Source organism: Argiope bruennichi, chromosome 6 (genome assembly GCF_947563725.1).
Source record: "Argiope bruennichi chromosome 6, qqArgBrue1.1, whole genome shotgun sequence".
Taxonomy (NCBI): domain Eukaryota; kingdom Metazoa; phylum Arthropoda; class Arachnida; order Araneae; family Araneidae; genus Argiope; species Argiope bruennichi.
In genome coordinates this window covers 131,735,349-132,023,706 of record NC_079156.1, presented here as the reverse complement: position 1 = coordinate 132,023,706, position 288,358 = coordinate 131,735,349, and the positions used below count along the sequence as shown (strand labels likewise).

The 288,358-nt window shown below is 31.3% G+C and overlaps 4 protein-coding genes across 4 annotated transcripts; 3 read left to right on the top strand and 1 right to left on the bottom strand.

Annotated features, from left to right (window-relative positions):
- Nucleotides 1-7,146: 7,146 nt before the first annotated feature.
- Nucleotides 7,147-51,962, top strand: LOC129971570 (protein toll-like). The gene is made up of 12 exons (XM_056085459.1): nucleotides 7,147-7,915; nucleotides 13,527-13,691; nucleotides 15,349-15,504; nucleotides 19,211-19,538; nucleotides 23,792-24,126; nucleotides 27,513-27,705; nucleotides 33,859-34,142; nucleotides 37,388-37,705; nucleotides 42,334-42,478; nucleotides 44,072-44,260; nucleotides 46,046-46,178; nucleotides 49,549-51,962. The coding sequence occupies exons 1-12, from the start codon at nucleotides 7,373-7,375 to the stop codon at nucleotides 49,796-49,798; spliced, it is 3,039 nt and encodes a 1,012-aa protein (XP_055941434.1). The 5' UTR covers nucleotides 7,147-7,372; the 3' UTR covers nucleotides 49,799-51,962.
- A 16,791-nt stretch (nucleotides 51,963-68,753) lies between these two features.
- On the top strand, nucleotides 68,754-111,301 carry LOC129971568 (protein toll-like). The gene is made up of 12 exons (XM_056085458.1): nucleotides 68,754-70,364; nucleotides 79,896-80,060; nucleotides 80,702-80,857; nucleotides 83,362-83,689; nucleotides 84,988-85,322; nucleotides 87,567-87,759; nucleotides 92,632-92,915; nucleotides 97,023-97,340; nucleotides 102,874-103,018; nucleotides 104,892-105,080; nucleotides 106,268-106,397; nucleotides 107,572-111,301. The coding sequence occupies exons 1-12, from the start codon at nucleotides 69,822-69,824 to the stop codon at nucleotides 107,819-107,821; spliced, it is 3,036 nt and encodes a 1,011-aa protein (XP_055941433.1). The 5' UTR covers nucleotides 68,754-69,821; the 3' UTR covers nucleotides 107,822-111,301.
- A 7,599-nt stretch (nucleotides 111,302-118,900) lies between these two features.
- Nucleotides 118,901-203,161, bottom strand: LOC129971395 (protein toll-like). Its single transcript, XM_056085127.1, has 12 exons — nucleotides 201,528-203,161; nucleotides 171,820-171,984; nucleotides 164,092-164,247; nucleotides 154,739-155,066; nucleotides 150,844-151,178; nucleotides 146,867-147,059; nucleotides 132,860-133,119; nucleotides 131,523-131,840; nucleotides 127,613-127,757; nucleotides 125,994-126,182; nucleotides 125,481-125,610; nucleotides 118,901-122,937 (listed from the first exon to the last, which is right to left on the bottom strand). Exons 1-12 carry the CDS (start codon nucleotides 202,092-202,094, stop codon nucleotides 122,649-122,651), a joined length of 3,075 nt encoding a protein of 1,024 aa, XP_055941102.1. The 5' UTR covers nucleotides 202,095-203,161; the 3' UTR covers nucleotides 118,901-122,648.
- Nucleotides 203,162-218,731: 15,570 nt separating this feature from the next.
- On the top strand, nucleotides 218,732-287,105 carry LOC129972069 (uncharacterized). The gene is made up of 4 exons (XM_056086050.1): nucleotides 218,732-218,870; nucleotides 222,987-223,122; nucleotides 285,425-285,500; nucleotides 285,970-287,105. Exons 1-4 carry the CDS (start codon nucleotides 218,732-218,734, stop codon nucleotides 287,044-287,046), a joined length of 1,428 nt encoding a protein of 475 aa, XP_055942025.1. The 3' UTR covers nucleotides 287,047-287,105.
- The last annotated feature ends 1,253 nt before the right edge of the window (nucleotides 287,106-288,358 follow it).

The window sequence follows — 288,358 nt, the reverse complement described above, 5'->3', positions numbered from 1 at the left end:
GGAAATTCAAAACTATACACACCCATAGAAACTGTAACGGCTATTGACTATAGTAGTGCATACCCCGTTGAATTCCTCAACTCCTCAGAGTTAGCAGATGCATCTTCGAATAATCTGGAGCTTAAATGTGGCGTTCCATCTCTGCTGATGCGAAATCTTGATGCACTGTGTAACGGCACCAGGCTTCGTATCAGAGAGCTTGGCTGAAATATTATAAAAGCTACCATTATTACAGATGCAGCTAAAGGAGACAGCGTTTTAATTCCCCGCATATCTGTTATTTCAAACATAACATCTTGCCATTTTGTTTCAAGAGGTTGCAATTTTTCTTAAAATTGGCTTTTACGATGACGATCAACACATCCCAGGGCCAAACCACGGCTTATTGTTGTATACATTATGGTAATAGAATAAAAATAAATGTTGAAATTTTCCCGTAGGTCTTTCTCGATCATTTACAAGTTTTTTGATTATATCATATCACACTCTGCTTTCAACAGCACTATAATGATACGGTTTGATATCATTTTATATTTTGATCAGACTGCCAGTTCTCATACATACACGCCAAAATTTCCACGCGAATGAAGTCGCGGGTAATAGCTAGTAATCTATAAATTTATTTGATCAATAAATTGTTGTCCTTTTTTTAAAAACCTATTCTGGGTAGTTTTTACTCAAAATAGCATATTTTTTAAGGTTGAGTCAGATTTTAAGATATGAGACATAAGATAAACGAATCAGTATCTGCATATCATTTTAATTCATCTTCTTTTAATTGTCTATTAAAAAGTGAAGATTGAAAATAAGAAAAATGTTGCAGTGACAAAAGCGAAAATAATGAAAAAAAGATCTCAAAAACTTATTTCTCAAGTTCGAAGAGACTTAATCCTGGTGCCATCTTTAGATGCATTTTTGAACTATTCAGGAGATTAGCTGGTATTCCCCCCCTCTAGCCACATTTACAGAATATAGCTCATATGACATTTTAACATTAAAAAAATAATGTTTAATTTTTTTAACGCTTAAATTTTTTTTCCTATTTAATCGATCTTTTATGAATTGGCAAGTAAATGCTTTAATTCTTAGAATTAGAATGTTTAAAACCGAAGACGTGTTATTCCTTAAAATGTATGTGAAAAAACAACCTGTTAATTTTTTTTCCTCCTTTACATGAAAATATAAAAGAAAAGTTTTAGAATCCTTAAAAAGTTTTTTTGAATAGTAAAATGAATCACAAAGTCTCCCCCCCCCCCCCTGAAAAAATCATTTTTTTAAACTCTTTGATTTAGCTTCACTGTTTCATATTTCCTAAGATGGAAATTTTCATTTCTTTCTCAAGACGTTAAATTTCGTACGCATTCGCACTCTGAATGTTAATACACTATTTTCTATTTTCAGAACTGAATTTTCAGTTAATGGATATTTAGTTAACTTCATTTCAAGACTTATGGGCCATCTTGTAATAAATTTGAGAGGAAATTAATTTCAAGACATCATAATATATATTAGAATGAATTATATATTAAAGTCTAAAAAATAGAAAGTAATACATTGTAGAATTTCATATACTAATAAAAGCGTTTTTTTTTATCTATTAGGAATGCCCATGCTTTTCTTTCAGTGAAATTGAAAAATAAATGGGAACGCAATAAATTATAAATAAATTTTATATGTTGCGTTTACCCTAAGATTTGCATATATGTGCTGAATATTGAATGACATCTGTGAAATGAAAATGGGTGTGTCTGTCTGATAGGAGAAAACGAAATAAGTTATTGAAAGAAATAATATGGGATTTTACAACTGAATCGGTAATAATTTCTACATGTCCATTATGTTGGGTTGCGGTAGTTGAAAATAATAAACGAGTTGCATGAATTCGATCAAAATCCGCTTATACTGGAATATTCTGGATGCTGTTTAATATGTGAAGAAATCCAATGAATATAATGAAGCTTGATTTTAAAAATTATGTTTTATATTTACAATATATTTACAGATTCTTTTAGAAATGCAATATAATTAATTACACAGCCTAAATCATAGATACGTATCAAATTTAGAGTCAATTGCGCCAAGACCCTGTCCGTCTGTCAGTCTTACTTTCTCCCGTAAGTAAACGCAATGATTTAAATATATTAAATTTAATATATGATCTTGTAATTGCAACTATAATTATATCCCAATTTTGCTTACCATCGGTCGAAAAAAAAAAGACATCCAGTGAAATACCAAAAGGAACCAAAGGAGTCTTTCTAAAAGCTTATTTTGTAATTGAAAAGTTACTTTGTATTCGAATTATCACCCGTATAAAATATTCTGCATTTGTTTTTGGTGACAAATTTAAGATATGCTTTTTTTTTTAATATTTGTTCATTAATCAACCTTTCCTCTGATGTTTCCAAAAGGATGATTCAAAAACTGTAAAGGGTTACCATTTTTTAATGTATCAAAAACAATGTACTTTCCTCTTTTTATGCATTTCAGTATTTTTTTTATTTATAAATATTATATGCATTACAGATATTTTTTTTTTTGAAAAAATGACCATTTTTGCATTTCATTTCATTATATAGTGCATTTTCCATCGTAAAATATTATTTATTTAGATAGTTAAAAGTAATAATAAAAATAAGTCTGTTTAGATAAAAGTAATTTCAAGTTTCCTCATCTTTTGAATTTTTTTTTATTAAAATTATTTTTTGCATTAATGATTTAATAACAGCAGGTGTATTTAATTTTTGTTATATTTTATGGTTTCTTATGTTTTGAAACCAAAACTTTTTTGCTACAACCATAAAACACAAAAATGACAAAGTTATGGAAAAAAATCTTTTTAAACAATTGGAATATTTAAGAAATTTGCTCGAATTTTGCAAAGATTACATGAATTTTTTTTTCAGAGTTCATTATAATCCTTACTATTAAAAAAAAACTTATAATTTATTTAGCTTAAAGAATTTAAAAATAAAAACTTTTAATTAAAAAATATTTTCATTTAGAAATTTATTACAAGAATTATTCTTCCCAGAATTAAAATAAATTTTTAATTAAATAGATTTATTTCTAATGCTCTAGTTTTTATTGAGAAATACTAACTTTATTTTGCATTAGTGTTTATTTACTTCATCAAAAATAACAACATCAATTACAATTGATACCTTAGTGAAAAATTTGATATAAAAAGTTCTTCAACACTTGATTAAATTAATATTAATTAAATTGGTGCAATATATCATACAGTCGTCAAGTTTAATTATAAGTTAATAATTATTTTCACTTGTTTCGACTATTATTTTTTTTATAAAATTTAAATAATAATGTAAAATTTCTTTCCAATATCCGTACAGTACATTTAATTTGAGATAATGTTATTGATTCTTTATTTTTTTAATTTTCTTCGAAATGCGGACGTTTCTGACACCTAATAAATAGTTAATTATTGTAAATAATTAGTCATTATAATTATATTACTTAATTAAGCACAATTAAATTCGTTATTAAATAATTATTTTAATTTAAATATGTAATTAATTATAGTATGCTATTTTGAAAGTAAATTAGAAAAAAAATTGTTTAATCCTCAGTCAGAAATGTCTTGACCGTCCCTCCCACCCCCAGTAGGAAAAATTCAGCCACCACCTCTTCATTTAAGTTTTCATTTCTGTTTTTAATACTGCAAATTTGGTTTAAAAATTTTTTTAAGTTTACCGTTAGCAACGATGAAACTAAATAAGAATTTGAAATGTCTGCATTGCATTCTAGTATTCAATTACTAATAAATAAAAAAATGATTAAATAATATCCTCGAAGCATATCGTTTAAAATAATAAAAAAAAAATTGGGATAAGACTAACAAATATTGATAGAAATAAAATATAATAAAACCAATTAAAAATTTTTTTAAAAAATTGTATTTTAAAAAGTTTATTCGTACAATAAAGGACAGATGCTGACAGGTGATAGATGCTTGAAACATTCCTTTATTATTAAAACGTAATCAATATTATATATTTGCATGTTCAAGTTTCCACTAAAATTATTTCTTAAATTATTTTTAAGACTGTTTTATACTTACTGTTTTATACATCTTTTTTCACAAGAAAAAGTATTAATTTGGAATAATTATCTATCGAAACATTTTCAACTCCTGTTTTATTTATTTATTATTATTACTTTCTCGTATTTGAAGTATTGAGAAAATACTATCATCTTTAAAAATTCGAATCAGAGATTTTGACACATCTCCCTGTTTTAGACATCGCCGAGTTCAAAAAACATTTTTTTGGAAAATATCTATATGTCTGTCTGTGACAAAAATAACTCAAACACGCCTTGAATGAGATGATTGAAATGGGATTGATAGTCTTTACACCAAATTTATAAATTTCTATCACGTTCTGAACAAAATATGTTCAGTAATTATGTTTCTATGGCTATTGGAATATGAATTAATATGATAACTAAGAGAGGTAGATGGGTAAAACCCGGTACACAGATTTAACGTCGATATTAATTCTATTTATCAGATTTTGAGCCAAATTCTTCAAGGGATTGAGCGTTTGTCCATCTGTATTTTTAGAAGCATGTAAACTCAAAAGCGAAGCACATTGACTTAATTTATCAAATATGTGTCAAATTTTCGTTTCAATCGTTTGGGAAAAACGTGTCTAAAATATAAATTCTTCTTTACTGGAAGGAATGATAGAAAGTTTTAGTGAGATCAACCCGGTTGGTTTGCTTGAAACAGAATAAATGAACACATTTATTGTTTATATTTTATTATAAAATTAATGACAGGGATACAAACTGCTATATACAGTGATAACTTTTTTTAATTATAATTAACACTTCTTCAAATATTGAAGTCAAACATTTCTTACCTACTTTAGTGCTGCGAGCGAAAATGAACTTTATTTTACACTTATATAAGGATTTTTTTTTATTTTCTTTAATTCGTTTTCGTAATTAGCACAGCTAGTGTGGTGTGGAAGTTTGGAGAAGGGAGTGCCAGTTCAGGTGTCGTCCCCGTCATCTGACCGCAGTTCAAAATGACGAGGACTGTCCCGAAATAGCTCTAGTGTTGGTTTGAAACGGTACGTTAATATAATTAAACTCAACTAAACTTTCTTAATTAGCAACTCTTTTTATGAGGCTTGTGATATTCAAAAAATTCAGAAAATCTGATCATTTTAATATTATTCCAAGAAAGCTTGACTTATTGAAACAGTTTTTATCTGAATTCATTCATAAATCGAATGTCTTTCTGACGACTGGAATATCCTATTAACATAATATAAAAATATTCTAAATATTTCTAGAATAGAAATTTAAACTGAAGATTTTTACACTTTATCTTTGTACCTGAATTATTTTCGTTGATTGAATATCATTGTATTTTGTATATCTTCAATAAATATCAATAAACAATTTTTTAAGATCCTCGATTCGCTTGAAAACTTTAAAATTTTATACTATATACAATTCAACAAAAAATTTCTCACTTTCATATATAAAAACTAGATTCACGTTAGATGAGAATTTTTCTCCTTATTTTGAATTCCATTGCTCAATTGTGGAACATCTGTTTATTATAAGTACTTACGTTAATGAAATTCGTTTACCGATATTTAATTTTAGAAATTATTAAAATTTAAATGATTAAAATAATTATATTTTTGCTCATTAAAATTATCTGATGTCTGCTTATTAATTATATATTATTTATTAAAATAGTTAAATGTTAAAAAATTAATGTTAAATGAATGTTAAAAATTTTTTCTATAAAGGAAATATTAGAGGTTTTTTTTTCATGTTCTAAATTAACCCTTCTAAATTTGGACTTTGAGGATAAATTCGAATTTTTATTATGGTTCCGAAATTCGAATAACCCAAGTTTAACTAAGAAATAACCCCATAATTTAACTAAGAAGTATTCATAATGATTTTATGTGCAGAAATATCAAAAGACAAAATTTGGAAGTGTTCACGATAGCAAGACAAAAATAATGAACATTTTCTACTTTATACGATAATTTTATAATTCCATTAAATTAGAAAATCAATAAGCCTTTGCAAATGTTTATAACATACATTATGTTATTCTTAAAAAAAAAAAAGAAAAAGATTATTACATTTGTTCGGTCCTTTCTTATGCATATATGTTGATTCCCTTTTTCAACTTTCACATTCGTTAAAGTGCATGCTCGTGATGTCACATCTGAAGCGGAAATCCCCTCTTCAAAGCTGAAGTCCGTTCACGCGTTCGTTATCTCGGTCCTCTTTCCCGCCTATCGGCATTTATTGGGTATTCCAATGCTGTTGCGCACATCTAGATTCTTTTTCACTTAATCTGGCAGACGATATTTTACTTTCATTCACCGTAACAAAAATTGATGTAGTCGGTGGATGATCCGAGTTGTGATACTGTGAAATATTTATTAACTGAGATGCAGGGTAGGGATGCATTAACATCAAAGATTGGTTTGCAAACTATTTTGTGTTAGTGATTATGCTAATTTATCCGACAAGATTTTAAAAATTGTGAACGATTTTAAAAAGAAGAGTGTTTCTAATGACAAGATTTTTACAGTTAATTCGGAGGTAGTAATTAGTTTTCTCTTTTAACTCTGTAAATATAATAAAATTTATCCACCTGTTGAATTGAATTTGGATAAATCAAAGGATTTAAGTGTAAATATTTTTAAGTGAAAATATAGATGAACTCTGAAAAATTTTAGATTCATTTTCTCTTGTTGATAGTTCAAAATCAATTCTGATGCATGGAAGATAATTGTGGATAATTTAGATTTCAAGGAATTTGGAATATATCTTATACTTTAAAGACGTTTTTACACCTCTTGAATTTCCAAAAACATGAAGATTAGCTATTTAAACGTCGATGTTTTAAAATTGATATTTGTCTTTGTTCCTTGCAGTCATTCTTTAGTCGGGTGTTATATTTGTTGATGATGATCTCTCTTAATAAAAGTTTATCCCATATCTAATAATAATGCTTTTGCATTAACAAGTGTACAGTGAATGTTCAGTTCTTACAAATATAAAAATTAGGTTAGTGATGTGAAAAACCGTATCTGTTAAGATAGAATGATATCTGTTATGACAACAGTTTGGTAAGTACCAACAATTCTAAACTCTTAAGCGATGAATATTATTATAAGCGAATCTTAGTCAATTGCTACATCCGTTCTGGTGCTGTCAGCCATAAAAATTTCTATGTTATTATGATTCTATTGTAACCTGAGGGATTATTATTTGAAAGCCAATTCAATCTATACATCTTGACATTACGTAGCTGCAATTCATCATTAATACTCAGTTTTATTATATTTAATTATAAATTAAAAACATGGAAAGTGCCAAACGACGTAGCGAAAATCTGTTTATATCAACAGGTGGAAATCATTACTGGTACGATCTTTTTCACAGACGGCCTTCCATTAGAAGTAACAGACAGCACCTTAATTCCAGGATTCTGGATTCCCAATACTCTGGCATTTATGCGATATTGTTCTTTCTTTGTTTGTTTCCTTTTAATTCCGGAAACCTGTTGCTCAAGACGGACCCACCTGAGGATTCCTCCTCTAAATGCAAAACTTTGCTGCCTGAGTGTGAATGTGACGATAATGACTTAGTGGCCGGTCTCGTCTGTCAGAATGTGAGCAACTTCGATGCCTTCACCAAGATTCTGAAGGATGGATCGTTGTTTGAGAAGTGGACGACATACGAGATCAAGTTGTCAGGCACGAGAATCCTTCCGCAACAGTTCCTCAAAGGGTTGATTGTTTACCGTTTATTGATCGATGAAACTCTTACGGAAGGTCTGGACGATGGAGCTTTTGATGGTGTACTCAGGCTGAAGAAATTCCATGTGAGAAAGAGTTCAATAAAGGTAAATGCCATTTTTTGAGATAAGTTATACTGATTTTTTAAATAACTGTTTGATGTACTTTTTTAATCATTTCATATGATGGTGAATCTAATATCATTTCGTATAGAAAAATCTAGTGAAAACAAGAATTAAATAAAGAGAAAGTGGGAAATCTGATATTGGTCAAAATGGCCTTTGGGTATCTATGTCCAGTATAATGTTAAATTTGTCTATAGTCGAAGCTGTTAATACAAATGTATGGGTGCAAATAAAAAAGTGTTGCATCTAAAAGCTAGCGGTTTATTTATGATTATTTTAATTTGGAATTCAGTATCTAATATAATAAAAAAATGTTAAAGTAACAAGAAAATAAAATAAATTTGAATTAATATAAATATAAGCAATTTAACTTGAAGGTTGAAATTTTGGAAATTTTAGTTAATTAATTGCATTGAAATATGTTTCTATAACGTTAGATACAGAAACTGTTAAGTTTATAGTAGCTCTTATTTATTTTTTAAATTTTGATTGGTGCATGATTGTTCACAGAAATACTATATCTGATCAAAAATATTCGGGTAACTCCGAAATTTCACATTTTTGGTGATTTCTCTTGAAACGATGCACGGAAGGCATGATCTCACAAGGAAGATTCGATTATGAGAGTATTTGGGATACTGGCCAAAATTGATAAAGAAACGAATAATTTGGGCTGTTCCTATTTCACAGACAGCTGGCAATATATATATTTTTTATTTTACATCAATGATTAACTCATTCTTATTAAACATTTTCAGTTTTTTTTTCGTTTATTTTATTTTGTTTATAATATGCATAATTTTCAACTAAATTATATCCAATTTGTAGAATGTATGAAAATAAGCTTCCAATACTTTATATTAGAAGGAAATATAAATTGGAAAAATGCTCTAAATAATGTAATTAATTATATTTTTGAATTTTTGAAGTAATAAATACATTGTTGAAAAAATTACCCTGCGTAAATTTTAAATAATCTATCTATACTTATATAAAGTTCAGTGTGTGTGTGTTGGCACTCTACAGGCCAGATCGTTCGACCTACTGCTACCAAATTTGGCACATGCATACCTTGGAGGTCGGGAATGTGCACCTGTGGGTCCCTTTTTTGAATTTTTAATTAGAATTTTAATTATTAATTAAAAACTAACTTTTCCGCCAAAATTTTTTTTATTTTCCCCACCGCCAATGAGTAAGGCTTCAGTTTTTGTTCCCACACTAACTAGGAGAGGCTTAAAATATTTTCGGCCGATTATTTCAAACGATTCTTTTTATTTTCTTAATGTTTGATACATTTAAAATTAAACATTGTTGATTCTTTGACCTTTCAGATTCATTCTGAAATACTTTTGAATTAAAATAAAACAGAATAAAGGAAATTAAAAATTTCTAATCTGCATAACGTTACCCCAACTGGCGTAGAAAATTTCACGAATTTGCGTTACCAATTGGCGTTGAAAATTCATGCATGTGCATTGTGTTTTGTTGACAACTATTATCAACGGATGCGGACTTGATTTAAATTATTTTTAGTTGTATGCTTTTGTAATTAAATTGTATTTATGTTAGTAATATATATATTTTGTATATGCTTATAGCTTTAAGTACATCGTTTTTAAGTAGTTTTCTTAAACCTGTTTTCGGCCGATCATTTTAAACGATTCTGTTTATTTGCTTAGTGTTGATGCATTTAAAATTAAACTTTGTTAATTAATCAATCTGCTCATGATGAATCTGAGAAAATTTTGTTGACAAATTCTTGAGATATTACATAAATTAAGAAAGACATTCTTTAGTGCCCATAAAGTTTAAATGCTCAGCGAATCTGTTTTCAGTAATCATATTATTAAAAAAAAATGCTTTGTTTCAGTAAAAAAATGTTCTTATATTAATTGCAATTTAACCATTTCCACTTTAACTTAAAGCATAAATTCTACGGGAGCTAACAGAAAATTAGAGCGATACATATTACGTTATGACTGAAGGCCTTTATAATATTATGAGTGAATTATATGACTATCAAAATTTGAAGTTTTAAAATATTTTGATGAAGAAGCTATTAAAGTAGGAATTGCATAAAATATTTAATTATTAGAATTTTAACGAACATTAAGATTGGCGAAAAGGCTGGTCGCCAAAGGCGACTAATATTTAATAAAATAATCTTGACAGAATACATTGTACCAAAAAAAAAAAAAATCCGCTCTTCTGCAGTCCAAACTGATCAAGTTATGAAGCATTTCTTTTCATTATTTTAGACTAATCAAGGCATCCTTGAGGAAGGTAAAAAAAGTAAAATCCACTGCGCTGTGACTTGATGAGTTTCAATCACAGATATGCGAAACTTTTTTTTTTGTTTTGTTTAAAATGTAAATGCGTCAAATATTTTTTACTAAATATGAAATGAGATCGCAGGATTATTAGAGGATTTAGGCATCGTGATTTTTTTCAGCACTTTGTTTATTGACTGAAACAATATCCTCATCTTTAATGGTTTAGAAATTAGTAATAGAGCCACAATTAAAATAGACCCTTATACAGTAATCAATAATGACTAAAAAACTGAAAGCTGGAAATAAATGAAAAAATTTCACTTTTTAGTATACTAATACAAGTATGTTTTCAAACTGATTTCATCAAACAAATTTTAATTGAATACAGAGAATTAAGAAACGATGTTTTGGTTTCATTCTTTTCGTATTTCTAAGTTTCTGTAGAACAAATGACGAATGTGAGATATTTCTTCGGACAAGATGACGTCATTGGTTTTTATCCGTGTTTGTTATCTCATGTGTTTATATGCTAAGATAAAAAGATTGATAATTGCCAACAAAAATAATATCCATTTCTATAGATAACTTTATGTGTCATGTTATTGAATTAACCTGTTAACTGTTTCGACATCTGCTTAAAATGCGTATCTAAATTGTCATTAACGCATATATATTACATAAATATAATAAATAATTAATTATAAATAAACAATTATTATACAAATATAATAATTGTCGCTAAACAAACCTTGTCATAACGCAACCTGTTGTACTTTTTTCAAGTCTAGAATACTCGTCAAAAACAGTTTACTGGTTAAACTATCTGTTTCATTTTGTTTGTATGGTTATATAAGGGTTCTTTTATCTTCCAATAATTTCATGCCTGTGTTGTTGCTTGTAATAGTACTTTTCTAAAATATATTTGAAAATATTTTTAAAATTTTATTAAAATTATAATTTTATAAAGTAAAATAGCGAAATTTTCAATCAAAATCAATGTTTCGTGGCCCCTTTCGTAATTTGCTTTAACACATATTTCGAATTTTAAGTTAACCTAATTATTACGAATTCTAACTACTTTTCTAATCTCATCCGTTGATCGAAATAAATTGTTTTATTTCATTTGAATACCAACCCATTGAAAAAGTAGGATGAAAAGAAATAAGAGAGAGCTTTCAAGCAAATATCGACTTATGATTATCCAGTTCTTTAGGCATTGAAATAAATGAAAAGTTTCAGAAAAGTGCAATTACATTAGCTGCAAAACAGTTCAAGGTGCAACAGAATAACCATATCTAGATTTGGAAATATGTTTCCAAAAACAACTGCCAACATGAATCTTATGCTAATGTGGGTTCTTTGGAAAAAACAAACTTGTGGATGGAATTGCGAAGAGTATGAATAAAAATATGAAGAACTTAAACGCATTTTTTTTAGCAAAAAATCACCATAAGATTGACAGCTCACATCATTGGAGTTTCTAAATCTACATTATTCCGAATTTTCCAAAAAGAAAAATTTATAAAACGGATTTCAAGCGCCATTAAACCATTTCTTATAGAAAAGAATAAGAATGCAAAGTTTCGCATCCAAGGGATCCTGTGTACGAGTTTAAAATGCAATAACTAAATCATTGGAGTATCCAGAAACTATGTGGACACTCAAAATAAAAATTGCGAATAATATTTTTAATTTATTGTTTCATTTAATCTAGCTTTGATATTAACCAATTAACTGTTTCGACCTCTTTTGAAAATGCGTATCTAAATTGTGTCGTAAAAATTGAGCGATGAAGTGCATATGCGTCAAACACAGTATATGTATAACATGAAATTATGTTGTAATGAAATGACTTTTTTTTTATTTCAATAATTACACCTATTTATTTATTTAAATTAATATACATTTTTCGCATATGAACGAAAAGAAACATAAAAAATAAACTTATTATTTTAATTTGCTGTTAGAGAATGGTATTGAGCAAAGCATGGTACAGCGCATATATGTTGCTTTGATTTCGACTTGACCTCAAAGTATTTTAAACATTTTGAAATTTACGAATATGTTTGGGATTTTACTAAAATTGTAATTCAAACTGCACATTGCCAATACTATTACTCCTGACGAATAAACTCGTCATAACGCAAAATATTGTTCTTTCTCCATGACGAGTGTACTCGTCATAAACAATTAACTAATTAAATGCTACGTGCTTTATTTATTTTCTTTTGCTACTTTAAATTCACCAACTGTTGTTATTATGGAATATAGAGTGTTCATGGAAGAATTTTAATCCTGCACAACACCGGGGGCATGAACTAGTCAGAAAAATTGCACATAATCGGGCATACTGCAATGTGGAAAAGGAAGCAACCGATTTAATCTTAAAGGCGAGTAATCTTCCCAAATGCCGCTGAATAGGATCATACATTTTCCTCGAAAAGGCAAACAGTGTCATTTCCACTTTTCTGATTATTGTTGTATCGATCCAAATTGACTTTCACTTTTTTTGTTCGCTAGAGAATAGATTTCGAACTGAAGTGACGTGGGATTTTTTTTTTGTTTCACTTACGAACTAATACACAGAACTTCCAATTATTCACGGAATTAAGTAAGGGCAGCAACCGAGAATATTCCGCAAAATCTCTGCGAAATTCCAAAAAATGCTTACGAAAACTTTTGTTTTCTGCAGAAGTTTATTATTAAGCATACAGTTATTAATTAATAAGCAATGGATTTCAGTACTTACGCTGTTAATTTACTTTTGGCAATAAATATCGATTATTGGACTTTTTTTTTATTTTAATGTGAAAACATTTTTTTAGTTCTGATTGACGTTTTCATTTTATCCTACATAAGAGCAATAATCTGTAAAATGGATAATCAAAAATTTGTTATAACAATAAACTGGCTTCAGATTTGTAGGTTTGTTTATTCCTTTTTATATAGATCAAAATGGAGAGTGAATTGTGAAATTACAATAAATTCTCAATTATCCAGCCAAGTTAAAAAGAATCGACTTATTCAGATTATCCAGCTTATCCAGATTTTTTTGTTATCCGGCCTGCCCTTCCGCTATTTTATGCAGAGTTACTTCCGCTACTCTGGCCTGTACTACTACCGCCAGTACAGGCCAGATACTCTGGACTGTACTGTATATTTATAGAAGAGCGCCGGATCTCCAGCATCCTTTTGTCTGGTGTTGTATGTGTCTTCGTGTTAGTGGGATTTAACTGTAATGGCCTTATCATTTTAGTCTGAATGCCTTTGTCTGTTGCAGGGCAATTATTTCTATATGCCTACGCATCTCTATTTTGCAGGAAATTCCTGATTTCTGGCCCATCCGGAATTCTTTGCGGAGTCTGAGCATGAACAACAGTCTCCTCACCTCTATCCACGGTGCCCAGCTCAAGAACCTGACGCATCTTGAAACTCTGTTCTTCGCCAATAATTCCATAAGACATGTGGCGCCGGACGCATTTCAGGTAACTCGAATTCTTTTATATACACCTGCAACAAACTATGTGTGTTTAGTTAATCTAACAGCAAACTGAAAAGGATGCTATAAATAGTATAAAGTATAAAAGAGCAAATTGAAAAGAGCTTTGTATTATAATTTTTTTCAATTGATGAAAATCGCGAAAATCTAATTTTATCTAATTTTAGAAGGGTGAAAACATATTGATCGCTCGCTTCATTTATAAGTTTGCTAACAATACCTTATGTAGACAAATGATTACTTTCATTTTCCATTCACCAGATTTTACACCAAAGACCATTTAAATAAGAATTCAAAAAAAAAAAAAAAATCCGCAATTTCCAACAAATTTTTTTAAATTTTGTGATAGATATTTGTAAAATGACCAGAAACCAAAATTTATAAAATATTTATCAGGTTCAAAGTATACAAATTTAAATATTTTATTTCTTTAAAATATATGAACACCTTTTTTTAAAAAATGCTAGATTTTGTACAATTTTCAATATTTTTTCCAAATTTTTTAAAAAGATCTCACATTTTTATTTAACAGAATTAGGGATCCGATTTTTGATATCTATATTAGCTTCTGAGAAAAAAATAGTTCATCAAAATTTTGTGATTTTTTTTCGAAAATAAGAGATTTTTTTTGGAAAAATTCTAACCAAAATATTTACTAATCCATCCCTAATTCGATTAATCATGCATTTGAGAATGAGCAGAACAAATGTCATGCAATTACAATAAAATGTAATTGACTTAAAACATTTTGAGCGAGCAGAATTTTGGAAAAAAGCAAACCGATATAAACAACTTTAAAGTTTTCAAAAAAAAAAAAATGTTATAAAAACAGTTCATATCAAGCTGGGTTTTTTCTCAGAGCAATAATGTGGCATTTGTAAGTCCTAAGATATGAGTTTTATCAATATATATTATTATCATAGTTATAAAATGGCCATTAACATATATAGGAATGTCGTATATAGAAAAAAATTAGAAAATGCTCAATTTTTTTTAACCGATAAAACTTTTTTTCGTCAAGCTATTTACTAAATGCTGTGTAATTCTACTTATCACATAGCTATTAATACGCAGCAAAAATTCTAAATCATTTCATTGAAATTCAAATGAAATTACTAATTCTGAAGATGATTATAATAACCCGTGAGAAATTCAATCGGAAAGAAAAGTGAAAGCAGTAAAACTATAAACAAAAATTTAATCGTTACATTATCAAACAACTGGCCTGCTTTTCATTTCAAGGAAAAAATGAAGATATTTGGCTACTTGCACATGAAATATATTTGATATAAACACTGGAAGTGGGTGTGGAATCTGATATCGAGTTAGACAAAATAGCTCCATATCTCACTGAATTCTTGTCCGATTGTTTAGCAATTTTCAAATTATTAAGTCTGAGGTTTAAGGATCATTTTCCACTCAAAATTGGAAAATCGATATATTCGTCGATTTTACGATTTTCTCAGGGTACCCAGTCCCCTTAGTATGCGCTGAAGTCATTAATAAAAAGTAAAGTTGCGGTGACTTTTTAATTTAAAATCTAGTTAAGTTTAAAAAATTATTTCTTAGTGAGCTTCTACCACTCGAGCAATAACTTTGCACCAACTTCGGCTGTTTCAATTCATAACGTTTTCTGTTTTCAGGGTACTAATAATTTGATCATCTTCGACATTTCATACAACCTTCTACGATTCTTGCCGCCAAATTTGTTCCACCCTATGAAGAAGTTGAAAAAGGTGGTGCTTTCTTACAACTTCTTGTTGCACGTCGATCAGCTTTTTGCTGTCACTCATCCACAGGTAAGATTTTTTTTATTTTTTTTATTTCTGCGAATAAAGTTTTTTATCTTTTCTCGGTTGGTGATATATAGACTGTGCCAATAAATTATTTTCGATTGAGTATTTAATTACTATACCAATAAGATATTTTTTTTCACATGATGCTCATTTTGGGGTGCTTTAATCATTTTGAAGACAGAATTGTATCTATGTTTGTTCGTTTCACGAAATGAGAATAAATTTAATGCTTGAAAAGGAATAGATAACTCTAGATGCAATTTAAAGGAATACGGGTCTTATCTACCAGTGATTTATTAAACGGGTGAAAGCTTTCACTCATTTCACCCTTGAAATCCCTGTCTTAGTTGGAAATAGTTAATGGATTGCGTTCAGTCATATCATGGATTCCATTTAGCCGTTACCTAAGGGTTAAAAAGATTAATATCAGTCATCAACAAAATATATAATTACTTTGTTTAAAAAATCTCAAAATTTATTTTATAATAGCAGAAGAGTTCAAATAGAATCTATCTATTTATTTGATGTTTCGTTTAAAGTGAGACCTTTATCAAGTTTTACATTTTTATTATCATACAGGCAAGGATGTAAATGTGGATTTCAAGCTACTTTTTTTCTGTCATTTTGAGTGCTTTCTTTGTCACTTGCATCACTTCTTCGGAATTTGAGCATCATTGTACTTGAGGCAAATTCTTCGTTCAAGAAAAAAACTGATATAAAGAAAGATCAGAAGAATACGATGGATTTTGAAGTTCCTGAATTTGATGTTTTTACAACAGGTGGGAAATGCGATCTATCGCATTCTTATTAGAGAGCAGCCGCGACATAGCCTTCCAGATATCTGGTCTCTATCGGTGTCGGGATTAGTTCCCCTTCCTAACCCCAGATGGCAGTACATAACCGTTGTCTTGAAAGTTATGCAGAAAAGATTTCTTTTTTGCTTGAAAGTCAAGGAAAGGAGACGTTTATGTGGCGTGTGAGCAATCAGTAGCTATCGAGGAAAAGCAGAGCAAATTTATTTTAAGATCACGTGGAAACCCAGGGAGGTTCTTGTGAAATTTGTAATTTATGAAGAAAGCTAATTTTTACTGTCCTTAAGAAATAATCGCAACAGTGATATGGAATTGCTTATCGGAAAGTGTATAAAAATAAGGAGTGGCTCGATGTGAATAAATGGATGACTAGTCAAGAAAACTGTTTCCTGATTTTTTTACGTTGAATCTTTTATTTTTTACAAACCGGAGCACAGGGTATGTGCTCACGAACAGTGCAAAAATACTTCGTTAGGGAAATGTTTCCTATATCCGATAAGCGGGTCACCGAATTATGTGACGTTTAAAGATTTTAAAATAGATTCTTCGTTTGAGACTGTACGGATGTACAGTGGGAATTCCTTTTGTATGATTCTCGTGCAAACCCCTCAAATGTAAATGAAGAATAAGAACATCTTTTTGAACAGCAATCATGATATCATCAGTAAGCGAACTGATATCTCTGTCTGTTCATCTCTGATGAACAGAGATATTATTTCGTTCTCCAATTATTATTATCTTTTGAAATTCGATATACGTTTACTAGAATCCTTTAGTAGTCACTGGACATATTCGAAGTCTTTTCAAAGTCCGAAATTTCTATAGAACTGCTGATATGGAATCAGCGTTTTTATGAAAATAATTTAACACACAAATCGCAAAGCTCAAGGTCATTGTGAGTGGTGAATTATGCTGGATTTATATTCGGCCAGTTCTAAGACAACCAGTAAGCACATACGTAGAAACGCTGAAAAATGCCGTTAGGTCGATGGCAAGTAATTGTTCCGACTGGAAAACATGCCGCTGTATTGTATTTTTTCTTACTGCAAATGCGTTTGTAGAATTTGGCTGTTTTTTGTTTTTTTTGGCATGAAAAAATTTATTTCTTATCAGAAATGAATTCCGTCATTTTTTCTCTTTGTTCTTTCTAAAGCAGAGGTGTTTTTTTTTTTTTAATTTTTTGCGATTTTTTTTTCTATAGTTTTTCAAATTTAAGTATGTTGCCTTTTTTTATTTTACCATGCTTCTTTCTGTAAATATCCATCATTTTAATACGATATGCAGTGAAAAATTCAGGGATGCCAAAACGGCAATTTATAGCCAAGCATGGAATGCCTGAATCTATCTTATGAAAGTGTAGCAAACATAAATCAGTTTCTTTCTGAGCATGCGCTGCTTACTGGCTGTCATAACGAGGGTAAATGCGGTATTAATGAAAACACCTTCTTCGCGAAAGACTGCGTAAGGATTTAAATAACTCAGCATCATTTCGAAATAAAAAATTGCATTTTTGCTATGATTTTCAGGTTGAAATAGCATTAAGTTTCCACATTTGGAATTAATTATTTTATACGATATACTTTTCTTTCCATTATTTCAATATTAATGAAGTTTCGAACCTTTTAATTAATGGTTAGGACTATGGAAAGTGCAGAATGAATTAACTTCATCCAAGAACTCCCTGCATGTTAGGATTTTTAAAAACCATTATATGTATTATTATGGAACTGCCTCCACTAAGTCCGTAAAGTCAACAGGTTCGCTTGTAGTGGGTGTATGGTGTAACGCAATCAGCAGGTTTCAATAATAAACAACGACTTTTGAGGCACGGCACGAAGGCACGAATACACAGCCGAGACGCACAGAAGCAACACATAGAAGCATACTTAGTACAAACAAAAGCTTTTGCTGTATCCATCTGCTGACTCACTACTACACGACTGGCTACTCATCACACGACTCGATGCTGTTTCTATACTAATTACAGGATTCGGCACGCAGCTCAACTCCAGAGCGTTCTTGAGCTCCACTCCAGCCTGCGTTTCGCTGGGCTGATCCAACTATTCCGCCTTTGACTCGCAATGCCACTCTAGATCTCTTGACGACTGTCTTCGATTCCGATGACCAAATTCTTGGAGCACCCATCCTTAGAGCAAAGGACTGTCTCCTTCATGGCAGTGACTGTACGTTAACATGACGTTTGGTGGAATGACAAGGCTACGTAGAGTCTTCAGAAAGTGTGTGAGGATTTTAATAGAGTTTTTCACGAAACTAGGCTTATGGTTCGTCAGTACGACTGTCTTCGGCTTTGAATATCGGCCCTTTTATAGTTCCTGGAGCAGGGCAGAGAAGGTTCTGGAACAATCAAGCATGTCTCAGCTTCTATTGGTTCTATCGCCAACATTCTTAAAGATTCTAGTATTATCTATTTTGTTTCCAAATTTTTCTTCAAGTTGTCAAATGGTTCCCAAGTTTGTCCACAAGGTCAGGGGTTACCGATCCACCATCCGATCAGCATCCAATAGAGCTGATCGTAAAACGGTCTTCCCTACGATGGAACCAATTGTGCTGGGAAGCAACATCACAGATTTGTAACAGTACTGATGTTTATTAAATTGACGATACTCTAAACTTTGCGTTGCATTTCTTTTACAATCTTCCTTTTTTTAAAAAAAAATAATATTCTTATCTTTTAGCATTCATCAGTAAAATATGCATAGTATCAGACCACAGATCGACATGGTTTTGACAATTATTTCTTTATTCAAATATAGTTCAACTTTGGTGTAAACTATGTGCTCTCTTAACAAGGAATGGTGTATTGTTTCATAGACTTATACTGATCAAGTTTCGTGTATAGATAGATTAACATTGTAGAAAATTATCTTCTCTTTCAGTTCATTTACTTGGACCACAACAATCTGACTGATCTAGACTCGGTGCTTCACGGAAATATGAACCAAGTGGAGGCTATCCAGCTGTCCTACAACCCCTTCACCAAGGTGACGATGAACTCTTTCAATGGCAAACTGATCAACGTTCGCTTCTTGTACTTGGATCACTGCCTCATCCAGGAGTTCAACGTGGGGCACTACATTTCGCTTAACAATCTGTCTACTCTCGATCTGAGTTTCAACTTCATCGAAAAGGTGATCAATCAGACCATTTCCTTCGGGGAAAACATCGAACTGGATTTCACTGGAAACAAGATTACAGAATTTGAAGGTAAGATTTCCCTCTTAGATCTCCATTGTAATTATATTTAGCTGATGTCTAAGTACTTTTTAAGAATTTCTTATCAAAGACAGGGGTGACTATAGTCTGTGTCTAGCCAAATACCCTGTTATTAGTGATTGCAATACCGGTATTTTGAGCCATTTGTACAATTTTGCAATACCGGTATTCACAAGTTTAAATACCGGTTTTTCGGTATTTACTTAAAATTTTGAAAATTGTCTCCACTATATGTTCAGGGATCGCCAACATAGTAAAATAGTATATGTTTTTGTTTCTATGTTTCCCTAATGGGGGAAATTAATTAGCTAATTAATGGCTTAATTAATTGCTTAAATCTAAATTAGCGAAATATGGATTACCCCTGATAGAAGACATTGTAACTATAACGACTGATGGAGCAACAGTTATTAAAAAAGTTGGAAAGTTGATTGGTGCAAATCAGCAATTGTGCTATGCTCATGGAATTCAATTAGGAGTAATATATGTATTATACCAAAAAAATAAAGAACAGAAGAATCCAAATACTGTGGATATAGAAACATCGGATTCCAACTTTGAAGAGAGTAAGAGTGAGAGTGATATTGACAATGAAGATAATGACAAAGCAATTGTCGAAGAAGATATTGCTAATGAGGATGAAATATTAACCCATCAATAATAGCTTCCTATAATTTATAAAGTTCGAAAAATTGTTAAGATATTTAAATGTTCCCCAATAAAAAATGATATATAACTAAAATATATATCAACTGAAAATAAAACAGAATATATGTTAATATTAGATTCTAAAACACGTTGGACCAGTTTACTCCTACGAAGGAACGAGTTTTGAAACTGAGAAATCCAATCCAAAAAGCAATAATCGACTTAAACCTGTAAATTAATTTTTCAGATATTGAATTCGACTTTATATCCAGAACTATATCATCTCTACTTCCAATAAAACTGACTATTGAGGCATTATGTCGGAGAGATTCTAATTTATTAACAGCTCATGCAACTATAAATTTCATGTTGCAGTCACTGAAAGAACAGCACATATCACTATCTGAAGAATTATTTATTAAATTGAAAAATCGCACAGAAGAAAGGCATACCGAAATAGAAAATGTATTACGGTATTTACATAATTATAATGATTTTAAAAATGAAAATGAAAAAGAAGAAAAGAAAATAACCAATTCAAATATGATTAAGTTTATAGTAAATTTTCTTAAAATTTTTTACCCACAAACTTATCTACATTCAGAAATATTCGGTTCAGTTATCGAAGGTTTTGATGGCACTACTGTCGATAGTGAAAAGGAATTGTCTCTTAAACAAAAATTAGAAAGAGCGACAAATAAAAAAAATTTAACGAACCAAAATACAATACCGAAATCAGCTATATCCAAAACCATCCGACGAGAAATCGATTTATTTGAAGATGAGAGATTTACAGGGAAATACTTGAAAAAAGTATATCGTGCATTGCTAACAGTACCACCAACTAGCGTAGATACTGAAAGAGCGTTTTCGACAGCTGGTAGTTTTTGCACAGAATTATGTTCCAGGCTTAATGACAGTGCAATTGATGCATTATGTTTTTTAAGATCACATTTCAAAAATTTGTAATAGTACCACAGACTGAATAGTGATATTTACAATTTTTTGTGATTTAAATAAATAAGATGTTCCTTTACTTTTTTGTGTCTCTTTATATACTGTTATAATTTATAAATTACAAATTATTTTTTGTGATATTTACACTCTCTAATAAAACTGTCAAATAAAACAAAGAAACACCTGTGTTTTCTTTCCTTTTATAAAATTTGTAATACCGGAATTAAAACCGGTATCCCGGTATTAAGATCTAAAAAATACCGAATACCGGTATTGAACTTTTGGTCCGGTATTGCAACCCCTACCTGTTATATTACTTGATCAGGGCAATTAAGTGAAACTAAATTAATGTCCCGTTTTGAAGCTTTACATGAGTTTTTGTGGTTAACTTTATATACTATTATTTACTATAATGAAATGGTGAGAATGACACATTAGCTGGTACCTTCACTTGAAATGTTCCATCGTACCAGCGGACTTACTTTTAAGATTCAAATTTATGATATGCAGATTCAAGTGTGCTGAATTTTGTATTATAATTCATTTATTTTTCAGAGATTAACTATATGAATGATACCATTACTGTATATAGGACAGCATTGAGCACCGATAGCATAAATTATGTATTTGTATACATAAAATGTATTTACCATATGTATACTCCATATGTATTTGTATACATAAAATATATGTATACAAATACATATGGAGTTGTTGGGTGAAAAAATTATTTTTAATATCAAATACATGCTGTCAAACTGAACTTTCATTGTTAGGCAATGTATGCTGAGTATGTTTCAAAGGAAAAGAAGCCTTTATTATATTCACAATTGTAATGGTACATTCTTCCAATTACAAAGCTTTACTTAATAGGGTAGGTTATTATGTGAAAAAGTTTTGAAGTATGAGAATTTTTATGCATAGAGGAATGCAACATCTTTTATATTATAAAAATGATTTTTTTACTACCAATCGCCAGAAAATCTAAGGAGTTTTCTCACAATTACACTTTATTTAATGAAATTTTTGTAACTGGAAATATATGTCCAGGTGTAATATTAGTTCCACTTTTTTTTGTGACGCTTTGTGTTTATATATATATATATATATATATATATATATATATATATATATATATAATGATATCTCTAAACCTAATATAAATCCTAATTAATTTCCAAATTTTTATCTTAATTTCACTCATATTAACTTCTTTCTAAACGGTCTCTTTATTTCCTGATCCAATTCCACCTTTTTTAAAAAAAATTAATCCTACCCGAATTCTGCAAAACTGCTTTAATTATCAAGTTCCCAAGCTCCGAGTAAAGGGAAAAAATCTGTCACGCTAAGCAAATTCTTTTTAGATACCTATATAGCCCTTACCTAAATCGACATGTGTCAAGGAATCCCTATCCCCTGATTGTATAAAATCACCGATGAAAAATATTTCGATCTCTTTCGTTCAGTTGTATTCCTCTCGTGTCTTTGCAGCATATATATATATATATATATATATATATATATATATATATATATATATATATATAATTTCTAATTAATCTATGTTCCAAAAATGACACAACACATTAATTGCACATCAAGGGACGAAATCAATGCGGACAGTAAGCAAATTTCACATTCTATTTCTGCTTTTTAATACTGATACCACGAGAACCATAACTTGCAAATGAGGACGAAAGGCGATTTAGCTTTGTAAAAAGAAACAACAACTTAAAACTAGCAATCCTGTAAAATATATAGAAATTAATTTAATGATGAATTGAGTAGATACTGCTTCCTCCTAGATTTTTCAAGTTTTATTTCTTAGTCATGATTTTATATAATGCAAAGGATACACACACAATCTACTAATAAGTATTTGGACACCAATGAAAATGAGGATATTTGCAGTCCTGATGTATTTCTCGCCTTCTGTACTTAAATATCATTAAGGAAACATTAGTATTAGTCGCATTCAAGATGCTGCAAAATTTAGAACTGTTTGACTTAAAGAAAGGCGTAATTGTCGGATATCATAAAAATGGCCGATTCTTAAGGGGCATATCTAGTGAGTTAAACATTCCAAAATCGACAGTGACTTTTATGATTCAGAAGTGGAAGGTAAGGATCTGTCGGAATGTGCTTCAATCCAGCAAATCCACGAAATTAAAAGATAGAAATCGACGAATGCTGCCCAAAGAAATTCGGAAAAAACCGCCTCAAACCCATGGCTCACATACTCCAGGAATTCCAACAATCATCCGAGAGTGCTCTTTCGATAAATACCATTCGCAAGGAAACACATTGTTCTGTTTCTATGGTCTTGCTTCCGGCCATAAACCTTTCATTACAAAATCCATCGTGAATCTCGGTTGATGTGGTGGAAGTCACGTCGAAATTGGACCGTGGTTGAGTGGAAACAGGCTCTCTGGTATGATGAATCAAGGTTCAATCTCTACCAGTCAGATACATGAGTCTGGGTTTGGCGTATGCACGAATTAATTATTGGTAGATAGTGTATTTAAGCAGCAAGAATTTGCCAATCATTAATTGTCATTTATAATGCCATCTAGTTTTGTGATGATATAAGTAGATGCATTTTCCCAATTGCTTGTTTACTTTACCTTTATTTCTTTCAGTTGAGTTTCGAAACAATGTAAAGACAGTGTATCTGAACAAAAATTTGATGACCACAATGGGACGGACTATACTGATGAGCGGGATGTCGCAGGTGTCGATGGCCGACAACCGAATCCAGACACTCGAGTTCGAGGAATTCAGTGGAGTGAGCGGAATCACGGCCATAGATCTGCAAGGGAATTTGATCAGAAATATCGAACACTTGACTTTTTTGAGCATTAGGGAGGATCTGGTTTACCTGGATCTCAGCAGGAATATGATTCGCAAACTGAATGGTTGCGTTCAGTCCCTTTCCGTACTCACCTCGCTCAACCTCACAAACAATCGGATAGAGGTAAATTTTTTCGCTTCCTTTTTCCTTTTTCTCTCATTAGTCAAATTTTTCACCTCTAAAATAATTATACATAGTTTAGCTAAATGTCACCGGAAAATTCTTTTTTCCTTCATCTATCTATACTTATAATAAAGCTCAATGTGTGTGTGTGTGTGTGTGTGTGTTGGCGCTCTACAGGCCAGACCGTTTGACATACAGCTACCAAATTTGGTACATGTATACCTTGGAGGTTGGGAATGTGCACCTGGGGTTTCTTTTTTCGAATTTTTAATTAGAATTTTAATTATTAATTAAAAACTAACTTTCCCGCCAAAAAAATCTTCCATTTTCCCCACCGCCAACTTTTCCGCCAAAAAAATCTTCCATTATCCCCAGCGCCAAACGAGAAAGGCTTCAGTTTTTTTTTTCTCCCAACAGTAATGAGGCTAGGGTTAAAATTTTTCGGCGGATTATTTCAATCGGTTCTGTTTATTTTCTTAATGTTTGATGCATTTAAAATTAAACATTGTTAATGAATCGATCTTTCAGATTCATTCTGAAGTACTTTTGAATTAAAATAAAACAGAATAAAGGAAATTAAAAATTTCTAATCCGCATAGCGTTACCCCAACTGGCGTAGAAAAAATCACGTAACCGGCGAAGAAAATTCACGCATGCGCATTCTGTTCTGATTGTTGCCATGACAACGTTATCAATGGATGATTTAAATTATTTTTGGGTTAGTTGCATGCTTTTGTAAGTAAATTGTATTTATGTTAGTTATATATTTTTTGTATATGCTTATAGTTTTAAGTACATCGTTTTTTAAGTAGTTTTTTTAAAACCTGTTTTCAACCGTTTATTTTAAACGATTCGTTTTATTTTCTTAGTGTTTGATGCATTTAAATTTAAACATTGTTAATGAATCGATCTGCTCATAATGAATCTAAGAAAATTTTGTTGACCAACTCTTGAGATATTACATAAATTTAAAAAGATATTCTTTAGTGCCCATAAAGTTTAAACGCTGAGTGACTCTATTTTCAGTAATCAGATTATAAAAAAATGCTTTGTTTCAGTAAAAAATATTATTTTATTAATTGAAGATAAATTCTTTCCACTTTAATTTAAAGCATAAATTCTACGGGTGCTAACAGAAAATGAGAGAGATACATATTACGTTATGACTGAAGGCCTTTATAATATTATGAATGAATTATATGATAATCAAAATTTGAAGTTTTGAAATATTTTGATAAAGAAGCTATTAAAGTAGAAATTGCCTAAAATATTTAATTATTAAAATTTTAACGAACATTAAGATTGGCGAACCGGCTGGTCGCCAAAGGCGGCTAGTTACTATTATAATTGGCATTAAATGTTTGCATTTATGCCTTGCCCTAAAAGTTGGACCCGAATATATATATATTACCGTTAACACTCGAAAGCCATTAATGTGCAGATTATCTTGCTAATCTGCAGATTAACTGGTTCCCTCCGTTAAAGTGCGGTATCAAGAGTTTCCCGCATTTTAACTAGGCGATGTGCACATTAGTGGCTTCCGTATCGTTAAAGTTCAGAAGTTTGTTTCTCCCATTTCCTTTCCCTATTCCTTCCTCCTCTGCCTCCACTTTTAGTTTGGTTTCACCAGCGTCTGCTCATCGCCAGTTACTTTTATTTCTCATAAATTGAATCGCTGCTAGTGCGTAGCATAGCTAATCCCGTATTCAAATTCGTGTCTGCTGGTTAGGGAATGATTTTCCGTTGAGATTTATTAAAGCAGTAAATTTGGCTCCAAGTATGCAAGCAAGCACCGAATTGATAAGTAAAATAAAGAAAACCTTCTTAGCAAAGATTCAAAATAAAATATGTTTGAATGAAAAAAGAAAGTATGTTTCCAAAATTGCAAATGTAAAGAGAATAAAAGTTTCCTAGAAGAAAGGAACATCTCGACATTATCAAATAATTCAAAGGTTGTTGCTGTTCTAGAAAAAATCTTATTTTCACTTTAACGAGTGTCTATTAGGTAATGTGCAGATTAACGAGAGGCTAGTAGGTAATATGCAGATTTTCTAGGTAATTTCAAGGATTACCCTAGTTAATAAGCGGATTATCTAGCTAATCTGCAGATTAACTAATTTCTGCACATTAGCGATAACATATATACCCTTTTGTTTCCCCCCCCCCTCACTGACATAATTGGATAACTTCCAAAATTGCTATTTAAAATAGACACGACTGAATAAAAGTAGATTCGAATTTAACATGATAACGGGCTTTCACGATCCAGATCTTTTAAAGTCAGAACTGCTACCCCGAAATTTTATCTACTCGTCTATTCTGGAGGAGACACAAGCGGTTTTGAAACGAATGTGAAAAGCTAGGTTTCAGTGTCTCTTCCAGGTTAGAAAGACACATTGAAGCAATTGTAAAGCAAAATGGTGTATATTGAATAGGATCACGTTAAGTTGAATTTTATTTACTGTTTTATAAGAGTAATGTAATTCATTCTGATTTTTTTTATTTGCCTTCGTATTACTCTTTTACTTTAAGTGAATACATTTCGATTATAATTTTTATGGCTTGTACAATCCTTGAAAATTTTTATTTATAAAGTAAGGAATTTTTTTATCTTTCTCATTTTTTATATCATTTTTGTAAGAAAAACATTGTTTGTTCAATTAAGCTTATATGGAAAAAAAAGGTTTATTACGTGAAAGGACTTCGACAGACGATAGTAACTTTAATTTAAGGTAGCTCCGCCAATCCTAATTTAAAGGAGCTACGTAAGGGAATATATACTGCTCCTATATGAATACACAATCCACACTCCTTAATCGAATAGAATATCTTTAGGAAAAACTTGAAAAGAAGCATTCTCAAAAACAATGTAACATCAAAAATTATTTAATATACAAATTGAATGAAAAATAGAAAAATTACTCCATCCGACATTGAAAAGCTTGTTCATTAAATACATAAAACATTTTAGGCTATAATTAAACAACAACGGATACCCTACTCAGATACCATTGTTTTAAGAAAATGACAATATATATTATACAAGTTACGCAAACATTTCTGATTTAATTTATTTTCTTTTATTTATTTTAGACGTTTTGTGTAACACATTGTTACTGTAAATTTAAGGATATCAAGCATATGAATAAGAAGAAATCCATACAGATGTAAATAAAACCATAGAACTTAAAAAAAAGCAAGTTTGGTTAATTTTATGCTGCTTTTTTAAATATATGATAATTGGTGTATGCAGACTTTTTTTGAGAACGCTGTATATTTTTTTGAAATAATGTTAATTGTGAAGAAAAAGTGAATAAGAGTTTTTAATCGAATCTTATCGTAATGTTCGAATTTACCCAAATGTGGCGGTTCTTTATCTATTTCAGGGCTTTGAAGTAGGTGAATTTTATGGACTCGATGACCTAAAAGATCTCTATCTGCAAGGTAACCGCATTAGGACGCTCGGCTACGAGGTACACGGACTCAGCCGACTCAGAAACCTCGTTATCAGTCACAATTTGATTCGCAACATCAAAGGAGACCAGCTCCCACCAAATCTCCAGTATGTGTACGTCGAGGGTGAGTTCGATTTTTTTTCTTCGTATTAACAGACTCTATTGATGCGTTTGATTGATTATAAATGTTTTGGCCTCTCTCCTTGTCTTTATCGCACAAATGAGTATAACAATGGTCTCAGTCATCATCTTTCACTGCTTTCTCCTGTAAAATTATGATGGAGGTAGGATATCATAGTGACCACTATACGAGTTCTGTATATCTTCCACATCTGAGCCGGCAATGCGCGTATGTGGTAAATACTGTTATGATAGACAAGAAAATCGGAGGTAAGCAGTAAGGTCAAAGCCACACTCCACCCGATTTTGCCTAGATTGTTATATTCAACTCTCCCTCCATTCTCTGCAGTGCCTGCTTCTTGCCTTTCAGTGAGCTAAAGGCTATGGTCAGAAAATATTGTCAGTTTTAGAACGGGCAAAGGTGACATGTTGGATATGAAAGAAAAGTGCAACCTTCTGAAAAAGTATGATCATCTTCCCTAAGAAAATCAGAAGGTAAACTTGCGGGTATGTTGAAAATTTCCGAACTATTGCTTTAATCATTGCTGAAATGGAGGAGCGATACAGAATCTGAAAGTGGAAGCATGACAACTTGAAACGTAACCTAATGGTATCGTGGAACACGTGTCGAATGAGAAATTTATCAAAATGAGAGAAGAGATTGGATTTGTGGTTGGATCTTTGCCTCATCGAAAGACCGAAGATTTTAAGATCATCCCAATGGAGAGCTGAATTTTCGATGAATTTTATTTATATGTGCAGCTGATTCAATGATTGTTTGATAACTCAAAAATATGTTAGTCCCAATAAATGTTTTAAGAAAGCTTAAAATATGAAATACGTATAATTTTTTTTCAGTTCTATACACATTGTGTCGACTTTTCTAATTTGAAACTAATGAGTAATACGAAATGAAGTCTTGTGTTCTGTGTTTTCGAGAATCTTTGTATTTCTACACAATTGTATTATTTGTAAGTCGTTTTGGGCATACTGATCATTCGGTTGTAGTGATCGCTTTGGTCTGGGTCCAACGAATCTCTAAATAATTGGCTATTTTATTTTAAGAAGAAATTGTTAGTTAATTGATGAATTAAATTAAGTTTGAATCGTATAGAATACTACATGCTAATAAGGGATGTAAGACAAACATTTTGGAAGAAATTCCGTAATATTTAAATTAATGAATTATAAGCTTCAAAAGATTAAATTAAGAAAAAAGATTCCAGTTTTTGGTATTTTTGAAAAATGATTATTTTTTCCAATAACTTTAAAATTAACTACTGAAGAATTCCCCTTTCCTTTATTCACTAACTAGCCGCCTTTGGCGACCAGCCGTTCGCCAATCTTAATGTTCGTTTAAATTTTAATAATTTAAATAGGTTGAACCGGAGTTTAACCCCCTTCTTCACCAAGTTGCGATAATGCGCCAAAGCTGGTAATCTTTATTATGCACTATAATTGAACATCTGCTCCTTTGCTTTTGAACATTTCGCAAGGCCGTTGTTGGCAATTTTTAAAAATTGCTCCAAGCAGGGGGTTAAACTCCTGTCGTACCATTAAATATTTTACGCAATTCCAACTTTAATAGATTCTTCAGCAAAATATTTTAAAACTTAAAATATTGATAACCATAATTCACTCATAATATTATTAAGGCCTTCAGTCATAACGTGATATGTATCTCTAATTTTCTATCACCCCTCGTAGAATTTATGCTTTAAATTAAAGTGTAAATGATTAATCTGCAATTACTGATAATAGAGTCACTGAGCGTTTAAACTTTATGGGCACTAAAGAATATCTTTCTTAATTTATGTAATATCTCAAGAATTTGTCAACAAAATTTTCTCAGATTCATCATGAACAGATCGATTAATTAACAATGTTTAATTTTAAATGCATCAAACACTAAAAAAATAAAATGAATCGTTTAAAATAATCGGTCGAAAACAGGTTTAAAGAAACTACTTAAAAACGATGTACTTAAAACTATAAGCATATACAAAAAAATATATAACTAATATAAATACAATTTAATTACAAAAGCATGCAACTAACCTAAAAATAATTTAAATCATTGAAAACAGGTTTAAAAAAACTACAGTAGACTCCCGATTATCCGCGGTGCGGATTATCCGTGCCTGCCGCACAAAGTTTTTTTTTTTTTTTTGACTGATTTTTTCAAAAAGGTGCAGTTTTACAGTTATGCTTTTGTAATTACATAATGCATTACAGTATTAAAACAGTACATATGTATTAATTTTTCTGTGTATCCTTGATGCCTCTCGTAAATACAAAGCACTTTTCTGTTTTCATCAACAAAATGCATTTTAGATTAGTTTTGAGTGATATACTAAAATATGAAGCGTTAGTTAAGCATTTCCTGCTGTTTATTTTACGTTTTATTGTACAAAAAACTATTTTTCAAAGTTGGAATTATTGTTTTCTTTTTTGCTATACCGGTTTTTAGCTTTTTTCAGATTATCCGCGATTTTTGTTATCCGCGTCGGCCGCGCCACCCAATTCCGCGGATAATCGGGAGTGTACTGTACTTAAAAAACGATGTACTTAAAACTATAAGCATATACAAAAAATATATAACTAACATAAATACAATTTACTTACAAAAGCATGCAACTAACCTAAAAATAATTTAAATCATCCGTTGATAATGGTTGTCATGTCAACAGTCAGAACGCAATACGCATGCGTGAATTTTCTTCGCCAGTTACGGTAACGCAAATGAGTGAATTTTTCTACGCCAGTTGGGGTAACGTTATGCAGATTATACATTTTTAATTTCCTTTATTCTGTGTTTTTTTAATTCAAAAGGACTTCAGAATGAATCTGAAACACTGATTAATTAACAATGTTGAATTTTAAATGCATAAAACATTAAGAAAATAAACAGAATCGTTTGAAATAATCCGCCGAAAAATGTTAACCCTAGCCTCATTACTGTTGGGAGAAAAAAAAACTGAAGCCTTACTCATTTGGAGGTGGAGAAAATGGAAGATTTTTTTTGGCGGGAAAGTTAGTTTTTAATTAATAATTAAAATTTCAAAAAAAGGGACCACAGGTGCACATTCCCGACCTCTAAGGTATAAATGTACTAAATTTGGTAACTGTATGTCAAATGACCTGGCCTGTAGAGCGCCAACACACACATATAGATATCGAATCGAATCACCTTGCTTTAGAAATATGTATTCCAATTTGAAACTTACTTGCTATCATTAAGTTATTAACTTTGAACTTCCATGACTTAGTTAGCGTTAATATTAAAGCCAAAATGGCATTTTGGATTAACTAGAATAATCTCCGCGTGTGTCAGTTTACTGTTTCGGCTTGAAATCCCTTTCTCCTGGAATCCGAATACGTATTTATATAATACGCTTACGTGGACACAAAATCATGTCGAATTTGTTAATCGCCGTTTGTCAACACTTCAATCTCGCGAAGGAACATCAACACGTGGTTTGATAAGATTGCAAGCGAACGCTATTGAAACGCGGTCAGAAATTTTTTTTAATAAAAAATTAACGGTCAAAAAACGTACAAAATTTTTCACGATAGGTTTAAGTCGTGCCGTATCGATTTTAAAACGAAATCGCCAAAAAAGAGAATACAGGTCGAATGAAAATGCTCAAGAATCGTTCATAAGAAGATCAAGTCGTAATGAACGAGATAGGGTTAAAGGATTTTTTTTGTGTACGGAGTGAAGTTGGTGAAGGAAAGTGCGGAAATACTGTTATGCTTCCAGATGCTTGTTATCCTTCAGAACAAAATCCTGTCAAACAACTATACGGGGATTTAAATTTCAGCATAGTTATGCTCCAAGAACTAAAAGGGAGAGCTATTCTAACTGTTACTAATGATGCTTCCTTTGAAATAAATAATCAAGTATTGACATGTTTGCCTGGGGAAACATTTACTTAAGAAGCTGTTGATAAAACAGTTAGTGACACACTAATATTTCCTGTAGAATTTCTTAATTCTTTAACACCTACAAGAAAGCCACCATATAAATTGCGTTTAAAGCCAGGATGTATTATTATGTTATTGCTAAATGTAGCTTCAACCAAAGATTTGTTCAAAGGAACTTGCTTCATTGTAACCTAATTGCAACGTAATATTATAGCGGCAAAATGCATTAGTTCTGCAAATGATGAAACGCATTTTATACTACGGATACCTCTTATACGTTCTGACAGTAATATAACATTTAAATTTAAACGAAAGTAGTTTCCAATTCGTTTGGCTTGTAATATGATAATTAATAAAGCACAAGGACAAACCTGTGAAAAAATTTGTTCCATGCTAAATAATCCTGTTTTTAATCAAGACAATAATATGTGGGCTTCTCACGTATTAAATCCTTTGTCTCTGTGACTAGTGCAGCATCAAATAGGACAATTTTAAATTGAGTATACCAAGAAGTTTTAAATAAATGATTTCTGACTGGTGTAAAGATTTTAATTTCTAAATTCTATGGGCAGCATGTCATTCAAAACAGACTACATACAATATTTTGTTGGCAAAAAAGTTTTGAATATTTGCACAAGGTTATCCATTTTAAAAAGCGAGAAATATATCATGATTCCAGGTTGCAATTTCTAATTGCCAACATATTTCAGGACATATTCTCTTCACTAATATGTCTTTTTCTGTTTTCTGCCGTTGATTGTTCACGCTTCAAAACGCTATTTCCCTAATGTTTTTGTAAATAGTGATTTTTTTAATTCTATTTCTATGGTATAGTTCCCAAATTTGAAAAATTGTGAGAAAAGCGCAATTTTTTGAACTTATTTCTGTGGTGGATGTATATAGTTATTTAAATGAGAAGTTATTTGTGTTTACGAAGAACTTTTCTGAGTTTCAATTTTTGAACGTATTTTTTGCCTTATATTTTTTATTTCTTTTATTGTTTTATCTTATTTTATAATGGACTGAATTTGAATATAGCCGCTTTCCGATTTTTTTTTTTTTTTTTTTTTTTTGTAAATATCAAATTCTTATTCTGTTTCTGTAGTGTAACTTCCAAATTTTAACAATTGTGAGAAAAGCACATTTTTTTTTTTTTAATTTCCTTTTTTTTAGTATATATCAATTTTTTATTCTGTTACTATGGCCTAGTTCCAAATTTGAAAAAGTGTGATTAAAGCACAATTTTTTAAAAACGTGTTTCTTTGGTGGATGTACATAGTTATTTGAATGAAAGTTATTTGTGTTTACAAAGAACTTTGCTGTTTTTATTTCTTTCATTGTTTTATCATATTTTGGTATAAATTGAACCTGAATATATCTGTTGCTAGACTGAAGTGGAGTAGTAGATGGCATTTCCTAGGGGTTGGCGAGCATAAGCGAGCAGGGGGCGGAGCCCCCTAGTTCTATGTTAAAAATCTAGTATTAATGAGGATATAAATGGAGACGAAAAAGAAAATTGAATGAATGCATCAAAATGTTCCTTGGCATCGCTAAATATTTAAAGGTTCTGAAGGAATTGACTTGTTTTCATTTAACATCCCCTTCTGCTTCCAATGCAGACTTCGGATCAGATGAACCGAATTGATGAAATGCCGGATTATTAATAGCTTTCCGTATAGTCACCTTTTTATTTTCTGGTTAATAAATTGTATGTAAAGAATGGTGTAATTTTTTAAAAATTTAGACTGACATTTACATGATTATAGGTTCGAAAAGGCAATTTTAACATAGTTTTGAAACACTTTGTAATGTGTCTATCTTTCTGAAAGCGGAGAAATAACAAATGAAAAATGTAAAAATATAATGAATCGAAAAATAAAAGAAAGTTTATAGCTTATGAGAAAATGTCATATATTCAAATACGACACTTAGTTGAGTCATGGTTTTTATCCACTTAAAAAACGCCGTTCATTATTCGATTCAGATGGAAATTAATTTAGATAGTTTTGTAAATTGTCTGTTAATGGCCTAATATCATTTACTATAATTAAAATTTTGGCATATGTGTTTCTGACGAATTTTTGCAATTTTTATCGACTAAATATTGCTTATCATACTTTATTACATTACAACCGTTGGTCCTTTTGAAGTTCAATTAATTTCAACCGCCTGATTTAGTCGCCAGAATTTCTGAACAATGACAGAAATATATATATTTTTTACTTTGTAGGCAATCCGTTATGGTGCGACTGTCAGCTTTTGCCTTTCCTTCGGCATCTGAATTCCACAAAGAAACTAAAGACGGACGTACCACTCTGCATTCCTCCGAACGATACCTCTCCGGGGGCATCCATTGACAAACGTCCGGGCACCCCAGCTCGATGTCCTGACGGTTGTAGATGCTTTTGCAAGAACAATGGGGACAACTACTATATTTTTGTAGATTGCAGCAACAATGGTCTCACAGAATTGCAGCCGCTTTTTGCTGCTGCTAACTTTACCACGCAAGAACACGTAAGTTTTTCTAGTGTCGCTCATTGTATAATCATTCCGGAAATTTGAAGAAGGGAGAGGTCACATCATTTATATGTGAATCTTTATGCAGATCAACCTTTCTTGTTGAATTGCTTATTTTTTACTTTTGGAATGGCAATATTTTCAAGATGAAATTTTACCTGTGCATTACGAGATTTGTGATTAACAACTATGAAAAAATATCTATATGGCAAAATATTGAATCTGGAACTGCCGAATATGGAAATAATTACTCTGTGGCATACAAATGCTCATAAAATGTTTTTTAATTCTTTCTAAATTTTTAATTAAAGCTAATCACAATTTTAAAGTTCTTTGATAATTTAGGTGTACATTATTACACGCGTAACATTTTTACAACACTTTAAAATTTAAAAAGGGATTTTTGGGAACCGAGGTATGCAATTTAATGTAATTTAGGAATTTGGTGCAAATTTTAAAATGAATAATCGGCAATCGAATGAAGATCTAAAGATCCCGATTGTTCAGAGAAAATGGAAATGAAATTCTTTTGTACCGAATCTGTTCTTATTGGTACCTGGGATTACAGTTTAAACCAAGAAATGATTCCGGATATGTAATTATGCGTAGCTTGCATTTACATCTGTGTAGGAGTAACCTTTTATAAAGTCGTCCTTCGGTCAGATGCACAGCTGTTGGAGGAAGACAATTTTGGCAATATTAATCATAATGTTTAATGGCACAATACGACATCCAACTAACAGAATTTTGAAAAGTCAAAGTAATAAAAATAGTAAAATAAAATCCAGACTAACAAACTTAAGATAATAACAATAAAAGTAAAATAAACTAAAAGAGTAAAATATTAGTAAATGAAAAATAGAACATGACGCCCTTGGGCGTAGTGGAAGCTCTTCGTTCTCCAAAACGCGCAGGTCCGTGGTTCGATCCTTGAGCTTTGAAAGGTTGACTAAGCCTTTCATCCCTTCAATGAGTCGATGAATTGAGGACTAAGCATGCTTGGGAGCTAAACACTGGGGGTTCCTCTTTAGGCTGACCACCTAAACGGAGCATAAACTGACCACCTAAACGGAGCTAAACGGAGCCTTGCACCCCACAGCCCTCGGTCAAGAAAGCTGATATAGGAACTGTAGGCCTTGGCTCACATGGGTTGTCGTACCACTGAGTTTAATTTAGAATGAAGAACATACCATAAGAGTAAACAATAAAATAATAGTATAAATAAAAGGTAATTTAAACTACTACTTCTATTAAGAGAAAGTAGCATGCATACAATAGATATGTGACATTTAGCAAAACATAAATCTGCTCTAAATTACAATAAAGTAAGCATTATAATACAGAAGAGAATGATTACCTAAGTATTATTAAACAAGAACAAATTATTTGTAGTGTAACTGATCCAAATTTTTCTTGTCTTCTGCCAAATTTCCCATAGTTCTATAACTGTTTGAAAAGATTTTTTCTCGTATTAGACTGCACTTTGGGCATCCATAATTATAATTTCTAACATTTCCCTCATCAGTAAAGAATTTACAATTGGTAATTTTCCAAAGAAACGATTTGATATGTTGGGAAACAATACAACTTGAGTAAGAGGAATTTTACCCATTCTGACTATTGACTCACTACATTCAATACATAGTTCCGACAAATAAAAAATTACACAATGATTTGAAGCGTAAATTGTAGTACCCAATTGATACTGATTTTACAATAAAAAATGGTTTCATTTCATTGATGATTATTGATTTTTCAGGTTGTTTCGAATTATGTATCATCCTCTATGAAAGAGAGGGTAGGATTTTTCTCTAATGAAATACGAGATTGTGTAGGGTTACTTTATTGCAGCAGTATTACTTAATAGTAAGATTAAGAAACTATCAATCCGAAAGCAATCATTATGAAATTCACTTTAAAAACTCAGTTTCACTTATGATTATGAAATCCACTTTTTTGCTGAACCGAAAGAATAAAAGATACATTGTATTTAGTGGGCAATAATGCTGCTAACACTAAATTAGAAATGAACTTACCCAAATTAGATTAGAATATTAAATTTAATGCAAAAAGAACCCAAAAGAAAGATACGATTAATCCGGCTTGAAGATAGTGTCAAGAGTCGCCCTCAGGTAAGGATTCAAACCAGGGATTTCTTTCTGTGAAGGGTATGACTCACAGAAAAATTGATCCCTTCTGATACTAAAATCTCAGGAAAATGAGGTTTTGAAGATAAAATTACTATCACAAAATTAAAGAGAATAAATTGCACAATAATAAGCAAAATTATTTCCAAATTTTTAAATCTAAGTAATAGCACATATAGATTGCTCAAAACCAAACAACAAAAAAAGAGAATAAAACCTAAAACCAAAAAAAAAAATCATTATAATATGAAAGCAAAGCCTATAAAAATTGAAAATAAAACTCCAAAATACTGTGTGAAGAAAGTAAACCTATTAGTGTAAACGCACCTCATTAAACTAAATTTAATTTTCTCACTTTTAAACTTGCATACGCCTACCACGCTTGGTAATGATGCATCATCATCATAAGGAATAATTGAAGGTTCTCAGCGCCATTTATTGAGTTAATAAGATTGTAATAAGAAGACTATAATTAGTAATAATGTTTTATTAATTTTTGTAATTCTTGGAAAAATAACTGAATTTTTCCAAAAATCTATTCTAAACAGAAGGTCAATTAATGAACGATTCGGAATCCTTCAATGATTGTTCGAATCGTTCATTTGAACAATTCGTTAATTGATTGCCAATGCATTTCCAATTTTCTGGCATGGTTTAGCGTCAGTATCCAAGTCCATTAGTCTCAGACTCTAGTTAAGATTTCGCGATAAAGTTGAATTGCGAATCTTCTAGAATAAGTGACCTCTGAGTGTCTAGATATCTCTTGAAATGGAATTTTGTTCCTAGTTCCAGTAGATGGAAATAAGTGGTTTTGGAAGAATTTTCGAAGGGAAGGGATCGATGTCTGTGTTTTGTTTGGAGAAAAACCTCTTACAGATTGTCTGATCACAGCGAGAAAGTTGTTCCTAAAGCTTACATCATCGGTTTACCAGTTTTTGGATAATACTGGTTAAAATGACAATTTGAAAATTGAATCAAATATCTTTTGCCTTCCGCCATTTGATATCCTTCAGCCATACGATTCCTTAACTCCTTGTTTCACATCCATATATCCTGTCTATTGATGCTATTGACATGGCATTCTTTCATTTCCAGAAATCAACATCTCTCACGATCTTTCTGCCACGGAACACGGATGAGAATGCTTTCTTTTCTGAAAGTGTCCCCTTCGTCATCCAAGACGAAATCAAGGGTTTGGATTTTTCACACAATTACCTGATGTCGGTGGAAGACGCTCGTCTTCCCGAAGGTACGAAACACCTCCGCCTGGCCCACAACCTCTTTCGTCAGCCTCCCATCTCTTTGCTGAACTCCCTGCAGGAGCTGAGAAGAGTGACGCTGTCAAATAATCCTTGGACCTGCGATTGCGGTACCTCTGTCTTCAAAAGTTGGATTGAGATCCACTCCACCTTGGTGAGTACTCTGATGAACTGTTATTTAATACAGAACGTTTATAAATGAATATCCTTATTTCGCAGGTCTGTTAAGCAGAAAAAAACAAAAGAAACAAAGTAAGCTTTATTGTTCATCGAAAATCAAAATAATTTTTTAAAGTGTTATGTGAGTTATAAGAGTTCACTGTGAGCTGATCCATAAATACAAAGGTTATCGTAGAAGTATATGTTGATAACTTATCCCACAAGTATGCATGGCAATACTTGATTTTTGTTTCTGGAGTTACATTTAACAGCAGGTGTTTGTTCGGCACCCAACCAACAGATGTTGATAAGGCATATATATCTGCAGGCTTTCAAAGCAACCCATTAGAGATGCTGAAAGAGCATGGGATGAGTTATCATATCGCATTTTTATCATTTATATTTTTGGAAATTATTGTAATGAACAACTATAACTGTACCAAATTTAATTTTTCAATAGTTGTTTGTCATTTCTGATAAACAAGAAGGTTATACTTCGTTTTGTTTTCTTTTAATAGCTATGCAAAATTCAGATATTCATTTATAATCGCCCTGTATTTTGTTAATTTATATTCGATTTGTGCAAATTAAAATGGTATGCTTCGATTTTTTGTGATATGCAAGCTCTCTTAGACGATTGTTAAAAAACTATAAAAGTATGCAAGACATTTAGAAACAAGTCATTTTTCAAGAGAACATGAAGTCAGAAACGTAAATAGGGCTTTGTGTGTGAGTTAAATAAAAGAAGGGATATCCAAATTAATTATACAACATATATTTAATATAATGTAATTTCAAAATGACATAACAATCAAGTCACTCGAATGGCAGCATTACAAATTGTAACTACAGGTATACACAATAGCAAGTATAGCGCAACAGATCTTTAATCTACTTGATGCTTGGAAGACACAGTGCATCGCTACAAACTTACTATTCTCAGTTGTTTTTTCTTCCAACTGATTTCTTGTTATTGTGAATATGTATTTAATTAGCGATTGTTTTACACTTTCTCTAGATTATTTTTCGTTAATCAGTAAACGGGAAAATTTGGTTGAATGACCATATACCAAATTTCATCTGTTTAGTTAAAAGTGGTTTCTAATTATCTTTGTCACAAAAAATAGACGTATTCCAAAAATGTGTTTATTTGGATTCAGCGATATACATAAGGTAGAAATTCGCCAAAGCATTTTTCTTTTTCTTTAATGATTGCAAGATTTTATCTTCAAGTGCGAGGAAATAATAATAATAATAAAAGAGATCATATATTATGATAATATTCTACATATTAAACAGCCAGTTTATGGCAAGCCAACATATAGCTAGATATTTGATGACAAACATTGAGTAACGCAGTGTAAAGCCTGATGCTAGACGACAGACTTATAGCAAGTCAAAATTTAGTCAGATGTTATATGCCAAACATCGAAAACATCAACTTGCTGCCAGATGCTAGTTGAACAATATTGAGTAAGCCAGCTGTTAAATGACAAGCAAGGGTAAATCAACATGCAGATAGTTGCTAATGACAAACAGTGAGTAATTAATATGCAGCTAGATATTGGATGGCAAGCATAGGGTATGCATGCACAGCTAGAATTAAAATGACGGGGAAAGCCGTTTTTTCTTTAGTCTTAGATTCTACGTGAATCTATTCCGTAGAAATTAATGAGTATATGTTATCAATGTTGTCAAATAATTTATTTTCCGTTTTCTCAACAAACATGCATGTTTATGCTATTCATTGTATCTTGTTTTCTTATTGCGAATACTTAATTCTATTTAAATGTGTGATATTGTCATTTGTAATTGATTTTAAACGTGCTTCGAGAGAAATTCTATATTACTTATTTACAAGCGCGCAAGTACAAGGAATGTTCAGATGAAAAGATACGAAACGACGCTGTGGGTATAAATGAAGATTTTATTGAAAGTATACATCATAGGCCTGAGCAGAATGATCCCATTGATTAACGAGCCGAAGGATTCCTTGTTCAACAATTCTTGTGCCGTGAGGAGACCCAGTCCTTCATAGCGTCCTTGAGTTCGCCGTCCGAGTTGAAGTGCGTCCTTTCATATGTTCTTTCAGGGGACCAACCACATGAAAATCGCAAGGCGACATGTCCGGGCTGTAGAGCGGATGGTCGAGCTGTTCCCACATGAAGTTGGCCAGTTTTGCGTGTGTGTCCCTTGGGACGTGTGGACGCGCTTTATCATCGACCAAAACCATATCTTCTGTGAGTAGCCCTCGTTTTTTGTTCTTGATGGACCTGCGTAGTCTTCCTGGTGTCTCACAGTAGAAATCGGATTTAATGGTTATGAGAAAACATCTGAAAGGGAAGCGCTTCAACTCGTACGGCGAATTCAAGGATGCTGTGAAGTACTGTATCTCGTCACGGCCACAGGAATTTTGGGAACAAGGAATCCTTCGGCTCGTTAATCAATGGATCGTTGTGCTCAGGCCTATGTTGTATACTTTGAGATCTTCATTTATACTCACAGTGTCTTTTTGTACCTTTTCATTTGAGGACCTCTTGTAATTGAATATTTATTCTCAATTTGAAGAAGAATTAATTTATTCAAAGAAATCGATTGACACTTGTATCAGGTTTCTTAAATTATAAAACCAATGCAATCGATTGCGCTTAAAAAAATTGTTTCCTACGTATCTTTTTCAATTCCTACTATTAGTTCACAATCTCCTTATATATATATATATATATATATATATATATATATATATATATATATATATATATATATATATATATATATATATATATATATATATATATATATATATATATATATATATATATATATATATTGTTCAAATTTTCAATAGTTAATAAAATACTTTTTATTCATTCACTCAGTTTTTGTTCAAATATTAATTAATTAAATTTGTCCAGTAATTTCTACGCCAAGCTCTGAGATTACTGACGCGACATCCGATTATATATAATATAAGATATATAAAAATAATATAAGAAAATAAACAGGAATTCGATATAAAAAATATTATATATTACTTGACGTAATACTTCATTCATTATGTAATTTCAAATATTAATTCATTAATTAAATTTAATTAATTTTTAATACTTTAAATAGATTCGCCAAATGGTCGCCAAACTAAAAATTTTAATAAGTAATTTAAAAGTATATAAAAGTATATAAATATATAATATATAAAACTTGAAGTCGATAACACTTGATGTTAATACAGGTTTTTCAATTTTATTTCTATTTTGCCACTTAATATTGTAATTTTGTCATATATATATACATACATATTTATATTAATTGTAATTATTTAATAAAAAAAAAACTAAAATAATTTTTTTTGTTGGCCTAAGTAGGAATTGATTAAAATTTTTTTAAAAATATATTACTTGTTCAGTTATAATACAAGATATTACTGCTCCTAAAATTAAAAACTCTATCATCGAATTTTGTGGAATAAATATCAATAAACTGTGGCAAGGTGAGCCCTATATTTTAAGAAACGAGTAAATAAGTAAGAATTTTAAGACACAAGAGCTTCAAAGTAGAGAGTGATTGAATGAGTATGATTTCACCGGTGCACGAACTCTGCATTTTGAGAAGAAAGCATGGGAAGAGCAATTTAATGGAATGAGTATAAATCAGGGGAATGAGTATGAGTTAACTGATGCATGAACTCTACATTTTGAAAAGAAAGCCTAGCAAAAGCAGTTTCATGGAATGAGTTGAATGAGTATGAGTAAAAAGGTGCATAAAGTCTAGATTTTGGGAAGAAAGCCTAAGAAAAGCAATTTAATGGTTCAAAATTTTAAAATTCCTGAAATAAGTTAATAAGTGGGAAGGAAATAGAACTAAAGATGCCTATTTTGAGGGCTGAGCAAGAGTAAGAATTATATGGCACTAGAATAAAAGTTCTTGGAAGAATATGAGTGAGTATGAATGAGCATGATTGATTAATTGATTGTTGTTGTTGTTGTTTTTGGTGCAAAGCCAGGCCTGACCATTCTGCTCCAAACTCATGGTATTTTTAATATCTTTATCTCCAATTTAATATTAAAAGATTAAGAAATAATAAAACAACAACAAAGTGAAAGGACAAATTTAATCAAATAAGATTAGTCAACCAATATCAATAATAAAAGGAAATATTTTTTTTCTTGTATCTGTCAATTAGTCTACCGTCTTAAGTTGTGCATGATCAAAATGTTTTATTCTAAAATTATTCAGTCAGAATATATTTTATTGTTAAAAAGGTGTTGCATGAAGAATGCATAGGTGATAATTCTCCTTTCAGTACATGATTATGTGTAAAATAAGTATGACCAGTCCTGAGCTTTGCCAGTTTTACGAACAAGCAAACTGGCAACAGAAAATTGGTAAAATTTGAAGAGTAAAAGGTAAAATTAGGTACGCTGTTAAAGAAAACATTTAATAGCGTATGAGTGTCTTTAGAAATGAATGAGTAGAACATAAATGCCGATAGAGCCTGAAATTCTCTCAATAAATAAGTGTCTATAAGTTTTGGAAAGTTCACATCTGTAGAAATGGGTATGAACTTCACAATTTTTTTAATGTCTTTACTTGGTTCTTGATATAATAACTTTTTGTATGTAGATTCCAGACATCAATGAAACTCGATGTGGCCCTGATGAGCAAGATTCACCCAGACTGGCCAACCGAGCCATCTGGACTCTGTCAGACATAGAACTCTGTCCAACGGACGTCGAAATTTACGTCTCGGTTTCCCTCAGTGTTCTTGGTAAAAAAAATATTTCAATATTTACATTCAAATTGTTTCTACAAATTTTACTTAACGTGAAGGTGGATTTACAATCGGCCAGTAGACAACTCAAGCGTAGAAATGCAGAAAAATGCAGTTTGGTCCATGGCAAGTATTTGTCCTGAGAGGACAACAATATGCACAGTATTTATTTTTTTCTTACTGCGCATGCGTTTGTAGAATTTGGAGGGCTTTTTGGCTTAAAAAAATTGATCACTTATCATAGATTAATTCCGACATTTTTTGTTATCTGTTCTTTCTGATGCGAAGTTGTGCTTTTTTCCCATTTATTTGCCATTTTTTTTGTATAGTTTCCCAAATTTAGGTATGCAGACCATTTTTTTTATTTTACCATGTTTTTTTTTGTATAAATATCCTCCATTTTAATATGATACGCAATGAAAAAGAAAAATCCAGGGATGCCAAAAAGGCAATTTATAGTTAAGCATGGAATGCCTGAATTTATCTTATGAAATTTGACAAACCTAAATTAATCTCTTTCTGCACATGTGTTGTCTTACTGCCCATCTTATAACTGGCAGACGATAAACCCAGCTTGAAGTTCTGTAAATTGTAATGTATGCCATTCCAATTAAGCTAATTTAAACTAATGGAATATATAGGTTTTATATTCCGTTACCATACTTCGAAATCACAATTTGAATTTAAATATTTTTTTTAAGTTACACATAAAAATTTGATAGGAATTTTTCACAATCAATATTCTCAATGAACCAACTGCTTGCCTATGAGTTCTAACTCTGGATATTCCTGTCGTATAGTTTGAAAAACAATGACACTGGGGGAATTAATTAAAATATGTTAATAACGTAAGTGAGAAATTTCTCTACTTAGTTTAAAGTTATTGGGTTTAGTCTGTCGACACTGCAACTATTTATTTCTATATAAAATTCAAATTCAAATGATATTTGTTATTCCTGATATATCATGCATGTATATGAGTAGAAATCTGCCTTTCTGTCGACGTTATAAACTTTCTTATTCTGTTGCAGGAAGTTCGTAATGCTTCTATAAATTCGCAATAATTATAGCTTAATTAAGTTGAACAGGTTTATCACTTTATTCCGTAAATCATGAATAAACAAATGGACATTTTGAATGATTTGTTGTTAGCATCATCGTGCACAAGATGTCTTTTGTGCATTAACTCGACAATACTTTACCATATTGCAACTACCTCTTTCCCATTATCTTATACCAGTTTCGAGACGGAAATAATATCTCTGGTTTTAGCCAATAGGTGAAGCTGTAAGTGGTTCTATCGTATGGGGGTAGATATTCAGATACCATTTTCATGACTAAAGTTGCCATCGTTCTGAAATTAAGATGTCAAATTTAATAGGGAATTCATGTATTTCTTATAATATTTAGGCCATTTGTCTTCAAAATAGACTGCGCCTCTTTGTTTGGAAGTCATTTTAGAATTCACTTATAATCCAAGTAGTGTTTTAACGTAGCAGCACAATTCACAACTAAGCATCATAGTATTTTGATGATCGAATTACCAGTGACTAATAGCATTATTTATATTCATATAAAATAATGTTTTAGCTGTCGTTGTGGTGGCTTCTGCTATGTCGATTGTGTGGATTCGATACAAGACACCCATAAAGGCCTGGCTATACGCTCACGGAATGACCTGGGTCAAAGAGCAGGACATCGACCAGGACAAGGAGTTCGATGCTTTCTTCTCCTTCAGCTTTGAAGATTGGGCTGTGGTCTTTCCAGATATCTTTAACGGTATGATTGTCACAGAACAGTTTTTTCTCTTTGGAATATTTGGCTATGAAGCATTGTAATTTAGATTTTAAGTCCATTAAACGCTGTCTCCACGGGTTATTTTTATCTTAGAAGAAACCATGGGAACGGTTTTTCTACCTCATTCTCCGATACTTACAGAAAACTTCGTTTTTTATATTAACTCGTTTTGTAAGAAAAATATTTAATTACTCACGTTGTGTATCTTCCGGTTTAGTCTCTAAACTTTTATATTTTATACACAAGTGGTTATTTTGATGCCAAGACCGCATCAACATTTATCCTACTTTACTTTTAGCCTACTAAGACACTCATCTGCTCCTTTCTTCACAGAGGAGAGAACGTGTATAGAAAAAATATCATTAACATTTTTTGTCAAATTAAATTTTAAATACAAATCTGGAAATATAACCTTTCTCTCCCGAACACAACCCTTAAAAATTGAAATCTGTTATCGGAAATTTCAAGTTATCATGTGAAAACATTATTATTTTTTATGTCATTGTTTTGACGCTTTATAAGCCAGATAACAGCTACGAGACATGAGAAATTTTTTTTGTCTTGTGCTTATGTTACTCGGCTACGAACCCAAAGGTTGCGAGTTCGACTCTCGCTTATAAACAATCGCAACACTGGTGACCGATGACGAAAATACGCAAACTTCATACAACTTTTGTGGCGCTCTCTACCAGAAATACATAAAAATAATAAGAATAAAAAAATAAGTTGATAAAAAAAATCAGCCAATAAATTTTAAAAAAATGGATAAGGTGCAACAGCCAATATATTACCACTAATAACCGAAAAAAAAAAAAAAAAAAAAAAAACTGGACAAAATATTGTTCGTCTCACCTCCGACGCACTGGAGAGGGAGTAATGTGGTGACGCTTTATAAGCCAGGTAACAGCTAATAGACATGAGAATTTTCTTTTGTCTTCTGGTCATGTTACTCGGCTACGAACCATAAGGTTGCGAGTTCGATCCTCGCCTATTGCCAATAGCAACATCATTGTTTGGCTTAATTATTTTAAGTCATCATTAATAACTTTAAACAAATTTGAAACCATCACGCGACTATCAGATTATGCATGCGTCGATATTTAGAAAACAATTTTTTTTTTTTTGCAAAATTCTTCGAGCAAAAATTTATCTTAAGGCCAGATTTTTTTTTTTTGTGCGAAAATTTGGTTTAAACTGGCGATTATTGCCTTGCGCAATCGTCAACTTATAGAAAAGCGATGGTTTTTTTCCCCCACTTCAAAATCGTTTGAGCTCCAACACTTTTTTGCCAGCTACAAAAATTGAAAATGAAAGTTAAAAAAAATTATATTATTATCATTATACTATACACATCTTTCGATACCTCTCCTCGTTGTTTCGTATTGGTTCTCGTTTTCTTCTTTGTGTTTCTTCGGGCGATAACTTCTTAAGACTCTGCCTTTTGTTGGCTAGACAGGACAATTGGGTATGTGGCACGGATTCACACTAAGTTGTAACTTTTTGTGGCGATTAGTCGCCGAACATGACAACGTTCTTTATCATTTTCTAATAGCCCTAAAAGCGAAAATTGATGTCTCAAAAGCGATAAATCGCCAATTTTCTACCTGTGCATTTTGTGGCTTGAAAAACTCCAAACCAGAATAACATCAAGTTCTCACGTGATAATAATAGAAAAGACAAAGAAAAGGAAACACCTAATTGTACCTTAATGACCCATATTTTAATTAAATCCCCTCATAAATTAAGATTTGTTTATTCTTTTTTCAGTGATCGAGAAAAAAGTGCCGAACATCCGGCTGTGCTTTCCTTGTAGGGACTTCCGTCCCTGTAATGAAGACATTTACAGCGAAATTGTCAGATGTTTGGAAAGTTCCAGACAGACAGTTCTCGTTCTTTCCAGGTATTTCAGGAATAAGTTCTATTGTATCAAGTTACTAATAGTCATTCATAGAGTTTATTTAGAAATTGTAAAAATTTTTTTTTTAAAGCTGTCAATAATGTGTTTGTAAATATTATATTTTAGTAAAAAAATCTGGGGGTTAGAAGCATGAAACGCTGACAAAAATACTTCAAATGCGAGTAAATAGGGCTCACATTGAATTTGAAAGACTGCATAAGATAATTCAGTTAGACTTAATTTTAGCCTTATATTAAATTCAGTTTTTACACTTTTATGTTTTTAATGCTCCTTCCCATAATTTATATGAAGTGTTTCTTTCTGTTTTTTTTTAACTGATCGCTTTTGACGATTAGCTATTTTACCAAGAATATTGGTTGCAATGAATTTTGATTGAATTTCTTATATGTTACTTGTTGTCCATGATCCTCTCAGCAAATTAACATTTGCACTCGGATGGTGCCTCTCACTCACCATTCAAGATGGTGTATCATTTTGACGTTTTATTTATTTCTTTTTCAATTTTCATTATTGAAAACGCTTACAGAATGATAAAACAGATATAGATTAATTTTTGAAAGAAATTCGACTTAAAACAATTGTGCATATTTATTTTTCAGAGTAATAGACAAATTTTTGTGTTAATTGAATAATTATGCATCAAATTACTTTTCCGAGTGCAAAGCATTAAATATTTTTAAAAATCAACAAGATTCAGAAAAAACGTCGTTACAATAATTAAATAGAAGATATTAGAAAAGACATTTTTTAAATTTAAACTCAGTGTAAAAATTATATTTGTGCTTTAATATTTTCTTAGATTATAGCGGAAAAACGACAAAAATCGATCATTTTTAATGATTTAAAATTTCAAAATGTATCCCTACGAGATTCACTTTGCGAAGTTTAATTACGCCAAATTTGATTCAAGTTCAAACGTTCTGTTACGTAGAACGTCTTAATTTGCACACACTCTATTTTATTATTAGTGATAATAAAATACTTTAATAAAAACATCGAATTTTTTAAAATTATATTCTATTTTTTATTTCAAATTAATAATTCAATTTTATAAAAATTATTCAATTTTATTCATATTTTTATAAGACGCTGTTTGTATCGATTCCAAAATTTAAATTTAAAAAATCGTATTAAACTTAATATTGATTTGAGTTTTAATTTCTTAATGAAGGCAAGTAGTGCCCGATGTATAGCATATTTTATGACATGTCGTCAAATTTGTCTTTAAAAGAACGATAATAAACTCTATGAAGTTTTGTCTTCATAATGTACCCTAATTATCTATATAAGTGTTGCATCTTGGTTGCTACGCTATTGCTACCTTCTTGTATAATTCGGTTTTAAGACATCACAAATGAAATGATGTCGACAATGAATTCACATTTTTATGCAACTAGACATCATTCTCGAAAGCTTCCAATAAAATTCTTATGAAAATATATGAAATTACTTTTTGTAGTTCTATGATATATATAATTTTCACTATTTTTTAAAATATTTTTATTTTTAAATATGATAATTTGGGTACAAAGAAATAAATGTATTGAGTGTTTTCACTGAATTGAGCGATAGTACGAGAGAGCAATAACTAAAAATTTATATAACTTTTTTTCAGCACAAGATACAAATAGTACAATGTAAAGTAGAATAATGAGCCATATAATGTGTGCGTATTTGAAAAAATTTTGGTTTTGTAATCTAGTGGATTTCTTTTTCATGCACCTAAATTTCTGTATTAGATGTTCGAATCCATTGTTTCTCAATTATTACATACTTTTTTGGGTATTTAACTTTTGTTTGTTCTTTTTGAAATCTTAAGAGAACACTCTATTTTTTAATTAATGTAAAATTTTTCCGTCATATGCTTGGTGGTCGAAATTAATTCTGGCGTGGGAAAAAAAAAACTAAACATCTCAGAATCAATATCCTTTTCTAATTGATCGAGGCACCATCAATGAGGAACCCCAGAAACAGCTACTCAATTTCTTAAAATAAGAAAGAGGATTAAATATGAAAGGTGAAATGTCTTATAGCCTTGCTGTTAGTCCAAAATTAAATGCAGATCTACAGTTTTGGTATAACAATTTGTCAAATTTTATCAGTTGTCCCGATGTGCTGATATCAGCTATTTTAGGTTTACATAATAAATTTATAAAGACATAATATATATAATAAATACATACAAAATAAAATGCATACTTAAATAATTTACATAATATATTATAAATACCCTATTGTTACATAATAAATTTTATAAAGATATACGAATTTGGTACCATGATGACATAAAAATTTCATGTATCTAGTCTCGAGTTCTGGTGATAACATGAGCTCAGAAAAGCCATTTACTCTTTGATGAATTTATTTGAAAACGAAATATATATCTACAATTTTACTGTAAAAAATCACGTACTAAAATTTGCCTATCCAATTTGTTACACTTTTGAGTTATCGTATTCAAAAACAGATTGGCAGGGAAAATAAATCCGAAAACGGATTTATGAAAGTCTCGAGATCGAAAATTTTAATTGTTACTATTATTTCTTCAAAGACGAGAAAATAAAAAGTAATACAATGCACTCCCGAGTATCCGGTTCGCGACTATCCGGTTTCCGTATTCTCCGGCCTAATTTTTTTTTAATCATAATTAAACGAGGAAGGCAAGTGATTGCATTGGCGACATTGCTAAGGCATTAGAAGCGGACGAGTTATAACAGAAAGCAAACAATTCTGCTCCATGTTCATTGTTTCGTCAGTGGGTAACGGACCTCAACCGTTGCTGTTGTCCCTGATTATAACTGCACAATATATACAGTATTCGTAAATTGTTCTTGGGGTATGCTTAAAGTGTTTTTTTTTTTTTTTGACTGTACCGCAATGAAGATATAGAATTTAGGTTAAAATGTGAACAGTTTATATCCTTTTACATACTTTTTCTCTAATAAATTTTCGATACGTGCAGTGCCGTTTATAAACATATATAAATTACCAGTACAGTACCTTTTATTTTAACTCGACACGTTACGTGCTACTGCTTCCATGATTCACCAAGCCGAGTTCACATTCTACCTGGCTTGAGATAAATGGAGGGCTCAATATTCAATAAGAAGTGGAAGTATTACAATGAGTTTTTGTATAGAAACTTGTCTTCTAATATTGGGGGTCAAAAAATGAGTTCAAAGAACCCTGACCTATCCAGTTATTTGTGTTATCCGGCCTGCCCTTCCGCCACATTAGGCTGGATGCTCAGGGGTGTACTGTAATATCCAATTCAAAATTTTGAGCTTTTGAATATTTAACAACAATAAAAAGAAACTAATTGGCCTTATAGTGATTGTTTGTTCTGTTCTAGGAATTTTCTCAAGAGCGAATTGTGCATGTTTCAGTTCAAAACCGCGCATGTGCTTTCACTGAAAGACCACGGGCACAGGATCATCATCATCAAGATGGGAGATCTTCCCAAAGAGAAAGATTTGCCTAAAGAGATTCAGATATATCTGAAGAGCCATACGCGTCTCACATTGGGAGACAGGTACTTCTGGTATAACCTGCTCTACTGTCTGCCTAAGGGCATGAAGTCGAAGAAACCAGTACCTGTCTGATAAATCACTGTCATAAGACATCAAAAGACACAACCACCATTTCGAATAAGTTCTGTGATAATATTAATGTTAGTATTGTACCTTAAAAATGTCTTTGGTTGAAATGAATTTATCTGTATTTCAACCTTTTAGGACATTTATTCATCGTCTTGAAAGTTTCTAGCAGCCGATAATCACTAAAATAGTCTTCAATGATATTACACTGAAGAGCTAGAAAAACTGGTACCCCAATATAATATCTTATAAAGTCCCTACGAGAACTCAGAAGTGCCGCAACACGGCGTGGCATGGATTCAACAAATTTGTGAAGATATTGTAGAGACAGTTCGCACCATGATTCCTGCAGGGCAGTACACAAAGCTGTGGGAGTGCTAGGTGATGGAGACCTCCTAAAAAAGGGGAGGGAAGTACTGAGTAAGGGGAACATATCTGGGACATTGCGGTACATCCCAGATATGCTCGATAATGTTCATGTCAGTGGAATTGGGTGGCCAAAAGAGGGAACGAAATTCAGAGAGGAGAAGAGTGCTCCTCGGAATAGGACATGAATGAATGCAGTTGATCAGAACGTATGTTAACGTACGGATGACATGTCATGATCGTATTCAGATCTATCACCGGTTCCATTTCATGCCAACTGTACACCCCCTAATATTATCACAGAGCCTCCACCAGCTTGGGCAGTTCCCTGTAAGCATAAGGGATCCATAGATTAATGGGGCTTTCTCCACATCTGTGCACGGCCGTCCGCCCGATACAATTAGAAACGGGCCTCATCATACCAGACAGCGTTTTCCCATTTATTAAGAGTCAAATGACGGTGCTGGTAACACTCTCAAGCGAAGCGCAGAGTTTTGTGCCGCTGAGTCAACAATGGTACACGAGTTGGTCTGCAGCTGCGAAGGCCCATATAAATTGGGGTACGTGTTTCAGGATTGTTTTTGATAAAGCCAAAGAACTAAAGTATATGGATGGCATTTTAGAAAATGTAAATGCATCTCTTGGTTTTAATGAACTTAATATATTACTATTGGGCACTGAATATGCTTTCGAAGATTTGTCATTAAATCCTGTTTTACCGGATGCTGGTATTCCTTTATCTTCAATGGATGTCCCAGAAATTCTAAACTATTCCGCTTCTATGGGCATTCCCTAGAAAATCAAATCACCCCAGTTAAATCTCAACATTTATCTAGAAATCATGGGTTATACAGATAACCAAAATGTATTTCAGGATAATTCCGAAAATCTTGTTTGCCAGAAAGATCCGGATTATGATAGCAAATATTTACAAAGTGTCTTAGATAAAACATACAAAAAACCTGGTCCATGTGACAGTGATCATAACTATACTGCGAAACATTTCCTAAATGTCTTGTAAAAATGTAGACAATATTTATTGTCCCTGTACAGAAGAGATAGCTACGGAATGTGAAAACCGAATTGACCCAAAGCGTGTTCACATCCAGCCTTCAGAGAAACCCTATGTTTGTGTGACTTGTGGTGTCAGATTTCGGCTGGAAACTACTGTCCGTGGCCATCTACAAATTCATTCAAGAGAAAAATTCTATCAATGCAGGTACAATTCCCGATACAGAATTCTTGTCGAGCATTTAAATACTCATACAAAGGAAAGAACCTTCGTTTGTCTGCAATGCAGTAAAGCATTTGAATGCAAAATTTCGTTTACAAACCATGCCGTAGTACATTCGGGGAAGAAGTCACATATCTGTGGGAGATGTGGTAGAGGATTTTCTACGAGACAAACACTTGTGGTACATTTACGTACACATACTGGAGAAAGACCACATGTGGGCAAAACATGTGAAAAGGCTTTTATACAGAAAATTTCTCTAACTTCGCACAAAAAACAACAAGATGGAATAATTACTTATGCATGTAAAGTATGAGGCAAAAAATACAGGAGGAAACATCTTTTTGATAAACACTGTCGAATTATTTGAATTATTATCCAATTTTTAATACAACTGCAACTTAACTCTTTCAAGACCGATGAGACATTCTAAGTAAACGTTAATCTATATATTTTTTTAAAAAATGGTTTCGAAAGAGTTAAGGCATTTTTATTTTAAAAGTTTAAATTTAAATTAAACTTCTGGAGTATTTATAATTCCAGAATCTACGTGAATTATGCATTTTAATATAAAACATCTTCCAATATCTTGGCTCGAAATTTTTTTAATTTTTAAAAAACTTGCTAAAAATGTCCTATTTCGCATAATTTTGGATTATTTTGAGATGGATTTTTCAAATTATAATCTAGAATAGGAATATAAACGACAATTCTCGATTATATTCAATGTATTTTAGAAGTTTATACAATTTGAATGTATGGATTTAGTAATTGTATTAATATATTTTTTCATATTAATAGGTGCGAAATAATATGTGATAAATTCGCATAATATGTGCAACATATGTGCAAAAAATATGTGTAAATAAAGAATACAAGTGATATTTTAACTCTGAACTAATGTAAGATTTTTTATAACCATAAATTTTATGGGAAACTGGGTTTCTAGGAAAAGTCCTGTGTTTTTAAGTAAAGCTCTAGAATAAAATAGATGTTATTGAATTAATCTTTGTGAAAATTTTAAATTCTTTAAGTTTGAAGCGCTCACTATTTTTGAAGGAAAAATAATTTTTTTTTCTTTTCTGGTAAAGAACGTTTTTATTACGTTAATCTATGTGAATGTGAGAAGAGTGATTCTTTGTCATTCTGATTCATATTGTATTTGTGTATTGTAAATGCTCTAATAAAACCATAGTCTGGTGTAGTGTATATTCAGTTTCGTGTTTTCTTGTTAATAATTATTTTATCATATTCTATATTAACAGTTTTTCCTCCTGGAATATTAAACCATTCATAACGATTATGGTTACTTCTAATGCATAGATAAGTCAAAATTACTTCTAGTGCATAGATAAGTCAAGTATTCAATGGATCACCATTTGAATAAAAATAAGGAAATAGAAGGTGTCATCTTGTGAGATAGTAAAGAAAATAAAACAGTTAAGTGATTGATCCTTTGCAGTCGAATGTCTTCTCTCAGCCACCATTCAAGACGATGCATTACTTTGACATTTTATTTATTTATTTTTGTGGTGGCGGGAAAATTTTCTTGTGATGGTCGGGACGACATCACTTTCGTTTCCTCACAAATTCTTTTCCTTTGGGGCCCTACGTTGAGTGCCAATGTGGTGGAATATAAATTATTATGATCCATGCAGGAAGCAACAGGACGAATGTTTTTAGGAACATTTCTTTTAATAATCACATTCACACATTAAACAAGCACAAACACAAAGAAAAGACATTCACGCGCGCGGCTTCACAGTTCAGCATCACATCTCATTCTAATTACAATCGCAATGCACTATGGGATGGCCTAATCAGGCATCGCCATCTATTATCCAAAAGAGAAGATAAGAGTAATGCAACTGCTACATTTTTAATTTTAATTTTTAAAAATACCTACAGAATGTTAAAATGATGTACATTCATTTTTCAGGAAATTCAACTTAAAGCAGTTGCAAGTATTTATTTTTTGGTGTAATGAACATATCCATGTATGAAGTAAATAATTATGCATCGAATTACCTTTCCTCCTACAAAGAGTTAAGCATCAAATTGTATGAGACATTAAAGCCGCGTTATAGAGATAGTTTGATACATGTTCTGTATATAGCATGCATGAATTTATACAGTTCATAAACACTTGACGAAGCAATGAAAGTGCTTTGAATTTTATTGCAACAATCACGTCTATTGTTGGAAATTACGCAAAATTTTTTTTTTTTTCAAATTATCAAAATCTAGGGAAAAAACTTCGCAGCAATTGAATTAGTTTCATTAAAAACTTTTTTAATCTTAAAATAGTATAAAAATAAATTTTTATTTTGCAAATATATTTTAGGAAATTATCATGGGAAACACTACAACACCATTTAATTTCCAATTAAAATTTTAGAAAAAAAAATACTTTTTGAAGTGCATACTTTCACCCTTCAAAACACAGTCAGGAAAAATTTTATGATTGTAGATTAAATGGCCTGTATTGTAAAATCCCAAAACCTTACATACCCAGCCACATACCTTTTGTTATTAATACAGGTAACTGGGTATTCCGTCTTAGAGACGCCTTTTCTCCTTTACAGTTGTAGTTGCTATGGAAACTGGCGCATGCGCAGTTTTTATAGAACTGTGATATATTTTTTATTCTTATTTTTTCAGATTTGTAATGTTTAATTAGAGATGTAACGGTGAAAATCTTTGTGTTCTTATTGGTGTTCTTCAATAAATGTCATTCTGTGTTTGAAGTTATCTTTGATTCTTTAGAGTTAAAAAATAGATTTTAGATGTTAGATCCTAGATAATTAAAACCCATCAACGACATAATAGGTTTAGAATGGAGCGATTGTATTTGGAATTATTTGGTGAAAGCTATGTGGTCATAGGCATCAATACTAGGGAAAATTATGCACTGCATAAAAGTTTCAACTTAGTTAAATGTTAATGCATATGAAAAAAGAATTAAATTCCTGCCAGAGAATTTGTTTGCAAGAATCTTTCATATAAATAAAAACATTGAAATGAAAAATGTAAAGGGAAATTTTTCCGTAATTTGATGGCAGAGTGATGTTATTCAGATATTTAATCTTTATTTCTTTTGTATGTAGTTTTACACTTCAAAATTAATATTAATAGTATGCTGATTCATAATTCTTGCAATTTAATTAAAGTGGATGGCTGATTTTTATTACCGTTCTTTAAATGATAAACATGATGATTTTTAAATGCTGAGTAGCTTTAAAAATCAAGCAGTTCTTAAATCAATAAAACGAAAAACCTGATTTTTATTTTGTCATGAAATAATTTAATAACTGAATATTTTCTGATGCAAATTAAAATGTAGTTTTGAAATTGTTGAAAGTTATGTTTATTTTGACAACGACCGGTGAATTTAACATGTACCAGAATGCCAACAAGAAGATTCTTCGTTGGAATCGGGGTTCAAACGAGGAGCTTTCGGGTCCCTTATCCTCAGGCGAAAACAATCCCAATATTTCAGTATAAAAATACAGTACACCGAGTATCAAGTTCACGACTATCCGGCTTCCGTACTATCCGGCCTAGTTTTCTTTTAACGTAATTAATTGAGGTAAGCAAGGCGTCTATTAAGTCATCTATTAAAGACTTTTCTAAAACCTAAAAACTGTAAATTTTGACTCTTATCTTAAGATTACCTTTTCATATCAGTGGAAAATAAAATCAGTTTGCGCCAACTTTCTTAAGAATTAGGCCTACGATTTACGTTAATGTTTTGTTTATGTTTCCTGCATTTAAGTTGGACATTACAAAATTAATGTTAAAATGTGAGCATTTTATATACTCTAATTTACTTTTTAATAAATTCTTGTAATCGGCAGTGCAGTATATAAATTACCAGTACGGAGCATTCTATTTTAACCCTTATCGTGGCAAGATTGCTTTTGTGAAGAAAAGTAAAAAAAAATGTATAGGTATCTATATGTTTTGTATAGTATACCTCATTTTGTATAGCATCTCATTTTGCATAGTATACTATACATACAACTTTATAAAAATTATTTTATAGTGGTAGTATATTTTTATAAAGTTGTATGTATGGTATACTATACAAAATGAACATAAGGGTTAATTCTGCATATTTTCGGCAATTGCTTCTATGATTCACTGGCCCACGGTCGCGTTCACTTTCTACATGGCTTGAGATAAATGGAGGGCTTTAGTACTCAATAAGAAGTGAAAAAATAAGTATTAAAACAGTGAGTGTTTTGGTATAAAAGCTTTGTCTTCTGTTATTAAAGAAATGAATTCAGAGATTTCTGGCCTATCGGGTTTTTTTGGCCACTCCTTTTGCTATATTAGGTCGGATGCTCGGGAATATACTGTAATAAAAAATTGCCCCATATAGGATATGTCATCTAATTAGGAAGTTAAGTACATTCGTATGTGCAGATGTTGATAAAACACATTTTCATGGACTTGTGGGAAAGAACTTTAATTTTTAAACGATTATATGTAAAGATATGAATTCCTAACTTCTAGTTGTAAAACATAATAACAGTCAGAATAAAATAATATATTTAATATTTATCAGAATATCATATGAATTATTTGCCAAAAATAATTATCTTGTTATGTTAGACATGCTGAATAAGTTTTCCCCAAATATTTGATAAGGCATTGCTACGTATTGCAACATTAATGTAAGAAATTACAACATTCGTCTCTAATTCATTTTCTGTATTTTAAAAGCTTCATTTTGTGGTTTGATGTTATTGATGTCGGCTTGATCCTCTGGAGAAATATTAAAACCTGAAGGCCTGTTCTCTAACAGCCTATTCACGCATATAAACTTACTCTCAACAGGTGGAGGTATATCGAATGAAAATTTAACATTCTCGATGAAGTCTTGGAGATCTGTAATTATTTCTGTTTCTTCGTTTTCTTTAAATGGATTTGTGGACATTTTTCGAGGATTTACTTTATTGCTTTTTTCTTTCGAAATACTAGGTTTACCATTCTTTGGAACTACATCAGTTCCATTTCTTGAATATTTCTGTAATTTATCGCTTCGTTTAATTGGGCCTGCTTTTGCAGATTGCTGACAATCAAACGATTGCAAAACAGGATTTCTGGATGAAACTTTACGATGCTGTTTCAACAGACTGTCGCCAAATTTGCTATCAAGTCCATTTCTCGTTTCATTGCTGTTTCTTGGATCCGTCAAATCTTTAGCAGGTGTAACTAATACAGAATGTTCTTGATTGGATTTTCTGCTATTTAATTGAGTTGTTTGATGTAGGCGTTTATTGTTTGTTTTATCCTTGTTTGGTTGGCTATTAACATTGAAAACTAATCTCCTATTATTCTTTTGTTGACTCTATGGAGAAGGTGCATTCTTTTTTCTTCTATCATGTATTTTACCAGAGTAAAATGCAACTAGTCCCAAAATAATAACTGTTGTGATACTTACTGCAAGAATTGATACTATAGTAATGAAGTGAGGTTGAACGAATCTAAGCAATTGGTTCATGAAAGAATTATCTTCCACTAAATGACTGATTTTTTCACCTTGATGCAAATTTATATCTTCTATGATATTTCTATTCCTTTTATAATCTATAGATTGATTAATTGTTTCTGAAGATACAGGACGAAAGTTTTTCAGCAAATAATCTTTTTGCGATAATGCTAATTGCTGTACTGGTGTAATGTTCTCAATGTAACATTTTGGCAAAGTTGTAGAGTCTTCATCTACCGAATTTTTTTTTTCGCATTATATATTTGGTATCAGAAAATTTCACCGAATTCTCAGTAGGCGATCTAAAATAAGTTAAAAGTTTATCTTTGTAGCTAGAATTGAAGGTTTGCATTTCGATATTATTCTTTTGTTCTTTGCTAAAATTTCTTGATTTACTAACAGTGTCGTTACGTTTTTAAGAATTGTTCTGAGAAGTATAAGATCTCTTAAAATGTTTTCGAATACTATTAAAAACTGGGAATACTTCTTTATTTTCATTTAAATTCGGCTTTTCTGTCTGAGATTTGTTCGATTTCTTTTCTTTTTCATGCTTTATTGATTTACTAAATGGAATCCAAACTGTATTGTTTTCAGGATCATAAGGGTGTTCTGAAGTTTGCCGCCAAATCTTTTTATATCCATCCACATATTTGTTGAATCTTCGAAATCTATATCTTTTGTTGAATCTTTGTTTTTGAAAACCTTTTGTATATGAATCAGTTGAAAATGCTCCTTTCATGAAGTTGGAATTTAACTTCATATTCGTTGTTTTATATTTTAAATCCATAGAACGGGGCTTTTCCATGTCATTTCTTTGTAACGGAATGTTAATCATTGTATCATATTCCGGATTAAATGTTATGTTGTGAATTTGACTAGAAGAATCAATTCTTCTCTTTCTTGCATTAATTGAAGTAGAAAAATTTGAATATTAGATCTTAATTCCTGATGTAGTTTCAGTGAATGCATGCTCTTGTAAAATCTTGAAAACTTTGGCCATTTCTTTGTATAAATCATACTTGTAATCATAATTTTTCCTTTGAGATGGGATCTATAAAATAGCAAACATATGATCATTCATTAATTGAAATATAAAACTCATGATTTTATTGAATCATAAAGTATTAATTTCCACTAAATTTAATGATATTAAATTCAAACAGTGCAAGATATTATTAAATATTAAGAATATTTCCAAATGAGGCCGCTTTCCTGTTTCCTTTTTCAGAATTTTAAAACATATTATTAGTGTCTAAAAGAATTAAACATAAATATTTTTATTTCAAAAATTGAAATTGAAAATTATGATTTAGCACTTAATTTCATAAAAAAATATTTTGATAATATTTAATTTTCTGTACTCTTCATATTTCCAATATCATTTATCTTCTCTGAACTTTTGCTTTTGATAATAGGGATATACCATAATTCCTAGTTCAATACCAGTTTTTAATCATTCAATGTTTTGGTTTATATATATGATACAGAGCTTTAATCAATAAGTCCAATTCCAAGAGTAAAACTGAATATTAAAGATTATTATAACTGATTATTATAACTTCCAAAAATATTAATGATTTCTTTGATGAATGTTAGCGACAAAAAGAAATAAGGCTCCATATTGGCCTGGCGACGATTGGATTCCCTTACCGGAAATGTAGCCAACATCCATATGTTGAATAAGAAGCCTGAGTTATCACCCCCACTTCCCTCTCAACAATATAAAATTGTTTGGCCAATTACCAGAATGCCAATTAATAAATTAATCACCCGATATTTCTTACTAATTATCCTAATTGTGTGAAATGAACTGTCGGCATCTTTTTATATAATTGTCAAACTACTCGATCAAGAGATTTCGATGAATCCATAGATTGTAGGCTTTCCTAGGTCATTTTTGGAATTATATCTGCCTTACTGTCATCGTTATGAATCAAAAACTGAAGAGGATGAATTTCATTTGGCATATGGTATGATATACCAAGATAATATAAATGTTTCAAATTTTTGGCGAAGTACATCTAAGAGCAATCACTCTGTTTTTCAGTACGTCCGTGTTCACATGAACACGACTCGAACAAAAATAATAAGGTTTAAATAATGAAATTTGGCATGTAAGTTTTTTACTTGAATTGTACAAAAGCATTCATTTTAGAATAAATATATCAAAAGATTCAAGGCTCAAAATACTTTCTGTTAATCTCTCCATGTGAATAACGTTAATTGAAAACAGTGGAAGTAGTCTTCCTGAAACTTTCTAGCGCACTGTATATGAACTGTGTTGTTCGTATATAATATTAGTATATATAAAATAACCCTTCGAACAGGATAAAATTTGATGTTAAATTTTAGACAACTTAGGTCACCAGCTGATTCTCCGAGAATATCGGTTGCTTTACTTTCAGTTAAACTTTTTAAAAATAATATTCACGATTCCTCTAAGAAAATACTTTTAAGCCTCAAACTGTCCCAGACATCAAAGCCGTTTTATTTTAATTGCCTTACGCCTTTTCTGTTCATTTTATATATGATTTATCCTATCAAAGTCCCATGATACCATAGCGTTAATAAAAACGCAGTCATTCTGCCATCTAGCTTTTATTTTTTGCTGCATCGTAGCTTAACTTTTTTATTTCCCCCCAGCCGAAATTGAAGACTAATTAATTAGACGAGATAATTAGTTGTTAAAATTTTCAACTGCAGTACTCTCCCAAGTATTCGTCTTAATGTGGCGGAAGGACAGGCTGGATAACAAAATAGCCGAAGTTCTATGAACTCATTTATTTGCCTACCAATACCAGAAGACGAATTTATTATACCAAAACTCACTGTTATAATACGTATTTTCTCATTTCGCATTGAGCACTAAGCCCTCCATTTATCTCAAGTCACTTAAAATGTGAAAGCGGCAGCGGCCCGGTGAATCATAGAAGCAGTTGCACGTAACGTGTCGAATTAAAATAGAAGGCTCTGTACAGGTAGTTTATATGTGTTTATACTGCACTGCAAAAATTTATTAGAAAAAAATTTAATTTGAAGGATATAAATTGTTTGCATTTTAACATGAATCCTGTACACTTCACTGTGGTATCTTAAAAAACATTAAGCATATCCCAAGAACAATTTGCGAATCATGTACATACTCTGCAGGTATAATCAAGAACAGCGACAACAATTGAAGTCCACTACACACTGAAAAAAACCATGAACAATGAGCAAAACGCTTCTCTTTTCCTGTCGCAGCTTGTATTTTGCACATGACACGTAAGAGGATCGCAGTGGACGCCCTCTTCCAATACCTTGGCAATGTTACCAATGCAATGCCTTTCCTTGCTCAAAAAATTACGACAGAGAAAAGTAGGCCGAATAGTACACCCGGATAATCACGATCCAGATTCTCGGGAGTGAACAGAAAATATTTTGCGTAATTCGATATTAATAGTGTACTCATAAAACAATTTTTAACTTCCAATTTTGATGATCATATATAATCCGCACTAATTTAGAAGTCTTACATCGCTTTGCTCATTGCGCGCTATTCATTTCAATAACTTTCTATTCATATTTTATTACATAAAATTATATCTCAACAAAAAGCAACAATATCTCAAAATGGATGTATCTTAATGGGAATTTTCTGAATTTTAAAACGATGTAAAAATAATTTTTTAACGTATTATTTTTATGGTAAAAAAAACCTTCAAAATTTTATTTAATTTCCAATTATTTAAAGTTCTATCTGAATTCGGAAAAAAAAAATCGCTCCAACATATACATTTTCATTTTCCTCAACATATTTGCACTGAATTTTGTAGTTCTTGGTCAAATGGTCAGACTTGTAGAGTGCAACACGCAGACAGATATGTAGAAACGTATTATCTTTTATTATTATTAGAGATAGAGATTACTGTATTAAGAGATTTCCTATGCTGTATGTTTGTCCAAATGAATTTCATTCATCATTGCTAAGCCTCCCCCCCCCCGTGTCTAACGTTCTTTTTACTTTTTAAATGATTTTTTTTCTTGTCAAACAAGTAAACCGATTGACAATTGTTGGCTTATTGTTATGGATTTCGGTACGGAATCGGATGGATCTTGTTTCGAATCCCGATTCTATTAAAAATTCGTTACATTTGTGGCTTTGATGCATGTTAAATACAGTACAATCCCGAGTATCCGGATCGCAACTCTCTTGCCAAGTTTTCTTTTACCATAATTAAATGAGGAAGTCAAGACATTACATTAGCATCATTTTCAAACATTGTCAAGACATTAGACGCGAGCGTCTGCTGCGAATCTCCTACGTGCCGTGTGCAAAATACAAGTTGTGACAGGAAAAGAGAGGCGTTCTGCTCGTTGTTCATTGTTTCGTCAGTGTGAAACGAACCTCAATTGTTGCCGTTGTTTCTGATAATAACTCCACAGTAGTACATATAGCAATAGTAAATTGTTCTTGGGTTATGCTTAACATTTTCTTTAAGTGTACCATAATGAAGATACCATCAATCTTAACGAATTATCATTCATCATAGGCATACAGTAATCATAATTTATCTCAAAAACATCTCACAAAATTTTCCAAGTTTATTTTCAAATACAATTTATTGTTAGTAAAATTTAAACTTAATATTAACAATTTAATTATGGTTGCCGAGATGCATGAACATAAACCACATTAAAGTGTAGCTGAATCTCAAAATTCCAATGTTTGTAAACAGAACAGTTACAACATTTATAGTGGCAACAGTTTAATCCTCAAATTAAACAGAAAGTTGCAAAATTTCTAATGGCAACATTGGAACATCCATCATCTTGGAAAGTTAGATACGAAAGCAATTGTATTGCATTTAAAATTCAATTTTTTTTAAACACTTGATTCATTTAAAATTAGTTTTTTTTAAAATAACAATATATGAACTTACAAAATAATCAAAGGATAAATTCCCAATACTACTAATTCATTTCTTGTTAAGAGAACACATGCACATACCAATGGCAGAAACGAAAGTAATTGCATTGCGTACGAAGTACAAAATTTTAAAACATTTGATCCATTAAAAATTAGATTTTTCCTTAAAATAACAATTTATGAACTTATAAAATAATTCAAGCATAAATTCACAATTCTAGCAATTCATTTCCTGTTAAGAAAATACACGATCATACAGAAAACAAAATAATGAACTTATCGAAAAAAACTAATAAACGTATCTGAGAGATACGGGATGTATCTGGTATTGTACATTCCATGCGAGGAAGTATATTTTCCAATTGATTAGGTTGATCAAAATTTCAAGATTCAGGTTAAATCCTTTCCGTAAAGCTACAGACGACAGTCCTTTTACCTAAATCAAAACTGAGCCGTGCGTGCAATTCACAAGCTGCATGGTCCCGCTTACAGGGCGCCAATTTATAGGTATTAGTCAAGTAATAATTTAAAAGAAACTTTAATTAACCAATTCTATAAAAATTACATTCTTTAAGTAAACATGGGTTCCTCACATGCAAGCAAGGGAACCGCATACAGACTGAAGAAAAACTCCGGAAATACTCTTTTCCGGTGTCAGGGTTGCCAGAATGTTCGCTTAAGACAGAGATCTGTCATCCCATCCAGCGACGCATTACAGTTCTGGTGCTACAAAACGCAACCTAGTAGTGGATATCGATTTATTGTATCGCGATTCATTGTGAACCATTATTCATGATCATGATATCGATAGATCGATATATTTCGATAACTGGCATCAAAAAATCGATTTTTCAAAAATATCGATTTTTTTTTTTTTTTTTTTTTTTGATGAATCGAAAATTGGCACAGCCCTACTGAAAAGTTATTTCGTATTCCAATTATCACCCCTATAAGACATTCTGCATTTATTTTGACACAATGCAAGATTGTCTTCGTCTCTCTCTCTTTTTTTTATTTGTTTATCAAACAAGCTCTCTGATGTTTTCTAAAGGGAGGATTCAAAAGCTATAAACGGTTACCATTTTTTTAATATATCGAAAATAATGTATATTCCTCCTCGTTTTTATGTTCTAGTATTTTTTTTATTCATAATTAATATATACTTTTCAGATATTAGAATATTTTACATAGGATAATTTTTGCATTCTATTTTTTCATATAGGGCATTTTTTATCATAAAATGTTATTTATTTTGATAGTTAAGAGAAATAATAAAAATAAGTCTGTACGGATAAAAGTAATTTCAAGTTTCCTCACCTTTCTTGCTTTGAAATTTTTATTAAAACTATATCTTAGTATTTTATGATTTAATAACAGCAGGTGTATTTAATTTTTGTTATATTTTATGATTTACTTATGTTTTGAAACTAAACATTTTCTGTTGGAACCTTTCAATGCATGTCAATCTTAAGGGAAAAATCATTTTTTAAACAATTGGAATATTTAAGGGATTCGCAGGAAATTGAAGCCTAATTTATCATTTTATAATCAAGTTTAATAGTAAGTTAATAATAACTTGTATCGAATATTATTTTATTTTATTATAAAATTTAAATGATAATGCCAAATTTCTTTCCAAAGTCAATACATTTCATTTGAGATAATGCTATTGATTCTTCATTTTCTACTTTTTTACGTCGTTCGGCCGTCCTTGACGCCATACAAATAGTTACGTATTATAAATAATTATTTAATATAATTATATTACTTAATTAACCACAATTAAATCAGCAATTAAACATTCAATTACCTTAATTAAAATTTATCATTAATTACTGTATGCTATTTTGAAAGTAAATTATAAGAATTTTGTTTGATCTGCAGTCAGACACGTCTTACCCCGTTCCCCCATCAGGAAATTTCTGCCTCTGCCTCTGCATTTAAGTTTTCATTTCTGTCTTCAACACGGCAAATTTGCTTTAATAATTTTTTTTTACATTCACCATTGGCAACGACGAAACTAAATACGAAATTGAAATGCATGCATTGCATTTTCGTATTCAATTAATAATTTTAAAAAAAATTGTTAAATAATATTCTCGAAACATACCGTTTAAAATAATCGAAAATGATGTTATTAAATAATTAAATTATCAATTAATAAATATTAATACAAATAAAATATTAGCAAAATTAATTTAAATTGAAAAGTTTCTTTCTTTTTTTTTCTTTCTTTTTTTTTTGTATTTGTATTTAGAAAGTTAAGCTGTAAAAGAAAGGACGGATGCTTATTTCCTAAAATATTCCTTCATAGTTGAATCATAAATAATGTTATTGATTTGTATGTTCAAATTTTCATCAAAACTGTCCCTTTAATTATTTTTAAAAATATTTTATACTTGATTTTTTTTCACAAGAAAATGTATTAAATTCGAACTATTCATCTATCGAAACGCTTTAACTTCTGTTCTTTTTTTTTATTTTCTCATATTCGAAGTACAAAGAAAGTGTAATCGACAAAAAATTCGAATCAAAGATTTTGACGACATCCATTTTTTTCATTTTTCGGGGGGGGGGAGGAAAACGACATAATAATGCCTTAGAAAATAAAATTAAATAGTTTTTATAAAGCATGAATTCAAAATAGGATGGAAAATTGAAACAACAAACATCAGCAACAAAAATAAACACTAACCGGTAAGCAAAACGAAATCGGAAACAAATTAATTGTGAATATCGATTTTTTGTATCGCCATTTATCGTGAACTATTATTCATGATCATGATTTCGATAGATCGATATTTTAAAAAACTGGCATCGGAAAATCGATTTTTTTTTCGATACATCAAAAATTGGCACAGCGCTGGCAATGACTCAAAAATGTATGTGATTTTGTGACCACTCCTGCTGGTTAACTATATTCCTCATTCCGTTTTAGTCTCATTCATGTTATGACTTCTTTTTGATCTTCACTCATCCAATTGTTGATGTTATCTCTCTCTTTTTTTCACTTCATTTCCTAATAAAATATCTGACAAATACTCAGCCAAATTTCGCATGCTTGTTATTAATAATAATCTTTTGTTCAAATTTTTACTTGATCTAGAACAGGGGTGGGCATTAAGTCGATCGTGATCGACCGGTGGACCACCACGACGTTTTAGGGTGACCCCACCTTTACTAATGCCTAAGACGCCCATACTAAAATAAACATATATATGGAACATAGCATTCTCTTTATCTCTTGAAGAAACCGAAGTTTTTTCCCCCCTTCAAAATAGCATGATTTTAAAAGCACGTTGTTCAGAACCTGAAAATAACTTTTGGATTCTAATAGACTTATCCTAATTGAAAAAAGTTGCATATCATTTAACATCATTTTTTGGTTCTACCTACCTGTGTTAATCTGCATTTTCAATGATGAATATAATTGGCTATGTATATAGTTCCCGTCTCACAGACGATCACTTAGATTAGAAGTTAGTAATTATAGACCGAGATATTGTTGGACAGTATGTAGCCGTAGTTTTCTTCTAACTATAACTACAAGAACTAACTTTAGATGAAAATTATTTATTTTTAATGCATTTTGAATTATTTAATATTAAATGCATCATTTGATATTATTATATTTGTGGCTATTATTATGATTGTAGATGTGGAGGTAAGTACATAGTTGTACTTATAGTACTGGGTTGACAGCAAAACCTTGAAAAAAATCGGAAGAGCCCGTACCCTGTAAATGCCCGCCACCCCTGAATAAGAGCATTCATTTTGAGTGGACGTGCATGAGTGTAAGTACTCATTAATACATTTATACTTGTTTACAATATTTTATGAAAATTGTCGAAAATTATGTGAGGAAAAGCAGTTAGGTTCAGCTTGGTTCAAGCGTATTACAAATCTGCTTTATAAAAAATAAAATTTTAAGAAAAAGTTAATCGGGTTTTCGGCACTTCTTGGTAGATAGCGCCGCTATCGATTATCAGAATTTGATTATGCTGCTTTGGATCAGTGAATGGATCTTGCCCTTCAGAGTTGATGAACGATTGTAGCGCCACTTAAGAGACAACTCTCTGTCAACATTTAATAGCAACATTTGGAAAACATACAACTATGATGTAAAAATCGCTTTTTAAATTTAATTCTTCTAACTTCTTCCATTTTGAGTTATCATTTTCTCAGAAAATCATAATTTCAAAAGGTGATTTTCGAACTAGAATCATTAATGAGGTTTCATTAAAATATTACAATCAAATTTTCCTACGATTATAATTGTTTCATTTCGATTATCTATCGCATAATAGAAAACAAGAATACGGTACAATTTACCTACTTTTTCACTTATACCCCCTCTAAAAATATTGAGAAACTAAAAAGGTTCAAATTAATTTTCTATTCGGATTGAATTATGAGTCTTTACAACGAAAATAGTTACAAAGCAATGCTGGGAATGGTGTAAGGTTTTACTATTGAACAGACAATATTCATTGTGTTGGTAGTCACTTTTTTATTTTCTAGTAATCCCACGGGGGAAGGGGGGCTCGTTATTGAGGATGAGAAGCTTCCAACATAGTGGTTGGTTCTTGCCATCCCTGTGGGTACATGAAAAGATAGGTGTCTGGCTCCTCCTATCGATGACGGGACGTACTTCCTTAGGGAAGGGTTGTACCGTGACCGATGATGGCCCTTAGGACTCAACCACAGCTCCTGCCAATGCTGCTGTCGCGGCGGCCCGGTCATTCTAGTTTTTCCATGTGCTTTCATGCGGTTTGGAGTAGTCAGTTTGTGATTTTACTTTCTTGTATACAAAGTATTGAGTAAGTATTGTAATCATAAAAATTTCAATTCAATGCAAAAGTTCAATGTAATCATAAAATCGAGATTTTGACGAATCTCCACGTTTTAGACCTCCCTGAGTTCGAAAAACACGTTTTTGGCCTTATGTCTGTCTGTGACAAAAATAATTCAAAAACGCTTTGAAGTAGAAGAATGAAATATGGTATATGGTCTCTACGCCCTATTTGCAGATTTCTATCAAATACTGAACAAAATCCATTCAGAGGAGGTTTCTCTGTTTAGCTATTCGAATATGAGATAACTACAAAACGAAGTGAGCTAGATGGATGAAATCCGGTACACAGATTCAAAGTCGATATTATAGATATTTATCAAATTTTCTACCAAATTCATCAAGGGATTGAATGTCTGTCGGTCTGTACTTTTAGAAGCACATAAACTCAAAAGCGCAATGACTTAATTTATCAAATATGTTGTGAGTCAAATTTTCGTTTCAATCGTTTTTGAAAAACGTGTCTAAATCATAAATTCATTTTAATGAAAGAGAATGCGAGAAAGTTTTGGGAATATCAATCCCAGTGGTTTATGGGAAGCATAGTAAAGATCACTTTATTGTTTAAATTTTATTTTAAGATACATGACCTAGATATGAAGTGTTGCATACAATGTTCATTTTTTTTTCAGTCATAATTAACACTTCTTAAAATCTTGAAGCTGAATAGTTTTTATCTATTTTAGTGCAGTGACAAAATTGCACTTCATTTCACACTTATGTATATATTTTTTTATTTCCTTTAATTTTTTTTCTTATTTAGTCCGGCTAGTGTGGTGTGGAAGTTTGGAGGAGGGGTTCCAGCTCACGTGGCGTCCTCGTCATCTGACCGCGGATCAAAATGACGAGGTCTGTCCCAAAATACCCCTAGTGTTACTTTAAAACGGGACGTTAATATAATTAAACTAAAGTAAACTTCCTTAATGAACATCTTCCACAGCTATTTTTATAAGGTCTGCGATATTCAAAAAATTCAGAAACTCCGACCCCTTTAATATTAATCCGAGAAACCTTGACTTATTGAAACAGTTTTTATCTGAATTCATTCATAAATCGAATGTCTGTCTGATGCCTAGAATATCCTATTAACATAATATTAAAATATTGTGAATATTTCTAAAATCGAAATTTAAACTAAAGATTTTTACGTTTTATTTTTGTATCTGAATTATTTTCGTTGAATGAATATTATTGTATTTTGTATCTTCAATAAATATCAATGAATAATTTTTTTAAGATCCTAGATTCGCTTGGAAACTTTTAACACATTATACTATATACAATTCGATAAAAAATTTCTCATTTTTATCTATAAAAACTGGAATCACATTAGATGAGAATTTTTCTCTTTATTTTGAAATTCTGTTGTACAATTGTATTTACAGTGCTTCATATAATTTGTTTATTATAACTACTTACTCTTTTACCGAAAGTAAATTTCAAAAATTATTAAAATTTAAGTGATTATAATAATCATATTTTTGCTCATTAAAATGATCTGCTTTCTGTTTATTAATTATATATTAGTTATTAAAACAGTGAAATGCTAAAAATAAAACCTCAAATTTTTATTGCAAAGGAAATATTAGAGAATTTTTCATGTTCTGAATTAACCTTTCTAAATTTGGACTTTTGTGATAAATTCGAATTTTAATTATGGTCTGTCAACTTTAACTGACACAAGTTAAGCCGTAATATAATTAGTAAATATTTATGAAGATTTTCTATGTTGAAACATCAAGGAACAAATGTTTGATTAATTGCAACAGCACGGAAAAAGTAATAAGCATTTTTCCACTTAAAGCAATTTATTATACAACTCTACGAAATTAGAAAAGCAAACAGTCTTAGCAAATGCTCATAAAATACATTTTGTTGTTGGTAAAAGAAATGATTCCTTTTGTTCGGTGCTTTTTTCGCATTGATGGTGTACCCCTTTTCCAACTTTCACATTCGTTAAAGTGCATGCGCGTGACGTCACACCTGAAGCGGTAATCCCCTTTCCAGAGTTGAAGTCCGTTTGCGCGTTCGTTATCACGGTCCTCTTTCCCGCCTATCGGCATTTATTGGGTATTCCAATGCGGTTGCGCGAATCCCAGTGCTTTTCCGCTTAATCTCGCAGACGATATTTTACTTTCATTCACCGTGACAAAAAATGATGTAGTCGGTGGATGATCCGAGTTGTGATACTGTGGAATATTTATTATCTGAGATGCAGGGTAGAGATGTATTAACATCAAAGATTGGTTCACAAACGATTTTGTGTTAGTGATTGTTCTGTCATCAAGTGATTATGCTAATTTATTCGACAAGATTTTAAAAATTGTGGACGATTTTAAACAGAAGAGTGTTTCTAATGACAAGATTTTTACAGTTCATTCGGAGGTAGTAATTTCTTTTCTTTTTAATTCTGTAAATATAATAAAATTTATTTTCATTTATTGAAATGAAATTGGATAAATCAAAGGATTTAACTGTAAATATTTTTTAACCGAAAACATTGATGAACTCTGAAAAATTTTAGATGCACTTTTTATTGTTGATAATTCAGGAGCAATTCTAATGAATGAATATAAGGAAGAAAACTGGCTAAATTAGAGTTCAAGGTAATTGAAAATTCTGTTATATTTTAGAAGTTTTTACACCTCTTGCACTTCCAAAAACTAGAAAATAATCTGTTAAGACGTCGATGCTTTAAAATTGCCATTATTTGCCTTTGTTGTCTTTCTATTACTAAGTGTTGTACATGTTGATGATGATCGCTCTTCTTGAAACTTTATCCAATATCTAATAATAATGCTTTTGCATTAGCACCAATATAATGAATGTTCAGTTCTTACAAATGTGAAAATTAGGCAAGTTATGTGAAAAACTGTATCTGTTATGAAAACAGTTTAGCCAGTTTAACAGAAAGCCAGTTAACAGTTAACCAGAAACAGTTCTAAACTCCTAAGCGTTGAGTTTTTGTATTAGTGAATCTTAGTTGAACTACTACATCTAGTGCTGTCGTCTTGCACATTGTATAGTATTATATAAAAGATTCTATGTAATTCTGATTATCCTGTACTCTGAGTGATTATTTGTGAGCCAACTCAATCTATAAAACTTGACATTGTCTAGCTACATTTCATCTTTATTGTTCAATTTTTATTATATTTAAAAACTAAAAACATGGAAAATGTTAAATGGCGTAGAGGAACTCTGTATATATCAACAGGTGGAAATCATTACTGGTACGATCTTTTTCACAGACGATCTTCCATTAGAAGTAAAAGACAGCCCCTTCGCTCCAGGATTCTGGATTCCCAACCCTCTGGCCTTTATGTGATATTGTTCTTTTTTTGTTTGTTTCCTTTTAATTCCGGAATCCTGTTACTCGAGATGGACCCACCCGAGGATTCCTCCTCTAAATGCAAAACTTTGCTGCCTGAGTGTGAATGTGACGATAATTACTTAGTGGCAGGTCTCGTCTGTCAGAATGTAAGCAACTTCGATGCCTTCACCAAGATTCTGAAGGATGGGTCGTTGTTTGAGAAGTGGACGACATACGAGATCAAGTTGTCAGGCACGAGGATCCTGCCGCAACAGTTCCTCAAGGGGTTGATCGTTTACCGTTTATTGATCGATGATCCTCTTACGGAAGGTCTGGAAGATGAAGCTTTTGATGGTGTCCTCAGGCTGAAGAAATTCCATGTGAGAAAGAGTTCCATAAAGGTAATTGCCATTTTTTTGAGATAAGTTATTTCTTTTATGCAACTGTTTGATATACTTTTTTAATCACTTGATATGATGGTGATTCTAATATCATTTCGTGTACAAAATCTAGTTATAACAAGAGTTAAAGTTTAATAAAGGGAAAGTGGGAAATCTGATATTGGTCAAAATGGCCTTTGGGTATTTATGTCCAGTATGATGTAATAAATGTAATGTCCAGTAGGATGAATGAATATAAATATAAGCAATTTAACTTGAAGGTTGACATTTTGGAAGTTTTAGTTTATTAATTGCATTGAGATATGTTTCTATAACGTTAAATACAGAAACATTTTTTACATTTGATTGATGCATGATTGTTCGCAGAAATACTATATCCGATCAAAAATATCCGGGCAACTCCGAAATTTCACATTTTTTGGGCTTTCTCTTGAAACGATGGACTAGAAGGCATGATCCACAAGGAAGATTCGATTGCGAGAGCATTTGGGATACTGGCCAAAATGATAAAGAAACAAATAATTTGGGCTGACTCTATTTCACAAAAAGTTAGCAATATTTTTAAAAATTTTGCATCAATATTTTTATTTATTTTACATCAATTATTAACATATTCTTATTAAAAATTTTTAGGTTTTTTTTTCATTTAATTTTATTTTGCTTATAATATGCATAATTTTCAACTAAATTATACCCAATTTGAAGAATATATGAAAATAAGCTACAAATATATTAAAACTGGAGTAAATGCTTTAAACATTCGAAGAAATATCAGTTATTTGACTTAAATCATTTTTAACAGCGTTTGTGTAAAATATAATATATTTTTATTACTTCATAATTTCGAAGTCATATAAAAGACAATTTACATAAAAATTCCTAGTTGAATACAGTTAAAATTTAGAAAGATATTGAGGTTGCAAGGAACTTTTAGTTGTTTTTAAGAGAAAGATAACTGATGAGGAATATTTTACAAATGGATATTTTTATTAAATTTGGATTTTGTTCGAGTAGTTGAATTAAATTACATAAAGGCCAAAAAATTATGCTAAATACTTCGACATAATTATAAATTAATTTTTAATTTAAAATGATGCAAAGTAAGCATCGTAAATAACATTTCAATTGCAATTTCATTTATACAATAAAATCAAAAGCATCCGATCATCTTTATGTTTTGCTTATCTTGCAGTTGCGCGAGTTCCTAATATAAAGAGAATGCCATGCGATATTTATTTCACGAAAAAAGACGCACAATTCTTCAGAACATTCTAAAAGCTGGTGGATAGATTATCTCATGAAGTAGTGTAAGTTGTGGGAAAGGGCGGTCCCTATTTATATCAATAATTGATGCATCTGCAAAATGAGCAGCTCATAAATTCCATGGAAGGGCACTGCAGTGAATCAAATGAATAGAAAATGTTACTAGGACTAGATATCATAAATTTTTCGAGTTCATTAGGTTTTTAGTTCGGTTCATTGTCCCTCTTTTTCAACATTAGTATTCGATGGACAAATAATCTATTCTTTATTAATCAAACACTTTTATTTAATTTAGTTTCATATTTATTCATTCATTGGTTACTGTGTTTCAGGTTTGAAATTTTACAGCTTCAATATTCGTAATGACTACACAGTTCTTTCAAATATTTTACTATCAGTTAAATGATTAATGAAACGTAATTTGATTGGATGAAAGGCTTTTTTGGCTTCGAATTCGAAATAAGAAAAAAATGATTTTATGGCATAATGATGTACAGGATGTGTACCCATTCCGATCTAGACTCAGTTGCTAGTTTCTAAATCAATTATTTTTCCAATTGGGAAAAATAATTCAATTGGAAAAAATACATAATTAATTTGTAACAACTGGTATATATCTATACACACACACACACATATATATATATAGTGTCTATTCTCCACACCTGCCCTTAGATGGCCCTTTGAGACGGAGTATTTATTTATTTCCCATGATACCTTTCAGGAAGTTAGTAAGACATAACTACTCAGTGACTGTTCGATAGCCAACTTGAAACTATGTAATATTCTATTTTACCTGTTAATGTGATGTTATGTGTGTCGTGTGATGTGGATCTAGAAGAAATCTCAAAAAAAAAAAAAATGATTCTCGAAAGCCGCTGTTTTCATCTGCACAACACCATGACTCTCTCTTCACTACAAATTACAAATTATATTATTTATTATATTAATCGAAGGCAATAAAAGCATTGTTGAAAAATTACACTGTATAAATTTTAAATAATATTTAATAAAATAATCTTGACAAAAATACATTTTCACCAAAAGAAATTCCGCTATTTTGCAGCCTAAACTTAAGATGAAAAGCCTTGCTTTTCATTATTTTAGACCAATCAAGACATCCTTAAGGAAGCGTATATCTTTGAATGATAGGTCTTCTTTTATATGGTCTTTGAAACAATATAAAATTATTTTTTTTAAAAAAAAGTAAAATCCGCCGCGCTGTGACTTGATCATTTTCAATCACAGATATGCGAAACTTTTTTTTTGTTTAAAATTTAAACGCTAGTACTAGATATTTTTTACTAAATATGAAATAAAATAAGATCGCAGGATTATTAGGGGATTTAAGCATCGTGATTTTTTTCAGCACTGAGTTTATTGACTGAAACACTATCCTCATCTTTAATAGTTTAGTAATTAGTAATAGGGTCACAATTAGAGTAGACTCTTATACAGTAATCAATAACAACTAAAAGACTGAAAGCTGTAGACCAATTAAAAAATTTCACTTTTTTGTGTACTAATACAAGTATGTTTTCAAAACTGATTTCATCAAACAAATTTTAATTGAATACAGAGAATTCAGAAATGATGTTTTGGTTTTATTCCTTTCATATCTCTATGTTTCTGTAGAACAAATAACGAATGCGAGATATTTTGCTGGACAAGATGAGGTCATCGATTTTTATCTGTGTTGGCTGCTTCACGTGTTTATACGCTAAGATGAAAAGACTGATGAATACAAATTTTTTTTTTATCCATTTCTACATTTTCGATCACGGATGTGATGAAATATTTAAAGATAACAATTCATTGCATTCAGAAATTCAGTTGAACCTTTTCTCGTGATAAGGAATGGAAATTCCCATTTTGTACTTCATACTTGAAACGTTTGTCTTGAGAGTGAATATTCAAATATTTTCATGTCAGATTTTTTAAACATTATTTATAAAGACAATAAAATTGTTATTTCTAAGATCATCATGATTCAGTGATTTTTTTGTCAGAATTTTTTTCTTTTCTTTTCTTTCTTTCGTTTTCTTTCTTCATTCTCATATATGTAGTGTATACAGACAAAATATTGCGATCTTCAGAAAATGCCATTTCGAGAATTTAACGAATTTCCACATTTCAATTTTCCCTGAGTCTGAAAAATATACTTTTGAAATGATTTCTGTCTGTTTTTGAATATAGTTCAATAATGCTCGAAGCTAAATGGATGGAATGTATCATAGGACCTTAACGCTAAATTGTAAATTTGTTTGTCAGTCCAGTGGAAGTGAATGCGATAATTACAAATTATAAAGTGCTGGATGAATAAAATTTGATTCTAATTTTCGATAGTCTGGTTTAGTTTAGTTATATTAACGTCCCATTTTAAAGAAACACTTGGGCTATTTGGGGATGGACCTCTTAATTTTGAACCGTGGTCAGATGACGGTTTTTAGTTTTTGAAAGATAGATTATTTTTATAATTAATTTTTTTTAAAAAAGTCTTAGTATTTAAAAAAAAGAATGACACAGAAATAAAAATTGGCATCACAGAAGAGTTGAAATTTTGAAATAATATAAAAACATTTTTTGCGATAATATATTCGGTTGTTATTGACGAGAATCATTAAAAAGTTTGGAAATTTTTTAATGATTCTCGAATGAAATTCCGAAAAAAAAATTCCTCATTGAGTACCTGCTGCTTAAAAATGAACTATTCATCAAATTTGGTTGTTCTAGATCCAATTATTTTGCTCTGTGGAGAATTTTATACGAATTTAGCATCAAGCAATTTACGGAACTTATGTTAGCTTGTAAAATGATCGTGCTAGTAAGATACAATTCGAAAATAATAACCTAATGTATTTTTTGGTTGGAAAATGAATATGAGATCAGTTTTTACTTTAAGAAAATACTATAAGAATATTCTGGTCACCTTGAAGATAAATTTTACTGTTTCACTATTATTCCATTTGTATCGTTTCCAGCATTCCTAAAACAACTTATGAAAGTATATTTGGGAACACTTTATAGATAGTTTTCCCATTCACTTATTGCATCATGTTGTACAATTAAACTATAGATTTAAATTTCTTTGTGTTGGTTATCTAAAGATTCTTTTATCATCCACTCATTTCATACCTGTGCTTTTGCTTGTAATAGTACTTTTGCAAAATATATTTGAAAATATTTTTAAAATTTTACTAAAATTAGAATATTGTAGAGTAAAATTGAGAAACTTTTAATCAAAATCAATGTTTCGTAGCATCTTTCATTTGTTTTAAAAACATCTATCAAATTTTAAGTTAACCTAATAATTATGAATTCTAACTACTTTTCTAATTTCATCCGTTGATCGAAATAAATTGTTTTATTTCATTTGAATACCAACCCATTGAAAAATTTAGATGAAAAGAAATAAGAGAGAGTTTTCGGACAAAGATCGAGTAGCGATTATCCAGTTCTTTATGCACGTAAAAAAATCGAAAAGTTTCAGATTAAATTTTACAAAAATTCGTTTTCTGCACAACAATTCAAAGTGCAACAAAATAACTATATCTAGAATTTGGCGATACATTTCGAAACATAATCGTCAAAACCAATCTTATGTCAACTTTGGTTCTTTGGAAAAAACTAAACCGTGAATGGAAATGCAAAGATGATGAAGCAAAATTTGAAAAACATAGACATATTCTTTTCAGCAGGAAAGCACCGTAAGATTTACAGCTCACATCATTGAAGTTTCCAAATCTGTATTATTTCGAGTTTTCAAAAAAGAAAAATTCATGAAAAGGATTTCAATCACCATTAAACTATTTCTTACATAAAAGGATATATAGGGCAGCGGTGGCTTGGTGGTAAGGTCATAGCTTCGGAACAGGCGGGTTTCCGGTTCGAGAAGCGTTTTCCTCGAAGAACAGTCCATAAGCGCGTCTGACGCACTCTAAATCTTTCAAGGCCAACCGCCTTCCCGCGGGTGTGGTGCGGAAACTTAGGAATGGGTTACCAGCTCAAGCGCCGTACTCGTCATTTAACGAGGTTCAAACCCGAAAATAGCCTTAGTGCTGCTTCAAAACGGGGCTTTATCTGAACTAAGTTTTGGAAAAATTAAAGTATTGCACATGGCTGCCTTAAACTAAACTTTTCAATTAAATATCCCATATATCTGCCCAAAATTAGTATGTCAAGATTCTTAATAGCAACTTTAACAACAGTTTTTCGTCAATTTTCAAAAGAAATATATTTCTTTCCAAGAAGAAAATATTAAAGATCACTTATTTGACTATTTAAAATTAAGTGATGAGTTTTTTTCAGAGGATCCATTAAAAATATCTCTTGCTTATCTATATAAAATTATGTCGAATTTTTCATTAAATCCATTAATGCATTCAGTTAACACAACTGAGCTACAGAAAAGTATAAGGAAGCAAAGTTTGCCAGCCAAGGAATTCGCCAATCCACAGTTTCTGGATTTTTCAATAATTTCAGCGGCGAAATCACTGAAAATTCCAGTATGTGGACAATCAAAGTAAAAAATGGGAATAATATTTTTAATTTATTGTTTAATTTAATCTAGTGGTAACAAATGATGCTTTCTTTCTTAATTTTTTTCTAGAATTATTATGGGTCAAATTAAATTTATCAATCGTTGCTATTATGGAACTTGGAGTGTACATAGAGTGAGAAATTCAAAATACATCAATTAGAAAAAATTTCAAATAATCGGGCATTTTTCGATGCGGAAAACGAAACAACCAATATGATTTTAAAGGCGAGTTATTTTCCCAAATGCCACTGAATCGGATCATGCATTTTCCTTGGAAATGCAAACAAACTCTATAGTTTTCACTTTTCCGATTATTGTTCTATCGATCGAAATTGACTTTCACTTTTTTTGTTCGCTAGAAAATAGGTGAAGTGACGTGGGAAATTCTTTTTGTTTTACTTATGAACTAAATACAGAGAATTAATTTCCAATAATTCACGGAACTAAGTAACGGCAGCAACCGCGGATATTTCTCAAAATTCCTGAAAAGAAATTCCAAAAAATGCTTTTGAAAATTTTTGTTTTCTGTACAAGTTTGTTATTATACATACAATTATAAATTAAGAAATAGTAGATTTCTTTATTTACTAGTTGTTAATTTATTCTTTTGCCAAAAAGAATCAATCACTGGATTTTTTTAATCTTAAAAGCGCTTTTCTTTTAATTTAAGATTGACATTTTCATTTTATACTACATAAAAAATATTTTTTTAAAACGGATAATTGAAAACGTCAACTGTAAACTGGCTTAGAATTCTGGGGATTGTTATATAGTTCAAAATGGAGAATGAATTGTGAAAGTACAATAAATTCTCAACTATCGGGCCAAGTTAAATTATTCACCTTATTAAAATGAGAAATAATTTACTTTGTCAAGGTTTTGCTTCAGTCAATAACTCTGCTAATAAGTCACTTTTAACTTTCACATCATAAACTTATAACTTTCTGGTATACAAGGATTGGATCGTGGGATTTAAAAGAGCAAGAGCCATAGTTGACTATACTGCGTCAGACATACGGTTAGAATAGAAAAAAGCGTGTCTTTATATAAAAATTTGTAAAATGAGAAGCTGATTAAAAAATTACTTGGCAATGTCTCTTAAAATTAGAAATGAAATTAAAAAATGGCAACAAGATAAAGCATTAAATTAGATGATATAAACCAATTGCTTATAAAAATTTAAAAAGATTTTTGTGGAGACGTTCCCCCACAAGCATTTGCATGTCCACTGTTGAAACATTAAAAAATCGTAAACGTTGATGATTAAAATCAGGGCATTCCATTAAAAGGTGAAGAACCGTTAAAATCGCTTGGCATCCAGAGCAAAAAGGAGCTCGATAGCCTAATGAAAGATGTTTGTGGGTTAAACGAGTGTGCCCAATGCGGAGTCTAGTCAATTTGACTTCGAACTCACGCACTGGAAGAGCATTCCATATTGTAATTGTGGGTCCGATAAAATGTAATTTGTTACTGTTTTGTTGATCCCACGATTCCTTCCCCTGTTTTTCAGAGTTCTTAAGAGATATAGAACTTCCAGAGCGATGGGATGAATTTAATTATGAAAATGAGAGAGTGTTTTCAAAGAACTCATACTGTCGGTGTAAATACAAAATTTGCGCTCAGTAGAGAGAGAAATTGTTTGTAGTGCATAGAGAATTGCCATTAATTCAGTAGATAAAGTTGAAAAAGAGGTATGCAAACGATAACTAATTATTTCTGTATCAAAAATGACACCACATCCAACATGCCCGTCTGACTTGGAACCATCTGTGAAAATAGGCATATGGGTCGAATACTGACAGCAATGAGAAATAAAAAGGTTTTGAAAAATCACAGGAACCGTTGTCGGTTTCTCAAATCTAGGAAAAGGATTTTAAAAGGAAAACTGAGGTAAATCCCAAAGAGGAAATGCAAATAAATCAAATGTGTGAATACTTACATCATGTAGGAATAATCGAGAAGTAATTTAACTCTCTCACAAAAGGGAAGAATGTGAGAGGGTCGAGCCATATAAAATCGCCGAAGGGGAACAGGAAGCATTAAAGAGTGTAAAGGGTGTTTCGGGACTGATGAAGCACGGAGGTAATATTGTACCTACATGTTTTGGCGCCGTAAATTTAAAGGAAGATGGTGACAGACAACGTAAAGATTCTCCACTGGTGAAGTGCGAAATGCTCCCGAACAAATTCTTAGTGCAGAGTGATGTATGGTATCCAATCTGCGTAAAACGTAAAACCTAGCAGACCCGTACACCATACAACCGGAATCAATGTGTGAAAGAATAATTGCTTCGTAAATTCGAAGCAAAGATGTACGATCTGCTTCCCAACTGGATACCAACTGGATACGTGATAGTACCTTCAGAAAATTCAATTCTGGTGTAAAAAGAACGCAAGAAGAAAATAGTGTAATTCTCAAAAAATTCGTACTTGAGATTTTGTTAAATCTAAATTTTAAGATCTACCTGAGTCCAAAAAAATGTTTTTTTGAGGTATGTATGCCCGTCAACACGAAAATGATCAAAAATTCTTTAAGCTAGGGAGATGAAATTTGGTTTGTGGTCTTTACACTACATTTATGGATTTTTGTCAAATTTTTCTAGAAATCCAGTTGGAAGAAATCTGTTTGTCCGGTTGTCCGATTATAATTTAAAACGATCAATATAATATAAAGAGAACTAAATGGATAAAATTTGAAACAACTGATTAACATATCTTTTTTATAATTCTCTTAATCTAATAAGGAACTTCACTTGTTGCTAAACATAGTAGAAAAAAGGGGGGAAAAGGATTCAGTTTTCTTTACTATCTTTATGGAATGGCTTATTAATTTTTAAGTAGCAGTAGTGATGCCTTTTTATATAAAATGTTTAATTTTATTTTTTATTTTTTGTGATTGAAATTTTGAACTGTTTCTTTATAGTACATTTCAAAGTTACCTATATTAAGTAAAAGGATTTGGAATTCTGAATATGACTTAAAATTGTGAAAAAAGAAATTTAAAAAATAAAGATAAATTACACTTTTTTAAAATTTCAAATCGATCGAAATCTTCCGATTCGTGCTTAGAATCATTGAAATTATTTATTTCACATTTTGTGAACTTTCTTTTTTATTTTGTTTAAAAAATAAGTCTGATGATGTAGACTATTAAAAGTCGAGAAATCATTAAATGTTTTATTTCCTGAAGTTCAACATACAAAAAGCTGAGTTACGTTCTTTCCCAGTCGACAGTTAAATATTGGAAATTTGATTTAATAAAATTGTTAAATTAGGAATATGGGTGGGATTATTAGGAATAAGGGATTTTTATCCCTTCACTTGGAGCGTGGTTTATTTCATCAGGAGATGCATATGATGTACAAAGAAGAAGTGAAAAGATACAACAGCAGAAGAGCAAAAGAGACCGAAATTTTCCCTTTAGTGGTTTTTACAATGAGATTTTGAAAGAGATTTCTTTGACACGTGTCGATTTAGGATAAGGAAATATTGGTATCTTTAAAAGAATGTTGCAAATATTAAGGATTTTTATCCCTTCATTCGGAGCGTGAGAACCTGTTGAATGAGCAGCTTTACAGAACGCGTGCTGCAATAATTAAATAAAAAAGTGTGAATTGAATCAGGAAATAAAAGAACACATCAAAATGAAGTTAATATGGATTAAATTAAAAATTAGGAATTTAATGTGGGACAATTATTGCTATATGCCTACGCTTCTCTATTTTGCAGGAAACTCCTGATTTCCGGCCCATCCGGAATTCTTTGCGGAGTCTGAGCATAAACAACAGTCTCCTCACTTCTATCCAAGGTGACCAGCTCAAGAATCTGACGCATCTTGAAGCTCTCTTCTTCACCAATAATTCTATCGGACATGTGGCGCCGGACGCATTTCAGGTAACTCGAATTCTTTTATACCTGCAACACTGTGTGTTTAGTTACTGTGACAGAAAGCTATGAAAGATGCGATAAATAGTATAAAGTAAATATAAAATAACGAATCGAAGTAGACCTTGGTGTTACAAAAAGATTTTTAATTGATGAAGATCGCGAAAATACATAAGCAACATCTAATTTGAGAAGAGAATGAAAGTATATGTTATTTGATCACTCACTTCATTTATAAGTTCGTTCACAATATCTGATAAGGACAAATGACATGATTACTTTCTCTAACACCTTCTCCAGATTTTACACTATTAGACCATTTAATATGCACTGGTATCATTGATAAAAACCCTAAAATTGCGATTACTTTTTAATTTATAATCTAGTTTTTTTAAAAAAATATTTTCTTAGTGAGCATCTACCAGACAAGAAATAACTTCGCGCCACATTTTGCAGCTGTCGATTCAACAGCCTGTCAGTAGAGCGTTTAAAACGATTTTTGCATCATGTAGGTCGCATATCGTAAACCACAATTTATAGATACTTTCCAGCCTCTAAACAGCATCACGTCAGCAACATCTTCGACTGCATTGCGCTATTTAAATTTTCTCTGTTTTAATTCATACCTTTTTTTTTATTTTTGTTTTCAGGGTACTAATAATTTGATCATCTTCGACATATCATACAACCTTCTACGATTCTTGCCGCCAAATTTGTTCCACCCTATGAAGAAATTGAAAAAGGCGGTGCTTTCTAACAACTTCTTGTTGCACGTCGACCAGCTTTTTGCTGTCACTCATCCACAGGTAAAGAATTTTTATTACATCGAATGAAGCTTTTTATCTTTTTCTAATTGGCGATGTACTACTATGCCAACAAATTATTTTCGACTGTGGTAATCAATTATTGTGCCAGTAAGAATTCGTTTTTCAAGTGAAGATAATTTTGGAATGCTTTAATCAATTTGAATATAGTGCTGTATATTTGTTCTTTCGTTTGGGGATCTGAATTTCAAGCTCCTTTTCTACCCACAATTTCTTCACACATCTTCGGAATTTGAGAATCATTGTACTTTAAGCAAATTCTTCGCTCAAGAAAAAAAAAATCAAATAAATGCAATCAGAAGAATAAAATGGGTGTCGAAGTTCGTGAATTTGATATTTTTACAACAGCTTTAAAATGTGATCGATCGCATTCTCATTAGAAAGCATCCACGACTTAGCCTTCCAGATATCTGGTTTCTTTACCGGTGCCGGGATTAGTTCCCCTTCCTAACCCCAGATGGCAGAGCATTCTCGTTGTCTTTGAACGTTATGCAGACAACGGAATTTCTTATTTGTTTGGCAGTTAAGAAAAGGTGACGTTCACGTGGCGTGTGAGCGATGAGCAGCTCTCGAGGAAACGCAGAGCAAATTTATTTTAACGATTGTGCGGAAACCGTGAGTTAGTAGTTTATGAAGAAAGTAATTTTTATCGTCTTTTAGAAACATTCGTAACCGTGATATGGAATTGCTTGTTAGCGACTGTATGGATGTACAGAGGGAATTCCTTTCCTATAATCCCCGTGCAACCTCTCTGCTGTGAATGAAGAATAAGAACATCTTATCTTTGTTGAGCAGCAATCATCATATCGTCAATAAGCGAATTGATATCTCTGTCTGTTCATCTCTGATAAATAGATATATTATTTCTTTGTCTAATTGTTATTATCCTTTGGAATTAGATAAATGTTTGCTAAAATCCTTTAGTAGTGACTGGACTTTTTCAAAGTTCAAAATTTTCATAAAGTTGCTGATATGGAATCAGCATTTTGATAAAAAAATAATTTAACAAACAAAACGCAATCGCATAAGATCAATGTCTTTATGTGTGGTGAGTTAGTGAAAACAACTTCGCGAAAGACTGCGTAAGGATTTTAATTACTCGGCATCACTTCCAAATAAAAAAATCGAATTTTTATTATGATTTTCAGGTTGATATGGCCTAAAGTTGCCATGTTTGGAACCAATTATTTTATCAAATAAATACTATTCCCAATCCATTATTTCAATATTAATGAAATTTCGCACCTTTTAATTGAGGGTTAGGGTTATGGAAAGTGCCGGAGCAATTAACTTCATCTAAGAACTCCCTGTTTGTTAGGAGATTTAATAATCTGTGTATGTATTGTTAAGCTACTTACTCCACCAAGTCCGTGAAGTCAACGGGTTCCCTTGCAGTGGATGTATTGTCTAACACAATTAGGAGGCCTCAATAATAAACAAAGACTTTATTAACATGAAGGCACGAATACACAGATAACAAATACACAGCCGAGACGTACACAAGTAATACACAGTTGCACACTTAGTACAAACTGTAGTAGTTGGTTTCCTAACAACAATCATGGCACACAAAGCAGTCAGACAGAACTCAGCAGGAGGAGGGAATCTACATAGTTACTCATTCTACGCAGGTCTCTCCATATGCTTGCAATTCTCCACTGTCTCCTCGCTTCAGCTGTATACAACTGCCGACTCACTACTACGCGACTGGCTACTCCTCACACGGGTCGATGCTACTTCTATAATAAACTCCAGGATTAGACACAGTACAATTCACCATCTTTTCAGCTCAAGATGCGCTTCGCTGGGCTGATCCAATAAATCTGCCGCTGACTCGCTATATGGCTCTAAAACTCTCGACGACTCTATACACAACTGTTTTTGACTTGACTACCGGCCTTTTATAGTTCCTGGAACAGGGCAGAAAGGTCCTGGAACAATCAAGCATATCTCACCTTCTATTGGCTCTATCGCCAAAATTTTTGAAGATTCTAGTATTTATTTTTTTTATTTTGCCGTCAGAGTCGCTAAATTTGTCGTTAAGTTCCCAAATAGTCGCCAAGACCAGGGTTACTGATCCGGCATCCTATCAGCATCCAATAGAGCTGATCGTAAAACGGTCTTTCCTATGATGGAACCAACCGTGCTGTGAAGCTACATTATAGATTTGCAACAGTATTGATGTTTATGAAATTGACGATAATCTAAACTTTGCGTTGTATTTCTTTTACAAACTTCCATTATTTTTTTAAAATAATATTCTTACCTTTTAAGCATTTATCAGTAAGATATACATAATATCAGACTGTAGATCGATTTTCTATCGGAAACTGTTTTGACAATTATTTCTTCATCCAAACATAGTTCAACTTTGGTGTACATTGTTTGATCTCATAACAAGTAAGATGTATTATTCCACAGATTTCTAATAATAAGATTTCGTGTATAGAGGGATTAATACAGTAGAAATTATTGTCTTTTTTTAGTTCATCTATTTGGACCATAATAATCTGACAGATCTAGACTCTGTGCTTCATCGCAACATGTCCGAAGTGGAGACTGTCCAGCTGTCCTACAATCCTTTCACCAAGGTGACGATGAACTCTTTCAGTGGCAAACTGGTCAGCGCTCGCTTCTTGTATCTGGATCACTGCCTCATCCAGGAGTTCAACGTGGGGCACTACATTTCGCTTAACAATTTGTCGACTCTCAATCTGAGTTTCAACTTCATCGAAAAGGTGGTCAATCAGACCATTTCCTTCGGGAAAAACATCGAACTGGATTTCACTGGAAACAAGATTACAGAATTTGAAGGTAAGATTTGTCTCTTAGATCTCCATTGTAAGTATATTTAGCTGATGTCTAAATACCTATATATATATATCTATGTATGTATGTATATGTATAACAAATGCCCAAAAGATTGGCTATGAGACCATTAGATCTCTAGCTTTCCAATATTTTTGATCTTTACAGTTTAAAAACACAAGTGCAGACAGAGCACGAGTTAAGATGAGTAGCATCAAAAATTTGATGTTGTCTGCACGGTGAGCATAAGGGAGAGTCACAAAGCCCGAACCAATACAAATATGTAGGCAAACAGTCATTGCCTGAAGTAAGGTGGAAAAGTGCCTAAGCTGCACTTCTAGGAAAATGTTTGATCAACTGTGTATCCTCAGGCAGTGAAGGCCATAGCTTACGGCAGAGTTCAAAGTGCTCTCTGTTTCATCCTGGTGGCATATCTTCTTTTTATCAGGAGTTTGACTGAATGAAAGGAGAGACTTTTCAAAAGTCTCTGCAGGACTCTTGCACTACTTTTGGTCAAATGTGGACAGCCTCGTTTCCAGGAATCTCACATATATATGTATTTAAAGAGAGAGAGAGAGAGTAATTGTAGAAATAATAAATAAAATGAAAAACGAAAGTAACCGGAGTGAAGGAGAAATAGTGCTTAAAAAACCGTATGAAAAAAGCGAAATCATGTGGGAGGTGAATGGTTAAATACTGCAATTCAAGGAATGCTTGGAAATAAACGGTAAAGATGTATTAAAAAGCGGAAAGAGACTGTGAAATTTTTTATTAAAAGTACATTAATTGCTCGTCAGGGGAAGCAGAAAATGTTATAATTCCATTTGCAATCCATATTGATTTTATCCCCTGATGAGTGTTTTTAATGCTTTGTTTTGCAAATTTCACATTTTGCTTCTGCTTTTTAATACATATTTACTGTTATATAATATGTATATGTAGAATAATTTTGATAGGCACATGGCCGAGAAAACGACGCTTTTGAATAAACTTCAATTTTATTTTCCACAAGAGAGGCAGCAAAAGGAGGACGAAAGGCAGCTCAGTTCTGTAAAAAAAAAAAGCATTCTAAAACTAGCAACCCTGTAAGATACATAGAAGTTAGTTTAATGAGGAATTAAGTAGATACATCTTCCTTCTAGATTTTTTATTTCTTAGTCATGTTTTCATACATTTCAAAGAACATATATTAAGCAAGAATTTGTCGATCATCTATGGTCATTTGTAATGCCTGCTAGTTTTATGGTGATAGAAGTAGACGCATTTCTTCTATAACCTGATTACTTTAACTTTATTTCTTCTAGTTGAGTTTCGAAATAATGTAAAGACAGTGTATCTGAACAAAAATTTGATGACCACAATGGGACGGACTATACTACTGAGCCGGATGTCGCAGGTGTCGATGGCCGACAACCGAATCCAGACACTCGAGTTCGAGGAATTCCGTGGAGTGAGCGGAATCACGGCCATAGACCTGCAAGGAAATTTGATCAGAAATATCGAGCATTTGACTTTTTTGAGCATTAGGGAGGATCTGGTCTACCTGGATCTCAGCAAGAATATGATTCGCAAACTCAATGGTTGCGTCCAGTCCCTTTCCGTACTCACCTCGCTCAACCTCACAAACAATCGGATAGAGGTAAATTTTTTCGCTTCCTTTTTCCTTTTTCTCTCATTAGTCAAATTTTTCACCTCTAAAATAATTATACATAGTTTAGCTAAATGCCACCGGAAAATTCTTTTTTCCTTCATTACTATTATAATTGGCATTAAATGTTTGCATTTATGCCTCCCCCTAAAACTTGTGCCCGAATATATATGTTACCCTTAACACTTGAAAGCCATTAATGTGCAGATTATCTTGCTAATCTGCAGATTAACTGGTTCCCTCCGTTAAAGTGCGGTATCAAGAGTTTCCCGCATTTTAACTAGGCGATGTGCACATTAGCGGCTTCCGTATCGTTAAAGTTCAAAAGTTTGTTTCTCCCATTTCCTTTCCCTATTCCTTCCTCCTCTGCCTCCACTTTTAGTTTGGTTTCACCAGCATCTGCTCATCGCCAGTTACTTTTATTTCTCATAAATTGAATCGCTGCCAGTGCGTAGCATAGCTAATCCCGTATTCAAATTCGTGTCTGCTGGTTAGGGAATGATTTTCCATTGTGATTTTTTAAAGCAGTATTTTTGGCTCCAAGCAAGCTAAAGCTTAGTATGCAAGCAAGCACTGAATTGATAAGTAAAATAAAGAAAAGATTCTTCGCAAACTTCTTTAACAAAGATTCAAAATATAATAGCGTTCGAATGACAAAACAAAAATATGTTTACAAAATTGCAAATGCAAAGAGAATAAAGGTTTCCTTGAAGAAAGGAACATCTCGAGATTATCGAATAACTCAAAAGTTGCTGCTGTTCTAGCAAAGATCTTATTTTCACTTTAACGAACGCCTAGTAGGTAATGTGCAGACTAACAAGTGTCTGGTAGGTAGTGTGTAGATTATCTAGGTAATTCGCATATTATATAGGTAATTCGAGAAATGAAAAGATTTTCCGCACTTCAACGGATTATTGTAGTTAATGTGAGATTAGCTTGCTAACCTGCAGATTAACTAATTTCTGCACTTTAGCGATAACATATATACCCTTTTGACCACTCCCACACCCCACTGACATAATTTGATAAGTTCCAAAGTTGCTATTTAAAACAGATACGACTGAAAAAAGGTAGATTCGAATGGAACATGATAGCGGGCTTTCACGATCCATATATTCTGGGGTAGCAGTTCGGACTGCTACCCCAGAATTTTATCTAATCGCCTATTCTGAAGAAGACACAAGCGGATTTAAAACGAATGTGAAAAGCTAGGTTTCAGTGTCTCTTCCAGGGTAGGAAGACACGTTGAATCAATTGTATAGCATCCAAAATGGTGTATATTGAGAAGAATCATGTTGAGTTGAGTTTTGTTTAGTGTTTTTTAAGAGTAATGTAATTCATTCTGATTTTTTTTTATTTGCCTTCGTATTACGCGTTTGCTTTAAGTGAATACATTTCGATTGTAATTTTTGTTGATGTACAATCCTTGAAAAGTTTTATTTATAAAATAGGGTTTTTTTTAAAATCTTTCTCATTTTTATATCATTTTCTAAGAAAAACATTGTTTGTTCAATTAAGCTTATATGGAAACCAAGTAAATAAAAGTTTATTTCGTGAAAGGACTACGACAGACGATAGTAACTTTAATTTAATTGAGATCCGCCAATCCTAATTTAAAAGATCTACATAAGGGAATATATACCGTTCCTAGATGATTAAAAAATCTCCAGACCTTAATCGAATAGAATATCTCTAGGAAAAACTTGAAAAGGAATATTCGCAAAAACAATGAAACATCAAAAATTATTTAATATACAAATCGAATGAAGAATAGGAAAAATTACACTATCCGATACTAAAACGCTTGTTCATTCAATGCATAAAACGTTTCAGGCTATATTTAAACACAGCAGATAACCTACTCAGATATAATTGTTTTAAGATAATGGGAATATATACTCTACACGTTATGCAAACTTTTTTGATTTCATTTCTTTGCTTTTATTTATTTTAGATGTTTTGAACAAGTTGTAGTTGTTACTGTAAGTGTAAGGATATCAAGCATATGAATAGGGAGAAACCGGTAGAAATGTAAATAAAAGTTTAGAAATAAAAAAACATGATTGGTTACTTTTTCTAATATATAATCATTGCTGTATGCAGAATTTTTTGAGATACTATACATCTTTTTGAAATAATGTTAATTGTAAAGAAAAAGTGAATAAGAGTTTTTAATCGAACTCTTATCGTGATGTTCGAATTTACCCAAATGTGGCGGTTCTTTATCTATTTCAGGGCTTTGAAGTAGGTGAATTTTATGGACTCGACGACCTACAGGATCTCTCTTTGCAAGGTAACCGCATTAGGACGCTCGGCTACGAGGTCCGCGGACTCAGCCGACTCAGAAACCTCGTTATCAGTCACAATTTGATTCGCAACATCAAAGGAGACCAGCTCCCACCAAATCTCCAGTATGTGTACGTCGAGGGTGAGTTCGAATTTTTTTCTTCGTATTAACAGACTCCATTTATGACTTTGATTGATTATAAATGTTTTGGCCTCTCTCCTTGTATTTATCTCACAAATGTGTATAATAATGCTCTTATAAGTAACACTCAAGAAGATTAACTTTATGTGTGATATATCCCAACAATGCCGATTGACATCATTGAAAATCCCCCAAAAATATCTAAAATCCCACTGTTTGACGAAGAACTCTGAGTGCTTTTGATTTCTATGTGAAAGTTGAGTTGATACCATGTTTCAGATCCAAACTGATAGCAATAGTTCATCTGTTTACTTGTAAGAAACGTGCTTCAGTGAATAATATTGAAGTTGAATAGAACTGCTACAAATATTCAATATGAGACATTTTTATTACAAGGCATGCATTCAGTCAATAATGAAGTTCTTGTATTTCGTGTAACATATCACTGGTGACAGCAAAATGAGCAGTGAAATGAGTTTTTAGTTCATAGTCTCAGTCATCATCTTTCACAGCTTTTTATAGTAAAAATATAATGGAGTTAGGATATCATAGTGACCAGTATACGAGTTCTGTATGTCTGCCACATCTGAGCCGGCAATGCGCGTATGTGGTAAATACTGTTATGATCGTGCCTGCATGTCCACTGGTTCTAGTAATAAACAAACGAGTCGGACAAGAAAATCGGAAGTAAGCGGTAAGGTCAAAGCCACAATGCACCCGATTTTGCCTAGCTTGTTGTATTCAACTCTCCCTCCATTCTCTGCAGTGTCTGCTTCCTTCCTTTCAGTGAGCTGAAGGCTATGGCCAGAAAATATTGTCAGTTTTAGGACGGAGGAAGGTTACATGTTGGACTTGAAAGAAAAGTGCGAACTTCTGAAAAAGTATGATCATCTTCCCTAAGAAAATCAGCAGGTAAACTTGCGGGTATGTTGAAAATTTCCGAACTATTGCTTTAATCATTGCTGAAATGGAGGAGCGATACAGAATCTGAAAGTGGAAGCATGACAACTTGAAACGTAACCTAATGGTATCGTGGAACACGCGTTGAAGGAGTAATTTATCAAAATGAGAGAAGAGATTGGATTTGTGGTTGGATCTTTGCCTCATCGAAAGACCGAAGATTTTAAGATCATCCCAATGGAGAGCTGAACTTTCGATGAATTTTATTTATATGTGCAGCTGATTCAATGATTGTTTGATAACTCAAAAATATGTTAGTCCCGATAAATGTTTTGAGAAAGCTTAAAAGATTAAATATGTATAATTTTTTTTTCAGTTCTATACACATTATGTCGACTTTTCTAATTTGAAACTAATGAGTAATACGGAATGATGTCTTGTGCTCTGTGTTTTCGAGAATCTTTTTACTCCTACAGAATTGTATTATTTTTAAGTCGTTTTAGGCATATTGATCATTCGGTTGTAGTGATCGCTTTGGTCTGGGGTTTTTCGAACGAATTTCTAAATATGTGGCCATTTTATTTTAAGAAGAAAATTGTCAGTTAATTGATGAATTAAATTAAGTTTGAATCGTATATAATACTGCATGCTACTAGTGGATTAAAGACAATAATTTTGGAAGAATTTCCTTAATATTTAAATAAATGAATTAAAAGCTTCAAAAGGCTAAAATTAAGAAAAAGGATTCTAATTTTTGATATTTTTGTAAAAATGATTATTTTTTTTTTTTTTTTTGCAATAACTTTAAAATTAAATACTGAAAATTTCTCCTTTCCTTTATTCACTAATATCAAAACGAATCACCTTGCTTTAGAAATATGTATTCCAATTTGAAACTTACTTACTATCATTAGGTTATTAACTTTGAATTTCCATGACTTATTTAACGTTAATATTAAAGCCAAAATGGCATTTTGGATTAACTAGAATAATATTCGTATTTGTCAGCTTACTATTTCGGCTTGCAATCCCTTCCTCCTGGAATCTGAATATCTATACATATAAAACGCTTACGTGTTCGCAAAATCAGGGCGAATTTGTTAATCGCCGTTTGTCAACACTTCGATCTCGCGCAAGAACATCAACACGTGGTTTGATAAGATTTCAAGCGAACGCTATTAAAACGCGGTCAGAAAATTTTTTAAATAAAAAATTAACGGTCAAAAAAACGGACAAAATTTTTTACGATAAGTTTAAGTCGTGCCGTATCGATTTTAAAAAGAAATCGTCGAAATGCTCAAGATTCGTTCATCAGAAGATCCAGTCGTAACGAACGAGATAGGGTTAAACATTTTTTGAGTACGGAGCGAAGTTGGTGAAGGAAAGAGCGGAAATACTGTTATGCTTCCAGATGCTTGTTATCCTTCAGAACAAAATCCTGTCAAACAACTATACGGGGATTTAAATTTCAGCATAGTTATGCTCCAAGAACTAAAAGGGAGAGCTATTCTAACTGTTACTAATGATGCTTCCTTTGAAATAAATAATCAAGTATTGACATGTTTGCCTGGGGAAACATTTACTTATGAAGCTGTTGATAAAACAGTTAGTGACACACTAATATTTCCTGTAGAATTTCTTAATTCTTTAACACCTACAAGAAAGCCACCATATAAATTGCGTTTAAAGCCAGGATGTATTATTATGTTATTGCTAAATGTAGCTTCAACCAAAGATTTGTTCAAAGGAACTTGCTTCATTGTAACCTAATTGCAACGTAATATTATAGCGGCAAAATGCATTAGTTCTGCAAATGATGAAACGCATTTTATACTACGGATACCTCTTATACGTTCTGACAGTAACATAACATTTAAAATTAAACGAAAGTAGTTTCCAATTCATTTGGCTTGTAATATGATAATTAATAAAGCACAAGGACAAACCTGTGAAAAAATTTGTTCCATGCTAAATAATCCTGTTTTTAATCAAGACAATAATATGTGGGCTTCTCACGTATTAAATCCTTTGTCTCTGTGACTAGTGCAGCATCAAATAGGACAATTTTAAATTGAGTATACCAAGAAGTTTTAAATAAATGATTTCTGACTGGTGTAAAGATTTTAATTTCTAAATTCTATGGGCAGCATGTCATTCAAAACAGACTACATACAATATTTTGTTGGCAAAAAAGTTTTGAATATTTGCACAAGGTTATCCATTTTAAAAAGCGAGAAATGTATCATGATTCCAGGTTGCAATTTCTAATTGCCAACATATTTCAGGACATATTCTCTTCACTAATATGTCTTTTTCTGTTTTCTGCCGTTGATTGTTCACGCTTCAAAACACTATTTCCCTAAAGTTTTTGCAAATAGTGATTTTTTTTTAATTCTATTTCTATGGTATAGTTCCCAAATTTGAAAAATTGTGAGGAAAGCACAATGTTTTGAATTTGTTCCTGTGGTGGATTTATGTAGTTTCAAATGAGAAGTTATTTGTTTTAACGAATAATTTTTCTAAGTTTCAATTTTTGAGTGTATTTTTTGCCTTATATTTTTTATTTCTTTCATTGTTTTATCTTATTTTGGAATGGACTAAATTTGAATATAACTGCTTTCCAATTATTTTTTTTTTTTTTTTTTTGTAAATATCAAATTTTTATTCTGTTTCTGTAGTATACCTTCCAAATTTGAACAATTGTGAGAAAAGCACAGTTTTTTAATTTTTTTAAATTTTTTTTTCTTTTTGTATATATTAATTTTTTAATTCTATTTCTATGATATAGTTCTCAAATTTGAAAAAGTGTGAGAAAAGCTCAATTTTTTAAAAAATTGTTTCGTTGGTGGATGTACACAGTTATTTAAATGAAAGGTTGTTTGTGTTTGCAAAGAACTTTGATGCAGGTGATTTTTGCGAGAGTTATTTCTGCTTTACATTTTTTATTTCTTTCATTGTTTTGTCCTATTGTGGAATAAATTGAATCTGAATATATCTGTTGCTAGACTGAAGTGGTTTAGTAGATGGCGAGCGAGCGAAGCGAGCTTGGATCACAAAGCGATCAGAGAGGAGCTGCATTAGCATTTCCTGGGGGTTGGCGGGAATAAGCGAGAAGGGGGCGGATCCCCCTAGTTGTATGTTAAAAATCTGGAATTAATGAGGATGTAAATGGAGACGTAAAAGAAACGCATCAAATGAAACGCATTGAATGAACGCATCAAATGAAACGCATTGAATGAACGCATCAAATGAAACGCATTGAATGAACGCATCAAAATATTCCTTGGCATCGCTAGATATTTAAAGGTTCTGAAGAATTGACTTGTTTTCATTTAACATCCCCTTCTGCTTCCAATGAAGACTTCGGATCAGACGAACCGGATGGATAGAATGCCGGATTATTAATAGCTTTCCGTAAAGCCAGCTTTTTATTTTCTGGTTAATAAATTGTATGTAAAGAATGGTGTAATTGTTAAAACATTTAGACACACATTTACATGATTGTAGGTTTGAAAAGGCAATTTTAACATAGTTTTGAAACACTTTGTGATGTGTTTATCATTCTGAAAGCGGAGTATTAACAACTGAAAAATGAAAAAATATAATGAATCGAAAAATAAAAGAAACTTTATAGCTTATGAGAAAATGTCATATATTCAAATACGTCACTTAGTTGAGGTCATGGTTTTTATCCACTTAAAAAACGCCATTCATTATTCGATTCAGATGGAAATTAATTTAAATAGTTTTGTAAATTGTCTGTTAATGGCCTAATATCATTTACTATAATTAAAATTTTGGCATATGTGTTTCTTACATATTTTTGTAATTTTTATCGACTAAATATTGCTTGCCATACTTTATTACATTACAACCGTTGGTCCTTTTGAAGTTCAATTAATTTCAACCGCCTGATTTAGTAGCCAGAATTTCTGAACAATGACAGAAATATATATATTTTTTACTTTGTAGGCAATCCGTTATGGTGCGACTGTCAGCTTTTGCCTTTCCTTCGGCATCTGAATTCTACGAAGAAATTGAAGACGGACGTATCACTCTGCATTCCTCCAAACGATACCACTCCGAGGGCATCCATTGACAAACGTCCGGGCACCCCAGCTCGATGTCCTGACGGTTGTAGATGCTTTTGCAAGAACAATGAGGACAACCACTATATTTTTGTAGATTGCAGCAACATTGGTCTCACAGAATTGCCACCGCTTTTTGCTGCTGCTAACTTTACCACGCCAGAGCACGTAAGTGTTTCTAGTGTCGCTCACTGTTTAATCTCTCCGGAAATTTGAAAAAGGGGGAGCTCGCATCGTTTATATGCGAACTTTTATGCAGATCAACCTTTCTTGTTGACTTGCTTAGTTTTTACTTTTTGAATGGCAATATTTTCATGATGAAATTTTACCGGTACATTACGAGATTTGTGATTAAAAATATGAATGGCAATAAAAGTACAAGCTAAGCTAAAAGAGTAAAATATTAGTAAATGAAAAATAGAAAATGAAGCCCTTGGGCGTCATGGAAGCTCTTCGCTCTCTCAATTCGCAGGTTCGAAGTTCGATCCTCGGGCTGGGAAAGGTTGACTTAGCCTTTCATCCTTTCAGTGCCTCGATAAATTGAAAACCAAGCATGCTTGTGAACTAAACATTGGGGGTTCCTCTTTATGCTGACCACCTAAACGGGACATATGCCTTGCACCCCACGGCCCTCGGTCAAGAACGCTGATATGGGAACAGTAGGCCTTGGCCCACATGGGCTGTCGTGCCACTGAGTTTAGTTTAGAATAAAAAACATACCATATGAGTAAAGAATAAAGTAATAGTATAAATAAAAGGTAATTTAAAATACTACTACTATTTAGAAAAAGGAGCATGCATAAAATTGATATGCGACATTTAGACAAACATAAATCTGCTCAAAATTACAGTAAAGTAAGTATTATAATACAGAAGAGAACTATTACCTAAGTATTATTAAACAAGAACAAATTATTTGTAGTGTTACTGATCCAAATTTTTCTTGTCTTCTGCCAAATTTTCTATAGTTCTACAACTGTTTGAAACGAATTTTTCTCGTATTCATCCGTACTTTGTGCATCCATAAATATAATTTCTAACAATTCCCTTATCAGTAAAGCATTTACAATTGGTAATTTTCCAAAGAAACGATTTTCATATGTTGGGAAACAATACAACGTGAATAACAGGAATTTTACCCATTCTGACTGTTGACTCACTACATTCAATACATAGTTACGACAAATAAAATATTACCCAATGATTTGAGTCGTAAATTGTAGTACCAATTGATATTGAATTTACAATAAAAAATGGTTTTATTTCATTGATGATTATTGATTTTTCATGTTGTTTTCGAATTATGTATCATCCTCTATAAAAGGGAGGAGAAGAATTTTCTCTAATTAAATACCAAATTGTGTTGGGTTACTTTATTGCAGCAGTATTACTTAATAGTAAGATTAAGAAACTGTCAATCCGAAAGCAATCATTATGAAATTCACTTTAAAAACTCACTCAAACACTTATCATTAGGAAATTCACTTTTTTGCTGAACCGAAAGAATAAATGATACCGGGTGTTTCAAAAATGACCGGTATATTTCAAAAATCAATAAAAACTAAACGGACAGCGGTAGAAATACACCTTTTGTTGTAATATGCTTGGGACAACAGTAAATTTTCAGGCATACAAGCTTGCGAAATTAGTTACAATTTACAACAACAGATGGTGTTGCAGGCGATTTGAAAGATATAGAAGAAAACGCAGTCTGAGTTCGCCATTCTGTAAGTCGTCTTTCTGCTTTAAGCGTGTGCTGTTCACAGATTGCAAGTTTGTTTTGAAAAAATGGTTTATTCCTTAGAGCAGAAGATTTTTCTGGTGTTTGAATTCCACCGCGTAGAATACAGTGTTGTTGCAACAAGACGAAGTTTTCAACGAAAGTTTAATGTAACCAAAGAGCTGAAAAGCGATACAATCTGTTTGAAAAATTTCAACGGACTGGGAACGTGAAGGATGAACGTGCTGGAAAGATAGGGCAACCGCGGCAACCACAGAGGGCAATGCTCAGCTTGTGCAACAGGTGATCCAACAGCGGCCTCGGGTTTCCATTCGCCGTGTTGCAGCTGCGGTCCAAATAAAACCAACGTCCACGTATCGTCTATACAAAACTCAAAATCAGCAACCTTTCAGCGCTGCTTCCATCAATGCACGAGAGATATTCGCTAACGATATGGTGCAAAGGATTGATGACGGCGATATCCATTTGGGCAACATTTGATTTATTGACGAAGCTTATTTTTACCTGGACGGCTTCGTCAATAAACAGAACTGGCGCATATTTGGAACTGAAAAACACATGTTGCAGTCCCAAAGTTCCTGCATCAGAAAAAAGTAATGACTTGGACCGCCATTTCTACCAAAGGACTCATTGGCCCATTTCTCAGATCCGCAATGATTACAGCACCACGCTATATGGACATTCTTCGTGAACTTGTGGCTGTACAAAATGCCTTAGAGGACACTTCGAACACCTCGTGGTTTATGCAAGATGGTGCCCGGCCACATCGTACGGTCAACGTCTTTAATTTCCTGAACGAACATTTCGATGATCGTATGATTGCTTTGACTATTCCACACATACAGGAAGCGGCATGGATTGGCCTCTCTATTCGCCACACATGAACCCCTGCAACTTCTTTCTGTGGGGACACTTGAAAGATCAAGTGAACCGCCACAATCCAGAAACAATTGAACAACTGAAGCAATGCGTCTGTTCTGCATGTGAAGCCATCCCACCTGAGACGTTTACACGGGCTTCTGCTCATTTCATTCTGAGACTACGCCATGTTATTGCTGCGCATGGTGGATATTTGGAAAATATCGTAGTTTAGATTTTCTCCAGATTGCAACGCCATCTGTTGTTGAAAATTGTAACTAATTTCGCAAGTTTGTATGCCTGAAAATTTACTATTGTCCCAAGTATATTGCAACAAACGGTGTATTTTTATCGCTTCCAGTTTACTTTTATTGATTTTTGAAATATACCGGTCATTTTTGAAACACCCGGTACATTGTATTTAGTGGGCACTAATGCTGCTATCACTAAATTAGAAATGAACTTAACCAAATTAAATTAGAACATTAAATTTAATGCAAAAAGAACCTAAAAGAAAGATTCGATTAATCCGGCTTGAAGATCTTCTCAAGTGTCACACTCAGGTAAGGATTCAAACCAGTTTTTTTTTTCTGTGAGGTGTCTGACTTTCGTCCAAAAACATTGATCCCTCGTGATCCTAAAAACCCATGAAATTGTGGTTTTGGAGATAAAATTAGTATCACAAAATTAAAGAGAATAAATTGCATAATAACAAACACAATTATTTCAAAATTTTTAAATCTAAGTAAGAGCACAGCAAGATTGCTCAAAACCAAACAACAAAAAAAGACAATAAAACATAAAACCAAAAAAAAATCATTATAATATGAAAGCAAAGCTTATACAAATTGAAAATAAAACTCCAAAATATTGTGTGAAGAAAGTAAACCTGTCAGTGTAAACGCACCTCATTAAACTAAATTTAATTTTCTCGCGTTTAAACCTGCATACGCCTACCACGCTTGGTCACAATGCATCATCATCATAAGGAATAATTGAAGGTTCTCAGCGCCATTTATTGAGTTAATAAGATTGTAATAAGAAAATTATAATTAGTAATAATGTTTTATTAATTTTTGTAATTCTTAGAAAAATAACTGAATTTTTCCAAAAATCTATTCTAAACAGAAGGTCAATTAATGAACCATTCGGAATCCTTCAAGGATTGTTCGAATCGTTCATTCGAACAATTCGTTAATTGATTACTAATGAATTTCCAATCTGCGGACATGGTTTAGCGTCAATATCCAAGTCCATTAGTCTCAGATTCTAGTTAAGACTTCGCGATAAAGATGAATTGCGAATCTTCTAGGATAAGTACCCTCTGAGTAGCTAGATATCGCTTGAAGTGGAATTTTGTTTTCCTAGTTCCAGTAGATGGAAATAAGTGGTTTTGGAAGAATTTTCGAAGGAAAGGGATCGAAGTCTGTACTTTATTTGAAGAAAAACCTCTTACAACTTGTCAGATCTCAGCGATAAAGTTGTTGCTAAAATTTACATCATCAGTTTACCAGTTTTTGGATCATACTAGTTAAGACACAATTTGCTAGTTGAATTAAATATCTTTTGCCTTCCACCATTTGATATACCTCAGCCATACGATTCCTTAACTCCTTGTTTCACAACCATACATCTTGTCTATTCATGCTATTGACATGGCATTGTTTCATTTCCAGAACTCAACATCTCTCACGATCTTTCTGCCACGGAACACGGATGAGAATGCTTTCTTTTCTGAAAGTCTCCCCTTCGTCATCCAAGACGAAGTCAAGGGTTTGGATTTTACGCACAATTACCTGATGTCGGTGGAAGACGCTCGTCTTCCCGAAGGTACGAAACACCTCCGCCTGGCCCACAACCTCTTTCGTCAGCCTCCCATCTCTTTGCTGAACTCCCTGCAGGAGCTGAGAAGAGTGACGCTGTCAAATAATCCTTGGACCTGCGATTGCGGTACCTCTGTCTTCAAAATCTGGATTGAGACCCACTCCACCTTGGTGAGTACTCTGATGATCTGTTATTTAATACAGGACATTTATAAATGAATATCCCTACTTCGCAGGTCTGTTAAGAAGAAAAAAACAAAAGAGACAAAGTAAGCTTTATTGTTCATCGAAAATCAAAGATAATTGTTAAAAGTGTTATGTGAGTTATAAGAGTTCACTGTGAGCTGATCCATAAATACAAAGGATATCGTAGCAGTATATGTTGATAACTTATCCCACAAGTATGCATGGCAATACTTGATTTTTGTTTCTGGAGTTACATTTAACAGCAGGTGTTTGTTCGTTCCCCAACCAAATGATGTTGATAAGACATTTATATCTGCAGGCTTTCAAAGCATCACATCAGAGATGCTGAAAGACCATGCGATGAATTCTCACATCGCCTTTTTATCATTTATATATTTGGAAATTATTATAATGAACTACTGTAACTGTGCCAGATTTAAATTTTCAATAGTTGTTTGTAATTTCTGATAAACAACAACGTTATACTTTGTTTTGTTTTCTTTTAATAGCTATGCAAAATTGGGATATTCATTTATAATCGCCCTGTATTTTGTTAATTTATATTCGGTTTGTGCAAATTAAAATGGTATGCTTCGATTTTTTGTGATATGCAAGCTATATTAGACGATTGTTCAAAAACTTTAAAAGTATGTAAGGCATTTACAAACAAGTCATTTTTCAAGAGGACATGAAGTCAAAAACGTAAATAACGCTTTGTGTGGGAGTTAAATAAAAGAAGGGATATCCAAATAAATAATACAACATATACTTAATGGAATGCAATTTCGAAATGACATAACAATCAAGTCACTCGAATGGCAGCATTACAAATTGTAACCAGGTATACACAATAGCAAGTATAGCGCAACAGATCTTTATATCTACTTGATGCTTGTAAAACACAGTGAATCGCTACAAACTTGCTGTTCTCAGTTGTTTTTGTCTTCCAACTGATTTCTCGTTATTTTGAATATGTATTTGATTAACGATTGTTTTACACTTTATCTAGATTATTTTTCGTTAATCAGTAACCGGGCACATTTGGTTGAATGACCATATACCAAATTTCATCCGTTTTGTTAAAAGTGGTTTTCAGTTGTGTTTGTCACAGACAAACAGACATATTCCAAAAATGTATTTTTCGGATTCTGCTATATACATAAAATAGAAATTCTTTAAAACTTCGATTTTTTTTTATGAGTACAAGACTTTATCTTCAAGTGCGAGGAAATAGTAAAAAGAGGGTTCATATATATATGATAATATGCTACTTACTCAATGGCAAGTTTATGGTAAGCCAACAAATAGTTAAATATTTCATGACAAACATTGAGTAAGGCAGTATGAATCCTGATACTACATGACAAGCATATAGTAAGTAGGGATTGCAATACCGGACCAAAATTACAATGCCGGTATTCGGTATTTTTCAAATCTTAATACAGGGATACCGGTTTTAATACCGGTATTAGAAATTTTAGAAAAAGAAAGAAAACACAGGTGTTTCTTTGTTTCATTTGCCAGTTTTATTAGAAAGGGTAAATATCACAAAAAATAATTTGTAACTTATAAATTATAACAGTATATAAAGAATCACAAAAAAGTAAAGGAACAACTTATTTATTTAAGTCACAAAAATTGTAAATATCACTATTCAGTCTGTGGTACTAATACAAATTTTTGAAATGTGATCTTAAAAAACATAATGCATCGATTGTACTGTCATTAAACCTGAAAAGTAATTTTGTGCAAAAAATACTAGCTATCTTCCGGCACCTACGATAGTTAGTGGTACTGTTATCAAAGCGCAATATACTTTTTCCAAGTATTTACCTCTAAATCCCTCATCTTCAAATTAATCGATTTCTCGTCGGATGGTTTTGGATATAGCTGATTTCTGTATTGTATTTTGGTTCGTTGAAATTTTCTTATTTATCGCTAATTCTAATTTTTGTTCAAAAGACAATTCCTTTTCACTATCGACATTAGTGTCATCATAATCTTCGAAAACTGAACAGAATTCTTTTGAATGTGGATAGGTTTGTGAGTAAAAAATTTTTAGAAAATTTACTATAAACTTAATCAGATTTGAATTGGTTATTTTCTTTTCTTCTTTTTCCTTTTTAAAATCATTATAATTATGTAAATACCATAAGACATTTTCTATTTCGATATGCCTTTCTTCTGTGCGATTTTTGAATGTAATATATAATTTTCAGATAGTGATGTGTGCTGTTCGGAGTAGACGGTGCCAACGTGTTTTAAAATCTAATATTAACATATATTCTGTGTTATTTTCAGTTAATGTATTTTGTATGTTAATGTATTCTGTTTAATATTCAGTTAATGTTTCACTGTATTTTAATAATATGTCATCTTTTATAGAGGAACGTTTAAATATCTTAACAATTTTTCGAACTTTATAAATTATAGGAAGCAATTCTTGATGGGTTAATATTTCATGATCATTAGCAATGACTTCTTCAACAATTATATTGTTATTTATCTTCATTGTCAATATCACTCTCACTCTCTTCAAAGTTGGAATCCGAAGTTTCTATATCCACAGTATTTGGATTCTTCTGTTCTTTATTTTTAGGTATAATACATCTATTATTTCTAACTGAATTCCATGAGCATAGCACAATTGCTGATTTGCATCAATCAACTTTTTTTTCATAACTGTTGCTCCATCAGTCATTATGGATACAATTTCTTCTTTCAGGGATAATCCATGTTTCGTTAATTTAAATTTAAGCAATTAATTAATTAATTAATTTCGCCCGTTAGGGAGACATAAAAACAAAAACGTATACTATTTTGCTATGTTGTCGATCCCTGAATATATAGTGGAGACAATTTTAAAAATTTCTAGTAAATACCGAAAAACCAATATTTAAACTTGTGAATACCGGTATTACACATGATGCTCTCACATGAATTGCCCAGTTCCGCGTGTGTGACTCTGGAGATATGTGGACGCGCTTTATCATGGAGTAGAACCACATCCTCCGTGAGTAGCCCCGTCTTTTGTTCTTGATGGACCTCCGTAGTCTTCGGAGTGTCTCCCAGTACACATCGGAGTTAATGGTTCTGAAAAAACATCTGAAAGGGAAGCGCTTCAACTCGGACGGCGAACTTGTAATTGAATATTTATTCTTAATTTGAAGATGAATTAATTTTTTCAAAGAAATTGATTGACACTTGTTATAAAATGTATCAGGTTTCGTAAATTATAAAATAATTGCAATCGAATACGCATATAAAAATTGTTTACTACATATCTTTTTCAATTATAATACAAGATAGTACTGCTCCTAAAATTAACAAACGCTATAATCGAATTTTATGGATTAAATATCAATACACTGTGGCACGTTTAGCCCTATATTTTAGAAATGAGTGAATAAGTAAGAAATTTAAGACACAAGAGCTATATAGTAGAGAGTGATTGTATGAGTATGAGTTTACCGGTGCACGAACTCTACATTTTGAGAAAAATGCCTAGTAAAAGCAATTTAATGGAATGAGTATAAATGAGGTGAATGAGTATGAGTTAACTGGTGCATGAACTCTACTTTTTGGAAAGAAATCCTAGCAAAGACAATTCATTGGAATGAGTTGAATGAGTATGAGTTAATCGGTGCTTGAACTCCACATTTTGGAAAAGTTTTTTGAGTGTCACCCATTTTATTCTCCATATAAGAAAAATTCTTCATGTTTTACCATCATCTGTTTGTGGAATACTTTATGTGGATGATCTACAAGTCTCCTGCCAGGGGTCTAATATGGTTTTATTAGAGCGACAACTTCAGAGGGCTGTTAAGAAACTCATCTCATGATGTGATGAGAATGGACTCACGTTCTCCCCTGAAAAAAGCCGTTGTGTACACTTTTATCGGAAACGGAGTCCCCACCCTGATCCCTTGATACGAATTCGAGGTGTTGATATTCCAGTCGTTGAGGAGATAGGTTTCTTAGGAGTCATTTTTGACCGGAAACACTTTCCTTCCGAATGTTCTTCATCTGCGAAAGAGGTGTGAAAACATTCTCAACATCCTAAAAGTTCTCTCGACTACAAAATGGGGGGGGGCAGATCGAACATATTTACTTCGTATCTATCAGTCTGTTATTCTGTCGAGAATCGATTATGGATGCGAAATATATGGTACAGCTCGTTCTAGTGTTCTCCGAAATTTAGAAAGAGTACACAACAGTGCTTTGCGTATATGTTCTGGAGCCTTTCGTACATCACCAGTTCATAGCTTGAATGTGATCTGTCATCAACTTACACTTTATCTGAGAAGAAAAAAATTATCTGAACTATATTTTTTCCGTATTGAATCTTCTATCAATCACCCTGTTCATAGAGTGAATTTACCCATTGCCCTGGGACGATTATATAATGCACGTCCTTCTAATATCCTACCTTTTCATGAAAGGATAAAAAGGACTTTTGCTGATGCAAATATTTTAAATCTGCAGATTCATAATACTATTGCTCTTGCTTTACCAACCTGGGATATCCCAGAAATATCATATCTTAACCCTTTTCTCACCTATGACAAGTCTACCACTTTATCTATTGTCTTTCAACAACTTTTTCTATATCAATGAGTATGAGTTAACAGGTACAGTAACTCTACATTTTGGATAGAAAGCCTAGCAAAAGCAATTTCATGGAAGAGTTGAATGAGTATGAGTAAACCGGTGCATAAAGTCGAGATTTTGGGAACAAAGCCTAAGAAAAGCAATTTAATGGTTCAAAATTTTGAATTTCCTGAAATAAGGGAATAAGTGGGAAGGAAATAGAACTAAAGATGCCTATTTTGAGGGCTGAGCAAGAGTAAGAATTACATGGCATTAGAATAAAAGTTCTTGAAAGAATATGAGTGAGTATGAATGAGCATGATTGATTAATTATTTGTTGTTGTTGTTGTTTTTGGCGCAAAGCCAGACCTGACCAATCTGCTCCAAACTCATGGTATTTTTAATATCCTTATCTCTATTTTATTATTAAAAGATTAAAAAATAATAAAACAACAAAGTTAAAGGACAAATTTAATCAAATAAGATTAGTCAACCAATATCAATAATAAAAGAAAAATTTTTTTTTCCTCTTGTATCTGCCAATTAGTCTGCCGCCTTAAGTTGTGCATGATTAAAATGTTTTATTCTAAAATTATTCAGTCAGAATATATTTTATTGTTAAAAAGGTGTTGCATGAAGAATGCATAGGTGATAATTCCTCTTTCAATACATGATTATGTGTAAAATAAGTATGACCAGTTCTGAGCTTTGCCAGTTTTGCGAACAAGCAAACTGGCAACAGAAAATTGGTAAAATCTGAAGAGTAAAAAGTTAAATTAGGAACGCTGTTAAAGAAAACATTTAACAGAGTATGAGTCTCGTGTTTTTAGAAATGAATGAGCAGAACATCTGTGGAAATGGGTATGAACTTCACAATTTTTTTGAATGTCTTTACCTGGTTCTTGATATAATAACTTTTTGTATGTAGATTCCAGACATCAATGAAACTCGATGTGGCCCTGATGAGCAAGATTCACCCAGACTGGCCAACCGAGCCATCTGGACTCTGTCAGACATAGAACTCTGTCCAACGGACGTCGAAACTTACGTCTCAGCTGTCCTCGGCATACTTGGTAAGCGAAACATTCCAATATTTGCATTCAAATTGTTTTTACAAATTTTACTTAGCGTGAAGTTCTAAGAAGGCCTGTAGGCAGCGCATGCGTAGAAAAGCTGAAAAATGCTGTTCGGACTATAGCAAGTACTTGCCCTGATGGGACAACAATATGCCGCTGTATTGTATTTTTTCTTACTGCGCATGCGTTTGTAGAATTTGGCGTTATTTTTGTCGTGAAAAAATTGATCACTTATCATAGATTAATTCCGACATTTTTTACTGTTTCTTCTTTCTGATGTGAAGTTGTGTTTATTTTTCACTTTATTTGCCATCTTTTTCTACAGTTTTCCAAATTTAGGTAAGCTGACCTTATTTTTTTCCTTACTATGTTTTTATGTATAAATATCCATCATTTTAATACGATACGCAGTGCAAAAGAAAAATTCAGAGATGCCAAAAAGGCAATCTTCAGCCAAGCGTGGAATGCCTGAGTTTATCTTATGAAATTTGACAAACATAAATCAGTCCCTTTCTGCTTACTTACTGGTCTTTTTATAACTGGCCGATTGTAAACCCATCTTGAAATTCTGTAAATTGTAATGTATGGCAAGATCATGCCATTCGAATTTAGTAAAGTTAGAATTTTATAGTTAGAGTAATATTCCGTTAGCAAACTTCAAAATAAAAATTTGAATTTAAATATTGCTTTAAAGTTATGCATAAAATTCAATCGGAATTTTTCGCAATCAATACTCCCAATGAACCAACTGCTTGCCAATGACTTCTATCTCTGAATAATCCTGTCGTATAGTTTCAAACAGAATGACATTTTGGGAATTAATTAAAATATACTGAAACGGTGAGTGACCGGCATCCTGGAATAAAGGTAGAGCGTTTTTCCAATGATACAGGAGTCCCGGGTTCGAGTTTCGGTTAGAGCATGGCCGTTCTTCTTTAGTGTTCTGTGTGAAAGTGCACTTCTGTAAAAAGGGTTGCGCAAGCGAATGTGACGCATGAAGTAACTAAGTCGTACTCTGGGCCCTAGTTGGCACTACTAGAAAACCAAGAGACGCTCTCTCGGCTTCAATCACTGAAAGATAACTGTCTGAGGACTTGTAAAGTGCCATAAGTCAAAAAGGTAAATGGGAAATTTCTCTACTTAATTTCTATGATATAAAGTTGAGTTCAGTCTTTCGTTGCTGCAACTACTTGTTTTTACATAAAATTTAAATTCGACTTATATTCGTTATTATTAATATATCATGCGTGTATGAAGGAAAATCTGCCTTTCTGTCGACGTTATGAACTTTCTTATTCTGTTGCAGGAAGTATGTAATGCTTTTATAAATTCACAATAATTACAGCTTAACTATGGGAAAAGATTTACCATTTCATTTCGTCAATCACGAAAAACAAATGGACATTTTGAATGTTTTATTATTAGCTTTGTCGTGCTGAAAATGTCTTTTTGCATTAACTCGACAACGCTTTACCATAATGCAATTATCTCTTCCCCATTATCTTATACCAGTTTCGAAGGGAAATAATAATACCAGATTTTAGCACGAGGTGACGTTGTAAGTGGTTCTATCACATGTGGATAGATATTTCACTGCAATTAGATACCACTTTCGTGACTAAAGGTGCCACTGTTCTGAAATTAAGATGTCAAATTTAAGTGGGAATTCATGTATTTCTTATAATATTTAGGCCATATGTCTTCAAAATAGACTGCGCTTCTTTGATTGAAAATCATTTTAGAATTCGCTTATTAGCCAAGTAGTGCTCTAAATAGCAGTACAGTGCCCAACTAAGCATCACAGTATTTTGGTGATCGAATTACCAGTGACTAATAGCATTATTTATATTCATATAAAATAATGTTTTAGCTGTCGTTGTGGTGGCTTCTGCTATAACGATTGTGTGGATTCGATACAAGACTCCCATAAAGGTCTGGCTATACGCTCACGGAATGACGTGGGTCAAAGAGCAGGACATCGACCAGGACAAGCAGTTCGATGCCTTTATCTCCTTCAGCTTTAAGGATCAGGATCTGGTCATTCCAGATATCATTAAAGGTATGATTGTCACAGAACAGTTTTTTCTCTTTGGAATATTTCGCTATGTAACATTGTAATTTAAATTTTAATCCAGTAAAATCTGTCTTCACGGGTAATTTTTATCTTAGAAGAAACCATGGGAACGGTTTTTCTACCTCATTCTCCAATACTTACAAAAACTTCCGGTTTAGCTTCTAAACTTTTATATTTTATACGCAAGTGATTATTTTGATGCCAAGACCGCATCAACATTTATCCGACTTTACTTTTAACCTACTAAGACACTCATCTGCTCCTTTCTTCACAGAGGCGAGAAGATGTATAAAAAAATATCGTCAACACATTTTTTGTCAAATTATATTTTAATTACAAATCTGGAAATATAACTCCCAAACCCCCGAACTCAACCCTTAAAAATTGAAATCTGCTATCGCGAATTTAAAGTTATCATGTGAGAACATTATTATTTTTAAGTCATTATTTGCCTTAATTATTTTTAGTCATTTATCAGTTAAAATCGGTTAGACACAATCATATGACCATTAGATTACGCATGCGTCGATATTGAGAAAACGATGTTTTTTCTCCCTCCATCGCAAAATCGTTCAAGCTCGTAAACTTTATCACAAAACTTTTTTTTTTTTTTTTTTTGCGGAAATTTGGTTTAAGCTGGTAATTATTGCATTGCGCTGTCGCAACTTTCAGAAAAGCGGTGGCGTTTTTTCATCTCAAAATCGTTTGATCTTCAAAACTTCTTTTGCCAGCTAGAAAAATTGAAGAAGAAAGTTTTAAAAAAACTATATAATTATCATTATAATATAAACATCTTTCAATACCTCCCTTCATTGTTTAGTGTTGATTTCCGTTTCCTTCTTTCTGCTTCTTCAGGCGATAATTTCTTACGACCCTGTCCTTTATTGGCCAGACAGGACAATCGGATATGTGGTGCAGATTCGCGCCAAGTTGTAATTTTTGCTGGCGATTAGTAGCCAAATGTGAAAAAGCCAAAAGTGATGCCTCAAAAGTGATAAATCGCCAATTTTCCGCCCGTGCATTTTGTGGCTGGAAAAACTCCAAACCAGAATAACATCAAGTTCTCACGTGATAATAATAGAAAAGAGAAAGGAAAGGAAACACCTTGTTGCCGTAATGACCAAAATAATTAAGACTCATCAGAAATTATTTTTTTAATTTTTTTTTTTCAGTGATCGAGGAAAAAATGCCGAACATCCGGCTGTGCCTTCATTACAGGAACTTCCGTGCCGGAGATTTCATTGCAGATAACATTGTTAGATGTTTGGAAAGCTCCAGACGGACGGTTCTCGTCCTTTCCAGGTATTTCATGAATATGTTCTACTGTATCAGGCTAATAACGGCCATTAATAGTCTTTAATTAGAAATTGTAAAAGTTTCTTTTAAACACACTTTTTATAATGTCTTTATAAATATTATAGTTTAGTAAAATATTTGGGGTTTAGAAGCGTCAAACACTAATAAAAATACTTTAAAAATGCTGAATTTAGTTAAAAAAGTAAATATATATCTACAGCTTTGCTATAAAAATAAAGTATTAAAATTCCTCTATCCACTTTGTAATGTTTTTGAGTTACCGTGTTCAAAAACAGATTGGCCAGAAAAATAATTCCAAAAACGGATTTATGAAAGTCTCGAGATCGAACATTTTAATTGTTACAATTATTTCTTCAAACACGAGAAAGTAAAAAGTAATACAATACATTTCCGAGTATCCGATTCGCGACTATCCGGCTTCCGTACTATCAGGCCTAATTTTCTTTTATCGTAATTAAATGAGGAAGACAAGGGATTGCATTGGCGACAATTGCCAAAGCATTGGTAGCGGGCGTGTTTTGACAGGAAAAGAGCAGTATTCTGCTCCTTGTTCATGGTTTCGTCAGAGTGTAATGGACCGCAGTTGTTGCCGCTGTCCCTGATTATAACTGCACAATACATACAGTATTCGTAAATTTCTCTTATGGTATGCCTAATGTTTTTTCAACTGTACCAAAATGAAGATTACAGAATTTAGGTTAAAATATGAACCATTTATACCCTTTAACTTTTTCTCTAATAAATTTTCGAAACGCAGTTTATAAACATCTATTTTAATTTTAACTCGAAACGTTACTAGAAACATAGCTTCTACTTTAACTCGAAAGGTTATCAGCAACTGCTTCAAGTTCGCGTTCGCATTCTACATGGCTTGTGATAAATGGAGGACTCAGTACTCACTCGATAAGGAGTAAGAAAATACGTATTATAATAGTGAGTTTTGGTATAAAAAACTCTGTCTTCTGATATTGGTGGATAAAGAAATGAGTTCAAAGAACACCGGTCTATCAGGATGTTTTTTATTATCCGCACTGTCCTTTCCTGACATTAGGCCAGATACTAGTGAGTGTACCGTAATATCCAGCTCAATTTTTTGAAATTTTAATAATAATAAAAATAAACTAATCGGTTTTATAATGATTTGTTTGTTTTGTTCTAGGAATTTCCTCGAGAGCGAATGGTGCATGTTCGAATTCCAAACCGCGCATGTGCAGGCCTTAAAAGACCACGTGCATAGGATCATCATCATCAAACTGGGAGATCTCCCCAAAGAGAAAGATTTGCCTAAAGAGATTCAGATGTATCTGAAGAGTACTACATATCTAACATGGGGTGACAAGTACTTCTGGGACAACCTGTTCTACTGTCTGCCTAAGGGCATGAAGTCGAAGAAACCAGTACCTGTCTGATAAATCTCTGTCATAAGATATCAAAAGACACAATCACCATTTCGAATAAGTTCTGTGATATTGTTAATGTTAGTATTGTATCTTAAAAATGTCTCTGGTTGAAATGAATTTATCTGTACTTCAGCCTTTTAGGACATTTATTCATCGTATTGAAAGTTTCAAGCAGCCGATAATCACTAAAATAGGCTTCAATGATATTACACTGAAGAGCTAGAAAAACTGGTACCCCAATCTAATATCTTATAAAGTCCCTACGAGAACTCAAAAGTGCCGCAACACGGCGTGGCATGGATTCAACAAATTTATGAAGATATTGTAGAGACAGTTCGCACCATGATTCCTGCAGGGCAGTACACAAAGCTGTGGGAGTGCTAGGTGATGGAGATCTCCTACAAAAGGGGAGACAAGTACTATGTAAGAGGAGCATATCTGGGACATTGCGGAACATCTCAGATGTGCCAGATAATGTTCATGTCAGTGGAGTTGGGTGGCCAAGAGAGGGAACGAAATTCAGAAGAGTGCACCTCGGAATAGGACATTAATGAATGCAGTTGATCAGAAAGGATCTTACGTACGGTGGATTTGTCATGGTCATGTCTTGACCTATCTACGGTTCCATTTCATGCCAATGTATACACGCCCCACACCATCATAGGGCCTGCACCAGCTTGAACAATTCCCGTCAAGCATGAAGGATCCATGCATTAATGAGGTTTTCTCCACACCGATCCGCCCGATACAATTGGAAACGTGACTCGTCATACCAGACAGTGTTTTCCAATTTATTAAGAGTTAAATGACAGTGATGGTGACAGTCCCAGGTGAAGCGCAGAACTTTGTGCCGCTGAGTCAACAACGGGACACAAGTTGGTCTGCAGCTGCAAAAGTCCATATCAATTAGGGTACGTTGCACAGTGCGTACCATGATGATACCCTGTTGATGGTCTTGCATTCAAATCCGTGGCAATCTGAGGAAGTGTTGGAAGTCTGACTCGTGTAACGATTCTTTTCAGCCGCCGATGATCCCGTTCTGTCAAGGTATTTTTCCGGCAACACCGCTGTCGGAGATGTGAAGTTTTACCCGAAGCCTGATATTCGCGTTACCTCCTTCAAATGGTCGTGCACGAAAATCCAAATTCCATCACTACTTTGGAAAGGTTATGTCCATCTCTCGTACGCCAGCAATTAGTCCCTGTCGAAAATCACTTAAATCTTGATAGAATGCCATTTTTGCAGCAAGCATCGATGTAATAGCCTCAACAAACGCCTGTTGTTTTATATACACACTATCGACCACATCGTGTTACGTTGATTTGTTGCATACCTCCGTTATTTGCATGCGACTGTTTACCAGTTTTTTTTTTTTTATTCTTCAGTGTATATTGTCCTCTTCAAAAAGTGAACAATAATTTTACTCGATTTTCTTTAAAAATGGGTTAGAATGAAGGGAATGTATAATACTTTGTTCTGTTGGTACATCGTGTCAATATTATAAATAATTTTGGAGCACTACACTACTATTGCAAAAGGATCTCATAAATTATATTGTCTTCTTCAATAAGTGGAAAATAATATGAATATTTATATTGTTTTAAATATGTTCTCTACGACACATTTTCAAGAATAAAAACGTTGTCACAAAGTAGCTTAGTAGAGTATATTGTCTTCCAAAAATGAAACGCAATTCTTTGGGATCAAGGAAGCAGTAGAAACTGGAGGCTAATAAGTTTCCTGAATATCAATGAAATGTGACTCTTCTGCGATGGTGACAAATACGTGAACTATTAGTTGCATACTGAAATGGCATATTTGTTGTTTATTGCAAATAATAAGAAATGCTCTCAGTCAAACAAATAAACTAAAGTTCTTCAGATTGCTACAGATTCTGGTGCTTTAATAAACATCAGTAATACTTTTATGCAGTGCAATATTAATTCAGAAATATATGTTCTTAATGCGCAGGATTCTATAAATTTCGTTAAAGATCAAATGATCCTTTATTCCAGAACATCACAAAACAGAATAAAAGCAAATTAATTTGGTTTTTCTTCCAAACAATGAACTTTTTTTTTGTATGTGATAAAATATTTTTTACGTCAAGGAATTGTTTTTATCAAAATTCCAGGACTGAACACCCCTTGCTTAATCTTCCATGTAAATCCATTCAAATAGATTGAATTAATTATGTAAGCAATTACTGTAAGGCCATAGTGAATGTTTGTGAGACAGATGAACCTAAAGTATCTTTCCTACGATCCAAAACACATTTTTTTTACTTTTGCAAGAAAAAATTTAGAATTTTGTATACTTGAATACAAAAATAATTGGTGACAAAATCTGAAGTTAATTTTTAGAACTATTTATGTCTGAGGATATTCTAAGCATGTTCTGCAATCACGTAAAAAAGAATCACTGATTCTGAAGGAATAATGATTTGATTCATCTTTCCGAGCTCTGTATTGATGTGTGTAAAAATTGTATTTTCTATTTCATTTCACTTTTGATATTTTACTAGTTTACTATATTTAGCACAAAACCTGTTATTTAATATCCAGTTTTTATTTTAATGACATTGTTACAGCTTCACGCCGATAGATGGCGTATCTGTCGAGTACAAAGTTCTGTTAATTCCTTTTTGTATGAGAACGTAGAGCGTGTGTAAGAACGATTCTGTGAGGAGACGAGGCATCCAACTGTGAGAGGTGTCCTAATCTGTAACAGTCTACATGAAGTGGCACAAAAAATGTGTCCGAAAATAAAATGGTGTTCACCAGAAAGAAATGAGTAATTATTTGTAGAGAATTACAGACATGTTCTGATTTAGTTTGTCTGAATGCTTCAAAACATCAGTTCTAAGTTTATTTTGCAATTTTGTTAGGTTACAATTTGTCATTTTTGAAGATGGTGCTATATGTTATTTATTTATGGAAAATCACTTAAAATCTATTATATGCACATAAAATTCAATTATTTTAAAAATGTATTATTCACTACAGAAAGTTCTTATATTTATATTTTTGGAGTCTAGTGATAAGGCGCGGCTTCGAAGTCAAAGGGCTTTTGATTCTAAATATGCTTCCAACACCCGTCCTGTATACAAAATGCTCTATCTTAATTCTGACATCGTTGTTCAAACGACATTCCCATTTTTGTAATGTGGAAGTTTAAAAAAGAGTGTGCCAGCTCAGGTATTGTCCTCGTCATTTGACTACTATTGAAAATTAAGAGATTCGTTCCAAATAGCCATACTGTTACCTCCAAAGAAACCTTAATATATTTAAAGAGCTAACTTAATTCATTTATAGTTCTATATCTTGTAAACTGCAAATGAACTGTTAATTTTCATTATTTGTAAAATTATGGAACTTTTAAAATAATCATTTGTTTATTCTGTGCCCGCCAAATATTATTCAAATGTATTTAGCTACTTCATTGAGCGCATATACCAAATCAGAATTGTGGTCATGTTATCTTATATACAATTATAAATAGAAATGATGTAAATTCAATAAAGAAATATGAGAAAAATTATATTTTGTGGGAAAATATCATTCATATATTTTTAAGAAGCATTAAGACTTTGTAGTAATGATGGTTTCGATCTCTCTTGGGTTTGAATGTCTAGATGAGTCTATGAGTCAATAAATTCGAGCATACCAGCGAAAAGAAAGCATCAGAAGTAGAAGCATGAATCCTGTTTAGTATTAAATTCATTGGCAGATTTGGATAATATGATGCCACAAGTGCTAAATTAGTTTGAAACCTCTTGGAGGCGAGCTACTGACAACACAACAGTAGCGGGAACTAAATTTATTTGCACTTTTAGCGGTGCCTTTATACAAGTGGACATAAAATAACTTTCCTTGTTTGGAGGCATCTGCAACTAAAACGAAAGAACGATGTGAAACCACATTTCTTATACAAACTGTGGAAAGCATAAGAAGATAAATTGCGCAGAAAAGAAATTAGTACCAAGAGGTGCCGATAGGAGAAATACTGGCTCTGCTGTTACGTGAGAACGAGGAAATTTGCATATCGAGAAAGATTATGTTAAATTCCTAGTGAGTACGTGACAGCAGCGTCATGAATTCCTTGTGTAAAAGGGAAGAGCAAACGATCTATTAGCAATTCGTTCTTGACTGTTGATGTCTTGATTGTTATCCGTGATTGACTGTTAATGTGTGTTTAATATGAGCCCTACCTTACCGCAGTATGCTTTATTGGTAGTGTAATGCCGTGGCTGCTCTTTAGCAAACATAGGTGTCTTATGTGCTGATCATAAGATAGGCTGTTATGGACATCGAAACCGACAGTTTATACGTAGCAATGGAGAACGTCATACACTGTATACAATACAGGGTGTCCCAAAAAATGTATACACACTTTAAATAATTGTGAATTTGGGATTTATTATAATTCGAATAATTTTCAACATGTAAAAGATTCTACAAATATCATTCTATTGTCTTGTTATCGCATGTTCTCAAACTGATGTCCGTTCTGCTCCAGACACTGCTGACAACGCGAAGCGATGGAATAGCACACATGATGGAACTATTCCCTTGGAATATTCGTACATTCATGTTCAATGTTTTCCCTCAATTGAACAACTGTTGCAGGTTTATGGACGTCCTGAACAGTTCCATCAGCTTCAAACTTATCTCTAATTCGAATGATGGTAACTCGTGTATGTGGTTCTTTGTTAAACTCCCTCTTAAATTGTCTTAGCACTTCTACTGCATTTTCATACTTCCAGTAGCATTTTAGAATAAATTTCCTTTCTTCAAATTTAAATCTGTCTGCCACCACTCGGTTCAATGGGTTCAGTATGTAAAGAAAGAAGAAATAACTTAGTTAGCTGCTAAAATGTGTATACATTTTTTTTGGGACACCCTGTATGTCGTGCACAGGAAAGGTTAGAATATTGGAAATGCTGCATGGCGTCCAGGGGACCTTAATGTTGATGAATAAAGGATTATTTTCTATGAGTTTCCTGAATTAATCCATAACTGCCCTATCGGCAACTTCTGACACTCATTCTTTTTTTTCTGCAGAATTCATCTTCCCATGCCTTCCACGGTCTGTATATGAAATGTGGTTTCGTTTCGTTTATTCGTTTTAACTGCAAATGCCACCAAACAGAGAAAGTTATTTTACAGCCACTCTGTACTTAGTCCTATTATTTGATATTTAATTTGAAGGTAATAGTAATGTCGATATTTACCATATCTACAACGTTTATTTTCCCTCATTTGTACAGAAAATATATTTACTATCGGCAGTTTATATGCATACTAGATATAAAAAATATTATATCATTATTTTTATTAAAAAGATTTTGTAAACCAAAAAAATATTATACCTTTACTCACCTTCATTATTCTAAACAGTTTTTTGTACAAACAGTGTACAAGAATAAAAATGCCAGTGATTTTTTCAGCCTCTGATGTCTATCTAAATGAGATGGGCATAACAGTCTTCAAATACTCAAATTTTATATTAAGCTACCCGCCTTCTGTGACCAGTTGTTCACCCACCATCTATATATTTTTGCTGTTAATGAAGATGCATGTCTGTATCTGTATGTGTGTGTTGGCTCTCGCTGTGCTGGCCAGACCGTTTGACTTACAGCTACCAACATTTTTCACATATATACTTTGGATTTAAAAGAAATTATTTATACTTTTAATTCATCAAAAATTAAATGGAATTGTGGCGTTTTTTGGAAATGATTTTTTGAAAATATTATTGTTCAAAAATAAATTTTTCATTGTTTCAAAATTTAAAAAAAAATCATCTTTTATAATACCAATTTAATAGTCATGTGAATATTTTCTGATTTTTTTTGCAATTTTTCAAAATTATTATTTTTTTTCTCCTAATTTTCAACAAGAGATTACGTTGTTGCCCTGAAGTTCCTTATTTATTTCATTGTATCATTGAGCACTTAATCCTGAAATTTTCTAGCATTGTTGAAAACTAAAGAACAATGTTTCTATTCAATTTCTGTGTAGTTTACTAGAGAATAAAAAAATGAACTGGCAGTACTATAAAATTTAAAGAATAGATGAACCGAACGCTTAAGTTTTGTTAATACCGCGATGACGTTTAGAACTGACCAATAATTAAAAAGCCAATGAACAAAATAAACAGAACATAATTAAAATTAACATAACATGGCTTTAATGTATCATAATTTGGCGGTATCATAGACACGAAGTTATATGTATACAATTTAAACAAAATTAAATTTAATCCATTCAATTCAAACGTCTGTCGGTTGATACTTTCACACGGATATAGAGGCTATAACTCAAAAATGTAATTATTTAAATAAATGAAATTTGGTATGCCACCTTTAGTTAAAAATTATGTTCTATGTCAAATTTTGTATATAATTGATTGAAAAAAAGCCATCCAAAATGGAAATTCGATTTTCTGGTACTTGTATATTAATCGCATATCAGTTATTAATCCTCAAAAAAATCTTCAAAATCACACGACAAATTCAGTAAAAGGTCGGCATTCGAACTAAATATCTATATTTTAACTGTTTTTCGCCAATGCCATGCAAAATATTCGCGGCCTTACATAAGCCCCCCAATTTTTAGACAGATGGGGGAATAACATATTTATTAAAGATAAAATTTCAGGGAGACCCTTCCTCTGGTTTGAATTTGCTTAAAGATGATAAAAATACTGTTTAGATTTGACTTGATAAGCTGTACGGTACTGCTATGTCATAAAAAAGTAGGTAGACCAGAATGGTCGATGTAAAACATTACACAATACTTAGAAAGAAAAGCATTTTAGAAATGCATGATGAATACAGTATTTGTTAACAAATTCCATTTCAAAAATGCATTCAAGTATCGAGAATTCATCTCAAGTCCATTGTTATGCGGATTATTGCTAATATTATTCTTTTTGAGCCTACTTCATTTGGAAATTTATGGATGGACAGTAAATAAAATAATTGTCTACGCATGAAATGATGATATATATTGGACATTCATACAACAAAAGGCAATTTTTCTTATTTAAGGGAATATGTTATACCACTTCTGATAGAAATGTATGAAATGAATAAAAACATGTGTTAAATAATGACTGATGAATAACGAAGGAAGACTGTAATTCCCTTGAGAATAAAGGAACGAGAAGAAAAAATTATATGCTCGGGCAAATTTTATGAAAATTACATCAAGAAATATTATTTAAACCAACGGAAATGGTCTGCCCAAAATTTTCTCGCATACTTTCTAATAAACTTGTCATGCCAGAGAACGTCTTATGTAGCACTGGTGTACAATAGTCACGAAATATTAACTTTTGGTCTGAATTGAGCCTTTTTACTGAAACTATCGTGTCATCCTTGTTTTTTTTTTGTGGCGAATCATTCCTAGGATGAGGTTAATAGTATCCGAAAATCGAAGCTTTACTTTAGACACGTTTTTCTCAATCGATGAGTACAAAAAATTTGACACAAAACTGCACTCGTTGCCACAGAATTTTCTACCAAACTTAATATATATAAGTCATTGTGTCTTTGAGTTATTATATTTATATGTTTCTGAAAGTCAACCCATGTTTAGTTTCGGCTCAAAATTTGACATGTGTCAACACGATTGATATTAAATCTGTATACCACTGCACATGTACCGAATTTTATACATATAGCTCTCTAAGTGTTGTGGTTATCGAACTTATATTCGAACAGATGGACTTTCTCTGAACAGATTTTACTCAAAATTTGATAGAAATCTACAAAGTTAGTATAAAGACATTATGTCAAATTTAAACCTTCTAGGTCAAAGCGTTTGTGACTTATCTTTGTCACAGACAGACGGACATTTTCCAAAGAAATGCTTTTTGAACTCAGGTAGGAGATTCGTCAAAATTTAGTTTGAATTTTTTAACGATTACTACACTGTCTCGATACTACGTACACGAGAAAGTGAAAAAGTGAGAGACTCTGTAAGTATCATGATATTTATGTCGTTAAAAACAGAAGTATTCTCTGTCAGCGTTTCTGTTAACTTACAGGTAAAAACGCATTCTCAAAAAGGATTGTGCTAATACGTTTTAGAACGAAATTTTCTTAATCAAAACAGTTCTTAAAATATTCACAATTATATTTTTTTCAATCTCTCCTTTTTGATTTAAGAATATATCTAATTTAGAATTTTACCAACACAGGGTAAAATCTTATTCCGAAAACATACTGAAATAAACACGACGATCTTTAAAATATTTTATAATTTTTTGTAACATTTAACAATGAATTTACACTTGAACGTGGATTAGGCTCTGAAATTGAGATTTTACTGGTCATTTTCTCTTTTGTCGATAATGACAACGATGTGTTACTGAATACCCTTATGAAATAAAAATTCCCCTTTCACATCCCACATCAGACATTGGAACATGAATTCAATTTTTGATTTACTGATAAGAATTTTTAAAAATTGTTTATTTTCAAGCAATCGATTAGCTCTTTAAGGATGATAAAATTTTGGAAATACTAAAGTTAAGAAATTTGAAAAATTCTACTGAAATTACTTAGCAATTTTAATGTAGTGAGTGAGGCTTGTGGCCTCCTAGTTGGATTATCTAATTTTGAGCTATTTTTATACTGGAATTCTCGAATATAATGTGCATTTGGCCCATCGTATTTTTTAACAGTTAAATAATTGCAAGTTTGAAACATTTTACTTGATCAGTTTGGTATCAAATGGGCTTGCTCTCCTTTTTACGCATGGTAAATTCTAAAAGGCTTGATCCAGTATTGTCCTCAGTATTTCCTTCGAGCCAGGTATGCATTAAATAATTGTCCAGAGCCACCATGAGTTAAAAATATCCCCTCCCCCTTTATGTGCATCATTATCGAATGCGCAAATCCCAGCTTCCCTTCAAGTAAACCATTGAGGTGTTTTATGATTAAAGTGATCGATGTATCGGTGCGTGAATAAGACTTTTATATAAAAATTATTTTATTTATTTGTTTTATTTATTTAAAAAAAAATATTTGCCAAATAAAAATATTTGCCAGTTGTCTCGAAGAGGATGTCAGTTTGGAGAAGCGGTTAGTGTTATGGACGGACATTGCTAAAGATTGCAGTCGGTCATAACAAATCCTGTCGATACTGCTACATTCAGTGGTGCTGTGATGGTCAGCTATACTCAAGAAAGAAAAAAGGTAGATTAGGTCAAACTCATCCTGTTTTTAAAAATAAATCTAATTATCATGCGATATTGATAAAAGCAAGTGAATCTTACTAACCTAATAATACATCCCTAATTGGAATTTATAAGCAAATTTTAATATTTTACTTCATCCATATCGAAGCTGTTGAGCTGTGACTGGGCTGATGTTAACGATTGAAGGGGAGGTCCCCAAAGGCGTCCAGTGAAATTTTTATGTATATTTCAATATGTAGACGACTCCTTAAAATTTTCTTCTTCTTTGTGGGATTTTTTAAATTTTTATTTTCTTTTAAATTTCAGATTTTGTTGATTGTAACATCAGTCATTGTGTTTCAATTATGGTTTTAGTACTTTTTTCTCCTTCTTTCCATCCACTACTAAGAAACAAGCATTATTCATTTCTATCTATATTAATAATAATGATGAAAGTATGTGTGTTGGCATTCTACAGGCCAGACTTTGGCATACAGCTATCAGATTTGATATCTATGTACCTTAGGCAATAGAAACACCTAAAAGCGATGTTTTTTTAATTTTAATTCGAATTAATTATAAATTAAGGTGAATTTTGCCATTTTCCGCGATAAATTCCAAAAGTATTATTGTACAAAAATGAGTTTACACGGTTTCAAAATTCTAAAAAATTAATAATTAATGAAATATTAATTTAATAGTCACGCGAAGTTACGCTGAATGTTTTTAAAAATATCTTTTTGCTTCATTTCTAACATTAGATTACATTTTTGCCTCGAAATACCGTGATTTTCTTCCAATGATAAAAACTAAAGATGGAAGATTCTGTTTAATTCCCTTATAGTTTACAAGTCAAATAAAAAAAATGAAGTTATAATATCCCCAAATATGAAAAATCAGATATTTACATCTTTAATAACGCTGTGATATCATGGGATGGGCCTCCATTAGAAAGGTAATGTACACAATAAACATAATTTTAGTAAGATAATTAAAGTAACATGAATTTAATGTCGTACAATTTGGCGGATTTATGCAGAAGTTATATCTAATTGATTTACCTGAAATCAAATATAACTAATATAACCAGTGTATCAGCTAATCGACTGTAGAGACTATTGTACAAATAAGGTTGAGTAAACAATGCCTCAAAGTACAACAGACTTTTATCAGTTCTTTTGTGTTTATCACGTATAGAAGGAACTAAAGGCAGATAAAAACAATTCGGCTAAAGTTTTAGAACGATTGAACAATTTATATAGTTTATGATAAAATTGTTTTATAGAAATAAACTCATGAAGAATTATATTTTAATATACTGGTTGTCCCAAAAATGACTGATAGATTTTGAAAATCAATAATAAAAAAAAAGGCGGAATGCGATAGACGTTTATGTTTAAAAAATCAGGGAATTTTATTCCATCAAATTGTAAATTTAGTTAAAATTGCCACCGATAGGCGGCGCTACAAAATAGGGAAAATAAAAACCGGTATGAAAATGTTGCAAGAATAGTTTCAAAAAATTAAATAAGTATATTTTCAGTGTCGATCCTATTTGCAGCAACAACATGGCGCAGTTTGAGGAAAAATGAGTTACAGAATGCGATTTCAAGTACTTCGTTTTCACTATACCTGTAGCAGATCGCCTTGAGCGTCACCTGTCGGTGGCAATGCTAATTAAATTTGGAGTTTGGTAGGCTAATATTCTCTGATTTCCCAAGCATAAGGTTGCTGACAATAAATTTCGATCGCTTTCCGTCTTTTTTTTTTTTTTTTTTAATTATTGATTTTTCAAAATCCCTCAGGCATTTTTGGAACACCTGGTACATTTATGTGTTAAAATAACAGGCAAGTAAATAATAGAAACACATACACTTTTATAGAAGACTCATCACTTCATGCTAAGAGATTTTCAATAATTACATTTTATTTACAATATCTCGTGCAATTCATTTAAAGCGAACATATACAGGATTTTACACAAAACTTACAAAATCAAAGTAAAATAAAAACATTCGATATATACAAAAAAAAAATTGTTCAGCAAATAATTTTGTTCACAATAATCATACAGTGAATGAACTAACATTTATAGTCTTATATAATTCTAAAGTTCAAACTTAATTATATGATAAAATAAAGCTTTAAAACACCCCCAATGGTCTAATGGAATTGACATGTCAGAGGAATGTGTATGAGAAGAAGGATATAGGTTCTATTCTCAGCATGTGCTTTTAACCAGAAGTATTCAAAAATTAACTAATTATGTGCGCTTAAACAGTGAATTGTTCGTCGTGTTCGAGTTGACTTCTGGAAGTCCATCCTGCCTCCCTTCAAGCCAAACACAAAAGTAGGCCAGTTTCTTCCAATAAACCAGCAAGATGCCAATTTACTCCTATATCGGAACAAAGTTCTACATTCTGTCTAGATATTTTAAGTCTTTGATTTATAAAATTGATAGATTAGCTGGATAATGAGATATTAGAATCTTAAAATGCTGCTTAAATGAAATGAATGATATTTTTCCTCGAAATATTTTCCTCATATTTCTTTATTGAATTCTTATAATTGTATTTACAATTTCTATAAGATAAAAAAGCCACATTTTAATTTGGCATGAGCATTCAGTGAATTAGTTAAATATATTTGAACAATATTTGACAGACACAGGAAAAACAAATAATTGTGTTTACAGCATCGTTACATTAAAAATAGAGAAACTTACCATTCACTTGTAATTACTTCTCTTTTATAATAATAATATCTAAAATAACATTTTGTTTAGCTTTGTTTAGTTACATTAACATTCTTTTAGAGTCAATACTAGAGCTGCATAGGAATGAATTTCCTAATTTTGAGTCGCGGTCAGATAACGAGAGTGGTATATTTCTCTCCGAGCTTCTTTTCCATACCATTGTGAAAAACATTTGCCTCACGATATCAAATTTACAGTGTACCATATATGTATATATGGCGCACTGTGGAAGTAGATTTCGAGCCAAAAGTAAGACTTGACCGCTAAACCATCGGCCTTGCAAAAACAGACCCGCAAATATAACAACTTTATCTATTGAAGATTACATTCTTAACTAAACAATTCAACTGACTGAAAATTATGCGTATATAACAGAACTGTGATTTTTTCAAAAATAATGAAATATTGCGCCATCTTCACGCAGTAAATTCCAACATAGCAAAATCGCGAAATAATCTTAGTGTTTAAGACTTGAAGCGTTCATACAAACTAAATCTGAGCATATAATTGAAATAAATACAAAACAGAAAAGAAACAGAATTTATAATGAAGTGATTAAATCTCGAAAGCAACATGAAATAGCACACACAACTATTTAAGAAGTGAGCAACACAACGTTCTGACATGTTCAGTCCATCACTAATTCATTAGAATCTGTAATTCTTTTATGTATAATTACAGAAGTTGCATACAATATCAATACGTATAAATAGTTCCAGAAATTAATTTCAAATTTCTCGGCAAATATGTGAGCAGCTTTATTTTTGTATTCAAATAAACAATATACATTCCTGGCAAAAAAAGGAGAAAAAGAAAAAATACGTATCTCAGATCGTAAGAATGATGTATTAGATCATATATCTCACAATTCACTATGACATTACATTAACTATATAACCATTTAGTCTGTATGGCTTGATCTAAATAAAACTGTCTGTACTTATTTTCTTTGTTTGTGAACCTCATTATTTTTCTTACAAACAGAATTTGTTGTTCGAACATATAAAAAACAAAGACAATTGTTACATTTCATCACACAGATGCAAACTGAGAACTTCACCATTCTTTGAATGTGTTACCAGGAGTTTTAATAATGGTTTAATTTGTTTTTATCCTGTGTAGTGATAATAAAGCACAACACATTATTCATTCTTTAGCCATGTCTTTAAAATCCTTCACATAACGTTCATCACAGCACCAGGGTTATAAACTTCTAAGTGGGATAGGATATATTTAGATAACTCGGAACTACATAGCAATGCTGCGTCAGAAATACTTGACAGACAAGGCAGATGATGCTGTATACCCCAATGTTTCATGACAGAATCTTTATTTCAGCATTTTATATCAAGATTCAGTGATTAAAACCAATGACATTACAGCTGTCCACATTGAAGGCAACGTAATTATTAACAAGTAGCGTCAGAAAAGCAGAAATTTAGATCTAAAATACATATTAGTGTCAACGCTGTTAAAGACACTTTCACAATAGATTCAAAATACACCATATAATTGAGGTGGGACGACTATAAAATACGCGCACATTTTTCCCCAACCAAAAATGAATGACAACGAGAAATGGAATGTCAAACTATTTTCTTCTATTTAAATACTAATAAAATCTTGAGGACATCAATCATCATATAGTCATCAATCAATATATATAGCTGAGGGAAACTTTTTTTCTTCTATTTAGTTAAGTATATTGCATCTAAATTTTGAATCTGGTGACGTTAGCTGTGACGTCATTGCTACGTAATTGATTGTGATCATATTCTATTCTCGTGAGCAAATGTAAAATCGGTTAGATAATTAACTTTTGATACGGATTGCTGAAGCATTGAAGAGTCCTTAGGAAACGCTCCGGAAACTTGCATACTTGCAACGCCATCTATGATGTCTGATAAGCATTTCCAATCTCGCATTGTTATGTAATTCTAAATTATCTAGGTGAACATTAACTCCTCCAAAAAGTTTTCAATTTTGGTGCTTATGCACATTGTATCTTCAAATAACAATGAAGTGGTTGAAGATATTATTGAAGTTTTTAAGACACCCGAATCATCAATAATCCGACAAATCTTTGCTTTTGTATATTTGCTTGGCTGAGAGCATTTTACACAATTTACAATGAAAAGTAAATACACTGTTTCAACATATAACTAATAGTTAATTTATTTATCACAGTTTCCAATCATATAAAATCCCACAATTTCGATGGGATACAAAAAAAGTTCTGCAACAAATTGATTTCTACTGCTTTCTTTTGCATAAAGAACTTACATAGTTTCATTGTTTGGAAAAAATATACCATACTAAGCTATCTTGTGATAGTTGTTTTTCTTCTTGAAAATTAGTCATAGTATTAGGATGCAACAACAGAACAAAGCATTGATAAATTCGTATAGTTACAGAAAATTTTTAATACAATTTGAGTTGCTGTATTTTCCACTCATTGAAGAAGGCAATATAATTCCACACCATTTTACAGTAGTAGTAGAATGCTCCAAAATTCTACATAATATCGACACGATACTTCAACAGTGCAAAGATCTGATAAATTCAATTCATTTAAGCACATTTTTAATGAAATCCGACTCAAATTATTTTTTGCTCTTTGAAGAAGATGATAATACAATTCATTGAACCATTTCATAATGATAATTTGCTGCTAAAAATGTTCATTACATTGATAAATTGCATCAAAAGGATGAGGCACTGATGAAGCCATTTCAACACAAGACATTTTTAAGGTACAATATTAACCCCTAGTAGCACACAAATATTATACAATTTCGTATGGCACTGATCAATATTCGGAATATTGTATAATATTGTGAAATATTGATTTATATCATATAATATCACACAATATTCTGCAACAGGCATCTATCAGACTAGGACAGGATACTTTGTCTTCTGGCCGTTCATATCGACAGTGGTGGTTGGTCGGGGTGAACTGGAAGTAGGCAGACAGTACAACAGGTTGTCCCAGAAGTACTTGTCTCCCCATGTTAGGTACGTAGTGCTCTTCAGGTATATTTGAATGTCTTGAGGCATCTCACTTTCTTTGGGGAGATCTCCTAGTTTGATGATGATGATCCTGTTCACGCGGTCTTTTAGGGCCTGCACGTGCGCAGCTTTGAACTCGAACATGCACCATTCGCTCTCCAGAAAATTTCTAGAACAGAACAAACAATCATTAGCGTTTCGTTTAATTGTTAGTAAAAATTCAGAAGCTTAATTTTTAGAATTATTATTTCTTATTTTCTCATGTTTGAAGAACGGTAAGGAAATAGAAAGAATTATAACAAATAAAAAAATTCTACTTCGATGTTTTAATAAATCGCCTCGTTTTAGGCCACTCTGAAATAAGACAGTTGTTGGAATAATATTTCTGATTCGATAGGTTTTATAACATTATTCAAAATGTAACAAATTAAACAAACGAATTTCAGTATATGATCTTTAGAACACAGTTATAGATATGTATTTAATTTCAGACTAAATTTGTCAAAAGGTAAACAATCTTTCTGTGTGCCAGCAATGGTAAGGTATTTTAACACTAAAATCGTAGTTCGTATAATTACTCAATAGTAGAATCGTATAATTAATCAGTTTCACCAAATTGTTTTAACGAATCTAGTAACACATATTTATTATACAATATTGTATGATATTATACAATATTCTCAATACTGTATAAAATGATGCAATAGCGATATAAAAATATAGTTAAATAAACTCATATTGAACAATTATGTATAATATTGTGCAATAGGTTCTGTACCAGGGGATAATATGTAGGAAAGTATATTCGACTCTTTTCCTCTTACTATCAAGCTAAACGTAAAATGTGCCATTTTTGGTAAAATACAGGATGGTAGAGAGGAGAACAGTCTTACTAATTATTTTACACTAAACACATTATGAAATATTGGAATCGTTTTGGGTATTACTGCCTTCAAAGGAAAAAAAATGAATATGAGGTTTCTGATGTGAACACAAAATAATTAAAAGAAGCTTTGATGGAATTCAACAATTTTTTCTTACACCAAAATTTTGAATCTACATATTATTTTAACCAACAGCGAGATCATAAAGTTTTAAATCTAAGTTCATTTTTTAAAAATCTTCTTTTCTGCGTTAAGGAATTGGTATATTCTTTCCGTTGTGCACTATAGATGGCGACACAATCAATGATGAGAGCACCAACAGATGCTGAGACTTATGTGTATGTGAAAAAAATTGTCACTGAATAAGTAGATAAGTGGTCGCTACAAAAGATTTCTTAACTCTAAACATTATAAATTTAAAATATAATTCCTTATAAATTTAATCCTTATAAATTTAAAATATATATTTAGTTATAAATAAATATTTAGTCATACACATTTTTAGTTATTTTATTACTTTTACAATGGTACTCCATTTAGTGAAAATACTACTGAATTAATTGATTTGTATAGAGATTATCGTATTTAGAGATGAAAATAATATTTTTAAAATAATAGAAAAATATTTGTATCTCAGTAATATACCGGACAAATTATATGTTCCGAAATTATAGCTGGGAAAGATCAAATGTGCTTATTCGAAAAATACCAATGGCAAGCCAGCAGCGGAAAAAGTATAGTAATCACAGATTGGCTACTCCGACCCTCTCTGAGGGAATGATGAACTCTAAATGACCGGACCGCTGCGACAGCATTTGCGGAAACAAAAGTTAAGTCCTAAAAACCATCACCGGCCACGATACAATCCTTCCAGTGGGAAACACATCCTTTCATCGACAGGGGTTAATCCATTCCATTTTTGTACCCACGGTGTCGAGAACGAACCATCATGCCAGAAGCTTATCATTTTCATATTTCAGGTACCCATCGCTGGAAGAAAAGGCATTCTACGTACTGTGCACATTAACTGAGGCAAACACTAACCAATTTACATATGCAGTTTAAATAATATAAGCTCACTTGCATGCATAGCACAGTAATTTAATAGAAAATATATTCATCTCTAGCTCTAATGATATCCTGTACAAGTTTCGATAAGGATTCCGCTAATTTGGAAAGTAATTTTTTTTTTTAATTTCGTCATCATGAAAACAAACTTATATGGTATTCTCAATCTTTTTTCTCTTGATTAAGAAATTCATAATATTCAAATGCCTCTTCAATTATTCCAAAAATTTTCAATGGGATTTAATCTAGAGAATTATCTAATCAAGGAGAATTATCTTCCTTGAATTTTTTTTTTCTGGCTTAGAATAATGGTATGAAGGAAGATCTTGTTGAAATATACCAGCAAATGTTAACACGAAAGAAATAATTTTTTTTTCTAATAATGAAGCTTATTTTCTGGAGTTCATTAGATCCACAACTATAATTTATAATTAACAAATAATTTTTTTTTTCTAATAACGAAACGTATTTTCTGGAGTTCATTAGATCCTCAACTGGCATTAAGTTGCTAGCTCCTCTAAATGTAAAATAACCTCAAAACATGTGCCTTTGAGGAAATTAACTGTTTGAAGAAGATGCTCCCTGATGGATTCTCCGACATTTTGTCAGACAAATGTTGATCGGAAAAGTAATTTCAGCTGACTTTTTATTAAAAATATTTTTCGTTTATCAGTACATTAATAAAAGGGTGCTTCTAAAAACTTTTTTCTTATGGATTCTTTATCAACTTGCTATGAATTAGAAAATGTTCATCAAATACCTGGAAAGGACGAGTACCGTCCGCTTGGAACATTGCACTGCTCTGACAATGTTTTCTTCAATTAAATCTCCGATGCAGAAGTCTCTGTAATGGAGGCACAACCGGACATTTGGCATTTTTTTCTGGATCACTGAAATAAAAGAATGAAAGCTATTTAACATCCAGTAAGATTTTATTATTTTGGTAAATATTCAGCAACCAGGATTTTCTATTTCTTTTTTATTTTTATCAATTATCTTAATGAAATGATTGCCTTTAAATAATAAATATTTTCTTCTTTTTTGTGACTAGGCAAAAGCTTTATTTTTTCAGCAGCTTTTAAAAGTTGTTTATTTAAGTTCTTTGTTTTTCATAAGTATTCGAAAAAATGGAGGGAAAACCATTTCCACTAGTTCTTCCAAAATAATTCTTTATCATAGCTGTAAGATAACTTCTACTTGACTTAAAATATAAATAACAATTCTTCATATAGAAAGGTTCCAAGAAAGAAAATCTGCTCTGTGACAATCATACCGTTGATGATATCAGGAATGACCAGGTTCTGATCTTTGTAGCTGAAAGAGATGAAGGCATCGAACACCTTGTCTCGGTCGATGTCTCGCTCTTTGACCATAGTTACTCCATGGGCATACAGCCAGACCTTTATGTTTAACTCATATCGAGTCCACGCAATTGTCATAGCAGCAGCGACCAGGAAGAAACCTGAAAGATTAGTTATTATGTTTAGTTTAGTTTAGTTATATTAACGTCCCATTTAAAAGCAATACTAAAGCTATTTTGAAACGGACCTCGTCATTTTGAGCTGCGTTCAGATAACGAGGACGACTCCTGAACTGGCATCCCCCCTCCAAACTTCCAGGCCACACCAGCGGGAGGACGTCTGGCCCCGACGAATTTAATGTGCAACAGCCCGCTTACAGGCAGGTTTTTCGGTGGTATCGGGTCTCGAACCTGAAAGCCTCCGGTTATGCAGCCGAGACTTTTCCACAGCAGCCCGCGTTTTTATGGATATAAATTATAAGAGATATAGAATAGGTGTTAACTACATGTATTTTGACCATCAAAATACCATGATATTTAGTTGTAAGTTGTACTGTCATTTTTAGAGCATTACTGAGTTTACAAATGCATTCTAAAGTGTCCCAATAAAATGGGCAGAGCTTATTTTGAGAGCGAATGAAACAGCATGTGACTTGCATGGTGAGAGGAAGCAAGAAATATTATTAAAAAAATACAAGGTGCATCCCCCCCTTCAAATAGATGGTTGCTACTGTCATAAGTGATATCTGGGAAAAGTAAAATATTTATTGTTTGCCAACGGATTCTAAAACCCACCGCGCTTTTGCGCATGCGTTAGGATGAGTTTAACTCTACAAAATCAGGATAGGAAGAAAGATGAAAGGAGGAGATGTATAAATTTAACAATAAAGTAAATTCCGGAAATGAGCTCATCCTTCTGCGTTTCATCCCTTAGTGAGATAGAATCATCGAAAAGTAGTTGTCTTAATCAGAGATCACACGAGGCCAACTACTGCACTCAAAGGAAGGCCGCGCCTACCTCAGGAACATCGAGTGACTCCAATGGGACAATGGCAAATGGCTGTCTCATCGGGATAACTATTTGCCATTATCCCATTACGGTCACATGAAGTAGGCGTGACCTACTGCCCGAAATAATTGCCCTCATGTGCACCCTGCTTTGAGAAATGAACCACTCTCAATATCCAACCACTTATAACGTCATCTAGTGGCGAAATTCGGAATTATTCTTCACATCTCAAAAATGGTAAAAAATGGATAGATAGAAAAAAAATTATTTGAAAATGGCAAGGCGTTATCAGTTTGGTTTAAAAAGATAGCTTGTGCATGATAATGCTAATACTATCAGTTCTAAATATTATTTGTATATTCGCGATTTTGTACATTAAATAATAACCCTATTCCAATTAATTAACTCTATAATTATTGTGAATTTGTAGAAACTTGAGGTTTTCTCGCTAAAGAAAGATAAAACTCATAACAACATGTCGAAAAACAGGCGTTCAAACATGCATACATGAAATTTACGAAAATTGACGTTAAGTAAAATTATTAAAGATAATTTGTTATAAATATTAAAATTTTTCACTTACTAAGTACACCTATGGAAACCGAGATGTAGGTTTCGATGTCCGTTGGGCAGAGATCTATATCCGATAGAGACCAGATGGCTCGGTTGGCCAGTCCGGATGAATCTTGTCCATCGGGGCCACATCGAGTTTCGTTGACGTCTAAAATCTACAAAAAAATGTATTAATATGAGCAAGAAACAGATAAAGAAATGAAAATGAAATTTGTGAGGTTAACTTTCTACAAATGGAATATTTAAATGTGTTCATTTAAATGAGAGTAAAAATTTATACATATCTATTCACTATTCAAAATTTCGATCTCTGCTAACATTTAATATCGCTCATTCGCCGGCAAAAATTCCAGATTCATACGCCATTAAATGCCCTCTCGACACTTCACTTTCCAAAATGTGGCCTCCAGCGTTGTTTAGTTTACACTTAATTACATACTTCCCAATATGTGACGTTACAATATCATATAATTCCTATTCACTTTCTCTGTTCTAAAAATACACACCTGTAGTTCTATTTAACTACCCTTTATTCACTCACTTCCCAAAATGCATTCTCCATTAAGTATCTCCCTTACTTCCCAAATTGTAGCGTTTTTTCACCCATTAACTCGTACGTTCTCACTCAATTACTCCTTACTTGTATCATTAAACTCCTACTCATTCAATAAGATTCTAAATTAAGGAACTCTTCTTGCTGTTATATTTATTTTGCTTTTATATTTTATTGCTGCTCTTCTTAACTGTTATATTCACTCCATAAAATTTGACGAAAAATATTCATTCATATCAAAGGCACTGTGATACTGCTGTCTAACAGCTTAACCCTTTAAAGGGCTATTTTTTTCTAATTATATTACGTTAAAATATTTTTAGGCTTGAAATTAGAATAAGAAAAGGGATTCATTTAGCTTATTAGATAAATTTAATTTGATTAATTAATTAATTTGGTTAATTAATAATTAAGTAACAAATCAAGACACATCATTTTGTCTGAGATAAAGAACTGAAGCATCTAAGTTTCTGACTTACTAAAAAAATTTGTCAGAATTTATGCCAACCTACATAATTTCATACAAATATTGATAAATTTGATGGGAAGCATACTTCCCACGGCCCTAGAAAGGGTTAAAGATGTATGTGTCCTAAAATTCTTCAAATGGACAATTAGTTGCAATTATTTTAGAGTTTCAGAAAGATAATGCCTTTAAAAGCAAGATTTAGTTTATTTCAAAATATTAACTCATTTTTAAACTGAGAATACTTATAAGCATAAAATATCTCTAAAATGTTGTTTGATATTGTAAATACCATCCAGTATTATGAAGATATTGTAACAATGTTGTTCGGCATTTTGTGCTCATAGGGATATCTTAGACGTTTTAAAATAAGCAATACAGAATTTCTCTCAAAGCACATTCAAAACCAATTACAAATGACAATATCACACATTTAAATTGACCTCATAATTCGCAATAAGAAAGACAAGAGGCAGCAAATAGCATAAACTCTTTGTTGAGAAAACTGAAAATAAATTATTTGGCAGCATTAATAACATATTCTTATTAATATCTATGGAACCAATTTATGTGGTATCTTAGTCGCAAGAATTCTTAATTGTCATACCCTATACTTACAACATCTGACTGCGCGTTGGCCTATCCATTGATTGCCATAGAACAACTAGCTGCCTGTTGGCTTATTTGTCATCTAACATCTGAGTTGTATGTTGTCTTAATAACAGATGCTTGTCATCCTACTTCGAGCTACATGTTGGCTTAATCTATAATTATGATCTAATATTTTTCTGCGAGTTGGCTTATCCAATGTTTGTCATCCAACAACTAGCTGCCCATTTGCTTACATATTATCTAACATCTTTGTATATTGTCTTAATAATATATGTTTGTCATCTTACATCGGGCTACATGCTGGCTTAATCTATACTTACGATCTAATATCTGGCTGCGAGTTGACTTATTCAATGTTTGTTATCCAACAACTAGCTGCCCATTTGCTTACTTGTCATCTAACCTCTGAGTTGTATATTGTCTTAATAATATATGTTTGTCATCCTACATCAGGCTACATGTTGGCTTAATCTATACTTATGATCTAATATCTGGCTGCGAGTTGGCTTATCCAATGTTTGTCATCCAACAACTAGCTGCCCATTTGCTTACATATTATCTAACATCTTTGTATATTGTCTTAATAATATATGTTTGTCATCCTACATCAGGCTACATGTTGGCTTAATCTATACTTATGATCTAATATCTGGCTGCGAGTTGGCTTATCCAATGTTTGTCATCCAACAACTAGCTGCCCATTTGCTTACTCGTCATCTAACATCTGAGTTGTATGTTGTCTTAATAACAGATGCTTGTCATCCTACTTCAAGCTACATGTTGGCTTAATCTATAATTATGATCTAATATTTTTCTGCGAGTTGGCTTATCCAATGTTTGTCATCCAACAACTAGCTGCCCATTTGCTTACATATTATCTAACATCTTTGTATATTGTCTTAATAATATATGTTTGTCATCTTACATCGGGCTACATGCTGGCTTAATCTATACTTACGATCTAATATCTGGCTGCGAGTTGACTTATTCAATGTTTGTTATCCAACAACTAGCTGCCCATTTGCTTACTTGTCATCTAACCTCTGAGTTGTATATTGTCTTAATAATATATGTTTGTCATCCTACATCAGGCTACATGTTGGCTTAATCTATACTTATGATCTAATATCTGGCTGCGAGTTGGCTTATCCAATGTTTGTCATCCAACAACTAGCTGCCCATTTGCTTACTCGTCATCTAACATCTGAGTTGTATATTGTCTTAATAACAGATGTTTGTCATCCTACATCGGGCTACATGTTGGCTTAATCTATACTTACGATCTAATATCTGGCTGCGAGTTGACTTATCCAATGTACGCCATCCAACAACTAGCTGCCCATTTGCTTACTTGTCATCTAACATTTGAGTTGTATGCTGTCTTAATAATATATGTTTGTCATTAAACAACTGACTGCTTGTTGACTTAATCTATATTTATCATTTAACATCTGGCTGCGCGTTGGCTTATATAGAGTTTGCCATTCAACAATTAGTTGCATGTTGGGTTATCCTATGCTTTCATTTTGCTACATGCTGCCATATTCTGGCTAGACATCTATTAAGTAGCTTCATGTTGTCTTACTCTATGCTGGGACATCAAGTCTTTTTTATTCTGTTGAATGATGCATAATGGGTTTCAATAGAGTAACGCAGTTGACGTAAATCATATAACCCTGATCTCTCTGCTTTTACAAGAGACGACAATCATAGCAACTGATAAAAAATAACGCTTTCACGCCTAATCAAATTAATCTATACGTTATACATATACTTATAATAGCTGAATTATTTTTAACTACTTCAAGGTGAAATGTTTTTTGAGCTAAATATCATATCATATATAAAATGCATAACGAAATTCGTCCAATATATCCCATACTCACTTCTTGATTCAACAAATATTTTGCATCACATGCATTTTGTATGCGATTTCAAAATTATTCACAGATTCGAACCTCTGATCAAAATATTACAGCACGATAAAGTCCTTATTGTTATATTTTATGTTAATATTTTGACTTTAATGAATTTCCCGTGACATGCCCATCAGACCGTTTAACGACCGGAATGGTTATGGATATATATATATAGAGTTATGTGGTTATTCTGTATACCTGGCACATCCTTAAAGATTGTAAAACGACCTTCCGTAACAACCTACATAACATATGCACCCAAAGTATATCATTTTAATCCTGCGCAAAATGAATATGTTAACAAAACAACAATAAGTCAAGAACAATATGTTAACAAAATGTTAAAACAATCTTTCTTCACAATACTTACGGAGTCGGAATGAGACAGAATCCACCTCTTGAAGCCAGTTGTTCCGCAATCGCAGGCCCAAGGATTGTCTGACAGAGTAACTGTGTTCAACTCTTCCAGGGAGTACAGCAGGGAGGTGGGAGGTTGGCGAAGAAGGTTGTGAGCTAGGAGGAGGTATTTCGTACCTTCTGGAAGACGAGCGTCTTCCACTGACTGCAGGTTGTTGTCAGAGAAGTCCAGACCCCCCATCTCATCCTGGATGACGATAGTGGCACTTACGGAGAAAAAAGCATTCTCTTCCATATTTCGATTCAAAAAGATCACGAGGGATGTAGAGTTCTGGAACAGAGAATGGCATGTCAATAGCAATAATAGCCAAGACATATAGCTGAGGGAAAACAAAAGGTGACAAAAGACAATTTACAAGTTGCTCTCTTAAACGGCATTATGCCAAAACTGAAAGCCGACGATGTGCGCTTTAACAACAACTTTCTCGCAGTGGTCAGAAAAGTTGTAAAAGGTTTTTCTCTAATCAAAGCACAAGAATCGACCCCTCGAAAATTCTCCAGAAAGGTAATTTATTTACTTTATGGTATTAACCCTTATATTGTCCATTATTATATTAACTCTCGTATTACCTCATATGATAAGGGTAACTGATTAACAATGATAAGGGTTTTAATAAGGATATTAACTGTGGTAACAATACAGATAAGGATATTACCAATGATAAGGATTCTGACAAGGAAATTAACAATGATAAGGATTCTGCTAACGAAATTAACTGTGATAAGGATTTTGAAAAGGATATAAACAATGGTAAGGGATTGATAAGGACATTAACAATAATAAGGAATTTGATAAAGATATTAACAATGAAAAGTGTTCTGATAAGGACATTAACAATGATAAGAATTTTGATAAGGATATTAACAATGATAAGGGTATTAACGACAAGGATTCTGATAAGGATATTTACAATGATAAGGGTTCTGCTAACAAAATTAACTGTTATAAGGATTTTGATGAAAATATTAACAATGGTAAGGGATTGATAGGGGCATTAACAATGATAAGGATTTTGATAAAGATATTAACAATGATAAGAGTTCTGATAAGGACAATAACAATGATAAAGATTTGGATAAGGATATATCAACGATAAGGATTCAGATAAGGATATTAACAATAATAAAGATTTTAATAAGGATATTAAGAATGATAAGGGTAATAATGATAAGGATTCTGATAAGGATATTAACAATGATAAGGGTTTTAATAAGGATAATAATGATGGAGCTCTTTGTCCTTCATATTTCCTGAAAAATCATACAATGATCAATGTTAATGTAACTTACGTGTTCTGGTGCAGAAGAGTTTGCAGCTGAGAAAAGAGGCGGCAATTGCGTGAGCCCTATGGAGCTGCAATCCACAGAAATGTAGTGGTTGCCTCCACTGTTAGTACAGAAACATCGACAACCGTCAGGGCAGCGCGCTGGGGATTCTATAAGAGAGTCATTCGAAGGGCTGCAGAGTGGCACGTCCGTCTTCAGGGTCTTCGTGGAATTCAGATGCTGAAGGAAAGGTAAAAGTTGACAGTCGCACCACAGAGGATTCCCTGCAACATAAAATAATATCATTTATATTAATAGTTCAGAAATTCCGACGACTAACTCTGACGGCGGTAATTAAACATGAAAAGAGCCAAAACTGTAAAGTAATAAAAATTCGCAAACGACGTTTAGTCGATAAAACATCCCAAAATTATATAAGAAATACATATACCAATATTTTAAATATAAAAAGTAATATTAGACAGTTGATAAACAATTTCCAAAACTATTTAAATCAATTTCCATCTGAATAGAATAATTAACAGCGCTTTTTAAGTGGATAAAAACCATCTTCTCAAGTTAAGTGTCATAATTGAATATATGTCATGGCATATTAATATGTAAAACATATTTCTTTTAAAATTTTACTATGTTATTTCATAAAATCAAAACGCATGAATTTAGCTGAGTAAGTGAAAAGAAATTACACTGAAGTAGCAAAAGTCATGGGATACCTCCAAATAACGTGTCGGACCTTCTTTTGTCCGGCGAAATGCAGCAGCTCGAAATGGTATGGACTGAACAAGTCGTTGGAAGTCTCCAACGAAATATTGAGCCATGCGGCCATTATAGGCGTCCATAATTACGAAAGTATTACCTGTGAAGTGCACGAACTATCTTTTTGATTGTCTCCCATAAATAGTTGATGGCATTCTGTCGGGCAATCTAAATGGACCAAATCATTCGCTGTAAATGCCCAGAATGTTCTTCAAACCAGTAGCGAACGGTTTATGGCCCAATGATTTGGAACATTATCCTTCTTAAAAATTCCATTGTTGTGTGGGTGCATGAAGTCCATTAATTGCTATAAGTGGCCTTCAGGTAGCTGAGCATAACCATTTCCAGACAATGACAGATTCAGGTGGACCAGATCACCTTGTCCATTCTATATAAAAACAGCCCACTGCGAAGTATTTTGTTGACAGCTTATGTCCATGGCTTCATGGGGTCTGAACCACACTCAAATCCTACTATCAGCTCTTACTAATTCAAATCATGACTCATCTGACCAAACAAAGATTTTCTAGTCAACTAATGTCCAATCGATATTGTCAAGAGTCCAGAAGAGGCGCAGTAGTCGATGTCGTGCTGTACAGGCACTCGAGTCGGTCTAATGCCCACATAAAGTCAAAATCTTATTTCAGAATTAATCTTCAAAGAAGCCTTTTTCAGTCTTATTTCACGTTGTGTTGCTTGTCTGTTAACACTGACAATTCTATGTATATGCCGCTGATCTCGGTCATTAAGTCCAGGCTATTCACCATTGTGTTGTCCAGGTGGAAAATTATACCTGAAAGGTATAAAGAAAGGTATTCTCGGTACATTCTTGACCAGCGGATCTCGGAATGTTGAATTCCTTAACGATTTCGGTCCCATGCTTTTAGCTCTAACTTCCATTACGCGTTTAAATTCTGTTAATTCCCGTCATGCGGCCGTAATCACGTCAGAAGCATTTTCACATGAATTACTTGAATACAAATAAAAACTTTGACAATGCATTGACCAATTGTAAATTTTGTATGCGATATTAATGTTATCTATGTAAGTGTGTATTGCTATCCCATGACTTGTGTCACCTGAAAACATGGCCCATATAAATTATGAAATAAATATACAACGAAATAAAAGCGGAAGAGAAAGAAAGATATTTTTTAGTGGTAAGTTTAACACTGGCAAAAGCATGTGACAAAATATTTTGATGAAAGATTTTGAATATCATAACATTAAAAAAGTGTTACAAATTCTCTTTTACGTTAAAAAAATTATTAAAAGTAAAGAAAACATAGTACAGACATTAAATTGATGTTGCAAAAAAGTATATATAAATTTTTTTGAGTTTGAAGATGATACAAGGATAATTTTTGTGAGGAAATATTCTCGGAAGATATGGCCATCAACTTTCATAGGTAAGTCATAGAGATTACCCACAAAGAAATGGTTAACCTAATTTTCGCACCGATTAAATTTCGTTTGAGTCCCATTTCTTGATTTCTTCTATATCTTCTTTTTTCTGAGTGATTAGAAAATTTGGTAAGTTTTATCCAGAGCATTTCTCAGCTTCATTTATTAGCGAAGTGTTGAATTAAGTGCAGCTATAGCAAGTATCAATGAAGTAGTCTGAAAGGTTCGTATAAAGCAGGCAGTAAGTCGATTGCAATCGACTAGTGGACCACCAAGACATTTTGGAGTGACCGCCTTTACTAAGACCTAAGACGCGCATACTGAAAGAAACATTTTTGTAACATCGTTTTTCTCAAGAGATATAGAAAATACAAAGTTTTTCTTCTTCAAAATGACATAGTTTTAAAAGCACATTGTTCAGAACCTAAGAATAACTTTTGGAGTATAATGGACGTATCCTAATTTTAATATAATTCAACATCATTCTTTGGTTTTACCTACATGTGTGAATCTGCATTTTCAACGTTGAATATAATTAAGGCAGCATATTGTTCCTGTCTCACAGATGACTACTTAGAATCCAGTGGAAGATTAGCAGTTAGTAATTATAAACCGACGATACTGGCGAGCAATATGTAGCAGAAGTCTTCTGTTAACTATAACTATGAGAACTTAGATGAAAATGATTTATTTTTTAATGTATTTTGAATTTTTTAATATTAAATGCATCATTTGATATTATTATATAAGTGGCTATTATTATTATGTTTGTAATTATGTAGGTGAGTACATATTCCGTATTTATTATTGTTATAATAAATATTGTTGAACTACTCCACTCTGGACCGCAGCACCTTGAAAAAAATTAGTAGACCGTACCCTGAAAAAGTGTGCTCACCCTTGGTATAATGAATTGTTTACATTTGACTGCTGATATTTGACACTCTGTAACAAGCGCGATTTCTGTGCCACTTACGTTAATGTTTTATAGACATAGATTTTTTAAGGCTAAAAGTCATTTCCTTAGTTTCTGTCGCGCAGTTGCAGCAGTGAAGGCAACAATGGCTTATCGGTCGAATAAAGGCGGAAATAATATTTCTAACAAAGTTAATGTGAAAGAAGAGAAAGAAGAAACGCACGGTGTTTCCGTCTAGGTACGGCGAGGAAGTGTGTTGCAACGGAACGCCAGGTGCGTGTCTCATGTGGCGAGACCTTCGAATATTTTGCGACGTCACGGAAAATTTCGATGCGATCATTCACTTTATTTTTTCCATCCTTATTTAACGTGACCACATTTCAAGATTTTTGACTTCATAAGCTCAGATTCCAGAGGGGGATTTCAAGCAGAAACAGTGAATGGAAAAAATTTCATGATTATTCTAACTAATCTGACATTCCTATTTGGCGTTAATAATATCAGCAGTTTAGTCCTAAATAGATTGATTTTCAAACTGGAATCCATGATGCTGAAGTAAAGTGATTAGCTCGACGTTTGTAGGGGAAAAAAAGGAAAGGAGTATTCTTCTGTAGTTAATTTTAAACAAGTTGAGAAAAGGAAATCAATCGTATCATTTTTACTTAAGTACTAAAATATAGAATTTTTTTTTATTTAAATTAACTTTAACTTTTTAATTTTAATAATCATTAATATAAATGCTGTTCATTTCAGTATCCTGAGACGACTACTTTCCGACGATTTTATCTCACTAAAGGGTGAGGCGCGGGAGGATGTGCGCATTTCCGGAATTTACTTTATTGTTAAATGCACACATCTTTTCCTTTTATCTTTCCTCTCATCCCTATTTTATAGAATTAAATCCATCCTAACGCATGCTCAAAAGGGCGGAGGATTTTAGAAACCGTTATGGGATCTCTTCCCATAAATTTTTCTCAAATCCTCTATTAACTAGTGATATGATAGCAAATTCTAATTTAATAATTAACTGATATTTTTGCTAAGAAAATATTAAAGTAAAAAAAAAATAATAATAAAATGCATTGTTATCTGGAACGTACCAGTATACAAAAATCTATCTCATCCGCAAGAAAAGGAAATTGCAAAATTGCATTCGTGTAAACATAAAATGCATCAAAGTGCTAAAGAATGAAATAAAAATTACGTTTTTTTAAATTAAATATGAATTGCATGTATAAAAGTAAAAAACGGGAGATCACTTGGAGTATATCAATCAAAGCCGGGACAAACTTGGGAATGGGGGTCTATTTTCAAGTCGAGATTTTTTTTAAAAAATGAACTGTGCAATCAAGGCGGAATAGTGCATCGAAAATAAGGATAATTCTAGCGTATCCATGATCTTATCTCTGTATAATTATATAAAAATAATAAATAACCCCGTTATAAATACAATCTCTATAAAATTACTCAACAGAGGACCATACTATTTATAAATTATTTTATCTCTCTTTATTAAGTACACGTTGTTGGCGAACCAATAAAAAAATTCAGCCACGTGTCGACACGGTTATCTCGAAATCTAGAGGTGACAGATAAAGAATGTACCGGAGACTGAGTGATGGATGGCAAGGAGAAGATGGAGATAGATTAGTTTTTCTAACATAAGGGCTTGTTTATAAATTTTAACTAAAACAGTCTGCATTAAATTCTGAGGTCTAAAATTGAATTCGATATAGTGATGTTTTTGGTTATCAGCAGTTATTAAAATGAGACAAAAATGCGCAGTGATTATAGATTTCGAATTAGAACGAGAATTTACTATTGAAGGAAATAATAAAAAGGAAACCAGTAGCCCCAAAATTACAAAATCGTCTTCTGAATTATATTCGATATATATTCTAAATTATATTATAATAAATATATAAATATTCCTCCATTTAATCTGTTACATTTCCAATAATTCTTCTTATAAAATGACAATAAAAGAAATTTTTGTTAAAATAATAAATAATTAAATCCATTTCTATAAATGGATCGATATATATGAAAATAAAAATAATTAATTTTCAAATGTTTATTTCACATATCACCTTTCAATTAAAAAATAGTTAATATGAAATCCCCAATGAAAGGGTATTTATCCACTTCTATTCCATTTGCCCTCGCAAGTACTAGAAATTCGTTCGTTATTTGTCGCTACTTGACAAATCAGAAAACAAAACAATTTTTTTTTAATTACTTGAATTGAATGGTGCTGCGTCAAGAATTTATTAGAAGTTTAAGCAACTGCTTCCAAATAACTAAGACTAAATTTATTCTCCTAATGTTTTTTCTCTTCGCTTTTTTACGGGTATGGATTTGATTTCATACTCCCCATACAGAATTCATTTTCTTTATTAGAAATTCCTCAATGGAAAAAGATGTGCCGGTAACTCTAGGACCAATAATTAGGATTTCCACAATTAAAAGTTTTGGGCAACGCGGATTTAAAAAACAATTAATATTGCATTCCTTTGAGAAACAGTTTTGTAATGCATTGTTCATTTCTGCATCCATAAATGACAACTTATTGTACCATACGATTCAACGAATGAAATATTCGCCACTTTCTCCAATTTGTTCAAAATAAATAAATTTATTTATTTTAAAATTTTTATATTCTCAAAATTATTACACATAATATGAATAGTGATATAAAAAAATAAAGGAAAACAATCTTAATTTTTTTTTAACAAGGCTCAATAGATAGTAATTGTCTGTATATTTTAGAAATATGGATATTTTCTCAATTAAGGGAAAATAATATGAATTATAGTTTTTATCTTGGAATAAGATGAGGCCCCCTCCCATTGGAGTTAAGTTGTTAGTAGGCTTCCTAAATAAGAACTTGTACAACGGCGGATTGGACATGCAGATAACACCGATTTCTCCATCGTCATATAGCCACCAAAATCCCGGATCTTACTTAAAGTGATTTCTTTATTTTTTTGGGTGGAGTGGGGCGGGATGATACACCAAAGACTTTGTTTATTAGGCTCCATTGCCGGAAACAGTCAATGCACTTAAAGAACGCATCAATGCTGCATTAAACACCCCTGACTTCAGAGCAAAATTTCAAAACGCGTGGCACGAACTTAATGAGAGATTCGATGTTTATCATGCTACGAAATATCCACACATCGAAAATTTGTAACTGAAAAAAAAATAATAAACTGTAATGGTCTTTTTTATTTTCAAATATCACTGATAATATTATTCTTAATAGTTTTGAAAACGTAAACGTTTAATATTCTGTCCTTCCTTTATTCTAACCCTGTACTTTAGAATTCATCGAAAGCCTTAATCAAAGGAAGTTCCCTTTAAAAAAAATCGGAAGCTCACGAACGATAACTGTTTATCAAGCGAGTGAAAACACAAAACTCTAGCCAATTAACATTAATCTCATGACCGGGTGGAAACTCCCTTCACCCTTTGTTCCTTTTTAATTTGTTACTTCTTTTGCGGTTACCGAGATCAGTAGACATCCTTCCTCGGCGACAGTTTACTTCCTTCCACAAGGGAATAAATAACACTACAAACACTGCTTCGGGGAGTCCCCTTTCATGCAGAAAAGACAGTATCGGATGGATACCAATGGAAGCGTAAGCTTATTAGGGGTGGGGAGTCTTTTGAAGGTATAACAATTAGATATAGTAAAGCACCGTGTATTGTTTGAAAGGGACTCTAAAATCCTCCGCGCTTTTGCGCATGCGTTAGGATGGGTTTCATTCGTCAAAATAGGGATGAGAAGAAAGATGAAAGGAGGAGATGTTTACATTTAACAATAAAATAAACTCGGATGACTCGCAGATTGAATTAAAATAATGAGGTCAGAAAAGACACGATACTCACATACACATGGAAACAAAATGAACAAAAAGTATCTAATAGGGTGAAAACTCAAGGTCAAAGAATGACGAAGAATTCCGGAAATGGGCCCATCCTTCCGCATCTCTCCCCTTAATGAGATAGAATCGTCGAAAAGGGGTCGTCTCAGAATATTGTAATGAACAGTACTGTGTGCCCACCACGGGAACATTTCCAGACATATGTCTATATTTACTACGGGCGTTATAGAAACAGATTACAGGCAGGGAAGATCCATTTCGAATAAGAGGAATCGGACGCAAGCTTGGGGATTATATATATGTAATTATATTTTAAACTTTAATTTCAACTTAATTAATTTCCAAGATTTTATCCTAATTTAGCCCCTAGTAACTTCATTATATAATATTCTCTTATTTCGTGATCCAGTTCCACGTTCTCTACTTAATTAATTCAAGAGAAGCTTCATAAAATTGCTTAATCAGCTAAACGCCGATACTTTCACACGCTCGGCGTGAAGGGGTAAAAAAAATGTCCAGTAAGCACATTCTTTCTTAAAAGATCCCTGTGTTTCCCTTACATGTGATTGACATGCGTCAGAAATCCCCATGAGAATCTTATTAATACATTAGCACTATGGAGAAATATTTTCCCTATCAAAATCTAAGGTTATATAAGGCGAGAGATACTTTATTTCGGCCCTTCTTCCCCACTTCCGCTTTTCTGCTGTGCTGTGGTGGACGTGAATTGTCCGCGTCTTTGCTTGTAAATAATTATGCTTTCCCGATGCATTAAAAAGAATTTTAAAAGATAACAAGTCTCTTCCCTGTCTTCAAACTGCATTCTATTTCACAACAAATAATGTTACATATATATATTTGTTTGGCGTCAATCTGAAGTGACAAAAAAATGTTGATAATTCGTCTTAACGCTTTAGCCGCAGTTGCACGTGTCTTTATATTCACTTAGCTTTTTCACTGCTTATCCACTGCTTTTATATTTTATTAACTTTTCTTTGGTTAATATTAAATGCATTTCATTATTTAATAATTTTTTTTCGTGTCTCTTACATTCTGATATTCTTTAAAATGCATTTTCAATTTAAAAAAAAAAGAGATTTTAAAATCTCAAGAATTTGAATGAACACTTGAACACGTTTCCAATTCCGAATACATTTAGATATAAACTTTTTGAAATTAATTATGTTTCAGAGTGCCTGTGCGTATTGAAAATAAGTTACTGTTGTTTTCATATTAAATTAGGCAGATTACTTCGCGTTTGCTTCGGAGAATTTGATATTAATGACTTACATAAATTTAAAATAAATGAAATGAAGACGATTCATTTTTTTGCCATATATGATTCTATTCTAGATTTCTTAAATGATTTTTTTCTTCTTTTGCAATCGTTAGACATACGGATTATTCCGTCTCTCCATTTGATTTGTGTTGTTCTTTGTATACATAAGTCAGGAATAACATATATTTTAAAAATTCCGAGTATTCATATAATTTTGAGTTTTGTGATACACTTTTTTGAATTTGTTTTCAGAAATTAAACTTAACAATACCAAATATCGCCAATTTTACGCTAAACGTGCCAATGTAATTTCTATCTACGTGAAATGAACTCTTTCTCAATAACCTATTTCTTTTGCGACCGCCATAAACACAGACATTTGGCGGGAAGTGTTCTCCTGGTGGACACAGAGAACATGTCTTTTAAAGGGCTGACTATATATACATTTATACTAAATGAAAAGACGAATAATTGTAATTCTTTAAACAACTTCGATTTATATAAATTTAATATTACTAGTTTAAATTCATTTATGATTTTTAAATTTTTCCTTCAAGAGTAAAATAATTAAAAATTTCTTAAAATTATCAAATGGAATATCCATTTTTTTTTTTTTTTTTTTTTACAATCCTGCTTTTGCTTATTCTGTACTCTGGTCAAGAAATTCTTTTAAAATTTCAGCTCTAACTTCTAAGGAAAAATTATATTTACAAGATGTTTCGAGTTTTTAAAAAATAAAAATAAAAGCAATGCAGACAAAATGCGGATAGTCAGTGACATAAATTTTAAGTTAGCAATGCTTATGAGACAATCTGCTCTGTGAAATGACCTTCTCGTTGCAGGAACACACCTTCTAATTAGAAGAGATTTTATCTTTTCAGCATCTTTTATTTGGAAACAGCAGAAAGGAAAAAGATATGTCACAACCTTTCCCAATTAGTTTTCTAAAACATTTTTCGTCTTATTACTGATGCAAATATAACCCATGAGTTAAAAATTTTGGATCACAGAGTGAAGAACATTAGTGTTATAACGGACTGCGATTGAATCAGAGCTGTGGTGAATCGACACAACATTAGAAATTTGTAATGCTGTTTACCTGTATAGTTACTATCACAGAAAGAAAGAAAGATTTGCATTTATTCTTAATGGCTTTGTTGCCTGGCGACAAACTTGAGGACCATTTGGTGACAAAAATGAATGTTTTATAAATATATAAGAATTTTGGCGAAATCTCTATTAGGCGCCAAAATCCGAGAACCTTCCAGAAAATTTTATTTTCTATCATGGAGATTGTATAAACAGAGCTTCACACGCAGGTGCGAGTTCTGCATTAGGACTGCCGATCGCAGAGCGAGTTATCTAGTTGTTTTACGCCTAATGCTGTTGTGTTTTACTACAATCTAATTAACGATTTTTTTTCGTATATAAGTGCATTGTTGCCTTCTGCTTCGTACTGTCTTTGTGAACGCTTCTGCTGCATTTTGCTACTTGTATTCTTATGGAATAAGGCGCCATTATCCCTCATCGAGCCCTTTGGACTTTTTACACAGCAAAACAACAGTGCATTTTTCTTAAGAATTATCTTATGATTAATAAATGAGAAACGTATAAAACATAAACGATGCTTCATTGTACTCGTACATTTCAAACCGTCAACCATTATTTTAATATATATGTATTCGATTATTTTATTCGTTAGTGCATTCGTATATTCATTTTCATTGAATATAATTGGTTTTTATAATTATTATATAATTAATATAATCAATCGTTATTGATGGTTGCGTAAATTTAAATTCAGTATTTTTTTTTTTATCTGAATTACCATCAATGCATAAATTATATTTCAGAGAGAAAAAAATTACAAATGATAGTAGAGAATAGAATTTTTAAAACTGCAAATGACCGTAGAATAAAAACTAAAACGCTAATTCTTGAACGCTGAATAGAAATCAGACACAAATACAAAAAGATGACAAAGTTTATAAATTCGTGTTTTTCTTTTATAGTCAGGCGATCTTTATCGACGGATAAAGCAAATATTCTGCAAATAGCAGAAAGCGACTAAGCAAAACCAACAAATAACTGTCTGTTTATATGGGGTGCCACAGAAGTCATTTCCCAAATGTTAGAGGATATTTCATTTCTTTGATTCTAAAATGTTCTGCACAAAATATATGATTGCACACACAGCCTATTGCTGAAAATTGAATACTAACACTATCTAAAGGCAATGATAGAGATAAGAGATAGAAAACAATATATTTCTGTGATAGTATCAAATCGCAGGATTACGATCAATTTTTGATTCTAAGTAACGTTTATAATCCTATTTCCTTTGCACATACTGTTGCCTTCTATGCCTTCTACCATCCTTTAACATTTGAACCATATATTCTGGAAAATCTCACTTTAAAGGCTTAGTCAAAATCATCGATTATATTTTTATGAAAGGATATTTAAAACCCTATATTGTATGTAATTGTTATAATTTCTTCAGAATTTATCCAATGTTAAAATAACACTGTTGAAATTTTAAAAAAATATCGTGGTTTAAATTATAAACTAATTATAGTGTCTGTAGTGTTTTATTCAGTTAAAGGGATGAGTCTTCTTGAACTCGAAGTACTTAACCTCCGGATGTAAATGATATGGGTACCGACATGGCATTGAGAGAGTAGTAATATAAATAAACATTTCGAGTGAGAGAGAGAGAGAGAGAGAAAGACAGAATTTTACGTAAGGTGTTTTCGGCTAAACCGGTTGAGAGTTATGTCGGAATGGTAAGGAATAAATTAGACTTTATACATGGATAAGTTGACAAGATCTCTTGACGTTCTTCGGAAGCTTAGAGTCATGTGATTCAAATTCTTTAATAGTGATGCTGTTCTGTCCAATTTATTAAAGAATCTTGTGGATAAATATTTAATGAAATCTTTTAATCTGGCAAGGTCGAGGTTTTTGTGAATGTCATTATTTCTAACAAAGCACGACATGTTACTTATTTGCCGAAACGATTTGCACCGTAGCTATCAATTACATTCATTTCGATTTATAACATTTTTTTTTAATTTAGCAAATAGTTAAGAAAAATACGAAATGGGAATTCTCTGTCGGACCAGAACATCACTGGTTGCAAAGTAATTATAAAAAAGTGGATTGATAGCAAGATTATGTAAGATTATGCGCTACAATGAATAACAAAGTATTCATCAAGAAAAACTAAATTTTCAAACATAACAAACGTAACAAAGTAACGATCAAGAAAAACTAAATTTTCAATTTTACAGAGATTATGTATTAGCAGCAAAACAACATTTATAACCTCACGCTTATCAAAAACTATCCCTTCCCTTCTTAATTCGGAACCTCATACTCAAGACAATACATGTCTAAATTTTGGTTGTGATTAAGCCAAACGTTTTTGGAGGGAATTTGAAAAACTCCTGTTTAATTTGGATCACTCTGTTTTAACCACTTGCGATGCAAGAATTTCACGGACACAAGTACAAAAAACAGTCCACTGTAACTGGAGCAAGGTTCACATAAAGTATCCGATACCTTACAGAATTTCGGAAAAAGATATAAATGAGTTAATTTTCAACCCAAGACTGTACTTCTGTGTTCCGGCAAATAATCTCAGTCGATGGGTCACGAACATCCCTTTCACTTCTGCGACAATTGTCAGCTGACGTGCATAGCACGTCTTTGACAATTCTGTGACAATAGCATCTTGGCGTGCGTGGCACGTCTTTCCACCGCTAATGGATAGTAAAAGAGCAACAAACTCTTTCACAACTGTTGTTAATTAGTACGATCCATTAAAACAAGCAAAAAATGTTTCATTTATCTGGTTGTGTTTCGGCAACTAATATTACCCTACAGGAAGTCACATGAAGACAACTTCCGTCACCAATTTAATTGGGATTTTATTATAGCCTAAGAAAAAATAAGATGAAAAAATATATAATTGAAATCTGTTATCGCAAATTTCCAGTTATCATATGAGAACATTATTATTTTTTAAGTCATTGCTTATCTTAATTAATTTAAGTCATTAGTCAGTTTTAACCGGATTGAAACAATCAAGGGACTATCAGAATACAGTGTGTCGATATTTATAAAAACGATGGGTTTTTTTTTTATTGCGGTCGAGCTCCAAAATGTTTTCTCAAGTCCAAAAAATATTTCTTGCGAAAATCCGGTGTAAACTGGTTTGGAATGATCACGTGACTACTGTATTGCGCAATCGTTAGTTTTTAGAAAAGCGATGGCTTTTTTTCATCTCAGAATTGTTCGAGTTAACAAATGTTTCCTGACCCATACCCTTTATTGACCAGACAGAAGAATCGGGTATATGGCGGACATTTGCTTAAAGTTGTAATTTTTTGTCGGCAATAAGTTGCCAAATGTGACACTTTCTTTATCATTTTCTAATAACCTTAACAGCGAAAAATTGATAAGTAAATAAAATAAATGTGCAGAAGTCTAAGTAAAAATTGCATTGCTTAGTGCATGCCTTTTTATAAAAGGATCCCATATTGAATACGTATGATGCCTATTCAATATGGGATCCTTTTTAAAAAGATTCTCACCAAGCAATGCAATTTTTGATTAGCTCCCTGCACCATGTTTGTTGATATTGGCAATAAGATGTCTTTTCGCGTGGCCTCTAGCTGGGGGGGGGGGTATTGCTTGCATATGTATGATGCTTCAATGATGCTTCAATGCTTGAATACATTACATATTTAACTACCTAATTTCCAAATAAATAGATCGACTATCTGTTACACAGTTTCGTTTCAAAATCTGAATTTGTATTTTGACTGAACTGTATATGGAAATCAAACAACAATACGGAGAATCCAAAAATATACTCTCGCATACTCTTCAATACAGGTCTTATCTCTCTACCTCCATATGGCGATAGTTACAAAAAAATGGATCTTTGGTGCGCATCTGGCATTTTTTCTGAATCTATTGCGAGAATACGTGTTTTTGGCGCTTGTTATAGATTGATTGATGCCAAAATTTGATACGAAATCACAAACATGTAACAAAAAATAGCATACAGAACTTCATTGATTTAAGTCATTGCGTTTAGATGCATGCGAAAGTACAGATCGACAGACAGTCAACCTTTGACGGATTTGGTTCAAAATTTGATAGATATCTATATTTTAGATGCTAAATCACTGTACTAAATTTTATCTACATAGATCTCTGCGTTTGGTAGATATCGAGTATCACTTGTACGCGAACAGTAAGCCAGACCAACTTTCTGAGAATGGATTTCGTTCAAATTTTGAGAGAAATGTATGCATTTGATTGTAATTCCATATAAGGTATTTCAGCCCTCTAGCTTAAAGAGTTTTTGAATTATCGTGTTTAAAGACAAACAGACATAAAGCTAAAAATATGTTTATCGAACTCGGGAAGTCTAAAACAAGGAAATTCTGCAAAATTTAGAATTCGAATTTTTTTATTTTTTTATTATTATAATATTTCCTCTACATTTCGTATACGATAAAGTTAAAATGGGGTTTGAGGCGCTTTAGGCAGATCTTTAGGGATGTCAATCGAGAACATTTGCATCACACATAGACAATGATTTTGAGCATAAGCTATAAGAATGCTTTCATGTTGAACTGTACGATAAAGACGAGGAAAGAACTCACTTTATTTATTGAGTAGTGTTTTCGAGCATTCAAACTTACAAAATAAGTTTTTATTACAAAGAGAAAAAAAAAGTTATTCTAGCTCACCTTCAACATACACATACTGAAGACTTGGAGGGAGCTGGTCTCCTTTGATGGTGCGAATCCTGTTGTAACTGATAACCAGATTTTTGAGTCTGGTCAATCCTTGGACCTCATAACCGAGGGTCTTGATGCGGTTCCCTTGCAGGTAAAGGTCCGTTAACTCATTCAGTCCGTGGAATTCTCCAATTTCGAAGCCCTAAAATGAAAAAAAGACACCCCAGATAAGTAAATTCGAATATCAAGAAAAGAGTTCGCTTAAAACCGCTTATACACTTTTTTTTACAAAAAGAAAACCTTATTTAAATGCATATGTATTGAGCTTTCCTTCATCGCTCGTGAAGATACAACCTTGCTCTTTCCACATTGAGGACTCAATTACAAATAAGGAATGGTATTCTAAATAAGTAACATAATAAATAACTAAATAAAACTTTAAATTTTTAATATAAGATAAGATACACACATAATATTTATTCTTGTCTAAATAATAATATTCAACTTACTGTCAATGAACAATAATAAGAATATAAACGAGAAACAAATTAATTCAGTTTTAATTTCCTTATTTGATTTCAACAAATATTTGTGTAATATTACTGCTTCTGTTATTTCTAAATAAAGGAAGAAAATCAGGATATAAATGAAAGAATTATGTTCCCTACTTCCTACTGGAAAAAAAATTGTACATTTGCATAATAACAATGAATTACTTCTACTTTATTCGTAGTTGGAATATTCAAAATAATTAATTACACAACGCATGTATTTTCCAAGTTGAAATCTACTGTTATAATATTTAGTATTTATTTTTAATACAGCAAAAATATTTCTGTCTATTTTGGTTTTGTGTTTAGACTTTATCTTGGTCTACCCCACGACGACCCCACGTAAGACCTTGAAGATCGTCAGGGGGAGACCATATTTTATTTATAGAAAGGTTTAAAATAATCCCTAAAATATTAATGGTAATTAAGGGTATACACTATAGTTCATTTGACTAAAATAAAATACTTAAATTAACTAGTCAACAAACCAATTCTGGGTTCAAGAGGCTAAATTGAAAAGTACATAGAGAATGCAGTAACACTCATGAATATGCAAATAATATCACAATTTCCAAAGAATGGAATATATAGTATATCTGTACAGAAATATCAAACAACGCACCAATTCCTAAATGCCAAGTGAATCCATTGCATAAACTGAATAATAAGTGAATGAAATAAATACAAAATGAAAATACAAAGTAGATCTAGAATGTCAAAGACCACTAAAAAAGTATCACTAGAAATGTAAATGAAGAATATGAGCAGAAACGTACAAAAGTTTTTAATTACTATAAACTGTGCTTTTAAAAGTTTTTAATTACTATAAACTGTGCTTTTAAAAGTTTTTAATTACTATAATTCTTACTGTGCATATGACAACAACTAGAAGCTATGCAAGAACAATTACGTAAATAAGGAGGCAATTAAAACAAGACTGCAAACAACCCAGGCCATAGATCCATCACCCTAGGCTCTTCTGAATTGCTTCACATATATCTCTCGAAATTTCAGAAATCTTTCCCATCATCCTCAGCGATACCACATTCCTGTTTAGACTTGAGAATACAGGAAATAAATATTTTATATTTTTATAATAATTTCTGCTAACGGATATGAGTAAAATTTTCCTTTCCTTGTTCGTGCAGATGCAGTAATATTTACACACTTTCGCTCATTCCATTTTGAGGACCCAGGGTACAAATATGGAATGGAATAACATATATGCAAAATAATAAATAACCAAATAAAATGTTTAATTTTTAATATACGGAAGGAATACACATGACATTTATTCTTATCTAAATAGTAATACTAATTTATAATGTATTATTTAAAATAAAAAAGACAGAAATTTCATTTTTTTTCCCCTAGCTTTGGTTCCTGAAAATTGATTTTTTAATTGCTTTATTTGTGTTATTGTTTCTAAATAATGAAGAAAAATGGATATACCAATGAATGATTTTTTTTTACCTAATAAAATTTATTTTACTTCAACTTTAAAGTTATTCGTAGACAGAATATTACAAATAATGAATTATGCAATGCAAAATTTTCTACACTGAAATATTTTGTTATGGTAATTAGCCTTTAATTTTAATACAAACCATTACAATTTTGTCTATTTGGATTTTCTTTGTAATTTTGTAAATACAGAAAATAAATTTAACTTTTAATCTACTATCCTAGCTATTAGTCTAACAGTTCTGGTTTCAAAATGTCACAATAAGCTAGATCAGGATTTAGTAGGTTCACTATCTCGTGACATACATCTATCCAGCATTATGTTTGTTTTAACTAGAAATTTTTATCATATACAGTGGAGTAGAGACAGAAAGCAAGGGAGTATAGATATCGCGGGCACCAGTCATGAAAGCAAAAGCTGAATGTCTTTATGTTCCTTTTTAAAATCAATTCTGAAAGAGGAAGAAAAAAATAATGTATTCCCCAGCTGACGTTTACACTTGCTAAGCGAATGATGGTGATCAGTAGAGAAAAATTAATATGTTTTAGCTATTAGTTATGTCCCATGCGACACTTATTCTCATGACGCCACTGAACTGCCCATATGCGTCTCGTACCAACGCAGCTCTGCAAGATGGTGAATACACTATAATAAGCAATAGTTATTTCTTCTTTAATTCAACGAGTATCGACAATATCAATGATTGTCCTTGCCATAATCTTATTCATTGCCCTAAGCGGGGAACCGAAATTATTTAAAATCGAATAAACGCCCATCTTCAGATTATTTAAAGCACCGAAATATTGTTGATTGTGACAGAACATTATTACCAAATATTTTCAGAATTAATAATTATTCTACCATGGCCGATTTTAAAGACGGAGTAAAAATTCTTAAAAGTGAGTAATATTTATTGCAAATTCTTTTTACAAAGCTATTCAGTTTATAACTATCAAATGATGATTAATCGTTTTTTATTGGTTAAATGTTGCCAAATAAATGCTGCAGGTGTTTGAAAAAATTGCTTATAATTCCACTGTAATTGATCATTCCTTCAAAATGCATATTGCATTTGTATTTCAATCTTGTATTTAAAAATAGAATTATTTTCTGTCTTTTAATTTATTTGCTCCCATACGATTGCATAATTTGTTGTGATGACTGTATCACTATTCATTATGTCATTTGTCCGGCCAGAACTTCAATTTCCCTCAGATTGAAATATTTACTTCTACTTGTTCTCCTATTAATTATTCTTTTTGTGTAAAATAATGCCAGGTTTACATTCGGCCAGTTATTAGACGGCTAGTAGGAAGCGCATGCGCAAAAGGGGACTGATTTATGTTTGCCAGAATTTCATTAGATGGATTCAGGTATTCCGTGATTGGCTATAAATTACAGTTTTGGCGTCCCTGAATTTTTTTTCCACTGCGTATAGTATTAAAATGAGAATATTTACAGAAAAAAAATGATAAAATAAAAAAAAAAGATCAACATATCTCAATTTGAAAAATTATAGAAAAAAAATTGCAAATAAAATGAAACACACACACAAAACCTCGCATCAGAAAGAACAAAGAGCAAAAAATGTAGGAATGTATCTATGATAAGTTATCAATTTTTTCAAACAAAAAAAAAAACGCTAAATTCTAAAAAGGCATGCACAGTAAGTAAAAAATACAATAAAGCGGCATGTTATTGTCCCTTCGGGTCAATTACTTGCCATCGACCGAATAGCACTTTCCAGCCTTTCTACGCATGCGCTGCCTATTGGCCGTCTTATAACTGGCGGAGTGTAAACCCGGCATAAATTTACTCTTGCTTTATTAAAATCCGTTGTGTTTTCTGAATTTCTCAACATTTAAGTGGAAGAACCTTCCCAATCACTACAAATTCTCCAAGGAATCTTGCAGGTAGGGATAAAATACCCTACACCTGATAGAAAAAGGGAAAAGAAGGGGAAGACTTACCTCTATCTGATTGTTTGTGAGGTTGAGCGAGGTCAGCAAGGAGAGGGCCTGGACACAACCATTGAGTTTGCGAATCCTATTCCTGCTGAGATCCAGGTAGACCAGATCTTTCCTGATGCTTGTAAAGGTCTCGCGTTCGATACTGCTGATTAAATTCCCTTGCAGATCAAGCACCATGATTCCATGCACCCCGCGGAACTCCTCGTACTCTAGTGACGTGATTCGGTTGTCGGCCATCTGCACCTGCGCCATCTGACTAAACTGCAGAGTTCTTCCTAGGGTGGTCATCAGATTTTTGTCCAGATAGACTCTCTTAACATTGTATAGTAGCACGGCTGAAAGCGATAAGAGTAAGGAAATTAGATAATGGAAAAAGTTGCATCTACTTACATCATCAGAAAAGTAGCTGGATAATAAATGGCCAAGGATGGTCTACAAATTCTTAAGTAGGTACACGTTCTTTACGTTTTTTAAAAACCTGGCTAAAGAATAAGCCCAAAAAATTAGAGAATAAAAGAAGCTGAATCTTTTTACCTTATATCTTAAAACTAACTTCCTTTATATCTTAGAGACAGCAAGAATGCAATGTTAATTTTAGGATTTTTTTTTTCCTCTTGGAGTAGAAGTTAAGTTTCAGGAACTGTAGGTTTACATATATATATATATATATATATATATATATATATATATATATATATATATATATATATATATATATATATATATATATATATATATATATATATAGGAACAAAATGTGCCAAAAAAAATGGAAAAGGCGCTTATTCGCTTTAATATTGTCTCCAGTTATATATTTCTAATTACAAATTTTCCTTTAATAAGGTAGATATGTAGGTATGTTAATGGCTACTATGGCGATTGATGACAAATTTTTATACATCTTTCATGGTGAGAAGTATCTGGTCAATTAGTAAAATGTTGAAACGGCTACTATGGCCAAAAGAACGAAACAAACGCTATTTTGACTTAATATCGCACCTACTTCTAGTTACAAATTTTCCTTAAATAAGGAAAACATTCGCATGGAAACGGTTACTATTGCGGTTGATAATAAATATTTACATCCTTCATGGTGCAAATTATATGGTGAGTTAGTAAAATGTTTCACTTGCATTTATCTATGCACAAAAAATTTTTATTCAATTGACAATCTTAATTAATGACACTTTGTAATTGGATGTATATTACTCATTGCAATATTTAAAGAAACAAACACTTGTTCTACTTTTTGTAGTCACCTTGCATGCATTGCTTGGAATATGAAAATTCGATTTGACAGTGTATGTTTGATATAAACAATAGCCTTTCGCTTAATGTTTCAAATGTTAAATTGGAACTTCCGTACCATCTTAAGTTATTTTATTAGTTCATTTTCTAATTGTCAAGAAAAAAACGCATCAGATTTTCACAGTGTTTTAAAATCTCAGTCGTTTTTTTTTGTGTTTTTTTGCATAAATTCTTAACATTAAGACATTTTTACTCATTTACTTTATTTTTCTAGATGAAGAATGCCTTTTTTCAATATCACGACACGTATTTTAAATCTTCAACAATTTAAACCTCAAATAAATAACTGCATTTTCAAGCCACTTTCTCCATTAATTCTTTTTTTACGAGAAAATGTTAGTTTTATTATAAATTAAACTGTTCTTGTTCCCTTTCCTATTTAAAACAAGGAATTCTACTTAAATTCAAATTAATTTTGATATGGCGATCAATTTTCTCATCAAATCAGTGAAGTTCAGAAAATTCCCCTTCGTTTATTAACCTGATAAAGTTAAAAATATGGAGATAGGAACTGTAGGAACGAAAACTGAGAGTTATAAAGCTTTTTGTTATTATGTCCATCTATTCAATAAACTGCCCTACAAATTTACATTCAAGATCTCAGGAGGAATTTTGTGACCCAAAAACTGTACATTTATTTTTTAATTCAGAATAAATAAATTATCCCTGTTTACGCAGAATTTATACTATGAATGCTCAAGGCTGTTGTACATCCAGGAATAGAATCATTTATACAGTTAATCTCAGAATAATAAATTTATTGAAATACTGAATTGACACAAATGAATTTATATTTCAGAAATCTGGAAAGTCAAAATCTTAAAAGTAAGGCCACTGGCACGATGTTTAAATTCGGATACTAATTCATCATTTGTTCTCATCATTAGACTAAAGTCAAAATTTGCAATATTCGGTCCACAGAAACCTCCTGTAAGCTTCAAAACGATACGTCACTTAATTACTCAGAAAAAATATCTAAATTCCTAGTTATCTGATGAAACCCATGATCATCCTTGCATCTGCTAAAGTATTCATAGGCAGAAATACATTATCTACCAATAAGTATTTGGATATCCATGCAAATGAGGATATCTGCTGATCTACGACACACCTTCTGTACTTAAATATCGTGTAGGAAACAGCATTGGCGATGGTCACGTGCAAGATGCCAAGAAATTCCGAGGTGTCTGACTTCGAGAAAAGCGTAATTGTCTGATGTCAAAGAAACAGTCGATACTTAAAGAGACATATCTAGTGAGTTAAACATTCCGAAATTGACAGGGTTTTTTATGAATAAAAAGTGAAAGGTGAGTGGTGATTGTCGGAATGTTCTTTGGCCCGGCATAACCAAGAAACTAAGAGATAGAGATCGAAAAGTGCTGCCCAAAGAAATTCAGAAAAACCTGCACCAAACCGATGACCCACATACTCCAGGAGATCCACAAGCATCTGGGACTGTTGTTTCGATCAATACCCTCCTTAAAGAAGCACATTTTCTCGGTTTTCATGGTCGTGTTGCCCCAATAAGAATTTGATTACAAAATCTAATTGCGCTGCTTGGTTGAGGTGGTGCAAGGCACGTCGATATTGGACAGTAGATAAGCAGACACAGGTTCTCTGAAGTGAGGATTCAAGGTTCAATCTCTACCAGTCGGATGGCAGAGTAAGAGGTTTGCGTATGCATATAAAATGCTTTTTGCCAGAATGCATTTGCCTACAGTAAAGTTGGTGGAGGTGTAATTATGGTCTAGGGATGTTTCTCGTGGTATGGACTGAGACCCTTAATCCCAATTCATGGTAAGTTCAACGCCGAATCCTACTCTACTATTCTAAACAACAATGTGCCGGCGTCCTGGCATAAGGATAGCGCGTCTTCCCGGTGACCTGGACGTCCTGGGTTCGAATCCCGGTTCGGGCATGGTTGTTCTTCATCTGTTCTATCTGTGAGATGTGTTAATGTGCCCCCCTGTAAAAAGGGGTTGTGCAAGCGAATGTGATGCGTGAGTAGCTAAGACGTACTCTTGGCCCTAGTTGGCGTTACTAAAACAAGAGACGCTCCCTTGGCTTAAAATCACTGACTTTGTCAGTGAGCTTGTCTATGGCAAGTGCCGTTATAAACAACAATGTGCTTCCTACTCTGGGGAAGTTTTACGGGTTGGATCAAGGTTATTTCCAGGATGACAACGCCAATTATCATCTTGCGAGGTCCACCATGGATTGATATGATGACAATGAGGGGAATTGACTGGACTGGCCTGTTCAGACTTGAATCCTCTGGGACTCTCTTGATTGCTGTATTTAGGGGTGCTGCAACCCTAAGTGAAGGAACCCTGGTGAAGGAACTTGCATGTCTTCTCCAAGCCGAGTGGAAGAAATTACTACTGTCCATCATCTAAACACTTGTGGAAAGCATGCCCCAGAATTTTAAGGCATTAATTGCCTCAGGTAAAGGTTCTACCAGTTACTGAATATGAAAATATTGTGTTTATTTTTTTTATCACAGATGTCCAATTACTTATTGATAGATAGTGTAGATGCTTAAATATCAGCTATACGACTACATTGATGTTTATGCAGCAAATCTTACTATCAAATTCTGTAATCTTGTTTCCAGTGAAGTCCAGTTCGACGTCTTTCCCGAAGGAAATGGTCTGATTGACCACCTTTTCGATGAAGTTGAAACTCAAATCGAGAGTCGACAGATTGTTAAGCGAAATGTAGTGCTTCACGTTAAATTCCTTTATGAGGCAGTGATCCAGATACAAGAAGCGAGCACGGACCAGTTTGCCATTGAAAGAGTTCATCGTCACATTGGTGAAGGGGTTGTAGGACAGCTGGACAGTCTCCACTTGGATCATATTGCGATGAAGCACCGCGTCCAGATTGGTCAGATTATTGTGGTCCAAGTAGATGAACTAAAAAAGAAAAATAATTTATATAATGTTAATCCGGAGACTAAGCGCTATATAATGTAACAGGAGAACGTGGATGGAGGTGTCAAAACATTCTGGACAATTTATTGACAGAAAACGATATATATTTACAATTCTATCAGGTTTTAAAATAATTTTAAATTAATATTTACCCAAATATACCTTAAAATACTAACTTTTTTACAGAAGACTTGGAATAATGGATACCTATGATTTTTTTTAATTTATAAAAGCGATTATAATCTAAGTTGAGTTATATTTTTATAAGGACATTAAGCTATACAACTAATTTTAAATATAATTAAGATGTACTGGAATGAAAAGCATTAGATATTTTGCAGTTTATACATGCAGCATCTATTTCAGAGTTTTTTTGACATCTGTTTCTTTCATACTTCACGCAGGTAGTTTTAGATTCTTTTTGTTCATTTCTCTTGCGCACATGTAACATTACTGGTAACGTAGTTTTCTTTTTCTTTATATGAATTTCATCAAGAGAATATTCACGGTGTACCTTCCTCTGTGTATCCTGCAAATTCAAAGACGGATTTAAAAGTGAAACCCCTAAACCTTCAAGAAGTGTCCTCTGTTTTTAAACATATTTGGTTAGATTTTGTCGCCATCAAGATTCTTGAATTTATACCGACAGTATTTAAAAGTGAAAAATATTACCATAAGAAATCGGTTTGATATTCCGGATACAGAATATGGTCTTTCCATTCAATCGATGATATCAACTGCTTCTTTCGTCATATTATAAAATGCAATAAATTTGAGTCCTTTAAAATCTTCTTCAATATGGTCATCATAGTCGATGATATCAACTGCTTCTTTCGTCATATTATAAAATGCAATAAATTTGAGTCCTTTAATATGGTCATCATAGTCTGAGGTAACATTTCTCCAAAATTGTATAATAAAGCTAGCGTATACTGATACAATGTATATTAATCAGAAGTCATGTCTAATATACCGAATAATTATTGGCCAATCTAATCTACCATTTAAATGTGGTGAGAATTTTATCCTAATATCAGATCACCTAATATCCTAACACCGAAAAAAAACTAATGATTAAAGGAAAGAACTGAAGTAATTTTGATTTGTCTTTATAATGTCAAAATAAGTTGCACCAAGTTTATAATTATGTGAAAGAGGGAAATGATATAATTCTGCCACAAGCATTAAATTCTTCATTTATTTCATAAAATATGTGTAGATAATGATGCTACTTCAGGAGGAATAATCTCCTTGTCGGTACGAATTATTAACGGTGGAAATTTTGTTTCTCTGTAAAAAATTGGCGAATTCAGAATTTGTATATCAGCTGTCTGAGATAACATTTCTACCAAAATTCTGTAATGTAGTTAGTGTGTGGTGCTGCAATGTATATTGTTATGGATACTTCCATTTGGTTTCTTTTCCAATTTGTTGGTCTATGAAATACACAGTCCTTTAGTGACAAAAGACGACTTTTATTAACACGACGACGACAAATATACAGCATAGACGAACACAGGAAGCACATAGCAGCACAGTAAAACGAACAGTAATCCACAAGTAGTAATCGGTAGTAAAAACAACCACAGCACATAAAGCGGCCAGACAGAATTCAGCAGAAGGAGGGAATGTAGCTTCACTCTACGGTCTCTCCAAACGCCTGCAATTCTGCACTGTCTTCTCGCTTTAGCTGTATCCAACTGCTGACTCTCCCCTCAGGGGCTCACCTACTATAGGTGAGTACGGGTGTCCCAATCCCGAGGTTCCCAGGGATCTTTACTCCCTTTCAGTTTCGCTCTCCTCTACGCCTTCTGCTTTCTGCTGTGTCTTTCCTTCCCTCGATGGCAAGCGAGGGAGCTCTCCATGAGAAGCTGTCGCCGCTCTGTTTGCTTCTTGCTTCTCATGGACAGCCAAAACCCCACGTGTTTGCCGTGCGTGGCGACCCATTTGAAAGACGGGTGGTGCACTGTGGTCCCCGGTGTATCAATCGGCTGGTACCTAGTCACGTGAGTGGCTAGTCTGCTAGGGATCAAGCGAAGGGGTTACTCCTTGGGCTTGGCGTTAAGGGTGGTCACTGTCCCCAAGGGTAACTTCCAGCGTATAGGTACCGATTAGCACTATGGTAAGTGCCGAGGCTAGACGTCTAGAGCCGGTGGCTGCCATCCCTCGTTGGGCTCCGTGGTGGGCGGTGCCGTCGGGCCCGAATCATATTTCATATCGCATGGCTCCTCCCAAGAAGGGTCCCTTTAGTGGGCGTCACATAGTTCCTAACACTTTTTCTATTAACCAACATTTTGATAGATATTTTATAATAAAACGAATTTCTGAAAGTGAGACATTTGAAACAGTTTCCCCTTTTTTGGTACAGAAAGCAATTTGTGCTACAATTGGTGATGCGACGTCAATACGCAAGATGCGTTCTGGCGACTTGCTGATTGAGATTAATTCACGAAAGCAAGCCCAGAACATACAAAAGTTAAAGGCTTTGGCAACTATACCAATCAAGGTATACCCACACACATCTTTAAATACATCAAAAGATGTTATTACATGTGGAGAGATTTTCAACTTGCCTGTAGATTTAATTACCGAGGAATTAAAATCGCAAGGTGTCACACATGTCCGCCGTATTACCATCCGGCGAGATGAACAAACTCTTGAGACTAAACATCATATACTTACTTTTATGTCCCCTAAACTCCCGGACTACATATATGCAGGTTACATTAAGCTTCCCGTGAGACCATACATACCGAATCCTCTCAGATGCTTTAAATGTCAGCGTTTTGGGCATTCGAAAGCCAACTGCCGTGGGACAGTCACTTGTGCCCGCTGTGCTGAGAAAGGACATGAGAGCCAGGATTGTTCAGCACCAGAGAAGTGCGTGAATTGTAAAGGCGAACATACGTCCTTCTCCCGCTTATGCCCACGTTGGAAAATCGAAAAACAAATCACAACAACTAAAATTAAAGAAAATATTCCATATCCTGAGGCTCGAAAGAAAATTCTTGCACAAACACCCTCCCCTGGCGTAAGTTATGCATCTATAGTACGGAAAAACTTTTGTGAAAATTGTACCTGTCCCAACTGTGCTCAAAATACCACCCGTATGATCTCTCTTAGGCAGTCATCTGATTCTGATACAGAAAAATCAAGTGGCAACACACCTGATATTGAAAAACTAGACAAAAATAAGCGAAAAACAAAGCCGGTAAAATCTCTTAAACTAAAGCTTGCAAAACGTGGACTGTCGAAGAAAGAACTGTCTTCGCAGTTAAAGAAATCAAGCACCAAACATTCTGTTGCATTGGGACTTGCTAGTAGGGGTATAGCCCATAAGGACTTGACGTCCATTTTTGGAGGCTTATCAAATAGTCCCGATTTAAAACTCCATCCTTCTGAGGATGAAGCTGAATTTGACATGAGTTGTGAAGTTTCAGCAACTCCAACCACTGCTCTTAATTCCTCTTTTCGCAATAAAATTTCTTAATGGGTACCTTCCTTTCTTGGAATTGTCGCGGCATTCGTTACAAACTTCATGACATCAAGACTATTATTAACAAATTTCATCCCATCTGTTTTTGTGTCCAAGAAACTTTCTTGACACCAAACATCCCTTTAAAATTGCGTGGCTTTAATTGTGTTAGAAAAGATGTGGAAACAGGATCTCACAGTTGTGGAGGTGTCTGTATCTTCACATCTAATTTGTATCCAAGCACACCACTCAGTTTACATACTTCCCTGCAAGCTGTGGCAGCACAGGTTCACGCAAGAACGCTGGTCACAGTTTGCTGCATTTATCTTCCGCCTCATGATATCATCAGTCAGCAAGAACTCGACAATTTGGTGGACCAGCTTCCTTCACCTTTTATCCTACTCGGCGATTTCAATGCGCATAGTACCTTGTGGGGTTCGGATAGCACAAACTCTCGTGGGCGACAGATAGAGCAGTTCCTATCAAATAACTGCCTCTGTCTCATAAATAATAACGAGAAAACGTACTTCCACGAACCCACAAGAACCTTCCATAATCTTGATCTGACCATTTGTTCTCCTGAGATCCTCCCTTTGCTTAATCTCACAGTCGAAAATGATCTCTATAATAGTGATCACTTTCCTGTAATAGTTTCACAAAATGACATTAATGAGGTGACACCATGTTCCTCTCGTTTCATATTCCAGGGAGCAAACTGGAATGCTTTCTCGGAACTTGCAAATATTACAGAGACAATGGTCAGAACTGCGGATATCTCGGAAGCAGTGCAAAATGTTATTGATACCATAATGATGGCCGCTAATGTAACCGTACCAAAGAGTTCCTCACGTCTCAGAAAATTTCGAAGACCATGGTGGAATGAAGCTTGTCGCGACAGTTATAAGACTCAAAAAAAACTTTGGAACATATTTAGAAGGTACCCAACGACAAAAAATCTAATTGCTTTTAAACGAGCCAAAGCCTTTGCTCGCAGAGTTCGCCGTCAAAGTCAAAGGGAATCATGGGCATCTTTTGTTTCATCCATAACATACTCCACTTCCAGTAAAACCTTGTGGAACAAAGTTAAGGCCGCCAATAGGATTTATCGTGAATTTACCATCCCTGTTTTGAATACAGGAGAAGTGAAACATTCCGCTCCATTGGACATAGCTAACATTCTTGGCCAAGCATTCGCGAAAGTTTCAGCAATTGATTCTTATAGTCCTGAATTTACGGCAATTAAGAATCGCGCAGAACGATCGCCATTGCGTTTTAATACCAAGAGAACTTTTCCATATAACTGCAAATTTAGAATGTCAGAACTGGACACAGCGTTATCTCGCACCCGTGATACCAGCCCCGGGCCAGATGGTATCGTATATTGCATGCTTCGCCATTTGAATAGAGTTTCCCTTTCCAATTTATTATTTTTATTCAATAGAATCTGGAATGAGCAGATATACCCTCATCAATGGTGCGAGGCTTTTGTGATTCCAGTGTTAAAACCTGGAAAAGAACCATCCAACCCTTTGAATTATAGACCAATTTCTCTTACGAGTTGTCTCAGCAAGACCTTTGAGCGTATGGTCAATGCTCGCCTTGTGTTTGAATTAGAGAAGCAAGGAAGCATTCCCCTGTTGCAGAGTGGTTTCCGAAAAGGACGATCAACTTTTGATAACCTGATCCTACTGGAGACCCAAATTCGCAATGCTTTTGTCCGGAGGAATCACCTTGTTTCTGTTTTCTTTGATATTGAAAAGGCATATGACCGTACATGGCGATACGGCATACTATCTACGATTTTTAATCTTGGTTTTAGAGGAAACTTGCCCATCTTTTTAACGAATTTTTTAGCTTACCGAACGTTCCGAGTTCGCTTGGGTAATTTTTATTCTAATTATTTTATTCAAACTGAGGGTGTTCCACAAGGAAGTGTCCTCAGTGTTACACTTTTTATTCTTCATTTTAGTCAGATACTTAATCATTTGCCATCCTCTATTCATGGAAGTCTTTACGTTGATGATCTGCAGATCTCTTGCCAAGGAAGTAATATGCGTTTGATTGAGCGTCAGCTACAGAATGCAATTAACAAGATAGTAGCTTGGTGTGATACAAACGGACATAAAATCTCACCCGAGAAATGTCGGTGCATTCACTTTTGTAGAAAACGGAACATTCACTTGGACCCTGTACTATATATACGCACTACTACCATACCTGTCGTAGAGGAAATGAAATTTTTAGGGATCTTCTTTGATAATAAACTAACTTTCCTTCCACATATTCAGTTTTTGAGAAAGAAATGTGAGAAAACCTTAAACATTCTGAAGGTTCTCTCCAAAACAACTTGGGGTGCAGATAGAACTTCCCTCCTCCGTGTATACCAGGCTGTTATCCTTTCTCGCATCGACTATGGATGTATGGTGTATGGATCTGCTAGCGTTTTACGACGTCTGGACACCATCCACCATTCGGCTTTGCGAATTTGCTCGGGCGCCTTTCGAACATCACCCATAGAAAGCCTCTATAATATCTGCCACCAGTTACCACTAGACTTAAGGCGTAAAAAAATATCTACTTTATACTTCCTACACGCACAAGCTAACTTGAATAATCCATTGGGTGAAATGACACTATCGGCTGGACTGCGGAGACTCTATGATGCGCGTCCCTTTCACATACGCCCTTTTTGTGAGAGAATGAAAATGCTTCTGAATGATTTGGAACTTAATGATATTACTATTAAATCAGTTCCTTCTCTCCAATTCTCTCCTTGGAATGTTCCAAAATTTACCTTTTTGAACCCGTTTTCTGGTTTCAATAAAGACATAACTGCGCCAGTTGTTTTACAGCAACTTTTCCACTATCATCGCTGCCAATATTCTTCTTTTGCACCAATTTTTACAGATGGTTCGAAATCGGATGGGCATGTCGGTAGTGGCATCATACTTCCATCTGAGACACTGAGCTATCGTTTGCACAATTGTTGCTCAGTGTTTACTGCTGAGTTGACTGCAATTTTCTGTGCTCTTGAGAAGATCTCGCCAACTTCTCAGGGTAATTTCATAATCTATACTGATAGCATGAGTGCATTGGAGACATTATCCAACTACCATAATCGAATGCATCCGATTGCCATTGAGGTATTGTCTCTTTTACGAACTCTTAAGGAAAAGGGATTTAATATTATATTTAGCTGGGTACCAAGTCACGTGGGCATTGTTGGAAATGAAGCAGCAGATGTCGCTGCAAAACATGCTTCCACTTCGCTATGTCAAAGTATCCCATATAGTTACTTTAAAACAGCCATTTTTTCCCGCCTGCTATCAATATGGCAAGGAAAATGGGATCTGCAGACTGAGAATAAGTTGCATTTAGTCAAACCATCCATTGGTTTATGGCCTACGATTCCTTTACGAGAGCTGGATGTTAAGTTGACTCGTCTCCGTATAGGGCACTCACGTTTTACGCATAAGTATCTTATTTTTGGAGACAGTGCACCGATATGTCCCACATGTCGGGTCGTTTTTAGTATTAAACACATTTTCATAGAATGTTGCTCATTTAGCTCACATAGAATTCGTTTTTTTAAATCTTCATCTTTAACTTTAACAGACTAGGTGGGGGAGACGTACCACCAAAATATTTTCAAATTCTTAAAGGCTATTCGCCTTTTCACGTACATTTAATTAATTTTTTGGCTTTTTGATTTGTTTGACAACTAAAAATAACTTTGTGACTTTCACTTTTTATTTCCACATTTAAACCATCATTGCTCATTCTAAATTTCTGAATGTTATATGTTCATTTTAATCTATTCAATTTTCGCCTTCTTTTACCAAGACTAAACTGTTTTATATTTTAATTGATGAAACAATTTTTTATGTGGTATGATTTTAAACCATATGCTTGGTGCAGCATGACCAGATATAGCCCTTGCGCCAAAAAAATCCAAAACAACAACAACAACAACAACCAACTGCTGACTCATTACACGATTCCGACTGACACCAGCTTGAGTCTGTCGGCCTTTTATAGTTCCCGGGAGGCGAGTATAGAAGTTCTGGATCAATCAAGCGCATCTCGATTCCCATTGGCTCAATTTCTAAAATTCTAGAAGTTTCCAGTAATATCTATTGTGTCACCAAATTCGTTGCCAAGTCGCCAAAGGATCGTCAAATTTCTCACCAAACCCTGAGATCACTGATTCGGTTTTTGATTAGCACCCAACAGAGCTGATCGTAAAACGGTCTTTCGAGTGATTGAAATAACCGTGCTAGGAAGTAACATTACAAGTTTTTAACAGTATTAATCAGAAGTCAGGTCTTAAATAGCGAATACGTATTGTCCATTCTAGTCTTCTAAACGTGAGAATATTGTCACGTAGAATTATACACAGTCAAATTGGAGATGCCTTTCCTTAATTCACTAGAATACGAGCAATAAGCATTCAAGCGAGCGAACTGCCATCAGCTTCGTAACAGCTCCTTACATATAACATAAGAAATAAATATCTAAGTTACATTAATTTGCATACATAATGAATTTATATTTACATGCATTTGTATTACATATATTGGAAATTAAACGTAAAAGGTACATCCAACCAACGAAAATGCTTCACTCAGGCCCTAATAGTCGATCGAAGAATCCGCAATCTGAAACGCATCCACTTCTTGTGTACAGCCGAAAACCTCGCCACCACTGAACGTAGCAGTATCGACAGGATTTGTTGGAGCCGACTGCTATCTTTAGCCTTTTCCGTCCATAACACAGACTGATTCACCAAACTGACATCCTCTTCGAGGCAGTTGTCCCCCAGTCACAAAGTGATCAATCACTGACCTTCCTCCTCCTCTTCCCATTCACCTTTCATCCCATTAAACAAGGAAGAGGCCATCACTCAAAGAAAATATCCTCGAAATTCTCAATATTCCTCTAGATTCTTGTTTCACTACAACAGAAATCCAAACACTTTCAAACAGTTGGTAAATAAACTGATTATTTTTAACAAAATGTCCTTAAGAGTTTTAAGACTATCTGGTACCCTCAGTACTGTACTTAAATCAAAAGTTTTCAGATTCTTTCTTAGTTTCAAGATTTCTATGCATTCCTTTAAATGCTGATAAACAGTACCGATTCCTCCACAGAAGACGCATCCACTAAGCCATCGCAGCATTCGTAGAGATAATCAAAATCTGACAATATTTTTCTTAATTCATTCGAAGGGGGGGGGGATTAATAGTTAAAGGAAACAATTGAAATAACTTTGATTTTTCATTATAATTTTAAAATAAGTTGTGTCAAAATTATAATTATGTGAAAGAAGGAAATGATACAATACCATCACGAGCATCAAATCTTTGCTCACTTCAGAAAATATGGGTTGAGACTGATTAAAATCTATCCCACGAAGAAATTAAATACTGATGACACAATAATTATAAAGTCATAAATAATTTATTGCTAAAGCCGGCACATAACCTATCAGAAAAAATTGATTCCTTCGCAGTAAAAAGGAAGAAATTTTACCCTTGGATGTGTGACAGCAAAAACCTGGTTGACGTGCATCAAGTAGTTGTTAGAAAGCACCGCCTTTTTCAACTTCTTCATAGGATCGAACAAATTTGGTGGCAGAAACTGTAAAAAGTTGTTTGACATGTCGAAGATGATCAAATTCTCAGTACCCTGAAAACAAGAAATCGCTATGCATTAAAATAGTGAATAGATGAAAAGTTAAGCAATGCAATGCATTCGAAGATGATGTTGGACATGACACTGTTTAGAGAGTGGAAACTATATATTGTGGCATGCGATAAGCGACATGAATAATGAAAAAATCTTTCGAAATGCTCTACAGACAGGCTGTTTGGATCAATAGCTGCCAAATTTGGCCCGAAGTGATTTCTTGGGTGATACAAGTTCACATAGAAAAAATTTTAAAACTTAATTAGATTTTAAATTATAAAGGAATCGGAATTTTAAGACTTCTCGTTAAAAACTTCCCAGAATATAAATGCATAAAATGTTTTCACTATTTAAAATTATCTTTTCAATGATACGAATTTTATTTCCGTCCGTATTTATTTATTTCTTTTATTTTGTAAATTAAAAAAAAATAATGTATTTTCATATTTTTTACTATTTTAGTTGTTGAGTTCATTTGTATGCATTTTGTGGTAATTTTAAATGTATTTTTTCAGATGAACAAGATAGTTGCTATAATTAAGAAATGATATCTAAAAATAATATAAAAAAAAGACGAATCAAGCAGAAAATATTATCTTGCCAGTATTTCTGGATCACACCTTGGCTTTTTCTTTTCATTTTTCTTCTCTTTTTCATTCTTTCTTTTTTACCCTCTTTTCTTTCTTTCTTTTTTCCCTCTTTTATTTCTTTTTTCCCTTTTTTCTTTCTTTCTTTTTCTCTCTCATAATTTAAGAAACGTAAACTATCCAAAGACAGTTTTAATATCATGCTGGTTTTAGTCTGGGAACTACTGGTAAATCTATCGTGAGATATTTGTTATGCATAAGGCACAATTCATTCCAAATTCTCTACCTTCAAGACCATTGGATCTAAAGTTATCTATCGAATTTCGCATGAAAATACTTTTTAGGTCGGAAGTGCTCACTAAAAAAAGATTTTTTTTTAAATTTAAGTTAACTTTAAATTTAAAAAAGTAATCGAAATTTTAAAGTTAATCTTTAAAAAACTTCGGAGTACAAAACGCACATTAACGTACAAAAAACTATTAATATTTTAATGATGAATTTTATCTCCATATAATTTTTCCCTAATTTTAATAAATTTTTAAAGATATTTTTAATTTATTTCGTATTAATACCTTTCAAATTTTTGGTTGCTGAATTTATTCGCATGCGGGTTGCGAAAATATTAAATACATTCTTCGAGCTGTCATATCAGAAATCAGATATCAGAAATCATGAATCATGTCAGATATCAGTCAGTCAGATATCATGAAAACAGATGAATTAAAATTAAATGAATATGATACTTCACACTAAAAATTCGACTCTCATTGAGTTTTTTTTCCCCCATGAAGCTTTGATCCATAAAGAGTCTTTTAGAAGTGTAATGCCTTAGACATTGAACTTAATTATTAAGAAACTAATTATTAATATTATCTCGATTATTTTACAATTATAAAACCGGAAAACTATCAATGAATAAAAAAATTATCCAAGAAATATCATTGATATTTGGATAATTTATCAAGAGAAAGTTAATATGTAATTTTGAAAAAAATTCCCCCTCTATAATTTCAAGCTTGAAAAGCGGACGAAAAAATGTAAAAAAAGACTAAAAAATCGGCGAAAAAAATTCATATCTAATATCAAGAAAAAATTAAAAAAAAAAAAAAAAAAAAAAAAAAAACGTCTGGCACAAAAATGCTACAAAATGTCGCAAATAAAGTTCAAATACTAATGGTTTAAAGTTTCAGATTTATTAGAAAGAAAAAACATCAGAAATGCAAGCAATATAAACTGATACAAAAAGAAAAATTTCAAATCGGAATTTACAAAGATGAAAAAAATGACTCTACATATACACTTCCCCAAATTTAACTAATATATATATTGCTTTTTTACAATTCGATTTTCTAGCACAGTTTCACAAAGTGGCTTTTTTTAAAAGATAAATATTTTGAAGGAAATCGAATGTATATTTCCGATTTTTTCCTCATTAACAGTTTGGGTTCAACATTTGAAAAACATCTGTAGTTTTATTGTCAAGGCCAATATATCATTAATAGAGCTTCTTCGATCTTTGAATATTCGCATTCATATATAAATATCAACAAAACAACAGTAAGAGACAACAGTTTCTAAATATGGTGATTTGGTGATCATTTACATTTCTGTAGATAAAAGCCACAGAACTTGAACTTCCACCATCGCCACGTCTTGAGTCACTGTGGTCAAATGTGCGCAAGTGAGCAAATGCATACTTCCTTTCGATAGGTTCCATACAAAATTTAGTACAAACTTCCAACTTTAGGATAATCGTCATGAACTGTATTTCATTCGATCATTTCTTATTTTTTATTTGTTATTACATTCACAGATAGACAGCTTTAATTATCAAAATGATTTTACAATGATAAAAGATTTTAAAACATGAAAGTACAGAGATCGGTTTTATTTATTCATTTTTTTAAAAATTGCAATATTTTTACTTTTACGTATATGTACTACAGAAGAAGAATAGTAAACATCAAAAAATTCGAGCTCGAGATTTGATGCATCTCCACGTTTCAGACCTTCCTCAGTTCATAAAACACATTTTAAGAAAATGCCTGTCTGTCAGTCTATGACTAAGATAACTCAAAAACACTCATAGCAGTTGGTTGAAATTTAGTACATGGTCTTTAAACCAAATTTTCAGATTTCATCAAGTTTTGAGCAAAATCTGTTCAGAGGAAGTCCAACGGTCCGGCTGTTCGAATATAAGTTAACGCGATATTACAAAAAGAAGAGAGCTAGATACATTTCACTACGGAGCTTTAACATCAAATACTGTAGACACCTGCCACATTTCGAGCCGAAGCCAAGTATGGGTTGTATTCTGTAAGTCTGTACTTTCAGATGCTTGTAAGCGCGATCATTTGAAAACTTAATGACTTAAATATATCAAATTTAGTAAATCATTTTATGATTACAAGTGCAATTTTGTGACAAATGTTTGTTTCAATGATTTGGGTAAAAACGCATTTAAAACATAAATTCGATTTTTGGATATACCATTAACGTATGCCATGAATGAATCACCAAATACTCGCCAAGGATGACACGACAGATTCAATAAAAATGCTAAATTTAGGCCAGAAAATATTTCGTAAATACGTCAATGCAAAGTAAGGTGTTCTATGGCATGACAAGTTTGTTAGAGATTATGCGAGAAAGTTTTGGAGAGACCACACAAACTGGTTTATTTGTCTACTCAACGTGAGAGAAAGTGAAAATACGATTCATTTATCTGTTTGAAAATTATTAGCAAAACTGTAACAAAGCATTATTTAGAATGCTCCACTAAATTTTCTTTATGACTCTTAAATAAAAACGTTGAAATGTATTCATAGCTATTCATATAAAGAGGAACCTTCACTCACGATACCCTCCTCTCACCATGGAATGCGATTACAATTTTTCATGCTATGTTTCTAGTCACAATTTTCTGTTGAAATAATTTCCTTTTCTTTCGTTATAAAAATGGATTCGGAAGTTCGGATGAGCAAAGATAATTATGAAATGAAGGGAAAATCCCATTTCTATCGGTGTGAACAAATTGCTTGTGTGATCTGAATGCGTAGCATTTTGATGCAAAAGGGGTTAGTATCGTATCTCACTTTATGAAACTGTGGATTCTGATAGTTGTTTCCTGTATGTATTGCGAACCGGAAGAAATGCGCACGTGTAAGAAAGAAAAAAAACAGAGGTTGTTTAAATAAAATGATTAAATTTTCCAATCTCCAGTCGGGTTTGGGGAAGAGAAAGTTTGGACAAAATCCAAACATAAAACTGAAGAATAAAATAGATTTGAAAAATGAAATGCTTAATCATAAAACTATTCAAAACGGTAAATCAAAATGAGTTAGACAAAGTTTGAATAATATGTTTTGCTGTGCCTTTATTTATTCTTTGTCTTAAAACTGAACTGACCTCATGGATCTTATTGAAATAGCCATATACTATGAAGGGGGAGATTGTAGAATTTGGACCAATTAATAATTTTTAACATGAATTAATAGGAAAATAATTTCAACACGAATTAACACTTTTTTGTACTTTATATATTTCCAAAAAATGCAATAAAGTCTTTAAGCAAAGTACTTTAACGTAGGAAAAAATGGGATAAAAAATAATGTCATAAATACTATTAAAGAAACTTATTTCCCAAACTGGATGAACAATTTCATTTGGCATAATGGATACATATACATGTATTTTCACTCTAAACTTCTAATAAAAATTCGATATATGAATACAAACATGTCTTTTAATGTATTTTGGACAAATTCATAATCTAATCTTACTGAATTCCAAGAACTCAGGTCATTATTAAATAATTGTAAAAAAATTAATAAAAGAGAATAGTATTTCAGTTATTAGCTATATATTTGTAGAGGAAATTGTTCACCACAATAGGGATAATAGATGAATAAAACGATAGAACTTATGTTAGGTTCATCAAAATAATTTAGAGAATTAATAATTGCGCTTGAAGTGAAGATTTATTAAGATGGTTTTAATGGGAATATTGAGGCGTATGTATTTTTGTATTTCCCCTTGTTTTCTAAGTGTAACGTGGGTTATTAAGTAGTTTCGGAGACCGTTAAGTAGTTCGTAATAGTACATTTGGTGAAGTATTAATTAATTTGGGTGACTGTCAAGTAATTTAGAGTATTTGGTGGGATAAAAAATATTTAGGAATAGTACAGTTGGTGGAATAATAATTAATTTGGGTGACAATTAAGTAGTTCAGAGTAGTATATTTGGTGGGATTTGAAGTAGTTTCAATTATTGGTAAGTATTCGGAATAGTATATTTAGTAGAATAATAATTATTTTCGGTGATTATTAAGTAGTTTGCACATATGGATTAGTTCTAATTTGTTTCTGTTGTTAGAATATATATTTTCTTTGTTTCAAGATTGGAAATTAGCTAGTGAATGAGACTATTTTTTAAATTAAAATAGTTGCACATTATTTAAAATTTGAAGTTTTATATTTTATCTAATAATTTAAATTTTTTTGATACAAAAACTCTCTTTTTTTTTTTTGAGCGATTATTTTTTTTATTGCATTTTAGTTGAAAGTATACTTTGAATAGTACATGGACAAATTTTCGTACTGGTACTTAGTTACGGCTGCAGAAATAATGATTAACTAAATTCTTTCATTTTTAACTTTTGCATAAAATTCGACAAAAAGCAATTTAGCACAAAATACCATGCCTAGCTTTATTTAAGGATGCAAATTAAAAAATTATCATCTGTTTATGAAAAGTCAAAGGAAATTTTATAAAACAGTTCAGGATATCAAATTTAAACTAAGCGTTAGAATAAATGGGAAAAATGACAGGAAGAGGTTGAACAATCATACATAAATATAAGTTACATGTCTTATGCGTCATAAACAAGAGAATTAGACGGAAGAGAATTACAGGTAGAGAAATAGCAGAAAGTATATAATGTGTTGTACTCGAAAGGTAACAACGAATCATTCGCGTCAATTGTCTACATCAGATCGTCAACGATTACACCAGCCTGCAACAATTTCTTGTTTTAAAAGTAATAGTTGTTTTTTATGTATTTTCGCATGCTTATTTCAAAAATAATATCAGTTTTTACGTATCACGTACAGTTTTTTTGAAAAGTAAAATTTTTAAATAAGTAAAAATACACAGATTTTTTGCGATTTGGATAGGATAAATTAATAAAGTATGTATGTTTATTTGTTTAAATAAATTCTGAAAATCTCTTACTTCATTGAAATTAAATAATACATTTATATTGAATAAATACTTATAATTGTATTTAAAAAAACCTTTTATTTTAAAATTCAAAACATAGATGGTAGTTGGATTTCACCTTGAAAAATGAAGTACCTGAAAAATTTAATAAAGCCGAATTAATGATTTAATTTGTGATTTAGGTTTAACTAAAGAAAATGCAGAATTATTAGGCTCTCGGTTAAAAGAGAAAAATTTACTAACGACACATACGTCGTTTAGTTGGCACAGGAATCGAGAAAAGCAATTTTTATCATCTTTCAAATTTGATAACTTCTTGGTTTATTGTGCTGACATACCTAGTTTGTTACATGAATTAGAAGATAATATTCCTTATATTCCGAATGATTGGCGACTATTTATAGATTCCTCAAAGAGGAGTCTAAAAGCAGTTTTATTGCATAACGAATCTAAAATTGCATCAGTTCCAGGTGCACATTCCGTTTTCATGAAAGAAACATATGAAAGTATGGAGATGCTTCTCACTAAAATAAAATACACTGAACACAAGTGGGCAATATGCGGTGACTTAAAGGTTATAGGTCTGCTTCTCGGGCAACAAAGTGAATTTACTAAATTTCCGTGCTTTATTTGTGAATGGGACAGAGAAAGTCATTGGATAAAAAAGATATGGCCGAAGAGACAAGAATGGATTCCTGGTAAGAAGAATATTTTAAATGAATATTTAATAGATCCACAAAATATTTTATTGCCCCCCCTTCATATAAAATTGGGACTCATAAAGCAGTTTGTGAAAGCTTTGGATAAAGGTGGAAAATGTTTTGAGTATCTTATATTGAAGTTTCCCAAAATTGTCTAGCGCTAAAATTAAAGAAGGTGTATTTGATAGAACACAAATAAAGAAATTAGTTAAAGATTCCAATTTTGAACAATGTATGACAAATAGTGAGAAGCAGGCTTGGGTTGCATTTAAAGATATCGTAGAAGATTTGGGAAATGGGAGAAAAGAAAATTACAAAGAACTTGTAACTTAGTTATTACGTACTTATCATCTTTTGGAGTGCAATATGAGCATTAAAATTCACTTCCTTCACTCACATTTGGAATACTTCCCAGACAATTTAGGAAAAATGAGTGACGGGCAAGGTGAAAGATTCCAACAGGATATAAAGGAGATGTCACGCAGATATCAAGGACGGTGGGATGTTAACATGATAGCCGATTACTGTTGGTCTTTAAAAAGAGACAGTGATGTGGATCATAAACGAAAACCCCGAAAAAGAAGCTTCTTGACTTCAAGAAAAACACAAAAGTTATCATAATATTGTAAATGAACAGCATTATTGTGTTTAGTTAATAGTAACTATAGTTGCAACTGTATGCATTATACTGCATTTTGTTAATTTTTTCATCGTCATTTGTAAAAAATCCTTACGTGTTACATAAAATTTAGTTTGCATTTTGGAATGATATCATCATTGCTGATATAAATCAATTAAAATTTTACAAACAAAAAATTTTTTTGTTTTTTTGCAGTCTGGTGTTATAAATGAATTGAGGGAACAGCTAAGGCAGAACTTTTAAATTCCTTTGGAATTAGATCCTGCTTAAGTAATTTTGCGATTTTCATCGATTGAATTTTTTTAAACACATTATTAACACAAAAATTTTAGTTTAAGTGCTTATAGCATCCTTTTCAATTTGTTGTGGCAAAATAAACTAACATTCAGTGCGCTGCATATGGATATAAAAGAATTCGACTTACCTGAAATGCGTCGGGTGCTACATATCTGATGGAGTTGTTGACGAAGGACAGAGTTTCCAGAAGTTTCAGATTCTTGAGCTGATCACCATCGACAGCGGTGAGGAGGCTGTTGTCCATGTACAGGTTCATCAAAGAGTTCCGGATGGGACTGAAGTCAGGAATTTCCTACAAAAGAGATCAGTGTGAGTTTAGTAACTTTCAAATGTATAATACAATATGCAAGGAAACCATTAAAATAATACCGCCAATGGCTATAGTTACAGCAACGAAAATGATGTATGAGCTCAACATGCATCATATTTCATACGATCACTTACAGTATCTTCGAGCAACCAAGTTAGGGTTTAGTATCCAGATCAATTATAAACCAAGAAATGCGTGAAAGAACTTTACTAGGTACTTTATAAGTAGAGTCAAAGCATTCCATTACTTTTAATAGTCTGCAATGCAATCTCATTTTTTTAAAATAAAATAAGACAGATCTTTCAAAATGTGTAATAAATAATTTTAAAGTTTCAAGCTCAAAATAGAAAAATTAGTATATTTGAAATTAAAAATGAAACTTAAAAGCAGATTTTAAATTATTCAATTCTATTTTCACAGTTTTCATGTATTCAATTTCCGAACAAATAATTCCAATTCATTTTACGCAATGTACATAATTTCAAAATATACAACCAAAGGTGTTAAAAAACACATATCAACTTCATTTGTAATATTTGAAAAATAAAAAATTCAAAATATTGTATAAATACGAATTTCTATCCTTCCTTTTGAGTTGAGTGAAATAACGAATTTAAAATCCTAGTTGAATATTTTATGAATAAAAAAAATTAAAATCACCATGGAATTATTTCGACTGAGGACAATTGAAATCATCAGTCCATCAAGTAAGACGAAGAGTATTACTTAAGAAAACAACTTTTCGTCCTTTGCATATTTGAAAGAAACGTGATTTTTCTTTATTGCATTTAGAGTATAGTAAAAACAAACATAAACAAATATAAAACAAAGAAATATAGAACAAATATATAAATTATTGAGCAGGTCATTTAAAAACAAACTAGGCTTAAAATGAATACGCTATTTCACTAGCATTGTCATTTATCAAAATCATCACGCCCAAGAAATAAAAAAAAAATGTATTTTCAAGGTTTTCTCTAAGATAATCCTAAATTTATTTACTATTCCTAGCGCTATTCTGTTTGGATCAAAATAAAAAAAGTTTAGGTAACATATATTAATGTGTATTGTCTAATGACTAGAAACAATGTTTACCACTGTTCCTAGACGCCACATTACTTTTTTATGTTAAAAATTTTAATTACAAATTTTATGAAATGATTAACCTTTAACTTCTGTTCTAAATAGGATTTTTTTAATATTGGAGTCCTCGAGGTCACAGGGTTTTCATCTGAAGATAATTGTATAATGATGGTATATACAAATGCCAATTACTAAATTCTGATTGGATGGTTTCCTTTCCACTACCTGCATATTTGTAACTTGAAGTGGTAAACAAATTCGCAACATTCTCAAAAATGATATCTGTATCATATTTCAAAGTTTAAAAATGATTATGTTTCAATTAATGTATTCATTAGAATATATATTAGAAAGTATTTATTATAGAACAGCAATACGCGTTTTGCATTTTAAGAATTAAAAATAAAACGAAAGGAAATAAAATTCGGAAACTGAAAGCATAATGAAAGCAACTTACTGAAGAAAACCACAAGCTGATTTCAAAACATCCCGTTAAAAATTTGTACGTTTTCATAACGAAAATTTAAACGCCTTAACTTATACCGTTGGCAGTGATTACAATTTGTGAATAGTTTATTAATGCAAAAATATATAGTTTATGAAACAAATATGTAATTTAAATTTATATTTTATTAAATAAAACATGTTTTTTATATACTGCTTGAGAACAAGTAAAGATTATTTTAAATTAAGAAATGACTCAAAAAAACCTTCTATCCCTTTTCCACTATTTTTTTTACTTATTATGGAAATTCCGCATGTTATTATGTATGCTATTGTCGAGTATTTTTATTTATTATAGAAAATAAATAAAAAATACATCAGCTCATACAAAAGAATACATTGACTATATCTGCAGGCATTTGAAATTGGATATTCTAAAATATTGCAAGGAATAAAAAGATTAAAATAGGCTACACTATTTTGCTAACACGTTTTAAAGACATTTGCCTTCAATCAATGAATCTAATCTATTATATTATTAATATGTAGTATTTCATTGCTTATATTTATCGTAGACTTGAGTTATTTTTTTCTTTTTGCTTTTTTATTCCGGTATTTCTGAAAAACAAATTGTTCATTTTACGTAAATTTCAGAATATTCTAAAAATACTTTAAAAATTATGTTTGATTTAATAAATACATTTACAACTTATTTGAGAACTTTTTTTCTCATTGAATAAAAAATAAATTTCGGTTAACTATTTTTTGCATCAATTCAGTATACTTTTTAAAAATTTATTTTAAAAACTATTCTTGTCGATACAAAACCTAAGGGAGTTGGTGGCATTTTTCAAAATAAAATTCTAAGAAATTGTTGCAAAATGATGAATGTGAATCTGTTTCTATTTCAACAATGAACAACAAATTCTGAAAATGTTGCTTTATTTTTAAGAAACAATTGATTTCACTTAAGTGGAATTGACAGTATTTCGAACAATTTTATTCTCCCTTGAAATATCGGTTTACCACAAATTTATTGTGCTCATTTCAATGAAACGTTTGCAAGCTGCACCACAAAAGAACGATTTCAAACGGAATGAAATCAAAACAAAACTTTATATGAAGAATATTTTACAGCGTTCTAAAACAGAACTGTTCCTTGCATTGTTCCGAGTTTTTCAACCTTGAATCACGCGCTGAAAGAAAATGAAAGTTATCCTCATGAATAAATTCATAATTTTAATGAATATTCAGGTTTGACAAGACGCATTTCACAACTCGCTGCATCATTAACTGAAAAAGACGCCATAAAGTCGTTATATGACTTTGAATATACGTTACAATTAAAAATAGTATATTTGTCATTCCATATCTCAAATTCTAAATTTGATTGGGAAATACTATTCTTTAGCTTTATTAATTTATTTTAAAATATACACAAAAAAATTTCGCCAAACAGCTACAAATTGATTTATTATTTTAACTTTTTATTTAATTAAACTTGTTCCATGTTTTTAAAAATTGAATTCTGCAAACTACATTTTAAGCACTTGTTTATGTAAAAAAGTCAAATTTTATGCAGTTATAGGCTTCTAATTATTTCGCATCATTTTAATATTTCTGTTTATATTATTTTTTATTACAAATTTAATCAATTACTTCATAGAGTTTTTATTCCATACAAATGACGGTGCTTGGTATTGGATTTGAGAAAAATTCTATCATATTCAAAAATATTTATTATAATGAATTAAAAATAATATATAATAAAATAAAAAATAATTAAAATAAAAATTTTAAATTCTACTTTTTAGTACAAATATGCTGTTAACTTCTTCGCCATCCATAACGCGTCTAGCACGTTCAAGTGAAACTTCTACAGGACGGCCGTAACGCGTTTCAAGCTTTCTTCTACATTTTATAACTTTTAAACGTGTAAAACGTGCCCTTGGTAAATGTTTACTTGTTTGTGTTTTTATTTTTGTTTGTTTTAGCGGTGAAAAATAGAGGAAAAACAGAAACGTTCGTGGACAAGAGAGGACAATGAAAGGATTTAAAGGCAGTTTATTTTTTCCTTATACGTATTTTTAAGAACGACAAATGATACAAAAAATTTTAAATTATTTTTATCCTGTTGTTGTTGTTGTTTCTAGTGGCACTTGTCATCGACAAGCCCGCTGACTTATATTTATCCTTCAATGCGACATAAAAAAACTCAAGTTTCACAATTATTTTGACATACCACCCGCTATAAAAACGCAAATGAGAAGATTGGTCATTATTTAACCTCAATTCTGTTAAACATTTCAGATGCAAAAAAGGCAACTTAAATTTTAACCATGTTAATGCGATTTATGGAATCATTTTAGAGAAAGTTGCTATATTATGGTTGCAATTTGATAGCCAGTGATTACATTCAGATGCCATCAATTATTAAATATTTCAATGAAAGCTGGTTAAAAAGAAAAAAAAAACTAAGACTACATAGTTTGTGTCAAAGTGAAGAATCCAAGAAAAAAATGATGCTTTGCATTATACGCCATATATATATACCATAATAAAATTCGTATGTAATATTTTGACGTGTATTTTAGAATCACGAAATACTTTTGCTTTAATTGCAATTAAACCATTTGGAAAGTCAGTTTCTTTGGATAGGTAATTGACACATTTTAATCCTATTTTTCTTCTTTAAAGCATATTTCTTTAACACTTAATAACACTGTTTTGAATAAATTACAAAAAATGTCCATTTCTTATTAAAATTGCTTCCTTTTCAATGAATATTAAAAGTAATGTCCAAATGATCCGCATTTGGTAACTTTGACCTATTAAAAAACTCTCATTTGGAATTTGGAAAAAAAGGATTAAATTAAAAAAAATTTTTAAAATTCTATAATTTTGAATTATTTTTAAATTTGAACTTAAATTTTTGTTTAAATTTAAAAATAATTCAAAATTATAGTCTAGAACAATTTAAATACTTCTGGACTCATTAAATGTTTTTTATATCGTTATATAAAGAGCGTTTCTATGAGAATGCTTCTTGATAGTATTTTAAGTATTTTGAAACTATAATAATTCATGTTAATAAATCGAAGCATTTAAATACATTGTAAAGATTAAAATTAAAATGTATGTAACTTTTTCATTCAGTGTGAAAGTGAATGGGCATCTTAATTATAATAATGGCCTCTTTTGTAATGGAACTTATAACCGCAAGTGAATATTTACTTAAAGAAAATAATTCTTCCCATCAATAAATATCGACGATGATATCACAATTATGAATCATTAAGGGGAAAGCCCGGAATTCATCAAGTAGAAAACATTTGGAAAACACAGTTTCAAAGGTCTCTTTTCCCATGGCGTGTTACTCTGTAAAGGAAAGGGATTGAGATACCCTTTACTAACTTTTGTTCGTGAAAGTTCATTTAAGTATCACTTCCCGATCTTGACTATAAAAAAATCGTTTCTTTTTGGGAGGGAAGGGGTCATTGGTAGGCCGCTACTATGATTTTTAAAAAGCGATTTCTAATAATTCTCAAGAAGTGGAATAAAAATCGAATTTAGAAATCAATATTCGCTAAGATATAGACAAACACGAAGACATAATTACAAAGATAGTTTTTGAGAACACAAAAAAGCAAACAATATCGACAATGAACAGAATCTAAGAACAGTTTTGAATTTTTCTGTTATAGAAAAGAGAAAATTAAATTATATTTCTGTTTTTAAATCACTTGAAATGTATCTTTATGAAAGGTATTACAAAATAAAAGCATTGGCCCAAGTTTTGCTTCAAAAAATAAATTGGTAGCTTGTGTGTCCATAAAGTAAGCTAAATCCAGGCATTTCCAATTTTTGATTGCTTGTCTCATAATGACAAAAAAGTCTACTGGACATGTTTAAACTATTATTGTAAATAAATAACTATTATAAAAATAAGATACAATGAAAATTTTTCAACAATAACCATTCCTTCTCATTTTTTTCTAACAGCATTATTCATCTTTCTAAGAATGATGTCATGCTAAGCTATTTAATAAAAATAAATGAATTGAAAGAAAAAGTAATACTGATTCATTTATTGTTTTTTTAGGAAAATAATAATCTAAACATATTATTACAGTTTCACTTTTTCTTTCATCCTTTTAAAATTTTTAATATCTTGCACTTTTATAAGATACGTTTATTATATTTTCCGGATTTTTTATTTTATTTTGCATAGCTCTATTACCTTACCACCCCCTCTACACATCAAAACAATGAGTGTTTTTGGGAAAAAAAACAAGAAAGATCTGGTCATTTCAAAATATTTAACAACCTACAAAAATACAATAAAAAATATTATTGCCATATTTTACTTTCGCAAGAAAGTATTATAAAACAAAATTTGTCCTTGCGTTTTTGACGACATTTCAGACCTCCCCGTGTCCGAAACACTCCTTTTTGGCATTGTGTCTGTCTGTCTGTTTGTTTGTGAACACAACTAAAAAAGGCTTTGAGATACATGAATGTAATTTGGTATATGAAATAAACTAAAATCTACATATTTCTATCAAACAAACGATATCTATTCACAGGAAGTCTATCTGTCTGGCTGTTCAATATAAATGAACTCGATAATTACAAAACGAATAAATGACAGATAGATAAAATTTGCTGCACTGATTTAGCATTTAAATATAGATACTTTTGAACAAACCTCTTTTATGATTAACCGTCTGTCGGTCTATCTATACTTTCGCATGAATGATTTGAATAAATGAAAATCAGTATGCTATCTTTTGACTATAACTGTAATTTTGTGTTAAATTTTAATGTCAATTGGCCGGAGTAAATGCATAGAGAATACACATTCTCAGGATAGATTCAGTAAAAATTCTAGACTCAAGACAAAGCTGTATACTTTATACTTTTGTAGTTATCGTTCACCAATGTCATACAATGGTGAATGACTAACAGCTTTAGAATTCGCGACCTTACCCAAAGTCCACAATTTTATGCAGAGGAAGTGGGATAAGTTCTTTTTTAAGAGTAAGCGAGAAAGTTTCAAGAATATCATTCCAGCTGATTTTCATTTACAAGGAAGCAGGATAAGTCCATTTTTTGGAGAGTACGCGAGTAAGTTTCAAGAATATCATTCCAGCTGATTTTCATTTACAAGGAAGCAGGATAAGTCCATTTTTTGGAGAGTACGCGAGTAAGTTTCAAGAATATCATTCCAGCTGATTTTCATTTACAAGGAAGCAGGATAAGTCCATTTTTTGGAGAGTACGCGAGTAAGTTTCAAGAATATCATTCCAGCTGATTTTCATTTACAAGGAAGCAGGATAAGTCCATTTTTTGGAGAGTACGCGAGTAAGTTTCAAGAATATCATTCCAGCTGATTTTCATTTACAAGGAAGCAGGATAAGTCCATTTTTTGGAGAGTACGCGAGTAAGTTTCAAGAATATCATTCCAGCTGATTTTCATTTACAAGGAAGCAGGATAAGTCCATTTTTTGGAGAGTACGCGAGTAAGTTTCAAGAATATCATTCCAGCTGATTTTCATTTACAAGGAAGCAGGATAAGTCCTTTTTTTTTTTTTTTTTGGAGAGTATGTGAGAAAGTTTCAGGAAGACCATTCCAGCTAGTTTTCATTTACAAGGAAGCATAATGTCCTTTTTTTGGAAAGTATGCAAGAAAGTTTCAGAAAAACCATTCTCGCTGGTTTTCATTTAAAATCGTTTACGCTTTTCATTTAAACATTTAATTTGATTTACTTTATACTAAGCAGTTGATTCCCAGTCATTCAGTCTAATTGGCGAAAGGTCAGGTGGAAAAATTTAAAAACCGTCAAATTATACAGATTATTATGATTAAATATATAGAACAATTTTAATCACTCATTAAATAATAATAATAAAGGAAGAAAGAAACAATGATGGATTTTTTTCTCCACTAAAAGTAAATTATAACTTCAAGTACAAAAGAAACCATTATTCATTAAACCATAACTGTAAGTGTAATAGTAAATTCCTATAATAAACAAAACAAAAAAAAATCCCAAAGTATTATTCCGTTAAATGTCAATTCATCTTAGAATATCGGACTCTGCCATGCCACCTAATTCTGCGGAAACTAAGAAGGGTTTTTTTGTTTTGTTTTGTCTATTTCAAATAGGTGAGGAAAAAAAGTAAAGAAAAAATTTTCTCACGTAACCCCAGCTGATAATCTATTTTCTAGAAAACAAACTGACAATCAACCTGAACCAATACAACAATAATCGAAAAGGTGGAAACTTCATTGTTTGTTTGCATTCTCCTCGGAAAATTTATGACCGGGTTCGATGGCGTTCGAAAAGATAACGCACCATTAAGATTATATATGGTTGCTTTCTTTTCGACTTCGCAATGCGTCTGACTACTCGGAATTATTTCTGATAAGGATTTTAGTATTGTTTGTTTATTGTTGCGGGAGAGGATGTTAGACGTTTTCTTCAAGGACTCGCCAATGGACGCTGTGCGACTGAAAAAGGAATTCATTCGTTTTGAGACGTGATGCAATCTTACAGCTCTTGTTTTAATACATTAAGTTACTTCATTTTAATACGTTCTCAACCAAACCTATGAATATAGAGAACTCCCGATTATCTTCAGAATTGAGAAGGGAGATAAATAATTATAATAATTTGCACGTACAATTATGATCTTATAAAGAACTGATTGTTGTACCATGCAAATTTTTGGTTGACTTTTCAACAAATAAAATCGGTCATTTGTTTTCCTTTTTTTTTTACATTAAAGTATCAACTTTTTACTGTCTCGTATATGTAGTATAAATAAAGTATAGTAATCGTCTAAAAATTCGAGCTCGAGATTATGACAAATCTCTACGTTTTAAACCTCCCTGAGCTAGACGGTTGAAATTTGGCATACGTACTTTACACGAAATCTGTAGATTGTTATTAAATTTTGAATGAAATTTATTCAAAGAACATTCGTCTATCAGGCTGTTCGAATACAAATTAGTACGATAACTACAAAACGAAAAGAGCTCGATAGATAAGATTCGGTACACAGATTTAATATCTATAGTGTAGACAGCTGTCAAAGTTTGAACCAAATCCAACACAGGGTCGATTATCTATCGGTCAGTCCTTTCAGAAGCATGTAAATGCGATAATTTAAAAACGCATTAGTTTAAATATATGAAATTTAGTATGTGATTTTTTGACTACAAGTGCAGTTTTGTGTCGCCAAATTTTGGTTTCAATCGGGTGATAAAAACGCGTCTAAATAAAAATTTGATTTTTTTTTAACTATTAAACGTATGCCATGGATTAACCGCCAAAAAATTCGCCAAGGATCACACGATGCACTCAATAAAAATGATAAATTCACGCCAAAAGTTAATACTTCGTAATTATTGCATACCAATGCCATGCAAGGCGTTCTCTGGCATGACAAATTTATTAGAGATTATGCGTGACAGTTTTGAGGAGATCACTAACGATAGTTTTTATTTAACTTTTTTAACGTCAGTTTGAATTTACCAACGAAGTATAATCGAAAATTCATTATTTGTACATAAGTTATTCACTGGGTAACAAAATGAATTTAATTTAACAAAACATGAGGAATATAACGATATAATCTTTAGTTCAAGAAATTATTTTTACGAACTGCATCACAGACTCTTTCCGTTCACAGATAAAATGGAGCCATGCTATGAAAAGATAAAACGCATCCACCAATTGTGCGAAATTTCCGAGGCGATTCAGTAGTGAATTTAATAAACCTCGGCTAACAGGACAAATCAATCAAAAATGATTAAAACAGTTTCAAGAGACTTCATATATTTTGCTACATGGAGTCGTAGTGTTAAATCTGGGAATCATTGATGAAACATTTCCAGATCGCTGGCTTAGTAGAGATGGGCCACTTTCGATGCCTCAACATTCACCAGTTATTGCGCCACTTGATTTCTTATTTAGAGAGGTGATACCTGAAAAGCTGCGTTTATGCCGCCAATGGTTGCAGCATCAAAGAATTAGGAAACTGAATAACCACAGAAACAACCACTATGATGCTATTATGTTTAACTAAGTCTAGAGGACAATTGAGAATATAATATTCTCTTAGAAAGTAATGATACTCACAATAAAATGCCTTAATATAAAATCTTTTGAATTTTTGCTAAGTAAAATTTAAACAATAGAGGCGAAAATATAAATCTTTTCCGTCTCTTGTTCAGTTTTTGCTACAACAGATCTTAATGAGGTGAATAATTTATAATCACTGTTTATATGTACACCTATAAATATATTTAAACGATTTGCTATCACATTTCTTTTCCGAACAAGAATTTTTTTCCATAAGAAAATATTTTGCATCTTTGTATTTTATTGGACATTATATTGTGTAACTTGATAAAATATCATTTGCGTTGAACTTCAGAATATAGTGAAGAATACGCACTTTAGATATCTTTAAATTGATTGATTAAGCCTAAAATTTGACGAGACCCATGAGTGTAATATTATACACCGTACACTAAAATTTATAGTTGAAGCTTATACCATCTACGAGTCATATAATTCATATGCAAATGAATAAACAGTTAATCAAGCCTTTGTCTGATTAGGACAAATCTGAAAGAGATCTGCAATTCCATATGAAAATCTAATTTCTGGTTGCATTTTTGACTTATAATAATGTATTTTTAATTTATTTTATTTATATAATAGTCATTTTTTATTTAAATAATATAATCTGATGTATAATAATAAATATATTTTGATTTATAATACACTCACGCGAAAGGAAAAGCAAACAGACTACCGTCTCTTGTTTGTCATTTCGTGTAAATTCGTACTCAAATTGAAAAAGTTACTTTTTAATTTACATGAAGACGATGTGCCAAAATTCAGCCATTCATTTATTTGGCACCCAAATGTGTCCTGTTTCGAACTAGTACTTATTCACAGACAGACACAGTTCCAAAAATTGTGTTCTCAATCTGAGGAAGATGTGAAACCGGACGATTCATCCAGGTCTCCGGGTCAAATTTTTCGGCGATTGCAGATATTCCCAACTTACTACAAGAAAGTAAAATAATCGACATGTTCAAAGCTTGGAAGTAGTTATATCGGATCCGTTGATATAACTCACATTTTTCTAAAATTCACTAGTTTCAGTTATGAAAATCAGCCATTTGGATTTCGTATGGGATACTTTTAGTTTCGAGAGCCATTTCATCAAAAAGATCTATCGTGATTGGGCGGCCGAAGCAGTGCGGATCCCGAATTAAGTAGATTAGATTATGGTTTTGGACAGCTACAAGGGTGTCGATTCAAAGATATTATCCTATATGCCAAAAAATATATATATATAATAATTATGAATTAAAAAAATTGGTATAATATTAACGTTTTGTTTATTATGATTGATCAGGTTCTTGTAAGTTTCAATACATTCACTTAGTTATTATAGAAGTTATAAACACTGAGAGACTGCTTAAATAATGTGTTATAAATGTGGAGTCCGTGCATTCATAAATTCTATTAAATAATTCAAGCAAATAAATTTTACAGATTTACTAAAACAGAAAATTCAATCAATAAATAAATTCTCAAAATTTTGATTAATTTAAATATGCGAAATTAAATTGATTTGTTTAGTAACTAAATGTTCTTATAATAATCTAAATGAAAATTAATATAATAAATGCTCTTTTAAATGAGCCTTATGATAAAACTACTCTATCAAATGCCAATAAACGGTAAAATCCGCGTCTGCGCAGGCCTAGTGGTGAGGTCTCATCTTCGGAACCGGTGGATTTCAAGTTCGAGACTCGATTCCACCAAAGAACTGTGGTGTAAGCAGATCTGGTGCACGCTAAATCCTTCGGGCCCAAATGTCCTCCCGCTAATATGGTGTGGAAATTTGGAGAGGGGTTTGCCAGCTCAGGTGCTCTTTATCTAACCGCGTTCAAAATTACGAAGTCCTTCCCAAAATAGACCTAGCGTTACTTTAAAACGGAACGTTAATATAACTATACTAAACCAAGTCACCCCTGCGGCGGTGCATTATAAATCGGTTGCCGAGAATCAAGCACTTTCACCCCACCATGAACGACAACTTTGGAAACACAACGCTGAATTGAATAAACGATTCACTGGTAAGAATTATTCAATTATTTTATGGTGTTAGCAGAACCAGAAATTGGGATCGTGCTTCTTGCAACGCTTCTGTAATCACTTTCGGGTAAAGACCTTACTTAAAATATGTCGTCTGAAGTTATTGTTCTGCCGTGTTTTACAATCATACGCTCCAAGAATAGAATTCGTAAAATGCTCTAAAAAACTTCTATCATCAAAATTCGTAGAAGAATCATGTTGCAGGTTTTTACTTGCCTTTTATTCTTTTGATGTGATAGCATCTCGTTGCCTTCTGTGAAAAACGACTTATAAATCACGAAATGTTTAGAAAAAAATGTCAGTCAAAAACAATTAGTTTATTAGGAAAACAATGGAAAATTATGTTTTGGAAAAAAAAAGTGTTTAAATAAACAAATTTCTTTTATCGTAGTTTAGATACTGGCTGAAACAAGTGAACGAAAATGTGATGAAATACAATTGGTTTTAATTTTAGTATAACAATAAAAAATACAGTTACGAAATGTGTTTAAAACATTTTTAAAAGTTCATTAAAATTGATGAAAATGGTTGTATTTTATGCAAAAAAATTAAAAGAAAAATGAAAAAAGGCACAACTATGTAATAACTGGAATGCACTTTTTAAGTATTAATTTTAAACAAATATAAAAATGATTTTTTGTGCTACAATTTGCCCTTAAGTTCTTGTGGAAAAATTAAAATGTCCTGTTTATTTTTAATTAATTACAAATCTAATTTAAATTTTGAAAACCCCTTTATTAGAAAGCATGTATTAACCAAGCAAAACTATGAGCTAAATTTCGTAGCTTTAGGCTATAAATCATTTTGAAGCATGAAGTATTTTTGAATCACTCACTTTATAGATAGTATCCAAACTATAATGGCAATAATCTTAGTAATTATAGCGGTTTTAATTCCTCGTATCTGATGTATAGAAAAATTATTGAATTCACCAAAAAAATTCAAATTCGAGATTTTTCACGAATTTCCATGTTTTAGACTTTTCTAAGCTCAAAAATCATGCTTTCGATATTATGTCAGTCTTTATGTCAACTCAAAACTCCTTTGAAGAAAACGGGAGAAATTAAAAATATGGACTTACAACCAGATTTTTAGATTTCTGTCCAATTTTGAACGAAATCCATTCTCAGAAAATCTGTCTGGCTGTTCGAATACAAGTGAATTCGGTATAACATCAAAACGTAAAGAGGTAAGCAGATAAAATTTGGTACAGAGATTTAACATCTAACATATAGATTATCGAAATTTGAACTAAATTTATCATATGATTTATCGTCTTTCGGTCTGTATTTTTGGATGCATGTAAAAGCAGTGACTCTTAAACGGAATGATTTGAATTCATGAAATTCGATATATTATCTGTGACTAACTTTAGATTTATGACAAATTTCGGTTTCATTAAATCGGCAAAAAGCATTCAAAATACATATTCGCAAAATACATTCAATTAAAGTGTTAGATTCATGCCAAAAATTTATCTTTCATAATTATTGTTCTATAGTAATATACAAGGTATTTGCGGTCTTTACCAAGGACCATAATTTTATGCGGGGTATGTAAGATTCAGAAATCAGACGAGAATTTTATTTAGCAGTGGTATTTTTTTAAAAATTATTATTATTAGATGGCTATGCTTATCATCTTTATGTGATGCAGCAGTTGTTCCAAATAGTCTTCAAAGCAGATTGCTGCACCTAAAATCATCAAATCACTTCTTGGCTACTCAGTGGTAAATGTAAAAGACTCTAAAAATGTTTTTAGATTTTTAATTAAAAATTTGATGTTTCTTCCTCAATAATTTCGAGGCTTCAAGAACAAAAACCATTTTTAAGATTCAAAGAATTGATTATTCAGTGCTATGAATTTATCTTCTTGCAAATTTTGTTCTAATAACTTTTTAAAACATATTTTGAAGTAAATTTTAAAGAAATACTTTTCATTATATCAATTATTACATAAATGAGCATTCTGAAGATCTTAAAAAATGTTTCTTTGTGTGAGTAAATGCTACATTATTATAATAAGATTATTTTTTTATATAAGTATAAAGAATATAAATAAGAATATTTTTAAAAAAATAATATAAAGACAAACGAATCGAGTCTAGCATACAAGAGGTTCGAATCGTCCTCAATTTTTTTATAACCTCATAAAAATTTAAATAGAAAGAAAAATCGTTCAAGTCTCCAAGTTCAATTTCTAAACAGTACAATATTTTATCATTATACAGGAAGAAGTAAAAATTAATGTAACCTGAGTAAAAAATGTATATCCATAAACATCTCTAATTGTACGAATTAAGTAATCTTACAAAATCTGCCAACATCGAATGCGTCATCATACCCTCGAGTCTGAGAATGACTTTTACTATTAATAAGAAACTAAAATAGGATGAATGCGTCATCTTTTTTATTTATAAAGCACATAGGAATGCTAAAATGACTGTATCACTAAATCAATATAAATGAAAGTTATTGTGGCTACGCATGCGCATATCTTCCACATCGCAAATTCAACCAAATTTTAAATACTTGTTCTATAAGGCATAAGAAAGAATGCCGTCGGCTTTTCAAAATACAAAAATAAATTCAATATTCAGTTAATTAGAAATGAATGAAATATCTGTCTTCTTCTACACTTCGAATTTCTTTATCGGCAACTTTTTAAAAATTAATCTTTTAGTTTAATATGTCTTTTGAGACTACTTTTACTGGTATTAAAGTCGTGATTGAATCACGCTTAAAATTAAGCTTAGGTGATTATCCAAACGAAGACAACCTGACCAACACTTCAGGATTTCCCACCAGGGGCCACCTCAGTTTTGACGATGAGAAGCTGGCGGCATAGTGGTTGGTTCTCAAGAGTTGTACCTTGGCTAGCGATGGTCCATGGACTCAATTTGAGTTCCCGTCAATTCTGTCTCGGCGGTCCCGTCATTCAGATTTCTCCGTGTGCCACGAGGTGCGTATGAGTAATCAATATGTGATTATACTTCAGAATTTCTGAACAAGATTTACTGTACTAATAAAACAAATATTAATAACTTTTCAAGAAAATTAGCTATCGGTGGGTTTTAAAAATCTTCTAGTTCAATTGATAATGTAATTTTAACTAAAATGTTTCGGAAAATAAGAGAATTTTATATCTTAAAGAATAGGTTCCCAAAGTGGTGGAGGTGGACCCCCAGGGGTCCATAGGAGACCACACGGGGGTCCACGTAGACGTGAAAAGGAAACAGGGGTTCACACGTTGTAAGTGGAGTTCCACGAAAAATTTTCTGGTTTTCATAATAAAGAACAAAAATTTTGGCTTGGAGTTACCTATCAACGTAGGGAGGTAGCATCATTCACTAGGTAGGTACTCAAAAATATTCGAGACTCAGTTCAAACACAGAATTGAATAGAACAATAGATAATAGTACAAGTGGGGAATAGTGGGAAATTGCGAGAAAATTTTTGATAGCGTTTCCCTCGTCATAACTTGTCAAAAGAAGTTTTAGTGCCGTTACCAACCTGTTAACAAAAAAAAGGAGCAGATTGAACATCACAGAACGGGGAGATTTAAGATTACTTCTTACAAAACTGAAGCCAAATATTGATAATTTGCTGTCAATTCATCAAGTACATCTGTCTCATTAAAAGTATGACTACTTTTTATTGTTGATTTACATTTCAGAGTTCATTGTTGATTTTTTTGTCAATTGTTGATTGTTTGTAATGATAAATGTTTATAATTTTGTATAACCACAAGTATTATTTTAATAAATAGGACACAAGAAAATGTGCTACTTTTTTTTTCTTCTTAACAGCCCCAGTTTAGGGTGATATTTTTTAGGAGTTTTGGGAATACAGTAGAAATGTAGCAACAAGGGGCCTACCGAAAATAGTAAAACTTTGAAAGTGGTCCACAAGAAAAAAAAGTTTGTGAACCTCTGTCTTAAAGCATTTTGCAAAAGCCATTTTTATGTTTAAAATATTGTACATGAAAGAATTTAATAGAAAATAATGCTGAATGTATACAGCTAGTGAGTTAATAAAGAATAATGCTAACTATACCTCATTATAAAACAATCCATTTTGCCTCCACAGCACATAATTGATTTCATGATGTTGTAATCAATTTTAAAATGAAATTTAAGTTTAGTTTAGTTATATTAGAGTCCCGTTTTAAAACAACACAAGGGCTGTTTTAAGACGGACCTCGTAATTTTGAGCCTCGGTCAGATGACGAGGACGACAACTGAGCTGGCAGGTATCGTCTTCGTCATCTGACTGCGGCTTCCGTACTAACCTGTCTAGTTTTCTTTTATCGTAATTAAATGAGGAAGGCAAGAAATTGCACTGGCAACATTGCCAAGGCATTGGAAGCGGGCATCTGCTACGATTCTCCTACTTGCAGTGCGCAAAATACAAGTTGTGTCAAGAAAAGAACAGCGTTCTGCTTGTTGTTCATTGTTTCGTCAGAGTGTAACTGACATCTATTACGAACTTTTTCAAAAACTGAAAATTGCAAGTTTTTACTCTTATCTTAGGGTTACTTTTTCATAACTGTGTAATTATTTATCAGTGAAAAATAAAATCTGTTTGAGCAGTTTTCTTAAGAGCTAGGCTTACGATTTACGTTCATGTTTCGTTTATGTTTCCTGTATTTAAGTTGGGCATTAGAGAATTTATATTAAAATGTGAACAGTTTATATCTTTTCACTTACTTTTTCTGTAATAAATTCTAGAAACGTGCAGTGCAGTATATAAACATATATAAAGTACCAGTACAAAGCTTTCTATTTTAACTCGACACGTTACGGGCAACTGCTTCTTCAATTCACCGGGCCGATGCCGCCTTCAAATTCTATGTGGCTTGATATAAATAAAGGACTTATTACACAATAAGAAGTGAGAAAATACTATTGTAACAGCGAGTTTTAGTGTAAAACAACTTTGTCTTCTGGTATTTGTGGGTAAAGAAATGATTTCATAGAACTACCCAGAGAACTACCCGGCCTACCCAGTCAACATTGGGCCGGATACTCGGAAGTAGACTGTATAAGCTAAAATTATCAAATTTTTATACCTCGAACTTGATGATTTCGGGTAGAGGATTCAGATGCATAGAAATTTCAATATGTAGAAGACTTTCAATATGCGGAAATTCATAACTGCAAATTTTTCGTCAATTTGTTAATAAAACAATTTGCTTAGTCATCTTTTAGGATTGAATAGGACTTAAGAGAAACTTATCAAAGAAATTTCTTTTAAAAACATAAACAACAAGAAGTTTTAGAAATAACTGAAACCGTATTTATCGTTGTCTCTCTTTTTTACGGAATCTTTCATTTTCATCAGGTTTTCTATGCTTCTTATTAAGATAAATGGCTGTTTCACTTATAAAGATTCCCATTTAAAATTATATTCACTATAAGACATATAAAGTTTGACTAAATTTAAAATAAAATTCTCGTTTCATGTTAAAGAAAAACTTAACATATGATTCATAGGCAAGTGTTTATAGCTTTTCCATAAACGACTTCATGCCTTTCGAAAATTTCTATTCGATAAGAATTGTAGCAGAATTAAAAAAATAAAAAATTATATTCTCTTTTATAAATGAAATCAATAACCGTTTGTTTCCCGTCATAGATATCTATATAATTTTAAATGAAAATTTCATTCGATATATCGAAATTTCATTTGATATATTGAAGCTACTTTTCGATTGAAAATAAAAGAATTAGAAATAAAAATGTTTCTCTATGTATGAAAATGAGATATGCGGGAGTTTCGGTGCTTTTCATTTTTAAAATTTATTTTATATAATAAGCAGAATTATTTATATTTATTTCATTGAACTGTGGAATAATTTTATTCAACTTAACTATGTTCTGATCTCAGTTGATTATCTCATAAGTCATCTTCCCATTCACTCCCTTTATACATTTATGCCCATGAGGCAGCCTTGAAATAGCCTTGGTAACTTTTACGACCCAATTTTATTATAGAGATTTTCAGCCTCTATTCTCTAACAACATTTCCTCGAGTATTTACTTAACAAAGAATGTTTGTCCTCCTTCCAGTTAAAACACTTTAAAACAGAACTCAAATGCGGATTTATTACTTTTTAACAGCTAAGCTGTCTGAATGAGTGATCTATTATTAAGTCGGTACATTTTACTTACACAAGAAATGGTAAGCGTTCAGAGTTTGATGTCATATGAAATGGTTGATGTCGTCATTACATTTCATTTGTCCTATGTGCCTTATCAGAAGTCAATGTGCCTTGTAAGCGTCAGTATTGGAAAGAATGTGTTCTGACACCTGTAGAATGTAGAAATGACGAATGTTTTTTTCTTTCAAAAGGCAATTTACATGTAGATGAAATAGGTAACAAAGTATAACTAGCAAGTGTTTTTTTTTAAACTTGTTTATATATTTCAACATCATACAATCAAGTTCATCCCTTTATCTTCCTAGGGTTTATTTATTTATTTATCTTGTTAGAAAACGCAAGTTCGGATAGATAAGGTGCCGTGACTTTCAGACAAATTTGAGTAAAAATGTACTGCAGATCTATCATTCTTGGGATAGAATTATAAACCGAATTCCATTCAGTTAGATTTTTTCGTTTTATCACATGGATAGACAGACAAAAGGAATTATCTCAGACAGATTCCGTTCAATATTTGATACGAATTTGCAATGCTGAAATTAAGTTCACTAGGGTAAAGGTTACTAGTAATAAAGTAAGTAAAATAAAATGAAAAGAAGTAAGTATTAAAAGCAAAAGTTGAGTCTGCATGTTTTGAGAAAAATATAAAAATAAAAAAAAGACGCTTACTTTTTCGAAGGGAAGAAAAAACAACAATAAAAAACTAAAAAAACATTTTTAGGTCATTTTTGTATCAAAAGTGTCTGCTTCACTACATTTTAAATCGACCCAATGTGTGTATTTTTATGTTAACCACAGAATGATGCTTAGACAAAATAAAAAAAATAGTCATTCTTACTGATTTCATACCATGAAATGAATTTGTGTCACTCCTCCATTTTTCCATTTCACTTTTTCTTCATTTCCATTTTTTCATTCCATTTTCATTTTCATTTTTAATTTCAATTTTTCAATCACATCTTTTTTTTCCATTTTTCTACTCCATTTTTTTTCTTTCCAATTTTCCATTCCATTTTTTTTTTTAAATTTCCATTTTTGGATTTCATTTTTTAGCCATCCGTTTAGGTCTGTCATGCACGAGCACTCCAAGCCATGCAGACAAGCCTGCTTTCAGTTATTGCTATCAATCAGCATTTTCAAAGAACGTCTCGATCAAACACCAGTGTAGTTCTTTTCATTCTTCATTCGCATGCATTTCAAGTCCCACCTCACACGCACTACTGTTTCCACAATAGGGTCGCATGCCCATTCCAAGTGGTGTGGAGAAATAAGGCATGTCTAAAATAATCGAAATAGGTTAGATACACAACCTTCCATTCCGGACCGCGTCATTTCTGGCTGATTTCCGCACTGACAATCCTTTTGGCGTAGAGGGATCGTGATGGTCAGATTTAAAATATTCATTGAAGACGGTGATTTTTCTGAGAATATAGGAAAGCGCTTTACTTCCTAATTATATAACTGAAAAATAAGACAAATTATTCTTCTCGATTACTTCTAGAGTTATTATATTTGTCTCCCTTCATTAACAACTAAACTCCCAGTCCCAAATGAAGTTTTGGTGCGTGGTTTAACACGCATTGCCAAATTTACTTTAAATTAAAGTATTAAAACATTTTTACTTAATGAAAACTGCCAGCCATGTAAATAACAAAAATAAATTTTAATTACAAATTAAATTAACAAATATAAATCATGATACATTGGCCGTAATTCCATCGAGCAGCACGAGGCAGAAGTTCTAAGCCAGCTGGCGAAGGCAGGAAGTGAGTCACTCGTATCCGTTGGAGAGCAAAGTTCATCTCCAAAGGTATGATTCATGCTTATCGCCAACTGGCGAAAAAAACAGTCATTTATCGCCTGTTTGGCCGCTGCAAAGTGATAGAATGTTACAAGATTGAAACTATCATGTGATAAAAAAAATCCTTAGATAAGCAACACAAAAGAAATTAAATCCTGATTGTTTAATGGTACAATATAATACAACGATTTAATGGCTATTATTTAAATAGTGTCCCAAAATGAACGCAAGATGTGAATTTGGCATAATTCGTGTTAAAATAAAATTCGTGTCGTCATAAAAAGTGTTGGCAACCCGATTAAAAAGCCATTTGACAGTTGATAGTTTAGGATTAGTAAAAAGGGAGCGTTACGCGATAGAACAACGTGCTAACGCAAGATTTGCATTAAATAAAAAACAGTTTTCTTTCTTTAAATTGTTATACTTTTATTAAATCTAAAACTACACAGGATAGGGTTATTATGGAATAACACATAGGTTAAATGGCCTCTACGGCTTTGATGACACATGCGTTCTCTTTTGTCGAAATTTTCTATGATCATTTTGCATAAATGTGGCTGAATTTAGTTGATGTAGCATTCAATTTCCTTCTTCAATGCACGAGTGCTTGTTGGCATAAACCTTTGACTTCAAACCGCATAAAAAGAAATCCAATGGTGTTAAATCACACGATCTAGTTGGCCAATTCTCAAATTTTCAAATTGTGGCCGCAAGGCTTTTATTATTTTTGAAACATTATTTAACAATAAAAACACGTTGTTTCCATTTTTACTACCCTAAACTATCAGCTGTCAAATGGTTTTTCTAATAGGGTTGCCAACACTTTATTGCACGAATGGAGGCAAATTCAAATATTGGGATCATTTTGGGACGTTCTTTATAAGAGAGACTATAGATCCCTTACATAGGCTATTTTAAGAATACCATACCAAATGGTACAGTGATCAAACGATAAAATTAATCTTCATGATGATCAGAATATTCTTATCGTTTTTTTTAAATACTAAAAGCGGGAGTTAAGTTAATTTTCCTCCCAAAAATACATTAGAGATTATTTTTATACCTTATTAGTATGATGATGTTTTATTTGCTGGCATATTTTTTTGATAACTAAGTGATACAAAAATCGTTCAAAGCACTTTATAGAACAGATCATTTCATCCGGAGTCAACCAAATTTAGCATGTAATTACATTTTCAATAATGCGGTCAGATTAAAAAGGATTGCTTCAAAAGTTTGATTGAATGAAAATTAGTCAACATTTTGATGTTTTCCTCAGTAACTTCCTGACATACTACAGCACAAAAACATATTTGTACCACTTTAAAATTCAAATATTTGCTTTTCAGTGATGTCAATTTTTATTTCTGCGCAGTTTTTTTTCTTCAATAAACTTTTCAAAATTAATTGCAAACTTAATTTATAATAACGCATTTTATTTCTTAAATGCAATTCAAACCAATTCCATTCTAGTGGTTTTTACCATTATAAACGCAATGATAAAAATAAAAATTACGCTATAATAGGAAAGTGGAACTTTTATTTTGAACTTAACATCAATGTAAAAGTTTCACTTTTTATTCATTGACAGTATAAATGATTAAACCGATTTTCCTTTTATGAATAATATCAAGTAAAAAAATACACAAATTGCTACGACAGATGCAATTAAACCAGATGAAGACGCAATAGAAGAAACAAGCCCAAAACATTATGATGCTAAGATATTTGAGAATAGAGATATGTACCTGTTTCTATGTTTTTTTCCTTGTACAATTTTACATTAATTCGTATAAAAGAATTAAAATCTTGCATACATGCATTCATTCTGTTAGCAATATATTCCCAGAAATTACAAGCATAAACCATTAAAATATTAAAGGGTTTATACTAGAATTTTCAAATACTTTTCGCAAACTTTAAACTTAAATTATTGTTTATACTTGTAGCAAATATTATATCATATATATATATAAAGCAATTATTGCTTATACGTGTAGCAAACTATAAACAATTAATTGCAAGTTAACAAATATTAATTTGTACATCTTTTAGTTAATCCCTGGAATAATAAATTCGTTTATCTCCCTAATTAAACGGCGCATTTTGCCAGGTACTTTTTTTTCGATGCATATAAGAGTAAAAGACACTTTCGAGATGTTTGTTTTCAAGACATATTTGTCTTTTAAACTAATTTCTATTATTATAAAATTAAAAGTTTAAATGTCGAAAACTCTGTAATTCAATGCAGGAGACAGATTGGTCTTTACATAAGTGTCATACATCTTTAAATGTAAAGACAAAAAGTAAAAAAGCTATTGGGATAGCCCCCTCCCTAAAACAACCTTTAAAAAAGCATTCTTTTCCACCACAAGCAAAAAAAACAAAAAAAAAATAAGGACCTTCCGTCACAAGTGCTCAGATTTTTATTTTTAGAATTCCGCTGTTGAGCGTTTTGTGCTTCGAAGGATAGAGAAGAAAACTGAATATGAATTTGGTTCTAATTTTCGCATAATTGAAATTGAAAATTGACAATGAATATGCAAAACGATAGAGGTTCAACTTGTTGATGGATTCGCTTCAAAATTTCTTATGCTTCTTCCATTTCAAAATGTTAAAATGTGTGCGATATTTTAGCCATCTATCTCTTTATTTTACAATACATTTCTGGTAATTTATTATATTCCTTTTTATATATCGATTACTTTTACGACATATAAAAAGGCATAGTTTCTATGAATCGATTGTGAGCAAAATTTGAAAAAAAAATCAAGAAAATTGTTACTGAGCATAACAAATTTAATCCGCTAAGATAAAATGAATTTTTAATTATCATGTTCACATACAGATAATCTTAACTCCAAAAGTATTTTTTCAGAATCAGGGATATCTGAAAGGTGAAAATTCATCAGAATTTCGAGGTCAAATTCTCTGACGATTACAGCATTTTCTTTTTTATATTTCGTATACGATAAAGAAGAAGGGGAAAAAAACTTTTCAAACATTTCTGTTTTATAATGATCTGACACATACAAAAATTTTCTTTTGTGCACAGTTAATACTTGGGCAAAATTTATCTAGAAAATATCTGAAGATTCACTTTCAAAATAACATGGAGCATGAAATGGGAATTTCCATTCCTTATCAAGAGAAAAAGCCGGTTGAATTTCTGAAACCAAAGAGTTGCTATCTTTAAATATCTCAACACATCCGTGAACTATAGAAATGCATGGAAATTTTTCAATCTGTCTGTTTATCTTAGCATATAAACACATGAAGCAGCCAACACAGATAAAAACCAATGACGTCATTTTGTCCGGACAAATATCTCGCAATCGCCATCTGCTCTACAGAAACATATAGATACGAAAAGAATAAAACCAAAACATCGCATATTACTTTTATGCAAAGATTAGAAATCAATTTAAAGAAAACGATTTTGGAATCATATTTTTATTACTTCCTAAAAGGAAGACATTTTCTGTTTTGATTACTTCTTGCTTTACAGTCTCCGAGTTATTATTGATCACTAAATAAGAGTTCACTTTAATCGTGACTTAATTGCTAAATTCTAAAGAATTAATAAGCATATATTTCCATTTGAAAATTATAGTAAGAGGTTTCGAGAATTATATTTTATATTGTCTCAGTCAAACTAAACTAAATAAATTACGATGTCTAAATTCTTTTACAGACCCGTGATTTTATTTCATATTTTGTAAAAAATTATTTGACGCGTTTGCATTTTAAATGAAAAAAAAATTCCATATTTCTGTGATTAAAACTGATTTAATTATGCAACATCGAATTTGGATGTGATTGTGTTTTGGCGCTTTACAGATTTGATTATTTCACATACAGCTATCAAACTTGGAATATGCAGAGAGCGACAGAAAAACCCGGATAAATATTTTTTAAATATAATTTAATTAAAAATAAATAAATTAACAAAATATAATAAATAATAATAGTAGCAGATTTTTACTAATAAATAAATTTAATTTGTTTCAAAGTTCTTTTGCAGCGATGCTTACTGAAATTCTCAGCAATGGGCCGCAAGTCTTCTACCATTAATCTATCCCATTCCCGCCGAAGCCATTGCTTTAGAGAGTCCAAACTTTTATGTCGTTTAGTACAAGCCCTTTACTCCAAAATAGACCATACAATGTAATCATGAGATTGAGAGTATTGTGTCCATTCTCCAGATGATATTCAGTTTCGGAAAATGCTCCTTGCACCACTCTTCTGTCTTTATGTCTTTACATTGCCAAGACATATGTATGTCTACACACATCAAATTTCGTGATTTTCTTCCATTGTTAAAAGCTAAGGAAGAAGTATTCTATTAATTTTATCTATTCAATTTCTTTACATTGGCATCAATAATGCACGAAGCTATATGCAGCCTAATTAACAATATTCAAAACATTTATTAAGTGTCATCATAAACTCATATAGCATGATCATATTTCAAGTATAGTCGAAAAGTAGAATTTTTCAGAAACAAATATTTATTTCAACCTCGTTTTTATCTTTATTTTGAATTGCCTAAGAAGTAGGTGTATTCTGAGCTATTTCTACTTAAAATCTAAGGGAAAGCAAGAACGAGATAAAAAATTTTTAAATAAATAATATGGTTTATTATTAAAACTTTATCGATTTAAATTCATAAATTAATAATATAAAAACATTCTTTTACTTTAGTAAAAGCCACCCTTATCAACCAGCTTTTTCGTAGTGGATATCGATTTGTATTTAATTTCTGTTATGTACAATTAATGCTCTTATACATAATTTGTTCTTGATTCTTTCTACTGAGTCTATTTAAGCACCATAAGCATAAACACTAAAGCCAAAATATTTAAAAAGTCTAGCCCTAGTTTGTTTGCTATGTACATAATTGTTCTTAATGGAATCAAGTTCCATCATACTAACATTAAAAAATAAGATTCCAAATTTGCACATTGTCTTTTAGGGTGATGTAATTTCACTCTCTGATTTGTGCGGAAAACAAGAATATTTCTTCCTTGGTTCTCAGCAATAAAAGAAAACCAGCTATTAAACATTTATCAATATGTAAATAATATATGAAAAAATTGAAATTGTTTGTTCCATTGCAACAATGAAATTATTAAAAATGATATTATTTTTTAAATTCTTAAGATTTTAAAACCTTCAAGATAACAAAATTTGCATCATTAAAAAGATAGTTTCTTTTTAATTTTAAAATGTTATAAAAATTAATTATATGCAACAATATTTCAAAAAATTATGACCAAAAATCAAGTTGCACTTTTTAATTACATCTGTATCAAATTTGATAGATCAAATTGTCTTCCTTACAGAATGACAAAAGATGGCACAATTTCTTCTTTATTTTAGTAGATATAATATTATGGATTAAATTCATTAAAGCTTTCTTTCACTAATATTATATTTATATATCAAATTTTGAACCAAATCTTTGTAGAAAGGTGGCATTTTAAACAGCAGGTTCGATTTTTGTTCACTGAATATAGAATCTACGCAAAAAAAAGCGTCATGGTTACTTAAACGCTTTGGCATGTGTGTTGCCTTTCATTTGTATGAAAATATAACAAACAGTTTTAATTATTGTATTTATTTATTTCCATATCATCTAACACATTCAAGAGGAAAAATATTATTGTATATGTTTTTAACTGTCGGACTAAAGCAAACCAAATTTAGTAAGCAGTTATTTCTTGGTAAAAGTGCTCTTTAGTGAAGGGTTTTTCAATGTTTGAATTAGAATATTAATTAAAAATGAATCAAAAGTTTAACAGTTTTTCCCGAATATCATTGGAATATGTTATGAACGTAAATACTGCACAAAATCATTTTTAGCCGCTTTAAAATTAAAAATTAATAATTATCATTTTTTTTTATTTTTATAAAAGATTTTCTTTAATAAATCAAAAATATGTAAATATAAATTTTATTTTTTTATTTTTCTGATTATTACATTTGTTTGTACACGCATTAGAATGAAATAAAATTCCTATATATGAAATTATATTTTTCCATTGAGTCATTTTTTTTTATTTTAGAGAATTCATACCTTTCATTACTTTAGTTATATTTTAGGTGACGATATATTTATTTCGCTTTTGAAAATAGGACATTTTTGTACAATTAATAAATTTCTCTCACATTGTTTATTTTTATTATTATCAAACGTTCACGAAAAATGAGCAATTAATACGAAGCTTATTGAAGATCAGACATTAATTTGCCGATTTTCTAGCGTTTGATTAATTTTTATAACTTCAAATTCAAAATAAAAAAAAAACTATTTTATGACACATGGGGAAACTCAAAGATTTATTTCCCCAACATCGAAAAGGAAACTGTCACTCGAATTTTAAAAAGTCAATTAATTTAATTATTCAGGAATTAGACAAAATAAAAATATTCTAGAAGTAGTTCATAATCCATGTTTCGTTCCTCTGTTTATCTTATAGCTGTTATAAAAAAATGGAATTTTAAAATCCCTGAATGTTTAAACAATACTGATAAGCAACCTGTACACCTTTTCTCTTGTTATTTTCTCAAAGATAATTTTAACTTAAGTGCAAATCTACCTGACAAATAAATTGGTACACACATTTATAGTATTTGTAGAATATCCTAAAAGTTAAACAAAAATATTGATTTCTTTTATCTATTATCATTTTCCAAAATAAAAAAACATGATTTTTTTTAAAATTAATATAGAGTTGCTAAGCATATCGTTCTTAAAAATTTATGTTTTTCGAATTATTTAAAACTTTACTATGGTAATTGATGAAGAATTTTTTCCGATTCTACCAACCAACATAATTGCTCAATTTAAATTACTTATAGTTACATCTTTCGAAACTACACTGCTTTTTTTAACGCTTTTAGAAAATCTGAACGTACTACTTTTGAATTTTGACCCAGCGAAGAATATGTGTCATCTCGTATTAAATAAGGATGAATCATTCACGAGAGAATTTCGCTGATCGACCAGAAATTAATGAAGATGAAAATTTATTTGAGACGATCCTGTTTCACAGAAAGCTGATAATAATTTGCAACTTTCATCGAATAATTTTATTTGCCGTACACAAAATTTACATATATTTTTGAAAAAAGAGCATACATACTTAAAATATAAAGGATTTAATAAAAATTTCCAGATTTTCCAGCATGTTTTTTGCATATAACATGCACAGTTTCCAATGAAATTCTAATCAACTTATAGAATCTGTGGCAATGCATTATCAATACATTTTATTGAAATTGGAAGCCATTATTTTGAATATGCAAGGAAATATGAGTATTTATTGAAAATATTTTTAAACTGCGCCTATGTGAAACCTAGAGTGTTTTTTACTTCACGATTTTAAAATCAGATGTATCATGTAATCTAGATAAAAATTCCTTAAATCTATATTCTTTTAAGTCGAAATTTCGAGCAGTTGAATTCTAATGTATAAACCTCAAAATATACGCTAAATACACAGTATACTTATAAATTAAGTGCTTAATTTAAATTTCAGTAAACTATGGATCATAAATAGCAATACGTTTTATTACATTATTGCCGTTTTTTGTGAAGACATTAGAAATAATAACATTTTGTTACTTGATATATTTTATATAATTAAAAAAACATCCGAACAAGCAACCAGAAGCGGAGTCACATTTGTTTATTTCCATTGATTCCACGTGAACCTTGCAACAACCAATCAGAACTGAATAAATTTAAAACACATTTATATCTTGTTTATCTTGCAGTTATGAATATGAATTGGGATTTCTGTGCTGCGACGACACTTGCCATTCTATGAGGAAGGCTATTCACTAGTTTTTGGAATGTTTGGAATAAAGAAATTGCGCGCCCTTTTTGTAAAAAGAATACTGCTTAAGTTCTGTTCTTGGAAAAAAAGTGGGCGTTGACCTCTTGCTCGAAATCGTTCTTCCAATTCATATCAGTAAGTGACGCATCTTCAGAACAAACATAACATAAAGATGGTTGGATTTTTTTTATTTTATAACATAATGTAGTTATAAATCTAATACTTTTGCAAATAAAGAGAATAATATAATAAAATGTATATTTATTTACAATATTTACTTTGCAGAAATTTAAATTAGAAACTTAATTTAAAATAATGCAGAGGTATTTAGCATATTTTTGAATGTTATGCAATTTAAACCAACTATTTGACGATTCAAGTTTTAAAATACAACAATTTGTCAAATACTTCTGGCCATTAATATCTTTTAGAGAGCAACTGAGATTCAGTTCTTCGCAATGTCCATATTTTTCCGAATATTAACTACATTTAACTGGAATTTTCGTACAATTTGCTCTTTATATGACTTTTGTCAATAAAATCATACAAAGCAATGTCAAAAGTTTTCTGAATAATAATTAAATTTAACTGTAATTTTTCATATAATTTTTTCTTTATATGGCTTTCAAATGATGAATCAAAAGAATATGTTATGTTTCACACAAGCGCAATTAAAAATTATAAAATAAATGTCCCGCAAATATTTAAAGCATTTGCTCCAATTTTAAATAATGTATTGATAATCTATTGTCATATATTCTATGAATTAAATACGGTTTGGTTGAAAATGGCGCATATTATAAGCAAATAAAAAAATAAAAAGGAAAATTCAATTTTTTAAATAAATTCTTTACATTTTTCTCGAATGTACATGCTATTTTTAAGCAAATATGCATGAGAATTGCAAATAGCAAGCAAAATCATTGGCTAAAGCAAAAAATACGTCAGTTTTCAATGAAAGGATTCAACTTAAATCATTTCCTCTTTTATAAATTCTGATTGTCCCCAAAATGCTCTCATCACCAAATCTTCCTTCTAAAATGTGAGATCATGCATATTCTTTGCACTCCCGACATTTTTTGTCTAGTTTTTCAGTAGAAATTCGAAAATATGTGTAATTTCGAAATTGTTCTTATAGTTTTGATAAGATATTGTAAATCTCCAATCTGTCATATAAATTACAACTAAAAATGAACAAGAACTATAATTTTATATATTTCTGTATTTTTTGCTGTATAAATATATCCGACAGTGAATCATTAAAAACGACTCTCTAAGTGTTAAATTTCACGTCGAAATTTTTGGCAATATTTATTTGTAATTATTCCATAACTCATACACTTAATTAATGTACTGTTTAATGAATTCCAAATTTAAAAAATAAATTATAAATAAACCCTTAACTGGTAGATTCAACATTTCTTTTATTCGTTACCCACAGTGTTTAAGCTCATCTACAACGCCACCCCACCTCCCTCCTGGGATGACGAAAAAGGAAACCCCTCAGTTCAGATTGGGTTCTCGTGCGAGTAGAGCCAAGAGATAGAGGCCCCTCTACTAAGCAAGAGACGAAATTTTCTTTTATTTATTATTTTTCACATTTAACTCCTATTAAACGAGGGTGTGATCTAATATTGCAGTTTTATAAGGCTTTTAATAATTTAATTAGCATTAATCAAATCATAATTTGATATCTTTGTCGAGTTTCACAATAAGCTGTTTAAAAACCAATCGTCCATTTCATTTTATGGAGCGAGAGAGACACACATTGTTATGTATTGTAACCAGCTGCTTCACAAGAAGAAACATATTTTTAAACATTAACACCCAAAGTTCATTTCAATTAACATAAGATTCCATACGTCTCCTTTATTACTCTTGTTTGACTTATTGACTTGACCAGATATACAATAAGAAATGGGATTAGAACCAACACCATGTCAAACCGAAATATATAAAATTATATCAAATAATTAGTAAAAAAGTAAGCATAACTTATCTTACCTTTATGGAACTGATTCTTACATGGAATCTCTTCAACCGGAGGACACCCTCGAAAGCCCCATCCTCCATCAATGCTGTCTGGGGATCATCGATATACAAACGAAAAACGATCAATCCCTTGAGAAACTGCCGTGGCAGGATCCTCGTGCCAGATAACGTGATTTCGTATGTGGTCCCATTTTCAAACAATGACCCATCCCCCAGGGTCTTGGTAAAGGCATCGAAATCGCTCACATTCTGACAGATGAGACCTGCCACTCCGCCATAGTCGTCACATTCGCATTCAGGCAGCAAAGTTTCGCATTCAGAGGAGGGAAAGGGTTCGTCTTCAGATGGATCCGCCTCGTGCGGCAGGTTTCCAGAATTAAGAGAAAACAAACAAAAAAGGACAAATACCACACATAGCATAAAGTTCCCAGAATCTTGTGAATGACGGTTGTCGTTTCTGGTACGAAAATACCGTCTGTTACTTCTGTTGGACGACTGTCTGTAAAAGGGTTCGCGCCAGTAGTTATTTTCACTTGTTAATATGTACAGATTTCCTCTACGTCGTTTGGCACTTTCCATGTCTTCAGTTTTTAATTAAATACAATAAAATTGGACAGCAAAGATGAAATGCAACTAAGTAATGTCAAGGTTTATATATTGCGCCAGCTCATTAATAATCACTCACAGTATACAGGATAGTCACAATTGAGTAGAATCATTTATTGCCGGTACATATATAGCAATTCACTAAGATTCGCAGACACAAAGATCCAATTCTTAAATATTATGATTTATGCACATTTACCAAATTCTTGTCATCACAGAATTCTATCATCCATAACATTGCTTTTCATATGACTGGCCTAATTTTCATCTTTGAAAGCACTGAATACACACTGCATATATTTTAGTGCAAGAACATTCACCTAGCCTGATTTGTTATCATATAGAATAAACTCTTATCAAAAGAAATTATCAGCAGTGTAAACAACACTTGACTATAAATTGACAACAAAGAACAAATAAGAGCGATTTTAAATTTTCGATGCTGGAACAGCTGAATTTTACATTCTTGGCTGTGTAGAAGATCTAAAAACGATTTTTAAATACAAAAATTTTTAAACAGACTTCAGTTGTTTTGAATTCTAAACTAGCGATAATTATCTTTCATATAATTATTCATCAGAATTGTTTTTGGGTTATCGGCAACAAACGGTGTATTTAAAATTCTTCAAGATTCATTTACATTTTCACTTTAAATAATATTTACAATAAAATCTCTTATTGCATCCAAATTCTTTCAAATAGACAGAAATAAATAAGAGAAGAATTATTACCACCTAATTAGCTATAAAAGTTAGAAACACTCTTCAATCTAAAATCCGAGTCATTCACGACTTTTGAAAATTTGTTGAACGAATTAAATGATGATCGAACAAACACTAACATAAAATCGTTTGCAAATGCACCTTTAAAACAAATAAATACATATTGCGCCCTCGCTTCAGAAAAATAAACACTTCACAGCATTGCATGGCACGTTGGAATTTTCCACCAATTACGCTGATTTCTCATAACGTTGGGCGAATGTAAAAATATCGTCTGAGAAATTAAGTGCAACATACAAAATGCGAGCGACCCCGTTGAATACGCCAAGAGAAGTGCGAAGAACGGACTTTCTCTCTAAAGGGGATTTCCCAACAGGTGTGACGTCAGGAGCACGTGTTACGGCGGATGTGAAAGTTGAAAAGCAGATGCATTATAGATGCGAAAAAAGTACCAGACAGATCTAGCCATTTTTATTACCAATAACAGATTGTGTTTTATAAATATTTGCCAAGGCTGATTGGTTTTCTAACTTCATAGAATAATACAATTGTTGTATTTAGTGGGAAGTGAGAATACGGCGGAACTTTGGATATTCGAATTGCGAATAAAAATTCGATTTATCCAAAAATGCGAATTTAGAAATGTTAAGCTTAAACCTGAATACAGTGAAGAAAAATGATAATATTTTAAATTGAATAATGAACTTCTTAATTTAAATATTAACTTTGTTTTTAATATTTAACAGTTTTAATAAATGATGTATGGTTATTAGGTAAAAAGTAAATTATTTGAATAAATAAAATAATAATAGTTACAATCACTTAAATTTTATCAATCTTAAAAATTATGATTTCTAAAAATAAGTAAATATTATAAAAATATCGTTTAAAATACTGGGTAATTATAAACAACTGAATATTTGCACAAATATTATTGAACAAGTGTATAATTTAAATTCAAAATAAGGTGAAAATGCATATATAAGGTATTTATATACTATGTTATACATAAATATTTTTATATATATAAAATTTTAAATATATGTATTATTTATATATAAGGTATTTCTTTATTAAAAATTTCTTTTTATTTTAATTGAATATATTACAGCATATTAAAGTCTTCGAGTAAATACAGGACCTCATAAAATTATTCACTGACATTCATTGAAGACCCAAAATACAAAAATATTCTCTTAATTAAAAGAATTTAGTTACAAAAATGAATTTAAAATTTTTTTATCTAAATTTTGAATTAACCAAAATAAATTGCAGAATTATTATAATTAAACAAAATTTTAGTATTATTTTAAGATATTTCAGATACCAGGAAAATATTATGAATTCGAATCAAAAACATTAATTATTAAATAATAATAATTAATGTTTATTAATTAATAATATTAAAATATCAGATTTTCTGAGTATTAGCTTAGAACCTCATAAAAATGCACAGGATGTATTAATTAAAAACTAATTTTTTTAAATCTAAATACATACTATGTATCAATATTAAATAAAATTTAGTTTCTCTCACACCATTGAAGTAGGTGACAACTGTTTGGCTGCAAAATTTGAAGAAGCGCTATATTGGAGACAAAATTATCCCCAATTGCGTCGATTGCACATATTTCCAATAATTTTAAAATCGATCTCTATAATGATCAATAAATCAAGTGATATCAAGGATATTCATTTTATTTAAAATCAGAAGCGGACCTTTAAAGAGAATCGCAGTTTCATAGTTTTAGATTTTTCATTTTGATCAAAATTTATCCTCTGACACTTTCTGTGCTTGTCCGCCACATAACTGAAATGCACAATGAGCTAGAGAAAATTTGAATTTGGTATATGATTTTATTTCTAGAATTGTATTGAAATTGTAACTCATTCTGACTAAATGCATCAAAAAGTTGGTTATCATTATAATCTGTGTAATTTCTGTAGGCGCTTCAAGAACACTCGTTTTCCCTATTCTTCACTCTTTCTCCTTCTCTGTTGCCATGGTTTTGATAAAGCTTCTTTTTTTCCCACGCCAGTACGTTTCGGTAATACCTTACCTTTGGAATGCCTTAACAGCTGTGTTAAAAAAAAAAAAAAAAGTGACATTGTTATCTGCCTCAGTGTTGCGAGGCAGACAACCAGTAACGAGGTAGAAAATGTGACCTTGAACCGCTTACAGAAAATGCGCAGACTCTCCAATTGTATAATGTGAACATTATAACTAGAAAGCGTAGCGCTGGATGAATATTAGTAAATGATTTTTATACTAACTTTGGAGATCTCTATCTAATCTATATATAAAGTGATCGCAATTAATCTTGATCTGTTCAGTGCGCAATATAACTCTAAAATGAGGATTGGTTCGAAATTTTGTAAATAGCCTATCAAAGAATGCACTAAAAAATATTCCAAAAAAATCCGCTGGAAGGAGCTTGGTGTCAAAATAAAAATCAGCTGCAAATTTCAATACAAGTAACATTTATTTGTTACAGATTGTTTAGTGATGTAAAGCATATTGTTCAATGTTGGCCCTGTAATCCAAGAGTAACATGTGAAGGCGAAAAGTACTTTTGACAAAAGCTGGCAGCAACTGATCGCCAGAGATCTGTAGCACCTTTAATGTTATACGGCCCTTCAGGTCAGCCAAAATTGCAATATTCTCCCAATAAAGCAAGCTCTTTAAATGGTCCCATAAACAAAAATCACTATGAGTGAGATCGGGATAACTACTGGCAGAGCAAGGAATGTGAAATTAACTGCTAGTCATCCTTTATCGGTAAAATGTTGTCACAGAATCCTCTTCAATAGAGTCCATTCTGTGAAGGGGTACCTTTCTGCATAAAGTTGAGGTATGCCGAAACAGTTGAGTATGTCATGATATCTAAGGGCTATTACAGAGCATGCTACAGAGCCATTATCGGTATATTTTTATGAAAAAAATAGTCCAATGATAAAGTGAAGGAGTGTGAAGTGAATCCACACCAGACTGCAACTTTTGGCTAGTGTAGAGGAATTGTGTGGATTTTCTATGGGCCAAATTCGACAATTTTTTTTCATGTTTCGTTGAGATGCAAATGTGCCTCGTCATTCCAGAGGAGGTTCCACGGCCAAAAGTCATCCACTTCCATTCGGGGAATGAAAGACAGTGACAGTCAGCGTCGGTATCAAGCAATTGCTGGTTATGGCTAATCTTATGCAAAGAAAAGTGCACTAATTTTTTCAGCATCTTCCAACCTGTTTCATAGGATGCATCTAATTGCACTACTGAAACGACTGAAAAATTGACTACTTGTTAAACGATTTCTGCATTGATGGGCTTTTGCTCTCTGCCACGTTTAACGTATAACGACCCAGTCCTTTCAAATGGCGATATCAAATCTGTCTTTGGTCCCCGTATCAAATTCCTTCGTCGAATTCACGCTGTTGTCGAAATTCTCGAAGAGTTTGCTCTGCATTTCTCTGGTTTTCATAAACCAATTTCACGATTAACATACTTTAGGTGCAATGAACAGACATCGTAACTAAAAACAATATTCCCTCAACCTCTTCCTCTTTATACCCAGAACTTATGCTAAATACATTTGCTTATATAATAAATTTGGTTGATTTCTTCTTCACTTATAGTGCCGTAATTATCATTCTTTGTAGGACTATCATAATTAGGGATTGCAATACCGGTATTTTGAGCCATTTGTACAATTTTGTGATACCGGTATTCACAAGTTTAAATACCGTTTTTTCGGTATTTCCTAGAAATTTTCTAAATTGTCTCCACTATATGTTCAGGGAACGCCAACATAGCAAAATAATATACGTTTTTGTTTTTATGTCTTCCTAGAGGGTGAAATTAATTAGACTGTGAATACAAAGTTACATCATACAATCAAGAGAAGTGATAAAATGCTGTTTGACAACGGTTTGTAAAACCTTCCGCACTTTTGCGCATACGTTAGGATGAGTTTAATTCGTCAAATAGGTGTGAGAGGAAAAATGAAAGGAGGAGATTTTACATTTAACAATGAAGTAAACTCGGATTACTTGCGATTTTATGAGACGTAAACATTACAGATAATTAATAATACAGAAGGAAAAAGGTACAAATGCACAGTAAAATGTTTCAGAGCAATTTTTATTTAATATCAGGGACATAAACATTAAATTATGAAGAATAAATGAAAAAATTCTGTTCTTATTCTGTTCTTAAAAAATTCTGTATCTTATTTATGTTCTTTTTTACAAAATAATAATGATCTTTTTTATATTAAAATGTTTCATTTTTACTTGTTATTAAATTTTTTCAGGAATATTTTAATTTTCCGTTTTCTGCTTCTTGGTCACAATATTTAATGATATTATGCAAATTTTTCTTCGTACCATTCCTGAAAGTGTTTTTATCACTTTTGGCTACACATATCAATACGAAATTTTGAGATAAAATAAAATGCTGTCAGAAATAACACAACACTCACATACACGTGCGAAAAAAATTGAACTAAAAAGTATCTAACGTGGGAAATACAAGGTTCAAGGTTACATTGAAAAATCACACAGAAGAAAGTCATACCGAAATAGAAAATGCCTTTCGGTATTTACATAATTATAATGATTTTAAAATTGAAAATGAAAAAGAAGAAAAGAGACTAACCAATTTAAATCTGATCAAGTTTATAGTAAATTTTCTTAAAATTTTTTACCCACAAATTTATCCACATTCAAAAGAATTCCGTACAGTTATCGAAGATTATGATGACTCTAAAGTCGATAGTGAAAAGGAATTGTCAATTGAACAACAATTAGAATTACGATAAATAAAAAAAATTCAACGAACCAAAATACAATACAGAAATCAGCTATATCCAAAATCATCCGACGGGAAATCGATTTATTTCAAGATGAGGAATTTAGAGGTAAATACTTGGAAAAAGTATATCGCGCATTGCTAACAGTACCACAGACTGAATAGTGATATTTACACTTTTTTGTGATTTAAATAAATACGATGTTCCTTTACTTTCTCGTGATTCTTTATATACTGTTGTAATTTATAGATTACAAATTATTTTTTTGATATTTACACTCTCTAATAAAATTGGCAAATAAAACAATGAAACACCTGTATTTTCTTTCTTTTTTCTAAAATCTCTACTACCGGTATTAAAACCGGTATTCCGGTATTAAGATCTAAAAAATACCGAATACTGGTATTGAACTTTTGATCCGATATTGCAATCCCTAATCATAATGCTTCAAAATATGAAAATAAGGTTTTTAAACTCTTATTTTCGATTCCATAATGCTTGAAAATGCTTTAATAAATAATAATTATTCATTGTATGTCTTTTCAAGCATTTTGTCTGTAAAGTGTCCCCTAGGGGAATTTTTTTGCTCTCAATTTTTTCCACGGAATCTTTTAGTCCATCCTGAATAGACTATCTACAAGTATACGAATCAATTAGCATTTCAGTCAGAGTTACAGAGTGCTCGGAATAGGCCTAATTTAATTACGATCATCTTGGAATATAAACGCTAAAGTGCGTGGCACAGAAATCGTTTTTATTAATAATCGTTGAAGGGCAACAGTGAAACGCATACAAATCATCTCGTGAATTTCAGAGTACTTAATTGAACGATTTTGCAGCTGCATTGAACCGAACGCTTCGTACAGAGCTGCAAAATATTATTAGAAATGTTCTGGAGAGAGTTCGCTTAGTCACCAAAATGTCTGCTCAATCAGAGAAAAGAAAATATCAAAGAAATCAAAAGACAAATCTCAATTAAACTTTCAAATAGAAAGTTAAATCGTATGGAAAAATACGCTTTAAGATTGCCAAATGGATAATCACTATTACTGTCCTATGGAAATTGATGTTCCTACTATTTAAAACAGTTATCTTACAAAAATGTTTTTTTAATTATTATAATTATTAAGTCCCAAAAATTACATTTCTAATGACATCGATTTCCTTTCCAACATTTTTTCTCTTAATTTTAATAATAATTTTTCATTTATTTTAATACACTCTCAGTAACATTGATTTTAAATATTTTGATGGAATTTCAATCTCAACTATCAAAACTTCGAATCGCCTGCTTTTGCAAACCATTAACTCCGTAGGTAGGATTTTCACTTACTCTTTTATTTCGCAATATAAATGTTTTTTTTTTAATTTTCAGTAATTTAAGTTGATTGAATTCGGGTTTTATACGCTATAAAGTAATAAAGAGAAATTATTTTTAAAAAATGCATTCCATATTAATCAAAGTCAATCTGGGCGAACAAATGAGTCGCCAAATTCAGCTGATTTTTAGTACTTTATCAAAATAGAATTATTATTTCTTTGTTTGTTCGTGGGTTTGGAAATCTGAAACAAAATAAATGAAGTTTATTGTGAGATATTTATGCTAAAATGGTAGATTTGTGTGAATTTTCTGAGGAAGTTGATCCAAATGGGTATGTATAGAATCCATTTCGGAAGACGTACAATATGAACACTCTATACTATCTATTATAAAAAGTTAAGCATAAATTAGATGGATTGGGAAAGAGACAAAGAGGAAACATTTCTAATGGTTTAATTTAACTTATTCAGCATGAAAAAATTTAGGTTTAATCATTTTTTTTTCAACTAGTGTGGATGGGTGTGGTGGCCTTGCGTTTTTTTAAACATTTTATTTCGAGAAAATTGAAATATATTGCCTCATATTTACAAAAAAAAAACATAAAATTTAAATTTTAAGCATAATAGAGGAAGACAATCTTATTCTCATTATGCAGTGTTCTAACAAGCGTTGTTCAAGCAGGGGTGAACTCTGGGTGCCATTACCAGCAGGCGCAAATTTGAGGAATCTGTTTGCTGCATTTAGAAGAAACATATTATTTCTTAAATTCTTGTTCTTCGAATTCTTAAAAAGTAGTTCCGATTAAGTGAGGGGAGATATGAAAAATGTAGTTCTTTTTAGAACCTCAGAACAAAAGTTTCTCAAAGCAAAATAAGAAATAGGGATTTTTAACAGGGATCTATTAACAAAAACTTTATCACTGGAAAGCTAAACTCTTTTCAAAGATGTAGCTCTCAGTGGGCAGAAGGCCATATTTGGCCATCAAAAAATCTATTTAGAAAAGGGAACATAATGTTTGATCATCCGTTTCCTCGGGAGTTTTAATGATATGACGATAAACTGTTATAATTCAGTTTATAAGTTTTGCTTGTTTGGTAAAGTCTAAATTCAGCCCTAGTTATCAATATATAAAATCTCTACGAGTGTGGAAAATAATGAATGCAATTTTTTTTTATTACTATCTTCATACGTATTTTTTAATTGACTAAGCACATTCTGCAGATTTTATCTTTTCTTTTTAATATAAGATCAATGAAATGCATATTCGTCTTACATCTTCCATGTATACGAAATTTTCATACAGACAATTAATCAAATTTCTTATTTGAGCTCGTTTTAACTGATTAAAGTTATAATATGCCAAATTTTCTGAGAAAGTTTAGCAAAATTTAATTCAAAATTTTAGAAACAAAATCATAGGTGTTTTTTTTATTTTTATGATATGATTTTAAAACGTATTTTATATAAACGAAATATCAATATTTAATATTTATTATGCAATTATAACTTTTAACATTAAAGAAAACTGTTGTATTTCTTGTCTATTTGCCTATTGATGTATTGTAGGCTTCACTTGTGACTTACAATTACTCAATTTGGTATAAATATACTTTGGAGACTTAGAATGTTGACCTCGAACTTTTTCGAGCCTTTAAAGAGAATTTTAATTTATTAATAAGTAAGCAAAATTTCTAAGTTTTTTTTTAGTAAATTTTGAAAATATTATAGCACAAAAATAATTTTTATCTCATCTTGAAATTTCAAAAATTATTTTTTCAGTGATATAAAAGTGTAATTTATAGTGCACAGTTTTAACAAATTTCTTTAACATGATTTAAAAAATTAGTTTTCATTATTGAAATTTTATTCAAACTTCATTATTTCATCATATTTCTAAACCATTTGTTTTCTTCTGTTGATTATGATAATCATATATCAAATTACTTTTTTTATCAAGGATTTTATTTTACTTTTGTTACGAAAAGAAATTAAATCATTAATCAGTGCTAATAAATTAGTATTAATAAATAATATATTAAAAATAAAATATTAACTAATGAATTTAATAAAAGAATGTTGCATTTTCTCTCTGTATGTTTTTAGTCATCGTATTATTTTATTTCAGTGTTAGATTTGTCATGTGACATTTGAAATTAAGTGTACATGAACTTCTTAGAAGATTTTATGACTTCTAAAGCAATTTTTAACTATGAATTTCTCAACCCATTTTGGTCCTAATTGGTATACACGTCCTGGAAACCAGACGTCATTCCCTAATGACTAAATAAATCTACTTTTACATGCGTTATAGAAAAAAGAGCATTTTTTATTTATAATTTAAAATTATAATCATGCAAAAGTTGAATCGAAAGATGTAAGAAATTGTTTGTTCTTCTTATTTTTAAAATACTTGTTGCTAAAAATTTATTATTTACAAATGCGATATAATCAGATTCAAAATATAGTTCTTAATCCTCAAAGAAAAGTAACTATTGTAATAACCATTTGAATCGCATATCACTTCATTGCCAGAAATTTTATATAAATAAAGTATATTTCCTTCTCAAAAGTGTAACATTTTTAGTATTTAACAACTTATAAATGTAAATTTTTTTCAGTGTGTTATTATGAGCATATGATTGTTAATATTTCTAAATCATGTTTGGCATGTAATGTATTTTTTTATGTAAATGACTAAAATAGATAGTAGTTAAGAATTAAAAAAAAATTTTGATACATGTATTTGGGCGTTTTATAAAATGGTAATTTTGCTTAGTTCCAAGAGGAAAACAATTACAAAATTAAATTTATTATCCAGTTGTAAAATAGTTTAACCATATATTTTATAATTAGCTATATAACGTAGAATTGTTATAATTTAAATTAATTTCATGTTTGATGAAAGTGATAAATAATCTTAAGTCTCATTTAAAAAAGACATTCTGCTTAATTTTTTTAGCAGTAAAAGTAACAGCCTAAATCATTAATTTCATTAGTTGCAGAACATGCAGGGTACTTTCATTTTGTTCATTAATCAAAATTTGATTCAAATTGTAATACATTTCTTTCGTGCACTTTTTATTTCGAATTTAAATCTTAAAATTAAGTAATTAATGCAAGCTCGGGGAAAGCAAATCCTACAAATCTTATAAGTCTATAAATGGTTTATTTATTTATTATTATTATATTATTTATTATTATTTATTTTATTTATTTATTGTTCAGACTTCGTTACATTTTTAATTTTTAGGGTTCCTTGCATATAATTTCACGGAAAGGGAAAAAGTTTTGAATTGTGATTTTTTTTTAAAAAAGAAGAAGAAGAAAATTAAAGAAAAACCAGGAGTCGCTAACCTGATATCTGCCCTGGATGCCATTTTATGCAAGTATTCCACAGTTTATATATGATTTTAAAAAATAAAGAAATGCGGGATATGCATTTATTTGAAAAAATTCCAGTATGATTATCTGCCTTTTAAAAATAATAGTTAACGTATAGAATTCATTCTAATTTGTTTTTGTATTATATAAATATTGAAATCCGATTATCTTATATTTAAGAAAATATGGAAGTTAAATTTCTGTCTCCAAGAATGTCAGTCAAGATGTTTGAAAAGCTGACTTTTTGTAAGTGAAAATTTATAAATAATGATGACATAAAAGTTTATTAAAAGGGCATTTTTTAAAAATTATTTTTGAGTGCAATCATATTTGTTTATCTCGTTATTTTCAAAATAGAATATATTTATTAGATGTACAAGCTAGACATAATATGACTTTCCCTGTTTAGAGACAACTGCATCTAAAATTAATGAATAAAGTGAAATCAGATTTCAAATACAGAAAAAATGAAAAGATTTCCGAAAATAAAATATACTAAATATTACCGATGTAATAATATCTTGGACTTAGGGAAGATCAACGCATTGAAAATATTACATTCACAAAGGGACTCTAATTAATTGATAAAAGATTATGTACTGCTCAAATTTCATATTGTACGTTATTCATTTCTGTATGCATATCTTTTTTACTTTGGCATTTATTTTTTACTTATGGCAGTTTTGTTTGCCTCATAATTATAACACAAATCAATCGTAATTTGTTTTATTTTATTTGAATTAACAAGTGAGTAATGTTTAATCTTTCCACCATATCCGATAGTTACAGTTAAAATGCAGCTCCATCTGTTGGCCAAGTTAAACCTAAAGCAGCTTTATCAACAAACTATTGGAATTTAAATAGTACTGAAATTTTTCGTAATGATTATTTTTTTCACAAACAGATCAAACAATTTGTATATTACTCCTTTAATTTCAGTTATGAATTAAAATACGATTTAAAGCTACTTATAACTATTAACTGATTGCTACTGGCTATAAATCGATTTTATATCAGTTGGATAAAGTTCAAATCAACTTTTAAAAAAATTAACGTATGATGAAAAAAATAGATACATTATTAAATCGAATCAGCATAATATAAATTTACTTGAATCCAAACTGCTCAATAGATGGCAGCATGAATAATGTTACCTAATTATAAGTTTACTTAAAAGACTTCGTCTTTAAACATTAGAATTACTAAATACAATTAACCATTAACAAAAGTTAGTTCGAAATAATTAAAAACTTTAAGGTGTTAAGCATTCATTTGTATTTAATGGTTTTATTCTAGATACCTTTGGAAAGTTCTGACTCGTATGCTTGTCAAATTTTTACATTGAAATTACATATGTGCCCAGAAATAGAAATTAACATAAAAAAAATTTAAAAGCGTTCTTTAATATTTTTATTATATTTAAGCTTTAGGCTACAATATGTATTATCTTAATAAAATTTTTAAAGTCATTCTTTAATATTTGTATTATATTTATGTTTCGAACTGTAAAACCCATTATGTTACTGCTTGACTGAAAATAAATATCAGACATTTTCAAAATATATGATGTTTTATCATTGCTATTTTATTACTTCATGATTTTAATACCTATATAAAATAATTACATATTTTAACTACAAAAAATTATTATGAAATGACATCTTGCTTAAATTCCTTATTAATCGCTTCGAGGTTGAAGCTTTCCAGCACTGCTTAATTTGATACTGAACTGAAAATGTTAGGATGAAAGCAGAAGGCTGGATAAATCAAGAACAAGAATTAAAAAAAAAAAAAAAAAACCTTCAAACAACAAATCGGATTTTGATTATTATTTCTTGCATGAAATAAGAAGCGAAAAAATTTTTTTGGCAATATATAGTATGGAATACATCGCACTAATGGAAAAAATTCACCTACCAGTGTTCTTGATTCATCCAAACCACAAATGAACTAACATGTGACATCATCGAGCAGCTGAAGTTATTTTTAAAACATGTGAGAAAATAAGACACATATTCCCACATAACATAATTTTTAACATCAGAAATTATTAATGAAAGAGGTTTCATCCCTATATCTAAATTCTCAGATGGTTAAGTTGGGACATTTCCAACGCCAAACGAAGAAGCACGATATTTGTATACTTAATTTCATATGAGTAGAGACAATGTGGTCACTGACGCAGAAATATTCCCAAACGTCATCATCGAAATTGATAAAGGAAATAAAAATTATTAAGAATATATTCTATAAATACCATATATAGAAATATTTATGTATTGAAACAAAAAAAAGTACGTTTTTTTGTATGCAAGTATTCTTTTACAGATTGTTAGTTTGTGATTCTATTTATCCAATAAGTAATTTTAATTTTTAAAAACGAAAAAACGTATCATCATCGCACAAATTGTCTCAACTGCTTTATAAAATAATTTTTGGAGCATCTTTTGAAATAGCCACAAAGAAAGTCAACATATATATTTAAGAAGAGTTACCAAGGGAATCCTTTATATGTTGTTTATTTGTTTCCTTTAAACGTAAGCAACCTGTACGTAAATTAACCTGTTGAGTTTCTGAATTCATCGATATTTCATGGCACGCTAACGTGCAGCTCGGTAACTCGGCGCATTGGAACTACTATAATTTTGCCCAAAAACCTATATTTTTAAAATTGTATAATAGAAAGTGTCTCACCGTAAGTAAAACTCCTTTCACGTGTTATTTTAGTCATAATATTTGTTGACAAATCATCCAATGAAAAAATTTCATATAAAAAATACTAATGATGATACAAGGTATATCTTTCGGTTTAAAAGGCCTCAACTCGCGTAAGATTGGTAAGAATTCGAAATAAAGAAGGAGCAAGATTACCAAGGAATAAATTCAAGGTTGTTAAAGAACTTACAAGCTGTAGAACTAACTTGAAGCAATCGTAATTTTAACACGGACATTTGTATGTTTAATATCTTTGAGGGACAGCTTAAAAGTATATAAATAGGTTGTAAAAGGATTACTACAAAAATTATTATAAATAAAAATACTAAAATGCAAAACCTATATGCACTGAAGCATGAAAGAATGCCTCTTTATATGCATGTTTGTCTTTTACAAATTGTAATTCAGTTATCTAGTTATTTAATAATTTTAATGTATCTAAAACAAAAAAAAATTTTAAAACACAAAGATTTAAAAATTTTGAATATTAAATATTTTACATAAAATATTTTTTTTATATTAAAGATAATAGAAATGAAAGTATTTTCATTTCGACAAACAATGGGTATATCACTTAATGTCGTAGAAAATTCTAAAATTATGTATTCGAATCGGAATAAATAAATAAATAAATAATTTAATTAGAATGTCAAATAGCAGTAATTTCGCAGGAAAAAAATTTGGTAAATTTGGAAAAAATGATACATAAATAATTCCTACATGATTTAAAATCTTGAATGTGATTCAGTTCAAACTTAAAATAATTTTCGAAATATAAACAATTTTACAAATTTTGTAAATTTAAAATTTTTATGTGTACTAGTTAATAAAAGAATATTTCACTTAAATAAACAATCATACTTTAACAAAGCAATTTCCTAAGAATCACATTAATGCTCTTATATCATTTAAAAACAAAAAAAGTGACTATTGGCTTAAACTTTTTAACTGATTTTCAACAAAGTTACGTATAGATATTTTTATACAAATAGCTATTATACATGCCTAATTTTAACTTTTTTTTCCTTTTATTTTATTGTTACACTTAACAATTTTAATTGGTAAATGTTTTTTGTTCTTTGTTATTCTCATTCAATTTATTTTTTATATTCAGTGAAAATATAATTGAAAAAGATATCTACAATTAATAAGTTGATAACTTTTTAAAGATTTCTTATGAGATAATACCCCGAGATGTAAGATATATTTGCTCCTTTTCATAGTAATAAAACACATGATGAACCAATAGCTTTTCAAAATAAAAATAATTAATCCAAAGATTAAAGTTTAAACACAATAGTCGAAAATTTCAATTCCAAATTCCATTGTGGAGTAGTTTTCCTTGATATTCAAACAAGCATTCGATCGGATGCTGTACAACTTTCTAATCGCATGCGTCCTGGCATAGGGGTAGGGCGTCTTCCCCGTGATCTGGGCGTCCCAATTCGGGTGGTTGTTCTTCTGCGCTCTATCTGTGAGGTGTGTAAATGTGCCCCCCTGTAAAAAGGGGTTGTTGAAGCGAATGTAACGCATGAAGAAGATAAGTAGTACTCTTTGCCCTAGTTGGTACCCTACTAAACCACTACCTAACTAATACCCCTGCTAAAAAAAACAAGAGAAGCTTAAATCGCTGACATATAACTGTCAGCGGGCTTGTAAAGTGCCATAAGTCAACAGCACCTTTCTCACCATCAAGTTAATAAAAAGGCAATTTTCACTACCTCTCATTGAAGACATCGTAAATTTTCCGAAAAATAGAAGCTTCACAGTTAAACTCATTCAAACTGTCTCTGGCACAAGGGGAACTCCCTTCTTTATGGTATTTCTGCCTTTGATTTCTCTCCAATTTCAGATTGTAATGAATTTCCTTTTTGCTTACTATATTCCTATCTTAGCTTAAGGGAGCACCAAAAATTTCATCGTTAATCTTCTATAATGTACTTTCATTTTCTGAAAAATGGTTCATTCCTTAATTAGAGAGAATTTAAAACAGCAAACCAATGCTTTTTAGAAAAGACCACTGAACCAAGTAGCCCAATTCTTACTATTATTTTACAAAAATCTCTGCTGGATATGAAATTTTCGAGAGTTTGTAGCTCATTTCATACAGTTGTTTCCAGTTCATTCCATGTTGATGCCCCATAAAGTTTCTTGCCATTTGTTACATCAAATTCCCTTATGTCTTTATGGTTCCCTGCGTGGCCTTTTTTGCGTCTGTACAGAGAATAGAAGATGGTTTGCTACGGTTATCTAAGTCTGTTTTTGATCTTGGTTTTAATCAGAATGAGAAAAGTGGAGCTGCCTGAATCAACATTGGTTCCAGTATTTATATTACTGGTGATCTACTTATTATTACTTTTCTTTCTATTTTAGAATCACCAGAAATACAAACGTACATGGTTCAACAGAACATTTTCCAAAACATTTTGATTACATTGTTCAGGGAATTTAATTCAGCATAGATGTGTATATTAAAATTGACTGGAGAAATAGTCACTGGAAAGGTTATTCAGGAATGCTTCATCGTCACTATAAAGAATACCAAAGAGTCTTTATGATAGGGGAATTGTGTAGACAACGTGGTGGTCCACAGAACCAGGTGCAATTGTATCCGCAATTAAGACGTATAGATAACTTCTGTTAATGTTGTTGAGGGTTTTGATTCCATGCTAGGTACATTGCTTTGTAATCTGCAACCGCGATACGTGTGTGTATGAGATTGAGAATTCTGTCAAGTTCTTGGGTGTAGTATTTTCGAATGAAGATGAAGGTGCTACCGTCTTTGTGAGTAAGTCTATCTGATTGATAAGGTGAATAATTAGGAATTTTCAAACTGCCCTGAGGATTTAGAAGCATTTTTGTAGTGTAAGAATGTCTGATTTCCAATTTTCTAGGAAGTATTTAGAGTCTTTAATTTTTTTTTCTTTGAGAGCACCAGTTTTCCAGCTGATAAAATGTATTTTACTGCCACGTAATCGAACTTAATGACTTAGAAGAGGATTTTTGAAGTGCAGTGACAAGTTAAGAAATGACCCATTATCTAAGAAATTTAATTAAAGATTGAACATATAATTGTTGATATTTGAAGGATCGCCGTTTTAAACATAATGATGTAATTATGCAGAAATATTACGTATTGATAACTTGGATAGGGAATTACGAGGTCAATTTTTCTGTAACTGCTGGATTATCCGAGGTATTGTTTGAGGCTTGACTAAAGATATTTCTGGTTTAAATTGTGATTTTGGCCGTTGTTCGGTTTAATGGATATCGTATTGTGAAAATGAGATCTGAAACATTCTATTAGCGTCTCTGCAGCCTGATGTTAGAAGAGAAAAATCAAGATATCCTCTGTCCATGGCATCTCAGAGCAGAAATGCCAAAGAAAATCAACGAGGTTCGAATTATAGAGCATTGCTTAGCAAAGCAAAGCTCCAATCGAATGGAAATTTGATAACCATGGCTACTCTTATGTTCTGAAGAAGCAATATGTTCATCGCATCAATCGTTTTCTCAAAAAGAGGCGAAAATTATAGTCCGCAGCGCAGCAATCAAAGCCTCAATTCGACTCCTATTATAAACCTCTATTCAACAGAATTATATACACATGACATCATTTGGGCTCTGCAGAAGTTCTGTTGTGTATCATAACTGAAAATAATCTCTAGAATGACAAGAAGTTCATCTGGCCGTTGTAGAAGCAGACAGGATGAAGAAAGCGACTCCAATTACCGACGAGATACTGCAGGGGAATTAGATGAGCCAATCAGAGAGCAGCATCCTATGGATGAATTTCTGTCAACACAAGGTATTATACGATATCTCCACAATGTTGCTCTATATTCTGATTGCTGGTCAATGTCTTAAGATATAGAAACAATTCTGTTGCACATTTTCTGCTAATAAGGATGCAAGACTTGGTGGAATGAATCCTCGGAAATGAAGAATATTAACGAAGATTTCTGTTTAGTTTTGGGGCTTTTATATTATTGATTGTTTCTAAAAGGTTGAGAAATTTTATTAGTAGTTCTTGGATTTTTTTAGCGAGTACAAATAGCTCTTTGATGTCGATTATTTCTTAGGTCATTAAGAGAGAGGGCTGGGTTTTTTTCGTTTGGGAATTTTTGGGTCTATTTTTCTCAGAGATTTTGTGGGGTTATAAAACATCTCCTGCCATTGTTGGACTGGAGACATGGATTTCTCCATATTCTTGGGAAGGCAAAAGGTCCTTTCCAAGATGGGAGATGTAGTGTTTCCTTATAGCACTCGGGAAATTAGTTAATATATTGCAACGAAGCTAGCCACATGTCTCCGTGGCTCGTTGATAAGACATCGCACTGCGGGCAAAGAGATTGCTGGTTCGATCCTCGGGAAAAAAATTTGTTATTTATTAATTTATTTTCCTTTCAGTTCTTCCAGAAGTTTCTGGAATATTCAATTATTATAATTTCCTTAATCCTTGTACGTCATTTCCTCTTTAGTTAGTTCTAGGAATGTTCTAGAACATTCTACATGTATATATAAGAGCTTCATTTGTAGTAACCGAGGTCTTTGGTTTACTTTAAATAAAGTGATATTGTTCAAAAGTGTTCTCTTCTTAAGCCTATAAACGTGACAATATAAAATATATTTATTTAAAAATAGTGATAATGATTTTGGCGAGGATTAGTTGAGTTTACATTGCTTATGCTCAAATATCATTAATGTTATGGAATTTATCTAAATAAACTGCTAATAGGTTATCGCTATTTCATAGAAAATGCTTTTACAAATAAAAGTGATTATTCTCAAATTTTTAAGAATTGTATTTTAAAAGTTTAAAAACAGTCACACACAGAAAAAGCTATGTTCATTGTAAAATCGAATCCTTGAGTAATATCAAAAATGATCAGTGACGTATTTAGTCATTTATGATCCTAGGTAGTATGGCTATTTTTTTAAATTTTATTAACTTTATGAAAATGCAAAAGCATTTTTTTTTATTATTATTATTTCATAACTGCGCGCTGTCCACGCTTGTACTGACTGTTATTTGAGTAGACGTTCCATGCTAATAAACAGTGTAAACAGTAAATCTAATAAAAATAATGTAATAATAATGTGCGCAAAAAGATGTAAGTAAATGTCTTCCTGTAAAACTAAAGTTTCGAAAGCTTTTTTGAATGAAAAATAAATTCTGAAATTGATAAATAGCATGGAAATTTCGAAAAAAAAATAAGGAAAGAAAATATTAATTATTTATAAAATTCAGAAAAAAAAATCCCATGCTATTCGAAGCTAGATTGCTTACAAATTTACCGTTTTTTTCTGAAAATAAACATTTTGCAGTAATTTAAAAATTCCTATAATAATGCTTAATTATAATTCTGTCAAATAAAATGCTTATCATGGTACCATAACGAAATAAAAATTGATTTTTCACCATGTGCTGCCATCTATATTTGAAAATATTGTTCAATATTAGAAACAATAGAAGGCTGATTTGAATAATTTAAATTTAAAAAAAAAAATGTCTTCAGTTGAATAATAAGATCAAAATTTTCACTTTTTCACACGCGAAATATATAAAGAGAAAATTTTCTAATCATAAAAAGATAGGAATTCTAGGTTGACGAATTTCTTTACTTTAGATATCTGAATCTAAAAAACAATTTTTAAAATAGTTCATCATTTTAAATTTATTGCGTCGTTCTTTTAATTTGCTATCACAATTTTGGAATTATGTCTGCTTGTGAAAAAAAAAAATAAAAAATGCTTTGAGTTGCATGGATGATAGTTGGCTTGTGGTCGTCTCAGCAAGAAGTGTATCCTGCTGGCTGTCCGGCTCCAAGTGACCATAACTACAAAATGTAAACATAAAGATGAGTAAAATTCAACACACATGAGCTGCATCTAAAATATAGATCCATATTAAATTTTAAGCCCTGCCCAATAAAGGGTTCATCGTTTGTCATTCCACTTAAAAATGTAACTACTTTTTAGTGCACAGTTTTAGCATCTGAACTATAGATCCTTATCAAAATTTAAAAGAAATTCCTAATCTGTACTTTCGAGTGCTTGTAGACGTGATGATTAAAAAATACTGAGCTTTAAATTAGAGAAGTTTTATATGTAAACTTGTTACTAAAATTATAGTTCAATGCCAAATTTTGGATTTTAATCGGTCACACATACACACACACACACACAAACACAAATCCCGAATGCATATCTGGTTTTGTTACACCACAAAATATAAAACGTCCATGCACTCTGAAAATAAAACTCTGAGCACTCATGGCGTTCAGAGCCTTGTCCAAGGTCCACGATTTTGTATAGGGAGAGGGGAAGTAACACTTTTATTAGAGTGTATGTGAGAAAGTTCCAGTTTGATACACTAGATTACTTCTTTATGTAAATTTCAAGGTTATTGTTTTCTCTCAATCTTCTGGTAACCAAAGAAAATGACTGCAAGTTTATGTATAATTTGTGTGTGTGTGTGTGTGTGTGTGTGTGTGTGTGTGTGTGTGTGTGTGTGTGTGTGTGTGTGTGTGTGTGTGTGTGTGTAATAAATACCTTTGAAATTCATTTTATCATTATCCTCATAGCATAAAAAATTCTGCAATTTTTTGCAACATTTTCACGATGCTTAAAATGCTAATGGAGGTAATAAGAATTTCTAACTTTCTTCTATTTGCGAATTAATTTTTTTCTTAGGAAATATAGTATTTGATAATTTTATTCAATCTGATATTTTTTCTGCTTATCTGACATTTTATTCAAATAATATGAATTAGAAAATTTTGTATCACTGTGTGCTATGTTACTGCCAATCCTCTTTGACACAATTTATCGTCTCAATCCTCCCTATTACGTGCTTTGAATAAAGCAGTACGATGGAAAAACACTGTAGTTTAGAAAGAAAGTCATTTTTTTATGAGTTATAAAATTAAAATCATGCTATCACACCAAATTTTCCATCGAGAAATACAAAAATTATCATAATGATAGTTACCATCATTATTAAATTATCATCATTACAGAAGGACTGAAAGAAAATATTACAATGTAAAAATATCAAAAATATTGGTAAAAAGTTCGTTTTCTCTATTATCTTTTTCAGTTTCGTTTCATAAGCACATATTTAATCAATTACATATGATTTCTGTGTAATTAATTTCTGTGTTATTTAATTAAATACAGAAATGTATTACACATGATAAAAATAAATAATTATCACCTGATTTTTTAAAAAATTGTAATTGGAATTAAGAATATATAGCCTAGCTTTTTATTAGGTAATCATTGTTTGATTTTTTAAACTACATAAGAACCAAAAATGTATCGATTTGCTTCGTATTGATCGAAATGTGTTAGAAATGTAAAAATCTCCGAGTTAGTAAATGACCCATCAAGCTCAAAGGGGAAGAAAATGGTAGGGGTTGAAATTTTCATTTCGCTACAAGTTTCTTAATATTGAAAATAGAAAAATAAATCCAATTAGCCAAATGAGCACCTCATTGCGACAAACAACTTTTCTGCTTACATTTTTTCGATAACGGCAATATCTTAGAATTTTGGGGTTGAAAAGTGATTTTCGAGCCCTAATTTTGACTGCTTCTAACATCATCAATTTATGTTGCCAGATAGTTACTCAGATGTAAAGAAATCTACTTTTGTCTTCCACATTGAGGAGAGGAATTTTTTAATTATATTAGAATTAACAATTTCTAGCATTGCTTATTGTAGTTGTCAGATATTTTATTATCTGACAATTACAATTTTTTAAAAATAATTACGTATTAAATCATTATGAGGATATACCTCTTATTTCAATAAAATTATTCAAAAACTTACAAATTAATTTTCCTGTTAAAATTATTGATTCATCTCCTTGCCAACAAGTAATTAATATTAACAAGCATATTTCTATCCAACTAAAAAGGGTTGAAATGCAATGCTTTAAATGATGGCAGTAACCCTTTCGTGGAAGGCGGTCTTCCTGACCCGCAATCCGATGATCCTTACAACCTGTTCTTTATACCACCTGTTAAAGATTCTAAAAAAAGGATGCTGAGGTGGTGACAAGCTGTCTAGCTGCAGGAATAATTCCCAGGATTTGAACAAACAGGAAAAACTAGAAAACATATTTGAGATCAAGCTATTTATGAATACTAAGTCAATTATAGATCTTGTATTTGCATAATTATTCAGGCTTCATTCAGCTTTTTAACATTTTTCTCCTCATACATTTTTTACACTTACAATATGTTTCTAACTTTATATAGTTTATAATAAAATACTTTTATAAAAAAAGCATCAAAATTAGAATTTTTATTTTAATTATTTTCTCCTTTTTAATCTTAAATTCATAATTTATTGATATAAATATAAGGAATCTTGAAGTAAATTTTTTTCTTAAATTTCCTACCACAAATAAAGAAATAAAATTTAATTAAAATTAATCGGAATATATTACTCATTAAGTTTAAAAATCAATCGCAAATATTGCCGAATTTGATCCTTTTTTTCTCACTTTTTTTTTGAAAAGATGTTTAACTATTTCCCAAATATTTGAAATTATTTAAAACATTTACAAAACTTAATGAAAATATAGGAAGTATTTCTCCTATATCATCCAATTCAAAATAAATAATATTCAAAATAACCGAATTTAAAATAACTGATCATTTTCAAACAATACTAATTCAGACATTATATTGACAACAAGTTCATGCTAGAGAGACTATAATTATAGAGTAGTCTCAACCGTGGGAGAAAAAAAAAAGACTATTTCATATTTTAAGTTGGAGTGAAGAGGTTTTCGGAAAACTGAATTTTTTAAATTTGGAAGCTTGCATTTTCTATTTATTGTTACTATTTGTCACTGAAATCAATGAATATCTACATTCCTGGATAGTTGTTTACTTTGTATTACACCTAACTGAGAATATAGATTTAAAAATATTAATCCAATTGATAATCTAACTTTTATTAATTTTGGGATTTTTCTAAGACTTTGGAACTTTACCAAACCAAACAGAGATTTTATTTTTTTAATAAAAATATAATAAGTTAATAAAATGTTGGTTTAAATAACTTCTGGGGGTGTTACTTAAACACAAGCTATATTTTAAATGCAACGGTATTTGAAATTGGTAATGAATTCAAATAGAACCTAAATCTGAAAATCAAATATCAAGATATATTTTTTGCTTTAAAAATGTTTATCTATTGACTTATTTATCATATTAAATTTGAAAACATCATAAATTCTACGATTTTAAGTGAAATATTTTTTAAATCTTACATATTCTTCTCAATTGACCCAAGATTTTCTTAAATTATCTTTTTTCTTGTTTCTAAGTACCTCCCCCTTCCCCTCCATCAATTAATTAAGTTACGGTAATGAAACAATCAAAAGTTCTTATTTATTCAAGTATAAAAGTTTGATTTTAATCTTCAGATGGAGTTTGATTACTAAGCGCTCAAGGCTTCCTTAATGGTCATAATGATAAATATTCATATTTTTTTGCGCGAAGTAGCTGTTTAAAAAACATGAATTTCACAGTAATGGTTCATCAGATGAGCTTTATGTTTTGAAGCAGATACATTATTATTTCCTTTTAGTTTGATTATGAGATTCATGTTTAAATAAAGGGGATCAAAAACGGCCCCCATGTCAATAAACTTACTCTTTCAGAGTAAAATTTTAATGGAACACAGTTCGGAGCCTAAAACTATTTGTTTAAAACTTGATTCAGAAATTACATTGAATAAGAAAGAAAAATGTGATAATTCTTAAAAAATGGTAGCGAATGTTATTGAAAGAAGCGAATACGTTTACAATTACTGTTATAAAACACGCTGCTGTGAAAAAAACGCAGCCTCCCTTAAGTTTAGAAATGATAGAAAATATTTCAATTTACTTTAAGCCAAGAAAGAGCCAACGTGATAGCTTTTAACCATTAATTGGGTCAAAGCTGTTCCTTTCAAACGGATTAACATGAACGAAATGAAAATTTGAAATCAAATAGAATGAATTAACCATTCTCATAATTTGAAGCGTTTTTTAGCAAACCAGTAGAAGTGTTCTACATTCTGTCACATTTCCGTTCTCTTATGTTTCCGTCATTGTTATGTCATATAGTTAATGGAATCGAATATGAAATTTGACATCCGCTGACATTTGACATATATATGCAATTCTGGTGTAAAGACCAAATACACCAATCCATCGATCAATTCAGTTGATTCTTGTGTTTGACATACATATGGTAGATTTCGAAATGGCGAATTTTACTTGAAATTTGACACAGATTTATAATTTTGCATAAGCTTCGCAAAGAGGAAGGTTGCTTTAGTATATAAATATTTTTAATGTGAAATAACAGAAAAGCGTTTTTATAAATAAAAATAGTATTTTTTTTTCTTTTAAATAATAAAGCTTTTTTTTCAGAAGTTGCTAAAAATTTTTAAAAATTATTATAATGTTGTAAAAAATATTGCATTAAACATGTATTATTCGTACAATTAAAGAAATTCACCTGCTAAATTGAGCAGCCTTTATAAGCACAGTTAAACCTAGGGTTTATACAAAAACCAACTTTTTGAAAAATCGATTTTCAAATTCAATATTTCCAAAAAACCAGTTTTAGCCGGGTTTCAAATTTTTGTCAAAAAAAAAATAGAATAGGTAAAAATATTTAATTTAAAATAACAAAAAATGAAATAAATATCAAAGCCAAAGTCAAAATATAAAAAAAATAATAAAGATTACATATACATAATACTTACACGAAATAAGGAAAACTCAAACAAAAATTTCAAATAATATTTATATTATTTCAATAAATTTCATTTCTCTTAAGAAAATAGGATTTTAAAAAACATAAAATATCCACTGAACGGTGGCTAAGTCTTGTTCTTATTTTGGACACAATATTGCCTGAAATTGAAAATATTCGTTTACTAGCTACTGAGCTTGGTTTTACAGTTTTCATAATATCAAATAACAAATCTAAGTTTTTTGTTCTTCCATTCGTTGCCTCAAATTATGAAAATTCAGCTTTCTGTGTCTTTGGATTTGTAAGTTTTCTTCATGGTCTTCAAGAAACTTATTGAAGAACTTGAAAATTATTAAGAAAACTTATTATTGAAACTTATTAAGAATTGATTTTTCCATAGCTTCTTTTAAAAAAGCATTACTCTGATGAGTAGTTTCTTCGATTTGCCCTTCATCATCTTCCCCCTAATCAGTTTTCACATATGAATTTGGAAATATTCTAGACAATATCTTTCCAGATAACTTATTATTTTTAACAAAAACATTAAGAAAAATTAATTTTTACATAATAATGTGAATTCTTTAAACCGGTTTTCAAATGTGAAAAATTTACTTTAAAACCCCGAATTTTTAAAACCGGGTTTGAAAAACCGTCAAACCCTAGTTAAACCTAAAGAACTTTTCAATTCTCTCATTCACATAAACACACATAAAATGAAACCAAATATAAAATTTTATAAACTGCATCATCTCGTCTTCTCTCTCTGTTTTCCTCACATATAATATAAAGCCTCGTAGCTTTAGTTTTCTTTGCATTTTGAGCCAGCATTTGAAGTCTGTATTGTACTCTCATCGTGTTCTTTTCTTCTTTTTTTTCTTTGACTTGTTACAATCCCAATTTATGAAAACTGCTAAATATTGTAATTGCTTTCTGAAGTATTCTTTTAGAAATCAATGGTCTTGGCTGTGGGTTTCGTTTTGTTTGAAGTAAAATATCGTGAAAACAAACCGAAAATGTCTTTTTTTAATGATTTTTCAGGAACATTATCACAACATAATTATTCGCTTTCATTTTTACTTCAGGGCACTCCATAAGGTGACAAAATGAATGCTGCAAGCCGGTGTTTCACAAAAAACTTTTCAATCAGAGGCATGGTAGGCCCTTTCTGCAAGTTCTGCAACAACTGCACTGCCATTGAGGTTTATCAACATTATATTGACAAAAAAATGTTTCTTGCATTTGTGTAAAATATGTTTATTGGAATTTTTAAAAAAGCGAATAATGCACACGCAGTTGCAAAAATACTACTTCATTATCTCAAGCAAAACTAGAAGACGACACCACGTTCCTTCAGAAGTATGTCATTTGTCCAAGGAGGACTAGGACTCTCTTTTATAAATCGCATAAGTTTTAACATGTTTTAGTCATTCTGAAGTATTCTAATAATGATTATGTGTGTACTAAAAGTGGCGTTATACCAAAAGAGAGCTTATAAAAAAATTTTTTAAAAATTTAAATAGCTGTTTAATAGCTAATTGTAATAGCCATTCAAAAAAAATTTCGTGCGCAGGTGAACTAGATGCAAAAGAAGTTAAAAACAGCAAAAAATAAAAACAAATAAAAAATATAAAAAGCCAGAACAAAAAGCAAAGGAACAAGCATAAAAATAAAACGTGGAAAAGGTCTGATGACTCAAGCAGAAGAGCCTACATAATATTCCACAGTAACAGTATCATTGGAACATAATTGGTATACAATAAAATTTACCAAAGATAGGTCATTTTAACTTAAGTAAAAGGAATATATAAATAAATAAATGGAAAAAGAAAGAAATATATATATATATACATTGTCTAAAATAGAGTCCATTCTTAGGAACAAAAGGCAGGAAAAAGCGTCCTTTTGCATTTTTTTTTTCCTTTTACAAGATACTGTCCACTTTTAACAGTTCTTGACTTTCATTGTGCTTACTTTGAAAGTCTCAGACAATAGTAGAGGTACAAAGAGGAATACAAAATTGGTACACAACAAGGCATACCAAAAACTTGTCCTTTTGTCTTTGTAGTGAAATGACATATGGTTCCTACGAAAGCAGAGTCCAGTGCTTTAGTTATGCGACAAATGATTCGGAATTTGTGAATACCGTGTCTAAAATAGTAATAATGCTTCCTGAAGAGGCTCTAATACTAAAATCGTTTACTTTTTCGCATAACTAGTATGGAGACAGTATTGCAATCACCAAAAAAAAAAAAAAAAAACTTTAATTCGAGATTTTGCCGAATCTTCAAGTATCAGATCTTCCTGAGTCCGCAAAACATGAAAACGCAAAGTACTAAGTTGATATAATGTGATACATAGGTTTAGAGTCTAAAACGTTGATTTTTATTACATTTTGAATTAAATCGGTCAAAAGGGTAGCCGTCCATTGGTCTGTACTTTTGCATACATGTATACGCAATAGCTTAAATGAATGTAATTCGGTATGCGCTCTTGCGACTACAAGTATTGTTCTATGTTAAATTTTCATTTCATCCAACAAGGTTGAAATCCGACAAGAGTTTAACTGTCTGTCAGTCTGTACTTTCAGAAATATGTAAAAGCGATAACTCTAACATGCAATGACTTAAATATATCAAATTTGGTTTGGGATTTTTTGATTACAAGTGCAATTTTGTGTCAAATGTTTGTTTCAATCGGTTGGAAAAAAACGCGTTTAAAACACAAATTCGATTTTCGGATAGTATGAACCGCATGCCAGGGATGAATCGCCAAAAAATATATCTCCAAGGATCACACGATAGATTCAATAAAAATGATAGGTTCATGTCAAAAATCTATATTTCGCAATTATTGTTTGCTAATGCCACATAATACATTCACTCCCCTATCAAAGATCCACAGTTTTGTGCGGGGAAGAGGCTTGAAACCTTTAGTGAAGAGTATGCGATATGTTTCGAAGAGAAATCATTCATAAAACCGCTCTTGCAAGTTTTATTAAATATTATCATCGGTGGAATATACCTATATATCGGAAGGATTAATGACGTAAGCCATAGTTGCAGTAACACTTCATTTGTTACTTGTTATTATTATTCTTACTTGACTGACCTTTATCTTTACAATCAACTACTTTTTCAATAAACCTATAATTTAAATTCAACAATATTCAGCATAGGATTGTCTATCTTTTCCCCTAAAGGATAACGAAATTATTCATATTTTGTTTTTTCAAAAAACCTTGAGACTAAGCCATCGCTTTGCTACCAGGTTTCAAGGCGATGGATTACTATGCATAACAGTATATGACCTCTTTTTCAATGTCATTTTTTTTTGATATTACTAAATGAAAAAGGAAAAGATTGTTTTTCTGCAATATCAAAGATTAATTACCGTCTTTCTTTGGTGGTTAATCCATGAACACATTCTTTTTACGTGCCGAATACGACTGAAAAAATTTTCTATGAGTGGAGAAATATGAATTGTCTACTTAATGAATTGTTTTTTATAAGCGTATCTTTTAATAGTTGCTTTTGGACAAATGCTGCTACATTCATTAAGATCATTTTCAACATTCTTATAAAGCAGGAGTGGGCATTGTGATCGACCACCAAGATATTTTGGGGTGACCGCCTTCACTAAGACTTGAGACGCGCATACTAAAAGAAACATATTTATGGTGCTTTTTCTCTTTATCTCTTGAGTTAAATGTAGCTTTTCTCCTTCAAAATGACATAATTTTAAAAACACGTTTGTTCAGAACCTAAGAATAACTTTTGGAATCTAATGGACGAATCTTAATTTTTTTTAAAGTTGTATGTCATTTAACATCGTTCTTTGGGTCTACCTATATGTGTGAATGTGCATTTTCAACGATGAAAATAAAGAAGACCGTAATGTATCGTTCCGGGTCTTACAGACGACCACTTAGAATTCCAGTGCAAGATTAGCAGTTAGTAATTATAGAACCGAGATATTGTTGGACAGTATGTAGCAGATGTCTTCTACTAACTTTAACTACGAGAACTTTTAGATGAAAATGATTTTTTTAAATGTATGTTGATTTTTTTTTATTAAATGCACTGATATTACTATATTTGTGGCATTTATTGTTATGTTTTTAATTATGTAGGTAATTACATATTCCGTATTTATTATTAAAATATAATAAATATTGTAGGTTTATGGCACTGGGTGGACCGCAACATCTTATAAAAATAAAAAGTCGCCCGTACCCTGAAAAAGTCTATCCACCCCTGTTATAAAGTGACCATCATTTTCGAAAAGTTAAATCATTTTCGGATCGACGTCCGTAATGTCTCTTTTCAGAAATTTTGGTCCTATTCACTATCTTTACTTCATTAACCGTTGAATTTTTTTTTTCATTAGAATGCCTTTTAATAAATTCTTCTTCTATGTTATAAATATGATTGTATTCCTTGAGAGCATTAGCACGTTTCACAGTCGGCTACAACAGTCATTAATAAATTATTTCCGGACCAATGCCTGCAATGTTCCATTTTAGGCATTAATGTCTGAAAAAAAAATTAATTTGTAATTTCAATTTGTAAAAGAATTTTAGTTTGCCAAATATTTTTTGTATGTTTTTCAAAAACTAATTATTGAAAAGTAAAATATTATGTATTCAGGGGATTAAAACTGTTACGATTTTGCATAAATCATTTTATGCAAAATAAGTGATTTTCAAAATAACTAAATTTAATATTATTTGTGTGTGTGTGTGTCAGTAACATAAAATGACAAAAGTAAAACATGACAAAAGTAAGCAAAACCTAGTACAGTATGTAAAGAAATATTATTAATACTTCACTTCAATAAATTCTCTTAGCTGTCTATGTCATTGTAAAATATATTAGTTCATTTCTTATTTATTCTTGATTCATTTCTCACTTATTCCTGAGCAAAAGCGTAATTCTCCCACATAAAATTGTGGGCCACAGACAAAATCATGAACGCGTTATGAGTATGCAGAATTTTATTTTCACAATTTCACACATAAGTGTTCTGTGCTTCGTAGCTTACTGAAGAAAATTAGATATATATTTTGGACGCCTTTTTATGACCAACTGAAACCAACATTTGACATAAAACTGAAATTTTAGTAACAAGATCACATACCACATTTCATTTATCTACTTCTTAACGTTTACTTTAGGTATGGCATTTATATCCACAAAAATATATATACAGTCACTCCTTGGATAAAAATTTTTGTTCAAAATGTGGTAAGAACCTACACTTAAAACAGCAAAATTGTCCACCAAATTTACCAACTTTTAGTTTACCGAAATTGTTACGCTTTTGAATGATCGAGTTTAGATGTATGCAAACTATAGATCAACAGATGGTCAACATCTTATAGATATTGGCACCAATTTTGATACAGGTTGATATAATAAATAATAAAGGTCGATATTTTAGAGCTAAATTTGTACGCAAAATGTTATTTATTTGGCTGTTAGCGTTTTGAAGATTCGTTCACTTATTCTCGAATAGCCAATCAGCCAGACTTTCTGAGAATAGATTTTATTCAAAATTTGATATAAACATACAAATTTGGTTTGCTGAATTTCATCTAGCGTTTAAGATTTAAAGTATTCACAGACAGAAAAACATAATTTCAATTAGCGGAAGTGACCTAAAATTTTCTCGCATACTCTGTAATAAAGGAACCGCCCCACCTACTCTTTTATTAGACCAAAAACGTGTAGACCGTAGGTAAAGCAGAGAACGCCTTACATGGCATTGGCTTACAATAATTTCGAAACATTTATAGTTGATGCGAATTTAGCATTTGTACTGAATCCATCGTGTAGTCTTTACAGAGTTTTTGACAATTAATCCTTGGTTAATAATAACCAGAAATCGAATTGGTGCTTTAAACGGGGTTTTTTCCAAACTATTCAAACCTAAATTTGATAACATATCAAATTTGATATACTTAAATCGTTGCATTTTAGAGGTATCGAGTTTACATGCTTCTGAAAGATAGACATTTAATCTCCTTTCGGATGTGGTTTAAAATTTGATAGGTGTCTATGATGTAGACGTTAAATCTACCTGCCAAATTTTATTCATCTAGCTCTCTTCGTTTTGAAATTATCGGGTTGATTTATATTCGAACAGCCGGGCAAACAGACTCCTTCTGAGTAGGTTTTGCTCAAAGTATGATAGAAATTTACAAATTTGGTGAAAAGGCCATATACAAAATTTCGCTTCTCTTTCTCAAAGCGTTTTGGGGGTATCTTTATTAGAGACAGACAGACATTTTTTAATGTAATGTTTGAATTGAGGAAGTTCTAAAACATGACAATTCATCAAAATCTCGAATTGTATGAGAAATTAAAAAGGAGAATGTAAGTATCAAAGCGCAAGTTGGCGGAGCTCGCAGAAATGACGTATGAATGGACTGATAATAATCAGTCATGTGTACATTACATACCAGTTTGTTATCTTCGTGGACATTCATCAAAATTCATCAACATTTTTTAGAGATTAGAGTACTTTTTCTATACGTGACTTTCTTACATACTTTTTCTACGTGAAAATATTATTATTTTTTCTTTTTTTATCTTAGAGAAATCTTAATTACAGAGATTCACAAAAAATTGAATTAGTTTTTGACGATTACTATTACTATCTGTTGGTATTCCCCCAATAGGAAAAAGTAAAGCTGCTTTATAAAGCAGATGTGACCAGCAAATTTTTTGTAACTAATATGAAAACGTTGGTATAAATGTAAATACAGGATAATACAGTAGCAATACTGTTTATTGGATGTCACTTCAGCGCTGACCAATAAGTAACGAAGTTGCCAATGACCGATCTGCTTCTAATCAAATATAAGAAAGGTGTATCAAGAAATGTAAAGCAAACTGAGAAAAAAGGAATAAAAGAGTTTTTGGAGAGATAAAAGTAGCTGTCAAACACACAATACGTCAGCAATTTCATAACGTCTACAGCTGTGGAAATAGTTGCACAACGTTTCGTACGTCGATAAAGTTGCCAGAATGGTAATAAAAACACAATGTTTATCAAACATGCGAAGATAAAAATTGCGCGTAATTCGAGTTAAGCGTTTGTTTACGTATTTCAAAATGGGCACAGATTGCAAGATTCATTTCTGTATGACGCTTGCGGGTTTCCGGAAAGTAAAAGTTATAGGTTAAAAAAAAAGTAGAAAATATTTTGCGACATCTTTTGAAACTAAGTTAAAAATGGTAACAATTTTGTGAATGATTTCTCTTTTTTAAAGCCAAAAATAAATTTATCAGATAAACGATAATAATATAATAATATTTAGACGCCTATCAGTTCTCGAGCTCAAAAATATTGCAGTTAAGTTTATAAAATATATTTAAATTGTATTTCGTTGCCTAGCTTCGAAAAAATATTTCATTCAAGTTCCATTCGTTTTGTTTTATTCTCGTATACAAAGTATAGAACAAGTACTGTATTTGTCAAAATATTTGAACTCTACTTTTTTTCATATCTCTCTGAATTCGAAAACCATGTATTTGCTATTATATCTGTCCATCAATATGTCTTCTGTGATCATGTTAACAGAAAAAGATGTTGAGCAGATATATGAAATTACAAACAAGTTTGTAGATATCTTTTAAATTGTATCAAAATCATTTAGAAGTAATCTGTTTGTATTACTTTTCGAATACATGTGATCTCGATAACTGCAAATCGTACAGATCTAGATAAATAAAATTTGGTACCCAAGTTTTGCACCTATAATGCAAATTCGTATTAAATTTTGAATCAAATCTGTCCAAGAGTTGTTCGTCTGTTGGTCAGTACTTTCTCATACCAGCAACGCAGTAATTCGTAATCGGAATAACAGCAACTAAAGTTGCGTGACAAATTTTGATATCAGTTGGTCAGTAGAAAATGTGTCTGAAATGCATATTCGCACGATAGATTCAGTAAAAGTGCTAAATTCATGCCAAACAACCATCATTTGTAACTGTGACTTATGGCACTTTACAAACCCTCTGACAGTTATCTGGCAGCGATTTAAGCCGAGTGAGCGTCTCTTTTTTCAGTAGGGCCAAGAGCACGGCTTAGCTAATTCATGCGCCACATTCGCTTGCACAACCCCTTTTTACAGGGGGGGGGGCACATTAACATATCTCAAGGATAGAACACAGAAGAAGAACAACCATGCCCGAACCGGGACTCGAACCCGGGACGCCCAGATCGTGCACTACCCGTGTACCATGACGCCGGAGTCATTTGTAACTATTATTCGCCAATGTCATGCAATTTCGTGCTGCTGGGGGGGGGGGGTAAAACTTTGGAGAGTAGGCGAGAAGATTTAATTAGGGAAGCGCACTTCCTCTGGTTTTATATATATATATTTCGGTTTGTTCAGTATTTTTATAAAAGTTAAAACTTTCTGCTTGCAGAAAAACCATCTTTGAGCTCGGAAATGTCTTGAAAATAACTAATTGGTGGGTTATTAATTTTATACGGTTTAAATTATAAACGAATAATAAAGTATCAAAATTTCTCCGGATTCTGACTACAATATCCCAGATTGTAAAAACATTTACATGCAGGGAGTTAATCTAAATTCCTGTGAGTTATTTTATTATTGATGATAATGATTGGGACAAAACTATGCTTCTCAGCTTTTACTATAAACGGAATACAAATGCCATATTCTCCTGATTTCTGTAAATAAGGCCGTTCAGTATTGTAATTTCCTAAATGCATGCAAGCATTAGGTGCCTGCATGTATTTTGATCACCTTTTTCACTTTAAAAAGGCATTTATTGAGAAAAATTGGTACAATATAATCAAAATATTTTCCATCATTTTTGGGCCATCATTCCAATAAATATGTCGATTGATTGTCTTCGAATTTGTTTGGTCCTCCAGGCCGTTCTTTGTCATTGACATCGAAATCGTCACTCTTAAATCTTTGAAAACAAAACTGACAACTGGGATATGACGAAGAAATATCACCGTAAGTTTCAAAAAGTATCTGATGGGCTTCAGCAGCAGATTTCTTCAAATCAAACAAAAAAAAGAACAATGAATATCGAAAATGCTATTTGGAGCGTTCCATGATTGAGGTCTTTGTACACTGAAAAACTCAATAATATTAAGTGGAAAACTTTCAAAATGATAAAGATAAAATACCATTAAATTGGTAAAACCCAAAACCATTGTCGCTTATATAGATACTTTGCACGTTTACTAATAGATGTCGTTGATTAAAAAATATACAAGCACATAATATTAATTTCTCTCAAGAGCAGGTTATTGCTACATAAGTTTGAATAAGAAAGGAACAAAAAAATGCACCCGTTTTAATTGGGACATTCCCATTTTTTGAACTCAAGGAATCAACTTGAGTTCTCATCAATTTGAGGAGAGTGTATGACTGTAACTCCAAATTTCTGCTAAAATAAAAAAATACCTCTTTTACGCCAACCAATGGGCTTATTGCAGAGATATATGAACTTCATTTTTAAAAAAAAGGAAAGAAATAAAGAAAGAAAAAGGATAGAAAAATAAAAAGATTCTTGGCTGACCAATATAATTTATTATAAAACTTAAAAAGAATTTTGAAAAATATTATTTTAAGATTTCTTTACACTAACGTGATGATTCGAACTGTGACTATATTATTAAAGAATCGCCAGAGTCGCGTTCGAAATGTGTGACGTTAAGATAAGATTTTTTTCGTTACTTTAGATAACTATGCCATTTTTTTAAAAAAGATTTTACATCTTCTGCGGGCTGAACAAAACCTCTTAGCGCGTTATAGTTTGATCAGCTCTGGTCACGGAAAAGCAAGATTAAGGCATATAAACTGGGAAAGCGGGCTATTGTTCTGATCTTTTTGTTCTGTGCTTAACTAGAATTACTCAAATATCGGTAGATAGAGGCGAACTTTATCATCGGCTGCCATTGCAATTAGACTGATGAATGCAAGTTTTCCTGGATTTCTTCAAAGTGAAAGATAAGAGTGGGTGATTTTTGCTTTCTTGTATGCTCCGTATACGAGAAAGTAAAAATACAAGTATTATATACGATAAAAATACAAATACTGCTTATCTTGTATTTTACGTTCATATACTAGAAGAATAACGAAAACTTCGTATACGAGCGAAAGTATTGTAATCGTCAAAAATTTCGAAATCCAGCTTTTGACGAAGCTTCACATTTCAGACCTTCTTCAGAATAAAAAAACAAAAATTATTTTGAAACTATTCCCATCGATCTGATCACTTTGATCCAGATGGATGAAATTTGGCATCTGAACTTTAGACCAACGTTGTAGAGTTCTATCAAATTTTGAATGAAATACATTTAGAAGAAGTCTGTCTGTTTGTCTAAGTGTACGATTACAAGTGAACTAAAGAGTTACATAGACAAAATTTGGAACAATGGCTTGGAATCTAAAATGAAGTTCCTTATCAAATTTTGAATCAAATATGTAAAACAGTTTACCATCTGTTGGTCTGTATTTTCGCATACATTTGAACGCAATGATTTGAAATCAGTGAAATTTAGTTTGTGGTCGGTCTGTTGACTAAAACTGTAGATTCGGGTTCAGATCTGATTGAATATGTGGTGGCTTTCAAAATAAATATTACACTCTAAATTCAGTGGAAATGTTAGATTCCAGCCAAATATCTATATTTAGGGACTAATGTTCCCATAAAGTCCTATAAAGCATTCGTGATCTTACCCAAGGTCCCCAATTTTAAGAGATGAGGATAAGACTTTTATTAAAGAGCATCAAAGAAAGTTTTGGAAGACCACTCCGGCTAGTTTCTTATAAAGTTCTCATGTGTCTCCAATTTCTTTCTATATATTGGAGATAAATCAGACATTTACTGTAGCAGACATCAATGCCCAAGATTACTATGGAATTCAGAATGCCACATTTACACTTTATCATAAAACCTTGATGGATGGACTGCTAAATAAGATGGGAATTGAATCCCTATCCCTCTTTCATGCAATTCATTTGTCCTTGGCAATTCTTTTTGCACTCTGTCTGTCGCCTTTCTCAGAAAACTCAGTGCAAGGACAAAAGAAACACAAAACCCAACTATCTTTTGAATCCTTATTATCAGGCTGTTTTATTATTGCTTCAAAACGTTATGTTATCTGCAATGACTTCGTATCAGTCACCATTATCAAAGATTGAAAACTGTAAAGTGTAAGTAAAAGATAAAATTGTTTTCATAAATTTATTCCAGTCAAATTAGTTTCAAAGGTGAACTGTTATCTTAAAATAGAATAGATTGAAACAGTGAATTATCATTTTCTGAAATTGCTCCAGACACACCATTCCGGAAGATAACGCAAGTAGTACTATGTCTTATCATTGGAACAGGTTTCATTTTGAACTTGGATACTGATATCAATGAAATGTTTTTCCCTGTCTGTTCCCTCTTGGCAACAGAATGAAAGTGCTTTTAGAATGGATACCGAATTCGATAAGAAGATATTATTATCGAAGATAGAAACTGCTATATATGACTGATTATTATCAGTCCATTCATACGTCATTTCTGCGAGCTTCGCCAACTTGCGCTTTGATACTTACTTTCGGATGCTTGCTTTTTAATTTCTCATACATTCCGAGATTTTGAAGAAACGACATTTTACATGTAGTCCAAATTCATGTCTGTAGAATCCTTGTAGTTCTAAATTTCATACATTTCGAGATTTAGACCTAAATGAGTTCGAAAACCACATTTTTTAAAAACATGTCTGTCTATCTCTGGCAAAGATACCCCCCAAAACTCTTTGAGCTAGGAGGATGAAATTTGTTATCTGATCTTTACACCAAATTCGGAAATTTCTATCACATTTTGAGCAAAATCTCTTAAGAAGTCTGTGCATCCCGTTATTAGTTATATATTCGAATATAAGTTAACACGATAAATACAAAATGTAGAAAACTAATCGGATAAAATTTGGTACACAGATTTAATATTTATATTGTAGACATCTCTCAAATTTTAAGTCGAATCCAACTACAGATTTACCGTCTGTTGGTCTATATTTTCAGAAGCATGCAAATGTTGTAACTTATATAACATGCAAATGTTGTTACTTATATATATATATATCAAATTTGTTATGTGATTGTGGGACTACATTTGTAGTTCTATGTGAAATTTTTATCCAATAGGTTGGTGAAAAACACGCCTAATACACGAATTCGATTTTCGGATACTGTATATTAGGGATAAATCGCCAAAATATCGTCATGAATTGTATGGTAGATTCCATAAAAATGCGAAATTCATACCAAAAGTTAATATTTATCATCTAATGCATTCCACTGATTTACACTTTATCATAAAACATTCCATTCCATCTAATGCAAGGTGGTTTCTGCTTTACTCAAAGTCAACGATTTTTTGCGGAGGTTGGGGGCAAACACTTTTATTAGAGAATATTACAGATATATTTGGGAAATCTAAATATATTTGGATTTTTTCTGCTTTTCTCAAGGTCCCCAATTTTTTTGCGGGGGATGGGGAGCCAGCACTTTTATTAAAAACTATAACAGATATTTTTGAGTAGATCATTTCCTCTGATTTAGAATTATATCCATATGTCTGCATTAGATGATAATCCATAATTGTAACGGGCTAATCGGATAGAATTTGAAATAGGACTTCATTACCAATATTGTAAATGTATCAAATTTTGATTCAAATCCATAAAACTTCTACTGTCTCTAGATCTATTTGTTCGTCCGTATTTGAATGCGATAATTCAAATACGGACTGCGATAATTCAAAGAAGTAGGGAGTTAAGTGGAGGAATTTTTTTATATGATCTCTATATTAAAATTTTTAATTTTTATCAAATTTTGTACAAAATTCGTGAAATGCCAGAGTACTTGTATGCTTGTCCGTGAGTCAGATAATTTAAAAATACAGGGAGCAGGGGAAACGAAATTTATATGTTGTTTTGATTCTTAAATCTCACTGATATCAAATTTAGATCCACTACATTTGTGGGAAGATATCGGAAAAGCGTACTTTATTCTCTTAATTATATAAAGAAACTAAACGTAACACTTTTTTATTGCGTAAGCCTACAAAAAAATTGATGTAAGAAAGTTACCATTGGTGCATGGTTTAAATTAGAGATTGCTTAGATTTAGAATAGGAGAGGAGGCTGTGAATCATCATTGCTTAGAATTATACAAAAAATTATAGGATTTTAATATGTAATTTTAATAATCAAATAAAAAAATAAATGTGCTAGGAAGCGATATCCTATCGAACATCTATGCTGTCCGAAAGATTATTTTTAGTTTTAAAGTGAGCAGAAATGAATACGTATGTTGAAAAGACGGCATATTAGCGAAGTTTTGCTGTATAAATTGAATTCGGGAAAACAATAAGCAGAAAATCTCCTCTATACAATCTCCTCTACACTCTCTCCTTTTTAATTCAATCAGATAAACTCTATACAGTACACTCCCGAGTATCCGGTTAGCGGCTATGCGGTTTCCGTACTATCTGGCCTAGTTTTCTTCATCGTAATCAAATGAGGAAGCCAAGGCTTTGCATTGACAACATTGTCAAGGCATTGAGAGCTACGATCCTTTTACGTGGCGTGCAAGATACAAGTTGTGACAGAGAAAGAGCAGCTTTCTGTTCGTTGTTCGTTGTTCATTGTTTCATCAATGCGTCACGAACCTCAATTGTTGCCGCTGTTCCTGATTATAAATGCACATTGCAAAGAGGGTTCGTAAATTGTTCTTGGAGTACGCTTAATGTTTTTGTTTTTTTAAGTATGCCACAATGAAGTTTTCTCTAATAAATTCTTGCAGTCTAAACAAATATAAATTACCAGTATAGAGCCTTCTATTCTAACTCGACACATTACCGGCAACTGCTTCTATGTTTCACTGGGCCGCGGCCGCGTTCACATTCTACGTCTCTTGAGATGAGTGGAGGGCTTAGTACTCAATAAGAAATGAGATAATACCTATTATAGCAGTGAAATCTTTTATAAAAACTTTATCTTCTGGTATTGGTGGGCAAAGAAACGCATTCATAGAACTCCGGTCTATCTTGTGTTTTGTTATCCGGTCTGCCCTTCTGCCACGTTAGGCCGGATACTCAGGAGTTTACTGTATATTAGTGACACAAAATAATTTAATGAATTGCAGACCCTTGTATAATCAAAATGAATAAAAATATTCTTTTTATTTTAAAGCAATAAAACTAAACTAAGTATTAAAAAGTTTTTAGGGGAATGGAAGTGAGAAGATTTTAGAAAAGAGTTGGATTTTTACAATGCAAAGGTCAAAATTCACTTTCTGCTAAAAAAAAATCTACAGTGGAGAGAACAGATGATGTAAAGACAAAGTAAAAAACCACAAAGCAATATATATATAAAACGCTTACGTGGACACAAAATCAGGCCGAATTTGTAAATCGTCGTTTGGCAACACTTCGATCTCGCCCTGGAACATCAACATGCGGTTTGATAAGATTTCAAGCAAACACTATTCTTGCATTGGTTTGAAATATTTTTAAATAAAAAAATTAACGGTCAAAAAATGGATGAATTTTTTACGATGAGTTAAGTCGTGCCGCATCGATTTTAAAACGAAATGGTGGAAAAAGAGAAGACAGGTCGAATGAAAATGCTCAAGAATCGTTCATAAGAAGATCCAGTCGTAATGAACGAGATAGGGTTAAGCGTTTATGTGCACGGAGCGTTTATGTGTTTTCCGAATTACAGGAGCATTATTGTGGTACTATATCAGGACTCTGTTCTTTTTGCCATGTACGTTACTGGGAAGAAGAGTAAATCTGTGACAAATACTCGAATGAGATAATGATAAAAAAATTGCTTTGGAACATCTGTTGAATCCTCCAGAAATATTGAAAGATTTGCTGATCAGTGATGCAATCGAAGGAAGAAACTATTGGACACATATAAGAGAATATAATTCTGCTTTAGCTTTTGCTTCCATGGGAACTCAAATGAAACCTCCTCCTGGAACAGGGCCATATTGCTATAGGATTCATGGTCAGATATACCACATAGTTTCTCCTTTATACAGTGGTCATAACAAACCAGTTATATGTGTTTGATACCAGTGAAGTCACTGAAAACCGCATGGAAAGAAAAGTAGTATGTTTTGCTCTATGTGAGGGAAAGATTGGATTTTATGTTGACAGCAATCAATCCGTTCATCGATTGTCACCTACAGATGCATCGTATAATTGAAGAAAATCCTACTGTTTACGAAGAACTTTTCTAAAGTTCAATTTTCGAGTGTACTTTTTGCCTTACATTTTTTTATTATTTCTTTTATTATTTTATCTTATTTTGGAGTGGACTGAATTTGAATATCGCTGCTTTCAGGCCATTTATTTATTTATTTAGTAAATATCAAATTCTTATTCTGTTTATGTAGCGCATCTTCCAAATTTGAACAATTGTGAGTAAAGCACAATTTTTTTTGAATTTGTTTTTTGTAAATATCAATTTTTTTATTCTGTTTCTATGGTATAGTTTCAAATTTGAAAAATTGTGAGTAAAGCACAATTTTTTAAAAATTTGTTTCGTTGGTGGATGTACATAGTTATTTAAATGAAAGGTTATTTGTGTTTACAAAGAACTTTGATGCAGGGGATTTTCGAGAGTGTACTTTTTGCTTTACTTTTTTTATTTCTTTCATTGTTTTGTCCTATTTTGGGATAAATTGATTCTGAATATATCTGTTGCTAGACTGAAGTGGTTTAGTAGATGGAGAGCGAGAGAAGCGATCAGAGAGGAACTTCATTAGCAGTGCCTGGGAGTTGGTGAGCCTAAGCGAGCAGGGGGTGCAGTCCCCTTGTATATTATATGTTAATATTTACTCGGGGGGAAGCAGTTAATTTAGATATGTTTTTTTATCATTCTATAATTAGAACTATGAAATTGTTTGAAAAGATATTTTCTCATTAAAAAAATGTCACATTCAGCATAACAATGAATGACTTGAATTTGATGCGACACCGTGACGGCTGCTGCCATTAAAAGGTACCAATTTCTAAAATAGTTTATTGCAATATATATTATATATTATTGTTCGGATACAAATATATTACAATTCACAATTGTTACATTAACCAGTTAACTGTTTTTGACGAGTATACTCGTCATGGAAGAAGTACAACATTTTGCGTTATGACGAATTTATTCAAAGATAAATATCATATTTATATAATAATTGCTTAATTATTAAATTTATTATTAAGTATTTATTACATTTATATAATATATATGTTTATAATAATTTAGATACGCCTTTTCAGAAGGGGCGAAACAATTAATTGGTTAAACAATTAAAAAAAAAAGACCCGCATGATTTCATGGACAAAAGGTGAAAATTTTTCTGAAAAGAAAGGGTCAAATTTGCTCATTTACAATATTTCCATAATACTGATTGGATTTCGCATTTATCTTTTCCGGACAAGGTAAATACTCCTTATATAATTCCAAGAAATTAAATGTCTTTTGATTCTCAAGGATGAAGTAGAAAATTACTCATTTCTGAAAACTTAATGCGTGCATTTGACATATACGAGTCAATTTGGTAATACGAGTAATTGTCCTCTCTCATTCTCTATTATTGTGAAAGATTTTATTTACTGTCTGGTTTTTCTCTTTCCGCAGAATACTAAAGGAATTCATTTGTATTCTGTTTAAGCAAAGCAAAAGATGATGAAACTGGAACCCAAGCGAACAAAGACAATAACGAATCTGCCAAATCATCAGTTCTGATGTAAACATCCTCTTTTATGAATTTCGTTTAATGATGATTTCTTAATTTCAGTTTCAAAAGAATGTTGAATCTTTCCGCGATTGCAAAATAGATATTTTACTTATTGCCTCTGATAATTTCATTTTTTAAAATTCATAGAATCTTTTAAAGAGAAGAGACTTATTCACTATTATTTGTTGTTTAGGCAATAAATATTAATTATCATGTTTAATAAATCAGTTATCAATAATATGAATGTGCTGGGAAACACAAAAATGTTACACATTTATAGGAATCTATGTTCAATACTGAAATACAGCAGACTCCATTGCAGAAGCAAACATTTAAAATACAACATAACAATGTAACTTGATTATCTCACAACGATTCGGCATATAGTATGGAACAAAATATCATATTCTCACTTTAAAAGAGATTAATTCTATAAATTTCTTTATATTTTTCACTTTCTCGTGGACGAATATTAAAAAAAAAAGTTTTATAATCATAAAATACAAAAGTGGGCCACGATATTTGGAAGAAAATCTATGTTTTATAATTCCCTGAGTCCACAAACAAAATCGCATTTAGAATTAATTTTATCTGTCTGTATAACTCAACTCAAAAACAAGTAATGTATATATATATATAATTAAGTCAATTCTTACTTAGGTCAACAAAAAAAATTATTTCAGTTACTTTTTATTAAATAATTACAATTAATATAAATACTTATACATATGACTGAATTAAAATATTTAGTGGCAAAAATTTTTTAGTTGAATTCTTACTTATTTTCATATATTATTTATATATATCTTATATTATTTATGATCGGGTGCCGCGTCAGTAATCTCAGAACTTGGCAACAATTTGCCAACATGACGACGGATTTGGCGACTTTGGTGACTTTGGCGACCAAATAGAAAATTACTTGACAAATTTAATTAATGAATTAATATTTGAAAAAACTGTATTAACATCAAGTATCATCCGCAACAAGTTTAAAAAAATCTATTTGAACTTGAGTGGATGAATGAAAAGTATTTTATTAACGATTGAAAATTCGAACAAGATATATATATATATATATATATATATATATATATATATATATATATATATATATATATATATATATATATATATATATATATATATATATATATATATATATATATATATATATATATATATATATATATATATATATATATATATATATATATATATATATATATATATATATATATATATATATATATATATATATATATATATATATATATATATACGGGGGGGAGTGTGAACTAATAGTAGGAATTCAATAAAATACGGCAACTCAAAAATAAAATAAGCTATACAGATGAAATTTGGCGTGAAATCTTTCTAAGATCTAGAACTGTAAATTCTTTGGGATTTCTTTTCTTTCTTTCTTTTTGGATTTTGAGCCAAATCTATAGAAGAGTTTACCCGTTTGTCTGTCTCACGATAATTTAAAAACAGAATAAGCTAGATTATTGAAATATAATATGTACAATTAATACTAAAATTTCAATTTGCATTCAGTTTTGTAACCACTCAGCCAAAGTAAAGAAGTCCAATTGCGTATATGAAACTTTTCTTTATTATGAAATTTTGCTTAAAATACGTCGTATTTGTACAAATACTTCGCGTATTTGTACAAGGAATACTGAAGAGAGAGGAATACTGAAACATGGCAATTCATTAAAATCTCGAATTCGAATTTTTTTGGCGATTACAGTACTTTCTCGTTGGACATTTTTTATACGAGAAAATAATCAGTAGGTGCGGTCTTCCCAATATTTTCTCACATAATCTTTAAAACAGGTATTATCGCCATCCTCCGCAAAAAAAAAAAAAAAAAAAAAAAAAAAAAAAGAACTGCTGTCCTTGGGTAAAACAGAGAACGCATTGTATTTTGGGGTACAATGGTTATGAAATATTAACCTTTGGTGTGAATTTAGCGAATTTATGGTGTGATCCTTGGAGATTTACTTAGAGATTAATTCCTGGTAGGATTTAATAATACTCACAACTTGAATTTGTATTTTAGACACGTTTTTCTCTACCGTTTGAAACAAAAATTTGACACAAAATTGCATTTGTGTCAAACAAAATTTCATACCAAATTTGATATATTTAAGTTATTATGCTTTTGAATGATCACTTTTACATATTGCTGAAGGTGCAGACAGAAAGACACTCAACCCATAGTCGGATTTGGCACAAAATAGGTGTCTGCATTATAGATTTTACATCTCTGTGTCGAATTTTTTACATATAGCTTTCTTCGCTTTCTAGTTGTCGTGTTATATTTAAACACGAAATAAATGGACTTCGTCTGAATGAAATGAGCTCGAAAGTGGATAGAAATCTGCAAATTTGATCTGAAAGCAGTATACCAGATTTCATCCATCTAGCTCATATCGCTTTTGAGTTATCTTCGTCACATAAAGGTGGAAATTTTCCAAAAATGTGTTTTTGCGAACTCAAGAAGTTCTAAATCTCGAATTCGAATTTTTTTACCATTGCAGCACTCTTTCTGTATATCGTACACGATAAAGTAAAAAGGCTCAAAGTAAAATTAAATGTGGAAGAACAATAAGATGCTTATAAAATCCGAAAGAACTCCGTAAATGAAGTTCTGCTACGGCTGCCGTCACTTTGTTCCATCTCCACTCTTCCATTCAGGGCGCCAATCGAAGGGCAGACATTTTTGGTCTTGGTGAGTCGCCAAGGAAACAATGGCGCAGTTGGATATTGTTCTTCCCTCCCTGAGGTAATTAACCTCCCAAGAGGAGATCAAGAATACCTCCCCGCAGCCTTTCCCACCGGTCTGGCACAGGCAGACGAGTTTTGACGATGGAATTTGCAAACACCCTAATTATCTCCGGGAAGTGCGCATCACGAAAGAGTTCCAAATTTTCGAAGGGCTTCGCTTCAACTATAAATTAAACACGATAAAAAAAATGAAAAGATTTCCAGAAGAAAAGAAAGCTAGCAATTTTTTATATAAATGATATTAAAGTAATTTATACCTTTGGATAATGATGATTCAATGAGAAATGCTTATTATCTTTTAAGAAAATTCGTTGCATTCTTATTTTAAATAACAAATGAGTGTTTATTCATTTTTTACCTCATGTGGTATAAATTTATTATTTGGATTGTTTAGGTGCATTAATACGTTGCTTTAACCTAATTAAATCAATGTCTCATTTCGAAATTATACCAGAATTATGTTTGGATGTACCTCGTAATATAAAACTATAGTAATGACGTCCGAGCAAGAATTTCACACATTAAGTTCTCTGCCATCCCAATATACATGTCGATGGTAAAACACATGAAAATAAATGGAAAGAATCATCTCATTTTTTTCACCAATTTGTATTATTAGTAATAGTATAATTTTTTAGTAGGTTCCCCCAGTCTATTTTCTGAAGGTCTAAATGTTTTATGAGGCCTTTATATGTCATCGTTAAATTTTAATGCGAGGGGTAAATTATGTTACTTATGTATATTTATAGGAAGTATTTTTAATAAGTTAATTTAATTAATTTTAAGTATTTTAATTCATTTAAATTTATCAATTTAATAAAAGTATTTTAATTCATTTAAATTTATCAATTTAATAAAAGTATTTTAATTTAAATACTTTGATTAATTAACTGAATTAATTTTTTAAATTAAAAATTGGGCGCTTAATTACCCGAAGTAATTACATGTTCCAGTAAAAAAAACCCAACGGGAATAGTCTTCACGAATTTCTCTTGCATATTTTCTTTTTAAATATTATTCTCTCTCTCCAACCTCTGATAAAGCCCCGTAAAAGTAAGGGTGAAATAATCTTTACATCAAAATGAATACATATTTTGGAAGAAATGTGCCAAATGGAAGTTCTATATGTAAACATGATTATTATGAATTCATGATTATTATGAAAAACTGAAGCAATTTAAATCATTGGAATCAAGTGCATGGCGTTTACATAACAATTGACATCTACATCAAATATTAGAATGAATCCGTTCATTAGAGGACATCTGCAGCCCTAGACTCCGCACATTACGAGGTCTCTCTTTTAACTAACTACCCAGTTTAGTCTCCTATTTCAAAACATCCTTAGCTTAATCAGCATGGTAATGATTTATTTCAGGCTAACCACCTTTGGCGAACATCTGGTTCGAAAGAGATATTGGTTATATTTCATTTCAGTTCAATCGGTTCGATGTAACTTTTCTTCTGTAATGGGCCGCGGTGCCCTGGTGGTGAGGTCTTGGCTTCGGAACCGGAGGGTTTTAGGTTCAAGATCCTTTCCCACTGAAGAACCGTTCGTAAGAATCTGCCGGGACCAAACGATTTCCCTCTTGCGTGGTGTGGAAGTTTGGAAAAGGAGATGCTAGTTCAGGTGTCGTCCTCGTCGTCTGACTGCAGTTCAAAATGACGAGGTCCATTCCATATAGCCTTGGTGTTGCTTTAAAACGGGATCTTAATATAACCAAACAAACTAATGTCTGTAATTCCATCAACTTGTCAGATATTAAAGCTGTGTTATTTTAGTAAACTTATATATGTTCTACTCATTGTGGATATGAGCTATTCAAAAGGAGACTAATTCCATGACATTATAGCGCTATTGGTTCCAGTTCATCTCTAAGTTTATTTAGCGATATTGTAAATTTACTTTTTTTATTCATTCTGTAAACTGCATAAACATTAAACAGGATTCTTCATTAGCTTTTGACAATAGAAGAGAATCACACCGATCAAATATTTGATGAAGCAAGGATTTCGGTTTCATTTGCAACAATGAAAATATTGCTGTGAAATATACTTAAAAATATGTTTAGAAGTTAATTAAATCTAGGCTAAAGAATTTTACAGCAACGAAATCAACATCATTAAAAAGATAATTTTTTGAACTTTAAAAAGATTTAAAAATCATTCGTGTGCGAGAATAATATTTGGAAGTTACGGAGAAAAAAAACTTCAAAATCTAGCTTTTAAAAAGCCTCTATTGGAATTAAGGAGGAAAATAGACTTACCCCTCCCCCCTCCCTACCTCTGAGTTCGAAAAATAAAAATAACTTAAAAAATGAAAAAAAAATCGAAAATCTAGGGTTGGGGGGTTCATAATTTTGTCTAAAATTTCATTTGTCACCTTATAAGTAATTTCTTACCAAAGAGAAAATTGTAAGAATAAGAATGTCTGCTGTCTTCGAAATAATGGCGGATTTCGCTATGTTTGTGCATTTTATTTCAACCGTTACAGACTTCCCCACCCACTCATTTCCAAAACAGCTGGGAAGTTCAAAGCGGTAGGAAATAGCCTGTTTAAGTAGCACGTGATGTAATCGTGGACCGGATAGAACCAGTTCTCGGTGACTGAGGAAGAATGAATTGTCAAAACGAAACTAGTTCCGAGTCACCTTTCATTTCCATGAACTGAGTACAGGAAACTCGATTCTTTGCAGCTGAACGATTTTTTTTTTTTTTTTTTTGTCCTTTATTGTGATTTATTATTCCGAGTGACGGATGAATAATGCACCAATCAGAGCAATTTAAAAAAATTGAAGAGTTGCGCAGTATGTTTTTACTGGATATTGACAGCGTTGCTACCAAACTAAACTAAACTGCATGATATGGATAGCTAGATTTATTTCCTATTTAATTATTTTCCTTCAGACCTGAATATATCAGCTCATTTTGACTTACGAAGAACGCGAATTGTGTTATCAACGTTATTTTTTTAAATATACTTAAAGTTTATTTTTTGTTTCCAATTTTATACTTTTATGGAATTTGTATCAATCGTAATTAAAAATTTTAGTTGTTTTTGATGGCAAAAAGAATTTTTCGCATCATAACTTTTTTATGAATGAACCGAAATTGAAATGAAATATTATTTAGTTCACTTTAAATTTCAAAAATTTTAGCTCCAAATCAATTTTGCTAAGTTTAAAAATTATTAACTAATAAAAATTTTAATTTGTAAAAAACGAAAGAGAGAAATATTTGAAAATTAAACTTAGAAAAAATAAATCACATTAACATTTTCTAACATTTGACGAAATTACTAGTTGCTGATTGTCATAACATCTTAACTTTTTGGCATAGACCCAGAATGCAAATTCGTTGGAATAAATGTGAGATGTTTTCTTTTCTTTTCTTTTTTTTTTCAAAAGACGATTTTAAATTCTTTGTTTGCTTTAACCTTTCCTTCTCTTTTAAGCGCGATATTTTTTTTATATGATTTTATTCATTCAGTCGTTTCTGGTCAACAAAATGTTCTCAACGGGATTGTATGGAATGTGCAGTTTTTAAAAGGTTAAGAATTCTAATTGACTTAAAGCTTTACATATCGACTCCCATTGCACGCGTTTTTTAGGTATTTGTTTCCTGCCAATTCTGGTCTTGATAAAATGTGCACTGATTTGGAAGGGTTCATAGCCAGTTACTTTTAAATTTCTTGACCATAAAGTACTTTTAAAAAATTCATAAATATGATTGCAAGTAATGTGAAGAATCAAGAGACAGGCATACCAAAGAAACAAAAATTTAGTGGACAGTGTCAGTCACATCAATATTTCATATTTATGTGGTGTGACCATTTGGAATAAAGATTTAATTATTCTTCTTCATGATTTCAAGCCTTCTTCCGCTGTATAACCTTAACCTTAAATTGGCTACTCTGATCAGCCGGAAGGCATATAGAAAATCCTGAATGCCTGGACTGCCGCAACAGCAATATTGGTGAGAACTGTGGTTGAGTCCTAAGGCTCATCACCGGTCACGTTACAGCCCTTCCCTTGGGAAGTACGTCCCGTTATCGATGGGAGCAGCCAAACCTCCACCTTTTTCTATATTCACCAGAGTGGCGTGATCTAACAACCAAGTCGGAAGCTTCTCATCCTCAATTGCAGGGTGCCCCCTCTGGGATAATACTTCTGCTGGATAAAGAAATCTAATTTAATCCACCCTTCTTCTAGAAGTCCCATCCATGAACTTTTTTGAAGAGCACATAGAAAGTTTTCAAAGGCTACCATGCAGATCATGGTGATTGGAGAGCATCCATATTCTGCTGAAAATAATTCATGGACTTCACGTTTTCTTTTTTCAGAAAAACAAATTTCGTACTCTTTTTTTTTTTTTTTTTTTTTCTTTGTATACTAATCACTCCAGTCTCAACAAAGCTGAAAATAGGTTTTAAAAGAAATTTCATTTGCTCTAATTAAGGTTTGAGAATATCAGACTCCTTTTTGTATTTCCAGGCTAAAATCTTCTGCTTCAGGCCAAAGAAAGCTGTTAAGGAGTTTCTAGAGACAAGTCAAGGTGTTTCTTGAAAAAAAAAAAAAAAAAAGACAAGTGTTTATTATCTTTTTTTTCTTCTTCTTTTTTTTACGTTTTTATATACGTAGTATAGAGAAAGTATAGTAATCGTCAAAAAAATTCAAATTCAAGATTTTGACGAATCTCCACGTTTTAGACCTCCCTTCGAAAAGCACATTTCGGGAAATTATACGTCTGTCTGTCCGTCTGTAACAAAGATAACTAAAAAAGTACTTTGAGTTAGATGAATGAAATTTGGTACACCGTCTTTTTTACATCAACTTTGTAGATTTTTATCGAATTTTGGACAAAATTCGTTCAGAGGAAGTCTATCTATCCGACTGTTCGAATATTAGTTAACTCGATAACTACAAAACGAAGAGAGATAGATGGATGAGATTCGCCACACTTATTATATCTATGGTGTAGACACCTATCAAATTTTGAGAAAAATTCAATGAGGGGATAACCATCTGTTGTTCTGTACTTTCAGACATATATAAACGTTATAACTCAAAAGAGCAGTGACTTAAATACATCCAATTTGGTATGGAATTTTGTGAAGTGTTATTTTGTGTTTTAATCGGTTTGGAAAAATGCGTCTACAGCACAGATTGGATTTTCAAATATATTAACTGTATGTCAAGGACAAACAGCCAAAAACTTGTCAAAGATCACTCTATAGATTATTAAAGATGCTAAATTTATGCAAAAGGCAAAATATTGGGTATCTATTGTGTTCCAATTCCATGCAAGGCATTGAATTGGCGTAACTCCTTTATTACAGAGTATACAAGAAAGATTTAGGGAGACCAGTACTGCTGGTTTAAGTACTAAAGTGGTGACGAAAGTTAATTGCAGTAGAAATTGATTTTTCTTATTTTTTACATCCTTTCTTGCAAATCCATTTATGAATAATTCTCTTTTTCTATTTCGTATACGATAAAGTAAAAACATATCTTTATTTGAATTTATATAAATGAATTCATAAACCTATGAATAATATCCTCAGCATATTTATTGCTAAGTATTTTTATAAATTCCTATTCAAAAACGCAAAAAACTTTTTAAGATTGCTATATTATATGAAATGTGAGGAAAAAAACTTCATTTCGCATAAAACTGCTTTTGCAAAAGGAAAATAATATCATTTTAATGAGTGTTAGCAGTAAGAGCTATTGGTTGCAGGAAAAAAAATCCTACTTCCATTTTCCAAGTACGAAGAATCATTATCATCTTCTGAAGAGACAATGGAAAAACTGTTTTCTTAAAATTGGAGACAGGAACTGACATTGCCATAGCCTTTTAGCGGATACAGCGGAAATGCACACCTGTCAAAGAATGTTTCTAGAGAAAATGAGGCATAAAACAGGATCTGTCTGGAATCATACATATCGTTTATTGACAGTATCTGCAGGTGAATATCAGTAGCTGTTAAATAAACATATTTATTTCTTCAATAGTCTATACTTCGCATATCAAATGTATATCTCTGATCATAGCGGATTGTCATTTTAACAAACGATAATCATAAAATTCTCATATAATAGATATATAAGCATGGCTGTAAAATATTGTTTTTCATGAACTAACAAAATAAACATCAAGTCTTTGAAAAGGGCGGTTCGACAGATAAAAAAAAAGAGAAATTAAAATGTGTTCAAAAATTCCAGTAAAAGTGCTTCATCGACTTTATCATATATTTTTACAAAATGGAGCATTTTGTATTTAACTTCGTAATATTATGCATTTCAAATCATCGAATTTACTACGAATGAATGAGTTGGAATCTTTCCTTCTGCTGTCAATACCACATATCAAAATTCATTCATTCAGTTTGTTTGATTTTCCAGTGATCGCTTTCATATCTACACGTAAAGACATACCTACAGTCAATAATCCTAAGAAGAAGTTATTCAAAATTTGATAAACAGCTGCACTTCTGGTGAGAAAATAAAATACAAAATGTCATCCATCTAGCTTTGCTTTGGGAAATGCTTCAACATATTCATGAATAGGCAGAATTAAATTCTTTGACCGATATTGACCAAAATATGCTATACATCCATAATCATACTAATAAAATCATATGTTATGTTTATTTAATATAACTTGATACGTTTCTGAGTTATTTTATTCTCATGAAGACGGACGTACAGACAGTCAATTTCGTCCATAATTTGATGGAAATCTACAATTTTTGTATTAAGACGGCATTCCATACGTTTCGCTTTTTGCCCTTTCGAGTCAAGTCGCTCTACCGCAGACAAACACAAACTCTAAAAAAATTGTTTTCTGAAAGGGATTTCTAAAATGTAAAGATTCATTAAAATCTAGCTGGCGAATTTTTTTGTCGGTAACAATTCTTTCAATTGGTATACTTCATATTGTAAAAAGTTTTAAAATGTATCTTTTACTTCCTAAAATCAAAATTTTTTTACAATAATCACTCATTTATAGACATTATTTTTTATTTAATATTTTCTATACTTCAGTAACAATTAAACTTGATAACATGGAAAGAATCATTTCTTTTAAATGCATACGAATTCTACATACGAATTTCACATATTTACTGTTCATTGATTTATGAGAAAATAATTTAGGTTTAAACATCAATAAAAATGTTTGGTGTAATAAAACTCAATACCTAAAAATGAAGGTTATTAAATTTCTTGATTAAATTCTAAAAGTTTTAGGATGCGCAGAAACATGAAATATGTCATTCATCTGTGGTGCGGTCTTTCCTAAATGTCCACAACTATTGAGTTGTCGTTTATTGTAATAGTTTATCTTTATCTGAAAAACTGGTTTCTTGTATTATTTTATCGAGTTATGCTAAAAATCTCAACGTTTCATTAAAAATCTGCTTTCACAAAAGCCATTTAAAAATAATTTAAAAAGAAGTTATTTAAAGATCAAAATACCACAAAGATTATTGTTATATCACCTTTCTTGAATAAAATGCAAGATTTCCCAAAAAAATTATAACTTCTTTGGACAGCTATTTCTTAAACAATTGATAACGAAATTTCATAATTGAAGGTTATGAACTTAGAATGACGAATTTATTGAACACAAATGTAGACTTTTCTCGATTATCAAAAATTTGTTTTAATATAATCTGACTGTTTTTATTTTTATAGTTCTTTTTTTACATTAAAACGATATTTATTCATAAATAATGGTTTCATATCTAGTCATAATTGTAGCTATTTGGCAACCAATAATAATCGTTTGCTAGTGATATACCGTTTAATGAATATTAACTGTACAAAGAAATCTATCAAACGGTTATTATTGGTTAAAACTTTCGTGAGAATATTGTGACTGGTCATGAAAATTGAAATTATTATAGATGTGCATTATATCATTCAACAGATGTTTGGAAATGAAGAATGGTAGTTTCAACACTATTAGAATCTCTTATTTTTAGCGGGATGAAAGCTTGTTTTGATAAAATTCTGGTTAAGTGATGAAGATAGCATTGAATTCCATCCATGCTCATCTGATCTCACTTCAATGGATTTCTTTATGATGGAGATGTAATTAAATAATTTATTTAAGAATACACTCTACAGAAAAATCCAATTACCGTTCTGCGCAATTGCATATTAATAAAAGAAAATGCAGAAAAGAAAGAAAAATAAATCACAATATAAAATATAAGGGAAAATTTACATGTCACAGAATAATACAGTCATCAAATAAAAGAGCATTCCAATAATTCCAAGGTTTAAAAATTTAAAAGAATTTATTTTTTAATCTCCCTTTTTAAAAATATTTAAAGAACATAAAATGCATTAAGATCTTTAGACTATTTATTTAAACGTTTATAAAATTCTTATAAATAATAATTATCAACAAAATTAAATTTAATAAAAAAAAATTCTGGAATCCTTCTTTTTTCACTCAAATTTCTTGCCAGCATGATAAAAAGAATACAGTTGAGTATTTAAGGATAATTAATCCTATTATTAATAACTGTACAAAAAGTAGTATGCAGTACATACTTGTATGCATCTCAAACGATGATTGCTATAAAATTTAAGCAGGTAAATATAAAATATATGCAGAGAAAAAATCTGATTTGTTCCAGGAAATTAGTAACACCTGAATTTATTTTGAATTTATTCAAGCATACTACAACTATGTTTTATTATAAGAACATTAGATACAGTCTAGAGTCTTAATAATAAATAAAAACAAATAATTTTTCACAAAGTTAATAAGATTAATCTAAAATAAATCATTAAAACGTTAAAAAAAATTTGAAATATGAAATGAAATTTATCAGTTTATTGAAACAATGATTTAATAATGTGATGATTAAAAACCATCACATGAACAAATAGTTTACAATTTGAAATTGTTCACAGAATAAAATTCTTAACATATTTAACAATTTATAACTATATATAAATTGGTGAAAATAAATTTTATATATATATATTTGAACTAAACCAAAATAAATTTTTAAAAAACTAGTGCTGATAAATTAACCAAACTCTTAAAAATTGATTGTTCCTTAAAAACAACAAAGTAAAGATATCACTTTCAAAGCAGCATTTCTTCTATCCTTTACAAGAGACAAAGAGAAAAACAACAATAAAATTTGACATTATATATAAATTAAATTCTTGACATATTTAACAATTTATTAGTATATATATTGTATATATAATATGTTTGAATAGAAGTAAAAAATAAATAAATTTAAGAAAAAAACAGTGCTGATAAATTAATAAAATTCTTAAAATGAATTGCTCCTTGAAGAAGACAAAGTAAAGGTATCACTTTCTAAACAGCATTTCTTTACCCTTTACAGGAAGCAAAGATAAAAACAACAATTTATAACTGCATATAAATAGCAATTTATAACTGCATATAAATTTTTGAAAATAAATTATATATACATAATATTTTGAATTGAAACCAAAAAATTAAGTTTAAAAAATTATGTTCATAAATTAACCAAATTCGTAAAATGGATTGTTCCTTGAGGATGACAAATTAAAGGAATTTCTTTCTAAGCAGCGTTTCTTTTTCCCTTTACAAGAGGCAAAGAGAAAAAGAACAAGCAAAAAGTTCTAAGTGATCACTTTTCTCGGCAAGAAAATCCAACCTCATTTTCCTCCTACATTCTGCATTTCCAAGTAGCTGACGTCATACGCGAGAAACATGATGCAGGCGTACAACTACTCTCTAGTTGCATCCTTGCAGACAGCTGTCATCGGTTTCGTCTGCTTTTCTAAGCGCGGAAAACATAAAAACAGTTTTATTGAACATTCAGACAGCTATTTCATAATTTAAACTTGAAACTATTGAAACAAATAGCTATCACAATCTTGTTTTGATTCCATTAAAGTTAAAACAGACGGCGATTAAAATCACAGACGACTTAATGAAAATACATGGGGGAAAAAGATGGTTGTTTATTATTATTTCGTGTAATTCCAAACAGAACAAAGCGAATTCATCTGACTAAAAATTAATTTGATTGTCATTTGAATCGGATTCATTTGAATTTTCGTCCTTGTAAAAAATACGTCTTGACCAGCTGGACATCTGCCAAGGATATTTCAGAGAAATACAATAGACGTAAATTGGTTTTTCTTGGAAATAATCGATTGCTTCCTTTAAACGTTTAAAGCTATTTCTTTGTTCTATACAAACATAGATGAATCAAAATAAGATGTTACTTTGTAAAACTTTATTACTGAATTTAAATTCAGAATCGAAAAAAATATTTACCAAAAAGGGAAAAAGAAATTTAATGAAAGATTCCCTTAAATTGATTAAATAAATTTTATTTATCATGTCAAATTAGTCTATCTGCAAGATTGGCTTTAAAAAAATAGACAAATTAAATTGTTCATTAATATTGAGAAAAAATTTACAAATGGAAATCATTTTAATAATTTTTTTTCCATAATTCTAATAATGGAAGTCATTTTAAATTAATTTCATGTATTAAAATAATTATACAGGTTTATAATAATTATTTGTAATAATTTTATTTATTTATATGAGCAAAAATTAGTTTTTCTAAGAATTATTGTTTAATTAATTTATTTAGAATAATAATTCTCAATTTACTTCAGAATTAAAATTCTGTTCTATAATACCAAACGATTTTGGTAAAATTAATGTTCTAGACTTTTATAAGTTAAGAATTCTTAACGTATAAAATTCGTAAAGAAATAAAATAAATTTTATAAGTCTAGACAATTATTTTGAGCCTGATGCCAGGCATAATCATGATGGAAAGGTCGCCATGCAGAATAAAGTATTCATGGATTTTGCAGTATAGTACCAAAAAAAATCTGCTGTCCAACTAAACTTGTTCAGAATTTTAAAAGCAGTTCTGATGACGCAATTATTCGTGTTCAATAAAATGTTTTTTTTTTTTTTTTTTTTTTCCTCATTGGACAACTTTCAACCTAGCTAATTGACTCAATGCGTATGTCGAATTTACTGAGAATTCGTCTTCAAAGACTTTTTACCCTGTGTTGAACTTTCACTTGTGAATTTTTCTTTTGTAACGCCTACGGGTAATGCCAGAGTACACGCACGGTTTCATTTAAATGTGTGTCACGTGAAAAGCGGCTGAAAGAATAGCATAATTGAGGTTACGGACTCTTATTTCTAGGAATAAAAGAGCTGCACTGTATCGAATCTGCGCAGAGAAGTAAGAAAATGAATAAGTAACTGAACAAGATCTGCGAAGCATGAAAAAAATATGGCAGCTTAAAAATATCTTTCGAAACTTTCAAATTTAGTATTTTTATCAAATCAAGATTAGAATGTCGAAAACGCTAAGAAAGGTTATAGTACGACATTCGTCTTTCTCATTTGTTTCATAATAGCTAAAAAAATTGAGGAAGGCTATTTTTTTTTCTATATAAACAGAATACAAAGATAAGATATTGTAAATTTCAAGGAATCACGAGAAAAAGCTTTGATTTATGTCAATCTAACATCTGCATCTATCAGTGAATACAGTAATTTGGAAACAAAATTAAATAAAAAAAAAGAAGTTATTTCTTATATAAACATAATGCAAAGATAAAGTAACGTGAATGCTAAATATTTGATCTTGAAATTTCTGTAAATTTTTATGTTTTAGAATTCCCGAGTAAAAATTCATAATTATGTACATTTAATTGTCTGTCCATAGTCTTATCTAGCAGTAAATATGGTTGTTTAGAAACCGAATGAAACTAAAAAAATAAGGAATTAAACCATTTTTGTTTCTTTTGTAAGTTGATTCAAAGATAAAGTATTGTTAGTAATAAAAATGCTGTCTCGAAATTTCGATAAATATGTATGTTTTAGTGATTTCGAGCAAATACTTTGAAACATGTTGGTATAACAATTTGTAATTTTTTAAAAAAACCTATTAGTGAAAACGTAGATATAGAAACGAAACGAAACAAAATACATAATAGAAATTTGAAAGTTGCAATTCAAATATTTAACAAAATCCATCAAAGATTTCTTTCGACTCTCTGTACGTCTGTTTGTGTGTGTAAAAAAATAGTTCACAATTACGAAGAGTTAAATGAATGAAATTTGGCGCATGGTTTTATCACCAGAATCTTAAATCTCCCTCATATTTTGAACCAGGAGTGTCAAACTCTGAACTGTCTATCAGTTTATTTATTCTTGTGTATGTAAGCGCGTTTACTAAAAAAAATGCAGCAATCTAAGTTTGGGGATTTTTATGATTTTTCTACTAAATTTGTAATGAATTTAGAATTTTTAACCCGTTTTGTCAACGGGAAGACTCGAGTCTCTTCACAATATAACAAAATTAAATATAAAAAATGCCATCTTGTCAACAGAAAATCTAAAGGAAAAAAAACATTAGTTTTTACAAAAATATGTAAATAATCTAATGGAGTTCGCACACTCACTGTGCCACATATTGTCATAATATTCAGATCACAATTTTGTCATTAATAATAGTGACATTACATTTGTCATTTTATTTTGATGCCGCTATTGTGACATTAAAATAAACTGACACAAAATAAATGACAATAGACATGAAATAGTTGCAAATGTTTATACAATCGAATATGTGCATTATAAAATTCAATTCAAAATTTTAATTAAGACTGCCATTATGTGATGTAAGCTTGAACTGACAATTGTTGAATAGACTTTGCTGAAAACAAGGGCGCAACAATTCTTTTTTTATTTGAATTCTTAAATATTAAACAGTTCAAATATTAACAGTTCAAACAAATTAATATAAAATTTCTATAAAACTTCATTCACACAATGAAAGTTTTATAGAAAAACTAAACCTTCTTTTCATAGTTTTAAATTATATTTTTGGAGAACAGATTAATCACTTTGACTTTTGATTGACTTTTTAAATAATGAATATGGAATAATAGAATCAGAGCCATTATCCATTTGGCGACGAAGCCAATTTTAGCGATAGTTAAACTTTCTTTTAAAGACTATTCATTTCTTTTAATGCTTGTTTTCTTTGACTTAATGGGATGTCAGCCTTCTCCAAAGCATTTCTAGTAATATTTTATAGCTTCGTTGATTAGTGAGACATTGAACCAAGCGCACTGTAAAAAAAACCTTCAGTGAAGCAATCTGAAACGTTCTTATAGTAATTTGTTTCAGTTTCAAAGTTGCCATTAAGCAGAAAGTAATAACAACGATTTGTTTTCTAAGTACGTGTTTTAGCCCACGATAGCTAATTTTTTTAGAAAACTCATTCACATATAAATGAAACACAAATTCTTGGATTGTATCTCCATTGCTTTATTCTCAACATTCACAACACACACTAAAACGGGTTATATCATTTCACCACTTGGTGGCGCTACAAAATTAGTAGATGGAGCGTTCTGCTGACTTATTGGCTCCAACAGTCCGCACCCCCTTGAAATATCATTTCAAAATCTACCTCAACATTACAGAAATAAAACTTTAACACATTACTTAATTAGACAATGCAAAAATTCAACAATTGTCTTGCACAAGATACAAAAAATATTACACTTTTAAAATAAATTGAATATTGTATACAAAACAATTCTGAAAAAAAAGATGTATGATCAATATGTACGATGAACAACTTAAATATACATTATATATCATTTTAAATACTAAATACAATAATTAATTACACCAGATATACATTGATTTTATTCACATGGTAGTAACAAATCTTTGAAATTGCTCTTTTCGTACCTCCTTGTGAGTTTTTATAAGTACTACTCTGACATTGCCATCTAATCCATAAATTAAATCTTGTATTCTTCCCATTGTCCGCTGGCAAGGGGGAAGATTATCATCTTTTAAAAGACCATAGACATAGAACCGCGACTCCTTTGAAACGTTTTGTTTCGCAAACTGCCATTTGTGTCTAGCTTGCAAATTATTTAAGTATTCTATTTTTTCAAAATTATTTGGACCATTTTGCTCAATCTTTTCCATTGAGATGAAAGGTTATCTTTTCTCTCTGAATAATCTGGATCAGGAATGCTATTTATTGGATGGCCGATGAGAAAATGGCCTGGGGTCAACATTTCAAAATTGTTTGGATCTGATGACAAAGATATCAGTGGACGACTGTTTAGAATATTTTCAATTTGAATAACAATAGTCAAAAACTGTTCCATTGTTAAACGCGCATTACCAACAACTCTCTTTAAATGGTGTTTGAAAGATTTAACGCCCGCCTCCCATAAACCCCGAAGTTAGATGACCTTGGTTGAATAAATTTCCATGTCACTTTTCAGTTGTTAAGTAATTAGCTAGTGGAGCATGTGACCTAACTCCTCATACTCCTTCAGAAAGTCAGAATACAGTTTCAGATATTTTTGGTCTCTAGACAGGCGAGTCCACAGCAATTCGAGTCGTTTTAGAGCAACATCCCTTGAATTCCCTAGACATGATCAGTGCTCTTTCAATGGCATCGCCACAGCATATTTTCCTGTCTCATCTCTTCCATATGTTCGCGCATAATGCTCCTCACAAATGCCATTCTCTTTACTTTTAGGTAATTCATTACCTATTTCCTCAACTCCCAAAATTTTCTTAAGTTTGAATTTAATCCTTCTGCTCCACATATTAAACCGCAATAGTTAGAATTTAATTTAACTGAACTCGAAACGCTACCTCCTACAATATACCCAAATACAGAGTCCTGTAACACGCCAAATTCTCATTTTTAGCATTTAATTTTCCCAACTTTATTATTTCATAAAAGTATTCAGCGCCAATAAAAAATATCTATTTTGCCCGGAATATTAAAATTAGAATCCGCAAGGTCAATAGATTCTGGAATCTGTACATGCATATTTATCATCTTATTTGGTATTAAATTTGTTATTTTGGATACCACTAACATCGAAATATTTCTTTCGAAACTTTTTACTGGACACAGTTGCTGTAACTCTGAGATTAACTACCAGCGAGGCGTTATTAATACAGGAAATAGCTTGATTTATTTTTTCACTTTTGAGTTGTAGTCTCTACATACAATTCTGACTCATAAAGCAGCACTGCGAGCCGTTATCCAAAAGGCACCTTACTTCCTGCCATTGCGAACATCTATCTATCTTTCATTAAACATCTTACAGTAGACAAAACTACATTTTTATTTACGATTAGATTTGTTGCAACGAGAGACCTACTCCAATCATTGAGGGAAACCGAGCCTTGCTCCGAATTTTTCCCCTCCGATTGCGAATTATTTATGACTTCAGCGGTTTTTACAATCGTCGACGAAACATTTTTTGTTTCTTTCGAAAAGTGCATTAACTTATTATGAGCTTTGCCACAGAAACAATTTCTATATGAACACTTTTTAATGCTGCAATTAGACGATAAACATTTGAAGCAGGCGTTTTCATTTTTCACTATATCAACGCGTTCAAGAACCGAAAGTCTCTTAAATTGAGGACAAGCATACAACGGATGATTTTCACTCTTTAGACGTAAATCGCAATTTTTATTTTTCATTTCATTAAAAAAATACTCTTGATGCCGGCTTAAATTTATTGCTATAATTTTGCCCTCTTCTCGTCTCATTAATGATTTTTCCTTTGGAAGCAAAATACAGATGACATTCTTTCCCTAACTCGAGAGGTGTAAACCACTTTTGATTGTGTCTAATATTAATATGAGTTGCTGTTTCTTTGTCCAGCGTTTGGAATAATTTATCCGAAACTATCCATTGTTTTAGGGTCTCAAAATCTGTAACATCCCTTAATTTTAAATAATATTCAAAACTCGTCATTAAGCGTGACGCGAATTGCACATGTGTTTCCTTATCTCTAGAAGCATATCTAAAATTCTCTAAAACCGCTTGCGCTGTTGGCTCGAATTCTCTTAGTACAATTGATTTAATTTCTTCATAATTATTTAAGTCTTTCTCAGCAATATAAGTTAGGATATTAGAAGCTCTTTCTCCAAATTAATTTAATAAAATCTCCGCTTTAAATTTCTCAGGAACCTTTTTAGTACTAAGTGCTCTCTCTAACGAAGTAAAAAAGAAACCCCAATCCTGAGCTTTTCTCGGTGGTTTAATACAGAATATTCTCACAGACTTTAATAAGCTCTCCAGAGACTTTTCTGGTTCGGTTTTACACTCTACATTAACGGAAGTCTGAGTACTATTTTTATTAGCCCTTAATTGCACTAATTGTAATTCTATTTTAGTTCTCTCTAATCTAAGACGCTCTAGTTCTATTTCACTATCCTGATCGGATTTTTGGTTTCTGTTACCTATTACTCGATCTACAGCATCTTTCGCAACTTCGCTGTTATTCTTGAATACATCACTCTCCTCAATTAAACGCTTTATTTCACTCTTTTTCAAGCCTTCCGCAACAACCAAACCTATCTCCTCGGCAACGAGTTTTAATTCATCTTTCTTTAATTTTTCAAAACCCGCCATTTTAAATATATAATTCAAAACAATTCAAGAGAACAATATTATCACAATTTTATTCTAAACTCATTAAAACAAAATCAATTTCTTCTCGGGAAATTAATTATAACTTATCAAAAACCAAATTAACTTCATCTTGGGAAATTAATTAGTTAATAACTCAAAGGATAATATTCCGCATACCTCTTTGCTGGGACTGCTGTCACTCCACAACAGAATTATCATTCTTGGTATTTTCGCACCAAGTTAGTCATCATCGACGATATCTCCACTAATAAATCACACATTTCAAATAATAAATCACTATACAATAGATGCATAGGCGTCTCCGGCTCGACGGACCATGTTTTGGCCCACGATAGCTCAATTTTTAGAAAACTCATTCACATATAAATGAAACACAAACTCTTAGACTGTATCTCCATTGCTTTATTCTCAACACTCACAACACACACTAAAAAGGGTTATATCATTTCATCACTTGGTGACGCTACAAAACTGGCAGGTAGAGCGTTCTGCTAACTTATTGGCGCCAACAGTAAGTTAGCGTAATATATTCTAAATAGATAGATAAATTCTATTAATAGAGTATGCCAACTCCTTATAATCCTGAAAAAAGAATATTTAAACGTAAACACTTTTTTTTTTCGTTTTTGTTGTTTTTAATGCTTTTAAGGAATTTGGTAATCAAGACCAAATTCATTTGAAAATTTTCCAGCTTGAAAAATAAATTTTTTCCGAAGAAAATGGCACGATGACGATACGAATTATACAATTTAATAACGATAATTTTTTTTAAAATTTACCTTTTTTTAATAAATTTTCTTTTCAAGGTTAATCATCAATATAAACAAAAATACTAATCAATTATTCAAATGGAAGACCTAGTATTATTTTCCCTTTGTATTAGTTCTTAAAATTTCGATATCTGTTGTTAAATTTTAATAAATTTATTGCATGAATAACAGCAACATAACTCATCCGAAAAGCACATATATTAAAAGTGAAAGAACTATCTCATTCAAAAATAGATTCTACTATGCTATATATTGTTTCTAAATCTTATTGTGAGGCAAACGTCCTCTTCCTCTCGTTGTTGTGGCATGGCATGGTTTAAAGCACGTGGGTTTTACTCAGTTGCGATCTCCAACATTTGATATTGAATCAAAGTTCACAAATTTTATTTCCAGCAATTCACATGTAATATCAATGCAGACCATTAATCTAATATGCCCAATAGGTACAGTAATAAAAAAAAATCCAAGTTTTAAAATTAATTGTTAAAGATAATTTTCAAGCGAATAGTGAAAAGCGTCTTTTTTAACTTGCAAATGAAATTCATCTTCAAGTTAAAGAAAAAAAGTCTGGGAAAATTCTGGAAAAAAGTCTAAAAGAAAAAAAAACTATGGAGCTGAAAGGAATATATATTATTGTCTCCTCAAACTGATCAAATTCTACCCCCAAATATTATATAAATGTTTTCCTGCAAGAAATAGAACTTCACAACGAAAATAGTTTTACAGAACCTAACATTTCCGAGGAATCAAATGAACAAACATTACATTCTGTAGCTCAGTGAGTGACGTCACATTCAGCCCGCTGACGTCGGTAGCAGAGATCTGACTTCCGAACAGAGGGTGGTAGCTAAACATAGCGTGACTATAGAAGGGGCAAGCAATTATAAAAAGAATTAATGTAACCAATGGGTAGCAAAGAAAAATGTGTAGTCATTTCTATTTTTAGCGTTAACAAATTCTCCTAATCATATGAGAATTCTCACATTTTTTTTCTCGAATGGGTATTTAGCAGTAATTTAAAACACAGCTAGAGTGCCATCATTCTCAGTGAACTAGTTTTATATTTATGTGAGACACACGAAAATTCAGATTTTAAATAATATATTATTACATAGTGCAGTTGTTGATTATTATAGTCTGAATGATTATTTCATTGACTGAAATAATTTCTAAATCTTTTCTTCCATAAGTCTGGTTTTTATACTTGAACTGTAAATAAATTCTACAGATTTTTATTTATCTGAAACTTTGTCTAATTTTTTTCATTTATTATTATTATTATTGTTAGAACCATTTCTTTTTCCTAAGCCTAGTTTAATTTGCATCCATTTCTTACATTTATAACATGTTAACTAAATTTAAACAGTTAAATATCAATTTAATCCAAAGTATAAATTTCATTAATATTCCTTTAAATCTTCAGGAAAGTATCAAGATTCCTTTCTGCAATATAAAATAATCCACTTCTTTTTTTACTTTTAGAAAAATTAGCAAAAAAAAAAAAGTGTTAAAAACTATTCTAAAAAAACTTTTTAACAGATATATATTATATTTAGACTTTTAATATGTAATTAAATATCAAAAATTAAAAATTTCTCCCGAATTTCCTGCATTAGCTCGTAAAAATGTCAACATGCTAACTTCAACATGTATCTAACATATGGTATATGGAAAATGAATTTAAAAATTGTTTAAGACTTTGAAAATGCATATAGACTCATTAAACAAGGAAAAAAACTGAAGCAATTGGTAACCTATTCAATATGGTCGCAGTGGTGAAATACGAATTATTCCCAAATGAGTATTAATGATTGTCATTTATTTATCGTAGATTATTTCTTATTCTTTAAAATTTAGCGAATACTACGTACACCAATGTGCTGAAGCAGAAAATTTAGGCCTCAAAAGCACATCACATAGCACGACTTTTTGCTTAAAAGTTTTCTTCCTCATATAGCCACATTTAGTTTGTAATTTAAAATGCAAAATGAAGATTTGCAAAAAGGTTTTTCTAATAAAAATTGATTTCCTCTTTCGCATTATAATTTCGAAAATCTTGAAATAAATGTGAGGAAACACAGGCATAACAATGCTTGAGAGGCAATGATAAACACCAAATCAGCCATTGGACAGTTCATAAGACGATAACGCCATTTTACAGGACAAGTTCCTGATTTCTACAGCTAAAAGCTTTGTTCTATAAATCAGAAAAAGAAATAATTTAATTTCCTTAAGATCCAATGAATTTCTCAACTTTAAAATTTAAATTAAAACCATCTGGAGTCGGTTTCTCTAAACTTTCTCACATAGTTCAAAATGAATATGTTACCCTTTCTCCTGACAGTATAAAAATTGTGAATCCTGAATGAGATTTTAAATGCCACGAATCATTTTTATTTTCCATGAAATGAGAGTTTTGTTCTTCGTAGTATAGTGGGGAAATCCGGCAGACATTTTTAAAGCTTTCCATTAGAATGCAAAATGTGATACGAAACTACAAAATACAAACGATTCATGTCAAATCGCATATCAAATTCCATTTCTACAAGTTGCTGCGGTTTCGATTTGCTGCTTTGACATACATGTTAATATGTAGACGGCTTGCTCTTTTGATGGATACGATCTAAAATTTAATGCATATCTACGCTTCAGATGCCAAAACTGTGCACTAAATTTTACTCCTTTAACTCTTTACGCTTGTAATTACCATGTTCACTTGCATTTGGACAGACAGACGGACAAATTTCTTGCTGATTAATTTTGTTCAAAAGTTGATAGTCATCTAAAAATTCAACGGAATTCAGTAGTTGGATGGATGTCTAGAATGTATTGCCATTCTAGAGGCCAGACTGTTTGACTTACAGCTCCAAAATCGGAAGATGGGAATGTACCCGTCAGAGATATTTTTTAAAAATTTTAATAATTAAAAATTAGGTAGAATTTTTCGAATGTTTTTCGCTATAACTTTTAAAAATATTATTGCATAAAAAATTATTTTACACCACTTCAAAATTCAATAATTGTCTTTATATTTTCTCGTATACAAAATTTTAGAAAACATTGTAATCGTCATAAAATTTCGAACTCGAGACTTCCACGAATCTCCCCGTTTTAGACCTTTCGAAGTACGAAAAACACATTTTTTGCCATTATGACTGTTTGCCTGTGACAAAAATAACATAAAAACGATTGGAGAGATGAAATTTGGTATGTTTTGTAGATTTCCATCAAATAATCTATAATAATCGAATCGATCAAATAATCTATAATAATCGATTTCTATCAAATTTAGTAAATTGTATATTTTTATCAAATTTAAAACGAGATCCATTCAGAGCCACTTTGTCCATTTCGATCGTTCGAATATAAATTTGGAAGACAGATTAATAAAATTTGGTATCTAGATTTAATATCTAAATTAGATTACTTAACAAATTCGGAATCAAATTCATCAAGGGGTTGACTTTCTATTGTTCTGTATTTCCACGTGCATGTAAACTCCACAACTCAGAAAACCAACGACTTAATATATGAAATTCTATATGTGATTTTATGACTACAGTGTTAGCTCTGCGTCAGTTGCTGGTTTCAAAACATCACTACTAAAATACAGATACGGTTTCCAAATACATTTTACTAAATTGACTAATCGCCAAAAATCAAACAATAGAATTCAATAAAAATGCATGAAATTGCATTCTACAATTTAATGCAATTGCAATAAAAATGCATGGATTGCATGGCAATCATGAAATGCATGCATGATTGCCACGAATCATCATGGCAATTATCTATATTTCGCAACTACTGTTCTCCAGTATCATGCAAGAAATTTGCGACCTTAACTAAGGTTTACAATCTTATGCTGAGGAAATGTGATATGAAGGGGATAAGAAAATATGCGAGAAAATGTTAGGGAGACAACTCTTATTAGTTAATATATTATTTTGTCAACAAATTTTTGCTTAAATTTACAAATTTTTTTAAAATATTTTTTGTCTGATTTTCTTCACTAGATTGTATTATTGCTCAAAAATTCAACTGTTTTCCTTTTCTGACTAAGCATTTAATCGTGTGGTTTTCTTCCCTTGTTGGTAGCTAAAGGACAAGGTTCTGCTTAACCCTTTTATTTCCGAAAGACAATATATCGTCGTTCGCAACACTTGCGATAAGTGTCAGCGAAGATATATCATTGTTTAGACGATGGCAACTTACTTTTCTAAAATATATAATTAGTATTAATTTATTCTGCCTTTATTTCGTAATATGCTCCTTTTTTAATTTTCCGAACACTATTATCACGTGAGAACAGTTAGGTTCCATTAAAAACATAAATTTCAAGTACCAACTTATTGGAAGCGACAAAATAGCGATCCAGCTTAGCGGTATCGAACCCGGTACCTCTCGTAAGTCAAGCGAGCCTCTACCATCTGAGCTACGTCGCTACAGTAGAGAATTGTGAACGAAGCTTACAATTTTTTAAAAAAATGGCAAATTCAGTTAATCTAATCGACATTAAAAAGCGATAAAGTATTAGCAAGTGCTAACATTACGAAGAAATTTAAAAGATAGCATATCTAATTCTTTCCCATGACTTATGTTGCTTGCGAGCTAAAAGAGTGATAAGGACGCTTCATATTTTTTTTCCTGCTTTTAGGTCTTTAATTCATAATTAATTTTTATAAATATTATTCAAATTTGATTTTTTTTTGCAAATTCACAAACAGATGGTGTTATTCATACGGAATCCAAATTTAATTAATTTATTCTATCAATAGATATTTACTTCCGAAAATATTAAAGTAGAGTATTATTACTAACTACATGCATAAGTACTAATTTTAAAAACTCTAGCAAATCAAGAAGGGATTGAAATATCGATTTCAAAATGTACATGTTTGCATTATGAAACATGTCAAGTTAAAAACAAGCATTATAAAGCCGCTGTATATTTAGCTTTTCCTTCTTTTTTCCATTGTATTTGTATACAATGCAGCGTTTTTATGCTGCAGTCCGTAGTATAGTAGTGAAGAGAATCGGATAAGCAATTCGAACTTCTTTCTAGTACCATTTGTCCAAAATCGAATACATATTTAGGATTTTGATATGAGACCCCTTACCAAGTGACATTTATCGTATATATTGTGTTTTGAAGCTATCAAGTGTATGTGTGTGTGTGTGCGTGCGCGTGTGTGTACCCTCTCAAGACTGTAAACGTCACAAGCACTCAAATCATTATCTTCAGAGCCCGCAAATGAGTGCTTTGTGTTTTCTAGTATAGAGGAGAAAAGAGAGGAGAATATATATTTTTGGACAAATTTTTTAACCGGTTAAAACTAAAATTTTATACAGAATTACAATTTTAATAACAAGATTGCTTACCCATTTTCATTCACCTAAGTAGTTTCGTTTTTGAGTTGCTACAATTATAAACTTTCAACAGATGATCAATATATTAATAGCCTTTATGCAAGTCAATATATTTATTCGAAGATTGAATTTTATAAATCATCACTTTATGGAAAAACTCTTATTATTTAGTCTCTCCTGGACAGCAATTAAATTCATCTCACAGCAGTGCTGATATCTTTAAGAATCTCAAAGGCATTTATTGAAATTTTAATAAAAATTATCTTATATAGCTGACCTCAAAACCCGAATTATATTGAGCAATGTTTATGTGCAGTTAAACATTGTTTTCTCCAAATATTCATATTTTATCGAATATTCAAAGTATTTTATTTGAATTTTTAATATAGTGCTTTGCTGGCATACTGTTTCATATTCTGTAAGTTTTAAGTAAATTAGTTCATCTGGATGTTATAAACAAAAAATATGTTCAAAAAGCTGTGGAAGATATAAAAAAAATATTTGGGATGAATTTTTGTAAACATCTTATACTTTCCAAATATACATGTAAGTGTTATGCCTAGCAAATAAAATGATTGAGGAAAGTAGCATAATTATGAACCTTCTCTGAAACGAGTTCAGTTCGAGTCATTTTTTTTTTCAATTTTAGGACTATCCCCTAACTGAGCTTATGATTGATGTCCTCTTCGCTGTAAAATAAAGTTCAAACATATTCTTTACATGATCGAAGTTCAAGGGCAATTCATCCTGGTTTCTTGAAAAAAATTTCTAAAAAAATCTCTATATCAGAAACTAATTCAATACGTTTGCTGTAATATTATATATACATTAATATGAGAAACAGTGAAAAATGCGCTGAACTCAATTCAGTTGCATTTATTAAGGCAACATTATTCTTCCGCTATCTGTTCATCACTTTATATTCGTCTCCTCCTCAGCACATGCACTCACTCATCCTGTTTAAAGGCGAAGATCAGCCGCCAACTCGTCAAAGCCACGCTATACATGCATGAATATACAAACATGTAGGAGTACATGACCTCGGCTTTTTCAAATGCTAACACAATACTATGCATTTTGTGTTAAACTTTCTTTTTACTCTCTTAATGATTTTTGAAATGATAACTCTCTCTATTTTTTTAAAATTTTATTATAATATTTCAATTTTACATCGACAACAATACATTTGTTCAAAAAAATGAGTGAATTTATTCTTCGGTACTTTTTATCAAAGAGATTTTTAATTTTTCAATTTCAATAATTTTAATTTAAAACAAAACTCAACTGACACATATTGTCGCTATTTAAGGATTCAATTCTTCATTTAGTACACAGCAAAGATTCCCAAACATTCTTAAATATTGTGAGTCACATTTTAGAAATTGAATCTGTAAAGATCCACTTTTATCTTATCCCCTTGTATCATTTTAAAGGAAAATGAGGAAAAAACATTATTAAAGATAATTTTACAAAAAATATTTCTAATACACAATTTAAAGAATATATTAAGCCTACATCACGTTTTCCGGAATTGGGAAAAATTACATATACATTAAAGCTCAACACCATCGTACAGCTCCATTACTCCAAGTCAGTGCTTGCACCAGCTTATTGGATGTGACAAAATAGCGAACCAGCTTAAGGTATCGAACTCGGTATCTTTCGGCAGTCAAGCGAGCCTCTACTATTTGAATCGCTACAGCAGAGAATCACGGACGAAGCATTCCAATTTTGCAAAACGATATCAATTTCTATTAATTTAATCTACGTTAATGAGGGGCAAAATATTAGCAAGAGCTAGTAGTACAAAGAAATTTAAAAGATATTATATCCAATTATCTATCCTTATCAAAAATTGACTCATGACGTACAGTTTGGAAATTATTCCTGGTGTGGAGAATATAGTATTGCTGCATGTATGCCTCATTTTCACCTCTCCTTTTTGACTTGTTGAGTCCACGACTTGATATGCACCTACATGTATGAAGTTAAGCCTTTGCGCTTAATTTGAATTTTCCCAAAAATGAATTCTCCATCTTCTTATCTTCTTAGTATTTTCAATAATCAAAATTAAATAAATAAATAAATAATATGACAAAATTATGCACCGTCTTGAATAGTGCTTGAGAGGAGATATCCTTGGATAAAGGTAACATATCGCACATTCTTCACATTCTGTTCAATATCTACAATCCCAAAAATAAAGAACAAAAAGCCAAATAGATATGGCTGGTTTCAATTTTGAGTTATAATATTCAAAAACATTTGAATATTTGAATGGGCTGGGGAATCCCCTTCGTAATGCCTTATGTTTTCGCAGCTGTTTTATTTATGGACCATTTGTAATTGACTTTATTACAAATAGTTATCACATTAGTAGCTTTTAAACTCTTGAACCATTTTTGTCAAAATGAGTAGATTTTAAATAGTTTAGAATTTCTTTTACTAACATTTTATGTTATCATATATCCATATATATATTCGTCGCATATTTGGTGCAGCAAGGCCAAATTTGCCTCTTACGCTATTAAAAATCCAACTTCCATATCCAGTTTCAACTCCAACGCATTTGGACGGACTGACATACAGATTTCTAGTATATGGATTTCTATATTTTGATTGAAATTTACAATTTTGAAGCTAAAGCAAAGTGAGGTTCATCTGGCTGACTTTTCTCGTTTCTGGCATCTGGTCACGGGCAAACTAAAAACAAATAAATAACGAGAGGTCTCCCCAAAATTTTCTCTCATATAAGTTTTATCCCTGAGAATAGCTTGCATGGCACTGGAGAGCAATAGTTAAGAAATATTAATCTTTGCTTTGGCGTGAATTTAGAATTTTTACTGAGTCTATCGTGTCAGCCTTGGCGAGTTTTTCAGTGATTAATCCCTGGGATGCGGTTAATGGTATCTGAAAATCGAATTTTTATTTTAAACACGTTTTTTCCCTTCGATCGAAATAAAAATTTGATATAAAACTATAATTATACATAATATACCATACCAAATTTGATATATTTAAGTAACTGTGCTTTTCAGTCGCCGTTTTTACATGCTTCTGTTGTTGTTGTTGTTGCTAATCTCCATGGTCTGACTTAGTCAGACCAAATCCAAAAATCCGTTGACAAGAAGAAAGTCAAAAACGAGGAAGGGAGAAGAATAAATTTATCCCCAATGAAATCCTAAACAGTCCAGAATATGTTCAGCAGAGGCCTGATGCTGGCAGCATTTCGGGCAAAGAGGGTAAGATTTTTCACCCTGAGAAAAGAAAAGACATTTTAGGTGGCCACTGGCAAGGCGCGACAGGCAAGTGTTGGTTTTTCTATCACAAGGAAGATTTAAGGACTGCCCCGGCTTATTGGCTCTATACCAATCATGAGAAGGGGGAACCATCCAATTCTTCTTATTTAGGAATTTCGCCTGAGAGAACAGTTCTAAGTATGTGAGCTCAGCAGAAGATGAAGTCGCTAGGCTGCTTCCTTTCTTTGCAAGCCTGTCTGCTATTTCGTTACCAAGTAGATCCACATGAGATGGGATCCACTGGAAATGAATATCATGTTGAAGTGAAATCAGCTTCAACTTCTGAAGAATAGACAAACTTGCTTTATCTCCAACATAGGTCCAATTGTTAAGGTGTTCCATTGAGCTGCGGCTATCAGTAAGAATCCAAATGTTCTTATAATTATTTTCGTGTAAAATTTTCTTAAGTTCTAAGTTTCTAAATGTATAGACAGACAGACGGTCAATCCCTTATTAGATTTGGCTCAAAATTTGAGAAGTATCTAGATTATAGATGTTATTGCTGCGCATCGAACTTTATCTATCTAGTTTTCTTCGTTTTGTAATTATCATGTTAACATATATTCGAACAGTCGGACAGACAGACTTCCTCTGAGCGTATTTTGAAAATTTGATAGTAATCGTCAAATTTGGTATATAAAGTCCTTGTGCCAATTTCCATCCATCTAGATCAAAGTGTTTTGGGGTCCTCTTTGTCAATGACAGACAGATGGGTGGACATTTTCCAAAAATATGTTTTTCGATCTCAGGGGTATCAAAAACATGGAGAATTCTTTAGAATCACGATTTCGAATTTTTTGACCATTGTTATACTTTCTCTGTACTATGTATAGAACAAAATAAAAATGCTTTAAATGAACTCAAGAAGTTTAAAATGTGAAGATTCATCAAAATATGAAATTTTTAGGTGACACTATTTTTTCTTTCTATACTTTGTATTGGATTAAAAAGATAAAATTTCATATAAAAGCTGAAATATAGAAAAAAACTCAACTGACGTAGCAATATTTTAAATTCTTTTTAATCTATTTTTATCACCATTTGTTTTAATTTACTCACAAAAGAATTGCTTGAGATACCTTTGATTAACGAATGTTTTCAAAGTGCTTGCCAATTTTTCAGTTAATACATTGTTAGCACAGTGGTTGATCCTGATTTATTGTTCTCTTTGAGTGGAAGATCGCCAAAAGTTACACTTGGAAAAATAAGACGCCATACGACTTTCAGTTTGGGATGCAGCATCATTCTGTCAAGTGATAACTTTGTGTTTAAAACAAATAATTAGCAAATAAAAGACAAAGATATTTAAAAATTTTATAACAGAAAAGGATTTAAAATATTTTAAATTAAAAAGCTAAATATTAAACTGTTCATATATTGCAGATTTTGTCTTTGTTTGTAGAGAGTCAACCAAGCTTTTACAAACATTTTTTTAAAAATCACACACAAAAAAAATAATAAAATAAAATAAAACGTATTCGAACGTTTTGTCCGAAGTCTCATAGCATGATAAAAGATTTTGCCTTGACTCTCATATCTTGTCTTTATCACCTGTTTACCTTGACATCTCCCCCTAACTTAACGCTCTACCTGTTTTAATATAATAATTTTTACATGCGCAACTAATAATAATCATGCCAGCTACAAACATAATTATGATAATCTATATATTTAAAAATTAAATATCTGTTTGAATTTTAAATAATTCCACACTCCATAACGAATTCGAAAAAAATATGGCTTATATATTTCTTAGCATTTAGAAGAATTAACTACGATATCAAAAAAATCTCTATTCCTCTCTAAAGAGAATGAAATTGGGTCTAAAGTTTTTATGCTGCTTTACGAAAACTTCAGGATATATTATAACATATTTTATAACATTTTAAAATTTAAAGAATAATTTTTTAATGACCACGGACCACCATAGAATTTTTTTTTAATTTTTCATCAATTTTTCAAAATTGTTTTAAAACAAATTTGTTTCAATCTCAATTTTTCTGACAAAATCTTAAACGTATTTTATTGTTTAATCAACCACATCTATACTTCGTATGGTTATTGCCAAAATTAAGGTGCTTTATTCAGCTATTTTCATTTTTGTTTCTATTACATAAATAAAGGCAAAAATTTTAATATGCGCTCGCTACTATGCACCATTAAGTACGGTCTTTTGTGCGCAACTCCTTAAACTGTTTGACCTAATTTTGTCTCACATTTTAGAATTTTTAAAATTTTAATGCTCCTAAATGGCATATCATAATTTTATTATTGTTTTTAATTCTATTTCATAGAATAAAATGTTATTAAACTTGATTAGTTTTATTAAATAGTTATATATTTTATTATACCAGCTAATTATACTTTTTATAATATGTCAACGATTATTTCTTTTCAGTTTTACATTTTCTAGCAACAGATTTTTGTCTACTTTTTGAACTTCATAATATATCAATGCCAGGCACTTTTTCTGTTAACGATTCCTCCCTTGTCATCAAGGCTCAAAATTTAAACATTAGTTTTGGGATATTTAGTCAAACATTATAGAAAACCTGCCGGTTTTGGCAAAAAGCTGGTTCGCCTAGCTTATTGATTTTTTAAATTGTTAATCTATTAATATAAAGTGGGTCATTTTTAAAAAAAAAAAATCTCCTTTTTATTTCATAAAACTTAAAAACTCAAAATTGATTTAGTCGATCTATTGGAACTTATTGTGCATGTAAATTAAAAAAGTATATATATTATAAAATAGAAATGAAAATGAAAATCCTACTTCTATTGAGTTGATGTCCAAAGAAAGTAGTTCTTTTTTATTATTATTTTAACACTGATAAAAAGTACACGATTGAATGTTTTAAAGAATGAATTTAAGTTCCATCATTGCATTAAAAACATTATTATTGATTATATATCAAATTAAATTTTTAAAGTTACTGAGACTGAAGAAGAAAATTGTATAAAAATGAAAATGATATGATCAAAGAAGCAATTTTTTTTTAATTTCCGGGTGATGCAAAAAATCATTTTTGTGCGAAAATAGATTTGGAAAACATGAATAATAGACAAGCCATAGCGATTATTTGTTTGGCACGTAAATATGTCCAATGGCAAGATGACAGCTGATTAACAAGGATTAATGATTGCTAACATTTTCAATCAAATATTTTGTGCAATTTTATCTTAATGACTTCCTCGAAAAAATATTTTAAACTTCAAATTTTGGTAGATATGTAACTAATACTATTTTTACAACTTTCGTTCCGTTCTATGTATAGAGTTGTAATAATGATAGATGGACTGCAACCCTATTTTGGTGTAGCACAAGATAAAATCATGTGACTTCGGGAGAGAATTTGTATTCACTGTAACCGCATTCTCCATTATATTTCAATGGCAGATTATTTCTCGCTTTTAACTGTTAAATTTTAAAACTTAGTTAAGCCGTGATTAACTCTTGCCGTGCAATTGGATGCAAAGAAAAATCTTCTAAGGATAGTACTGCACCATTTCACAGCTATGTACAATAAACATATTCTATTTATATCCATTTTAAGTCAGTTTAAAATTTCGTCCTGTATCACTCATCGATTTTGATGTTATAATTGAATAATATTTCATAGCTTGCTTTAGTTAGTGTAATTAATTTAGTTAACTTGTTATTAAGCTTCATTGAAACTGATATAACTGCATTATATTTTGCTACTCGCTTTATTTTAATCTCGAATGTGTTGCACTCGCTTGGCTGCAAGCGTGGCATGATTTTTTTTCTCACCAATACAAGTGTATATATAGAGATTATTGACCGACTAATAATTTTGTATTTATTTTAATGCAAATAAATTTCTTTATAATTTCCAATATGTTGTTTCTTTTTTCAAAATAAATATTCGAATCTTATTATACTGTGAACGATCATTTTCATTATCATTGTGAATGAAATAGTGAAACTAAAACGTATGTTAACGTATGAAAATTTTATATAGTAAAATTTCATAAATGTGCTAGTAATAATTGCATGTTTTTATAAATTTTAATTAAGATCTAAAAAGAAACTAGGGGGTATTCTAAAGATAAAAAAAAACTATTAAAAAAGAAATGTCATCTTTGCAGATAGAAATTTTGTCTGAATGTCAACATTTATTAATAACTTGAGGTATGTACATACCCTAAAATCACCGTTTTGGTAAAAATTTCAAATTTCTTTATTATATTTTATTAAATTCAACACATTTAAGATTCCAAAAATGATTCACTTTTTTTTCAGCGGTAGTTAGAAGTAAAGTCACCGGCAAAATTATAAACCAGAAGTGAAATATTTAAAACTGATTCTAACAAGGGGAAGGCGCGAGGTTTAAAATTGAGTTGGGGATGAGATTTTGTATAATGGTAGTATACATTTAGAATGTTCATTCATGAAAATATTAAGGCTCAATAGCCCTGAAACTTTTAAGATAGCTTGTATACTAATAATGTGCCGAGCGTTCAAAGAGTGTAGTGGTTAGGGCTCTGGCGTAGAATTCACGAGATCCAAGTTTGATTCCGGGTTAGTATTTTTTTTTTTTTTTCCTTCTTCTTCTTCTTTTCTTTCTAAATTATTTCAAAATAATTTAACAGTTTTAATCAATATCTTTTTCATTTTCGTATACAAAAATAAATATTTATTAGCCTAATTCTTGGATTATAATTTAATTTTTAAAAAGAAAAATCGTTATAAATACTAATGCATTTTTTTAAATATTCAGAATATTCAGGGGAAAAAAGATTTAGGTCACTTTTATAATCTGTTTTTATAAAAGTTTTTTTTTATCTGTTTGAGATAATGATAGAAGTATTTGAACATGTAATATAAGTTAAAAGACGTTTTTAGGTAAATAAAAGAAATAAAATGTTTAATTAAAGAAGAAAAATAATCACTTTTAATTAATGCAAAAAATAAACAAAAAAACAAAGTAAAAAACTAAACATGATTTAAATCAACAAACTCAGCTATTGATGTTGTGAAAAAGAAAGATTATTTTTGAAACCAGTTTGCTTAGTAGAATGATAATCTCTAAACAAGAAAAGAAAAAATAAATAAACTTTCCAGGAAATGAAAACCGACCGGACCCAATGCCGGGAAGTAAAAGACTGCGCGACAGATTTTGAGTATGTCAAGATTTGCGATATGGCGCCAAAAAAGGTATTCTTACTCTCAGATTCTCCCTAAGTCACATGACTCATGTTAGGTACCCTTGTTTCAATAAAAAACATACGACTAGCTCCCTCCATTTACATATCATCTCTACGCTTCTATGCTCGTATTAATATTTTCTCTTGATTTTTTTATATTTTTATGCATTCAATTATATCATAGGAAAAAGAAGCGGTGTTTAAAAATCGACACATTATTAAAAATTCTCCTCATTGTTTGATTCCAAAGCTACGCCTTGATTATAAATATAACAGAATTTCAAGAATTTTATTAAAAACATGCCTTGTAGTGAAACTTACTCAAGATAAAAAAAATGAACCAAATCTTTATGCCTTGATTATTAAGAAGGGAGAAAAAAAAAATCCAGGATCGAATATTAGTAGAGTTTTGCTTCAAAAGCGATATGTATATTGATTTAAACTATGCTTAAAATATTTTCAAAAAATAATTAAAAATGAAAAAAAAAAAAAAACGTATGGCAAAAATATTGATATCATTGAAAAGATTTTTTTTTTCAATATTAGGAAGAGGGAAAACTATTATTGCATAGTTATATTTTCGGAAGTTATCAAGCAAAAACTCTAAAATTGCGCTTCATTTTTAATTAACTAAAATTCCAATAAAAAATTTTTTAAAAAATCACTCCAAGGTGTATACTTTACCCTCCAAATATATATGTTCGAAATTTGATAATTAAATCAAACGATCTAGCCTGTTGAATTCCAACACAAGCAAACAGACATATTCATCTTTATTAATAATAGAGACGGAGTTTATGTTCTATATACTATTACTCACATGAACCTTTTTAACGATGTCTCTCAATTTTTATAACAAAGTAAACAAAAAGGTTTTATTACTTTCAGACTGCTAATCAAAGAGTCTACAGTATTTATATTGCAGTTTTATGTTTTCGATATCGATATTCGGTCAATAAAAGAAATGATAGGGTTTTTTTATGTTTATTTTCGGGGTCAATATTTTTTATGTGTAATATTTTTACAAAGAGATCTAAATATTATTTTATTTAATTAGAAACCATTTTATTCTGTCGTCGAATTCACTTTTATATGTTTTTGTATTATCAACACTTGCTTGTATTGCAAGAATCACATTTTCGTAGATGGGATATTAGAGATATCGTAGGATATTAGAGATTCAAAACATTTAATCGTGTCGCAAAGCATATGAAAAAATTGTTTCATTATCACAGTTGGAATTTTTTACAAATGTTTAAAACAGAAATAAGTTTTTTTTTCATTATAAGATCGGTTAATATACATAATTGAATATCTGCTTATGTTATTTTAATAATTGTATAGGAATCCACATCATTTCTTTACGTTTCATTTCGTTTTCATGCCATTTTCTAACTGTTATCAAATGCGGTGAATGAAAAGATAATACTTCGTGCCTTTGTTAAATGGTCACACGAATATGAAGACAATCACAGAACAGTAAAAAGGACGGCGAAGAACTTCTTTAACGTATCGAATCACGTATCGAATTGAATTCAAAATTCGATACTTATTTATAACTTTTCTGCAGATTCAAAATTTATTTATCTTTCAAGCCTTGTTTTTGAATAATCGTGCTCCTATACATAAGAATAGAAAGACTCACGGATATAATTATAAAAAAGAAAAAAAACTTTTCTGTTTTCAAGGTAGCATAAAAAATGAAAATTCGCCCAAACGTTCAAAGCCAAATCTTTTTGTATATTATATTTAAAAAAATAAAATATCCATATGTTTCTTTAGAATCAATAAACTTGTACTAAACTTTCGCACATTCAACATCAACTATTTCAACAACAACAAAAAAAATTGTTGGATTATTGAAATTAGATTAAGCTGGTTCATATGAGAACCAATTTATGTAAATTAGCTGTGTAAAATGGGGGAGGGGGTATAAGAGAGCTACAAATCCATAATGCCTATGAAATTTTAATTTTTCTTTTGTTAACTTAAATTAAAAAATAAATTATGTTTTAATATTAACCAAATATGTTATCTTATATATAAAATATATTATATATATTGTTTGTTCGTATTTTAAGCGCTGCCCTACTTTCCATCCGATGTCGATAAAACTTTGCCAACTTATTGCTTTGAACTTAGAAAATCCATGTTTTTCACATGTATGCTGGATGCAAACGAGGCGGACAACCACGAAATGTATTTGTTTTTGTTGAAGCCGGGGAAACAAAAAAATTGTCTACCCTAAAGCATTTGAATAAGAAAGTCAAAAAATAGAATAAATATTATTTATATTTCTCCTTTATATATAATTAAATTTCAATAATGTGTTCATTGTCGATAGGGAAATAAATATCATTCTTTCTATCATTCCTAATTAAATAAAATTAGCTATTTCAAATTTCAAACAATATTTCCAAAATTATTTTTTCTGTGGCAGTATTGCACCGGGTACCAGCTAGAAAATGATAAGAATTTCAGTCTACAAATACCTCATTCACTGTTGTAATTTTTGTATCGATTGAGAAACAGGTATGGGGCAAAAGAAATAAGGTATTAAAAAAGGTGTACAAGGTATTAAAAATAAAATAACGTTGGATGCAAAAATATAAGAAAATTTGTTGTTTTAATTTCTTTTGATTTTTTTTCTAGAATTCTATGAATACAAAAATTTTGGAATAATAAAATTGGTGTCCTTTTATGAGGCATGTGCATCATGTTCTCACATTGCATTTACTATAGTAGTTACCCCTTCAGCTCATCATTTTAAACTTTGGAGTTTAAAATACCTATTCACGTCGACTGTCGTGAAAAGAGAAACCTTTGTGACCAGACAGTAGAACGAGAGCACATATCCGAGAGTAGATTTCCCTTGACCCGATTACCGATCGTACGACATCATTTATCTGATGCATTTCAATGCAGTTCGAAAAGCTGATTTCAGGTCAATTGGTTCGCCGTAATTCACAAGAGAATTAATAAATTTTGAAGTTTTATTTAAAAATTGAAAGATTGGTTTTCGAAAAAGAAAATTTTTAGTAAACGCTGAATTATTTTGTATGTATGTCATGCAAGCATCAAATAATCGTTTTTTAAACTTTAATGTGATAAATAAGTCGTAGCTGATTCATTAAAATAGGAAGCAAAAATTGCACGATTTAATTCACAAGTCTCTAATCACAATTAAAATGTTCAAAATATCACTTGGTACTCAAAATAGAATATATCATCTAATTATGTTGTAATATAAAGTAAATTATCAAAAGAAAATTTAAAATTATTTATTATTAAATGTTTCATAAAAATATCAATGCGAAATTTATCCCGATTATTTTTGAATGATTTTAAAATCAAATCAAATCAAAATAATGAATCAAAAGGGCAAACGATTCTAAATAATCTGATTATTTTTATGATATTAATTGAAATTGCTGAAATCATATAAAAAATTAAATCAGATAAAACATTTCAAAGAAAGTTTAATTCTGTATTTTAATTCTTTAATTTAACAATTATTCTCATTTATTCAAAAGAATTCGCATTCATAGAAAGCACATAAGAATAAATAGTAAACAATTGTTCCATTTGAAATCAGAATATGAATTACTAATCATCAGAATATAAATTCAGAATCATCAGAAATATAAATTTAAAAAATTGTATTTAAAAATATTTTTCTCTTCGTCTTTAGTTTCATCGTTCGTAAATGTTTTCTCAATACAATCCAAACCATCCAGAAAACCAAAAAAGGCAAGAAAATAGAAAAAAATAAAAACCAAACCGAATGATTTTTTTAAAAATCCCAAATGAAAATATATGTTACATTAATAAAAATAAAAATTAATTTTAAACCGTTGTTAGTGCAACAAAACATATCAATTAAAAGCTAAAAAAAATTATGAAACCAAGCTGTCAAAAAAAGTCGAATTTCCAAAGATTACATTAAGAAAAAGTGGTAAATGTAAAATAAATATTGCAACCGTATTCTTAATGTAATGATGCAAATAAAATAATTTATAAAAGTGAATGTATTCGATATTTTTTTTTTTTTTTTTTTTTTTGTGCTTTGAGATTTCCACACATTTTCGACAGCTGGTTTTCAGCAGATGACGTCAATACTGACATTAGCAAGTGCTGACACACAATTTTCCATTGATTATTTGCAGAACTAAAAAAATTACATGCCATTCATTATCAAGGTTTTTAAATTTTGAAAATGTCTAAGCAGAAAACAAGCAGACATTTGAAGTTCGCATGGAAATATATTACATAATTAAGTAAAATAGATTTTTAAATAGGGATGCAATAACGAATCTATTTCAACGCTTTTTATTTATTTATTTATTTTAATTTTTAGCAGAGTTTGCGATATGAAATAATCTAAAAGAAGAGGTTAACAAAGATAAAAAAAATACTTTAGGCTGAAATATATTTCCTTTGAAAATTCCTTTTAATATGCAAATCAAGATCATTTATTATCAAAAATTAATTTCTTTTGTTCAACTACATTTTTATTGAGTAAAAAAAATTTTTTTTTCAAAGATAGGAAAAGGGTTTTATTTTTTTAAAAATATAGATTGAGAATCTTTGTCCTGTTTGTTTTCTCAAATAATAATAGAAAAAATCGCTTTTTCTTGCTAAACCTCTGTTGTTTAAATTTTCTATAACATTATTTCTTACTACCTAAATTGATCAAAATTGACCATCATCTTAAAAATTTATATATATATATATATATATATATATATATATATATATATATATATATATATATATATATACTTTGAAAGCATTTCATTGTTAATTTTAATTTAACTCGTAAATATTGCATCGTCTTCATACATTTTTTGTTTTAAAAGAAATACATCTCTTATACTCACTTTGAATACAAAATATTTTTTTTAAGTCAAGAAATATATAAATAAGTCGGTAGAATGTTATAACAATGCATTTTTATATCTGAAATAGTGTGCGAATTTTTTTTTAAAAAAAAAGGACATATATGCAGTAGTAGCAGGCAAATGAAGAAAGATTCATTGCGCTTAGTATTAATTTAATTTCTCATAGCGTCACGTTTCTTAAAATTGTTTGATAGTAATATGATTTTTTCGCCTCCCCCCCCCATTTGCGGCTTAGCAAACATAAATGGTGTAGAGGATATGGTAAATTTTTTTTTTCCCCTTCACCTCGCATTTAAAAAAATTATTATATTTGACTTTAAAAAGGGATCTAGACGCACTAGTATTTTGTCTCCATTGCACACTTTAGATATACACTTGCGATTTATATACCTATTCCTTCTTCTGGCGTGACCCGGAGGTCACGCTTCTGGTCGCTACGTAAATGATTTTTTAAGAAAATACCACATATTTCCCCTATTGTATTAATTTAAAAAACTTTAAAAATTATAAAAAAAAAATAATATGTATGTCAATTATAAATTAAACATACTTCTGTAATATTTTAGTATCCATTTATTATTCATTCAGGCTGATATCCATAGAATTAAAACAATAAAAATAGTACGATAATATTTTAGACTTGATTCGTATATAGCACTCATTTGTAAAATTTGTCCTTAATTATATAGTAATGATAACGTGCATACAAAAAATGAATTTAATATCATCGCAATTCAATGAAATTCATTATTGTAAAATATAGAAATATCTTTAAAAACTATTAAAATTAGAGGAAGAAACAATGATAAAATTTTAAAATTTCATCATTTTTGAATAAAATTATTTAAAATAAAATCATTTTTGATAAAAAAAAATGTATTGAATACAGAAGTACAATATATATATACAGAGGAACAAATATTCAACTACATTTCTATTCGAAATCTCAAATGATTATTAAATAGCAGAATGAATTTCATAAATATTTTTATAAATCACTACCAGTTAAATTAGCTGCATCTATGGCATAATTTGAATTCCTTTGCTATTCGTAACCAAATAATCCAGAATTTAAACTATTAAAACTTATGATTTTTTGTTATGCATTTTCTAACTGCAGTTGGAAGGAAAAAGGAAAAACACCCGACCTATAAATTTTCTGTAAATAAACATTTTGCGACAAATGATAATATAATTAATCCAGAAAAGCTGCTTTTTGAATAACAAACGCGTCTTCAGAAAAACAAACAGGATAGTTGATATACTACAGCAGAAAGACGAAAATCAAAAGTGCCATGGAGTATTTACGTAGTAAGTTCGTAGCTGTGGTAATCAAAGCGAAAAAAAAAAAAAAAAAAAAAAAAACGAATATCAATGGAAGAAAATAAAGAGCATCTTCGCCAAGAAGATATTTTTTAAAGATAGTAAGTCTCATTATTAAATGCAATTTCGACCTTCGAATCCACTTGAATTTAACATTAATCATGTAATCGAAAAACCAGTGACGAAGAATGAATCACCTGATGTTCACGTGCATGAATGGGAGGCTGTTACTATAGTGATTACGCAATTCAAAACGCATTTCAGCTTAAATTACAGATTACGGCACTGTTGCGTATTTATCTAATCACACATAAAGATTTGTACAGCTGGTGTGTCCGGTGTTGACGGGTGTAGTATTCTTATCTTCTCACGCGACTTTTTTTATTATTATTATTCTTTCGTAAAGTAGCTATAAAAGGGCCTCGACAGTGAATTGAACAGTTAAATCGAAACCGCAAGGAAGCTTGGAGTTAGTCCAATCCAGTGCAATCGCTGTGTGAGCGAGTCGCATTAGGCAAGAAACTCTCGTAGTAAGAGCGCGAAGCGAAAGCTTACGTTGTATGGGTGAGTATTTAGGAGTTTGACTTTATATTTATAAAATATCTAACAATTGATCTTTTGTGTCTGTGGTGTTTTAAATTTTTTTTTGCGTAAGAATATAATTTTAAGACTTTATATAAATTGATTTGGAGGTAGATATTTCACTTCCATGTGTTAGCATTTCTGACAGCTTTCTAGGATAAAGATTCATCCCCGATTTTGAAAAGCAGAAAAAGATTTTAATATTACTTACCTTTATCTCGATTCTATTTTCAAGATTTTAGCTATGTACTGTTACATAGTTCTGTTCATTTCTGAATGATTTTTTTATCTTTAATTTTAATACATCTATCTAATCCTGTGGTTTATCTATATTTAGTGTAGTGTAGTGGAATTCTGCGAGATGCATTCTTTTCTGCATTGTTGTAACATTGACGCAACATGATGTTCGACATTAATAACCTGTAAGAGTCGACGGTCGTGTTGTCACTGAATTAATATAAAATTAATCGCGATGTTACTAATCCTACTTATTACGCCTTTTCAGCATGATTTGAAATTTCGTAGTAATTTTACTTTTTGAAACTTAGTTTTATGACTTATATATTAGTAAAGAAGCTATGGTTTCATCTACTTGAGCTGTAAAATAATAAGGCACTATTTTACGAATATTTTATGATCGATATCGATGGTACTTTACGGACAAACTTGATGCTAATATTGCATTTAGAAAGACGCCAATACTGAATGTGTCTTTTATGAAGATTGGATTTATTAAAATTTTAAAGAAAGGCGACTAAAAATTAAGTTCGGTTTTGAAATTAGTCTTTAGGCCTAACACGAGGAAGTGTTTATAATTGACTGTTTTTAAATGAAGCATCTTTCAAGTTTTGAAATGCAAAATGCTAATATTTATAATATCATTGAAATGTATTTAAGCAATAACATTTTGAGATTTCACTTCAGCTGTAATTTGACTTTTATATAAACTAATACTTGCCCCCCCCCCTTTTTTTGTTAATTTCTTTAAAATTTAGATAGCAATAAAAAAAATTATGAAATTACATGTATTCAAAGCTCAAAATTAAGAATTTACTTACTGCTTTTGTTAAGAGTGATTGAATCCCTATGCTGTGTGTTTTGTTTGCTAGAGGTACTTGCATAAGGTACTTATAGGCATAACTTTTCTGGGAACTCGCAAAAATCATGCATGTATTTGTTTTGTAGCCATCAGCTAAGTATAGTCCTCTTTCATATATCAACTCTTAAGAAACATGAGTTGTCAGTGTAGTTTTTGAGGAAAGTAGAGAACTTTTCCTACCTTTAATAGGGGAACTCGTATATTTTGCAGTACTTGGATTTTAGTAATTAAAGGGTTAAGTCTTGTAAAATAATCCAGTTGTGTTATCACTTAATTTCTTGTGCTTCAATTTTCTACTTACATTTTACCAGTTATTTTCAGAGCGAGTTAAATAAGGTACAAATGTAGTCTTTTTCTTCTTTTTTTTTTTTTTATAAAGATAGTAATTCTTGATAACTTTAGAAGAAAAAGATTAACAAGTTAAGTTCCTATATGTTTGATTTTTTTTTTTTTTTTTTTTTAAGATGACAGCAGTTCCTGATTTATTTCAACTTGTTTTATACCTTTATTATTAGAATTTACAAATTTTATTTTAAAATAAACGTTAGCTTATATTTAAGGATGTCATTTAAAGGTTTTCACTACAAAATCTAAATCTTGAATGCTTCTTTTTATTTTTACCTGTTAAATTTGTTTTCACTTATTTTGCAATTTACTTTTAAAGGCTTATTTTTAATTGTTTGCAATGATTTTGAATTACAATTAATGTTTATTTCCTTTTTTTTCTCTCTCTCTCTCTCTCAGATACACTAGACGAAAGTTCTAATGGGTCGTTTGTACAGCATTTGAAAAGTTGTACATTAAGTATAGCTGAGAAGTTTGCCGCAGAATGGCCATCTTGACTCGAGGATACCAAGCAATGGGACCCTCCAAACAGGTATGCTTTTGATTCTGTTGTCATAGAATTTTGCATTTCTTTGTTTTGATAAACAAATGTTATGAAAATTACAAACAAATATGATCTAACTATACACTTTATTTATAGTCATTCATGCCGGGATCTTGGAACCAAATTGATCCTACCTGATATCATCTTGAACCTTCAAAATGAAGAATATGAAGTGAGTATATTATCCAACTCTGTGTATATTGTCATTTATTTTTTAAAGTTTTAAATAATGTTTTTATTATCTATTTAAGATAGAAAACAAAGATAAGACTTCAAGATATCCTTCTTAATAATAAAATTGATAAAATATTTAAAGTTTATCATCTTTTTATCCATCTTTTTTTACTAAACTAATCAATTTATTGAAAATATATTTTTCAAAAAATTCTCTTAAAAATTCTTAATTAGATTTAATGTAGGTTGATTGGCTTGAAAAATTATTTCTGAGAGAAAAGTCTGATTGGTTCTCAATCCTTGTATATTGTTTTAAAATAATACAATCTTTTAATCTTAGAAAAAATATTACTTTTATGCTTTATAGATTGAATTAGTAATTTTAAAGTATTAGTGAATTAAAAAAATTTTTTAAATATAAAACCTTTATTTTACCATTTATTTGATATTGCTTTGTTTCATTGTAGGTGAAATTAGATGATTCTAAGGATCAGGGGTCTGACTTAACCCTACCCTTACCTGAGCCAAAATGGGGCAGTGAACCTGACCACCTTGAGTTCTCTTCCCTAGTCACCTTCGAGTTCTTTCTCGAAGAGCTGCGTGACATCCTGGCTTCAGAGTTGGAGAGTCATCCTTACAACACGGTCGGCAGTTTCCTGGCATTCTATGACGCCTTCTTGAAACAAGGACTTTCCCTCACTGAGTTTTATTGCAATTATGATCCTAAAATCCTCCCAGAAAGTTTGTCTTGTGTTGGCCTTGGTTGTTCTCTTATTGAGAACATGAAGTCTGTCATGAGCAATTGCTATCCAGGGCTGAAATCTTCTCTATTCTTAGCCTCTTGTGAAGAAATGGTTTCGGAAATTGATACCTATATCAGTTGTTCACCGCCTTCTCAGAGCCTTAGTGTAAAGGAACATGTCCTGGTAGTTCTCAAAGTCTTGGTGGAAGGTCGAGAAGGTTACATTGTCCTTGATCCAGGGTATCATGTCAACATTCCAGTGATTGTCATGTCTGATGGCTTGTTTCCCAACACTGGCTGGTTCTTGTTGAGTGACACTGAGAAATCTAAGAAGGAGTATAATTATACTGTAGATGGGAGTTATATCCAGTGGCATGTTAAGGAGACTAGGAATGGGAAGGTAAATAGCTGGACCAATCTTGTATATATTGGTCGTAGATTTTTAAGTTATGTGGATGTTTCGGAGAAAAGGAATTTGGTCTTCAATTTCCGCACCATTGTGAAGCGAGATAGGAAACAGCCAGTTGCTGGTCTGTACTGCAATTTAGAAGGTGATGAGAGGTTTACATTCTTTTATTATGATGAGTCTTACAAACGAGTTGAGGTTAAAATTCCATTTGATTATTTCCAAGGAAAAAGGGAGAATAATAAGTTTGAGAGTGCGATTTCCTCTTGTGTTGCTCAGATTGGTTTCAATGAGACTTTAGTGTCTCAGATGGTCGAAGGCATTATTGATGCTTATTTTAACCCTAATTTTATGCCTTTTGTTCGAATGTTAAATGCTGAAATTGACGAAGAATAAAAAGCAATTTGTATTTTTATTTTGTTTATTTTTCATATTAAACAATTTTTTTCCCCTTGGCTCAGTTTTCTTTTTTTGTATTTCTAACATTGGATGCATCAATTACTTTTAATGAAGCTGAATTAAGAATATTTTTTTCTATTACAATCTGATATACATATCCTTTGATATAGATGATTTTTTGATTTAAAAGAAAACATTTTAGTTTAAAGTACCATATCATAATTATTTCATTGATGTATTGGCTGTTATATGTTAAGAAAAAATCAACAATACCACCGTCTTATATGAACAATTTATAAAACTATAATGATAAAGTTTATCATGACCTAGAAGTACTTTAGAATATTAATTGAAATAAGATTTTAACTTCTTTTTGTTCTGCGAGTAACAAAAAACAAACAAACAAAAAAAACATTGAAAGCTTTTGGTATAATTTCAATTTTTTTTAAATGTACATTTCCTAGTTTAGCACAGAAGATATATCATTATGCATGATATTAAACATAATATTCCAATCCTGTACAAAGATGTATAATTGTTGCATTTAGAAGAAAATGTACCAAATTTTTTTTAATTTGCCATTTTACAAGTTGCAGCTCCAACTTAGAAGCTTTTTATGTTTAAACCACAATAATAATAAAAAAAAAAAAAAAATGGGAAGTATAGAAATTCATGGCTCTTGTTTTGTTTTGAGAAAGATCATGCTTTTTTCTGTTAATTGGGTTTAAATATTTTTTAGGGAAACTTAAGAAAACTAGCTTTTATTTTTCTGTTGGTGCTTTTACTTTTTATGCAAGTTAATACATTCTATTTATAACTAGCATTGAATGGTGATATTGAATATTTTACAAGTATACATTAACTCTTAGCTTTATAAAAAAAATAACTGTTAATTTCTTAATCTTGTCATTTTCTTATTGGCCTTTTTATGGTGTGAAAATGCAAATCGTCTTGTAGTTATTGATCATGTAATTATTACATCAATCAATTATTTGTTGCAGTCTTGCATGTATTTTCTTTGTCTTAAAATTTTATTTGAACCATTGAGTTAGATTTTTCTAGTGAAATATTCAATAAATAGGGGTTTAAACATCTGTTCATTTAATAAATTTTGATACAAAGCTTTGAATAGAGATGACTCAATCCATTGCAGAAGTTAATAATTATATATTATAAATAAAATTTGCTGCCCATATAATGAGAGGAGATTAGCTAGTGGGTTAAAAAGTTAGTGCTTGGAAAATTGATATGTGAGATAATAAATATCCTGCATCCTCTTATTCTTATTTAATTGAAATATATCCATTAA

Bases quoted from the DNA above. Each gene is read 5' to 3' on its own strand.
- LOC129971570 (XM_056085459.1), top strand. From the start codon at position 7,373: ATGGAAAGTGCCAAACGACGTAGCGAAAATCTGTTTATATCAACAGGT. The intron at 24,127-27,512 runs GTAAATTTTTTC...TATCTATTTCAG, and splicing joins TCACAAACAATCGGATAGAG to GGCTTTGAAGTAGGTGAATT. The intron at 44,261-46,045 runs GTATGATTGTCA...TTCTTTTTTCAG, and splicing joins CTTTCCAGATATCTTTAACG to TGATCGAGAAAAAAGTGCCG.
- LOC129971568 (XM_056085458.1), top strand. From the start codon at position 69,822: ATGGAAAATGTTAAATGGCGTAGAGGAACTCTGTATATATCAACAGGT. The intron at 92,916-97,022 runs GTAAGTGTTTCT...TTTCATTTCCAG, and splicing joins ACTTTACCACGCCAGAGCAC to AACTCAACATCTCTCACGAT. The intron at 106,398-107,571 runs GTATTTCATGAA...GTTTTGTTCTAG, and splicing joins ACGGTTCTCGTCCTTTCCAG to GAATTTCCTCGAGAGCGAAT.
- LOC129971395 (XM_056085127.1), bottom strand. From the start codon at position 202,094: ATGGAAAGTGCCAAACGACGTAGAGGAAATCTGTACATATTAACAAGT. The intron at 171,985-201,527 runs GTAAGATAAGTT...TCTCTTTTGTAG, and splicing joins TAAGAATCAGTTCCATAAAG to GAAATTCCTGACTTCAGTCC. The intron at 133,120-146,866 runs GTGAGCTAGAAT...TTTATGTTGCAG, and splicing joins TCAGTATGTGTATGTTGAAG to GGAATCCTCTGTGGTGCGAC.
- LOC129972069 (XM_056086050.1), top strand. From the start codon at position 218,732: ATGACAAGAAGTTCATCTGGCCGTTGTAGAAGCAGACAGGATGAAGAA. The intron at 218,871-222,986 runs GTATTATACGAT...CCAACTAAAAAG, and splicing joins TGAATTTCTGTCAACACAAG to GGTTGAAATGCAATGCTTTA. The intron at 285,501-285,969 runs GTGAGTATATTA...GTTTCATTGTAG, and splicing joins TTCAAAATGAAGAATATGAA to GTGAAATTAGATGATTCTAA.